This window comes from Poecile atricapillus, chromosome 11 (genome assembly GCF_030490865.1).
Source record: "Poecile atricapillus isolate bPoeAtr1 chromosome 11, bPoeAtr1.hap1, whole genome shotgun sequence".
Lineage (NCBI taxonomy): Eukaryota > Metazoa > Chordata > Aves > Passeriformes > Paridae > Poecile > Poecile atricapillus.
In genome coordinates this window covers 6540065-6778064 of record NC_081259.1, presented here as the reverse complement: position 1 = coordinate 6778064, position 238000 = coordinate 6540065, and the positions used below count along the sequence as shown (strand labels likewise).

Genomic DNA, 238000 nt, shown 5'->3' with positions numbered 1-238000 from the left:
TCAGACACCGAGCTGTGTTAGGGGCTGACAGGAACTCTGTGCCATCAGCCAGCACATGCAGCCCCCAGACTCCCATTATTCTCATCACAGGGCTGAAGAGTCAGAGAGAACAGCTGGGACACTTCCCCATCTTGTACAAGGATTAAAAGCCCTGTAGGGCCAGGGGGGAGAAAAACCCAAGGACTATCACATGGACATCTGTCCTTCAGTAAAATGCCAATCTTGTAAGTGGAGGAAAATAGAGTCCAGTGGGTTCAAACAGGAATGGAACTGATAAAGGCAATGCAAACATTTGATTACAGGTTGAGGTTAGGGCTCCTCATTCAGCCTTGGTGCAAAAAAAGTCATCAGCAAAAATACCAAAGGTGTGGGAATAAATCAGGCAGAAAACTCAGACTTAAAATCAAATTTATTTAGAGGAAGAATGACTTTACAAGAGGTTGATACTGATAACTAAAAAGGAAGATAAATAAAAGCTTGTTACAAAACCTAATGGTTTCTGGCAAGTTACAGAAAAACTGAAGAATTTTACAGTCAATAACCTGCTCACTTTTTACATAATTACAAATTAACATACAGCAATTAGGTTTTACCCTCTTCTTTAAAAATCTTTTTTTCCCAACTTTTTTTCTTTATGGGTTCAACATGAAAATGCAAAGCTTTTTTTTTTCCTTTTTTTTTTTTTTAATAAGAAACAAACCAAAAGCAGAGGTATATCAGGTTATTATAATACACCTCAATGTTCTGAGAATTACTCAAGTGCATTCCATATTAGTACAAAATAAACACCAGGCTAAACTTTAACCATAGGCGAACTAAACCGGACATAGATTTTTATTTCATTTTTTTTTTGAGTCGGTGTTTAATATTGATAAAGAAAATAGTAAGATTACCTTAGAGCATGGAAAGGATGGATACCTACAGACAGCTTAAATACATACAAAGCTCGTAGCTGTATGCAAAGCAGTGAATGTTATCCTGTTCCCCCCTCCCCCCAAGCAATGGAAGCTGAATTATACTTGTGCAAAGCATCAGTGTCAGTGAAATGCATGTGGAAGGAAAGGGCACAGAGCCCTGGAAATGCAGGTGTGAAGGGAGCTGGTGTTACACTTCTCATGTCTGAAGAGCACAAGGTATAGGAGATTTGGCCAGTTCAGTTCGCCTATATTTAAAAATTAGCTTTATCACCAATGAAGAATGGTGGATTGCTGCCTCTTCTGAGAAATGAAGCAAGAGTTATGAGCAGCAGGGGAGGTTTTTTATTTAAAAGAGTGCCCTAAATCATGGTAAGTTCCCAAACCTGGCCAGCAGGCAAAATAATTTCCAGAGTTCTGGTTAACAAGGAATGTTTTGTGGGATTTTAGTAGATACTCTCCTGTGTCCCCTGCCCAGTCCTCCCTTGTTCCATGCCAAAGATATCCTAGACAGCTTCCTTGGGATTTGGCACCTGAAGAACCTCTTCTGACTAGGTGGCACATGGAAGGACTGGAACTGGGTGTTACAGCAACAGCTGTGAGATATCCTAGGGACTCGAGGAAGGTGCAGTGGTGATCAGACTCTGGATGCAAATCCACACAAGCTGATGGCATTACTGTGCTGCCAACACACCTCCAGCAGGAAGAGTCCACCCTCAGTGGGGATGACAGCTCCTGTCCCAGGGAGGGCACCTGGAGATGTCCCAGTGGCCTGGCAGTAAATACCTTGGTGCATGGAAAGGGCCTGATTTATTTGGATGCATCCCCTCACATCTCCTTCACTCTGAGTTTCTCCAGGGAAAAGGAGATGGAGGGAAAACCACAGGCAGGGCTGCTTCCCTAGCTGCTGTGAGGAAGGTGATGGTGAAGCTGACATGGGCTCTCCTGGGGGATGTACCTGAGCCAACAGAAGCCAGTTCTCTTCTCCTGCCACTTAACCTATCTGCAGTGGGACTGTAGTCAGGTTTGCACCCACTTTGGTCTAAGAACAATACAAAAAGCTTGACCCTTCCTCCCCTCTCAGGGAAAAGCCAAACCAAACCAGGAGCACACCTACTTGAAGCTCTGATTTTGCTGGGAAGTGCAGGAAGCAATGGCAAAACTGATTGTCTCCAAATAACCATAATTAAAAGGGGCAAGACCAGTTCCATTTAAAGTGCTTTATGACACCAAACTGACATCAAGTTACATGTTGAGATGATCACTTAATTTAAAAGAATCTAACGCCAAGTCCACAAAACCCCATCGAGTCTCCCACCCTTTGCTACAGCTACTCTGCTGCTGGGTATTCTGACACCTCCAGCTAATACTGGCCACTTCTGTACTTGTCTGAGCCCACACTCTCACTTTCCCTGGACACTGAAATCCCTCCTGCTGGGCAGTGGCAAAGACCAGGCCAAGAAAATCAAATGTGATTTCTGCCCTCCATGAAGCACCAGCACAAACAGCTCTGAGAGTCCTCACAGGATTCTCTTCCCCAGCAACATGGGCTTCAAACAGATGTTTTTGAACCTGCTCTGAGTCCCAGGAGCCCAATGCAAACAGGCTGGTTTGGGTGCTCCAAATGGGATCAAGGGACTGGCTCTTGGAACTAGCAACAGGCTGGGCTGAAGAAATAACATGCTTTCAACAAGGATGGATGCCAGGCATGGAACTGGAGCAAATGCAATTTTAAGGCCAGGAAGAGGAAAGGCTTTGGTGCTGTCAAGCTGGGACCGTACTCTAGCAGACAACGCTAGACAAGCTTTAGAGATCAGAGCAGGAATCTGACTCTAGGAACCCATGCCAAGCCTTTCCAAAGAAAACCTGAGATGGGAAAAATAAAAGGCTAAAGAGATAAAAACAAGCCCTTACCTTCCTAAAGGTGAAAGAAGGAGGAAGCAGTGTGGGAGGAAAGGCTTCATTCCAAAAAAGTGAATCATACAGTAACAGACATCCTCCAGGGACAAATGTCTGTCCACCAGAATTTAAGACACAAACAGTTTTGATACACAGGATCTCTGGTCAGTGTATTTCTGACTCATACCTGTGGTTTCTGTCAAGAAACCACAGGGACCCTGGGAGATGACTTAGCCAACAGCATTTGCACTTCAGGCACTGAATGCTCTTTTTTATTTGCACAGGTCATGAGAGATGGTGAAGCCAGGCAGACTCAATCCTGCTGCCCTGGGTCACACATTTGCCTTTTGGTGCCCTTCTCAGAGCCAGGGGATGTTGCTATGGTGTGAATATAGCATGTGCTGGGACTGGGGAAAAGACAGTGGGATAAATTGAAAAGTTCATAGTGGCAAAGGCTGTTCCAGACTGAGGGGAGCTCAGATGTACCAGTGCCCTGATTCTGTTCACACAACAGTAAATGAGCCAAACACTGCTTTGGTTTCCAAAAATTTCAGCTTGGCACATTTGTGTTTGCAGATGCATAAACAGCAGGGCAGAAGTTACTTGCTGAAGTTGGTGGTTTTCTTATGACAAAGGTAACACCACACCACCAGCACATGCCTCCTTCAGCTCCCCTCGTGTCCAGGAGAGCAGCTGTACCCTCCATCACTGCTGGGCACTCCATGCTTTGCTTTCTCCTTTGCCTCCAAAAGGAATGAGAAAACCTAACCAAAATGTTTAAATAAGGACACTAATTTACAGGAGGAGCCTTGTCTGAAGTCACTGTGTCTTTTTCCAGACTTTTTTTGGCCTGAAGATGCTCTGCCTTGAAGAAAGCTCTCAGCTGAAATTGTGTGACTTAGGGCATGAAATGAGCTGCAAAGCAGCACTGCTCAACCCCATGGTTTGTAGGAAACAGGGAGATGAGAACATTTGGTTTACCAATCTTTTGGTAAGAAAACAAAACAAATAAACAAAAAAAATGAAGGGGGGAAGAGAAAAAAACCTCAAACTATTCCCCCAACAAAAGCAAAAGTAAAAAGAAATAAAAAAATAAAACTAAGTAAACATTTTTTAAAAAATTCTTTCAGATAAAATGAAAGATAAATATTTTTGCAAGCCCTGCTTGCAATTAAGAACAAGCACCAAATAATATTAAAAAGAAACCAAAAATAAATCTCAACCCTTTTTCCTTTCTTTTTTTTTTCTCTTTTTCTTCTGACTTTTAATAGTGTAGAGAGCTTCCAAAGCAAGCAGGGTTCCTGCACCAAGACAGCCCAGCCTAAGCATCCACCTCACCATCAATGCTGCTGATATTCATCAGCACTAACTCTGAAAACTGCTGTGTGTCACCAACTCATGACAGGCCTGAGAGCAAACTGAAATCAAACAATAGTACAAGAAGAGAAATTATTTGTTATTTCAAAGAAAAAAACTGGTAGGAAAGGAAATGCACCTGACAGCTTCAAACTCTCAAGCAAAACTTTGATCTATTTTGAAGTTGATAACCATTTACAAATCCACTCGGGTAATTCTCCTGACAGGGTTTGGAAGAAAGGTGATTTTTGAGAAAAGCCTCTCTTTGCAGTTCTCCTCCCCCAATGAACACATCCCTGTATTCCACAACTTTACAGACACCCCACAGCTGGCACAGCAAGAGCTGCCCTTGGACCTTCCTGTTCTGCACAGAGCCCATGGGGACACGCCACACTGAACTCCAGACCTGGCCCACAGCGGGTTTTTGTCCACCAGAACCTTCTTCTCCCCAGAAATGGTTCCTGAGTGCCCGGTATTGCACAGCCACAGGGACAGGAGCCATCTCCTCGGAGCCTGCCCCGCAATGTCTCACTGACCTGCTCGGACACTGCTGCTCTCACTCTGCCTCAGAAACGATCAGGGCAGGTGAGAAAATCCAGAGAAACAGAAGCCCAATGGGAGCACAAAAAGCAGGCTAAGAAAACTCAAAGAACATAACAAAGATCCCTAAAAGCAGATTTTTCAGCCACCCCCCCAGTCAGTCATTAGGCTTGTTATGTCAAATGGAGAGCTCTATTCCAGCAAAAACATAATCTTTACTTTGGGGATGGGAGGGAGTGAGCTGGAGCTCAAAGAGATTGTTTAAAAAAAGTGTTGATTACTGTTGTTTCCATTTGAACAGTTTGTTCTGGCTCCATGGGACTGCCTTACCAGCCTACCAAAATTCTCTTTTCGGTGCCATATTAAATATACCCAGTAATGTTCTGCTTGACTGTGGAAAAAGTTTGACGTTTGATTCCTCTGGCCCACAGAACTAGTTCAGATTTATTTTAAATTTTAATTTTTATCCTCTGAGTTGTTGCTTCTTAATGCTGTTACTGCTTCCTGGTGTAAGGTACCCTTCTGAAACCAAACAGCCCCTATCCCATGAGCACAGAAGGGGTGTGCAGGTCACTGTGTCACAGTCAGAGCAGTAAGGGCAAGATATTAAATATCTACACACTCCCAGAAAGTCCTCAGGTATCACCGATGCCCAGGGGTGGACCTCAGCTGTAGGGACTGTAAGCATATCCCAGTGGATACATAGATACATATATGTATATATACAGCGTATCAATATATGCCAGTGTGCACCATTTGTAGAGTCCTAATCTTTGCTAAATGCTTGGTTTTGGTTCTTTTCCCCAGAAAAGGGGAATTGGAAGGCACAGACCCCTTAAGGCTATGTTCTCTCATCCTTTAGCAGTAAGAAGAGACAGACAGCATTTATCCCAATCCATTTGACACCAGGTTTGCACAGGGAGAGGGTCCTGTGTGCTGTGCAGGCACAGCCTCTGCAGGGAGAATTCACCTAAAACCACAGGAGAGAGGCCCTTATCCACCACTTAGCAGACTTCAGAACATGTTTTATTTAAAACCTCCAGATGCTTGTCCAGAGCAGGCACCAGCCACGTGCTGTGTCACAGGCAGGGAGGTGTCCACGGTGCCAATGCCACGAGTGACCACTGGAACAGTCCATGCTCAGCAGAAGATCTCCTCACCCTCTGCAGGTGCTTCTGACGAGTGAGAATCTGTAGCACCAAAAAACATCATGTGGGAATCACTATGGGAACACAGGAACACAGCAGGCAGAGCGGGGCTCCGTGTGCACAGAAACCCCACTGTCTGCCAAATCCACTGGGCCCCTTAAAAGATGTTCAGTTCCCTGATGAGCTACCATGAAATTACATCTTGTATTGGGTGAGATTTCCTGTGCACAAGCTGGAAAACATCAGTGAGCTAGCATGAATGAAACCGGTCATCCGAGGGCATGTGATCAAATTTCATGTGGGTCAGAGGTTTGAGGTGCAGCTCTGAGTCCTAAGGGGATGCAAAACTACCAGACAAGAAAAACCCTGTATGTTTTTGTTTCAGATCAAGAGACAAAACAGACCAGCTTGAGGGGAAGGGAGAGGCCACCAGAAGGCTTGTGGGTATCACTTCCAAACTGTCACAGAGCTAAAGCAGACATCAATGCCTCAGGAGCTGCAACAGCAGCTCCTTCTGAAAGCACTGACACTGAAGCAGAACATTTTCCTCCTTGAAGCAGAGAATCCAGCCCATGGAGACTGCTCAGGATGGGATGGGAAGAAACAATGAGAAGAATGTGTGTCCCTCTGACAACCCTGAGGGCTGCAGAACAGGCAGAAAACCCCACGCAAGGTCACTTCAATCTGGGAAGTCCGCTCAGCACAGCTTCTTTTTCCCCATCCCTGTGTCACCATCCTCATTTAAAGCCAGATTTTGTGGCTTCCACAAGTTTGCTGCCTGAAGGAAAACAGCCATCTTACCAACCCTGAAAAAACACCTGTGAGCTCCCCTCACACTCACCAGACTGTTGGGAGCGATGTCCCCTGCTCTTTTTCTTCTTTTCCTTCTTCTCCTTTGGTTTGGCTAAACTGAAGAGGCGAGTAGGCATCTGGGTCTGTTCCTCAGCTGCCTTGTTAGTCTGGTTTGTTGTGCTAAGCAAATGGAAAGTGCTTTTCTCTTTGTGTGTCCTTGAAAGACTGTTCCTTTTGGGGGAGACAGACAGTTCTGCATCAAAGTGCCCTTGTTTAGGAAGGGAAGGGTTTTTCTGCATGGAGGATTCATCTATGCTGGACTGGGAGGAGACTCTTGCAAGTTTCTCATGTAGATTTGATACCTAGAAAGGAAAAGTGTTTCATGAAAGAGGCTAGCAGAGAACATGGATAGAAAAGGCACGTCCCAGACCACTCACAGAGGTTGTTCTTGTGAACATCCAGCCCCTTCACCTGGTAAAACGTAGTCCCCATCCAGGCAAAGTGAAGAGAGAAAAGCCCTCTCTGTTCAAGATGAAAAAACGAGGCACACAAAGAGTAACACTCCACTATCTTTTGCTCCTACATGTACTCTGCTATGTATCAACAAGCCAAGGGCAAATATTCTCTAAGATCTCAATAGCAAGACTCACCCTGCATCGTTTGCACACACAGATGGTGGCAGGAGGCCAAGGAGCAGCGTGCCTCTCTGAGAAGGGAACGCCAGCACATGGCACAGGAGCACCATGTGTCAAAGGAAGCCTTCCCAAGCAAAAGATGAAAGCAAAAGCAGTTTTTCTGATTTTTTTTTTTTCCTAACGGCTGTCTCAGGATGTAATTGAGCTTGCACATTCAAAGGGAAGATCAAAACAAGGCCCAACAAAGCTTGACTGAACACACTATTAATAGCTCTGCAATGTCAGTCAGATACCTGCCTTGAGAAGGTGCTTCCTTCTCCTAAATCTCTTAGGCCTTGCAGGCATTTTACCTCTCAGCCTCTCCCATGTCCCTTGTCTACAAGTGCATGGAGCTGGAACAGCTTCACTGGCTGCTTGGAAAACTTCTGGCTTGATCAGGAGCCAGGTGGGAGGGAGCAAGACCTCCTTTGGCGATTAGCTTTTCAGAGCTCACTGCTCAGCTCCACAATTAGGCCGTTCAGGCATCCAAAATCATTCCCATTATGCAATCCAACATTTATAACCTAACTCTGCTACAGCTCTAAGCAAATTAGTCAGAATTAGTGAGTTACAAACAAACAAATGATCAACAGGCTTAATGATTAAATTCAGTCCATGCTTTGCCAATGGTGCTTGCTCTCCTCAGACTGCTGCACAGTTATAAAGGAACAAACCACAGCTTGCTGAAAAATGCCCAAACCGGGATCTGTGTGTGGGTTTTTCTTTGTAGTTGTGAGCAGTCAGATACCAAAAGCCTCTTCCAGCAGAGCTGGGGACCTTTGCTCACTGAGCCACAATTGGACTGCAGGTGTTCATCTTTTCAGGACAGGGGCAATGCCATCTCTTTGCTGGATATTGAGAATGCTTTTGGAGATGGATGTGAGCATGTCAACAGCCTTGCCCTGCAGTTATCAGCCTCACAAGTGGTTTTTGTGACAGCTGGAGGCTGCAGGTTACCCACAACACTCAGGCTGTCCCCTCTGCCTGGCCACTCCCCAGAGCTCAGCCCTCAGGTAAAGGCCAACATCAGGCAGTGTCAACCCCTGGGACTGCCTGGGACATCTTCCCTGGGAGCCTGCCACCTCCTCTCTGCCATCCCCAACACACACACAGGGAAGGGGGCAGAGCTCAGGCTGCCCTGCACTGGCCAGGCACCCCCAAGACACCATGAAGCACCAATGGCAGTGCCTCAGCAGCTCCAGAGGTGCAAAAAGTGCAGCACTGTGCATCCTATGCAAGGGAAGAGCCAGTTTTAAATGCCAGTCCTCACATGTCTGGGGCTGGGCTGGCACCAGCTGTGTGCCCTCTGAGGGGCACGCAGTTCACCCAGGAGCTGGCTGGGAGCTCCCTGCAGGGATCAGCCTCCCTAGGAGCCTGGCTGCTGGCATCATTTACCTGGTTGTGGTCAGGCTCCTGCCGCATTTGAGCGAATCGCTCCACGTCCTGCTTCAGCTGCACCTTCTCCCTCTCCAGCTGCTTCTGTGCCATGCGGAGCCTCTCCAGGTCGAGCTGGTAGGCCGCCTTCTTCACCTGCAGCTCCTCCCGCTCCCGCTCCAGCTCCTGCCTCAGCCTCTGCACCTGCTCCTCGCGCTGGGCCAGCTCGGCCTCGTGCTCTGCCAGTTCCTTCTCCCGCACTTCCCACTCCTTCTCCCTCCTCTGCCTTTCCTCCTGGTGCTGTGTCTGCTGCTTCTTCAGGTTGGCAAACTCCTGGCGCTGCTTCTCCAGGCTGCGCTGCTTCTCCTGCTCTGCCAGCGAGGTGTGCCGGCATGAGCTTCGGCTGGGAGCCTTCTCGCTCCGAGACTGCTTCTGGCTCTCCACGTAGGTGTCCTGCTGCAGCACCACGCCCTGGGAGAGAGGAGGCAGAGATCACTGCAGCATCCTCTGTGGGGAAAGGTCCATCCCCGAAAATCTCGGAGTGCTGTACTGAACCCCTTCTTCTCCCGCCAAACTTGGAGCCCAGCACTGCTGCCTGGTTACCAGAGCATACCAGCAAAGCACCTCCCCCAGCAGCTTCCCAAGTTCAGGCCAGCACTGGTTCCCTCAGGCAGCAGCTCATTCCAGCCTGCGAGCTGGCCCTGGGGTGTCCAGCCATGCAGGGTTGTGACATGAGAAGGGGAGACAAGGGGCAAAGCACAACTGGCAGCCCAGGCAAGCAGTGTGTGGGAGCAGGATGAACAGCTAAGCCTACCTGCAAAGCACTGAGCAGCTTATGGAGGCTGGTAATGGTTTGGAGGACCTGCTGTGAGAAAACAGAAGTGTTGCTGTTAGATCTCACTGGGTGCTGTGGATAGCACCCTCTCTTGCTCTGTGTCCCACCAGTGGGTCTGACAAGCTGCACAGCCATCCCTCTGCACCCTGCTTTTCCTCACTCTTCCCTTGCAATGACTGCATCAATCCCCAGTACACCAATACATCCCTTGAATATCTCCCAGAAGCGCCTGGCGTCACCTTCCTCCCTTCCCTAGCTGTCATTGCAGCAGGGGAAGGAACATCTCCAGAGGCACCACCCAGCACAGAGCTTGTGGGAAGTCCTGGGTTGTCTCTGCTAACCATTTCCCACAGCATCAGCCTGCTCAAGAACAAGCTGAGTAACCGAGATGAAGCCTAGAAGTTCACTTAGAAATTTCAAGAAAAAAAATGCAAGGGGCGAAAGAAAAAAAGCAATCTTTAAATAGATGTGGACTATTTGTACCCTTCCCCCTCAGCTGACCCACACAAAACCCATTGCCACAAGGCAGAAAAGCTGCACTACAGCAGGCACACAAGTGCAGCAGGTGTGTTCTTGGAGGCTTTCTGAAAATACAGAAATCCAAACACCTCATGCATCAATACAGAGCAAGCTACTTTGGAGTGATGCCCTATCCCTAAATTTAGCCTAGCTAAAAATTTCTCTGAACCTCTCATATCCTACAATTAATTTCAAGAAGAAAAAAGAGCACTTCAGTACTTGCAGTAGTGGAGTGATAGCCAGTATTAAGAGAACTGCTTCTCATTTTGTCATTAATGCTAATTGGGAGTTATGAATGTGTATCAAAGGGAGAATAGAAATCTAATTGCCCCAATTCACTGCACCTGCAACATAAAATTAAACTCTCTCTGTCTGCAGATGCACAATAAATACAGCCCTGTGCATCCTGGTGGTAATTAACCCTTGCTGCTTATAATCAGCACATATCATCTTGCTGGCAAGCAGATGACAATCAGTGAATTCCCTGTCTAAACATCCAAGGTTAAACAAATAAATGACACAGTAGGTTCAACTTAATGTATTTAAAAGTCTAGATGTGTTTCAGCAAATTAAATGTGTTCTCTTCTACATTATCACCTATTGAGACAAATTCTCTAGCCACTTAAATGAAGGGAACAGCTGAGCAATGGAATCAATTCTTACCTCGTTATTCCTTTTCAGCATGAACATCAAATTAGCATTTCCACCCTATGACAAGATCACAAATTTAATATGAGGACAATGAAAAATCATAGCAAATGTCTTCTGAAGCTGAACTAATGACACATCCATTAAATACTCCCCTCCACCCTCCATTTTGGGAGAACTCATGCATGTTTTTAGGCCACTTAGAATCATATAGAACGAAATGTTAATTAGGTGTTATTTTGCAGTTATGTGATGGATTGATCCCCAGAAAGAAAAGGTTCAAGGTTGTAGCTGACCTTATAATCTCAGTAACAATGCAAAATTAAACACATGCTTTGGCTGACCTGCAGACAGATGGTAGCTAACCTGTGCCACCAAGGAGTATAACTGATTTGCAGTGGTTTTCAGGTCAATGGCTTTGGGTGCATATTTCATGTTTTATTTTATTTTTAACTCATTAGGATGTAGCTAATCGTCAAAAAATTTTCAGGCATTTTTCAAGGCTAGAGCTGTCACTCTTGGAATCTGAACCCAGTGGTGGCAGACACACAAACCAAGCTGTACCTTCTTTAAAATGCTGTCTGACTCTGTTCTCCGAAGGTCCTGAGCATCATCTCCTTCATCTTTCGCTCCACCTAAAGGAAGAAGCCAGCATTGACATTGGTTTCATTTTAAGGCAGAGATGAACTTGCTAAAGTCTGAGAAATTTAATACAGGAAACTCACATGTTTCACAAAAGAGGACACAGAGCTCTTGACATTTTAACTAAATGAATTTGAGCCCTAAATATACGGAACACGTCAGCACTACCAGAAAAAGTGGATGTGAATTTAGATTAGGGTTGACTTTGGTTTCAGAGAACGTGCTGATAAATTCAGCACACTGCTATTAACTGGTGCTCTGTCTAGCCCCTGCAGAATACTACTACCACAGAATACTTGCTGAGAAGACATGAGGCAGCATAAGAGCAGATGGAGGATGATAACAGAATCATATCAGGGTATATTATTGCAGGTATAGTTTCAATGCCTCTCTTGTGCAAGTTAATTTACATCTGGGTCAGATACTGCTGTGCAACACCCTGTGTAATTCTATGCTAACAATTTATCATTAACCTTAGCTATCAGATACCTGGATCTTCAAAGGGACACTGGCCTTCTCTTTCTAACTTCCCCCTGGACAGCTCATATCAGTGCTCCTGAACAGGACTCAGCTGACCTGTGGGGACAGGAGGGCTCTGACCCTCCCCTGTGCTGCCCTTTCTGCTCAAAAGGAGTCACACAGACCTTCCATCCCCTAGCTCCTGACAAAACTCTCGTACTCCCATTGCCAGCTGAGATGCAGCCCATAGGGAAAACCCACACCTGCAGTGGCAACCTTCCTTCTGCCACTCTTAAATAACTTTACATAAACCTGAATCTGCAGCTGTGTGAAGGACAACACACCTGGTGTAAAGGCCCTCTCCTCCCCCCACCCCTGAGACTGGCCCTGCTACGAGAGGCTGACCCTCAAGTCCTCCTAACAGACCTGCTCTCCTGCGCCACGTCCTGGGACCTTCCACCTCTCTGCAGGAGGAAACTCCTCCCTTCTGCTTTGCTGGAGGGGAGAATGAAGGGGAGTCATGTTATAAGCCTGGCCCGAGGTTTCACAGGTTGTGATCAGAAGAACTGCAGAGAATGCCAGGTTTCATACCTCCTGGGCAGAACAAACAGGCCCTACATTCTTTTCCCAAAATCTCCCAAGACCCTACAACTACTGAATTAGAATCAGAGAGTATTTCTACAGAAAACTTAGATCTGGGCAACAGCCTGAGGTTGTCCCATTCATCATTGCAACAGAGAGAGACACAACCCTCAACAAACCCCTCCAGTGTCAGTGTATTTGTCATCATGATGACGAGGGCTGTGGAGGGCTTTGCAGCTCTCCAGTAGAGCTGGGAAACCCTCCACATAGTTCTCATGTCTGACTGTCTGGAGCTAACACTGCTCCTTTAATGCAGGAGGTCAGACGAGGTCCAACGATCCCAGTGCTGAGACAGACACTAGCACAGCAAAACTGGTTGTATTGGGAGTGTGAGTGAGACCACAGAGAAAGGAATTTGAGGACAGGGAAGTTTCTGATGACTAGAGCAAAGAAAGAGGGCATTGGGAAGCAGCCAACTATGCAGCTGAAATAAGTAGTCACGCATTTCTTTGGGAGAGACTTAATTGGAGGAATAATACATGCAGATGTAGGTGGAACATAAATGCATAGAGAGCAGGGACAGGGGAGAAGGTGTTTGATTCAGCAATATCCACATCCATTTGTAAATGCAACAGCATCAAGCTCTTACTGGGAAGAAAGGTGAAGAACAAAGAACAGACCTGTAAATATTGCAATAACATGAAGAAACTAATTTATTGAGAAGCTAAATGCTTTCATGTGGCACGTAAGTAAAATAGCAAGTATTACTCAGAGAGAGCACAGAGAGGAGGGAACAGTTCAGATGTTTTAACTCTCACATAGCCACAGGTTCTCAGCTACCATCAACCCACCTGTACATAGGCTTTTTTACCTAATCTGTGATTTAATCTATCAACTATTGTTGGAGAGGAGCTGTGAAACCCAAACCACTAGCTGAAGTCCTTCTGAAGTAAGAGGATATGATGATGTATATTATTAACAAATTCTGATGTGCACACACAGAACTACTCACCCTTGGAGGCATTCATCTGGTGACTGTCAAATCCTCCAAAAGTTTCAGCCCTTCTAGGGAGTGAGATGGGGCCAACCCCTCCCTCCTGATCCATGGCAGTGCTGCTGACCTGCTGTCCAAGGGCAGTGCCCAGGCTCCTGTTCACCAGGTCTTGCAGTAATTCAACTGATAAAAAGCAGCAATGACTTTGTTAAAGCCCACCTCAGGTTTCTGAGCTATTTTCATCCCTGCCTGAGCTCAGATCAGAAATTGTTTGGTGTACAAAGAATCTAGGTTTCTGTGACAATCACATGAACAGTACACATTGCCCCTGCAAAAACTCACTCTGACCACTTACTCCAACTCTTGCAGCTCTGCACAAGCTTACACCTTCCTCTCTTCCCTCAGGCAACCTCTGACAACACCATTTAGTAATTTCAGCCTCTCCAAAGATCATACTGGAAAGTAACTGGAGTTTCCATCTCCCCTTGCCTTTGTCAACAACTGCTTGTCCCTTGCAGGCACCACAAGCTCCTGCTGGAACCCAAACCCCACCCTCATATCTTGCTGAGACTGAAGAACAGCAAAAGCCTGGATGGTCCAAATTTCTGCCAAGGATAAATCCCATGTTGCTCCTGACCCCAAAGCAGGTCCAATGCATGGTTTTCTTTGTGCTGACTTTCCTGCCCTCTTTCAACAACCCCAATATCTACTTCCTTTCCTGATCCTCATGACCTTCCCCTGAGACAACACCATGAGGCACAGTTTCTCCTTATCGTGTTATTCTGACAAAGACAAGACATCCCCTGCAAAACTGGTGCTTGAGAACTGATGCCTTCACTGAATGTAACCAACTGTAGTTGGTTGCTATAATTTACATGTCACATGACTGGCTCACCTTCATTTATTGCACTTTTCATGATTGCCTCTCCTTTTGGAGCCTCTTCTGTTCTGGATCTGAAGAGCAGCCTGGAGCTTGGCGTCTCCTCCTGCACAGAACTGTCTGCCATGTCCTGGAAGATCTTCGTCTTCTCCTCCAGCAAGAGCAGGATCTGTTTATCCTTCTGCTGAAGTTGTTCTGTGGGGGTCAACAGAAAACAGGGATGAAGACAGAAAAGAAAAGCTTTGACAAGGAAACCTGAGCGATTCCTGAGCTATTGGCCCCATCTAGTGGAGCATGACAATATCTGCTGGGTTTGGCAGCACGACAATGCCCTGGGCAATCTGGCACAGCAGGCTCAGAAAATAAATAATGCAAGGAAGGCGAGCTGCAAACCAGGACTGCAGTTATTCTGCTAGGTGCAGGGTTGAGAAAAGTCACAGTTCAAACACAAAACCCAACCCAAAAACTCCCGTACATTTTTCCACAATGGCTCCCCAGCTCTGTTCCAGGCAGATTTTACCTTTCAGTCCTCTCACTCTTGCATCAAACAATTTCTTTTCCAACTCAGACTCACACGGGACTCCTTCATCTTCATCTCTATCCCTGGACAGGAGACATGGCTCAATTACTACAGCAATACACCCAGTGCACCCCCTGCCTCACAAGAGCAGCTGCATGTCTTACATGGTGTGCACTGTGTCCTGAATGATCTGTATCCAGCCATTGCGCTCTTCTTTGGAGCTGGCATGGACTTCCACCATTTCGGGGTCCTTTCCACCCATGCTGATCAGGAACAAACCCTTCTCTTCATGAGCTACTTCTCGTACGATCAGCTTCTTCAGAGAGATCACTGTGGATTTCTGGTCCTTCAGATGGAAAGAAATGGATGAGGAGGGTGACCAGAGCTAGCTCCCAGATTTAAACTAGCATAGAAAAGGTCCCAATAAACCATAGTGCTACATCTCTCAGGTTTGTAAACGTTTTCTGAACATATTGGCTAATTAAAAAAAACAACATAATTTCAATGGGGTCAAACAAAAGGGATGGGTTTGCTTTCCTCTAACAGTTCTGTAGGAAAAGCAATTTTACCTCACTCCATTTCAAGAAAGAACTTACTTCAAATTAACTGTGGTTTTGTAAACTGTACCATATTTTGCTCTGATCTCATTTCCTGCTAACCACACTCCCCCTGTCATTAATATCACAGCTCCTTACACTTGGTGCAGCTTGCTAGCCTGCTCCACACACAGGATCTTCACCATCTCTCTCCAGGATAAAGTCTTATCTTCAAATCCCACAAAACCTCTGCTGTTCTCAGACACTCACAGATGACTCCTATGTGAGAACTCATGTGTGAGGTGATGTTCACCATGTGCTATGGTCTCTGTGTCATCAGCCTGCTGGGTTACAACGTCCCCAGGCTGCTGTGTCATCTGCACCCGAGGCAGCCCCTTTGTGCATTGTACCACGCGCTCCAACTGGGTTAATCCGCTTCACTAGCAGGACTTGTATGCAAATCAGCTTCCCCTGTGTAGGGCACTGAGCCCGTGCAGAGGGTTGGTGGAACTGGAATAACAAATTATCAGCTTTCAAAATGCTCAAAGAGTGGAAAGGTCACAAGGTTTAGCCAGTCGAGACCGTGCCTGGAAGGTACAGCCCAGCAGACTCCATTAGGCACCAGGTTTTTTTTAGGAGGTCAATGTGCCCAGCCCTTTTTGGGGGCCTGCCCTCAAACCTAATGTTTTTGCTCCTTCACATTACAAATATATTTCTCTGACATTTATTTTCATGTTGTTCAGTTGAATTTACTGCCCTGGCATTTCACCTCGCTGCCCCCCACAGCAGCTCACAATGTATTTGGACATTTCCTTCTGCTGAGGTTCATTTTTACAATGTTTGCATTATCCCCTCACCCCCTCCCAGCCCTGTCACTGCTCCAGTGTGCACAAACTGCAAAGCACAAGTGTTTCAAGTGACAGGCAGGTTTTCAAGGCCAATTATCAGCTGTGCCAAGGCGCTGCAGGAAGGGGAGGTGGGGCATGAGGACATGTTTTCCCATCAAAAAGAACGGAGGCTGCTCAGCAAACAAAAATGTTCCGAGCAAGAAAATTAAGTTGTTTAGCAGGCAATTATTGTCTTTGCTGCACAACACAACATCACGGGTCTCTCACATAGAAAAGTAAGAAGGAAAAAAGGTTGAAATCTTACCAGTGAGGCAAAGACATATTTCTGGTCCTTCTCCTGAAGGAACACGAGCATGTCAGAGAGGAGAACAGCCTGGACTTCTGCAAAAGAAGAAGCACAGCAGTGCAGTACAACCACACAATCCACCCTGGAACAGATTTCTTGTAATAACACCAGCACTGGGGAACAGCAGGGCTGGTTTTGCAAATGCTGGAAGCAGGATTAACCTCCCAGTTGGCAGGAGGAGCAAGGGCAGTTCCTGGAGATGCCAGATCAGGTTAGTTCTGAACCAGCTTTGCATTAAGCAGGACACATCAGCACCTGGGCATCCTGCAGGATTTGCTGTCACCCACTGGAGCAGGGGTGCTCCTCTCCAGCCACATGCTCCCTACCAGTTGAGACATGGGCATAACAGTGAAAGCCACAGACATTTATTCAATAGCTCTGTTTTCTCAAACAATCAATATTTCAGCCCTCAAGCAAAATATCTGCACAGGAAGTTTTGGTTTTTATGGTTCTCTTGATGAGTGGTTTGCAGGGTGTAAATTATCGTGCAATAACAACATTTGTCAGCTGCAGTTTCTTTCCCAGGAAATACTGACTTCAGGAGCCACCAGTAATTCTGCTCTCAGACAAACACAACTCTGAAGGGAGCCTGAGTGAGACACAGGACCTGGCTTTCTTTCACGGGAGAAGGAAACACAACCTCAAGCCAACAGAGGATTTTAAATCAGTCTTTTCCCAGAGTACACGTAGAGCCTTCCAAGTCTCCTAATAACATATCATAAAGTTGCACAGCAACTACCAAGTGTAATGCCCCACCCAGACCCCTCGGTACAAAGAGGTTTTGTGTAATGTACTTGGGAAATCTTGTGACAGAAAGGAAGCAAACCAAAAATTTAAATCATCCCATGGGTAAATCCTTCCAGTCTGTTTTGGGAAGACAGAATCCATTCCAGATAAAAGAACCACTAAACTTTAAGCAAAGCTGCAAAATGAAATCCAGGCTCTGGGAGGCTTTCAGAAGGTGGCATTTGACTGCCTTTTTCTCTGTTCCATGCACTTTGCAAGAGGGGAAGTGCTAAAACCCTTAAACAAAAGCTCTTCCTATAATTTTTGGTACCCCATGTCCAATACCACAAAATAACCTGAATATATGAATGATCTACTCTCTCCCTGGGTCTGCAGCCTGCCTGCAGGACCTACTTTCCCTGGGAGTTTGCAGTACGGACATGTTTGTGCATTTCTATGACTAAGAAATGCAAATGGAGATTGTGCTTATCACAATTTCACAACAGCAGCAGAACTTGCTTCATCCACCATCTAAAGGCAGTAGTAGTCTCGGGTGCCTAGAAATCATCTGTAAACTTCCTGCTTCCAAAACCTCAAAATAAATCATACCCTGCACAGAATTCCATGTTATCACCACCTCCCTGCACAGCAAGGCATCAGGCTCCCAGGCCCCATTCATACCCACAGACCATAATTTAATCAGCTAATGCTGCAGGGAGGAAGGGAAGCCCAGCCTTCCTGCCAAGCCTGAGGCACTGCTGCCATGGTCCCAGCTGAAAGATTCCTTAAGAGATTTAGTGTTTAATTCAGTGGAGAACTTCAGTGTATAGCACCTTAAAAAAGCTACTTCCACCTGATAACAAACAAAAAGCAACTCAAGAAAACACTGACCCAACAAGAAGCAGCTGCAGGGACACCAGAGTCTCTCCTGAACAGTTTGTGTCTACAGCTCAAGAGGTTCAAGAGCAACAAATGCCTGGGACATCTCCCTGGATCCCAGTGCAACTGGGATGATACTGCTGCAGACCTGCCACAGCCCTCAGAGGGAAGGAAAGGCCTGGGAAGTTGAGGCTGGGCTCCAGATTTAGCCAGCAGAACTCCTGGAACTGTGGCACAGGCATGGAGATCTCACTCCATGCTTTGGGCAACTGCAGCCCCCGTGGTGTCCTCCTGGTCCAGAGCATCCCAGAGCAACTCTGCTCCTTGGCTGACACACTGAGGTGTCACTGCCATCCCAGCCCTCAGCAGGCACACAGTCACCAGGAGGAAAAGCAGCTCCAGAACCCACACAAGAAACTGGAAATGCAATGGGGAGTGGGGGTACAATCTATCAAAGCAGAAGAATGAATCAAGGGTGGAGACACCAATCTGAGGACTAATCCTACACCCAGAGAAGATGAGCTGCATCCTTCCACAGCAGAAGACAGGACAGTCTTACCTTTTAACCGGCCAGCTGAGTTTTTTAGTGAAACAGGCCCATCTCGGATGAGTTTCCGATGCCTCAAGTCCTCTCTTGCAAACATCTGGCCACTCTTCATCCTCATGATGGACTTGCTGTCTGTCCGGTTGTAAATATCCCCGAGACGCATTTTCTTTTCATAATTGCTGACTTTGCTATTGACTGCAGCAATCACATCTTTAACGAGGTTTAATGACTGACTCAAATCTTCATGTTCCACTTCATTTTCTTTAAAAAAGAAACATCTCAATTTGAGTTTGTCTGTCTAACTTCCCAATTTTACTTCCTTCCTTCCTCTTCTCCCAAGTTCCCACATTATAGCTTTTTAATACTTATATATTTTTCCCCCTTAAAGAGAGTTTCACAAAACCTTTTACATATACATGGTTGAGGCTGGAGAATACTTTGCATATAAGACAGTAGAGATGAAATGAACAAATTAACTACTTATTTTAGCCAATACCAAAAAAAGGAAGCTGGGAGACTTTGGAGTCTAGGCATGTTGCTCCATAATTAGCTACAGCTAATTTAGACCTCTAGCAACTAAATCAAGGTCCCTAAACAACTAATCCTAATGGAAGTATGGAATTGAGTTATCTTGTTGCAGTGATGTGAGACAACAATGACTGGATTAGCTGGTAAGAAAATCTGCTTCAGCTGTAAAGGATCCAAACTTCACACTGGACAAACAAATACGTGCTGAGAATAGAGGAACTGGTCCCTACCTTTGGTGTACTGCAGTATCCTCTGCAAAAGGACCGGGTACTTTGTGATTCTCTGTGTTACCAACAAGATACATTCAGGAATCCCCAGACGCCTCACCAGGGAGCTGCTCATTTTCTTCTAAGGAACAAAGATTAAAAGTTCAGTTCTGCAGCAAAACACTCTGCCAGAGTGCAAAAGGTACACATTTTTTCCATCAGCTACATCAGTCCTGCCAGGTCCTACCTTGACAAATGCCTGAAAGCGCTTGTCCTTTGAGTAAAGATCTTTGAAGTAATTGACAGCCTCGTTGTGATGCCCGCAGAATTTGCCGTATGTTTTCTTCATTCGCTCAGCGTTCTCCCCAGAGAACTGCAAAGAATGGGACACACAGCTCCAACCTGCCCTGAACTCCTGGGGTGACATCCCAGCAGTGCCTGCCACACTCTCAGAAGAGCTTGATGAAATCAAATTAGTCCAAAGCATGCTCGACCATGCAAGCAGATCTCTAGAGAGTAAAGAGCCAATTTGGGGGCTTCACTGAGCTCACACCTACAGCAAAATTGCAACTTCACTCCCACAGCTTAAAAGCCAACCACAAAAAAAGTCAAGACAGACAAAAAGAAGACAGAAGCTGTGGAAAGTAAAAAAAGAAAAGTAAAATGACCCACCCTGAGTTAAACACCAGGTCAGTAATGCAGCCAATAAGTGCACTGGGCATATTTTGCTGTGAACTCCTGCCTACACTCCAGTCTGTGATCAAACTGGCTTGTGCTTGTCAGTGAACTCTTTTCTTTCCCACATAATGAACTAAATTAATTTTCAACAGCGGACCTTCCTTTGAAAGAGAAGAAGTGCTTGAAAAAGTAGAGGCAGAGATTTATGTGTGAAGACTAAAGGTGCCATCAGCTGTGCTTATCTGACAGGCACAAACAGGAGGGAAGGAAAAGCATCTGGCTTCCAGCTGCATTCTCAGAACTGCAAACATTTTCCAGCACTTACTTGATTCACTAGGATGTCACCTATCCTCCTGATAACAAAGTTCTTTTCACTTTTGTCTGCCAGTGACTCCTTTTTCCTTTCCAGAATCCTCTGGAAAAACTGACTGTGGATGTGCAGCAAGTTTTCCAGGCAGGGAAAGATCTTGTCCACAACTTGCTGATCGTACTGCAGTTCCTTTAACATGGCTGCACTGTACACATCGTTCATGATCTTCAGGGTGCGGACGTGGTGCATTTCCGTCTGCATTAGCTCTGGATAGGATGAGGACAAGAGTTCATTGGTTACAGCACAAGGAAAAGCTGCCATTAGAAAGCTTTTCCATAACTGGCATTCTCTAAGTGGCTTCAGAAAACTTCATGTCAGGAATTGTAACATCAGTCAGGAGTTTCATGTGTGAGAGAAATAGGGGGGAAGAGGTGTCCCACAACAGAGAGCTTTGGATGTTGCTGCTGGGGTCTCTACCTTCAGCCCTGGTATCTTCTCCTTCCTAACACCTCCCTTCTGCCATACAGGATGGCTCCTGAATCCCTCAGGAAGAGACTTCCTAGTTAGCTGCTTGTGCTGGAACACAGTTTCAAAGTCATAAGCAGACAAATAAGGAGAGGCAATTTCTGGGGTTTTTTGATGGCTTCTGAATATGTGAAATGCAGAAAGGCAGCTTTCACAGAATAAATTACATTTCTAGGAACTTCAAGACTGAGAGCTTGGCTTTTGAGGAAACCAAAGCAATGTTCCTATGCACAAGGCTAAAGCTTCCCAAACCCATGCATGTGAGTAGATCAAGGAGCTGTTTACAGTGAGTGAAAAGTGAAGGTGCAGATGTCTCACCGTAAATCACATCTTGCCGTTTGACAACATCTTTGTACTGCTGCTGCAGGAACTTGCTGTCCACTACTTGGCTCCAGGACTCTGCCTCCAGCTGCTTGGAATCTAATTCCAGGTCTCCCATGAGCTGTCCTTCATTCATGTCTGCACCTTCACAAAGCAATGTAAGTGCCATTAAGATGTGGGTAACTTGTTCCATTTGAGATTCCTGTCTAATTATTTAGGTTTAGGTTTTGTCAGTCACACCACAGACATCACACACATTCTCCTTTACTGACACAAATAATCACATACCACATAAAGACTAGTTATGAAAAACAATTGTAAAGGTTATTTCCTAGTTTCCCGTTCATCATTTTCACAGAGATCAAATTCTAGCTCAGATAATGTATTCTTAATCTGCCATGAAACGACATTGCAGTTAAATAAAAAAACACAACAGAAGAGGAAATATTTGTCCCTGAGCTAAATTCCAAGTAACTCAACTGCAACTGAAACCTTCTAAATGTTTTTCCATAATTCAATGAGCTAAAGAAATTACTATGTGGGGCTTTGATTTAGTTTATCATACTAATATTCTGAGATTAAAATAAATGCACTTTAATTGTCCATTATAAAAGAAGACAATTGCTGAAAATGGATTTTCTATTTCTGGGAAGAAGCACTGAGACCTTCCTTCTCCTATAAATGCCATGGAGATCTCTTACCTTCATCAACCAGTGACTCCATGGACTCATTAACCCGGCTGATTTTATGTAAAGAGTCTGTTGACTGCGACAGGAATTTCCAAGTGTGTATTAAGTTGTCATCGTTCCCAACTCTGCAGAAAAACAGAACACAGAATATTGTTTATGACAAAAACCCAGCCAAATGTACTTTGAGATAAGCAGAATAAATGCATTTTAAATATGAATTGAAAAACAAAGCCAGCACTGCACGATTACGTACAGAAATGTGCTTTTATGAGTTGTTTACTAACTACCCACTGGAGCTTGAGAAGCTGTAAGTGCTACAGTTGTGAGTGACGATGCTTTCCACAAAGAACCACTCCTGAGGTTTTATAGTTTGGATAACACCATTCCAGTCACGTCCCATCCTCACTGCCCTTGAAGCAAACAGTTTGAAAAAATACAACACCAAAGGCTATACAAGAGTCCTTATCACTAGCTCTGAGAAAGATCAGAAAATGGACTGAAATTAAATTCCCCATGAATAGCCAGGACATCCAAACTGCCCAGAATATGCCAGTCCCTGTGACTGCCACACATGTAAAACTGCTCAATATGCAAGTACAGTAGGAAACATAAAGTAAATTTTCTTCTGTGTTTTCTTGTAATGAATTATGCATAATACAACCTAAAACCAGGAAGACTGCAGTTCTGTGCCTTCACCCTCTTGTTATGGACACGAAAGTTAATCCTATACCTGAGCTGCAAATGTGTGCTTGCACAGTGTCTGGCCCAAGGCAAGGGAATTTCTTCCAAGGAGCCCAGAGTATCCCTGTGAAGTGGCCTTGAATCTACCAGGCCAACCCAGCTGAGCCTCTGAATTCCTGCCATGGCTAAACTCGCTCAGACAATCAGATTGTGCAGAAGACAACCAATGGTATCATACAGAACATGGCTATCTCTCTGCTTGTGATCCCTTTTGCCCCTTTAACACAAGTCACCGCACGTGAGCTTATTTTTAGTGAGATCTGGATTTCTTTACCTCAGCAGAGTCAGATAACGCACACACACAGAGCCAGGTGTGCAGGGAGGAAGCTTACCCTGCAATGTTCTGTATGGAGACACTTTTGGAGAGTGCAGTGGGCTGCTGTGATCTCCTGTTGTTGAAGGTGGAGGTGACGGTGCTTTCATCGGGAGCGAGGATGGCGGAGCGCGGGCGCTCCTTCGGCTGCGAGCCTGGAAGGGAAGGGTGGGAGAACAGTCAGCCCATGCAAACACCTTAACCACTCCTAACTGGCATGATGACAACTTAAAAGGATCCAGACCCTGAAATTCACTGCCTTTTATTTCTAGAATCATCCCCAGGGGATGTTAGGAGCAGCCTTAGGAAGGGAAGACCATCGATCCCTGTGCAGAACTCGCTGCACTATGCTTGAAATACCCAGGTGGGACCTGCAACTCCAGAAACACATGTGGGAAACTGAATTTAACTGTTTTGATAATTAGTCACATGTCACAATCCACCCTGCTGCCTTTTTATTTCCCTGGGTCCATAGTCACATAAATCTTGCTGTTTCTGGTCAAACTTTTTAAGATAGGTTTCTCTTATCAGTATGCACCACAGAGAGATGATAATCCTGATTTCATTATACCATCACATACCTTTAACTAATCTGGTCATATTAATTCCAGATTTTTTCTTCTTCAGATGCATTTCTGCTCTCTGGAGCAACACCTCTGAACTCCATGATAAATACCACAGTGATTACAACTATTATATAGTGTGGTTCCATAGAAGCTATCATTTATCTTATCAAAGCTTATCACTTAATCATATCAAATCATGGCCCTATAAAACCAATCTGGGCTATTTCACACCTGTTATTTATCCTTGGTCACACTGGGTCACTCTGCAGTTCAGTGTGTATCTCAGCAAAGTCAGGAACAGTATTCCTCCTACTCAAACTTTCTATTTTGCCTACATCAAAGCCCAAGACTAATTAAAACAAAAATAATTTTGTTTTGAATTCTCTCCACTTAATACTTATAGTTGGATTCTTTCCCATGTCAGACACCCATGGACTTCATCTTCCATTTTGTGGCCTTATCAGGTGTAGGCATTCAGCAAGCTACAACAGACAAGTGCTTTTTCTAAATCTGAGATGATTTTACTTTTCCTTAAAGCTACACAGACACTGCAGAAGGGGGTGAACTCTGTACAACTTCAGTACAACTTCTGAAATCTCAAATATTGCTTAGCATGCACAGAGGATGCTCTAATCCCTGCTTGGTTAAAAGCTTATTTTTCATAATATCAAGTATCAGTTGTCAGAACAGTTAAGAACAGCAGACACAGACCACTCCCAAAGCAGAGGGAAAGAAGTTGTCTTACTTTTGTTTCTCATGGTTACTGTGGGTAATGAAGAGGTATCATGTGCCTGCAGCATCCCTCTCTGTGGCTGAAAGAAAAATGAAATTAATTTTACTTTCTTCCTCCCTTCCCCCAGAAGGTTGTGCCATATAACTAAAACAAAAAAAGCTATTTTTTTCCTATAGCCTTTCAGTGTATGTGTATTTTAAAATATTTTTCATTTGCTCTGAATGGAATAGGCAAAATAACGGATGGAGAAATGTGCAGCAAATACGAAAATGTGAAAGTGATGACAATACTGAAGTGAACTGAAATCATAATTGCACAAACATTATTTAACTTTTAGAAGCAGGTTCCTTGCATTTGGGGTAAACACGAAATCTGTGTGTTGCTCATAAAAACAGTATATTTAACAGTTTTCATTATGTGAAAGCTTCAGCACTGGGGCTGAAGTTCTTTACAACAAACTGGAAACTTTGTGGCATGTGGTAGAAAGTGTGTTACATATATATGTGTTCAGTATAGTAGATGAAATATCTTACCTTCATTTTGACCTTTGCACAAGAAGCAAAATTCTCCTTACAGCCTTTGTGAACAATTGCATTACAGTCTGTCAAAAACAAAACAAACCAAAAACCAATGAATTAAGAAAACCCCACAGAAAACAGGTCAGTTTTTGCTGTTTGTCTTCTGAACCGTTAACTTAACCTGAGACTTAAATTCTAACTTTTAAGGCATCATTGTAGTTTACAGAAGTAGCTACAAATACTGAGAGAGAGGCTGGTTTCCAGGATAATTAGCCCTTTTTTTGTTAATAACATTTCCTCACAGAACTTAACAGGAAATTCTGTTTAAAATTCAATGTAAGGCTGAGTAGCCAGGAGTCTTAGACTAAAGAAAAAAAAAGGAAAAAAAAACCCCGATGGCATTATCCTTCTGAAAGTAAGATGGAGAGCAGAAGCAGGAGACAGAAACAGAAACCAATTGTAGGGCCAGTATTTCTCTGAAAAGACAGATACTGTTCTCACCAAGACAAGGACTATGAGATCTAGAAGACAGGAAGGGGATGGGGAAATTCTTTTACACAAACTCAGACATCATGGATAAGATCTACAGGGCCCAAGTGCTGCTGTGCTGCAGGGTTACCAGAAAAGGCAGCAGGAGCAGCATCTGCCAGGGACCATGCCCGTGAGCTTGGGACTTCCTGCTGGAAAGTGGACTCGAGTTCTGGTCCAAAAGCACCACATTGACCAAGGCAAAAACCAGCATGCTTTAACACCACCCCTTGCTGCATATATGCCTGAGCAAAAGTTGGGTGGTTTGGTTTTGGGTTTTTTTTTTAATACCCTGAGTCTGCCCATGATCTCTGCCAGCAGATTTCTGGGAATCAAAGATTTCAAAGGTTTTTAAAACTGCTGGGGTTTTTTCTTGGGGATTTTTCATATGTGTTGAGAATTGGATTTCAGATTTTAACTCTTGTGGCAGATAAAAGATCACAGCTCAAGATGAGTTTTAGAAACTTAGAGAAAAATATTTCTACTCATTCATGACAACACTAACACAGATAATGAACTGTATTTTACATGTATGTTACACTGTGTGAAGTTCTGAATTATTTCTTGAAGCAAAAGAAAGGAAAAAATTCTATGTCCAGAATGACAAAATATGCTCAGATTTCTGGAATCTCTAACATTTGGGACAACTCAGTAAAAGCCAGTAATTCTGATATTTTGGCAGAGATAAGGGTAAGGCCATAGGGTGCTGCTTTTCTGACAATGTCTCACAATTTCCTGTGCAAGAGAACACAGAACAAAGCAACCTGAAAACTCTTGCAAAAACCCACAAGCACTGTAAAGTTTTCAGACCAAACAAGGAAGAGGAACAGAACCTGCTCCTCTGGTGCGTGAACAGAGGCAATGAGACAATTCAGAACAATGAAATTCACACTCAAGCCTTGAAAGCCTGAAAACAGCTCTTTAGTGTGTGTCATTTGGCAAAAAAATTGGATTTTTTAATGCTAAAAAATCTAGTTGTACAGACTTTATTCCTCCAATTCAACTCTTCAGCAAGCAAGAAACTGCTCTAACTCCTCTGTGTCAGTAGTATTAGTAACTAAAACCCCCAAAACCTTATTTTCTGCATCAATGATCTTTAAAAAAGTAAAAAGAAAAAAAAAAAAGACAGAAAGCTACTAAAAATTAGGCTTTTTTTTCTTGCCTATTTATTTCAGAGCATGCTCAATCTTTCAGCTTTGAGTAGATGTTTCAGGAAGGTGGGGGGCATCACTGAAAAGCTGAGATGTTTATTTAAAATAACCAGTGCTTTAAAAGGCATTAAAAGTCACCCATAGGTGAGACAGAGCAGCAGTGGTAGCAGCAGCCTAGAACAGCACAGGAATATCAGAGCCTGTGCTGCTCCTCATCCATCATTTCCAAAGCAGCTGAGGTTGATTTTAAGATGCAGTGGGAGAAAGAAACACTTGATGATGTGAGCTCTCAACTTAGGCCTTCATCAAACATTTTTTTATGACATTCATTTTCTGGCCAATGCAGAAAACTTGCAACAATTTTCCATTGTACCTTGAAAACAAGGAAAGAGCATCTGTGCTAAAACATATGATATTGTTGGGTTATTTTAACTCATTAAAGATTATTTAAACTTATCTTTAATGAGTCTACAGAGCGTAAAACTGGGATATATTTCATTTTCTATGTGGCTTCAGAACCTGTTAAGAAAGTCAAGTGGGGAAAGTGAGAGGATGAATTTGAGAGTTTGTAATTGTTGATGTTTTACATTTCCCATCAGGCTGACACAGAGCATGTCTCAGACAAACAACTCTGCTAAAATCTCTTTCAGGAAACTCAGAAGTGCCATTTGGGGTTGAGCTGGCTGCTCCCTCCCCAGCTCACATCCACCAGCAGGAACGGAAGGCTCCAGCCTGGAACAATTCCCACAGTCACTTTGACTCATTTCTAGGCTAGTGGAGTAAAAAATTACTAATAGTGAGGAGAGGAAAGCCTTTTTTCACTGAGCTATAGTGGGAAATGAAGTTTTTTGTCTGCATATTCTATAGCTTTGGGCTGCTGCATGAACCAAGCAGCATTCTGGTCTCAACCACACAAACACCACTGACCTTATCGAGCTACAGGCATGAGAAACTGTCTCAGTTAAGACAGTTGTCTGTATTTTCAGTATTTCTCAGATAAAAAATGAGAACAAAATGCCCAATCTGTCATAAAGCCTCAGTGAGGTTCCCATCCTGCCTGTCCCATGCTGCACGTCCCTCACATGCACACAGGTAGTTGTCATTTGACCTGTGATGCAATTTCTTGTACAAAGGGAGCAGAGGGTCAGTATTTCCTTTTTGTACCATGTGGTTCCCACTGTGGGTTCACTGAAGCGGTATTTCAGAGAATTAAAGCAATATACCACAGACAGGTGGGGCTTTTTTCCCCCCATTGGAAGCAGAAGCCATGATCCAAGCCAGCTGTCCCTGTCCTTTGTCCATCCTATCAAAGCACCTCAGCTCCAAGCCACTACATGCAGCTGAAATAACCAAAGTTCTCCTGACTGGTAGAGCCCAACAAGAGCTAGAAAACCCCATGGCCTGCTGTGATAGCTGAGCTCAGGCTTAGGAAAGAGGTTTCAGGACACCTCCATGCAGCCACGACTCATTTCAGTCCAGTTTCCACAAGGCAACACACTGCTCCATGAATCACTTATCTCCCTAAGTCTCCCTCCCACCTTACATCCTCATGCAAAAGGAAAATAAAGTGTAAGATTTGCATTTTCCATGCCAGATTCAATGTAAAATAAAAGGAAGGGGGGGAACCCCCTGACTTACTTGCACAGTAGTACGAATCCTTATTGAAAGGCTTCATACAGTGGTAGCAGGTTGCTTGGGCTACAACGGAGGTTGCAGTGAAGAGATGTCCATTCAACAGCTTCTTATCTTTTTCCTTCTCCTTGGAATCTTTGTCCTTCTCTTTAGTCTTCTCTTTATCTTTCTCTTTTTCCTGCCGAGACAAAATGACCAAAAGCCTGTTCACTTGGCAGAGGTCTCTTCCCTAGTTACAGATTGCTCAGTGTTTGCCTTTGGCACGGTGAGGATATCGATCGAGGTGCTCCTGAACAATGGCCATGTGTCTGCACAGCTCTCCCTTAAAAAAGCCCCTGTGGAAGTGCATTTACATACTACTGACTCACATGGGTGTCTCACCACTGCAGAAGTCTGTTCTGAAGGCACCTATTTCCTTCTACCTTTGTTTTATACTTGCTTGGTTCAATGACTTTACCTCTTTTCTTTCTCTGGGCTCTCATCAGCCTCCTCAGCACTTTAAATAATTTGTGTTAAATACAAATACCACATGCAGTGTGTATCAGACTTTCAACACAGTTAATTTTTAAGGCAAAACCATAAGGCTCATGATTTTCAACTGCATTTCTGATGGAGAACACAAGCTTCTCCTAAATGCCTCTACAGCCTTACTGCCAAAATATTTCCACCTCTGTTTTCCTTCAAACTAGCAACTTTTTAAACAGTTACATGCAAGCCCAAGTAACTACGTGAAGCTTTTTGGCAAAATGGATCTTTTACAAACTCTCGACCTACACCACAGAGAGGCTGGGGAACAACAGCAACACCATAAAGACCCTCTCATCTTCCACAAGCCACAGCTCAACATCTGGGCTACTCAGCTTTGGAACGATGACATGCACAGACAGCTCCTCCAACTTTTAGCAGAGATTTTGCTTCTTTTCCGTCTCTACCTTCGACAGAAAATGCTAAATACTAAAAATTTAAAATATTTTCCCTCCAGCCTTTCATGGATTTGGAATTCTTCCAAACAATTTTTAAAGGAAACTCCACAGAAAAACTCTGAAAAACAACAACTCCTCATCCTTCCCTGTACCAACCTACAAAACATTTATGATACAAGTCAGCTGCAGGTCTGTACTTTTAACTGTTAACTCCTTAACTGTCTACTTTTAACTGTTGCTGCAGATTTCCTGGCATCTGAAAGAAAAGCTTAACCAGAAACTGGTAAAGGCTTCTGTCAGCTTATCTTTGCATTTTGTTATTTATATGCCACAAGCCCTTTGTCTAATACTGTCCCAGCCAGAGTATCAGGGAGCTGCAGAGCTGCCCATGTGAGTAACTGCCATGAAGTGGCTTAAAGAGGGATGGAGCTCTGCAGCCACTGCAGGGAAACTGCTGAGCCCTGGATGACACTCACATAATGAGTAACTCAGCCTAAGGACTCCTCTCCCAACACATCCCAGGCAAAATGCCAGTGCTGGAGTCTCTCCCTGCAAAGTGTCATAAACAGAAAGTCTATTTACTGGCCCCAAATGCTGTTTTGTTCTGCAAATAAGCAAAACTAGGAGTATTACCATATGGAATAATCCTGTCTGAAGCTGAAAACCTGCCAGAAAGAGTCTGCATCACATCTCATCTCTGCCTCCTCTGAGCCATCAGCTTGGCTCACACCACCCCACAGAAACCTCCACAGCCCCATTTTCCACCCGCTGACCTGCCCATCTTTAACCATATCCAGCCTGGCAGGATTCAGGAACTAAAACTCTGCAGTTTAGGCCTGGGTTGATGGTACCAAGTTGATGCCTGGAGTTTTGCTCTACTGCCAAGCCATGTGAAGCTCCAGGAGAAAAGATCACTCTAAGCTCAAGCCAAATCTTGTGACTCTCATGCTTAAAGGAAATTTCCCATCCTATACTTTAAATCTACCTGAAGTTCACTGCAAAACTCAGCAATTCTGAAATCTAATTTTAATTTCAATTAAAGCTGAAAGGCCCCAGGAAAAACAGGAAATCAGTGCACCACTTTTAAGGAGGAAACTGCAAACTCCACACAAGGGCTGCCAGCCGCTCCACTGAAGGACAAGGTCTTACAATGAGATTTTTTTCAGTTTTTTCTTTTTTCCTGTGGCAGTTACTGGAACTTTATTTAAAGAAGGACTGTAGAAACAAGACTATTTCTGTTTTGCTGGAGCTGCCAGTGAGATTTGAAGCCAGGCTTCGTGGCTGAACTGATGTGCCAGAAGCAGACACCACGACAGGTACCGCGGCAGCGCAGGCACGCTGCGGCAGCGCATCCCGCTCCCCAGGAACCACACAGCTCTTACCTCCCAGTGCTTAAGTCCCACCAGCTTCACTGTTATCTGAGGTACTTCTGAGAATCTATTCCATTTTATCGACATCCTTCCCCTGGGGCAGGAGAGCTGCTGGCCACCAGGAGCTGCTCCCCACTAGCCCATGGCGATGCTGAGGCTGCAGCAGGGCCGGGAGGGGAGGCACAGCTCGGAGGAGTTGAGCAAAACGGGGAGGGGCAGGACAATTTCTGACTTCCTTAAAGATGATTTTAGCTACTTTGCTATTGCTTTCATCTTGCCCTACCTTAGCTTCCAGTGCTAAAAAAAAAAAAATCAAACCTAAAAACCCAACCCATACAGGCAGAAAAGGATGTGATTAATATTCTACAAGTCACAAGTCAATATAAGACTATTTTAAAAAGGGGAGTAAATCAAACACTCTGTGATGTTTGGGGTGCAGAAAGGTGAATTTTAACATACCTCAGTGTTGCTATGCAGCACTTCACCAAACAAAGTGCTGCAGAAGTTGCCCAGACAGAGAGGTTTTGTGTGCTTGAGCTCTTCCTGCTCTGCAGGTCACATATATTCCCTGTCTCCTAATCCTTTCAACTTGCAACTCCTACCATATATCCAGAAATGCTGCTGCTGGCACATCACTACCTTACTACCATGCAAGGCAATGAAAAAGAGAAATTACTCATGATAATTTTTATAATTTCTCAGAAACTCTCAACCAAAATGAAAAAAAAAAAAAAAAAAAAAGAAAAAAGTTTTTTTTATGTTTAAGACTTTGCAAATGTGAATCAGAGCACTCTGCTAATAGCAAGAGATTCACTGATAATCCCAACACCAAGTGCATGCCAGGCAGGGGTAAATTCACACCAACAGTATCCCCTCCAGTTAATGCTTTAAACATCCTTTTATTTTCAATGCTTTTTTACATAACTCTTCACATTTCTGAAAGAGCTGTTGCTGTTAGTAGGCTCAGATGTGCTTTATTTTACTTTATTTCATCTGAAAAAACTGCATTTCTGAAGGTCTGGAGATGAGTAAAACCAAGCTGGAAAGACACTGCAGCCTCCCTCCCTCCTGACAGCCCAGAAACCAACTTCCTGTGTCAAACTTCCTCTTTCAAGGTTTGTTGTTTTGTTGGTTTTGCTTTTAACTCTTACAGGTTTTTCTTGTCTATAAGGCTTCTAAGAAATCAGTGTTCCAACGAATTTTTTGGTCAAATTATTTAAATGTACTGGTGGAGCCTTAAAAATGTATGTAATGCAAAGATTTCACCATGAGCAGACAAAAAATTGTAATTTGAATGATATTTTGGCTTTTTTTTGGTAAAAGTAAGAGAGTTGATATGAGCTGCAATTTTTGTAATGCTTGTTATGGTTGGGATTTTGGAGCAACTCTTTATCAACATTTTCAGACACAATCATGAAATTAGAGCTTCTGTCAGACATGTGAATCATGGTGAGATTCAAGCAAAAATATCCAACCAAGCCAAGAAAATCCCCAAACATTTATTAACCTTCAAGGGACAATCTAAAGCAACAACAGCCCATTTACGTGAAGTATTTAGCATTAATGTAATTATTTCTGTAATCAATACTGTTCCCAGGAAATTCAGCTGTGCTGAGCAAGGCTCAACTTTCAGCAAATTAAATTCCAGGGTTTCAAGGATGGAGAAAAGGGAAAAATATAAATATTTGCCTAATTATGCACTAAAAGTCACTGTCTGAGCAACTTCTGCAGCGCACAGGAACTTTGTGGCAACCATAAAAAAATAATGAAAAGACGATACAGCCTTTGGCAGCCAGTCCCTTCTTATGGATCCTGTCCTTGTTTTATTAAACACCTCTCAGGTTCTGTAAAAATAAGACTCATTAATCACTACAAAGCTCTAACTCATGCCAGGGCAGAATTTATTCTCTCTGGGGAAATGAGTGGAAACACAGAATTATGAAGGATGGAAGAGACCTTTAAGATCATCCAGTCCAACTGTCCACCCAGCACTGTCACTGTAACCCAAATTTCAGACCCAACACTTGGCATTAATGAGCCTCCTAGAGTTGTCCTTGGGCTCAGTTTTGGGGTGCTAAGGTTTCCCACATAGCCAGTTCCTGTCACCCCACACACACTCCTGCCCTTACTGAAAAAACAGAACAGGGAAGGAAGAAAGTACAAGAAAGTAAAGAAAGTCAGAAAAAGACTTAAGCACAGAACTCATCTCTGCTGCCTATGGGCATTCCACAAATCACAAGAAGCACTTACTTTGCTCTTCTTGCTGCTGGACATTTTATTCCTGAGGTAGCTGAAGGTGCGGCTGACTTTTGTTACACCTTTACCAGCGGGGACACTGCTGCTCTCTTCAGATATGCTAAAATAAAAAAAGAAGATAAAAGTTTCTTTTATTTTCTTTTTCTCCTTCCCAAAGCAACTGTTAAATGGATAGATTCTTTTTAAAGCACATATGCATTTATTACCCAATACAGTCTAGGTGCTTTATGGTGTTTGCATCATAAAGCAGAAAGAGGGAAAGTGAAGACAAAGAAGGAAAAGTGAAGACAATGCCAATCTACTAATTTTGAGATAAATTTCAAGGAATCCTCATATCTGTTTTGAAGCAGGCCATGCCACAGCACCCTCTGCTGCTCCCCTTGTCAAATAACCAGGAACCATTACTGCTGTGAAGAACCATTTCCTTCCAGAGAAAGGCATCTAATGAACTCTGAAAAGGCAGTGAATGTCTTTAACAGAAACCACACTGTCTGCAAAGTCTCCCCTGAGAAATGAGAATACCAATATTAAGTAATAAACCACAATGCTTATGTGTATTAATTAGGGAATTTTTAGGATCCCAGATAATTTTTGCCAGTCTTTACATGCACAAGGTTATAACTTCTTCAGCTATGGTAGAAGAGTAAGGAAACCAGTATTGCATTAAAGGACATAGTCTGTTAATATTAAATACAAGACAACTCAAAAGCAGAACAGAAATACAAATTAAACCAAGGAGGAGAAAACAGCAGTGAGCAAAGGTGAAGAGCCCCCCAGTCACAAAATGAAGCCAAAGCTGTCAGTGGCACAAAGACGAGACATCCAGTACCACAAACATCCTTCCTCCAGGGAAGCACTCTGAAAGCCACCAGGAAGATTATCTCCTCTGTGCAACTTGCAAGGATGAAAAGTAACACACAAAAACACAATTGTTTTGGCCTTTGTTATAGAGAGATAATTAGTCACAGGGAGAAAGCAGTACTTTTAGTGTAGAATATAGCTCAGGGTAAACTGACACCCTGCAATAATGCATAATCTGATGTTATTAGCAATGAATAAACAGAGCCTTGTTAAGAGATGAGACAAATGGACTTTCATATTCTGTGATCTAAAATATTCTTCAGCCTTTAGAGATACGGGACTGATTTTCACAATTTCCGATTTCAGCTGAAGTGCACTGGTGCCAGGAAGGCTTTTGGGTGTCTGAGGCAGAGCCCACTGCAGGAGTCCCCCAGGAGAGACAGGGTGTGCCCAGGATACTGTACCTCTGCACTGAGGAGCCCATGGAGCCGCCCAACGACTGCGCACCTGCAAAAGATGGGAGGGGAGGGGGGTGACAGGTTAGACTGCAACCTTAGCCCACTGATTTCAACAAACACAGTTTGCATGTTGGGATGGTTCAAGAGGAAAGGGAAATGTTTTCCAGAAGTGGGTGTTTAGAACAGATTTCACGTGCTCAGGAAAAAGCCTGTTCCCCATATCCTTAGCTGCTCTCAAATTAGATGCTGAGGTGAAAGCCTGTTTAGTATTTTTATCACTCTTCAGTTATTAAGTGAAGACCGTGCAACTGTTAAACTTGCTGAAAAATCAGGGTGTCTGAATAAGAACCGTCAATTCAATGACAAGAGGTATAAATGAGAATCATTCTGACACAATGCTTTAATTTATACTCCACTAGAAAGGATCTATTGTACAGCACATCCGGGTTTCATGTATAAAACTTTTCTCCTTGATAAAATTGTAGTTCATTTTCCCATCAAAATCCTGAGGCACTTCATAAAAAGTAAGGGAAACAAGGGAAGCCTTATTCTGTTTTCCACAAAACGTTACCAGCCTGGGGCTTCGTCATGAAACACCGCTTGAGGAAAGGCTGAATTTCAACACGAAGCTGAAGCCCTGCCAGTGGCACCAACTCTCTTTACACAAGAAACCTGCTTGCACAACGCATTTGGAGCAGATCTGGGAGCTGACACCATTTACCAGAACCATCAAAGAATGCTAAAAAATCAGGATGAAATGATCCAGGACAGAGGGCTCTCTCTGAAGTAACTGGGCTTGCCAGGACTCCAAAAAAACCTTCAGACAAGAGCTGTTTGCAGCCCTATCTGAAGTTCAAGAAGCAGCATAACTGTCACCTTACAAGGCTCCTGCATATATACTGCAAGAAAAACAGTATTTTGGCTCAAATTCTCCTAATGCTAAGGGTGAATGCAAAAGAGCTACTTGCCATTAGAGGCAAAGATGGCCCTTTATCCAAAAGCAGAAAGAGCATTAGGAAAAATGGTGCATACAACACTAGGCTTTAAATACAGATTTTCTAACCACTGATTCAAGTGCCAAAAGCGTCTGAGACAGAAATATCATTTCTTCATATTGAGAAACTAAAATACTGGCCTACCCTGTTACCTAAACCCTGCTTGGAGAGCTGTGTTAATATTTCCCTTGGAAAATCTTTCACCTCATTAATGATTTATCCCAAATACACCAAAGTTAGTAATACTGTAACATGCATGAAATGAAGCCTACTATTCAATTTCCAATACTGATATTATATTTTTATAATATAAAGCTACCTAAGTGCCTAATAGGATCACACAAATAATTTACAGACTCCCAAATCCACAGTTAAAGCTCCAGTAACTCTGGTTCCCATTTCAGTTCCTAGTTTGCTTTTAATCTGGGTTAGACCACCTTTGTCTTTCCTTTTTTTTAAAGAAGATTCATCAGTTTGACTGGATTTAAGTATTTCACAAACTTTTTTTTTTTTCTTTGCAGTTAACATGAGAAATGTGAACAAACACTGAACCAAGAATTTATGAATGTTTTTCACTACCTTGAGAAAATACACTGCATGAGAACTACAATTATGTATCTTTATTTTTTACTTCAATAGTTGTTTCACCTTAAAAATGGGGGATTCTTGGTGCTGGCAGGCAAAAGGGATCCAGTGAAGAATTAAGGTCTGTTTATGATTTAATATTTTAGATTATAATATAACATCACATGATCAACACTGCTGCAAGCTGTAAACCCCAGGAAGACAAGCACAGAAAAAGACACATCTTCTCACCTTCTGATTTGTTTATGAAGTAGAAGAGGGGAAGGAAAGCTTATTTTCATAACCTTTTTGTTCCCTGTCATGACCAGGAACAAAACTGAAATCTGACTTCAGAACCCAGAAAAAAATCAAGTTTTTGTTCCAAAAGCCATAACTGATATCTGTGTCAAATGAATCTGGGCTAGCAGCCAAAATTTACTGTATTTATCTGAACACCTTTTAAGTACCAGCCACAAAAATTAATTCATATGGTAGCTAGACTTAAAATAATTAGTCCAGATCCATTATGCAGAAAGCAGTGACTGGATTAGGATGTTGAAACCAGCTTGCAATGCCTTAATGCTGTCAGTAATTAAACTTCTGTGGGTCAAGAAATCCAAAGGATTCATAATAATTCTCCAGCCATCTGAAATCTATCTCTTAAATATACCACCAAACAAACTTCAACTAATTCTCCATTTTCTAAAAAAAAAGCAGACATGGAGAGGTTGAGGAAGGGCAACTGAAATGCATGTGCAATCTCAGTGTTCACACATCCATCCTCTTATGAGAAACGAACCCTAAAGATAATAATAATAAACAAACTGGTCTGGGATTGCTCCATGAAAAATGCCCATGGCCAAAGTAGTCTCAGAAAGAGCTGTGCCTAAATCAACCTTTATAAAGTCACCACAGTATCCTCAAACATGTAAAGAAAACAATATCATTGTTTGAGACAGTATCTGACATTATCTTAAATGATCATCGTTAACAGGAGCACCGTCAAGGGAAAGAACTGGCTACTATAAATATCATCTAAAATTGTCATACCCTAACATGAATACCAGGTGTTGGATGCTTAAAACAAAAAAACAAAAATAAGTAATAATAACAGTAAAATGACCCAAATCCTTAAAAGAACAAAACTCGCCAAACAAAACAAACAAACAAACAAATAAACTCTACCAGAAAGTTTACCTAAGGATATTTTTTACTGTGGGGCATCATATGAATGCACAGCTGTGTCTTTGCAGTTCACTTTGTGGGGACCATGAACGTCAGTTTTGTTAAAAGCAGAAGAAAAGGACAGAGCAATGAGGAAGGAATTTAAACATGGAGGTGGGTAACTACACACCTGGGCAAAGAACTTTCCTGAAGGAAGGGTCAAACCCACAGTGAAGACCAGGAATGGAAAGGAGAAGAATTTAGATGTGTACAATGTGGATGGTATGGAGATTGCTTTAAATTCAGGAAGCAACCAAAATCTATTGGACTGGAAAGCAATTTCCCCCTTCCCAGTAATGACACAAGGAATGTGTCTGGTTTATTTCAACAGTCTAATAAAACATGCTTAAGAAATAGAAAGCATTTTGAATAATCTTTGGTAAGCCTATTTAACAAAACAAGAGGAGTCTAGATTACTTTAATTCAATCTTCTGCCTTGGTTGGGCTTCTTTTAGCAATGGAGTTTGCAGGGAAAAAAAGAGCTGCCAGAGAACTCTCACCTGATTCCCACAGAACTATTTTGATAACAATATCAGGACCTAGATATGAACACCTTGAGGATTTAACGTCTTTGACTGGAATTTGTGCTTTTTGCTTAGTGGAGGAACTGTGAAGTTGCTGTGAAGATTTTCAGAATTTAATAATCAGGGCTTCTCTTCCACTGACCAATGCATTCACTGCCACCTATGGAGGGCAAGGAAGTACCTCTTCTGCTAACTCCATGCCCTGCAACAAGCTCAAGGCAAGTATTTTGGTTTTAGTAAAAAGGTAAAGACTATTTGGCTGCTCATAGTGCCAGGTGATGATATCTGATCATCTATCTGACCAGATAAGATGTGATGGTGCTGATGTAGAAGATTCTTTGGGTAATAATCCTCTTAATTCTGCCGGTAGTTAGTATTCAGAGAGGACTAAGATAATGCTATTGGACATCATGCAATGGAAAGGGTAGTTCAGTGTTTGCAAGGCGAAATTCCAGTGTCTGAAGCAGAAAACCAGAGTTCTCTGTGTTTCCACCCATTATGGCTGCAATGCATAGAAAATTATTACTTACTATCCAACTCCTCCTCCTCATCACTGGAAGAAGAGCCAATAGAAAAGAGAGTTTTAGACTTAGGAATGAGTGGAGAGATGCTGAAGGAGAAGGAGATTCGTCTCGATGGTCGAGTCCGGCCCTGGGCTGAGAAGTAGGTTAACAGCAGACATTAGAGCATGCTTGAAAATGCATTTAATAATAAAAAGGAGAGGAAAGCAGCCAAAGCAAACTAAAAGCAAAGCAAAGGAAATGTCTGCAAAGCAGCTGGCTCCAGAAAGGCACAAGAAAACGAACTGAGAATGTTTAAATTCCAGAGGGTGCAGGTTTCAGAGGGCCCAGGCCTCACTGCATGCACAGCTCGAGTGTCAAGTCTTTCACTATTTTTGCTGAATTTTTTTTATAGGACCTCTTAGTGAAGAACTATAGGCAGTTACCTTTCCAAACAGAATACCAACAACAAAATGGATCTCTGGACAAAGGGCATCAGCTTCACTGAAAGAATTCAAAGTAGAACAACTCAAGATATCTGTTTGAAGGTGCTTTCTGTAGTTAAATGATACAGCAAAGCTACCAAATATTAACAAAGATAATTAATCTTAAGTGTTGACTTTATCTACCTGGGGAGGGTTCTTGCTACTTCTATGTCTAAAAAAAAATGAACAATGTTGATAATGTTATGCCCTTCAAAATTTCCAGATTTAAAAAGCAGATATTTAAGCTTCCCTTCTCTTCTTCCAAAATAAAACAGAAAAAACCAAGCATATCTTCTGCCTTCTTCTAAAATTTAAGAGTCCTTGTTTTAAAGAAACTGCCTAAACATGAGAAGAGCTCCACTACACCCTCTTCTGCCCTTGCCTGGAAGATGCCTACCAAACATAGTGCCAAACTCAGCAATCAGTCTGTGACATCAAATATCCCATCCTTTATTTTCATGAGCAGCCCTTGCTCAGCAGCAGCTTTCCAACAATTCTTTGTGAGTACATGGTCTCTGAAAAGAGAATTAAGAGCCAGCTAGCCATTCTTCACTGAAATAGGATTCCCAAAGGCCCTAAACCAAACCTTCTCTTCACAACCATCTCTTCATAACCTTCTCTTCCCAAAGCTTCTCTTCCTACAAGCACAGGTGGAAACCTCTGAGCGGTGAGCTGATGGCTGGACACTCACTGCTCACATGGTACATCCCTGTGTCCTCAGGAAAGGTGACTGGGACAGGGCTGAGGAAACCCTGCCCCTGGAACAGGTCTGACCTAGGGGTCCTGCTTAAGCACCTACATTAAACATCTTCAGCACAGTATTCAGGTACTTTTAAGTCATTCCATGGATACATCACTTCACTCGCAGAACAGGGAAACAGGATAAAGACTTTATCAGTGTTAAACTTCCAAGAGAAAGACAAAGCAATTATTTCCCTATTTGAATGTCCTTTCAGCCACAAGCAATGAGGGTTTTTTGCATGGCTGGTATCATACATCAAAACTGAATTCAGAATATAAAAACACTGTCCCAAGAACAGCCAATGCTATGAAAGCAATGCAAAACAAACTCCCCTGAACACTTCCTCCAGCCATTAGTCATAAATGCCAATTGCCTACAGGCAATTTGACTAAAATGTGCAGAGTTTTCCAAGTAAGCAGAACAACCCTAGAGGGACCCACTGAAAAGCATTTAGACTGAAGAATTCTTAGGAAGACCCATGCATTAGTTTTGTTTAGACTGCCTTTCAAAGGAGTTGTTCCAGTGTTCCAGACCTGAAGAATACAATTAGGCAACATGACTGTTTCTTCTGTAGTCTACTGTCTATTTAGACTAAAAGTCAAGATGAACAATAATACTTTACTGTAAATTGAACCACCTTCGCCAACACAGTTCAACTTCCATTTCAGTGGTTTTATTTATAGCAATTCTTGGCTTTATAACAGTGCTCCACACTGGAAATTTGCTATTCCAAGGCTAAAAGCATTCTTCCGAGCACTCCAGCCAACAGCTCTTGTGACCTCCCTCTATAAAATGCTGAAGGATTAACATTGTGAATGGCCACAGAAGCTCTTGGAACATCTGACACATCAGATGGAGTGTGGGCTAGGAACTTGGTCTTGGAAATTGCTCCTCCTTCAGCACACATGACAATAAACAGTAAAAATAGAAGAAATTCCTCCATATGTTTATTAATCTGGATTTAGTTTTTAAAGTTCTTGAGCACAGCATGTTGCTTTCTTCCCATTCAAACACATTTGAAGGGATCACAGGGTCATTTTTTTTTTCAACACCTACCACAAAGTTATGAAAATGGAATAAAGAACATAATTTGTCCTGGAATTCACTTCCATGTAATTCTTGCGTAACTCCTAAATGTCCTGCTGGAAAAACATGAACATCAAACCCAGGTGACACAAGGGAGTTTATACACCAAGACCTCCTTGTAACAGGCACTAAACTGCTTCACATGTCCTGTGGCCACAATTCAAACAGCATTGCTCCTCTTTCAAAGGGGAAGAATTGACAAGAATAATAGAATGGTCTAGATTGGAAGGGACCTTAAAACTCATCCGGTTCCAGTCCCTCTGGCAGGGACACCTTCCACTAGGGCAGGTTACCCCAAGCCTCATCCATCCTGGCCTTGAACACTTCCAGGGATGGGGCAGCCACAAATTTTTCTGGGTGATTTACTGCATTTTATGTAGTCAGGAAGGTGTCAGGATTGGGAAAAAAGTCCAAGAGCTAAATTTTCAAAGTGATTATTCCTTCTGGATGCTCATATTAACCCCTCAAATCCTCTAATTTTCAAAAACCACCTTCCTATAAAAATTTGGCCCTTCTGAGATGTCACAAATTAATGATTGAGAAAATAAAGCTCTGAGGAATGTTAGTAATATTTACATTCAGTGTCCCAAATTCACAGACATCTGCCTCAAAGCAGAAAACTAACCCTGCTACTTTGTCCACAGCCTCTCTAGAGGCTACATCTTCTCTTTTCCTTCTTTCTCTAGGGACCAGGGTGGCCAGGCTGTCTCTAGAAGAAGATGGGATAATTAAGCCTCCATGGTATTTTCAATGCCAGGCCACAGGACTTTTTAACAGCCTTGGCCTTCCAGGGCCCCTCAGCCACCAATAGCTCATTTTTGGGGAGCCAGCCAAGTTTTTTGGTGTTTGGTCAGAGGCTGGGTGCAATGCCAAGAAATTGGTAGCTTCAGAAAACAACAGTGAAGACCTTCAGCCCAAGGAGAGAAGAGGCAGTGCCACTGCACAGGGCAGGGTCTGCTCTCTTCACAGGACAGAGCTGCCCCGTTCTGGTTACTGCTGCTGGGGGACACATCCCTTAGGCCTCGTTCTTATTCGTCATGGAATTATCATGGTGAAGAATTGAAGAGTTTAAAACCATCTCCTACAAAACACAATCCCTGTGAGCTTCCTCCAGCAAGCCTCCTCCATAAATGAAACACCTTCCTTAAAGCACCTTGTTGTGCTTTGCAAGGGGGAATCACATTAATAAAGAGGAAAGATCAGACACCATCACCAAGTGACAAGAGCTAAAATGTCAATAGGGTTTCTGGCTGGCAATTAATAAAATGAAAACGTGTAATACATCCTAAGCACATCCAGCTGCAGCCTTCTGAATGACTTTTTCAGCTGAAAGAATCAATTCAGCCAAGTTGCAAAATTAAGTGCTTGTTATCGCTTCAATTAAGCTAAACTGGAAAATTTTATAGAATCATCTTTTATTATTTTCTTCAGGAATGAGATTCAACAAATTACACCCAACTTTTCCTAAATATTTAACTCCAAATTAATAGCAACAAACTCCCCCAAGGAGATCAAGATATGGATTCTCAAGTTTCCACGTATCAGCTTTAAAAAAACCTAGATATAAGGAAGTAAGATCTCAAGTGGAATTTACCTGACATCAAAGGAAGAAACTCTGAAAGGATGCAAAATTAGATCTTTTTTTTTTTAGTTAACAAACTCAATAAATCACAGTTTTCATATCAGTAGTCTAATTTAGAAAGAAAAAAAGCAACCCACACAAAAGAAACCCAACAGAAAGAAAACAGGAGGGATACACTACGAAGAACAAAACTAAACTGAATGATTTCTGCCTTTCCACCCACAATTCCATGCAGCAGTGAAATATATATTACATATTCCTGTAATAAAGGAAGCATGAGCAGGCAGTAGCACATTTTGCCTTGGGTAGGTAGCAAGATATACTCAATTATACAGAGTGGGTAATGTAAAACTGGATTACTCACTGTCGAGCACTGGCTTGCTAATTGACATTAGAGACATGGATTTGGTCAGTGGAGATGAAACAGCAGAAGAACAGAAGTTAAATCCTTGTGGCTGTGATGTTTGATGCACCTGCAGAACAGAACAGAACCACACTGAGTATGTCAAGAATGACAGAACCATCCCAGCTTCAGATCCCAGTCCAGTGTTAATGTTTACTGCAGCTCTCACTTTGAAACAGTGAAACAGTGCACAGGTGAAATGCAACATTTTGTTTTGTCTTTTAAGTGTCAAGACAACTAATTATGCAACAGAGGGACTATATGTGCTTGATTTTCTTGCAAGACATTAAAAAACAGATATTGTTAAAACTCTCTGCCATGGAAATTGCTGTTGTGATTCCAGCTCCTCAGCAGAACTAGACTGTGGTTCAACTTGGTAAAAAAAAATCCTATGCTTACAAGTGTGTTCCCAAAAATTGCTATTGCTCTAAGCAAGAGAAGACACAAGAGTTGTGTTGCCACAAAAAACAAAGTAGAAAATTTAAAACAGTTGGAGATTCCTCCATGTTAAAGATGGAAGATTTTAATACTATGTATATGTACATATAAGGTGGAAGCCTTTGTCAGACTGTCACTTGGAAAAAGGCTTTCAAAATGTTGATGTAGCATTTCTCAGACATCCACCAGTAGTTGGGCAGCTTTACCTGGTGGTTGTAGTCTCTGATTTCTCCTTGCTCAAGCTCCTCAGTGAGCAGGACCAGGGACTGATTGCTGGCAAGTGGACTCCTCCTGAGGTCTTTGGAGCTCAGAGAAGAAGCCTCCAGGTTTGTAGAAGGCTTCTTGTTTTCACCAGAGTCTCCAGCAAGGCCTTCTAGGCTGTAACTAAAGGGAAAGCACAGAGGTCAGATGCTGCCAAACTCTTAGGGACCAGGATCTTTCAGCACAGAGCACCTGCAAACGTAAAACACACAGCAGGCACTGAAGTGTGCAGATAAAGGCAGGTGCTACTCCTCAGCATGTTCTTTTTTCTTCAGAGCAAACAGCAACATCTTTGTGCTTCTAATGAGACATAAAGATTTGTTCCTTGCTTGAACAACCATTGAAGCTCCTGGTCAATTGCCTTTCCTACTGTTTTTTTTACTCTTCTTGAGTGGTGCACATGAAAATCCAGAAACACCCCTTCTAAGGATTTTAGCATTTCTACATATTCTCTTTGCTAACTTTTCATTAGGCTGTCCCTTGGAATAAAGCCACCCAAATCAAACTACCTTGCATAGCATGATGCTGCTTGTCCTGGACCAATACCTCTCCCAGCAGCCACATCTGCTGCTGTAACACTCATCCCTGCAGCCACATCCTCTGAATCTATTTTAAAACTGCACAGTTTTGGCACTGATAATGTCATTTATTCTGCCAAAGCCGGTTTCTTTTTTACCCATGTTGTGGTTTTGTTTTTAAATTCAGTAAATGTTGTCTCCATCACCCAATCAATTTTATTTTATCATCTACTGAGGGAGCTAGGTCTTGCCCAGCAGGGCTGAGCAGTAACTCAAAGCTAAGTAAAATACTGAACTTTTGCTTGCAGATCTGTTAGAAATAAAACATTTGGCCAAACTCTGTAGAGACAGGTGCTGATAGACAAGTGACCTCCACAGAAGAACATTAATACACTCTCCTCTCACCTACACAAAACACACCCTCTCTCACACGGGACTATTTAATCTGATAAATGGTGCCCTAATATTCTGCTTCTGACCCTCCTGCTCCTTGTGCCCAACCATCAACAAACTTGCTGAAATGCCAGTGTGGGTTCACTGGGTGAAGCTTTACAGATTCCCCTGCCAGCACACAAGCACAGATCCATGGCTAATCTTTGATTTGATACTCACTAAGTCCCAGCCCTACCCTGGATTTATATCCCAACCGAGGCTAATCATGACATCTCAGTGGTGAACAAGCTGACATGCAAACACAGGAAAAAGAAAACATACTGCAGGCTGTACAGATGATTTAAACAACTACAGGAGCCTTAAATTCAGGTAGACTTGCATAGCAGGGATTAATGTTCTGCAGTCCCTTAGAAGCATTAAAAGGCTCATAAATATGCACCCTGAAAGCAAAAACTAAATAAACTATGAATAAGAAGATTTAGTAGATTTAAAAACCCCTTTTTTCATGGTAATTAATGAGAAAAAAAAAGACTGGTTGAAGCATTTATAATTTAATCTGCTTTAGGAAGACTGACTCATCAATGTGTATCAATAGCAGGCATTTAAAAGTTTATTCTAAAACACCTGTAGGTAGAAATCAGTCCCATTTCTACTGATTATTTAGGACAGAAAAATACCTTTTTTATGTTCCAAGGTGGCAACAATGATGCTACGCAGTAGAGAAAAAAAAAATAAAATAATGTATATGTGACAATACTAGTTAAAACCTGCAAATATTAGACCATAAAATAGTTATCAGTGATACTGGTCTCCAATTTGCTGATTGGCATATGTACACCACACACAATTAAACTGTACCAGGAAGAGCAAGTTTATTTCTCAATACAGGATAAGAGTTTTAATAGCTCTACCCATAACCAGCAAAAACTGCCAGAGAAAAGCTATAAAGCCATAAAATCTGGGGGATTGGCTTCAAAACAATATTGAGGAAAGATGTGACTTGCAACCATCAATCTCAGCACTGGGACTTTCTAAAGAAGAAGATGCAAACTTTAAGAGCCTGGGAAATTTTCATCTGTGTTGATCAGACTGTTTTTTTCAGAGAAGGTTTTACACGACTAGTCTCTCTGAAGAAAAGCCTAGGTTGTTCATTTTACAGAGAGCAAGTCCATGTGAACTTAAATCCTTTATGAGACTGATCTGGTACAAAGCAGTGCTGAATCATATTTAATCCTGGTTTGATTTTTCGGCTGTCACAATTATCATTCTGATCACTGCTGCGGAAAAAACCACGGCTTGGAGTCATCACGGAACAGAGCAGCTCAACCCAAGAGCGCAGCTTCCTTAATGCCAGAGGCCAGTGGAAAGCAGCCACCACCTCCACCTGCAGCCCAGCTCTGAGGATCCACTCCCAAGGGGAATTGCTGAAAAAGCAGACCAAGCAAACAAACACGTGCACGCTTCAGCCAGAGCAGCAGTGGAGGAGGCGATGCACGAGAAGCTGACGACAGGGTGTTTGCAGTGCTCCTGCACATCGATTCATACCATACCTTCTACAAGTAAAGTCAGGACCCATGGTAATGTACTGTACGCCTGAGGGACACCAGCTCAAACTAGGAACAGCAAAAGAGGCAAAGAAAGGAGAAGGGCGGTGATTATCGGGTTGTTGTGGAACGTGGGGAACGTTAAAAGACTCTCACTCTCACGTATCTTAAAAAAACAACAACAAACTCAGAAATAATGCAGTAGCACACGTCTGGTTGCACAAACACACCACAGTGCCCCAAATGCCTGAGGCTACCACTGAACAGGGGGCAGGACAGTCCATGCTTGCCCCAAACCAACCCCATCAGTGAGTATACAATGTACTGGAAAAAAATACTCCTTGTGGGGAGAGAGGTTTTTGGGAAAAACAAGGCTAAAACATACCAAAGCCAATTTGTAATTAAACACACACAGCCATTGTGTTAGTAATGATTAGTATTTTCCTGGTAACTCTCATCCTCAAATCAGAAAAAGAATCCCTTACAGATATTTCATAGTGTGAATCCCCTCCATAGAAATATTAATAACCTCAGGCTACACTTAGAAAAATAAGGAGAAAGACACATTCTTAAATGCTGCACAGCCAGTCAGTGAAAGAGGCTGGAAGAGAAAACAGGCTAATCTTACTATTAACTTGGGATTAAATCAAGAGTGCTTCTATCTAAAAGACCTTTCAGTTCCCATTCCCCAGAAGAGTCTCAAAGTTGCATCATGGAAGACATCAGAAATGCAAATACAGAATGCAAATATTTTGGTTGTTACTTTAGACTGCTTTTGTTATTTTTTCTCTGTTAGCTCGTGGCTCAATTGCAGGTTTTGCAGAAACAGAGAAATCCATCTTCTTGTCAGCTATGACATTTATATGATCCCTAAATCCTGGAAAAGCTGTTCAGGAAGCACCCATTGTCTGAAGGGAAATTTGCATAAGCACAGGTCTCAGGTCCTGGTCTGAGATCCATGCAAGGAGGGAACATGGTCAGAGCATGTGCTGCTCCGTGACAGGAGCCTATGAAAAGGGCAGAACAAATTTAACCCTTCCTGGACAAGGAACTTTGAGTGCCAGAAGCCTCTGAGGGCACAGACCAAGATTTAAACCCACTTAATGCATCATGTCATGACAAGTCCTCATATTGTTTCCACACACAGTGCAACACTGGAAATATTCTGTAAGGGTTTGACAATTGGAAACATTTTGGATGCTCAATGGTAAAGTTCAGATAACTGCTGCCTGTTTTATAAAGGATGCTAACTGGGTGAGGATACACCCAAAGCTTTGCACCCAAAAGCCCCCAGGTGTGTTTCACCAGTAGCTCACAGCACAGTACTGCAAACATTCTTCACGAACACATTCCTTCCCATAACATGCTAATACTTCCAAGTGCTTCATCATCCTCACCCAATTCAACCACAATGGCAGGTGTTTAAGTATTAGTGGGGGATGGTAGGGACTAAATACTTGTGTGAAATCATAGAGGAACCAAGGCCACAGGACTCCATCACACACAATCTGCACTCTCAGGCTTGGGTTCAGCCTCCCAGTGGGTCACTCAGATCTGCTCAGGGGCAGCTGAGAAAGCATCCCAAGGAAGGTGTCACACATGGCTCCCCAGGACATCTGCTTGTGGCCACAAGAGACTGGCAGACCCTTTGAGACAAGCTCGTGTCACCTTGCATTCCAAACTCACTCATTTTTGTGTGGTCCCTTTTTCGAAGGAAAGAAGATTCTCCTCATTAAAGAAACCATGTAACATTTACACTAGACTTTAAAAGATTCCTCTATTCCTGATCACTGCCATGTTATGGTGATGATCCCAAATGCTAAACTGCAGGGGAGGGAAATAGAAAAATAGAGGGAGGGAAGAAGAGGAGCCCTACATATGTAGGAGGAAGCCTGGAAGTGTTAAGATCTCAAAGGAAGAAGGAAGGGGATCTGTTGACAAAGGCTGTGGAAAGCACTCTTGCAGAATGTCAGTCCTGTGGGGGAGCCACCATAAAATCATAAAAAGATCAATTCAGAGCATGTAAAACTCCTTTACAGAGGACATCTTGGGGACGAGGATGAGCTTTTATCTACATCAGCCTTGTGGGAGAGCATAAACTGTTGGAATCAGTTTCAGGCTCCTGCTCCCCAAGTGGGGTTAGAGAGGATGATTCCAAAATGGTTTAGAGACCAGAAAAAGTGTGAAAATGTTTATGAAAGGATTATCACACATATCAGATCTGATCAGGTATTCCAGACACTTTCTTTATTCTACTTGCAAGCTCATTGTTTCAGGATATTTTGACTCCAAATACTAACACAGCTCCAACAGAGGAGCCTTAAGAGATCACTGATAAAAAGAAGTACATTTGCATGAGCTGAGAAGACAACCACTGGACTGCTTCCTGCACTGATGCAAATGAAGTGGCTTCTTAGAAGTAAAAAAAGCTTTTTCTTGTGTCTTTTTAAAACAATTCTTTTTTAAGAGTGCTCTTTTGAACTGTACAGCACTGCTAGGGTTCACTGATGCTGATGCACGGTGAGGCATGGTGATTTTTTTGGTCATAACATCATTCTTTTCACATGTGGGAATGTGGTAGTTTGTTTACACACACATCACCCCATCCATATTTCCAGTGAAGTGAAATCCCAAGTTAACCTGGCACAGGAGGGGAGGTAGCAGGCTATGGGAAGTGAGACAAGATTGAACCACTGAAGGGCAGAAGTTCAACCTCTCTTTTTTCTTTAGCCTAAAATGTCTAAGTGTGGACAGTCCACATCTGTTGTGTCAAAAACTAAGTATATATTTATATACAAATAACTAATGCAAAGGTTACATGAGTGGAACTGCACATCCGTGGGAAGGATGAGAAATTGAAAGTTTGTTATAGAGAGGAAAAACACATGGAAGTAAAGAGAAAAACACATTTTATTTTCTCTTTTTTAGGCAGATGGTTATAAAAACCATCACAAGAGCAAAATTGAAGACATTAAATTCAACCAGCTGCAGATCTTCAGAGTGTTCTCCAACTCTGAGATCGTGTCTGACCCATCCCCTCCCCTAGCTGCCCTTCCTGAAAGTCTTGCCAGGAGTCTCTGATGTGCTTTAAATCCAAATCACACACATGCTCCCAGGTAAACTGTTTTAACCAACTACAAATTTCACACATGGTGAAGGTCAACAAAATCATATCTGAGATTTCTTTTCCCTACTGACATAATGTTCTGGAGAAAACAGCTCAAGCATGTGCTCTGTGGGGCACAAACCCTGACCTGGGTCAGACTGGAGAGAGAAAGCAGCCAGGTGGGATGCACAGCTCTAATGCCAACACTTCCAGAGGTCCTACAGGTTTTCTAACATGAGAGGATGGAGTTAGTAGACATTCAAACACAAAACAGTTAGTCACATTAGTTGGCTTTGTACCTTCTCCTATGAATGGGAGGCTTCTTTATACCATCCCCCAGAATTCGCATTGAACTGAAAATGAATCATGGAGAATGGTCAGCAGCTTGAATGAAAAAAAAAATTAACAAATGGCAGCTAAAGGATTAATATCCCCAGCACACAGACAGAGGGAATGGACATACAGGGAAAACACAAAATGAAATATGAAGGGAAGCAATGAGTCTCTGTGTTTCTCCTCTCTTCTACAAATAAATCCGGTTTGGTTGGTTTTATTTTGTACAGAAAGAAGGCTGCACAGGTATTGACCATGATGCAACTTTGCTGCTGCCAAAGCCAGGTCAGTTTAAAGTTTAGATAAGGCCAAACTCTTTGACAGAAGCTGTTAGCAACAGTGATTAACACCAGCTCCAGTTTTGCAGTTCTTAATCCATCAGTGAAACATGAGGGTGTTTCTTTCCCCAGCCTGGATGTTTAACACACACTGCAGCATTGTTGAAAGACAGGCATTTCAAATCTGCTACGAATGTCAGGAATTAACTGAAGGATGAACATCCTTTTGTGCAGCCTTGCTGGTTTTCTTTGTATTTTAATAGCAAAATGTAGGCATGAGGACTATCTGTGAAGTGCATTTGAGGAAAGATGGGAAGTGAAGGGGATTGAGCATTTTTTCACATTTCATTTAAGATTATTATTTTTTCATCCTGATCTTTTCTGTGAACAAATTTTATACTCATCCCTCTAAGAAACAGGAAACACATAACGGTGGAAAAGATCAAATTTTACAAAAGGCTGATTTTTTTTTTTTTTTCCGTAGGCTTTTTGGATCCTGTATCAGCACCTTTATCTAAGCTTGACTTAGCTATCTTTGTCATCAAGGTTAGGACTATTTTTGGTGTGGATGAGGGCTGCAAGTGGTTGCTGGGGCAGGAAGCACCTCTCAGAGCCCAGCTGATGGTGCACTCTGTCACCCCATTCCTCTTCCTGGCTGCACAGCCCAGTTCTAATCCTTGGGCTGGTTTCGGTGGCAATTCAACTTTATTTAGTTATTTTTCTCCTCATTTAGTGAGCACAATCTGCTCACCTACAGAGCAGAGAAGTGCCAGAGGAGGGGAGGGAGCACAAAGGGTGGTGGGAGCAGCACAGATCCAGCCAGACAAACCTCAGCCAACCTTGTGCTCAGGGTTACTCCACTTGCAAGGTTTGCAAAAGTCAAGTTACAATAAGGACTTTTCCCCTTCAGCTGGAAAAGCATCTACTGCATGAGAAATAAGTGAATAAGCAAACACTCAGAATTTAACTGATTTGAGTGGAAGTCACTTGTTTGCACTTCCTCAGTATTTGTTGTTTCGCACTAAGCAACGAGTCTCAATAGCACAAGAGCCACATATGAAAAGAACAAAGAAAACAACAAAACGACACAGCAAATAATCCAAATTCCTTTCTAAAAGAAGCATAAAAACAAACATGAATTTAATCAGCACCACAGACCCACCCAGCTTTTCTTTTAATTCCCCGACATGACAGCTATCCTTATGTAGCTGCAGCTGTATGTGAGAACATATGAGAAGAATTACTGTTCCTTTAACTCAGATTTTCTTACATTTACAATGAACGTATTTTCCCATATCAGAAACAGCCTCCAAAGCGTGATGTAGGAGAATTTAACCCCATCTGTTCAGTGTTAGCAGTGATTGCCAGCTATGCAGTTTATTACCCTCAGAAATCCTTATGCATCAGGCCCTACACTCAGAAGTAAATCTCCCCAAATGAGTTTATGAGCTTATGGACTCATTCTGTCATCTGCAGGTATGCTGACTCTTTTGTCACTTTAAAAAAATTGATGGGCATTACTTGACTTATTTAAATATTACCTGGGGACCAGGAATGAAGCCCAAAAAAGATGACAGTGTTCAACAACAACAATAAAAATATTTCACTGTATGCTACTTAGAGGATCCCAAATGGTTTTCAAAATTGACTTTAAAACCTGAAGGGTCTCTGATATTCCTTTAGTGAAACCCTAATTTTGCTGCTGTGTGTAAAGGATGCAGACATTCCTGATGGGAGGCTGCTGCCCCTCCCTGGATTATCCAAAGGGGTCAGTAACCATTTTCAGGAACCCGCAGTGAGTGGCCAGTTTTAATTTAATGCAGTCCAGCCCCACGTGCAATGGCTCTGTTTCTGTCAACAGCAGAATGTTTGCCATGAGGACACAGCAGGCAGCCAGAGAGTGGCACTGCCCTGCACACCTGGGCCTGCAGCCTCTGTGAGCTGCAGGGAGGATGTGGCACCCTGACCCTGCTAAAGCAACTGGCAATTCCTGCTCTGGGAGCATTAAAGCACATTAAAAACACTGGCCAAAGCTCCACTGGGCTCAGAATACACAGGATTTGGCCTCAAGAATCTCACAGCCCAAATGCTGAACAGTGCAGGGCATGGCAGGGAACCTCACACCAATTACTACTTTTTGGCGTGTGTCTTCCTTTATTTCATCTTCTTCCCCACTGAAATGGGGGACTGAGCAACTTTTCTTCCCACAGTGACTTGGAAGCAGCATGGACACACACGGTTTGTATCCCTCTCCCCCTTGCACATTCTGAAAGAAGAGATGGGAAAACTTCCTTTTTGAATCTTCCTGACTAACACCAGGGACATCGGTGACGAATTAGGTGGAACTTACTGCCCATGAGAGACTGAGGTGGAACCAATTCCGTGAAACAGGGAGGACCCATCTCACCATTATGAAGAGTTTCCACAGAATTTTTTTAAACCCCAGTGCCTGTGTTATCTCTTAATACAATCAGAGCAATAATGGTCATGTTTATTCTGTGGTCAGTGAGATTTAACACTCCAATAATTCCTTTGTACAGAAAGGGGGCGTGACAGTTCTAATGGAAGACCTGTCCTGAGGTAATTCCATTTACTCTGGAAAGCTCAAGCATACTGTAGGTATTAAGTACTTTAATCCTGAAAGTTAATTTAAGAAAAACCAAACAAACATACATTAGGAGATTGTCTTAACCTCTTCAAATGAAAAAGAAATAATCAAAAGTGACATGCTCACTTCTGATAAACTCTTCAGTTTTATCATGCCAGGTTAAAAGCTCAGATAAATATGCATGAGTGGGTGCAGAGTAAATCAAAGCAGCTCCTCACTCACCTCCTCTGATTGATTTCTGCCTCGTTGGTGGCATTCTTCCCCGGCCCCCAGCTGTGCCGGCGGAAAGGAGACAGCGGCCGCATGGAGCTGCGCAGGACGGAGGAAGGCGCGGGCACATCCGTGATGCTGTCCAGCTCCTCTTCCTTCTCTCCTCCCTCTGAGGACACCATGTTGGTGCAGCTGCCATCCAGGCTGTGCCTGTCCTTGGGCTGGGCAAAGCTCCCCATGGGTGGGAAGGGAAGGGACGTGTCGCTGCCCAGGGATGAGTTCCTCTCCAGGGACATGGTGTCATCTGCAGAGGAGCTGGAGCTGGTGACATCACATGCAGACTGCTCCTCTTCAGGCTGCTGTGGGTAAGAAAAATTAAAAATAAATTAAAGTAGAATTATAGACTGGTTTGGGTCATAAGGGACCTCTAAAGATGAGCTAGTCCAACACCCTTGCCGTGGACAGCGATATTGTTCGCTATATCAGGTTGTTCAGAGACCCGTCCAGCCTGGCTCTGAACACTTCCAATGAACTGAATACACTTAATATTTTAAGCAAATGCAAATATTTTATATTCCACACGAGCTGAGAGATTTCTTAGTCGATGGCATAAGGCAAATTAACCATCATAGAACTGAGACTTTTTGCTCTGGTTTCAGAAGAGGTTGAAATGCTCTGCAGGGTGACCTTTTCCAACCCACAAGTCCCTGGCTGCCATTACCCAGGCTCCCAGCCCAGATCCTCTGCCTGCCTTCCTCTCCCCAATTCTATATTTCATCCTGCACAGCAAATTCTGTTCCTCTCACCATTTCTGGCTAAACCTGTTATCAATCAAGGTGCCATAAAACTGCCAAAGGTTTACTGAGAGAAAGTAATGGGGAAGGGGGTTATCACAGCTCCTGATGACAAACTCCAGCCTCTCCTGTGGGGCTGGGATGGCCTTGTAGAGCTCAAGGGCAATGCACTGTTCCACTGCATCATGCAACACAAAAGGGAGAATTACTCAGTAGCAGAAAACAGACAGAAAAAAATAAAAGCTTAATTCTTCATCCCCAACTACTTTCCATTAAACAGCAAGTTAATACCACGGTTTGCAGCATTTTTCAAATCCAACTGTCATCCAAAAATATTGTTCTACAGGATCAGCCACCCTGTATTAGAGCTTTTGAGTCATACTGTAATTTTTGGGTTTAATTTGCTCCAAAAGCAGTATGTAGAAGCCAAACTGGCTCTCTCTGGCCAAAGGCCATGTGCTGACCATACAGCCCCAGAAGAGCCCGTGCATATTCTGTGTTCCCTGTGGCCACCATAAAAAACACAAGCATCTCTCTGACATCACCTCCAGCCTGAAATGGTGTTTGCCCTGAGGGACTGACATGGGAAGTTTCAACTTATCCTCCTGCAGAGGCCTGTGCTGTATCATTTGAAAGAATCACAGGCAGAGTGTCAGGCCATGCACAAGAGAGCGTTCAGCAAAGCCCTGGTGGTTCAGTGTCCTCACACAGTGGGCTCAGGAGGCTGGGCAGGAGCTGAGTGCCCCAGGGGCTGCAGGCTGCCGGCAAGCACTTGGCAGAAGACAACTGGATACAAAATCCTGTTCTTGGAAGGGAAAGATGGGCATCAGACTCCATGGAGGGAAGGATGAGCAGGAGTGATGTTAAACAGCCCAGAGACTTTTGTTTTTCTGTGATTTATTTGAGGGGCACACACTATAAGCTATAAGCTTTTTATTTAACTGAACAAAAAGAAACTGAGATATGCAAAAAACCTTCTAATTGAATATTTCACTATTCAGAGAGAAGTCTTGTTTCAAGCTTAGCTATTTTTTATTCGTAGTTCAGTTTAATAGGTATACAATAACGTTCTGAGATGGTTTAACAAAATGCTGTCACACTGCTGCCCTTCTCACATCCATCACAGGGAAACAGAGGGAAAAAAAAAAAGACAGCATCCATAGCACAACACCAAAGTACAAGAACCTTTTAAACACAAAGCATAAAAAAATACACTTAAAATACATCCCTCCAAAAACATTCACTTTGTGTTATGTATGTCAAACATTAATAGAGGATTTCAGAAAGCTATGTTCTGAAAACTAGTAAGCTACTGGATTTGATACATTTGAATAGGAAGCTGAGGTTTAAAGAAAAAAGAACTGAAATGGAAGCCCTGTGAAGTTTTTGATGATGTTCAGCAGTATTCAAGATAATCTGATATTTGTGTGAGTCATGATGTGATCTTATTGAATTGCTTAAATACAGACAAATCAAGTAGTCATTATGTGGATAACACTCCTACAGTGGAGGAAAGAGTCTGCCACTTTTCCAAGACAGAAAAATACTGTCAGACATTAGATCAGACTGGATGGGGTTTTGGAGCAACCTGGTCTAGTGGAAGGTGTCCCTGCCCACGGCAGGGGGTTGGAACAAGGTGAGCTTTAAGCTCCCTTCCAACCCAAATCATTCTGGGATTGGGGCAGCAGAGCAGGGGAGGAGAGGACTGACTTCACCCCATCAGCTGTGTGAGATATGGGAGAGTTTGGAAACTTTCAATCCAGATGGAAATCCAGAAACAGAACATCAAATGAAATAGGGAGGAATTAGAGTAAAAGGAGGGATTTTTATTTCCCAGATGAGAATACTGCTGCAGTTTGAAATGCACAACAAAACCCACCTCCCTAACAAGGAAGATTTAGGGATTTTATCACAAAATGCAGTTCAAGGAGACATTTGAGAAAATCTGAAAAATACATTTGGTCCATTTTAACTTTTACCTTGAGCATTCCACTGACGACAGAGCACAATAAACAATTCCCTTGAACTTGTGGCCCATGCTTATTCTTCTAAAAATATTCTGCCATCATTTCAATGATTTTTTTTTTTTTGAAACAAAGGAAAACAGTTAATATGAAAGACTACTTTGTCTGAAAAATGCCAAGTGTGGCTGACACGTCTAAAACATCTATATTATAGTCACCACTGCAAAAAATCAGCTGTCTGGCCAGTAAATATGCATTGCTCTTTAATCCTATTTGAGGAAAAAAATACCATGTTTGAAGAAGAGAATGAGCTCTTTTCTTACAGGAAAAAGGAAATATTAAAGAAATACTAATTTTCTTCAAGTTAGGCTTGCTGGATTGCACCTCAGTGAATTCAGGGCATAACTGTGACCATAAACCTCGTGGCCAAAAAGAGCCTTTACAGATGTTTGCTAATAGACATTTTCTTTGCCCTCAGTATTTGCCAAGAAGCTTCTAAGAAAAAATAAGATAAGGTGCAAAAGTGAGTATTCTGAGAAAGAACACATGTAATTCTCCATGAATAGGGATAACAGAAATCACTGGGATGGTGGGGGTATAAGATATCTTCTTTAGCTAAATCCCTCCACTGTAGGAGGTCTTGATAAGGGGAATTTAAATGTTCTTTCAATCATTTCCATGATGACAACATGCAAAGTGCTGAGACAAACTTTCTCTGTCCCCTGACCTTCGAAGACATTAAAGGTGTTAGAGTATTTTAAAAAAGAAGATGAAAAAAATTAAGCCTTGGAATCTTGAAGTTTATTTGGAATACCATTCCACTAAAGGAGCAAACATCTTTAGTTGGCTTGATATACATAATCCAGCAGAGTAATTTTTTATTTGGATTTGCCTGTGGCTCCAGGTTCCTTAAAATTAACTTCAACAGTGGCCTTCTATTAATTATTTATCATAACTTTTATGATTTGGAGTGGAGGTGAAAGCCTTTTCCTGAAAATTTTTATTCCTTTGGGTTTGTTTTGTTTTTTTGCACAGCTGTTGTTTTTTTTTTTTTTTGTTTGCTTTTTTTTAAAGAGATACAAAAAAAAAAAGCAAAACATTTATGTATTTGTGTCTTTTCTTTAAACAAACCAAAACAAAGTTAGAAATTAAACAATGTTCAAGACTGAGTTGCAATCCCTTCCTTTGGCGATGATCTGTGGGTTCCTGACTCCCTTCAGCTGAATCATTTCCCAAGAGGCACATTAAAAAGCTTCCCAGTAACGCTGGACTTCGGTGGCCGGTTAAAAGTTAAGATGAGCAAAGCATGTGGGCTCCACCCCAGGATGTTGCCAGATGATTGTGAGAAATGACCTTATGCAGCATTAATCATTCAAGAAGGAGGATGCTGCAAAGCCTGCACAGATGACTGTCTGGGACAGAGAGGGAAAAGCAGGATGACGAGGACATGGGAATGAATGCTGATGCAAAAAAAAATTAAATGTTTTGCTGAAGTCATAGACTTGGAAACAACTTCTGCATCTCATTGACAGCCTGTAAAGTCTGAAAAAACGGGCAGGTTTTAGTGCTAAAGCTCCCTGAACCCAAGAGCTCATGTTCCACAGTTCAGCACATGTCCTTCAGAGAAAGAAATGAAACAAGCACAGGAGAAGGGAAGGAGATGGGAGAGGAGCACACAGCAAACACCAGGGACAGGGTGAGGCACCTGCAGATCCTGTGACTTCACAGACCCAAATTCCTCATGGTCCTGGGACAGAACCACCAGAGCTTTCAAACTGTGAATTTCAAGTGATGGCTGAGGAAGCAGCACAAAGACCCTGGACAAACAGCAACTTGCTATTCCTACATTTATTTTAATGCATTAAGCAGTTAGCATAGAAGTAGTTATTTCTACAATAAAAAACCCAAAAACAACTCTAGTAGACAAAAGTTCAACTCTTTCTCCACAGAAAGGGGAAACAAGAACAAAACTGGCAATAACAATAATCACCATGACACTGAAAGGTTTGAGATCCTCTTTTTGTTCATAAACATATTCTGTCTCTTCCCAATTTGATACAGAAGCTGTACTATTTCATAGGTTTATAAATTATCAACTACAGCCAAGACAAGCTTCTTACAATATTTTCTGGAAAAAAGATTACAGCCGCCACTTATTTTGGTGGTCATTAAAAATATCTATAATTTGCATTTCTACCACCTGGAGTCAGTACTGTAAAACCAAATAGATTTAATTAAGGAAAAAGCCCACAACACTAAATTAGTTTTTCTGATCTGTTAGAAATAACTTTAACTGCAGAAAAAATACTCAGATAAATCCTGAGAAAGAAGACAAGGAATCAAGCTGGTCAGGAAAACAAACGCAAAGCAACTGAAGTTGAGATTAGCTTTGAATAACTTCCTAAACTCAACTCAGGAACCTTTTGAAGCCATTTGAAGACAAAGTCTGCAACCCACTGCATAATGAGAACAATGCAAAGGCTGATAAATTAAGAAATTCCCTTTCAACAAAGAAAAAAAAATCCTGCCTCTGCCCACTCTCCACTGGCAACTGAAGCTCTGCTTTCCCCACCACCTCCTCCCTTCACTATGGCATCCCTGCTGCACTGCTCTACCTATCCTGGTTACATTTTAATCTTTCTTTCTGGTATTTGGAGAAGGAAACTTTCCACATAAGAAAGGGGAAAAGCTAAAATTCTGTAGAATATAAAATTTGCTGTGTTCCCACTGCACTCTTCTCCCACACTTTCCCATACAAGCATTACATCAGGCTCAAATGGCAGCTGGCTGTCGCAATCCCTGTCACTCTACACAAGGGAACTGAAGACAGCTCTGCCAAACAGCCTTGTACTCTGACAATCCAGGGTCCCAGATCCTTTTGACACTAGGATGGGAAAGGGTGAGGCTGGTGAGCTCTGTGCCCTACCACATGCATTAAGGATGACTTTACTGTTCATTTATAGCACATGAGATCACTTAGCCTGGGCTGTGGTGTTTCCCATCCTGCTGGAAAATATTCACCACCATCTGATTTGACTTCAGCAAACGGAATTCTCTTCAATTCAATACATTTCTCAGAAAGCCAGTGTGAAAGCTACTCTGAGAGTTAAGTTTTTCAGAGTAGGAGCTGTGCCTGCTCAAACCTATGAGCTGCAGCTGAACTAAGGACTGGGGTTTTCATGGAGACCACAGTGATGGCTGCTCTAAAGAAGGGTCACATCCCTTTTGATTCTACATCACTATATTCTTTCTGGGTGCTCTTTCATCATCTGCTTATGCCAAGAATACAAATTACAAGCAAGATGACTCTTTAAGAGCAAAAACCTGATGACCCCCTGAATAAATTCAGGCTGCTTTGACGTAGATGCAAAAGACTGATGCCAAAGGAAGGCATCCTCTGCTCAGGAGGCCAGCTCTGTCTCTCACGTCTCTCCCACTCCTCAGCAGCACAAAGTGTACAGGGATGACTAACGTTAGCAATGACTTCTGTTGTTGATTTTAAGCAAACTTAAAAACACTTTCATTCTACTTGCACGCAAACAGGCATTAGAGGTATGTCACCTAGGCAACAAAACTATTCCCTGGAATTGGCCTGAAGTATTTAGAATGAGTGTTTCCTTCCTATGACACTGCATTTACAGAAAAACACTGGTTCCTCTGAGAATTACAGCACATAAATCCAAAGGTGTCAGAAGAGAGGTCACAGTTTGCTGGAGAAAAGCTCTTTGTTACATGAGTTAAAGATGGATTTCATATCGTCTGTGCAATCCCTAATGACCTTGCAAGAAAATCCACCTTTTCAACTGTTCCTCTGGTGCCTGATTTACTTTTGGAAAGACAAAATTACTTCCATTTTTTTAACCATTGGGGGCTGCACAGCTTTTGGAATTCTGCTGCAAGTAAATACATCCCTCATGTTGCTGCACCCGAGGAGGAGACCGGATCCTTCCCATCTATTTGGTTCCAGGATAATCACTTCCAGGTTTCCAGCTCACCAGTGAAACCAAGATGATCTGTGTGTGCTGTATGGGTTTATCAGAGGCTTTTTTAACCATATCCCAACCAGGCTTTCTTACCTTCCCAAAGACAAGGTCTTCCATCCCATCACCAGGCATGGGGAAGAGGTCAGACTCACTCCCAGACTCTCTTTTAAGACCACCCTGTGACGAGGCACAGACGCTGCTCAGCCCATCCTCCAAGAAGTTCTCACATTCTGCAGGAGCAAAGCACAAAAAGTCACAACTTGAGGCTTTCTGCAGCATCCACACATCAGACCCGCATTCTCTCAGTGAATTCTGGGATTTAAATCATATAGCTTTTATTTATAAAGCTTTATAAATTTGTTCACGTCCCAAAACTGCCTGTGAATTCTCAAATGATTTATTCCAGAGTTTAAAACTCCTTTTGAAGTGCATCACTGAAGTACATGGTGTATAGTGAAATTCTCCATGAAACAGCTGTAAACACTTGTAGCTTGAGTTGCTGATAAATATACTACATATGAGGTAACCCATACAGTGCATAATGGGATGTTTCCTATTGACTGCAACAACTGCAAAATTAGATTCATATTCAATAAATATAAAAATGTAACTCGTCAATATTTGCTTTCTTTCTCAAAGAATCAATTCCCTCTAAATGCCAAGGTGCTTTTAGTGCACATTTGGACAACTATTTAATTTCTTCTTCTACACTCCTTACTGAAAAAGCACTACTGTGAATTCCATGACAAGCTTTACTTCTTCAAGACTCAAAAAAATTAAATGATTTTATTAAAAACTCTCGGCTTTCATAACTCCTTACATTGAAATATAACCATGTTGCATCTGTTTGTTTTCTCAAATGCTTCCAGCTGTTTGCACTGGGTTAATCAGGAGTACAGAACTAGACTGCAGCCCCTCTTTCCAAAACCTCTAACAGATAAGTTTTTGTCTAAGAAACGCCTGTATATATTTTATTTGTTCATCCTGCAGGCCAAAGTATTAATGACAATTTTGGCAAAAATTGAACATTCATATTTCCCAGCTCAAAATATTTTCTAATTATTAGCTTGTTTGGTTTTGTTTGGTTTTTTTTTAAAGAAAGGTGCTATTTTGCATCTCCTCTAACTAAACAGATCCAAAATGTGCTCAGCTGTCTGGAGAAGAACCAGGGCAATAAAACATTAGTTCACTCTTAAATTATACCTCACTAACTCCATCCTTGGTGAATTCAAACTTAAACATCAGAGGAAGGACAACAGGTTTGAGTAGCTTAAGGTCACCTCTTCACCTTCCCCATCCTTAATCTGTGCCTGACAGCAGCTATAGAACACCCCAGCCACATCCCAACTGATGGGAGAGACTCCACTTCTGGAGAAAACAGCATTACACTGATAGTGGTGGGGCTGTCCCCACTCAGGGCAGGGGGAGTTGAAGCCAGTCAGAAACCCCATTACCCCACAGAGGAATTTCCACACTGTAGAGAATTGGAAAAGCACTTATTGGATGCTGCAGCTGCTCCTGCTCCCCTTTCAGTAAACCTGGAAAATCTGAACTGCTTTTCCATCACCGAGGGGGAGAAGGGAGGGGAGAGAAGAAGGGGGGGAATGAAGGGAAAGAAGAGACGGAGCGGCTGTGAGGACGCGGGCCAGGGGCTGTTCATCCAGCTGGCAGCCAGCACAGCATGTCCACAGCCCAGACTGAAAAACAAAGGGGTTCCAGCCACGTTCCACTGGAAAATCAGTGGGGACAGCTCAAATGTGCTGAGGGATGGATATCTCACCCTGAGGCATTGAAGTCTCCTCTGCAGGAGCCTCCCAGGGGCAGAGGAGATGAAGCAGAGGGGAAGGATGAGGAGCAGGGTGATGGGGACCCCTCCACACACCTCAGCTCATTTGTGCTGAGAAACTCATTCCCAAGCCTTCTCTTCCCTACATTCTCCTTCATTTTCGGTTGGAGGTGTGCATATTTTCTCCATTTTCTCCCTCCCCTTTTCTCAGTTTGCTGGGCTTGTTTTGAACTGCACAGACGCCGCACAAAGCCAGGCTCTGTGTCTCACACCCCTGGCAACACTTCTGTGCATGATATAAAGGCAAAAAAATACAGAGAAAAAAGCCCTAGGAAGAACATTTCCAAGCAATCTCGTCTGTACATTTTCCAAACTCTTGTGTCCTCCAAGCCAGGGCTGAGCCCTTCAATTCTATATTGATAACTACATATCTGCTACACTCCTCTGCACACCTAATTTCAAAAGCATAGACAGAAAATGAGATGCTCCAATTTCTGGAACTGCCTTCTAAGATCTGAGGTCTCTGCCCTTCAGCAGACAAAAAAGGCCTAATTCCTTATCAAGTACTGTATTTTTAAGTTAGCCACATTGACAGCTTGTGGTTTTATTGCTGTTAAGTGTTGCCAGATTTTTCTTGCCCTCTCTACAGTGCCCAGCACCACAGAGCAGCAGGAGGATGCCTGTGCAGTAACAATATTATTTCTAGAAAGGCCAGAACCTGCATAACCTGAGATCCTTCTGCTGCTTCAGTCCATCTGGAGAGCACATTTACTTAAAAATCTATCTCTTCATGCTTTTGTTACAGACATGTATTACTGTAATTATTAATATAAATCTGTATATACAGCTACCTAATTACATAATTAATATTATATTTCTATAGTGTAGTATTGCATTAGATAATTAATAGGTGTGCAACTGATAGTGATACGTAGGAATATGTGATTATATATTTGGAAGTCAAATGAGTCCATGTTCTTTTGCAGACAAATGGTCTGCAGTAACTATTGCCTGAAGCATAAAAACACTGCACCAAGAGGCAAAGGATTCATAGATACAATTAGTAAAGAAGAGATATGGCAATACCACAGGTTCTCCTGTAAAAAAAACCTCTTGAAACAGCTATTGCTGTTAATAACTCTTCTAAAAAGGGCAGTATTTTTGTTTGCTTGTTCATTTGTTTTTAATAAAAAAGCAATTATTTAACTTTGATGTGAGCTAGAACTTCTATTTAGGATAAACCCCTCACTAACCCCACACTATCTCTTCGTAGCCTACAGTCTAAAAGGCTGAGTTTAAATTTTGCATTGACACTCAGCCATTTTCTTTCAAGTCTCTCAGATAAACTGAAGGAGATTTGGGTGAGACCACTGCTCATAAGGACAGCAGGACAAGAAGCCTCCTCTCCATGAGCAGCTGAAGCGAAGTCCCTATTCAGGGCCCTGATAAATTACTCTTTTTGTTTCAAACATGCATAATCCAGTGAAAGAAAATGCTTTTTTTCTTATCTTGGACACCAACCCTTCTTTGAAGCTTGCCCAGACTAGATTTTCTGTCCCAGTGGAAGAGCCAGAAAGCACCAGCCAGCACGCAGGGCTGGGATGGGAGCTTGGCACAGCCGGTGGGCAGGGTGTGGGAACGATGGCTCTGAACAGCCTTCCAGCTTCCTGAGCCTGGAATCATGGCAACTTTCAGAGGGAGAGGAAAAAAGTAAAAATCTCAAGCCACGGAGTTGGGACTAAATACGGATTTAGGAGTTCAAATTTCTGGCTTTTTTTCTTTTACTGTATTATCCTTCTAGCTAGAAACCATGTCTGTGTGACCCCCACAACATCTTTCAAGTTAATTTAGAAAAAAAAAAAAAAAAAAAAAAAAAAAGGAGGAAAAATCCAAATACTGAAGCACTTGAAATGCAGAGTTACTTGAGACGGTGACACACCACACAGCTCCCTGCTAGTCAAGTGCCGCAGCCATGTGCTAACAATGACTCACAGCACAGTCATTACACAGTTTCTTTAATTTATGTGTTTTCCCCATCCGGGACAGGATGTCAAAAACAGGGAGAAAAGGAGGGATAGGAGGAGGGCTGCTGGTGTGGAGCTGTGCTCAGCACACGACTCACCTGGAGACTCCCGAGTCCGCTTGCGCTCCAGCAGGGAGGGGTCGGGACATGGCTCCAGCGGACACCAGCTCTCGCGGTTTATCTGGAAAACACATCACAGCACATCAGAGAAAGGCCATTCTCACCAGCACCTTTGTTAGTCTCCTCTCCAATATCCCTCTGCATCAACCAGAAGATACAGAGTTATGGCTTAATTTTTCCCAATAATAAAAATGTCAAAAGCAACATACGATTTTTTTAAAATTTTTTTTGCATCACTAAACAAACCTTTAGAATATGCCAAAACCCTTTATTTCTCCATGGAAAGTTTGATTTGAAGGTGGCTCCTGCTCAAGGAAGGAGTTCAGAGGGAGGATGAGTCAGTGTTTAAGCTACTAGTAGAGGACTGGATAACCTTGGCTTCAAGTCCCACCTCCACCTGTAGAGGGACTACAAAAGAAAATACTCTTCTGCTTTATGCCTCAGTTCACTACCTACAGAATAGAAATTCCTTACCACCCATATTGCTGTACAGATAATTAGCTCAGAGATATCAAAGTGCTCTAGTGATGTGGAATCGAGGGCTTGGGAGGTGCCCAGGTGATGGTGAGAAGCAGAAGCACTTTGGGCTTGCATTAACTGCACTGATGATGATAGAAACACCCTTTTTAACACTAAGACACATCACATGGTTTATTTCAATATCAGCCCTTATCACCTCACCCCGTCCTTCACCCTTTCCATGACTCCCAGTCTTTCAGCAAGGATAACTGATGTGTTCTCGGCCTCCTCCTCCCTCTGCCTGTGCTTTCATCTTCCTCACTCGGGTTGTGCTGTCCAGCATTTTGACTCAAGTCTGCTGGACTATCCACAACCATTGGCTCATCCAACATTCACTTCCATCACTTTTGTCTGCAGCTGGCAGACTCTGGAAGCCCCTTTACTCACTCTGCCATTTCTTTGAGCCAAATGTCTTTACCTACTGTCAAATGCATGCAAATCTCAATTGTCCCACAGCACAAAACCCAGAAGTTATTTCCCCTCCTGACCTGCCCCAACACAGAGGATCTCACATGTTAAGTTGTAGCTAAAAGAAAGCTACTGAAATGGATGACTTAGCCTGATTTTATATGTCAATTATTTCTCCTACCCTCTCTCTGGCTTTCCTTTTATCTCCTGAAATAATTTCCTTTACTCCCTTTCAAATATCAAATTTTTACTATTTACTTTTTGCCTCTGACCTTGTTCAAATCTCCCCCACGATCCCACTCTAGTTTTGCAGTCTCTTGCTGTATTCCCATCCCCTCAACGTTCTCCTTTCTCCTGTGTTATGAAACACACTGGTTTTGCCTCCTTGTTATTTATTTTTTAAGTAAATGAAAACCAAGCCTCTCCTACCCTTGACCTGATGTGCCGCTTTGACTAATGACCCACGTCCTTGTTTCCTCTGTCACTGAGATCATGGAATGTGTTACAGCAGCCCTTGGCTGGCTCCTCCTCGCCCTGGCTGCGTCCTCGTCACCCGAGGGGCTGCTGCCAGCACCTCCGCTCACCTCCCGCTCCCCACACCACACAGGCAACCCCACACTCCCCCAGACCTGGCAGCTACTCGCTACAGCACATTTTTCTTCCTCAGGTTTTGTTCTCCATACTTGTGCGATGACAAAACGGGGTCGGGAGGGCCTTTGACGGGTCAGCCAGACCCTGCCTGCTGCGCCAAGTTAGGCTCAGTTATCATCTGAGAGGGCCTAATCCAACCTGCCCTTAAAATCCTCCAGTGGAGAGCATGCCATGACCTTCCCCAGTCAGCAGCTCCTGCTGACAGAGAGAGGGAATGAACAGAGAAGTTCTGAGAGGGGAAAAATGAGCAGGAGTCTCCTCAAAGTGAAGATGATGTTGAGCTCTACCAGAGTCAGGTCTCGGGGTGACCTCAGAGCACGTCCCATCTGGATGTCCCTCCCACCTCCATGGAATTTTGCAGGCTATTTTTCTTAGGGATGGTGTACACTTCGTAGCACTTACTGCTGTATACAGATACCCACCCAAGACCCCAGCACACCCCTTCATGTACACACATCTAAGATCCCAGTGTTCCCTGCACATCTCTGCTCCACACACACCTGTATATCCATTTGCTCCCTTTTACATACAATACATCTATATTAAATGAGAGGCAGTCTTCAGGCTGAGAAAAGATTTGTAAGCAGAACTTCAAAACATTATTTTTTTTTGCTTTCCAAAGTGACATAAAGATGTTGCATTTTAACTGTTGCATGGACAGCGGGTCATGTTCTGATTCTTTCAACAGAAGACACTCCCTGTTCTCAGCAAGGCTGTGTGGTATCTAACCTCAGCATCTGAATTTGACCACAGGATTTTTTCTTATTTTAGTCTTAAAAGAGCTACAAAGTCAATAAATACCACTTTATGACTGTAAAGTCAATAAACATCATGCTATTATTCTTTTCTCTCCAGACAAAGCAAAATAAATTGGCACCATACTTTTCTATATCTTATTAAAGGCAAATCTAGAGGTTGGGGCTGAACACACATAGAAGGACAAATGCAAATGTGCTCAAGTCCACACAAATGAAGGAATGACCCATTTCAGATACAAAATCAAATTCTGTCTCCTTCTGACTGACTTACACTTCCACCTTCCTCCTCAAGAAGAGTCTGACCCTTCTTAATTTTAAACAAATCACCATCAAATTCAAAGGAACTACTCCTGATTTATAATGATATCCACTACTGGAAAGCAATAATTAAATATCCCATGCAATAATTAGCAGTAAGAAAGCAAAATAGGAAGAGGTTCAAGCTGTCTGTTGAGTAAGCCATATTAGGCTGAATTAACATTATATATTTTCCTTTAATAGAACCAATTGAGTCATTCACTGAAAATGCATTATAGACATTGGCATTTTTTCAAAAAAGATTTGAGCATTTTTCCCATTTCCCAGCCAGCTCTCTCCTCAGCCCCGTGGCTTTGCCAAGTATTGAAAATGTCTGCTTTTCTCTATTAAAAAAAGTAATGAGAGAATAACACTGAGGTTTAAGGTGCTGCTTCAGATATACTTGATTATGTACAAAATAAAACATCAGAAACTAAATATTTATCTCAGTAGCCCCAATTCAGGAAAAATAATAATCACCATCAAAACAAAAACAAAGGAAACCACTACTATATACAAGTATTCCCTAGGCTAAAGCGAACCCAGACAGGCTTTGAGGGAGGTTTACTGCGTGCTCGCAGGGAACTGGGTGGTCCATAGATACTCAAAACACAAACCCCACTATCCACAGCCCAACACTGACTACTGGGATCCCTCCTCAACACCTGAATTCTGCTTGTGTTTACTCAGGACTAGTGACTACAGGTACAGACAGTAAGAGCTGGAGAGGAAATTGTCTTTATAAAAGCACCTGAACATCAGGAGCTGGGGAATGCACCAGTATGGAGAAATTTGAAAGGAGGCTGTCTTGGGATTTTGCAGACACGTGTGCATTGCATGTGAGAAAATTCCTCCCTTTTCCCCCCAGTTTCTTGTTTTGCTGAGAGAAGCCCAAAAACAGGACCACAGGCTGGTGGCCACAGAAGATGATAAAAGCCCCACAGTTTCTTGCTTGCCCACACTGATTATAGCTCATTGATTCCAGGCATCCCAAGTCTTTGCGGCAGGAGCAGAGCAGGCAGTGCTGTTCCAATGGCAGAGGGAATATGAAACAGCCTCTGGGAACAGAGTTTCAATGCATAGCTTTTGAAGAAATGCCAGGAGAGAACCAGCTATTTTTCCATACAGAAGCCTCAATGTGTTTATCTGCAGGCTCAGACACAGAATGAATCATGGACGCACATCCCCAGGCACCAAAGACGGGATCCTGCAGGATTTTCTGTTTGCCTGTGAAACACCAGCAGGCAAAATGTTCAAAGAGACCTTTAGGACCAGCTGGAGCTGCGAGCAGCAGATGGTTCCAGTGCTCTTTCTGGGCACACACAAGTATTTCCTGACTCTCAGGGACATCTTCCTACAGACTCTGAACTTGAAACTTGATGTGACTTTATGCATAAGAAAAGGACTGCGCTGGACAGCTGTGAGACACCCTGGGCTGAGGTGTCTTCTGTCCTGCAGGAACAGTGAATGACCCCAGACTCCAGTCCCAGGCTCTTCCTTCCTCTCCACTTGTCCTGGACAAGGAATTATCTAATCCACTCCAGTGTGGTGGAATAGATAATGGATCTAATAAAACCAGGTGGATCCATAAAACCAGAATCGGGACCTCCTCCTCAAGGACACTCCAACAATATCTAGGGCAGAGCCGTGTGCTGGAGGCTCCCTAGGATTGGGGACCAGGGACTACCTGGCTCCTGGGTACCTCTCCTACATTTCCAGCATGGAAAAATCCTTTTTCTCTCCCTCTGGTTTTATTTTAACTCTTCTTGCCTTCCATTTCACAATAAAGAGAACACACTGACCTTTCAGGAAATCTTTTGCTATTGCAAAAGTTTGCACTTGTCAGCCTCACTGGTCATGATATAAATCAACATCTCCAGAGCACAAGGAACCAGATGACTTTAACTTTCATTTCCTAGCAGATCCCTAGAGATTCATCTTTCCTCCATATTATTTTAACTTTGTCTTAAATGTGCAAGTTTCCATTTTTCTCCTTTTATTTTCCCCAGCTTCCAGACTATGATCGACCTTGCAGCAAAAACCAGATACTACTGCACATAGGAAAATATTTAGGAGAGTAACTGTAGCTTGCTTAGTGTATCATTAAGTACTTGTGCACCACACTGAGTAATATCCATTTTAAATATCCAGTGTAGAATAAAAGTGGTAGAAAAAAGCAATACACTAAATTCAATTATAATTAATTTCTTTCATAAGCAGAAACGGTACAATGACTTTTTTTAAAGTTCTATGCATATTGTAATTATTTTCTAGGAATTTCCTGTTCCTGAAAATTTCCTATAGGATTAAAGAAATTTGTACACATACTCAATGTTTATTCTGACCAACTTTTAACTTCACAATTCCATTTACAGTGAAATTATCCAGTTGCCTGCAATTCCTGCACTAGAAACTAAAGCAACAGTTGATTTACCCCCTTCACAAAAACCACCTTTCAAGATCCTCTGAAACAGTTTGAAAAGGAGCATGAAGGATGGGGCATCTGGGGAAGGAATTTCCACTGTTTTCCTTCAACATCTGTTGCTGCAGAAAGACTCCATACACACAAAATTCACATCAAGAGCAACAATCACTGCTTTGGCAATCATCTTGCCAGACAGTATTAAGAGCAGACATATCAATTTGCTTGCAAACTCCACATTTATTTTTAATTTAAATTATTTTGGTAATCTCCCTGTGTAGTTTCTTAGCTTTGGGGGAGGATATTAACAGGTGGATGCAGAACACAACGACATTCTCAAAAATATGCCAAAAAGGACAACACTTGCATTTCTGCAATGATTTCTATGGAGATTTTTCTTCTAGCACTGTGAGTATGCTACACTGAGGCTTTTACCTTTACAGAGCTTGTGACATCGTATCAGGACATTTTTTCAAAGAGGTCCAAACTGACCTCTCTCATAGCAACAAGCCAGAAGTGTTATAGAAAACTGTATGAAAGGATTTTTGCCAAAAAAGCTCTTACAAGCACAGGACATATTACATGACTGAATAAATTAGCTCTTTATGGTGCAAGAGCAACACTAAGTTCCTAGAGTGCATTTATCCCCCAGCAATGTCTCAGCTGGGAAAAGGAACCTGTGCCCCAAGTACGTTTTCCAGCCTGTGGCACTGGGATGTCTTCCACCAGCAAAACTAGAAGCAAACAGACTTTAATAAGGCTTTAAAAGTAACAGCACTGGCTTTGCAAAAAAAAAAATCTCTTAACTAACATGGGAGAAAAATTCTCACAAACATGTATGTGCCTAACGTGAAAACACAATAATTCCATTTAAGTTGCCCTCCCAGTTCTAACTCTACATGAGACACAAACAGAAAAACTTAAAAACTCTCCGTACTATTCTAAAGACAATTCTCTCATTCTGTCCTTCAATGACCAGAACAGCATGGACAGATGTTGGATTAAAGCTCAGTCATTTTAGGCCCACAAAGTTTGATGAATACCACATATCCATCACCTGGGGACATCCTTCATCCAGAACAGCTCCAAAGAAGGAATGGACTTGCTTATGTGTCAATAAAGAAGAGAAACTTCAACATAAAATGTAAGGAAGCCTAGTTTCAGTTAATTTGGGGACTTCTGCACATAGTACTTAGGATACTATAAATGGCACTTTGCCTTGGGTAGGCAGGGATCATTCCAGAAGATCTTCCTTGGTGCTGGAGTAAAGCTACCAGAGCAGCCAGGAAGCAGAACAACTAATTAATAGTGCTCTCCTTTTAATTTCAAAATACTTTCACTAATTATTAATGCTATTTTTAATTTCATGAATAATCTTCTGATCTTCAGCTGGGAGCTGAAGGGGATCAGTTCACGTGAAAAGCAGAAAAATCAAACCTCATTGCCCCAGCTGTGAAAAAACTTATTCCTGATGCCTACCCTTAACAGCTTCAGCATTCACACACAGAGATGAAATGCAGATATAGGCAAAAACTCTTAGAAAGCATTCCCAGCTGTGATTACTCAGTCTCCCATTCCCAAAGCAAGCCCAGTTCTCACTTTGTAACTCTGCAAAGCACCGCCTGTTGGTCCCCACTTGAATGCCTGTCTGACTTCACATGTATCTGCAAGGTGCCAGCCAGTGTGGGTCTCCTATCCTGTCCCTAGATAGTTTTATTTGTGGTAGCAGGCACAACATAAAAATGAGACAAGGTTGCCAAGGCACACATGGGCACACTGAGACTTCCCATTTTGGGCTTGCAATAACATAGCACAGACTGCTTTACCCTGCACGTAGCTGCTCAGAGCTCAGCAAAATGTTCAGACAAGCAGACATCCCACACACCCCACAACTCTTCCCTCATCTGCTACAATGCAAACCCAGCAGGAGCAATGACAGCAAATTTTTATGCCATTTCTGCATCATCCAGTCTTCACTAAGTTCACTAAGTTCAGGATCCAAGTTCATCAAGTCTGCGCTGCTGCAGCAGCCAGTAAAGGACACAGAATCATGGAATCATAGAATGGTTTGGGTTGGAAGGCACCTTGAAGACAATCTAAATCAAACACCTTTCCCATTGACAGGCACAACTTCCCTGGTTGCTCAAATCACCATCCAACCTGGTCTTGGACCCCTCCAGGGATGGGGCATCCCACAGCTTCTCTGGACAAGCTGTGCCAGGGCCTCATGTCTCTCACAGTAAGGAATTTCTTCCTAGGATGAAGTCCTACCTCCAACAGGGACTGGGACACTGCTGGCAACCTGCTGCCTCTTGCTTTTTCACATGTGGAGAGGAGGAAGAAACTACACTAAAGCCAAAAGTAATTGTGTGCATCAATCCTCAAAATTGCTGAGGTTCATTTTTTTTCCTAACTTCTCAAGCCACTGTTTCAGGCTCAATCTAAACATGGAAAATTTGAGCCTCAAGACAGTGGTGTTTCAGACCACACGTGCACTGCAAAATAATGGGTAGGAACCAAAAATTCTTTTGCGACTGTATTTAAGAATGGATGCAATCAACGCAAATATAATCTCATCTATAAACATTAAGTACGCAAAATGGCATAAGATCTTCTTTCTTCACCACTTGTTCCCATTGTCCTTTTTCAGCAGCTGATTTTCTTTCCTATGTCACGACTGAGTCACCATCCCTGGAGGTATTTAAAAGATGCACAAATGTGGCACTGAGGGACATGGTTTAGAGATGGATTTGACAATGCTGGGTTAATGGCTGGCCTCAATGGTCTTAAGGGTCCTTTAAACCTAAACAACTCTATGGTTACTGACTTGCCTATCTTAAAATAAAGCAAAGAACATATTAATCTACTACTCAAGAAATGACAGCTTGTCTGAGTGAACCTGCAGCCAAACTGAAAACTATTTGGTGCTTTTGCAGGTATCTTGTTAAAATTTTATCAGCTCAAGGGTTCCTGATGGATCCGATTTGGGTTTGCTTTTGTCTAAAGACATGTACTTGCTTTTCAATATCCAAGAAACCCTGTCCTCTTAACTCCCCAAAATAAAATGGGCTAGATAAGGTACAGTTTTATTTCAGTATTTTAATGAAAACCAAACCCAACAGAAACCCCACCCCCAGCTCCCTCATTAAGGGCCTGATCCAACTCCCATTAACGTCAAGAGATGATCTGCCACTGACGCACTCAAGCGCTGGCTTGGATCCCTAGATCATCAAAATTTAATTTCATCTACCAGTTATGTTATAGAAACCAGAAAAAACATGAGGGATGACTGAAAATCGAGCTAGAGTTGATTGTAGCTGTAGCTATCAGCAGCACCCTCCTATTTTAAACATCTGCAGGCTGTACAGCCCATGTTGGGAGCAGCAATGCGTGCACACATGCACACATATATGGACACTGAGTCATTTGCAGGAACAGACAGTATAACCCACAGCTCTGAAACTCAATTAGGAAAATACCAGTTGGAACTAACAAGAGCCACATTTTGTTATAAAATCTAAGCTTTGCTGAACAAAAACTAATGTAAGGAACTGGTGACATCAGAAATATTGAAGTTGGATAATTTTAGTGAATTTTATTTCAACCCACGCATTCAGATGCTCTTCATAAAGAAAAAGACTGTGCTTTTTATTGGCAATTAAGATTGTCAGAGGTACCAGGTCTCCTCCCAAGAATTATTAAGCAGTCCTTTCACAGAAGTAGTGTGTGCACAATACAACAACATTTTTAATGACTCATACTGTGTCTATAGATTGAATACCCTGGGATTCAATCCCATGCATCACTAACATCAGAGTTCTAAAATACTCCAAAAAATTGAACTGGTAGAGAAAACAACTTACAGCTATCTGTGCCACCAAAAACCAATGGGTACATTGAATTAAAGGAAAACACTTCCACTCACAACAAAGCAAGTTAACAAGAGCTAGGTCTATTTTACTGCAGATAAAGTAGAACAAGAATAAATTGAAAATAAATTTGTTATATATTCTTGTCCAGACTTGGAAACAAGAGCATGAACCAAAAAATCATAAAAAAGGAATCATGACTCTACATATATGATCATGTAGAATCACACTGCTTCAGCTAAGAAGAGAAAATAGAAAAAGGGAGAGGGAAAGGAAATGCTCTTCCAGCAGTTAAGATCTCTGAATTGGGCTGTGTTTTGCAGTCCCTCTGGCTTCTCTCCTATTTCCATCCACTCTGCCAGGAAACTGCTGAAGCTCTACAAAGCTGTTACAGAGACAGGACATTCCCAGACTGCCATTGTGCCATTTGGTGGAGCACTTGCTAATTTTAGATTAGAGAGGAACACACTGGGACAATTAGCCAAGAGCCACTCCTGATTCTTGCTCCAACCCATCCTCAGACAAAATCACACCCAAACAACAAGACTGACAGTAACCCTTCTAACACAAATGAAAAACAGAGGCAAAGGAGGATCCACCATGCCTCTTTTTGGCAGAACGCATCTTTTGGGGAACATGAGCCTTTCAACCTCAAAAGCAAGCACTGGAAATGGAAACCCTTTTCCCCTCACACAAAAAACCCACCTGGGATTTCAAACCAGGGACTGTTCAAGGGCAGAGGGCAGGGAAGAAGGCCAAGGAGCTCTCCCGAAGAGCGCATGCCATAAGAGATGAACTAGTTGCAGAGATAATAATATTTGACATGATATGGTTTGATAACACTCAATCTCATCTCCATGCTGAAGGGCAAGAGCTCTTCCACCTGTCCCTCCCCTCTGCAACATCCCGAGGGACACAAGTACAGCAAGGAACAGACTGATCCCCTGGAGATATGGAAAGGAACCCATAAATAAATATATACAAACATCATACCTTTAACAACACAACATCTACAGTCCTGTCCACCTTGGAAATGTCGCACAGGCTGTATCGCCTCTTGTGGCGCTCGTACATTTTGTCCAAAGAGCCGGGAGCAGAGGAGCAGAGCCCACCATGAACCCTGGGCTGAGCACGGCCCCAGACCTCTCACATCTGTGCTCAGAGGAGTCCCCGTGGCTCAGCACACCAGCCTGCCCGAGCTTCTGAACAGGAAAACGAAAATCCCAGCGCTGCGCCTGGCTGATAAAAGTCTTCTCGGAGCAGATTTGCTTATACAGGCAATGCAGGAACTTATAGCAAACAAAAGATATTTGAAGACAGCTTTATACATATAGGATTATTTTTTTTTGTGAGTGCTAAGAATGGTATCAGCTTTCCTGTTACAGCAATAATAATAATAAAAAAAAAATGTTTTCCAGACAACTTTGATATCCAAAAAGCAACAGAATGAAAATCCTGCCTGAAAAGAGAACAAAAGCCAGATGTGTGCAGCAGGAATACTGACGCTCCAAGTGGAAAGGCAGAAGGTAGGCTCAGCCACGACGGGTCTAATTCAGGAAAAAAATAAAAAACAACAAAAAAAACCAATCTCCGTATCCAGTGCAAATACTGTCACCAAAGTGTTTTGTTTTTCACGCCCTCATGCACTGAAAGAAGCAACAACAAAAAAGTACTTTCCTCCTTCCGAATCAGCTCACTGTTCACCGGGCAAGACGGCTTGGGTTTGCGTTAAGTTTAAATTTCTAATGACAGCACTGGGGAAAAGGAAAGAAAATAATGAAAAAAAGCCACTCCCCTCCTGATTTGGGCTGAGACGTCACTGCTTGCCTTTTTAGTCCTGCACCAGTGTTCTCCCAGCTTTCAAATTTACTTTGCAGTTGTGGGAGCATGATTCAGAGAGAGGAAAAAAAAAAAAAAAAGAGGAGGGAGCGGGGGAAGAAAAAGCAGCAGCTTTACTTTGCCAGCCTCTTCCACCTCTGGCTGCAGGCACTTGGTGTGTTTGCTCGGTCCAAAACAAGACTGAGAGCAAAGGGACGTGTTTTTCAAGAGGTAAAAAGACTCTTCCTACTCCCCCAGGCCAGGTGAATGAAAGACAGTTTCGAGGTTAATGCTCTCCTAAACCAGGAATGGAAACTTATGATTTAATCAACGCACATGGAAAAAAAAAAAAAAAAAAAAGGAAATCAGCCATTTACTTTTTTCTTGGTTTGTTTGCAACACAAAGATCTCAGCAACCGGTTGTCCAGAAAATACAATCTTCCCTCTTCTCTTCTGGCCTGAAAGGCAGAGCTTTTTTTCTTGGGGACAAAAAAAAAAAAAACCAACCCTAAAGTTTTTTGTCTTTCTAATGCCGGGGCCAGTGCAAGTCTCTCTGCTCTCAATAGCTCATTCACATCAGCTGGGCCCTGCATGCTCACTGCCACATGGTTTCCTGTTTTCAAACTGCCCCCTTGCAGCCCCCTCCGCTTTCCACCCCACCCTGACCTCTCCAGGGATGAAATTTTTCCATACTTCCCTGGCTTTAGACATTCTCTCATTCACCGATTCAAAAGGGAATGGGGGCGACTCAAAATGAAAGGAAAAAAAAAAAAAGAGAAGGAAAGGGGAAGCAGAGTTTTCGGAGTCTGAGAGTTTGTAGTGACCAGAACTTGCTTCTTTGCTAGATGGAAAAGGTGAGAATACAGCAATTTTTAATCCCAAGCTGTAAAGCAGAAAATGCAGAACATATCAACCCGAGGTTTAATTGCCAATTTCCAACAGCCACCCTCGGCAGTGCTGGGAGAACTGGCCCACCTCCTGCTGCTGGGATTTGCTCCACTCCTGGAGCTTAGTTAGGGGGCTGTAGGTATTTTCATCCAGTCCTGTAGGGTGGTCCCGGTTCCCTGGTTGTATAAGGAGATTTGTAGCCACCAGCTCAAACTCTGGCAAAGGTGACTCAAACCCTGCAGCCTACTGGAACGGATAAAACACAAGTTCTTGGCATTTGAATGTAAGATGAGTCTTCCAGAGGAGATCGAAACACATCTGCTGCAAGCAAGCACTCCAGCTTCTCTCCTCCCAGTGCTACCCAGTCTTCTGAGTGCCCGAACACACTGCACCACAGCCTGCCTGTGAGTAACACAGGAACTGATTCCCCTCCGTGCCTGCTCAGTAAAACACCAAAACCCAGGAGTTTACAGAACCAGCACATACTGTGAGCTCCTGGATGTGACACCCCCATCTGTACAGTCAGACTACACAGAAGCACAGCTACCCCACAGATTTAGCAGCCTCAGTAACCAAGTGAAGGGCAGCTTTTCCTGACACTTGATGACACAGTGGGCAGCCCTGACACAAAGCTCAGCCTGGGGCCTCGTACCCGAGCGTATCCTCAGGCTCTGGAGCAGGCTGGGACTTGCAGCAGATGAGCTGCTCCCAGTGGGGGACACAGGTACACTCTTACCTAGTCAGTGCCAGAGCCTCCCCACACTTCCCTTTTATTTGCTCCAGTGTCTCCCTCAGATCCCAAACCTTCATCTCCAGCACACCACCAGCTGAACTGAGGAGGATTCCTCTCGTGAGGCTGTCTTACAGCTACAATCCCTGGCTCAAGGTCTCAGCCAATGACTCTGCTCTGCCCAACAACCAGCAGAGCTTCTGCTTTCAGTATTAGGACACACACAATGTGGTCGTACTTTGGGGACTTTCTGGAGCCACCAGTTTTCTCCACAAGTAATGAGTCCCAGCAGTCATGTGCCCATCGAGATGAGGAATCAGAAATGGCTATGACAGCATTCCAAACTTCAAACACTACCATAAAAGGCAGGGATTTCCTCAAATCTGAATTTACAAGACAGGAACCCATAAACAAAGTATGTGAATTTAGTTCAGGTGTAGGAATTTGCAACAGTCAGTATCTTAATGATGCTCTAATGTTTCATTATGGAGCACCTTTTTTTTTAAACTGATATAGCAGACAGATTTGTTTTCAAATCAATTTGATTACAGCTGCTGGTATACCCAGCCAAGATTTATCCTAACAACAACTGAACAGCTCTGCTCAGACACTCCATTTAAAGCGCTTCACCTCTGATCCACAGAGTTCCCCTGGCAACCAGAAAGAGATGTCCAGCTGCAGAGCTCAAGGAATGCCCACCATGCAGAGGAGGTGAGCATCACTAACTGTGACACTGCATCTTCCACAGAGATGCAAGATGGGTCCAACTTGTAGCTGCATCAACACCCACTCTTTTGTGGCTCACATCACGTCACCCTTCTTGCAGGTAAGGGAAATGAAAAACATCTCCAGTCAAAGCAGAAGGGAGACAGAAGGGAAATGTGCAGCTTTCACAGCGGGAGGCCAATTTTCCTGAGCTATGCACAAGATCCTTGGGATGGCCAAAAGCCACAAGCAACCCAGTGTGGGCTTTCATGGGGCATCAGGGAACAGAAAGATCATGTGGAAGGTGCAGACAGGTGGAGAGAAGCAGCCAGGGAAGCCACCAGACCCATGCCAGGCTGGGTGACTCTGGGCACAGGATGGGTCCCAGGACTTGGTGGATATCCCAGCACTTGGTGCATGTCCTGTGAATAAAGATGATGACCTGCCTTCCTCTTTAATTATATGTCTAGATCTAGTAAAGGTTGTCAGCTGATCTCCTCGACTCCCCTATACCTTCAGCCACACAGCGAAAGAATCAACACACACCAAGAAAAAATAACCCCTTCTCTCCCTTCTCTTTTTCTTTTTTAATTTAAGATGCTAAATCCCTAATTTGTTCTAAGAGTTTTTTCTGTTGTTATGTTCCTGACTCACAGCAAAGATCAGGGGGGTCAGGGACAACTACAGATACCCAAAGTGCATCTCCATTTCCAGACTTTACTGCTGGGGGTGGGGGGAAACATAATATAAACAAATAGAAGATAATGTGCCAGACACACTCTCCCATGGGAGACCATCACTCTCTTCCCACATTAGGTGGGGCTTTTGCTGCATTGTTTCAGGCTAGAAATCTTGCCTTGCACACAGCCTGCCATCCACACAGCACTGTTGGGCAGGCACAGAACACGACTCAGCCCGGACGGAGCAGAACAAAAGCTTCCAGACTCTTTTGTCCAGCTATTTAAGGCAGTCCTTGAATGCCATACAAGTGTTTAGACAGCCTATAACATTTATGCTCTGAAACACAATGAAACAGACAATCAGAAAATAAAGATTAAATTTAAAAAAAAACTACTCTAACAAGTAAGTAATTCTCTTTTTTTGGGGGCGAGTTGCTCAAAATGGAGAGGAGATGCAAGCAGAAGCCCCGGCCACCGGCTGCTGATGCGACAGTTCTGGGCTCCTTATTGAAAACATCTGGAAGCTCTGAGCTGCTTTGTGCAGACAGGAGTTTGAAACTATCCAATCATTTCATATCCAAACCCAAGTCCAGCGCTGCAGATTTCAAGGGAAGGAAAAGAGGGGGAAGAAAAAAAAACCGCACTTGATCACACCATATGATCTGTAACTCATCCAGATAAAACTCCTCCTCCTCCTCCACCCGCTAACAGACCTCTTAATGACAAGGAAATCATGGTTATCCTGAAACAGACTGGACTATTGTTATCTGTTTCAAATTACTTTTGCCATGTCGTTATGAAACACTGCAATGATGCAATCTGCAGAAATACTCAGGCGTATTAACTTCTTTAACCGCGACTCTGATAGGAACTCATGGAGCAGCAGATGAAAGGAAAAAATCTCCCTGTTTTAAGCAAGGCAAAACCCACTTTTGGGCACTAAACCGAGGTGATAATAAATTCATCAGACAGTGAGAGAGAAGAATTACAATTTCAACTGCTCTTTTCTTAAAAGAAAGCAGATTTCTGGGAAGGCTTTTTAAAATTTTACATTTCTGGCACTTACATGGATAGACAAAACAAATCGCTTTTTTCCTAAAACTAAATAAGGCAAAGGGAATCTGCACTCTAATGCTGCAAAGCCTGCAAGAGGAGCATGTCCAATCTGGAAAGGAGAGCACGTCCATCGTGTCTGCTGGGAGGGAGGTCAGTGCCCATGTGAGACCAGACAGACATGGACACTCAAATGTGGATTTTGAAGAAGACCAGGCTGCTGTTGACCACAGCAAGCACTCACACCACAGACCTTGGTCAAGAGCCCTGGATTTTTCCAGGCATTTCCCATGTTTGCAGGAGCACTGCAACACTGAAGAGTTTTGTGGCTGACCCAGTCCCACTGTGCCCGTCTGACTCCATCCTTGTGTGGTGGTGGCACTTCAGTCCAGAGCTGATCCCTCTGGCCATGGCATGACCCCACCAGTGTCCACCAAGCTATGAGTGGCTCCAAAAATCTGGCTGTGATTTTGAATTCTCCTACGAGGTAGGGCACAGAAAGAAAAGGAGTCACAGAAAGGGACATGGACAGTCCCCCATGACCAGACATCACAGGAATCTGATCTGTGGCAAATCCATGCTACTCTAAGGGGGATGGTCAGTGATGCAGCAACAAACCTCCACAGTCCTGGTCCTAAAACACCTCCATATTCATCAGTTTGATTAAATCCTCGGGGTAAATCATCCACAGTACCAACACAAGTTTTACTCTCCAGCCTGGGACCCTCCCAAAACCTCCCTATTTAAATCATATATTCACACCAAGGTCTGGAGAGAGGCATTTCCTCACAGAGCAACGCTTTGGGACAACATGACTGAGCTGAATTTACCATCAAACAATCCACTGTCCAACTGCAGCCTGTGTTTCAGCTCAAAGACAGAAGCATCTGACAAACAGCTAAAGAGCCATGAGGGAACGAGGAGGGCTTGGAAAACTGTCAGACACATGGATACATGGAGCATGTGTTTGGAGAAAATACAGAAACACCTTGAGAGACCTTCAGCCACTTCCTGACCTTCCCTTTTTCTAACATTTCTCAGAGACTCAGTGTACATTTTTCAGGAATTTCTATTGTCCAAATAACCTTCAGAAAAATGCCTAAGCTTTGGTCAGCCATGGAGCATGCCTGAACATCCTTCCAGAGGAAGTCAACTGCCCATCTTACTGCTCCCAAATGGCTACAGGAGAAACACAACCCACACAAGAGATTAGCAACCCCTCAGCTGACTCTACATCGCTTTGCAAGTTCTGCTTCTTCCTTTACCAAAAATAACCGCAGTTGGGATGTCTAGCTGGCTGAAGTGCTGTGGGATCTTGGACCAGGCCACAGATATTTATTTAGCCTGTTATGGGATTTAAGAGAAATACTTCTGCTGTCAAGCACTGGACATTTTGCTTTGCTCTGTGTATTTCAACATCCTGAAAACAGGGAAGGGAAAACATGAGTGGATAAAGCAGGAATAGTCCCAGAAGAGGCTGTCAAGGAGCACCTGAGCTCTGAACTGCAGCAACAAATCAGCTGCACATCCCCTGTGTCCTCCTGTCAGCTGCTCCTGTGCTCAGGCACTTCCCACCAGGGCACGGCTTCTGATGACTTACAGATTGGGTCAAACACCAAAAACATTGGGCCTTCTGTAAAGAATAACACAATTTGCAGCCAAAACAAGTGGATGGAAGATAATGCTCTAATTTCACAGCTGGCACAGCCCAGCCTGGAGCTGCTGCTGAAGAAATGATGCTCAATTCTCTGATCTCATCCAATACTAAAGTTGGTCACAATAGATTTGTTTATGTTTTCCTTTATGGTTTTCAGTTGCTGGTAATAAACATGTAAATTGTACACGCACACAATGAGTGATAATCTTTGCTAATTACTGTGATTCTCCTAGAAAGGAAGGATTACAATTTTGGGGATCTGGAAGGATAATGACATAAATGAAAGTATTTAAAATAGCAAATTGCATTTACAGGAGTTTTCAAACCACTGTCAATATTATACAAGTCATTTAAAATTGGTTTGCACAGACCATCTCTCAAATACCTGAAGGCCTGCTCAAGCCAAATCAAGCAATGTCTAATAATTTGTTCTACAGAGGAATTAAGGAAGAGATCATTGCATTTGTCTCAAATGTAAGAAATGGGGGATGTTTCATTATCTATAAAGCTCAAAAATTCAAAAATCAAAGGAGTTTTTCATTTTTATAGAATCCGTAATAAAAAAACATATTCTGACATGATTGGGATAGATATAGGATATAAGAAAGTATTGATTAACACAACTAAAAACATATGTTCTGTACTCCCATAACAACACATTCTAGAAAGACTAACTCTCTATAGTCCAAGATATGAGGTTAAAAATTAGTTTGAGATTTTGTGCAGGAAAACAAGGCACCTCACATTTTCAGAGTGCAGGAAACATCCCTGTGCTCTGAAATGACCCCCACTGCTGTGGGCGGGACACAGGAGCAGGCAGACATCGCCTGAGCTACTCCAGGATGCCTCAGCATAACATGAGATCAGTGCCATGAAACATCTGGTGGATGGTTCTATCTGATGAATTATGTCTTTAGCTAAAAACAGAGACAGGGTAGCAGATTATGTAGATGAATTGGCGGATAAAGCCCAACAAAAATGACGTATGGCATGAGTGAGTGAAATTAATGGACAATATAAAAATGACACATCTTGAACCGAGGAAATTATTCAACTTTTACCATTCTTTCATGCCTACAGTTTAAGGCACTGTAATCTAACTGAAAAACAGAGACGGGTCATTCAAATGAATAAATCATGCCAGAAAATGATTCAGCTTCCCTACTTTTTTTTTTTTCTTCTTTTTCTTTTTAACTGAAGTCCCTAGGACTCAGCCCTTAGGAAGCCCACACAACCCAGTGTATTGTCCTGACCAGGCACTCTGTTAAAAGGGAAAAGGTTATCTTTTCTTTCATCTTGTAATTGAAAATCTGGGAGGGGAAGTGTTGGCAAAGCAGAGCACTGTACAAAGACACCCATCATATTCCCAGGTCAGCTTTTTGCTTGGCTGTTAATGAAGGCAGTGGATTGAGGACACTGTGGCATTTGTTTAGCCCTTCCAATATTTCTGTTTGTTTTGTGGGAATGAGGATCTCAGCCCCCACGGGTAACTGAGATGCTCTGAGTGCAGCCCAGCCCCTCTCCCAGCAATAACAGACCCTCCTCCTACCTACCCCCACATCCAACCAATATTTTTGTGCCCTCTCTCCATGCATTAGGAAACCTGAAATGAAATCCAACGCAAACTCTGAGAGGAGGCATTTGGAATCCAGCTCCCGCCTGGGAGGTCTGCTTTAGGACCACATGAGTATTCCTTTGCTCACTGTTTTATCCGTTTCCCTGGTAGTCCTCTGTAAAGAATATTAAACAAACATGTCTTTACAGCTCAAGAGCCCAGGAGAGAATGTTGACCCTGTGGAAAAAACCCTGGTTTTATCCACTTTTACACCACTTTCATCCCTCTGGACTAAAGATGTATATACAAGGGTAAAGATTCATTGGGTCCACAAAGCCATCATGATGGACTACTACATCAATCCATACTGAGGACGTTCTCCCCTGTAGCCTGATTTTAGAAAGTATTTTTAAAGGAATTTCAGGGCATAAAATAGGTATATTTACAGCCAGGTATGTGGAAGCATCACTAATTGTGAGGAATTTTCTCAACAGTTGATGCTGCTCCAGAAAAAAAAGAATAACATACTTATTCTAAGGTTATAAACATATCCTACACCTCCACCAGCTTTTCAAAGATCCCTCTACAGTAACATTTGTTGTTGCAAGGTTAAATCCTAACCGGAATAATGGGTCCCAAGCCCTGTTCCTATGCCTCTCCACTCAGTTAAAGCTAGGGAATGTCCCTGGCAAACATGGGGAATGTCAAGCCAATACAGGTGCTTTAAGAAATTTTCAGTTGCTGAGTTTTTGTGCTTCCCCTCTCTCATTCCCCACCTGCCAGAGATGCTGCGTTTCCATACATTTAATAGCTTTTTTCAGTAGATAAATACATTTAAGAAAATGGATGATGATAAATGGTACCAAAAGTGTCAAAAAACAGCATTTATAATATCCTGCAATTTCCCTGAGTTATCCTGCTGACTTGGACTGTTCCAGGAGCTGCAAATTGCTGTGCTGCAGATAAGGAAAATGAAGCATCTGAGATTTCTCACCAGTGACTACAAGGAAAGGGTTGGTTTTGTTTTCTTAGGAAGAAAGAGGAAAATATTCTGAAGCTTTCTCTTCAGGCTAAAATCCAAAACATTTACAAGACTCAGGAGCACAAAAGCTTGCAGATAACCAGCAGAACTAATGCCAGTTCCATCAAAGCAAACCAGTAACAGCAACTGGGAGGAATGCAGATTATGCAGCATCTGTTTCTATAGAAAACAAAATCTGTTACACAACAGTTAAATAATTTAACTACTGCAAGTTATTATTCCTCAGCTAGTCTTTTTTTGGCTATCATATAGCACTAGTCTCTTCTGTTTCTGAAGTTTGCCTTTCAGACAAAAAAAAAAGGCAACTTCAAAACATGCAAAAATTAATGAAACCCATATGTGGGATACTGTCATTATTCCATGTTTATAAGAGGATCAGGTTTTGTTAAATGGGCTTATTTAATGCAGATGCATAAGCAAAAATATCCAGCAAAAGTTCTGAAAGCTATTGAAAGCAAAATATTTTCACAATTTAAACTAAAGCCACTATATATTTTGGTGCAACTTTGTTTATGGCTTCTCTGACAGCTTATAACTTGTCCTAACCAGAGAAACATCTCCTAGATAAGATTTTACCTTTTTGACTCTTTTCACCCTCATACTGCATTTAAGCTGGGCCAACATAAAAATCTATGGCTTATGGAAACATCTGTTGATACAGACACACAATTTTGACAATTTTTGACTTAACAACAGCTGTTGTTATTTCATGCTCTTTTTTGGCTAGACCAGTTGGTAAGACTGGAAGAAAATTGAAGCTGGGCTCCTTTCCTGACTTTGGTCTCCCTTTAGCAGCTGCAGTGAGTACCTTGCTGAACGTCCCCCAAGTCTGGTCTTGCCCACCAGACTCAGACAAGAAATAAAGGAAACACATCTCACCTAAACACTGGCTTAAAATACCCCCTGCTCTTGCTGCTTTCTGCCCGTACAAGGGACTAAAACACCCTCCACTGCCCATCTTCCTGGCTCCCACTGGCACTTCCAACAGCAATCCACAAGAAACCCCAGGTTTGTCTTGCCTCCCCTCCTGCTATTTCTTTCCCAGGATCCAGACATCTGCCAACATCCTCCATAAAAGATAACACACAATATGTTTAAAGAGCCAACCTGCCAAAAGGTATTTGGTGCTTCAGACAGTGCTACTTCCCAGACAGAGAACACGCACTGCTCACAGGAAGGCTTGCATAAAAACAGAATGTCCTTTTCTTGCGAATCTAATGATTGCCTAACAAAAAACCCCCAACAAATTCAACCAAAATATCCTATTTTCAACATTTAATTCAGCTGCTAGTTGAAACAAGATGTTTCTATCTAAATTCTGTTTTCTTGAAAGAGAAGAAAACAGCTTACAAAGCTTTTAAAGAGCTCCAGTCTTTTTCAGTGTACATTCAAACTGTCAAGAGCCAAAGAAAGCCAATACCCCACTCACAGATTTTTTCTTTCCCCTTGCTCTTTCTAACAGAGAGGACTTGTTTAATCTTACCTTCAAACTTCTTATTTCCCTGCCATGCACTCCTAGAGTCTCTGTTGGTTGTGCCAATGCTTGCCCAAACGGACAGCTATAAAAAAACAGTTTAAACAGAAACTACTTATCTAGAGGAGGGAGAGCCCCAGGTTCACATGCAGAGGAGATATTTCAGCATTAAAGAATTCTCGGAGCTACTCCAAGACACAAATTTTTGTTGTCTGCTGCACTGTAAGGATTTTAAGCCCAGAAAGAAGCTATTTATTTAGTCTATATACATAGATTTATAAGAAAGGCAGAGGATCCATCTAAAGTCTTCTGGGTGCTTTTTGCATTGTTTATACCATATGAAGTAAACTCAGCTTCCTCAAAGACAGAAAAGAAGAAATAAACAAAGCTTGACAAGAAAAATCAAACACTGTCCCCCGAATGTACAGCTATGAACTAAAAAAGCTTTTTGAGATGCCTCTCAGTGTCTCCTCAAAACACATTAAAACAGAGAATTTGCAAAATGATCTAAAACCCATTTCTGCCCACGCTGCAGGGAGGAGTTTCTCTCACCCCTTCCCCTTTTAAGACCCCAGTTTTTACAGTCATGGCTCTCTTTGGTTATCCACAGGTAGGAATATTTGGATAACCTTCATTCTCTTTTAAAAGGCTCAAAAAGCCTTTGACACCTCTTGACACAAATTTGACACATTTAGACACAATCTAAAACATTACTGCTCTGCTTTAATCCTGCAGTGCAGGCACTTGAAGCTAAAACTTAGCTGCCTTCTCCTGAGCAAGAGGTCAGTAAGCATTTCCTCACCTTGTTATGGCCAGTGAGTTAAAAAAAGAAATAATAGTGGAACAAAATACCAAGGAATCCTTCTTTAATCTCAGTAGATTTTAACAGCCCATCCCTCTCCATGCTTTTGGTAGGAATCAGTACAGTCATTTGGAAAGGCAGAAGAGATTTCACACTCCTAGACACAAGATCTCAGATTGAAACGAACGTTTCAGAGAACTGCACCTCCAGCCTCTGAAAATGTGTATTTTGGAAATATTCCTCCCAACCACTTTCAGCCATTTAATATGTCCAGCTGTGTTAAGAAACCAAGCAAAAGTTCAGTGTCAAGTAATTCAGGATTATGATCTTTTTTTGATTTATGGAGGTAAGCATAGTCTCAGACACAAGAAAAACAAGTCACCTGATGCTAAGCAGACTCAGTACCAGGGCTCAGACTAATGAGCGAGCAAGGGCGAGGATTCACACTCCTGCCTCTTATCTCAGCAGCTGGAAGGACACCACATGAGGAGGGAGAGCACAGCCAGAGAGAGGCAGAGCCAGCCCCAGGGTACCTGCAAACACAGTATTGGTGTTCCACTGGGGAAGATGGAAATGCTCCAGGAGAGGGAGGCACGTGGTATTGGATAAAGATGCAGGGAAGAATATGCCCCCAAATAATTAAGTGCAAAAATAAGGAGAAACTACTATTAAGTACCTGCAATGGTATCAGGGTAAAGTCTTTATGGAGAAGTAATATCTAACCAGGCTGAGGAAACCTTAAGCCTCCCATCAGGCCTTCTGCAGGTCTGAAAGGAGAGCAGCATAACTCAGGTTAAACACAGAACAGCAACAATTCCTCTGTTTCAAACTACACAAACAGAAGAGAAAGCAAACAAGGTAATCTAAAAATACTTGCTCTATTTTTTGGATTAGTCTCCTGGGCGCAGCTATTAACTTCATTTTCACTGAGTACATCACTGGCACTAAGATGATAAACACAGCAAGTGAGAAGGGAGGGAGCAGTTAGGTTCACTGCTGCTCAAGAGAAAATCAGAAAGTTTGCAACATCAAGTACATGCTTATTTAGGCATAAATTTAATGTATATGTGAAGCAGAAAGAGAAGTGGAAGGAGAAGAACTTCATTAGTTGCAAGAGACCAAGTACAAAATAAAGCCTAGTTTAGAATTGCCCCCATCTGCTAATTCCTATACAGCTGATGAAGTATATTTTATTAAACTATTGCAAAACATTTTATGTTCTTGTTACGGCCTCCTTGCTGGGGTTATTCCAAAGCAGAAGTCCAAAACACAGATCACAGCAGTAAAAAACCAAAGTGGCCATGGAAAGGAGGCACAGCAGCACTGAGAAGAAACTCTTATCCTTTGTGTCTACCTGTTCTGGGGTCCCAATAAAAAAAGTCACTCTTGTCCATGCTTTGTATATGTCATTTGGAGACATCACCTCTTCTTTAGCATAATTCATGAATAAAGTCTTCTACCAAAATTCAGAAGTTTCTTTTCCTTGAAAGTTTCAATTAATTTGGTACTGTGACAGCAAGGACAGCTATGACTGCCCACAGCCAAACACAACACCAAGGCACTCCTCTGGCCCTGGGGATTTTAATTCTGACCTGCAGCTACCCCAGCTCAGCCAAACCCACTCCCTTCCAAACTTTTATTTTAGATATCACGTTTGGATACCAAATCACACAATCCTTCTGTGTAGACTACGATATTTGAATCATCCACTGCAAGATTAACCATCTATTCTTGTTTCACAGTCCCAAGCCTGAAGACCTCCTCACCACCACCAGTCCATCCTGTACAACTGCAACGAGGTCCCTGCCAAGGCAGAAAGCCATCAGTCTGCTCAGTGCAAGGATGCTGCATGAAGAGGCAAACATTCAGTTATCACCCAGGCTTTTATCTCATCTGATGTTTTAACAGCAGTTTGAGGCCAGAAACATTCTGCAGCTGAGTCACCCTGGGCCACACCAGGATGTGTATGTAACGCCAAGCAGAAACAGACACTGAGCACAAACAGCTGAGATGCTGGAGGAAAATAAACAGGTTTCCACCTTTGCATGAAAAATATAATAAGGGAAAGCAAACAACCTAAAATAGGTGGGAAAAGGCTGAGAACAATAACAAAAAGGGAAATCTGTGAAAGGACCATGAGGTGACATGCATTTTGATTCCATGTTTCCATGGAAAAGTTTAACAGTTCTTCCTATCTACTTACTCCCATCATTCTTTTCATCTTCTGCTGTCAGAAATGCTATGCCTGGATATTGCTAGAGCCTGCTTCATCAGTGGCCAAGAGCTCCTGTTCATTTATCATGTCTGTCCCATGGCTACTCACAAAAACCCAGAACAAATATGTGGGAATATAATTAAAAATCTATTTCTTGTATTTATAAGGTTTTCCTCTAAGGTGGTGTAACTTCCAATGAACTGCAAAAAACGTAATCTACAGAAAAGTATAACCAGTGGCCTGTCTACACTGCAAGGGACCAACTCTGCCTTCCAAGACATCAGAATGGAACTAGATAAGTTCCTTCAGAAGGATAAAAACCCAGTGATCTGATACACCAAAGTATCCCCTTGTCATAATAATGCAGCCTCCATCAAAAGTCCACATTTGGTCTCCCATGTTATCATTTTAGTTTTCTCTATATTTAGACCAGGAATTCAGTGTGCAGTAACCATGTCTACTGTACAACAGTTACACCACAAAACTTTTAAGATATTTCAAACACAAATAAAAGAACCCATAGGATAAAGGAGATTGGACCATTCAAAAACAGCTTCCATAAGGTACAGTATTCAATGCCAGCATTCCTTTGCTAGATTAACAGTCTTATACATCCATTATTTTATGGAAAGTATGGATACATACTTTCATGACTACATAAAAAATGAACGTATCAAACCACTGGAAGAGAACTCTAAACCCAGGATTTTCTATTATTAAAATCTGCTAGATCTGTATTTTATAAACTTGTAAAATAACAGAGTCCTGATCCTTAAAAGGGTCTCTGAAAGCTACTTTAATACACTGATGTAAAATAATTTATGAGTGAACCCCTTTGTCTGAAGCAAGCCCTAAGTGAGCATTGCAGAAGAACTGTAAACAGTTGTCTTCAATCTAAACCATCTCAAAACTAGAGCAAGAATATACACACAACTCTGCCTTTGAGCCAACAGCATCTGCAGATGAAAGTGCAGGTAGATCTTGATGCTTTTAGCAATGAGTGTGAAAAAACAGAGGGATAAACTTTGCTGTGACTGGGAGGATGACAGAGCCAGATGTTTTGTTAGAGAAAATGAGGAAATGATGAGTATCAGGCAGCAATCTTTGCTTCTAAAGAGCAGTGGCTGAAGGGGAGGAGAATTAACTCACCATCTCCAGAGGTCAGCAGGGGCTGGCACAAGCCCTGTGGCCACGGTGGGGGTGGTGCAGGCGCCTTCATCTGCCCCGAGCCAGACCTGGGAGCAGCATCCCTGCTCTGAGCCAGGGATTTGGCTCCGTGTCCACGTTCCTGCCTCACCCCTTAACATCCATGAATCCTGTGACTGAGCTTGGAAACTACTGTCTTGAGCTGGGGATTATCAGCCTTCTGGATAAAAAGGCAACGGAAATGCAGCACCCGGAGAAATTCAGTGCAGGACAAAAAAACCCTGCCACAATAGTTGTATAAATGCCTTCAAGGCATGAGTAATGGTAAAGGCCAAACAAGAACCCCAGCCTGGTTTGAATTTCTTTTTCTTTTCCTTCCCCCAGCTTTTATTCTCGCTCCCTGCAGCTTGTGTGGCGATGCCCAGAGCAGGCGGCGAAAGCTGGGGTGATGTGTCCTCCACAGCAATGAATTCACTCAGGGCTGGCCAGCTGACACAATTTCCTCACAGAGCTCAAAGCCTCTGCTCTGAGCATCCGGGGCAGACACAGGATGCTGGTGGGTGTGAGAAAGGGCCTGGCAGATGACTAGCCCAAAGCTTTGACCCGCTGGGTAAGTGTGTGTCAGCCTCCAGCATTAATGCCAGGCTTAGGGCTGGCTCCCTTTTGGCTCAGTTTTTCCATGTTTACTGTAGTTACAGGACAACATTTACAAAGAGAGGGTTACACAAGTGATTTTAAAGAGGCAGGGTGAGAACACAGCCTATTGTTAAGGCTGTGCTTTCCACCACCAGACCTAGCTCTGATTTGTTTCCAACACTTCAGCCACTTGCTCTGAAACTGTCCAAGCTGTTCAGGAAATTCCCGTGTTGTTCTGCAGGTCCTTTGGAAAAAAGGGATTTGCAACCCCCCTCCTGTAGTATGTACATGTGCACATCCATGCAGACGGAGAAAATAAACTTCAGTGCACACAGACAATCTGAATTTTGTCAGGTCCTCAGGGTGAGCAGTTTGTTAAAATAGCTAATTCCTAAGAAAATAAATTGGAGCCTGGAAAACTGTACCAGCCTCTTGTCTTGGGTCACCAGCAAGGTCCAGTAGTTTGGAACCATGGAGCACCACTTGATCTGACAACAACTGCACCAGACTCTGCTCCTCAACACCAGCCACAGGAGGTGGGTGACACTCTACACCTCGGCCAGAATTTTATCTGTTTATCTGATGACTCCAAGAGAAATATGAGAGATTACAGCTGGGGGGAAGGAAAAACCTCTGCATTCTTTACACCTATTGTCCATCCCAGCACTCATCTCAGTATCATGTGGGTCTCTACTCCCTCCCATAAGCTCTTTTCCATCCCATTCAGTCCATCCTCTTCTTCCCACCTTCATCTCCTGCAGTCCTGCTGTCCCAATCCACTTCCTTTGCTCCCAGCCAGACTCTGGCCAAGCAGCTCCTTGCTCTTCTCCCTGTTCAGCAAAGCACACACCTGGGGACCTACAAACCAAAGCCAATGGGCAACAACAGACCTGAGGCTCTGTCCTGACAGCATCACCTCTTATCTGTAACAACTCCCAGGGAAGGAGGTTTCCTGGCCTCCCTAGGTGGTCTTGCAACAGTTTTATGATGGTAACAGGATGTTTTCACAACATCCAGCCTAAATCATCCTGGCAGATTAACAAATCAGTAAATTAAACTGCCATGGAAATCTGGGACTTTAATAACCACTATTAGATGTTGGCAGACTGCTGGATTGCACAATGGTTTTCTTTTTGCTGCACCAAATAAATGCAGTTCTTTCAATCTCTTCTCACGTTTCTTAATCTCTTCTCATTGTTTCCTTCTGGACACTTTCCAATCTCCCTGCATCTTCCTCTGAGCAGAGCACCCCAAACTGGATTTGATGGCACTGATGATGGCTTCACAGTGCCACACATGAGTAAGTCACCTCCTGCACCTTACAGAGAACACTCCTTCAAATATAACTCAAAGCATGATTTGTCTCTCTTGCAATAGCTCTTGCTGTTGATTCATTTGTAATCCACTAAAAATCCTCAGTCTTATTTTAGTCTATCCCTCTCCAGCTCAAACCTGACTTGGTAAAAGTCCATTTTGCTTTCTCCTTTGCAAATGCAGTACTCACTCTCTGTTCTTCTCTCTTATCTGGATGTGCTCTCCAATTTCTTAAGGTTTTACTCTGAACCTTAACCCTGTTCTCTCAAGTGCCTACAATCCCTCCCGACCTGTCATCATCTGAGTGTTATAAAATACCTCCATCTTCCAAATTGTGACTGAAAATATTTCGAGTTTCCCCCCAGAAAGTGACCTTGATGATATAGCAGTTGCATTTTCATCCCTCCACTGATCCAAGCAGTGCAGTAGCAAAGAGTTTCCTAAGCTCCATTCTCTGCAACTTCTGAAAACACAGATATTAATTAAATTCTGATTCCTCTGGTAAAGGCAGGATGCATTCAAATCAATAGGAACTAATACAATTAATGAATGCAAGGGGAAGGCTATTCCCCAGTGAACTCTGTTCATGAGGTCAGTCAGCTACAATTTCTCAGTCACAGGCTCAGACAACCAAAGCTGCTGGATGAACCCAGCAGCACAACCTTATCCATCCTGCCACGTGAAGACAAAGATTCAGCAAATCACAGCCAGTTTCTGGGATGAACACAAGAGAAGCATATCAGGATACAGTTAATTTTAAACTGCTGCTTTACTTTGATATTACAGCATGCAGAAGCCAAACAAAGTTTCTCATTAGAGTTAAAAATTATTCCATTTTAAAAACACCAAAGTATCATTTTAATAGATCACATCAAGTGATTGTCCCAGCTCTACCCAAGATTCCTGAACTAAGCAGGAAAGTAAGTACCAGAAGAGTCTTTGTCAGGATAAGTACCCACTGCCCACCATGCAGGGAGCCTGGGAAGTTCTGGTTACTTTTATATCTGAACAGGTACAACCTCTGAGAAAAAATTCTGGAAATTTAAGAAACAGATCATTTAAAAACTCAGTTTATTTGGAAAAAAACGTTTTTCCACTATTTCTCTTCAGTGCTTATAACCCCACAGACCAATATATTTTAGCAGCAGCACTTCCCTGACATACACAAAAGTCTTCTGAAATGACTACAGGAGAAAGTGTGAGATCCCACATATGTAACAATGGCATTACAGATCCAGCTAATCCTAAAAATTCTTCACAATTTTTCATTCTTTAGAACCCAGCTTAGAAGAAAGAGTTTTCCTCCTCCTGTCTCCAGACTACTCAAGCTACTGTCCTTCAGCCTGACTGAACTCTACAATAAATTGCACTTTTTAAATTCCAAGACTGTTTTTTTTAGTAACTTGTGCTCATGAAAAGAAGTGCACAAATTTCTCACACATAAAATGGGAGCTAACAATAATTCCCAAGATCCAAAACTGCCAACAGCACCAGTGAGGCTGCAAAATACCTACAGCTCCTGACCAGGGGCAAGCAACAACACTTCTATTTGCAGCAAGTTAAGAAAACCACCTTCACTAACCACAAAATGGCTCTGCAATGAGAAGCCAAGAGCACCTGAAAGACTCCTGGCTACAAAAAGAGGCAGCACTAAATAAAGCAGAGTCAGGACGTGGCAGGAGAGGCACAAAGCACGATGGCTTTCACCAGCCTGCTCTGTCCCAGCCCACATGTGTGAATTAAGCTCTATTTATAAGCCTTCTACTCCTTCATGGGTTTTTTGTGTTGTTTTTTTTTTTTTTAAATGACCTTAATATAGTGCAGTTGTTATTTTGTTTCTGTTGAACGTAGCAACAGGAAACCCTGTCAGTCCTGCAGCAAAGTTTCCATTCCCCTGGCACTCCCATGCCTGACTTGGAAAAGCCAGATTTCTGAAGAGGTGTTTGACAGGGTGGAAGGGAGAGGAAGAAGAGAAGAAAGCACACACCAAAACCCAAAATGCCTGTAAAACATGCAAAATGGAAGCCAAATTAATTTTTTTTTCTCTTGTCTATTGTTTGAAAGTAAAAGGCTAATTTGTCCTAATTTGCATTTTCTAAAGATTTCTTACTTCACTACCAGATTTCAAAGTATTGGTCAGGAAAACTATCTTTAATAAAGGGTTGGTTAAAAAAAAAAAAAAAATCAGTAGCATCTTTACACTCACACATTCCAGTAATGAAAGACTTCCATATCAGACAGCACAAATCTTAGCTTGGAAAGTTATTTTCTCTAGTCCCTGGCTAACTCACCAAGCAAACAGCTACAGAAATTAAGCCTTAACTTGTTAAAAACATAATAAACCTGATTTTATTACAAGCTTTGGCAAGACTGTTCTGCTGCTCAAAGAGCTTTACTGCATGATGAGCAAAGATCACTGGAGCTCCACCCTGCAGTGTAAACTCATCCCCACAGTATTTTCTCTTTTAACAGCTTCATAATGGTAGGGAAGACACAAACACAGCTGCTCAAAGGAAACGTGCTCCAACACAAGGCTGCCATCAATTTACCATTTACAAAACACGTTTTCAGGAACATGAAACCACACATAAAATACAGGAGCAAATACAAATCCAGCTAGGAAAGGTAAAACCAAAAAAAACACAGGTACTGACAAAGCAGAATTAGTACTTTACTTTAAATGAAAATTATGTTCATGCAAAGCTAAATATTAACTTTTTTTTTTTTTAATCACAGACAGTCCTTAAATATGTCGAAGCATAAGTAATAGAATACAATACCAATGGATTCCTGATTCATGGCATGATCTTTTTATATTGTTTCAGTGACATGAGGAATATGGACTTTCCCCCACATTTGATCCCTATATGTCCTCCCATTGTTCATTTTTCTTCCAGCTAAGGCACAAACACCCCCAGCCCATGATGTCTTTAGACCTCAGAGTCTGTGCACACACCAACATAAACCACAGACCTTCTGCCAAAATCTCCCTGGAAACACAGAGCACGAGAAGAGCTGCACAGACCCTCCAGGACCACCCTGGCAGCAGCAGTGCTGGGACCTTGAAGGTGCTGCTGGCTCCCACACAGCATCACCAACCTCAAGTGCATTCCAGGACACAGCTTCTGTCACATCCTACACAAATCTTGGTACAACCTTGCCCCGTGAGGAACCTCTTGGCTCAATCTGTCCCCGGCTGAGAAAACATAAATGTGCCCTACCCCAGCAGTTGAAAATGCAAGGGTTAAAAAAGCCCAGGCTATTTTTAAAAGGCTAAAGCAACATCACTGGATATCGCTCAGCTTTGCAGAGGCTACAGAAAGGAAACCAGCTGGTCACAGCAGCAGTGGAGTTTCTTTATAAAGCACAGCAAAGGACAAGGTGACAACACCTGCACTCACCACTTCCTCCGTGCCGTCCTTCTGAAAATCCACCTCGTCCTCACTTTTCATCTCCAACCTCCCTGTGCAAACAAAAGGTCCACAAAGGTAATTTAAAAACAAACTTCTTTCAGTCCTACTGATATTTTTTTGTTTACTCAAACCAGTCCCACTCTCCACAAAAAAAGAAAAGAAAACCCAACCCCCAAGGCCCTTCAACAAGTCCATTTGAATCCCTTCAAGTCCATTTGATTTCCAAATTCTGGTTTTATTGCTGACTTCACTGCTTCCTTGCTATTAATTTTAACAACTATCCTATCTGGAACTGAAGGAAACTATGAAACAGCAGCAAGCATGGGGTTAAACTCCTGACAACCTGTAGGTGAGGCCAAGCACATCTGCAGGTATTTGTCCATGTATTTTCTTGGCTCCCATTCATCTCATAAAGAACCAAACTTTTTGCTATTTTCCTCCTTCCCATAACCCAAAGATAACACAAGAAGCCAGCCCTGTCCGCCCTCAATAGGTATTTTAAGCATTGCAAAGAAAAAAAAAAACCAAAACAAACCCAAAAAACCCAAACAAACAAAAAACCAAACCAAACCAAAGAAATAAAATCACAAGCTGCAAAAATTCAACCCACCTGCACTGCCTTAGGGATGAGAGAATTACCCCCCCAGACTAGGAAATCAAAACCTTTGCTGCTAGATTTTACAAAGTCCCAGCTAGCTTTCCCCTTCTCCACACCCCTGTGATGGTGTCACCGCCACAGTTGTACAAATTTCATGTCCCAGCTGCTTCCTCTGCCCAGCCAAGTTTTCATTAGTCACCATTCCCCAGGGCTTCCCCCTGCTTACCTTTTTCTGGCATGAAGTCAACATCATCATTCTCCTTCAACCCTAAGCTAAGGACTCTCATGACACACAGGACACTTCTGGGGGAGTGATTTGACCAAAGCCACCCAGATAGAGAATGGCTGTGTCAAGGCTAAAGCCCCCTCTAATCCCACTCCCACTCTCATTTTTTCTAAGAACATACTCTGGATGGATGACAATGCCCTCTTAAGGGTGACAAATGCTTGCAGTGGGTTTACCCATACAGGGATTTAGCAAGAGGAGCCTCCCATCTCCATGGGGAAATTGTCCTAACCATTGTCACTAATGGTTTTCTACTGTCTTTAATGTCTACCCTTGTTTTTTGGGACCATCTGGTTTTGCAATGATTTTGCCTCAACTGCATGAATTTGTGGGCAGACTCAAAAATCAAAGGTAATGCTACAAATTTCTGTGAGTTCCATCTGCTGGGAGATCTGCTCAGGGTCATGGCAATGCCAACACGGTTGAGATCCTGATCCAAAGACAGAACGCTCAAGTAAGAAATATTTGGTGCACTGAGGATGGGAGAAGCAAGCTCACCCTGCTGGTGAAGAAATGGAGGATGAAGACATTTTGCCCTCAGGATGAAATTAACGACAATTTTTTCACTCGGTCACTTCTTTCTAAATTTCTATTAAGAAATATCCCAAAGGAAAAGTACTACAAAGCTATCACTGAGGTCTCTGGGTACAGAGCTCCTTACTGCACATGTGGCACTGTTTGTGACATTTTTTACCTGCTCATCCTGCCCCTCTAACAGGGGAAGGAAATTGCACCAAGAGCTTTTCCATAGGGAAAATGCCGCTGGTAAGAATGAGGTGAAGACTCATAGGGTGATATTCTTCTGTCAAGGAATATTTTCTCGAAATGCTGAGATCTACAGGAGCAATATTTACAGTATTTGTTATTTAAGATGGCAGACCCAACCATAAAATCTAACCTTGCTTGGTTTGGTTTCTGCCAAGAAACTGCAACTAGTCTGAGGTGTTTTGTCAGCACAAACCTGTGGCATCTCTTCTGTTCTCTTCTCACCCAGCCTGGCTACTGTGGTATGATTTCATAACCTAACTCCTTTCTTTTTTAATGAGTATCATCTACCTGCCTGACCTGCAGATAATGTGCTTGTGGAACCCATTACTCAGCTCTAATGCAGCTCTGAGTCTAAAGCAAACCGTAGGAGGAGATGCCTCAGGAAAGCAGGATCTGCCTTCAGGGTTGTGACCAGTCACTAGATGCCTGTCTGGATAAGGAAATTAGCCTTTTGAAGTCCTTGTTTTGGGGGTAGGAGGACTCTAAGCAGAGGCAATGAGATGAACAGGTGTATATCTGGGAGCAGCTCCACAATATAAATAAAAAAATTAGAGACCTCAACGATCTGGAGTAATAGCAACAGCAATTATCAGCTGATTACATCGCTGATAAATTACCATGACAATAAATCCCTCTGACTACACGAATTTCTGAGAAATGGCCTTGTGACCGACACTTCCTTTGGGAAGGTTTTATTGTATTCCACCAAAAGACGTGATTCATTCTGAGAAATGACAAGTCCAGCACGGACACAAAATTCTCTGTACAAACGCAGACTTCAGAGAAAACTCCCCAGAACTTGCACAGCAGAGAAAAATTGAAGGCTGCCACTGAACTCATACAAAAAATGTGCTACCCAAGGCTAGACACCAACATGAAAAATGTACACAGCAATAATTATAAACAACAAATCAGTTCTGTTGAATTACTGCCATATCGGAGTTCTAGATGGTGCTCTATAGGAGATCAGTTTCAGACATATTCCAAACACTGAGCTTGGATTCACAGCAGTCACTTGCTTTTGCATAAAACCAATTTTTTATTTGGGCTTCCCTAACATTTTGATTCAAAATAATCCTAAAGTACTTCAAGAGAAAATACTGCAATTAAAATTTTATTTCAATTATTCAATTATTTCTCATTGCACATAAACAATTTCTGCTTAAGGACAGGTCAGACCATTTTATTCCGAGACCTTTCAGCCCTAAATCCTTATGTATTTTAAATCAGTAACAGGATCACCTCCTTTTTTTCTCTCCTTTCCATGTTCTACTACAGAATGATGACTTAACATTACTTTCCTACTTTAGCTACTATCTTATTGGACTGTCTGGTCCCTTTTCCTTTTCAAACCTCACCTAGACAACATCATGGCTCTGAGAATCCAACCAGAGGTCTTTACCTCCAGAGGTCTTTACAAAGCATTGACTTACAGCCACTCCCATCTATTGAACTGTCAAAGCAACACAGCATTAAAACAGGCTCCTTCTGAAAACAGCTTTCTAATCCACCTTTAGATCTTTCTACTGATTTACCAGTCATCTCTTGACTCATGTTTACTGGTTATCTCTTGACATACAAACATCCTAAAAATCCTGAACTCAACAAAAATGGATTTGCTGGACTCTCCACTCACACCCCTGTCCCCCCTCCAAGCCTTTCTCCTGCCCTCAATTATTCTGCTGTCACATATCAGAAGAAACTCTCCACCATCACCCCACGCTGCACTTAGACTGTAGAAACAGCTCTCAGCATTAGAGCAGTGAAACAGCTTTATAACTTTATAACTTCATGATTTATATCATGGCAGATTTTCTTTTAATCGTTTAAATGCTTTGTTTGTTTGTTTGTTCAGTGCTGGGAAAGCAAGAAGCATTGTATCATTTTCTCATAGCAAAGAAAATATGGCAACTGAAAAAGTTCAGCTGCTTCCATTTAACAGCTGCCTGAACAGGTGGGATACACAGATCAGATTAGCTCCATGCTTCAGTACAAAATTCACCTACTGTTAAATCCCAGGCTGGAGCAACAAACCCATTTCTTTTTCATTCAATGTACCCCTTTATCTCCCTTCCTGGAGTTACCTGGTGATGTTTTCCATTAGCTGCTGCTGCATGGACCTGAGGCTTCTATGCTGTCCCCAAAGTCCCACCGCTCTCCCCCATCACCACTCATCCATGGGGAACAGCAGTCCCATTTCCCAGCCCACAGGAGCCAGTAAAACTCATCATCCGAGTTCCAGCACTGCTGAAATGCACTGGCAAACACCACCGCCTGCTCTGCCCGACAAAAAAAGCTCTGAAGCTCGGAAAAGGCAGTGGGGGTAGGGTTCACTGGCTCTTTTAAATGACCTAATGCTGCCAATTAGGAAGCTTTGGGCAGTTCAGAGGGACACTGACAGCTGGCTCAAGTTGACAAGCGAAGAAAATCAGGAAGGCCTTGTACCCGCTGGCTCCACATTAGCAAAAATAAAGGGGAAAAGAGAAGAAGTAGCACCAAGGAAATGAACCCTCATGCCCATATGAAAGCTTGTAACTTTAAGATAAAGTAATCCAAATAGCTCCCTCCCATTCACTTCCTCTCCAGCGAGGATTTACTTGCTAGAAATTCTTCTGTAGGAATTCATAGGAGATGATGTTCTGCTCTTACCTCCAATGCCAGACAAGCAACATGTATTTGAATTGGAAATTTTTATATGTAACTACAAATTCTTTGCTTCTCAGAAGAAAAACCTCAAACACTTCCTCTCCAACACATGCCTTCAGCTCTTACTTCCTTTCCTTTGCCGATGACGTGACAGAGACACGCCTACAAAGAAAAAGCTAAAAAGTAGGAAACCAATTGATTTTTCCTACCTGTAAGAGGCTCAGCTCCTTGCACTGCCAGGCTGACATTCTTTTTCTTTGCTGAGGAACTTAAATCCATTTGTCCATTAAGGCTGGTTCCAGCATCCACTGCAGTCTGGGGCTCAAGCCCCACTTTTTCTGTGGCGGGTACTTCATGGGAACAAGGTGTCTCTGCTGCAAAAACCACCGCATCAAAACTTGTTACCATTTTAGGAACTTTATCCGGAGAAGAGGCATCATTAGCCGATACCAAACTCTTCACTCCCACATTTTCCAGTGACTCAACAGCCTGTAAGCGGCAGGAACATGGTGAGAAGGGCACTGCAGGTACAGCTCGGCTTTGCTTTCCATCGGGCTCAGGCAAGCCCTCCCCCTGAGCCACTGTCAGGGCAGGAGCAGTGTCACTGTCACCAGCTGGACAGACGGTGTCGGTGCTGGAGTCACTGTCACACGTGGGCTCCTCTGCGATGGGCTGCAGCGCTGCCCGGGGCAGCAGCTCCGTGTCCTCCTGCTCCTCTGGATACGCTGCAACAGGGGCTATTGGCACCGGCCTTGGCCCCTCCTGATCCTCACAGCCATCGCTCGGGGCTCCCTCCTCTGAGACATCCTTTAATTTGGGGGTGCTGCTGTTGGGGGAGATTTGTTGTAGGGTTTGAGTGGGGTCTTGCTCTTGGTTCAGCCCAGCATTCGGACAAGGGTCACTTTCCGCACCCAGTGACTCATCTGCTGATGCAGGTCCATGCATGGTGCCCTCTGCTGCAACTGCTGCTCCAGCCCTGCAATCCTCTTTGGGTTGGTCTGTCGCTTTCAGCCCAGCATCCACATTGCTGCTGCCCACCACAGGCCCCGCCAGACTGCAGGCAGAGGGGTTCACAACAGCAGCGAGAAGTTTCTCCGACAAAACCTGCTCAATGCCATTCAAATGAGCCTCCTGCTCAGGCTCAGTTTTGCTTCCTTCAGCTTTCTGCGAGTGGCTCTGCTCCGGGGAGCCCTCGTCCCCGACATGGTCCCCAGGCCAGGTGGCAGCTACTCCACCATGCTCCCCACCGTGCTGCCAGGAGAGCTCTGCTGAGCCTGCCCTCGCTGCCACCGCTTCCTGGTTTTGTTTAGATTCCTCATTATGAGTTGCAGAGGGTGTGCCTATTAAATCATCCTCGGCACAGTCTGCGCCCTTGGCACATGGAGCTGATCCAGGGTCATTACCTTGCAGAGCTGCCTCCTGCCCAGGAGGTGCCACTGCAGCATCTCCCTCCTGACTCACAGCCAGCCCCTCTCCCCTGGGTAGGAGAGAGGGCAATTCCACCTTGCTGCTCCTCCCCTCCTGCTCTGAAGCACTTTCTGCTTTCTCAGCTCCAGCCTGGGCAGGCTCTTTCTCCAGCAGGGCTGTGCTCACATCCTCTGGAGGGAGCGATGCAGGCTCACGTTCCTCACGTTCGCTCTGCTGAGCAGTGTCTGGTTTGAAGCTGTTGCCCATTTCACCTTTAACACCAGCTTGAGCAGCAGAAGGGTCACGGGCAGCAACTTCCTGACCACCGCCTGCAGAATTTTTGCTTCCTCCCTCTCTGCAGCTGCTGGTATCAGTTCCTGCTGGCTCCTTTTCACTGCTCTCCATGGCTTCAGCCCCATGGTCAGAGATCTCACCACTCTCCTGGCAACGTGCAGGTCCTGCACCACTTTCATTAGATCCACCGACATCTCTGTTTTCAGGTTCAGCGTCAGGGCCATCAGTTTCCACATTGCCTTCCAGTGAGGGCAAGCTGGATTTTCCATCTGTGCAGCCTGCTCCCACCTGCCCTTCTTGCTCCCCACTCTCGCTGCTGCCATGGACTTCCAAACCAGGAGCAGGTTTTGATGCACATGCAGGAACCTTCACCCCATTCACTGCAGGCAATGCTTCCCCAGTGCTGGCAGTGACCTCCTGCCTCGCTGTGACACTGGCATCAGCCTGGCTTTCCATGAAGTCCCCGTTTACCTGAGCAGTGCACGAGTCCACATCAGTCTCTTTGTTACTGCCAGTCTTGCAAAGGTCAGCAGGGACACCGACAATGTCACCATGTGCATCTGCACCGTCACAGGCCGGTACCACTCCCACATCTGCATCCTCCCCATCCGAACACCCAGTGCCATTGAAACCACCGAGTAAGGGCTGAGCAGTGCTGGATGACTCTTCCTTAGCTGGGTATTTCTCTGCCAGGTTTGCAGTCCTTTCACCAGGCTCTGCCATCCCATCCTCTGCCCGCCGCTGGCCCTTAGCCTTCTCAGGAGCCCCAGCACAGTTCCTGCATTCAGTCTGGCCCATGGCCACATCCAGGCCCCCCAAGGAAGCTGGGGCTTCACCTGCAGCTGCAGCCACAGCAGCGGCACTGTCAGCAGATTCCTCAGCACTCTGCACTTCCTGATGGGCACTGCCTGTCCTGCCCACGCCAGCCTGATCCAGAACAACTCCAGCCGATGTCATCCCAGCTTCTTCATTTGTATTTCCAGAGGATGGAAGATTTACAGCACCATTTAGACTTGCACACAGGCTCACAGTGCAGTCCTCATCTGATATAGTCCCAGAGCCCTCTGCAGATCTTAGCCCCGCCTCTCCTTCCTTTTTACACAACATCACTGTGGTTTTACTTTCACAGAAGCTCACTGGACAGTTTGCATCCTCCAGGCTAACCATGTCTTTTGGTGCATCATTAAAAGCTCCCAGACTGTTGCTGTTGCAGTTCTCCTCCTGCTGGGTTTGGTTTGAGAGCTGCCCAATGTCCAGGTGAACCAAATCAGGTGGATTTTCCTGCCTTTCTTCTCTTGCCATTTCTTCTAGGCTCTGGAAAGTAGTGGTCAGGTAACCGTTTGGTTCTGCTCCTTTAGCACAGCTGTCTCCAGAATCTCCCAGTACAGGCTCTGTCTGCTGCCTTAAACTCTGTAACAAGACACAAAAGAAAAAAAAAAACAAAAACCAAAACCAATTTATTCTGTCATGCAGTCGCTCAAAACCTTTATCTACCTAATCCTATTCCACATGAATCCAATTCCTGGTGTCATCCAGGAAAGGGCAACAAATGTAGTGTAGTGGGTATTTTACATGCTGGTTTTATTAGGAGGAGGTAATATTGAAACTATTAGAATGAGAGAAACATTGGTTGAAAAGAGCATCTAAAGGTCATCTAGTCCAACCACCTGCCTGAAACTGGCTTACTGCCACTGCAGCATCAGGTCAGCCATGACTTTATCTTGCCAAACTTCCAACTTAGTATCCACAACCTCTCTGGGCAATCTGTTCCCATGCCACACCAGCCTCCCATGAAGAATTTTCCCTAAAGCCAGCCTGAACACCCCAAAGGTGAAATTTGTCCCTCTTCCCCCCTGCTACACCATCTGCCACCGCTGAAAAGAACTGTATTCTTGGTAATTGCCCTTTGAGAAGCTCTAGTCTCAGTTCTTTAGTGCATGTAAATTCAAGACCTGTAAAAAGCAGAATTCCGTTTACCAAATAAAGCAAATATATACCAGCCTAGTCCCAAAGGACTTCAAGCAAATGCGCCTTAGGAGCACCTTCAGATCCCTACCCAGCACTCCCCAGGTCCTGCCAGCATTCCTCAATTTTCTTTCTATGGATGGAAATGTTACATCAGACATGGGCATTGGGCTGGCAATGTCCAAACACACCAACTGTCTCCTGCTCCCAGGACTGAACTAATAATCTAATCTATTCCTGAGAACTGCAGGCATAATTAAATATCTGAAATTTATTTCCTAATTGGAAATAAAAATTTCAAAATGATGACATATTATTAAAATTAATACATGCATTATCATGGAACAGTAGAATCATAATCAATTCCTCTCTAATCTACATTTTCCTTCCAGAGCACCTGCTTTGTCAATCTTTTATAGTTTCATACAATCAAACCTTTATTTAAAAAGAACTGTCTGTTTCAGTATTTCCTTTCATATTCTCTTTTCTGTAGAAGAGAACATATCAATGCTGACATCTTAGAAATAGTGGCTTATTAAATTACTGAGCAACCCCGGTTCCTCTATGTACACCCAACAGAGCTCTCACAGGTTTGCTTGGGGTTTTGCACCACAAGCTTTCCAAGGCCACACTAGTTTCTCACTAAGTACCTGAGACTCTCCTAATGAACTGTGTAAAATCTGAGCTTTTATTTCATTTATTTGTAAAGGATTTAAACAAATACATGCATACTAGAAGTCTAACTTGAACAGTTCCCTGCAAATTTTGTTTAAGTTTTTAGTTCTCAGAGAAATAGAACTTCACATCAAAACTGTCAACCACCCCGGTAACTGAAGCAGCCACTATGTTAATTGATGCATCAAGGGGAACTTCTGGGTACTGCATATACCAATAGTGGCTAAAATCATCCCTGCTACCTTGAGGATATTGCATTTACTTGCCTTTCCACACTCTGAGGTTTGCAAACATTGAGGAGTGCCACAGACTCACTGAGTCACAAACCATTAAATGTATTTCTGGTGTTTGCCACCAATCATCTGCTATTCAAAACAGCCCTGCTGCCCAGCTCCCATATATGCTGTCAGCTATGGCTCCCTTGGAGGCATCCCAGGACAGGTCAGCACTGGAGGCAGCAGTGTGGCATCTCCATCCCTTGAGGAGCCCAGGGATGGGACACAGGGCTCTGTGTGCAGTGGTACCCACAGGCTGCAGGTATTCTTTGCAAGGGCAGTGTGCCAGGCCCTTGGTGGCTGTAACCCCACAGCAGAGCATGGAGACTGTGCTCCTGGATCCTAGCCAGGATGGACAGACAGACAACAGTGACACTTGCTTGGGAACAAACAGGGTTTTCAAAAGGAAGGGCCACAGCAGCCCCAGCATCCTCACGGTGAAGTCACTCTGCTGATAGCCGGAAAAATACAGCCATCACCAAAGGAAGCCAACAGGCACTCAACTGACCCAAAATAAACCTAAATGAAATAATTACAGGGCTGCTTTCCAAATTCAAATCAGATTAGATCTGAAGTAAAACAGGGGTGGAAAGTAAAGTCTATTTCTGATTTCACTGTCAGGCAAAATGTTCCCAATCTGGTATTTGCATGAGCAAACAAGCAGTGAGCTGGATATGCTTGCCATGATTTAGGGTATTTTGATGGAAAGGGGAAGAGATTTCACAGTTAGCCTGGATTTGCCACCACTTCCTGTTGAGATTGGCAGTAATCACCATCTCAGATACTCAGAGAAGGTGGAAAATGGCTCAGCATGGCCCATTCCTCTGCTCATCCCCCCAGCCCACTGGCCATACACAACAGCTCTCCCCTCCCTTAGTTAAAGCAACACAAATATCCTGTTATTTAGATCCTGCACCTCTGCAACCCCGGATATGTGATCTGATGAAGGAACACCCGCAAGTGACACCAACTGTGACAGACATGTGGGTGTTTCTGAAAAATGGCAAAGTGTTCTGATGTTTTACCTTCCCAACTGAGACCCTGGGGCATCAATTTGAAAGCAGCAGGAGAAAGCCCTTCCAAAGCCCTACAGCTCCTGTGGACCAAGCACCACAGAGTTTGAGAGGAGCAGTGAAGGGACCATTATGGACACAAACCTTGTGGCCAAGGCAGGCTTGTCTTCTGAGTCCTACATTGAATTGCTACTGAAACAGACATATTTTCCATCACCCATCCCAGAAATGTTCCTCTCAGTCTCCTCTCTGACTCTGAACTTTCCATTTCAACAGAGATGTCCCCACTGTGCTCATAACCCACACCCCCAGCCTCACTCCAGAGCCTGCCTTAAGCTGCCCAGTGTCTGCCAGACAGGCAGAGGGTCAGCATGTCTCCAGGGAGGTGTTCCTGCCCATCCAGGTGGGTCCAAAACTAACAGAGCACACAGGAGCTGGGAGCAGAGAGAAGCAAAACAGAGCTGGTGTTTGCACAGCTCTGAGCCTGCTTCTCTCCTGAATGAGAACATTTGCTGCCTAATACAGCTTAATCAGATCTCCCCATGCCCAGTAATAAAAAGCAAATGGACAGGTGTCCACCTGGATGATTGATAATGAATCCAGAGAAAACGCCTAGGGAAACGTGCCCTGAAGGATGCTGACATGTGAGAGTCCTCCCCAGGTGCCAGGCTGCAACCAGCCAGTCCTGCTTCTCTTCCATCCCCCCAGCCTTTTGCTCACCTGGTGCTGGTGGCTCTGCATGTGCATCTGGAGGTGCTGAATGTCCCTCTCCCAGCTGGCTGCTGTCCCCTCCCTGGCCTCAGCCGTCAGCAGGTACACGTCGAGCCCACGGTGGTGCTTCACGCTGTAGTCCCCCGAGTGCACCGTGTGTGACAGGGTGCTCCACGAGTCCGGCTCCCTGGCTCCCTCCCTGGAAAACAAGGCTGGGTTAGTGGGCAGGCGAGGAGGGATCCTGCATGGCAGGACACGCACGCACCGGCTCCAGGGCCAGACAGACACACACACACACACACACTCCTCAGTCCTGAAAATAATGTGATTTAGCGGTAATGCCAGCCACAAGATTTATTTCACAAGGTCCCTCTCAGGTAGAGATCAGTGGTTTTACCCCAGACTATGACAGACTAGCAGCTAAGGGCACGACAACTGTGTTTTAAATCAAATTTATCACAGGTGAAGATCACCAAAGCAGCTGTCACAGAACAGCAGACACCTAAGGCAGAACAGCAAAGGGTAAGTTGCAAGGAATGAAAACTATCATGGTACAAGTTCTACACCAAAGCCAGCACACTGCTCACAAACACCCAACAGCCATCAAATTGCAGTATTTTTTTCACTCCTGAAATGAACTGAGCTTGTTCTGTGAAACTTCCTCTGTGCAAGATGTTCTCCGTGTTGTGAGACAGCTGTTTTTCTGCAGCACTATCATGGGCTTTCTTTTTACCAATCCAGAGGAAAGAAAGGAAAAAAGATGCTGTAGATTAAAATGAAAAATAACTTAGTAGGTAAATGTAGTTAATGTGAACTTTTATTCAGTCCTCTCTTTTTGAACATCAAACCCTGATTTTGTACCACTCAAAGCAGTAATGTCTCAGGTCTCACCAAGCTGCACAGCAGTTACACTGGCCCATTGAGGTGGTGAGCAAACACTGAGGTGTTCACCAACTTCAGGTTCACAGATTTCATTTTGAATCAGAACTGATTCAGGAAACCCAAAATTTGTTTTGATCATTCCAGACAGAGCAGCTTGTGCACCACCCCACCAAGCCCTGTGTCCCCCAGGAGAGACACAGAGCCAAACCCCAGGAATGTTACATGAACAGGGGATGATGTTGACCTGCTCAGGAGTGCAAGAAAAGAGAATTTCCCTGTCTTCCTTCTACCAGGGATGCACCTGCTGACACCCAGCCCCACCTATGAGCTGGGGTGGGCATTGGACTAGATGACCTTTAAAGGTCCCTTCCAAACCAAATTACCCCGTGATTCTATGATGTCCCCTCCCTGTTGCAGAGACTAACCATTTTCAGATCTCCCTTTGCTGCCCAGCTACAAATTTCCTTGGAAGGGGAAGAGCTGTGATTGTTTTTAAACAATTAGGAATTCAAGAAGGTACATAAACACAAGCGCATGCCATCAACCAGGTAAAACTACACATAGCTTTCAGAATCTTTGCTGAGAGGTCCTGCTTTAAAATTCTCAAACCTTTCTTACGGGCAAGGGCCCCCAGGAAGCCACAGGGCTATCTCTCTGGGAAGCCAAGCAATCTAGAAAGCAAAGTCATACCGAGCAAACACCATGATCAGCAACAGGAATGGGCAGAGCAGGCTGGGGAAACAGTCAAATGGTTCATCAGAGGCAGAGAAACCTGTGCAAGCAATGGTGGTGGCAATGGCTGTCCCTGCTCTGCCCCAGCACACCCACCCACCCCCTCCTGTGACTCATTCTGGGATAAATCTGCAAGGAAATTCACACAAAGCAATACTATGGCTTCCACCATTCACCACCACTTATCTCAGTCATGACTTGACTTCAGCAGAATTACACTTGATTTAAGCAGAATCAATATTTCCACAGAGAAACAGAAGGACGCATCCAGTTTCTGCTGGTGATTGGTATAAATCCACAGAGGCACTGAAGTCAACGGAGCCATTACAAGTAACTAAAGAAATGACCTTCCTTTATCAAGGAAACACAGACATTTCTGTCTGGAGTGTTTTTCTCTTCAGCTGTCATGTATGAGAAACCACTGTACTCGGGGCCACTCTCAGAGTACAACGAGGCAGTGAGCACAAAGCCCACAGCCACCCACTCATGGGGACAACAGCAGCGGATTAAAGAACTGCGCGCGATGAATCTGCTCCACTTTCTCATCAGCTTCAAGGACCCTCACAGGCATCTCCAAGCCAGCACCCACAAAGCTGCCTGCATTACTTGTTGAGGCTCAAAGGGCCCTCAGCAACTTCAAAAGGATCAATCTGGAGCAAGATGACAGGCAGAGTCCCCTGCGACACCGTGAGTGTGTCCACCCCTCCAGCAATCCGCAACCTTCACACGGCCCAGATGGATCAAACAGTCAATTTTGCTTACAAAGAGAGCAGTTTCTTTTCTTATTCAAGATGCCAATCTGTGTTAGACTTTATGAAAAGCTTTAAACTTTTTGTGAAAGCAAGAAGTTTCTCACATTCAGCCAAGTACAAACTCCAAGCTCTCATTTTTAGTAGCAGTCACCTTCTTTACACAAAATCAAGCAGTAAGATAGCGAATGGTTCAATCTATTGCCTCCTTCAAACTATCCCTTTCATACTCTGCTCCATCCCAGCACTAATGGTCTGAAGCAGAGAGGACAAATGAGGATTCATAAGCATTAACTCATTTTCCCACTGTTCCTGTTGTTCAGGCAATCACTTGCAAGGCCATTTGAGAAGACACTCCTGCTCATTTGCCCTCATACACTGAGCTTCACTGTTCATGCCTTTCCTGCATGTCTCACTGCAGGTCCTGGGTTTTACTGAGAGATGATAAAAACACACTTTCTTCCAGGAAAAAAGCTTTGCTGTTACTCATTTTGTGCTTCCTGGCTGTGAAAGATGCTTATTTTGTCCAGACTTGGAATTTCTGGAGTGGTTGTATAGGAGTGCATATCCAAGCTGCTCTACAAGAAGATAAAAACAGATATGCAAATACTTACTGGAGATTTATTAGCAAAAATATGTATACAAACTCTAGCCTTAAAGAAGTTTGAAAATCTGCTTTTGTTCAGCATAAAAATCCAGTTTGCTGCACTCTGCCAGAAACAACGGAAATCTGTCTTCTTATGAGATTTAACCATCCTGGGTCAAATCTTTCTCATCTTCCCTTTTCAACAGTTTCCCATCAAAATACATAACAGATACCAGTGAACTGAACATTTTGTAAGAAACATTTCTGAGCTCAACTTTCACAGGAGAAAGTATCTTGGTTAAAAAAGCAAGGCCTGCCTAAGAAAGCTGGTAGTGTTCACTGGCTCTACCCCACCTCTGCACAAGCATGCTATTGCCCACTGAAAAAGCCTGTAAGAAGTCCTCCAGCTCTGGTCAGTCTTCTGTCCCATAAAGGTAAACCCAGAAGGGAAATTTTTGGTTGAAATTAAGAACAGACTTACCAGCCCACCCTTAATCTGCAGAGAAGTGGTTTAAAGAAGGATGACAACTTCAAACAGAGAGAAAGAAAAAATACTTCAAAATACTCTCAAGCCATGTTCTGCTCCATCTGGGAACTGAATAGATTGCTGAAACTACAGGATCACCTCCTGCCCAGCTGGCATGCAAGAGAAGATTATAAGATCATAGAATCACAGAATGGTTTGGGTTGGAGAGACCTTAAAGATCATCCAGTTCCAACAGGGATAGGGACCCTGTCCGCTAGACCAGGTTACTCCAAGCCCCATCCAAGCTGGGATGGGACAGCAAGTAGAAAGTGGTTTTTATTTAAACCTCCCAGCACTGCCCAAGTAGACTGGACCCTTTTCAAGGCAGAGCTACACTGTACTCGTGTGCTGAATCTCTCCTTATCTGGAAGGGGAGAAGAGAGTGAGTGGCGGAAAAAGGAAAGCCCACACCACACGGCTCCTGGCTTCCGGCAGATATGGGCGAGAGATTTTTAAGAGGGAAGATAAGAGAGAAAAGGAGAACAAAAAAAAACCCCAAAAAACAACAAACCACCACCTGATCAAAAGCTCTGCTTGCCCTCAAAAGCTGCAAAAACTGCTCAGTAACAAGGGACTGAAATTCAAGGTGCTGACGCTTGCAGCAGGCGTGTTCTCCAGTACCAAGAGACAAGGTTTGAGCTGGAGGGGAGAGGAGGAGGAGGGAGGAAGAGATCAGAAGATGAATGAAAAAGCCTCAGTGAGTTAAGCAAACTTTCATGTTAGACAGATTTATCCCACACTTTCACAAAGGGGTGAGGAAGGCAGTGTGGGAACTCAAGGTGTTATTTCCTGGGGATATCCCCTCCAGACTTCTGAGCTGAAACAAAACAAGCTCAGTAGCACTGCCAGCTCTTAGGATCTTACTGCAAGCCTGACAACAGCTGTAGGTTTATTCTGAAAGCACCAGCCCCTAGATCCACATGGCAAAGAAAAAAACAAAAAAAAAGGAAAAATCAATTAAAAAAAATAAATTAAACAAAGCCCCTCCCATTATGGCTGCATGAAAAGCTAGGAAAAGGCCAGAATTTAGATGCTCTTATCTGTAAGGTAAATAGAAACATAACTAAATTGAATTCTAATCTTACATTCTTTTTATTACTATTATTATGGTATCACAGTGAAAATACCAGATCAGACAGAGTGTGATCTGGGATAAGCAAGGAATGGTGCCTACAGGGATAGGATTGGTGGTGATTGTGCAACATGGTCACAGCACAGGCAATTTAAATCAAGCCAACAATCCCTCCTGGGAAAACCCAGCACCCACACTCAATGCAGTCACCAGCATTTAAATCAATCTTAGAAATCTGACCAAACACAACTTCAATGTTATTTTCAGAAGTGTTGGGGTAATGGAGGCTTTGCATCTGTATTATCAACCTTGCACCCACAATCTTCAGTGATATACAGAACACTAATGCACACAAACACTTTCTTGCTCTTCCTCATTTTTATAACCATCCATATGCATTGTATATGAGAACCAGAAAACACATGCAACCAGCATGTGCTAGAATGGGTTAAAATAAATCAAGTGTTTTCAAATTTGAAAGAGATTTAATAAACATAGAATTCGCACTTCAGGTGTTTCCAAGTGTTCCAAATGTCCCAGGAAGGTAGAAAAAAAAGTATGTTTCTCATATAAGAAAAAACTACATACTGCTCACTAATTTGAATAGTTTTGATGTTGAAAGAAAGAGTTAAAAGTTCATCTGATGTAGAAATAATGACTAAACCCTTACAGTGCCTCGCACAAACATGAACTGCAGTTGTGGATTCTGACACCAAACTGAATTCAGGATTGCATAACCTTCACTTCAGTATCAAATTAAATACTTAATAACTGGATTCAAAATATGTAATGCTAACTTCTCACTGATTAACACACTATACAGCAGCAAGTCAGAGAGAAAAACTGGCTTGGTTCTTCAATAGTTGTTTGCAGATGCACGTATGCTGAGGGAGCATGTCCAGTATTTCCAAATACAACGGGTCTGTATTTCTAAACCCAAGCATTTCTTAGGCCCCAATGTTAATTATCCATTAAATATATATATATATATATAAAAATACAGCTACAAACTCTTATCAACTACATTTGGCAAAAAGTACAATCTGCATTCCATAAGAGTAACTGTTATTAAACGCATTTTCCATTTGTTTTATTTTCAGAGCATTATGTATCAAGAAGGATGTGGATATCTGCTCAGGATGTGGAGCTGTAGGTCCAACCTAGAACCCAATGTCCACCTGGAGACTCGTCAGTAAACAAGCGGAATTTAAGGTGAATCTATGAAATGCACTCAAGAGTGCAAACAGATTCCATTTGTTTCATTTTAAATTAAAAAAGCACCATCATGGAGAATACCTCAGCAAGCAGTGTTTACAGCTAAAAACAGGATCTCAGATCAGGACAAGTGATAATGAAAGAAGAGCTGTCCCTGCAGAACATCTCCACACGCTGCAAGCGAGTGTGATCACTGGCTCTGCAACACAACCCCGAGAAGCAGCCGTGCCTTTGGCTGCCTCTGACACAGCAATTTACAGAGACCTCTTCTACAGTCATCTGTTCAAACTCTATCCCCTACCATGAATGTCACTGCTTGGAGCAAATCTGCTCCAGAGACTAAATATGAGCATCCTAATTGGGTATCCAGCTAGCCCATGCCTGAGGCCAAAAACCCAGCAGTTCTGGGAAACCACTTATCTGCATTTTCTAAATTTATCCTGAAACAGAGCTGGTCTCTCATAATCACTTACCAACCACACAAGGCTGTCCAGCACTTATGGCTCCTATAATTTTTGGGAACACTTCCAGATCAGGATTGCTGGGAAAGAAAAATAATTTCTTCTTGTATCTTACCAAATATTCTCAAATCTCTTCTAAATCTCTTCTTTCTCATCCTCACAGGTCTGTTTCCATGATCTCCCAGGACAATTTCCCAGTGGGAATACAGAAATATTAAAAAGCTGTTTCTATCACATGGACTAAGCCTTCTCTCTCCTCTGTATTCAGAGGTGGTTACATACAAAACAAAGGAAAGGAGGGAGCCAAAGAATGAAAAGTTTTCATAGGGATGTGGAGACACACAAGGAAGTCAGTAAAAGCTGGAGCATGATGTGGGGTGAGTAGGTGGAAAACAGGAACACAAACTCTTCCTGCTCCATCACGTTTACACCTGGTTGCCAGTGGAGCAGTGGAGTTTCTGTGCCAGAAGATACCCACAGCACCTCAGCATCTTTCTGATCATGATGTCAAAGCTATTAAATTATGATGTTTCAGTTGAAAAACCCTACAGCCACAAAACTAGACCCTGTAGACCACTGGCCCTCACACACTGCTCCAGACATATCACTGTCTGTATCTAAACAGCATCTCCTTAACAAGCACAGGGCTCTCTGAGTCCTCTTTCAGTGCCCTTCTAACATTTCTGAATCCCTCTTAACACATTAATCTTGTGCCATCACTTGTAGATACAAAGTCAACTGTTCTCCTGCCACACCACAGCAAGCCATACCTCAAATCCAGCTCCCCAAATAGCAATCAAACGGATTTGTTGCTTGGTTTGGAGTGGAAGAACAGATGGAGAAACATCAGTACTAATTCAATAAACCTTACAGTCTGATTCTCGTAGCCAGAAATAAAATGTATGTATATCATGTGACTGATTTTGAGATCATGCTTAAAAACTCTGCTGAACATAAACTGGGTATTTTTGAAATGAAGCATTTGCTTAAAGGGCCTGCTAAATTGGGGTGCAAAAAAAAAGAAAAAAGAAAAAAGAAAAAAAAAGGGCGTACAAGGCAAATCCTCTTGCAGCTCTGGCTCAGAAAAGCAGAAAAGTGTATTTAGCTATAAAAGTAAAGTCACTGAAAAAGCATCCTTATTTGAGAGGCACCACAGAGATTACAGCCCAGACTTCACCAATTACTTATGTAAAATCAGAACAATAGCAAGTGATAATCATGGATTGAAAAACATTCACAAAACCCTTCTGCTACCAGTGAGTTATTCCTTATGTGTGTTAATTAAGTAATTTTAAATTTGGAAATACAGACTTGTACTGATTTACAGTTTCACAGACTGAGCCTCCTGATTGTTACCAGGAAATCTGAAGGGAAGAGCAATCCCAGATGTGCAAAAACACTTCAGAGCAAAAAGCAGAGAAACCAGCAAAAGTAAAGAAAGTTTACAGTAAAAGACTCAGAGACTGTTGCAACTCTTTGCAGGGATTAGAAAAGTGCAATTTAAATTTTTTTTGAAATGGGCTTTATTTTTCTCTTGCTTCCCTTTTTCAGAGGACATAAATCACTCTCATCTGTGAAGGAACTACAAGTGTTTGGCCTTGCTGGGGAAAGAAATGTTACTAAACAGAAATAAAATCAGCAACCAGATCAGTATTTGTATGTTTTACAAAGCAGCACTTCCAACCTCTCTGCAATCCCGCATGCTCCCAGTGTCTTGAAGCCATTTTCCCCACTGCAGCAAGAGCCCTGCAGAACATGGAGCTGCCAGGGGATTGTGTTACTGCCCTGAGTGCACTGGGAAACAGCAGCTCCTGCACTCTGCAGCTGTCCAGCTCCTCCCAGAGCTCCAGCAGCCTGTTCAACAACTGTGCTGCCCCTCCAGAGCCAGCACCCTGCAGTCAGCATCACCCCGCTCCAACAACGGGGAGAAACAGGCTCCAACCACAGACCCTTCACTCTGGAAACAGCTGAAACTCAAAGAAGGCTTTGCAAACTGCACCATTTCCAAAGTTATCTTTACCTAAAAAACTTTATATATTTTTTTCCCCTATAAAACTACTGCCTTTCTGCACTATCCTATTCCGTCTGCCCTGCAGGACACTCTTCACTGCACAGTTTTCATCCTGGAAATAAAACAAGTCCCCTCAGGAATGATACACAACTGATGAATGTTTATTGATGATGAATATTTATTTGCTTAGATGAATATTTATTAATGTATGCTGCTGTTGACTCTCAATCCCATGTGCACGGGCTCTGTGACAGCTCCTTGCTCAGGTCTCAGAAGAACCAGCCCATGCACCTTTCTTGTCCGAGGATGAAAAGCCAGTGCACACCCCAGAACAGAATACTTCCAGGGATGGAAAACTTACATAGGAAGCATCTTTTATTTTTCCTACATGAAGTACTGCAAAAGCTGAGAAGGGAAAGTTCATCAGATAAACAGAAATTCAAAATGTCACCAGTGAAATTAGGTTTTGAGAAAAATATTTACACTGCAGTTGAATCAAGCTACTTTGCAGACAAACCAAGGCAAAACTACAACAATGGAGAAGGTTTTGTGTCTGCTCTTTAATAATTGTATCCTAATTATGGCAAAATTTCACCCCTTCCCAATGCTGGCTGGGAGAATCATTGTAAAATGCATGGTCCTGCAAATTAGCAAGCAAGGGAACAATAAATTTCCCCCAAGGATAATGCATCACAAAACACACTGCATTCATTTATTTGGCATAGTGCAGTTTAATTACTTGTAAAAATAATGACTCCTTTGTAGGGGCCCTCACCAACATGCGTTGCTGCTCTGTGTTTTGCTGAGTGGGACGAGCTGTGTGCCAAATTTGTGTGCATGGATTATACAGCATGAGCATAGCAGAGTGCAGAAAGGAGGTTGTACAGTGTCCTTTGTGTTTTGATATAAATGACACTCGCTCTCTTCACAAAATTTTCTGTGTTTTGAAGCTCAGTATTTCTCCTCCCAACAGGGATTTTCAAGTCTCAATCCCATCTTAATGCAGAAAATGCTCAGCATAATAAAAAAAAATCACTGCTGGGGAATCAGTATGTGCCCATTTTGTCACCATCACCCTCTTGTGGGGAAGGGCTGTGGCCATCCCCATGTCACTGCTCCAGTCAATTCCAATGCTCCACCACCATTCCACCCACTGAGAAAGGGAACCAGGATTTCCAGCACTCATGGATTTCTGTTTGCAGGGCTTCACAGGAATAGAAGAGTTTTCAGTCATGTGGCATGGCTGTCAGATGTTTATACATTTTATTTCCACCCAGCAGTCCAAGAGGAAAACAAATCACAACCAACAGTTTAAGGATATACCGAGAAGAACAGGAATTGGGACCTTGATGGTAACATTTCTGCAGTTGCTTGTGTCTTATTTTCAAAGACAAACTGCAAAGGTCAGCAGAGAAATGCCATGGATTGGGCCAGCAGCATTCCTTAAAGCCAATGGCACAGGAATCCCAATTCCTCTTTTCATTCCACTAAGTGAGAACTGCCATTCCAAAACTGAAGCCAGTTGTGAAATATTTCACCAAATACATTAATAGCTGTTGTAATAGTTTTGTTTACTTCCCATTTTTATTTAAATTACCAGCTCTACTCGCATTTGGGTTGCTGTATTTTCTGTGAGCTTTATAATCAAGTTTTGGCCAGCTTAAGCTTCCTGACAGTATGTAAAACCTGTTAATGTGGTTAGTCTCACCTTGGAGAACCTTGCTGCAGTTACAGGATGAATTTGCACATCCCATTTTTACAATATAGGCTGTGAGATAGTTGAGTTTTCACTGTTGACCTTGATGAAGAAAAATATAACACTGTTATCCTCTCTGTATTAATGCCAGCAAGGGTGGAGGAGAAGGTATTTGTGTATAGGTCCCATCCCACCCTGCACCTTCTCCTTCACTCACTTTCCATGTAGCTGCCTGAATTTAAGAATAAAACTTAAATGCAATCACTCCAGCAATACAGATCATATTTTTTGCTCCCTCAACACTGCATCCAACAACTACAGAAAGCAGAATAATTTACAGCTCGTAACAGGGAATGTTGCATGATAACATGGACAACACAGCAGACTCCTAAACACGACATTGGGTCACTCACCATAAACCCCAAGCATACGAGAAGATATTCAGAAACACAATTCAGAAACACAAAGTTTATAACAAAGCTTAAGAGAAGCAGGCATCAGAAAAACACACATGGAGACTAAATCTTTTCTCCTATACAAACATCCCCCTGAAGATTATTTTAAGTTCTTTGTCTTTATTAGCCTCAGCTATTAAAGCTGGATCTCCAAACATTTGATGCTAAAAACCAACTTGCCATCTTCCAAAGAATTCCTTGTAAAGCAGTGCAATAAATGCTCATGCACATGACCTGGCTGTTTCTCAAGACCATTTACAAGAGACCTGTTTCTGTTAAATATTGTTCTCCTTTAAATATTTGAATTAATTCTTATCTTATTTTTTTTAACCTACTCTTTACAAGATGCTGCCTTATTTCAGTATAATGATCACTATTTCATTTAACTAAAAAACTTCCTCTAAAAAGTAAGAACACAACAGTGCACCACCACGACAATGCCTGTTAGCTCCCCTCTTTTGGGCAGTTGTGCTTGCTTGAAGAAAAGCTTTTTCATTTGTCTGCATAAGATTTGTCTTAATTAGTCAATATTACAGTGACTCACTTTGGACTTCACAAGACAGCTGGAAGCAGAATACTGAGCAACAAGAAAACCCCCGCAAAAATATTACTGCATTTCTCCATAACCCTTAGGACTGCCCCCATTGCCACTAGCAAGAATAGTAAAAGCAAAATTATACCAAGATTGCCTTTAAGGATGGAGCATAGCACTCAGACACCATTGAGTGATAATGTACAGCAAAGCCAAGCATGGTAGAGAATGGAAAACCAGCAGAGGAACCACCAAATCATCCTTACTCTGTCAGAAGTTGGTGCAGCTTCTGGTAGCCCCTCTCCAAGGCCAAGCTCACAGGCGTTGCCCCTTCGTTGTTGTGGATGCTGAGAGCTCCTCTTCCCCCCGGCTGCTGGAGCAGAAACCACGTCAACCGCAGCAGACCCAGCCTCACCGCAAAATGCATCAGTGTCTCCCGAGGGATGTTCTCTGGGAAGGGAGAAAAACAAAGAAATGGGAATCTGTAGGCTTGTGGGTTAGGGGAATGTTATACCCCACATCCCCACCACACAGCGGCTGGCAGGGAGCTGACAGCCCAAAGGAACCTGCAGCACCTGCAAAAACAGCCTGCTTGCCAATATCCAGGAGACACCAGTCTGAAAGTGAGGGACGTGCTTCGGTGGGACTGGAAGTGCTCAGGACCTCTCATGCTGAGACTGACCACAGCAGTCAATGTGAAAACCCCACCATTTCCTGAACAGCCACAGCCACCAGCAAGCCACAGCACACCCAAACAGAAGTGTGGTCAGGTGGGTTTTCCTGGATGTCCAAACCTCCTCCTTACAAAACCAGGACCAGGTTTTAGGGAGAGACGAATTTTATCTAATGGGATGCTGATTTACCCCAAGGCATGAAGAAGAAAAAAAAAAAACAAAAAACATTTGATGCACATATTAAAAGCAGCTATAAAAGAGAACTGTTTAAGAACTCATACAGAAAAAAACAAACAAACAAACAAAAGCTAAACGAAAAAACATAACCCCAAAGGTTTTCTTTCCTGGTTTGATTATGCCTCAGACCAGCTTTTCTCAGCTTAATACAGTAGCTCTGTCATTCTGAGAAGCAGCATTTATAAGCCACCAATCTCCATTGCTGCTTTTTGTATTTAATAACCATGACCTTCTAATTTGGTAAAAGTCACTCCGGAGCCTGAGCTTTCATCTCAGAAAAATATCCCCCTACTCCAAAAGCTGCAGCCCTAGAATGATGCTCTAAAAAGCTTTAACCAGAAATGAGCTCCAGATGCACTGCTGAAATCCAGCATTTGCAGATCAAAGCTTGTTATTTCTGTATGAAAGGCAAAAGTATTTGGGTTAAAAAAACTGCAAGAAATAAAAATTTGTTCTTTTAATTAACAAAGGATTTCAGTATTGACTGACAGCAACAACAAAAACGCACCAACTGGGTCTCAGAAAGCCGTGCCAGTGAGCACACTTGGTACAAACCCTTTAGTATCACAGAAATGATTTATTGGGTTATTAATTTGGGTGGCAGCCAAACCTATACAACAGGTTTTAAAATGCATGCACATAATGGCTTTAGGATTTAATTTTTTTCTTTAAGAAGTATGCCCCAAGAGAAATCACTTCTTCAAAGTGCTGCTGTTTTTCTTGCTTATTTACTTACTTTTGGGACATCATTAAGACCTTCGGTGAAAAACAAAACAAAGCAAAACCGGGCAGCTCTCCCCTGCCTCACACACAATTTTTCACAACTTTTTGGATCAAATTCTGAAGAACTAATCTGTATGCAAGAACCAAAGGCTTTCTGGCACCATTTCTCTTCTGAATGACTCCAAATTAGGTCTCTGGGCTACAAACCAAGTCTTCCCCCAATCTCCTCTTGATTACCGTAAAGCAAAACCAAGCTGCCCTGAATACACGAGAGTGTCTGAATGGAGGTTCCAGCTGATCAGAGAAAAGGGAATGGCTGAGCTCTCCCAGAGACAAATTCTCAGCCTTTGGTTAAGTAATGAGAAGGATTTGGATATTAAATGTTATAGAGGATAATGATTTAGAAATAGCACAACATGGAGGTTAATCAATGGTTGCAGCCCTGGATTTAAAGGAAAAAGAAATATAACACAGCATAGAGACAGACACAACTGATGAGACTGCAAAATGTGGATACAGCTAGGACTTTTCCAGAGTAAAAGCAAATGCCCAATGTTTTACTTAGTATCTTACTCAAAGAACTCGTATATGCACAAAGCTCCCACACTACCTGTACACTGACTGGCAGAGCCAAAATAATGAACGTGGTGCAATTATTCCTACAGAGACGCAGGAGGCACAAAAGCACTTCTGTTAAACAACTGCCATCTAAATAAAGAATGTGTTCCACTGGGCTGGCCACATTCTGTTCTTGCATGGGATCTCCTGTTATGGGTGCTTTGCTGAAAGGGAAAATCATCTTCCTAACTAGAATGGACAGTCTTGCCCCAGAGCTGAGCAGTGTAGACCTGCAAAGCATAAGCACAGATCCCTGGACCGAAATGCTTCCTCCTCCTGCAGCTGAGAGCATTACCAATAGGGAGAGGCATCTTCTGCTCACCAGCTCATGGTTCACCACTAAACACACACTACCAACTGCAAGTTCTGCAAGATGCAGGCAGATATTCCTCTTGTCCCTGAGCCAAATGGGTGCTTCTCTCCGTCTTGTATGTCCAAAGATGAAATGGCCCCTCCCAGCTGTCACAATGCCTCCTCAGTTGTCCCAATCTGCTGATATGACTGCACCTTCCTTCTGAGAACATCTTTCCTGTTCTATTGAAACAATCTTCTTTATCATGGAATCAGTGGACAGGGTAGCTCCAGAGTTTGGATGGAGGTGTCTGCAAATGCAACTGAAGTGAATGTGGCCTGCCCTGATGCCTTTGGGCAGTGACAGTGTGCACACAGGATCTGTACACGAGGAGGTGGCGTGCTGCCACAGAGCATATTAAACACACAGGCTCACCATCCACTTTTGGAAGGCTCTGCCTGACACAGAACCTGGCATGAGGCCACCCTAACAGATGGGCACAGATGATGGCAGCAAAGAGACAAAGTACTGTACATCCAACAACTGCAGGGGCCCCAGGCAATGGCTTTGGAAGGTTCTGGAGTGTGCAAAACTTGCATGGTGACAGTTACAGAGGCATGTGCCATCTGTGGGCTGGATTAACTACTAATACATAATGAAAACACATCTGTTGGTGTGTGGTGGTGCTCAAAACTAGACAAGAGCTGGTCTGCATCACGTATGGATGTTTTTCTGGATGGAGAGGGGAGGAAGACAGACAGATCCCTTCGGACTTCCTACCTTTGAAGGGATGAAGTTTGTCATACAAAATGTTGGAAATCCAGTCAATGATTTTATGATCTTGTCATGCTGCAAAATGTCCCACACATGGAAGAATATCAAAAGCTTTAATATGCAAAAGCCAGAGGTCCTTCTCCTACCACATACCAAGCAAGAGCTCGTCTTAAAATGGCTGACATCTGAATGTCAACAAGAAGCTTCTGGTAACTAGGAAATTGTGGAAATACAAGATACACGATACTGAAAAGGCCAAGATTGTTTTGTTTCTTCCTCGTTTCCTAGTAATAGGCAAGAGTTGAAACATATGATTATTGCCCCATAATGGCAGGGTACTCTAGTCCAGCTGGCAAAACACAAGACTTTGGATATATTATTTTTCTGTAATTTTTTTCTGCTGTGATACACGAACAGACAGTTTATCTGCGCAACTGAGGAATAAATTTCCATAGAAGACTGTCATATGTACTTTGCTAATAGTAAAGGATTAAGGTTTAAGGTGCTATTAGCACAAAACAAGTAAGCATTGAAGGAAAAAAACCCCAAACTTTGGGTATGACACGCCCAAGAACACTAAGTGAAAACTTTTATTTTAAACCTGACTAAATACAAAGAAATAAAAAAAACACACTACTGTTCCTTTTTAAAAATAACTTTCCAGATAGAGTAACCTACACCTAATGCTCAGTTTATCCTCCATGCCCTGAGACATCTCATGAGCCAACCATGGAATGGGGTAGCATTCCTTCATCTTCCTGTGCTCATGGACCTTTACCTGGTTCTCACCCAAACTAATGCACACTCAGCAATTTGGAAATCTACCATCACATCTGGTCTCAAAATCTTGCTTTCTGCTGGAAATCTTCTCACTGCTCATATCAATCCTTCGAGAAACAAGGGTAAAAAAACCCAGAACCAAGCTGCCACCTCACACTGAGGTCCTGAGGAAGGCTCCAGCAGACAACTGCACTGCAGAAAGGTCAAGGCAAAGTTGTTGTGTTTGGAGTTATGAGCTCAGTTAATAAAAAGATGTGTGGATAATTCCTTTCTTAATCTGATAAACAAGAAATTTTTCAAAGCACACCAAAAGATCCCCATGTCCCCATTCCCACTAATATCAAAGGGAAAAGGAGCATTCTCATGCCAACAATTTCTCGGCCACAGACTAAATGGTACATCTCAGTCTAGAGCAGCCCATTTCTGATGCTGTCTGAACAAGAACTGCTTTCTGCTTCCCATTTTCCACTGCAGAGGGCACTAAATATAGGTATGGAAAAGACTTTTTACATCTTATCAAGGACTGCTGCTGAACAGAGCACTTTGTGCTGTTGGCACTGAACAGATCATGGTGATTTATGCCATACCGTCCTTTATCAGAGAGCACAGAAGCTGAGCAGCAGACTGGAAAGGATATGAAACCCAACCAAAAGAACACCTGTAACTATTACACTGAAAGGGTTCCAAGAGAAACCATAACAAGAGTGCAGCAGATGAACAGATTAAAGCTCCCTGCCTTAAATACATCATCGGTACCATAACTTTAGCATCCTCCCATGGGAAAAAAGACTAGGTACTAATGACCAAATTCTGAAAGTTTTTTAAAGTTTTTTTAGGATTTTTTGCTTAAAATAAGGTGGTTTTTTTGGTGAGTTTCTCTCCAAACATTCTCCCTTCGTGGAAAAAAAAAACCCAAACTAATTCATGATCTCTATTCCCAGTGATATTCATGTTGTTCTCTACATTGAAATCCTACTGGTTTTGTACATGAAACTATTAAACCCATAATCCTAATACATTCAGACTACTTCAAACCAGGGCAGAGAATTTCCCTCTATACCCACCCCCCCATCTGGAGAGGTCATGGAGTTCAATTTCCCAAACAGTACTTATGGAAGGATGTTTATCCTGGAGCATTTCTGGGAAGCTGTACATATTCAACACATCAGCAACTGCAATCAGTTAAGTGCTCCATCTAATCTGATGGTCTCCTGGTTATCTATTTGAAAACCTGGCTCACTATCTCACAGAAGCCCTTACACTCCCCAGGGAATTGCTCCATATCATGGTAATCACAGCAACCCTCTGCCAACATTAACCAGCTCCTGAAGCACCACCTCACAAAGCTCACACAACTAAAAATCAGCCATAGCTCTGGGTTTCACCACTCACTTTTAAATAGGCAAAATGGAAAGACTGTTTCCTCAAAGGTTTCATCAGAATATTACTTCCAAGTTATTTTGAAAGCGATCTGTTTACTAGTGATACAATTAAGCTCTCTAAGCTTTTCATACCTGAGCTTCAGATCCACCCTAATTTTTTTCACCCCTCTTCAACATAAACAAGCCATAATCATTACTCATACCTCAAAATACTCAGTTGTGGTTTTCTAGTTAGCTTATTTTCTCTTCAGTAATTTAAAATAGAACATCATAGTCCTGTATTTACATTGCATACATCCTCAGGACACATATTACATTTTGTTTTCTAGACATAAAGTGTAACAATCTGTTCCATTTAGATAGCTGCCTTTAAATGCCACTGAGAACAGTAAATAGCCCCACTTTTGACAGCAGTAACAACTACGTTCTTTAGAAAGTTACAGTGCAGTTGTAATTATTAAGACAGAAATGATTATACGGCACCTGAAAGAAATGCTGTGTTTGGAATACCACAGTAACAAGACCAATCCTTAATTATGGATATTCTGAAACTGTGGATTCCACTGGAGTTCATACAGATAGACAGATAACTAAGAGCATGGCCCAGGAATTGCTTGCTGAGGAGGGACAGCGTATGCCTGGTGAAGGGCACAGCTGTGTCTCAGGGACCGTGCTCTTCCCCAGCCACACACTGTCCTGAGCTCTCTTCTGCCTCCCAGTTCATGCCTAGCTTGAGTATGGTTGAGTCTCAAATGGCTGAGTACCCTCTGCCTGTCCCAGCAGGAGAAGGGAGCCCGAGGACCCCTGATGTCAGCTGTTCCCATGGCCAGTTCTGCGGCTGTGTCTGTTTAGTGACACAGCACATGAGTTCAACAGCCTCAGGAGACTCAGGTGGGTGAAGCTTTCAGCAGCTCCTCTGCCCTGTGGGGTGACAGCAAGTGAACTCCCTGCCCTCTGCTCGAAGCCAGGGCTGGGTGCAGGCAAAAGCAAGGAGAAGCCTCCACACAAAACCACCCCCTCCTCAAAATTCAGCCTGGAGCTGTGCTCAGTGGTAGATCTTGTACCCAGCTTCTGTCAGCAGAAAGCCATCACTTCCTAACTTTTGCAAAAGTTAGGCTCCTACTCCAGGCCTTTGTAAAATTGACCTTTAAACATGTTTGACAACAGCATTCTCCTCTGAGCAGCAGTTCCCCATCAGGCTGTGGCATTCCAGGAGCTGGCGGAGGCTCCCAGCTCGCTCCTGCCTTCAGAGGTTTTGCTGAACAGCAGCGTTTTGTTTCCAGCCCACAAGAGCCCATAGAGACGTGCCAGCTCAGAGGCAACACTAAACATCTTTCAAGAAGGGATCTGACATTTTCTTTTGTTCTCATTTCTATAGTATTTTCTCCTTCGAGAAGGTTATTTGAAGTTATCTGGTGCTGACATTTAGGGAAATGTGAAGCATGAATTGCAATAGCTGTTCTTAGGTAGTGAAGCAGTGCAGGACAGGGTGTCCCACTGCAGGCATTGGCCAGCATGTGCCTAATTGTTCAAATGTTCCTACAGTGCAATTCCTGCAGTGCTTTTCTCTCTCCCACACACAAATTAACACACAAGCACCAGTATAAGGGTGCTACATGTTAGTACAGAGGTTTTTCTAATCTAGCGTTCCATCATAAACCAGGGACATCTCTTCCATCCCACTCTAGCAAAACAGAGTTTTGTGACCAAAAGGATGCTTCTGCATGCAAATCCTTCCTGCCACAAACACAAAAATTCCCCTAAACTCCCTATGTGTAAATATCTCACTGCAGAAAAACTACCAGATAACTCTGGAACATATTTTATATCACTAATATTCTTCAATTAAATTTGCATTTAGTGACATTATACTTATTCACTTCTATCTACACACACTTCACCACAAGATGCCAAAACACTCAAGAGTTACAGAATTTGGCACTACAGAGCTTTCTCTTCTCACTGTGGATGCAAGTCCATTAACATACAGAGCCCTGCATAACCACAACTTCCTGGCACACAAGCACATGCTGAGGAAACCAACGTAAATCTTATGGCCTGATTTCCCTAAGTGCTGATTTTCCAAAGAATAATCAAAGTCAAAAAGAGAAACCAGATCTCAGACTTCCTGCAATATCAGCAACAATTCAGAGTTTCAAAGTCTTTGTTAAGATCACTGTGATCATATTTGTATCACTTAAACCAGAAATGTCTGCATTATCACAACACTTTTCAAATGCAGAAAGAAACATCAGTGACTTCCACACAGAGGAAAAGAATACCAAGTGTTTATCTCTAGTGTTTATCTCCTTGTAAACATATGACAGCTGCTGAATTCCTATCAAGGAGCCATTAAATATGATCAAATATTTTAATGTCTGCTAACATGGGAATTGTCTCCTTGTATTGAGCATTACAAAAGCAGACAGCAAGCTGGATAAAAATAAAGCAGGAAAATCTCCTTTGGAAAACCCTATTGCAGTGACCAGAACTGAGCCTGCTGCACCCAGCCCTATTCAAGTGTTTGTGCCATTGCATCTTATAGAAGATAACAGATGCCTCACGGTCACATTCCTGAAGTGAAACTGTTTGCTGAAATACCCTGAAAATTTACAGCAAGGATTTGAACATACTGGAATTAGTCTCCTGGTCCCACATGTCTTTCCTTTTACCCCCTTGTGACAAAAGAAGCAGAACTCCAAGGATACAGACACACCACAGCACCCTGAACATCTCAGCACTTCTGCTTCAGCAGCCACAAGAGACTTAGGGCCAGCCTTGGGGTTTATTTATAAGCTTTCAGTAGCCCTCACTGCTGTGGTTAAGGGTTAAGTTTTCCCATCCTTCCCTTCTTCTAATCGCAAAATTGTCCAGGCTTATTTTGGGAAACTGCAGTGTTAACCCATGCTGTGTGCAACCAGGGATGCGACATAAACCCTCAGGGCCAGAGCCCTGAGTTCTCCAAGAACAATCACATGTATTTTTCATGTTACAGTCATTTTGCACCTGTGCTACAAAACCAATATTTACTACAAGCGCCAAATTTCTGGCACAAGGATATTTCCAGGAGCATCAGATATTCTACACAGAGGCTTCTTTCAGAATAAAGCACTATACTGAATGATTTTCATCATTCAGTGCCATTGATGCCATTGTTACACACACAAAAAAACCCTGTCAGGCTATATGTGAAAACACTGACTGTCAGCTCATGCTGTTTCATATGAGAAGACCCAGAGAAGTCATGACTTATGATTATATATTTTATACCTTATATATTTTAAGGAGGCTGAAGGGCAAGATATGGGGTGTGGATGGACATCACATCCCATCTCTGAGCACAGAGGCCACCACACCCTTTGGAAGGTACATGGCAGGTTCCCAAGGCAGGGAACCCTTTCTCCCAGGCTTTTTAGCTCTCCCCCAAGCCGCAAATCTCACTGTGCCCCAGAAGTCCTCACCGCTCAGGGACTGGTCTGCTCCCAGCACGTTCCATTCTGCCGGCAGCTTCAGGTGTCGAAATGCCAAGGCCACCTTCTCATCCAAGAAATCCACGTCTGCAGCAGGTGGCCGTGACCGGTCCAAGAACCGTGTGAAATTCAGCGCCTGCTGGTTGCCAGCACAGGTGGCCAGAAACTGGGCGGCATCGTAGGCTTCGTCCTGGACAAACTGGAAACTCTCTTCTGCCACAACCAGAATGGGGTGACCTTCTCTAGAGGCACAAAGTGCCACCTTCACTGTCTCACAGCAGTCATGGCCTGCAAAACAAAATTCAGACAAATGGTAAAAAAAAAAAAAAAAAAGAAAAATTGCATGGGCTGAGGAAACACAACTGAGCAATTCCTTTGACATACACACACACTCTTTGCATTAAATCAAATAAGACCAAGTTATTGAGGGTCACAACTCTAAAATAATGCTGTCTTCGGAATTTATACGTATCATAAGAGATAAGTATTTGTTATAGATTTTAAAAGGAAAATATGTGTTACTCTTCTCTGTCCCAGTATAAGCCAAGAACTATAAGCCACCCAGGCAATTTATATTCAGCAACAAGCACTCTCTAGAGTTTTAAGTAATTTAAGTAAAAGATTTTGCTAACGTACCAAAAGCCAGGTTCTACGGACAAACTTTTCTTTTGCAGCTCTGCAGGACTCCAGTAACTCATCAGAAACTGGAATCTGAGTGTTGCAAAGCTACATACTCCAAATGCTGTCACAACACTTGGCTTGCACTGAAAACATTGAAATTCCACCTAAAACAAAGATCTAATGGCTACGAGAGCACGACCTGCCTGGGCATGCCCTGTGTGCTCACTGCTGCACCTGCCCCTTGCATTTGGGTTCACATGACAAAACTAAAAACTAAGCTGCTTCTGCTAAATAAAAACATGGAAATGGCCACTTTCCATATTTACAAAACAGGAGGGTTGGAAGTTTGGTAATTTCATTATTTATTTAGGGGAGGGGAAACAGGACAAAGGAGGCCCTGGCATGGCAGCAATTTCATTGACTCAGAAACTTGAGGGGAAAAAAAAAACCAAACACAGAACCAAACCAAACACCTTTTTGGAATTTTAAAAGGAAAAATATACTATGTGTCCAACACAACCAGAACTTGCAGTTGTCAGACATGCCCCTTCAATAATAAGGTTTGTGTTTCAAGTTCACTGTGTAGCACAGTTTCTTGTTCCAGCCTCAGACTGACGTCATGGCTGTTTTTGCCAGAACAGCGTGGACCCTGCACTAATTACTGGAAAAGCTTCTTTTTTGCCCATGACTTCAGCATACTACCACATTCATGAAACCCTGCTTAATTAAATACAAAATGACGATTTATTTTTAAAGGCTTGAAAATTCAATTTAAGCCCCCATTTGCGGTCAGTGGGAAAGTTTCCTTCTTCTGTTGGGGCCTTTTGCTGTTGATTTGCCTGACAAAAGGGAAAATATGTCCCTAATCTTCATGGTCTTTCAGCCAACCTCACAAATCTGTTCTGAGGCTTTTGGCATCTGTACAGATTTTGTCTGCTGAAAGAGGCAATCCTGAAGTTAATTGAAAGGTCAAAACTGCTATTAGGACACTGCGGGTAACACCAAAATTGTCAGAGATGAGGCTGTGGCTTCCTAAGGAGAGCAAATACAGCTGGAAAGGTATCAAAGGCAAGTGGAGAAGGGGAGGAAAACACACATGGATGTTGCTGCAACTGCTCCATACAACCAGGATGTTCTGGAGCAAAAAGGTAAGAAAACTTCTTTCCTTCCAGCACCAGATGGCAATTAGCAAGAGGATGATGTGAAAGCTGAAGGAACAAATTTAACTAATTTTGTTGTTTTGAACAGAGGTAGGAAGAACTTCTTCTACTGCTCTTGAAAATAGTGAATGAAAATGTGCATTCTAATAATTACTGTATTAGTACTCAGCTGCTCATATGAAATTCACAGATTCCACTCATCCTGACAGCAAAAGCCCCCAATGTTCAAGGGAGAAGTGGGGGAGGATTATACAACTTTGGAGGGATTTGCCTTTAAGGCCATTTAGAACTGTGCATGCCTCCCCCTACACCTTCTTGCTTTGCTGATCTTCCTAAGGACATCAAACACAGAGCAGGGAAGACAGACATAATTTTGTTTCCAGTCTCCAGGAAAGCAGTGATCTCTGTGCCACTGTGAGAGGACTGTGCCAGCCTACAGGAGCCGACTCAAATCCTGCGAGCTGGACTCTCCCTGACGCAGAGCAGTGGAAGGTTGCTAGAATGCAGAGTTTAAGAAAAACAAACACAATAAAAGCTTCCTTAATAGCATGAGGACAGCTAAACCTTTGATCCAATTTTTTAAAAATATTTTCTGCCTATTCCCATAAGAATCCCATCTGCAGAATAACCTAGAATACAACTACTCTGCCAGCAGACTTTCAGGATTGAAGCAGCAGGCAAAAATGGCCCATGAGCAGCTACAGAGAAACTATTTGGGATAGTCACTTCCTCGTCACAATGCCAAACAACTCTGCTGTGGGACAGCAAAGGCTCCTCCATCGAGACAACAACTGCAGAAACCTCTGTCAAGACGTGTGGTCTCCTTAAAGCAGCACATCATGGATGAACACAAAGTTCCCTTGGATGGAGCGTGTGTTAACACCAGCTGCAAAATGCAACACAAGGGAAGGTGATAAAAAGACCATGTCCTGACCTGTGGCCAACAAAGATTCTACTGAAACTTCCCCAAATAATGAATGCAGCCTAGAAGAGAAAGTGACAGACCTGGCAACCCATTTTTATCTAACAGGGTCAAACAAGCATCAAGCATCGTGCTAAATCCTAGAGAATGTTCTTCAGAAGGGCAACTGCTTTCAGTGCTTTTATGTTCTACTTATTCACATTTGAGAAGATGTCAGACATGGGGCTAAGAACGTGGGACAGGTTCTGACTTCTGGCAAGCAGTTCAAATGAAAGGGGAGCCAGTATGTAACAAGAGCAGCCAATACCAGAAGGATTGCTCAAAGAGGTCTCTGCCCCCCTGCTTTGAAATGACTACAGGAACAATGTGAGCAAACATGTCCCCAGTACAGGAACTTTCTGAAGGAACCATCAGTGGGGGCAAGACTTCTCACCACATCAAAGATCCAATGGCCTGGACTAATATCTGTATTTACAGCCCTTGTCCCAGAGCATTACCAGAAGGGAGCTGAGCTCTCTGGCACTCTCGGGAGGCGTTATCACTGCCAAACCAAATCTGTTTTCACGAGGTTAAGTAACTCATCCACAATCAGACAGAGCTCCAGGCAGTGCCAGAACAGCCAGTATTGCTCCTGTGCATCACCCTTCTGCTCTCTCTGGCAGACAGCAGGGCTTTCTTCTAACATGGATTAAGCACCAAGTTATGCACCTATCAAGCATCAGGGTGGTTCCATCATCTGTGTCCATCCACTATGAACTGCTGTAACCTCCTCGTACACCTGCCTAGATGTGGAACACAAAAATGTGTGACACTGAAAAGGGAAAAAGAAAAAGCACTGGGTGTGTCAGTGGGTTGGTTTTGATGTTCTGGTGGAACAGAGTTAATTTTCTTTGCAGTAGCTAGTGTGGGGCTGCTTTGGATTTGTGCTGGAAACAGTTTTGACAATCCAGGCATATTTTACTTCTTGCTGAGCATTGCTTATGCAGACCCAAGGCCTCTTCTTCTTCTCACCCACCCCACCAGTGATCAGGACCAGGGCACAAGAAGTTAGGAGGGGACACAATAAGGACAGCTGACCCCAAGTGACCTGATGGATATCCCATATGGAGTCATGGTCAGTGTATAGAGCTGAGGAAAGGAGGAAATCTCCATTATATGTGATGGAGCCCCGAGGATGGCTGAACACCTGCATGCCCATGGAAAGTAGTGATCTAATCCCTTGTTTTGCTTTGTTTGCATGTGGCTTTTGCTTTATCTATTAACCTGGCTTTATCTCAACTCACATTTTCTCACTTTTGCTCTTCCAATTCTCTTCCCCATAGCACAAGAGGCAGCTGTGTGGGACTTAGTTGCTCACTGGGGTTAAACCACAATAGTCAGGAAGAGGAATGAGCCTATTTGCAAAGGTTTGCATTTCCATAGGCTGAAAACACAGGTAACTGAATAAATCACACAGATGAGAGCACCTCAGAGAAGGGATGAGAAATCTCCATGCTTTACAACACCATTTCAGACTGCATGGCTGCACTTCCCTTCTTCATCCATTTTTTTTTTGCCACAGATATCAAATGTTGTCATTTGTGTGCTGCCTCGACTGTGATAAAAATCAAACAATACATCCCTTAATTCCAGCAACACTGCATTTTATCCCATTTCTCCTTTTGCTCCTCAGTTACTTTAAATCTAGCTTGGAAACAACTCTTGACTTGGAGCTGTTTTGAGAAATACCAACAGATTGCAGGAAAATACAGAAATTGAAAAACTATTTCAGTCTATGCAGGGATGGGTACAGCGACTAATTCTGCTGCTATAAAGCAAATTCCTCATCTACACATCAAACCACGCTTTAAAAATTATTTTAAATGAGACAACAGCTCTTGAACTGAAGAATTCTTTACTGGGAATGAACAGGGACACTTAATGAAGCTTGTTCTGGGGAAAATACAAGAATGAAAAATGAAGACATGGTGCTCTGGTCTGTCTGTTCTTATCCCTGAAGAGATGAGATGTATCAGCATGACAGAAGTGCTTCCTCTAAGTGGTACCGCTGCAGATCAGCGAGCATGAGAATGGGGAGATTTCTCAGCTGCCAGTCATTAGCAGGTAAGTTAATGTACAGCTTAGAGCTGTCCATCAATTGCTACCTGTGCCTGTGATCTGGGGTGCAGTTAAAAGGGCATCAGCTGAACTCCTCAGACTTTTTCTTGTTTAACAAGGCCTACATGGAGACAAAACACCCCTAAATAGAGCTTTATAAAAGATGATTTCATTTCCTACTCCTCCAAAAGTGGAAATCCTGTCCAAACCTCCTATTTTCAGAATTCACATTGGAGCTATCAAACAATGGGCCCCCAGCCTGGGCAGCTATTTAAAGCCCTGCTGGAAGCACATGTTTGGGTTTGCTTGGTAGGTGATTAAAGACTAATTGCATCCTCCAAGTTACCATGGTGGAGCTGGGTTGAAAGAGGTCTCACAGAGAGATTTAAGGACAGGAAAACCAGACAACAAATGCTGTGAACCTCATGAAGGATCTCAGATTTGCATCCAAGAGATGTTGAGATGTGGTGGTTTGTGTAAAAGGAAGCCAAGGGATCTCCTGTGACCATCCAAAAAGTGCTTCTTTTCTGCTTCAGAAATACTGAATTCTGGTTCTGAAAATCAGAGCCCATCTTTGAAGCGCATTTGTGAAATGTACACAGTTACTGTATTCACTCTTGCAACACAGGAAGCCTTATGAAATGCACAGGCACTGCACCAGCAATGGGCAGGAGCCTCTGCTTTTCCTTCCAAACCTTTCACTGGAAAGGTAAAAGAGAGACTGAAGAGTGGGTGAAGATGTTTTTTAAAGGTCTTTACACACTGCAGATGCCCTAAAAACCTAGAGAAGTGTAAGACCCCACACATTACATCTTAAATAAGTTCAACACAGATTCAATCACTTTTTCCTGTGACTGATGTCATCTAGTATGGGCATAACTTCCTTTTAATTACACTGCCTCAAGCAATTAAATACACCGAAGAGGATGAATTACAAAAAGTCTTCTTGGCTGTGCTGTTTTAGTCTATTTTAAGGGGGTTTTTGTTTCACAATTAAGAGTATTTTCAAATCTATGACTGGTATTGCCAAGTGGCCATTTGTTATGCAACTTGTTTACCCTTCTGGTTTACCAGTACAAAGATTGTAATTCATGAAATACAGCTTTTTCTATGAAGAGTTGTTTCTTAGGGGAAAACACAGTCTGTGGTAGAAGTGAATAAAGCATGACCATATGTAAAGGATTTCACAGTAAAAGAAAAGTTGGAAATGAAGATATTTCCAAGCTAACTGAAATTATTTTTTTTTATTCTTTTAACTAGCAGAAAGAAAGGAGAAAAACCCAAAAAACAAGAACTCTGAGAGCTATGGAATTAAGAACAAGTTAAAGACCGAAACTTCTCTGCCTTAGCTTAAGGATGGAGAGAAGGCTCAGAGTGAGTCAATGGGAATGTGTCAGCCCTGTGGAAACTGTTGGCAGGCAGCTACCAGCAGACAGACAGTCTCTCAGACCCTTTTTCTACTTCCAGTTTTGAGTCTCCTCCCCTTTGATACCCACACAAGAATCCTGCACCTTTTGAGTTCAACAAACATGAGACAAGTGATTTTGGTATTATAGAGCTCAGAGTGATACAACACATTGCAACAGTACTCACCAAGGCAATTACATCTCACAAAATTTACTGCTTGTTTTGGTGACCTGGCTCACAGACAAGGTGTTCCTTACCCTTTACTTATTTGATCAGGAGCTGCTGCAGCTCTGGATTTCTGGATTGTCTCTCCCTGTTTGAAATTTCATTTCAAATTTCCCCCATGTCTCCCACACTTTCCAGACCACCAGTCATCAAATGCAAAGAAAAATACAGCTGCTATGGTGATGGCATGCAAACTTTTGCAATAAATGCATCACACAAACACTGGAGCTCCCAGCACATCAGCTCCTGCTAGAAAATTTCCCCAGATCTCCCCAGGAGCTTCCTGATACTCAGAGGCCTCCACTGGCCACGGCAAGCTGTGGTTGGGACTTTTGACTTGTGTGGACAGTGATGAGGTCATTCCTTCTTCTGCTGGTTTGTTTGCCAGATCATGATTTGAGAATTTTTGTTATTGGGTTGGGTTTTTCCCCACTGGGAAAAAAGGTGCTCTAGCAGAGAGGCAGGAGATAAGGCTGCTGTCTTGCAATGAATGTTTCACTTCCCTGCTTTACAAAGATTTCCTTCACTACCACATGCAATCTGCTTGGCCTCAGTTACCCTCCCTACTTTGCAGAGATGGTGGGAAGAGAAAAATGCATTAAGATTACAGCAGTCTCAGCTGCTGTAGGAATAAGGACTTGCTGAAAAGCTCAGTTAATGACCAACATCAGTAGGACCAGCATCTGCGACCTACGAGGACACATCCATCCCCAACAGTACAAATTCAGCAAACAACAGTTTAACCACAGCAGAGATGGTATCATTTCTCTGCTTCCTTCCCTGCTCAGACTTTTGATGCTTTCTGAACACCCAAACTCCAGTGGGCAAGCTTTTGCACAGAGATCCCCACTGGAGCACTGCCAGTGTCATTACACCTCCACCTGTCACCTTAACACTGTGTCTGATAAAACAGTGCTTGAAACTGTGCTCAAGAGCTACACAATGCCTCTGATATTGCTTCCATTAGGGAGAATTTCTACCAGATTAATTAGAAATAGAAGAACTGCAACCATGACAGTAAAGCCAACAGTTAAGTAAGATTTTGTTAGCTTTTCACTGAGACAAACAAAAGCTTTGATGATGTATGATGTAACCTGGTGTGTCCTTAAGCTGGCAGAAGAGCTACTGAAAGCACACAAAACATCATTCCCTGGCTAATTCTTGAATCTCAGCAGCTAATTTTGACACTTCCAGTTATGACTGATTAACTCAGATGAGAATCTCTTTCTTACAAAGGGAAATTAACACAGCCAACAGCAGGGCAGGCTAAATAATCCATCCCATTCTTCAGAGCTAGTGCATAAATACAAGTATTCTGTAGTTCAAAGAAGTGATGAATCTGTTTTTATCCACATTTTCAGGTAAAATAAAGCTGCTCCCATAAATTTACAATCAGAAGTCCTTTCTTTTGTTATGTAGAGAAATAAAAGCTCACATTTGAACAATAGGATGGACTATATATATTCAGTGTTTAAGGCTGATGATTAAAAAAGCATAGGAAAGAGGCACATTGCTCTAGAAATTCCGTAAGATTCAGCAGTCATTTAAATCTGCAGCAATAAGCTTTTATTTAGATAAAGTCTTTCAGGATACAGAGAATTTTCACATACAATGAGAATTTATGACGTATTTTGACAGCTTGTATTTCCATTTTCTCTAATATTTCACCTAAACAATTTTATGTTGTTAAGATTTCTTTTTAAATATGATTTTCTTTGAAGGCTTTGCTAAAACATTCTGATTAATTTTGGCAGCAAATGTAGTGAAATAATTTGTCTTTTACACCTCCATACATCAAAAAACCTACTGAAAAAGTCAAGAAACATAAATTACAAATCTAGGCTTGCTTTTACTTCAACTTTAATAGAATTACAGTCACCCCTGTCATCCCAGTGGCTAGTGGACTTCATCAGAAGTCTCCTGGGGACCACATGAAATTTTGAGGACTTGGGGCAAGAATGAGGGGAGAGCCTTTGAGTCCAGAAGGGATGCAGAGGAGGATCAAGGAAGGCAGAGTCTCCTGAGGGAATCAGCCCTTCTGTAATCCCCTTGGGCTGCCCCTGAGGAGCTGCTGTGCTGGCAGGGATGTGCAACAGTCCTTGCATCACAGGAACAAATAAAAGATGCTGGGAGCTGGAAGTAAAGGGTGAGATTTTGGCTAAAAGCTGTTTGCAGGAGTTTTCTTGCAGAGCACTTGCTAAGTGCCCGGGGCTGGGTGTTTAAACAAGGGCTGGTCTCTCACACACTGCCTGTTGTTCATGGTTAATCCCTTCGAGGTCAAATAACACTCTGAGTAACCACAGCCATCACCAAGGCAACTGTGGAATATACAGAGTAAACACATGATTACAGATTCACTGTGTGTCCAGGAAGGAGGAGGAGGAGGAGGAAGAAGAGCTGCACTAAGTCACACTTCCACTGAAATCAGTGTAGTCAGTGCTGAAACAACACTGGACAAATGCAAGGGTGTCAGCAGAGGGTATGAAAAAAATTAGGCTTTTCCTATTTCTTGCTTTGCCTTTACCAAACAACCTCTTCACCACTGAAGTATTCTTTTCTTAGGTAGTCTCACCAAAATGTGGTATCAGCACAGATAAGGGTGTTATCCACATGGCTACTTTACATCTGAGATGTCACCTCTTCCTTACAGCCCTGGATAGTGCAGGAATGATACTACCTTTCTGAAAGGTCCCTTAAAACTCCATCTGAAACAAGCTGTATTCTGGGACAGCACCCATCCCAGTCTAGCTTCTAGAAGTCCCATCTTCACATGCCACAAGATCATGGTAAAAAAAAAAAAAAAAAATCCATTATTGCTTAAGGAACAATTGAGAGAAATTCCCTCTTTTCCTTTTGAATCATGAACGGTGTCAGATTTCCCACTAACAGTAAAAAAACGAGCTACAGGGAGCCCTCCCCAGTGACTCAGTTCTACCTGGGGCTGGCAGGACAGGCAGTGCCCAGAGCATCCCTCTGGTACCACCTGGCAGCAGCGGTGCTGCAAGGACAGCAGTGATGGGAAAGCATCGCTCCCAGTGCCCGGAAATCCCATCCAGCACGCTGCTTCCCACATGGGCTGAAGGGAACACTGAAGCTTTTCAGTTCCTTTCTTGGCGCAGCAGCCACGGCCTCGAGGGAGAGGTGAAGTCATTTCGAGCAGGGCTGGCAGAGCCCCACGCCCACCACACAAAAGCAGGGAAGGAGTCACCCCCTCTTGCTCTTCTGGGAGAAAATAAGCATTAATCTAATTGATTGCACGGGGCTCCAGTCATCAGTAGACATAAAAAGACTTCTCTTCCCAAGCCAACTGAGCAACATGAACAGCACAAAAAGAGGAGGAAATGAAAAAAACTGAGTGGCCAACTTTTAGCCACTCATTCCCAAGAGAAAAAGCTCCAAATTTTACTCCATGTGCATCTCTCACACAACAATACTTAGGAGGTAGGCAAAAAGACAAACCCAAGAAAAGCACTTGATGGCCTGTGTTACACTGTGTGTAGCGAAAATGTCAGGCGTTTTTCTCACACTGGTAGCAATGTGCTGCATAGCAACAAGTCAGAATGAAAGGTTAATGGTGAGGACTGCAGCCTGGAACACGCTCATTCCCACGGCCCTGAAGTCACCAAAGGGAAATGCCGCTTCGTTTTGTTTTGTTGGTGGCACAAAGGATAAAAACAGTGGTGGGATTTCATGTGGAAACCCACCTCATCCGAACCAGCCACAGAGAGATGGCACCAAGCAGCACATCACCTGTACTGCAGGAGCTCCAGAAATTCTGTGTGGGCTCTGAGCTGAACAGGATTTAGGAGAAAGGGCTGCATTTCACCAGGAAGACACAATGAACCTCACCCAGTCAAGCAGATGGTAAGCGTAGCTAAGACTTAGTGGGCTGTCCATCATTTGGGCAATAGCATCTGTAACCTTACAAATGTATCTTCCACCATCTTTCCTGCATTTAAAAGCTTTTTACTATGTGTATGTGTGACTGTGAGTTTTCTACAACAGCATCTCATAGCTGCATATTAAATAACTGTAATCTCAAAAAAAAAAATCGAGAAAGAGGTCTTTAAAAGGCAAAAGCAGTCATCCAAACCACATGTTCCACTCCTTGTGAGCGTGTAAATGAGGAAAAAGACAACAAAGAAAACAGCATTACATTCCAGTCCACTTGTAGTAACCAAACTTCACAGACCGATACACTGATATGCAAAGAAAGGCAATTGTTTACCAGGAGAAATTGTCTCCAGACTCCCAGGATTAATCTTTCTCGTGCTTGTGCAGTGTTGGACAGTTGATCCAGTGAAGACCAAGTAAAAAACTACATCATCTTCAACTTTATCTTCCTCAGTCAGCTGCACTGTAATAACAGAGTCACCCTAGGGAAAAAAACAAGAAACAAGGTTACATTTACATGACCAAGAACTGCATCATCTAAAATAAAACTACTCTTCCTACAAGATTCACACTCTACATTCATTCACTCCTTTCAAAGGATTCAGATATGCAAGTCAACCGTAGTAACAAAGCCAGCCAACATTTAGGAAATATGCTGAACATTTCTCTAGGAAGAGACATGTGGAAATCTCCAGAGTATATTCAAAATAACAGTATAGTGAAATCACACCAAATCTGACAAAGACTTGTACATCCCACACAAAGGTTTTTGTACTCACACACACACAGATATATATATATACAGATAGAGATAGAGAGAGAGAGAGAGAGAGGGAGAGAGACATATCCCATCATATACAGATAGGTAAAACTCCAGAAATGAGATAGTGGCCTAACATTCTACATTCAGAAATTTGAAAAAAAACCCTAATTCTTGCTTGAATGCTCACAATTTCCCTGTCCAAGCTAGCACTGCAACCATAGATCCAACTTGATCACTGAACACACCTCTCATCCACAATGCATAAATGCACAAAGATACCTAAGTTTCATATCCACTGAGATTTTTTTTCCACTTCCCTTACAAAGAAACAGTAACTGTGGTGGTACAGATAGCTCTTCTCTCTCATCCATAAGCTCATGCCTTGGTGAAAAGCTCTGTGTGTTAGCAAATACTGCAGTTCTTCAAGCCTCGAGGGGAAAAAAACCTCTCATGATGTTGGTTAAACTCTCCTGCTTAGTATTATGGAGGGTTTACTTCAGCTCCTCAGCATATTTTATCATTTAGCTCATCTTTGCTCTCAGGAAAAATTATATTAAAAAAAGGTGCACACAGTTACCACAGTTAACCCAGCAAAGGGTACAGTAAATACACCTGAAATTCCCACATCTGCACAGGAGAGAATGGGGGCAATATGAACCAATTTCAGTACCCCATGGGGAAGGGAAAGCAGGGAAAGAGGATGGCTTATAGTTACTGCAGAACTAAATGACCCATTTTCATCTGAAAAAATCCTAAAGATTCATTTAGGCAGGAAAAGACCTCCAAGACCATCAGGTCCATCCGTTACCCCAGCACTGTCAAGCCATCACTAAACCATGTCCCCAAGTGCCACATCTACACAGCTTTTAAATGCCTCTGGGGTCTCCCCATACTTCGTTTATTAGCCTGAAAAATTTATATAAACTACAAGACACAGAGAACAACAGTCTGTGATGTGACCTCCTGTCCCTTTTCTATCAAGATCAGAACCAGGTGGATGCCCCAGTTTTACACAGCAGCTGTGGCTGCCAGCTCTCTGCCACCACCCCACCGAGCATATGCTTACAGCTGCAAATCTGGAAAACATATTTTTATTATTATTGTTATTGCAGATTATGTAATTCTGATTTGCATATTCAAGAGAATACACATGTCATTTCCTTTAAAACCTCCCCCTGAAGATCACTGAGTTCATCCCTTCTCTTTGTCAAGTACAAGTATTGTAGAAAATTCCCAGACTTCCAGGCCCTCCCGTACATCCGTCCCGTGTTAGCATCGCTTCCCACGCTCTGCCTCCTCACGTCTCCCTCTTCTCCTTTTACGTTTCCTCCTCCAAGTTTATGTCCAGTTCTCCCCTGATCCAGCCCATCTGGCACCTCTTGCCAGGGGCAGGACTGCACCTTGTTTTATACAAACAAGATTTTGCAGGGCAAGTACATGGCCAGCCATTGGTCTTGAAGTCAAATATGTGGGTCAGTGCTGTAACACAGGAAAGAAAACCATAAATTCAAAAAAAACCACACAACCTAATGGAGCAGTGAGTGTATTTTGCATTTTCAGAGAATGCAGAGTTACAAATGTAAATTTTACGAAGGTCTCACGCAATAGTATCAGAGCAGACTTCCAGCTGGGGAGGAAGGAACCATGTAGCAAAAGTCTATCTTGTATAGAGTCAGTGTTTAAATAAAAACAGGTGCAAAAAGAAATAAATCAAGCTTTAAATTCAAGCATGACCAGTTCACATGCTGAGTTGAAAACTAAATATTCCATTTCAAGCAAATGGATCCAGATTTGAGCTGATGTTCAAAAATAACAAAAGCTTGAGTTTTAACCTACAAACCCTTTGTGCTTTGTTTTTTATATCTGTCTTTGTTCAAACCGTTTCTCCCTTAAGGCATGAACATACAAAGTACTTAAACAGATTTAAAATGCAGGTGACACTTCAGAACACTCACCAACAACACTGAGTGTTTCATCTGTTAAGAGATTTTTCTTTTATTTAACTCCAAAATCAAGTACAGCAAGTCTAATTTTTGTGAAATCAAAGCAAATTGACATAGAGTTTTTGTGAGAAGACACCTGTCCTTCCATTCAACTATTCACAATTCTGGGAAAAGCAATTTAATTTGCATCAATATTGCAAATGACAATTTGTGTATTTAGTTATTTACAGAAAAAATAGTAAATACATGTAAGAAACCTCAACACCAGAGGTTCCTCCTAACCTGAAATCTAAGCTGGAATTTAAACATATAGCTGAACTTATTTAGATACCTGACCTAATTTTGAAGGTATAAGGTGGTCAGACCAGCAACCTCGAGCACATCTTTCCAACCAACTTGTTCTTTAGATTTTCATTCAGTTCATTTATTGTTTAAGTCATGGGAGAGTACACATTATCATCAACTGGTATCAAGAACCATTTATTTAAAAGGTTCTTCAGCTGTGTCTAAGCAGCACTTCATGGTGGGAGGGTCTCCACCACCCTCCTCCCATCTCTTCTGGAGGATCCTTCAGCAAACACTGTGGAACACTGAGCATCTTATTTATTGGATCTTTTATTTTAATTTTAAAATTATCTCCAAATATCTTTGCTAAGACTGGTAATGTGCCCTTTAATTGCTGTGCATTTCAGTTTACTTACAGGTGTCACCTGAGCTAACTCAGTCACTGTGCCTGGTACAGGTCACTGTGCTGATGTGATCTCAGAAGCAAAACACCTTCCCTTCTTCAACACACCTCCCAGTTACTGACAATTTCATTGTTCACTGCCAATTTTAATTTGATTTTTAAGTTATTCAAACAATGTATTTATTTGGAAAGGAAATAACGCACAGAACAAACCCTCTCTTTCCAAGATTTTTGGAGCTAAAGAAAATCAGTTACAAATGCAGCTAAATTCCTGCAACCCACATAGAAGACTTTCCAACAGCCCTATTGCATTCAGCCTCCAAAAACATTTTAATTGAAGTATGTTTACCTTTATTCACTTAATATTGTCCAAAAAATGTCATCTGTTCAGTATCACTGCCACACAAGGTGGTTATTATAACCCTTCTTTCATCCCAAATGGCTAGAAATGGGAGGCCAGCCTGCCAATATCCCTTTGGTGAAAGTACAGACAGATCAAAGCCATTCTCTGGAATGCTCCAACAAATAAGAATAATTTAATTTCAAAACTAGTTTGGATCGACTAATATTTACTTGGCTTAAAGCCCATTGGAAATGAAAACATTCCATCTTGGTCCATTCATGGAAGAGGCCACCCCGTCCCTTGTTTGGATCTGAAAAATCCCTGGTCTCAGATGTAACAGGATGTAAAGAAGGTGCATGGGGCTCTTTCCTCTACACATATTCCCTTTCCCAAACCAAAGGGAGAATGCTGCTCTGTCTCACCACGGGACAGGTACGCTGCAAAAGCCAAGCCTCACCTTGAGCTTCAAACTGGAGAACACAGAAAGGGATTTAAGAGTGGCCCCTCTCTGAAGTTATGGCTTAGTTAAGGCAGCAGAAATACAATTATCTTTAAAAAGACCCAAATGCCATCATTAAAACTAAACCCCAAAACTATCTAGACAAGGCACCTGTTTGTCAGGACAATTTGCTGGCATAAGAACAACTCCACCTTTTTAGGCAGCAGTTTTTCCAGCACTGCAGTTAAATGTGTGTGGAATGTGTATAGGCAAGGCACAAACAATTCCAAGTAAGCCTGTTAAAATGGACTATTTACCATCAAAGGCTTTTTTGTTTTAATAGATGACCTTAGCAATATTTGGAAGTGGCAATAAAGTGAGCAAAATCTTTAAGCTTAAAAGAATTAGGATCACTTATCACCTCAAAAATACTAACCACCTTCCAAAAATAAATAATTGTTGTAAGCATATAAAGACATCTTTCTTTTTCACTTCAAGCTCTGGAAATCTGTCTGGTTTGGGGGAATTTGTCATCATTTGGGACCATGAAAACAGCCCTGGCAAATGCAAAATTCCAGGCTTCATGATGAAAACCATGAGTTTAGTTGGCAGTAGGGAAGATTCCCTGAGGGATATCAGCTCTACCAGAAACAGGTACTCTTGTCAACAAGGGACTGAAAAATGGAAAAAAAATATTCTTAACATGCTAGCTAACAAATTTTAACATCTCTAAAAATAAACAAGAGAAGGGGAAAAAAAAGACAAAAAAAAAAACCAAGCTGTATTTTTGTAGCTGAAGCATTTGATTTCTAAGCTGGTTTTTCCCCCCATGGTTCATACTGGGAATTTTAAAGAATGTTGCTTAAGCCACTAACCACCTACTCTGACCTCCACACACAGAATCTAAAAATACTTATGAAAATTAAGTGTGCATTAGACAGCAATACTGCAGCACTCAAGTGTTACTTAACATTCTGCTGTTAATGAGAAAACACCAACAACCAGTAATCATTAATTTGTTCTACACAGAAAAGCAAAATGCAAAAATTGCTGCTGGCCATTGACAGCAAACTGTGGCTGTTTCCTCATGCAGCAAAAACCTGCTGAATGACAAGTCCATGGGTTAAATGGGTTGGAGATTCACACAAAGGAAAGAAAGCTTTTCTCCCAAGGTGTTTCCTTCTAAGAGTTGTGGATTTTGGGGCTATGATGCTTTACTAAAGAGGCTGGATTAGATGAGTATCTGTACAACTGCCATTGGAACAAGTTTTGTTTTGTTTCCGCTACTCATAAGATGAATCAGGCCCTTGTTGAGTCACCGCTTTATTGCATTTTTGCTTCTTCCCCTCTGGGAAGCCCTAAACAGCTCCCAGGAGAGCTTCACTGTACCCAGCACAGCACCAAGTCACAGCTGTGGTTTCGTCCTCCTCCTCTTTCACTTCAGGCTCCTTGGTACCTTTATTTATTAATTTTTAGATGGAGTTGGACTTGCTCTTACCCCTGCTAGTGCTTGACACAGAGTACGCAGGCTCGGGCTGTAATTCCAGCACGAGGCAAGTCCTTTCACATCCCTGTGCTTTGAATTTCCCCATCAATGAAATGGGAATCGTGGTCTAAACACACTGAGTACTTTTCATCCAAATGGCTTTTAAAGGAACAGCTGGCTTTTCAATCACATGACGTTTTCTTTGGAAAGGGCGCAGCACTGACAATAATTAAGCTAGACAAAATCAAAGGGAAAGTTGAGACAACTCCACCTCAAACTGAGAACTGCAGAGGAGTCTGAAAGCAGCTGGAGCACGGAAAAGGCAATTGCAAGGCACTTTTATAAAATGTAACAGAAATCATCAAATAAGAAAAAAGTACAATATAACTGCTCAGATGCTCGATGATCCATTATCATCTACCTCTGTCAGTACACAACAAGATCAGCAGCTAAACTTTTGCTCCCAGACAGTTCCCACATCTCAGCTGAGTACTCTGGAAGATCCCTCCCATCTAAGGTTACTTGGGTTGGTGCAAACTTGTGCTTAAACCCCTGGAGAATGACATCTGGAAAGGACACATGGACATCTCTATACAGAACAAAACCATGCACAGCCACACAGGTTCCTGAAAAAGGAAATCGGGGTTTGGGCAACAATTTTTATAGCAAACATGACAGTGCTCTCATCTCCTGGAATAACCCTTTTGATTGAGAAAGGCTTAGATCCCAGTTTTTCCAGGTCTGAGTAAGTGTTCCAGCCAGTCAGCTGTGACACAGCACTATTACTGCTGGCTCCAAAAACCACAGGATGCTCTTCTTCCATGGCAAGAAAATAACCTACATCCAGCATACTCTTCCAGGCTGCTATTCCCAGGTTAACAGATGAACAGCTCACATTGGAGGGGCAGAATCTGGGGATGGGTCCTACCCCTAAAACTCCAGCTGAGACCCCTTCCCCTCTGTCCTGGCATGGGGCAATTTGGCAGTGGATCTCAATGCCTCAGCCTGGAACATCCATCCCCTTTTCCAGATGTGGCCATTTATCCTGCAAGCTCCCAGCACATGGATAGAAAATGAAGGGACCACGGGAGGAGGTCAGAGGTATCTGTTACAGTGAGATAACAGCAATCATTACAGACATCCTCAATTTCACCACGATGGATTGACTCAGAGGAGCACTTAGTGGAGAAAAAAAAAGCAACCAAAAAAACCCCAAAAAGTCACATCAAACACAGCTCATTCTGCAGAACTCCAGGCCCCAGGAACAAAGGTAGGGCTGTGAAATCTGTCTGAACATGAGCAGCTCTAGAAATCCCTCCTCGCCTGGAGATATCCCCCATGATAAAGGCAGTGACCTGGGTCAGGAACGAGGAGAAAGATGGATGTCGTTGGGGTGGAGTGTTGCAACCTCCTGCAGATAAAACCTTCAGGGAAAGACTCCAGAAATAAATAGAATGGCAATCTGCCAAGTTTTGGGGCAGATTGTGTCCTTTTTCCTAGTCAATGACTTCAAACTCCTTGATCTTAATGCATGAAGCAATTTTCCTAATATAAAAAAAAAACCAAAACACCCACACAAAAGAAGACAACAAGAATGACTCCTGTGGTTTAAATAAAATAAATAAATTTTAAAAATAAAAATCGATCTCCAGACCTAACACCTTCTTTCCTTTTAAAATTAACAGCAGTGCTATTATTTCTACCAGAGAAAGGTTTCAGGTTAACAGCACAGATACTGAGCACCTCTGTGATGAGAAAGCCAGATTTGGCAAAGCACCATCTCTTTCTTTGGAAAATACCATCACAGACCATTCTGTCCTGCCCGCAAGCCACCAAAAGAGCAGAATGATGGGACACATTTTTCTGCCAGCCCACAGAGCAAATCAAGGTGATACCTTCCATATTTCATTAGCACTGCACTCAGCCAAGTGATCTCCTCTTCCAATAATACCCGCAAAGCCATGACTTCAAACACTGACATACAGACAAAATAACTTTCTACCCTCCATCACTTTCTTACCTCAAAAGTGAAAGAGAATTTGGTCCAAAAATAAGATTAGCTTAGCACATTGATGGATAAAATGTTGACACAAGTGTAGAGTAAAAAGACCATTTATTCAAGACTCTTCGGGTAAAAAAGAATTTGTGGGAAAACAAGGATATTTACGATAAACAGCCCTGAGCTGTTACCTCCAGGTCCAAGCTGGCTCTCATGGACCCATCCTGAGTGCAACCTGTGCTAAAAAATATGCCATGGATGCTCTCAACTTGCCTGTCTGCAGAGCCAACACTGTTAGGGATGATTTATTAACACCTTCTCACAGCCACAACCACAGCCCAAGCCAGTCCAGGTGTTTAATCCTGCAGCAGGATTTGTTTTCAAAGAGATAAAAGGTTTGAGGAGTGCAAGGGGTGGATCTCCTATTCTGAACCAGTGCAAGCAGCACAACCTCCTGTGCAAAGGGGTATGCTTCAAGAAATCCATTATTAGTGGCCCACATCCTTTGACAGAGCATGTCTCTGTCAGCCTCCAAATCAATCACCTCCAAGATGAGTCTTTATTGAGTGTCAAGATGCTGTTATAACTATTACACACATATTAATCCATGCAGCTCAAAGGAGATCTCTAAAGCCAGCAGAAATCCATCAAAGTAGCAGGACCTTGTTAAGTGCTGAAAGAGACACATGATTTATCTTCATGCAGAGATCTTCCTGACATGGCACTCTGCTGCCCAGAGCCAGGCAGGCTATTAGCTTGGGCTGTTAATAGCTAATTTAGCTGTACCAGTGCCTTAGCACGGGGCTCCACGTGCTCTGCAGCACTCACTCAGAGCATTCATGGTGCATCAGCTCGGTGCCAGCCTGTGCTGTACACAGACAGCCCTTGCAAAACCAAACAGCCAAGGTCATTTCTAAACATCTTTAGCATACACAAAAAACATGGTAAAATTAACAGAAAAATTAGCAACAAAATCAAACTTAAGGAGAAAAACAGAAAGGATAAAAAGAGTGCCATTCACCCTTTTGTACTAAATGTAAACACCCAGGGAAAAACAGTGATGGGAACTTTATTATTTATTATTATTTATTATTTAGGTGAATTTGGCAGTAAACAGAATAACAGTTTAATTTTCCTTTATTCAGGCAGTTCAGTGTTAGCCAGGCTATCCACTTAAAGAATTGTGCAGTTTCTGGCCTGAATAAGCAAGTAGTGACAGTAACCCCAAGCTCCTTCCACCACAAGTCCTGTACAGCTCTGGTACAGAGGAGGAGGAGGTGTGGAGGTACACAAAAGCAGTAACACATTGGGGTTAACATTTAAATTATCCAAGTCTCCATGTAACGTCACAGTGAACATGAAGACAAGACAAAAGAAAGGGGGAATTTTCTTTTTTTGCAGAATGTCCCCTCCAGTAACACTCAGTTTCTACAACAAGCATTGGTCTTACTTTTAGGCTTTTTTTTCTGAAATTCTGGAAACTACTTCAGTCAGTTCCTAGAAAAACACACCCAAATTGATGTGAATGTCTTGCTCTGGCCTCATCCTAAAGCCTCTTCTGGTCTTCATTACACTTACGAGAACCAAACCAGGTAATTTTATAACCAGCTGCTTGAGTGATTGATAGTATTTCCTACTAATTGCCCATCTAGCAATAACAACAAAATTGCAGTGCTTAGAAGCAATAGCAGGCAGTCTGAATGTGTGCAGTGACTAAGAGAAATCCAGCTACTCTCCTGGCACCAGAGATGGAGAGAGTCACAATTCCTGGAAGATAAAGTACATATGATGACATATTATTAGAAGCAATCTCCTACCACTGGAGTATTTTCACAAATAGCCTTGAGGTGTCTTAAAGAAACAAAACAAAAAAAAATCAGGTTTGAACACCAATACCCAAAAGCAGAAGAGAGCTGAAGGATGGCTTTTTCCTTGTACTTCAGCCTCCTCTACAGTACAGCAAAACCTTCAGAGAGACACAGCTCAGTGTGTTCCAGAGCACTCATTTTCCTGCCAGCTGCAAAATATCCTTGCCAGTCTTTAAATTTTTCACAGCTACAGTACTTGGAGCTACTGCAATGACTGAGGCACTTTTTGTAGTGACATTTTTGCCATTAGAGAACAGAAACCATTGCAATCATTACTTTACTGATGAAGTAAGCCGCACAACCACAACAGCAGACAGATGAAACTTTTGTAATGTTTAAAAGAAACACTTTGAAACATCAATACAAACACGGGCAGCCTTGAAAATGTGTCCTGCGACAGAACTGCCACTTGATGGCACTGCACAGCATCGAGCTGCAGTGTTCACAATTCTTTTATTTTCCACTTGAGCACAATATGGAATTACTTTATTGAGCCAGGTGGAGGAGGAGCACTTGCAGGGAGACCACATCCAACACAGCCTTTGGAAGCAATGGGAAGTACTGCAGGCAGAGTGCAGGGCGTTTGGGAGGCTGTGTGAAATATTTTGGTTTCATGAAATCAACATCTTCATGAGCACTGCTCTGACATCAGCTTTGCTCTCAGAACTGCCTCTAGCTGAACAAAATGACTGTCAGCATTTTGTTACAGGAAATACAGCAGGGACACGTATCCTGAGGAATGACATGGGAAATGTGTTTCTTCAGTCTAAAGGTAACATGAGAATACATCCCACAGTGGAAGAGTAGGTGAAGACAATTTTTGTTCTCTTAAACTCAAATGCAGATTTCCATTGTTTATTCCTTGTGAGAGGAGAGGAGGCAACACTGTCAGTGTTGCTGGGGATGTGACATCATCTCTTGTGTCTGTCCAGGTACTCCCAGCTCATCAGCTACCACAAGAAATAATGAATCCCAAACACAGAGCCCAAGAAGACATGCACATTATTTCACCCAATTCTAATATAACTCTGTGTGATAATATAAGGATTCCTTCTGCAGTTTCAGAAAACAGGAGGAAGCAATCTAACAGCTCCCCAAAAGCAGATCACTGTCTCTGCTTTCCCACCCTTACCAGCTGTACCAGCTCTGGCATCTTCTGCAAGTCATATTAAAGTTCACACGTAATGCTGCAAAGTAGTGGTGAGTTAAGGGCAGAATTTCAGAGAAGTGCTCCAGACTCCAAGCCAGACTGATTGTTTACCAGCACTTTCACACCCACAAAACAGGATCACAGAAGAAAAGTTCAAATAGATAATGAGAGGAGGAGGGCTTTGAACCCATATCCAGCACTTTGAGTATCAGACAATATGGAAGAAGGGTTGAGAAAAGGCTTCTGAGCTGCAATTTAAGCAACAGCTTCTCCTGGAGGAAGATGCTACTGATGGTCTGACAGCCTCACCTGACATCTCCAGGCAAAGCTGCTTTCAGCCAATGCACAAAAGTGACCATTTCACCAACAGCCGTATGCAAACATCACACAGATCTCATGAGCTACAGAATACCTCTCTTAAGAGGAGCAAGACAAGAAATCAGCCTCAGAATAATCAGACTGAGCAAAAGTCTGCACTGAGGTATGACAGAAGCCAGAAGCAGCAGGGAGCCTGCCAGGGGATGGTGCTGAGCTCAGCTGGCAGCTGCCAGACACCCATTTCCACAGAGGGGATGGCTTCTTGCATGATGCAGACCAGAGTTTGGGAAGTGGAGGATGAAAAGAGCCTAAATCAAAGATCTGAGTGACAAAAAACTTAAAAGATGAGGTCAAGCACAGTTTAGTGAGGAAAGTATTTTGCCTGGAGAATTAAAGCAGAGCCAGACAAGCTGCAATATACTCCACTCTAAAAAAAATCAGTTTGTTCAGGCGCCCCAGCTGACTTTCTTAAAACCAACCAAGCAGCAGGTTCTTCCACAAGCAATGCAAGCAAATATTTTATTTGTAAAAGGTGCTCAGAGGCCTCCACTCATTCATTACTCAAAGACATTTTGAAGGTGGGGCAGAAAACTAGTTTGTCATTAAGAAAAAAATCAAGTACCCAACAAATAAAAGACAAGAGGTTTATCAGATCCTCTCACCACAGAGGTGAACTAAACATCAAGGCTGGCTGTCCTCTCGCCTTAGGACCTTGAGAGAAACAAAGACAGGGTTTCTATATAGTGACTTTCATGAGAAATTCCCACATCAAAAGTATGTGTGGTATGTTCTACTTTTTCTGCTGGACTGACCTCAGATATTCAGTCATCTCAGTGGCCTTTGGCACCATAGATGCCACTAAGCAAACAAATTCTGCTTTAGTAGAAAAGTAACTTAACCACAGCTGCCAACCTCATGACAGCATCTCACTGTAGAACTATAAAGGTATTTCATTTTGTCCTTTTGTCCCCTTGGTAGAGATTTCTGAAGATCATTAATCGGAGAGAGTTCTGAAGAACATCAATCATATAGAACACAACAGAGCCCAAGTGACACCTGAGATGGTTTCAGCCATCCCAAGCCAGATGTGAGGCACACACAGGTACAACACCTCACTGCACTCAGGGACACGGGGAGCCACAGCACTTGGGACAGACACTGCTGCCACAAGCCTCAAAACTCTGCATGGTGAACTTTTTTCTTCAATTCTTTAATATTAATTCAGAAGGGGAGGGGTTTAAAACATGAACATCAGAGGGTATTAAAATTATTTTTCTCAGGAATACACAGAGCACTTCAGTAGGGCATCATTCTATATGAACATGTAAGTGGGGTGGGAGGGGGAATATTACAAGCATTATCCCTTTCTTCAATTTTAGATTAAAGCAGGACGAACTGGGAAATTTTCAGGAGTAGTTCATTCATTAACAAAGGAGGACCCACTGTACCCAAACCCCAGGTTATATTAAGAGAGGGTCAATGCATTCTTTCTGAGGCTTTTGAAGTTCATAATTCATTAAGCTGCATGACATTTTGCCTTGGGAGTGGGAGCTCTCATCTCTATCAAAAAGTCTCCTTGAGAAACTCTGCAGGTTACACAGCTCCTAAGTGGCAGTTTAGACAAGAGACTCCATCCACAGACCTGATTAAAGACCAAAGTCAATGGCAGCATTTTTATCAATTAAGTGTTTGCCCTCTCATGCAATCACCAGTTATGACACATTTGGGTTTGTCACTCCAAATAACGTGGGCACACCTTAGACAAACCATGCAGAGGAGGAGTGCTGTGATTTAAAACAAGTTTGTTCCTTTTAATCTAAAAAGAAAAAGGAAAAAAAGTTTGCAGCAATACATCATGCTTCTCCAGCTGCTAATCTTTTCCATTTCACACCCACTGATCATTATCACCATGAAAAAACATTCCCGTCTTAAAGGCAGATCTAAGGTTGTAACCTTGGCTGCAATCAAGAGTAGATGAGCTTAATGTTTCCCAATGCATTCCCTGCATGTCACCCCAGTGCTTTTCCAAAACATCCATACCCAAACACTGCTCTCAGGTCACTTTTCTAAAATCAAAGCCCCAAACCAACATTGATTTCAGAGATGTAGGAGATAGGACTGAGTTACAAAAATGATCAATAATTCTATAGAGACCCCACAGCCAGCAGAGGCTGAAATGAGAAGCCACACACATCACTTGAAGGGAGATTTTCAGGACATCATGCAGCTGAAGACATGACCTTGATTATTCCTTCGTGTGTACTCCATATTTATTAAAGTTTGGGTAGAAATAAGGACATGGCTTGTGAGCCTTGATCTTTTTGTAATTAAATCTCCTGCTGAATAATCTGCTGGACTCCCAATCAAAGATAGTGTTTCCAAAAAGATCAACACTTCACATTTGCAAAGCACTCTGCCATGGATGCTAGCAACAGTGGAGTTTAAGTGACTAATGCAAACAATTTCATCTATAAACAGAATTAATGAATCACAACAATAAAAAGGTCACCTAATAATAAACTTCCATTGTTTAGAGCATTGTTAATTCTTTTTTTTCATACTCCTAGATGATCTGGATATTCCAGTACAACAGTGACAAGAGCCAGGAAGTACCTTACAATGCTGAAGCTGAAATTTTGACTTTTGGTGGTACGGAGATACAACTTTTATAAAAAGATGACAATCACTGAGGTCACTGCAAGCACTTAAAAAAAACCAAACAAAACTGAAGTTCATGACTTCTCACCTCCCATCCTCCTGTTCCACCCCAGCCCTGCCAGCAAACAGAACAGCTTGGTCCTTCAGCTTTGAGAGCCTGGGCTCCCTGAGCACCAAGTCCCAGGCAGACCACAAATAAGGTCTGAAACATTGTCCTTCATCCACTACACTGTGCCCGATAAGAATTCCCATATCAACAGGACGGCACCGAAATACAAGAGGGATGTGAGTAAAGTTAGTTTTGGATTTAATCCAGTGTCTGTGCATCAATAAAGATGTTCCCAACTGCAGTCTGAGGCAGATAACCAAAGCACTGCCTGGCCACGTGCACTTTTTTTTGCAGCTGAAGAAATCAATGCATCTTAAAGAAGAGGGTTTAAACATTTTTATTTCAAATTCACCCCACAATATTCAGCCACAGGCTCTTCTAAATCGCACTGTCCTTTCTAAACACGATTCCGTGCTGGCAGTGGTAGGGCTGAGGGATCTGCCTGCCCTCCAGCCCACACGAGCACCGGCACGGCGCTATCGCACCCGAGCTAAACTGGGGAACACTTCCCTGCCCTATCTCTCCTGGCACTGCTTCTCAGCCCCATGACTGCGCTGCTGGGAGCAGCTCCCAGCTGCAGGGCCAGGGAGCTCCTTAAACAGCTCGTTAGAGGAGGTACCAGCAGCTCTGGGTCACACATCCAATGCTCCTGGGGGACAGGAGCCAGCTCTTTGCAGAGCATAGGCTGAGCAGCTGTCCCAGTCCAAACCTGCAGCAAGGCTCGGCTCCAGTTCCTGGCAACCTCATCAACAAGGAAACAATCAGGCAAGGCTTAAATGAGACACTGAATCACAAAACCACGACACTCATTATTACAGGATGTGTTTTCCACCTTATTTCTTAATCTTCACACTTACAGGGGCCAGTAATCTCATTATAGGCTGTGACCTCTCAGTGGTCCCAAGCTCTTCAGAGGCAAGACAGATGATTTTTACAGAAGAGGTAAATAGAAGTTCAAGCAGCCAAAATAAAGTAGCAAGAAGGATACAACAGGTGGTCTTCCTTCCTTTTATGCACACTGATTTGAGTAATACAAGAATCTCTATCCCGCTATTGGTGTGTATGTGGAAATACCATTTTTTCCATCAACCAGAAAACTTTGGCCCCAAGTACACTGGACATCTCAGCTTCTCAAACCCCTCTTTTTAATTATGAAGTATTAATCTGGTAATTATCAGATAGGATAAAATAAGCTCTAGCTCACTAACTAGCTTCCAGAAACTGGAGACATAATTTTTTACTTTTTCCTCCTAAAAGGAGCTCAGTAATGCTGCTGATGAAAACGGCAAGATGATCTAAAGGATTTTTCAGGATGAAACTCATGGCAGATTTAGTAAAATGATACACAAAATTGCATAATCCTTAATCTAAGATATTAGCTTAAAAGAGAAAAGAATGTAAAATATGCAAAGGTGTCAAAAACAAAACGGTCAAGTGTGGGAGAAGCATGTTCTCCTGAAAGTAGACAAAGATAGGGAAATCCTCTGACATGTCAGTATTGCCTGTTATTTCCAGTCATTTACAGAGATGAAATTCCTTATGTAGGAATTAACAGGATACTGTTCTCAGTAATTTGAAAACAAGATCTAGGAGCCTATATCTGAAAAATGGAGTTGCCATCACTCTGAAGAGAGAATGTGGTGAGGTTTTTTTATTTACCTCCCAGCAGCCAGGCCACAAGACTGCTATGTCTGTCTTTAGAAAAGCAGAAATACCAGGAAAATACCCATTTTTTGTGTTCTGCTGGCACCTAACAACTCTCAGATGAGCTGTCAATTAGCAATACATGGAAAACAAAACTGATCTTAAAATGTACAAAGCATTTATACTGAGAGCAAACAGAAAGACTAAATCTTGATCTTTCAAATTTCCTTAAGCTACCAACAAATTTGTTTGTTTTGAAAGGGAGCTGATTTGTGTATACACCTGGCCAGGGGAGGAGAAGAGAAAAGGAAGTCATTGATGTATTAATAATGTAATTTATTTGCTCTGCAAAGAAATTCTATACCAAGTGCCATATAATCATTATTTTACACCAGGCTACATTTGACCTCAGCCCAGTTCTCTATCACGTGGGGATGAGGACTTCTAAGTGTACCACTTCAGTATTACATATTCAATAAAACCCCATACAAAACAGTGGGAAAATAAACTAATTCAGTAGATAAGCCTGAGAAAACAAAGCCTCCAGATTAGCAAAGTCATACACTGTTCAAATGACATGAGAATAATTTTGTTCTGCAGTACAGCATTCATGTGATTCTACTGCAGCAATTTCATCATATATTTGCACATTAGTTCCATTCTCTCTTAATGTGTCCTAAGTTTAAATGAAGTTTCTTCAAAGTCAAGGTATATTCAGTAGACCTGAGATTTAACAAAATTCAGGCAACATTTAGTTTCAAAATTCAGGATGTGGTGTACTCCTGGAAAGCCACTCTCACAAAATCAGGTCACACTATGTAGTATTTTAAGATTGCTTCAAGCACAGACTTTGGACAGTGGGTAGAGAATAAATTCCAATGCAAACTTCTAGCTGGTAATTAAAGGCAGGCAAAATTGAAAGCCTCCATGGCATTAATGGTCAATACGATCCATTACTCACAACATTCAACACCCTCCAAGATCCAGGCCTATCACCAGTCCTGATTGTCTCTCCTTCCTTCCCCTTAAAAGCCGTATTCGCAAGCAATATTCCCTTCAAATTTTCCATCCTCCCATCCAGCTCTGCCCTGGCTGGCGAGGTGTGTGGGCAGGACCACGAGCTCCAGCAGCTCAGCCTGCTCCCAGCACAGCAAGGCAATGCAGAAAGCAAACAGTTACAGACCTGGCTGGCAGCTTTGGCACAGATTTACCACACGCTCACACACCCCCACACATCCAGGTCTAATTTGACAGTGCCCATGTTCTCCAACAAAGCTGCTATTCAAGAGCCAGGGGAAGCTTGTTCCTTATTAATGGAGCCATGGAGGTTACGAGCTCCGAGAGGCTGACGTAAGCCATACCCTGCTGCAGCCCAGCCCTTCGCTGCCTCCAGCTCCCTGCCACGTTTTAAACTCCAAACAGAAAAATATTATCACAGTGAGCAAGCCCTGCACACTGGGATGCCCCATTTTCCACACAAGCAATTTCTTCTCACCACATCCAGTCACACGAGCACAGCCATGCACCCCAGCACACTTTGGGGAGGAAAAACAGAAGTGGGGGATACCTGCACAGAGACAGCATTACGTGCCTCAAAACCTATTTAAAACAGTGCTGGAAACCACAGGAGCTCTGTGACTTACCTGAGAGCGTTACCACTGAGCACTTGCAACTGAATTAATACAAATAAACTCCTTAGGGACCAAAGAGAAAAGAAGCAGCATCTCCAAAAAGCTGATGGGAAGTGTTTTTTGTGAATAGTAGGAGAAGAAAAGAAGAGTTTTAATTGGTACTCACATACAATGGAGCTTGCTGTGGATTAAGTTTCATGACCTCAGAACACTGAAACAAAAAAGAAAAAGCAAGTTTAAGCTATTTTTCATAAAATTGTAGGTACTTCTAAACCAGTTGCTTTAGCACTCACGCATTCCTTTTTCCAATAAGCACTTTTTCTCTTCCCCTTCATGTCCATCTCCGTTCATCTTTCCTCCTAGCAATCCTCCCTTCATATCTGCCTTTTATGACAATTATCATTCCTAAATTGAAATCCTTCCACCAATTCCCTTGTTCCCCCATGAAAAATAATTTATAAGTATTTGTAGTTCTCTCTGCTGCTCAAGAAATCCAACTACTACCTTGTCCAAGGTAATCTGGTGTAATTTTTTACACCTTTCATTGGATTATTTGTTAAAAAAAACATTTCAAAACTACATAGAAAACAAACTATCAAAAATGCTCTGAAGGAAAAACTTACAGAATATATGATGCTCATGGTTCTGCCTTAGCATTCTTCATAATCAAAATCTACCATTACCCATTCTGCAAAAGCTATTTTAGTCAAGAATCTTTCCTCTTCCCAGTTTGTCCCTGGAATTTCTCTATAACCTGGTGAAAGTTTCTTATATTTTGAGCTTTAAATCAGCTGAACCAGAATTTCTCTTGCATTAGATCCTCCACTCCAGCAGAAAATATTCACTCTAAACAAAAGCTCTAAGTTTTCATTTAATGTGTGTATTAAGAGATCCAGGATCCTAAGATGAAGGAATGCAAAACAATTAAAAATGGAATTTCTGCTGTTACTCATGTCTGCAGAACTGGTAATGCTCTGAAATACTTCAAGCCCTTTTTAAAATAGATGAAATACCACTCTGCTTTTCACACAAAAAATGTGGGATCTTGTTCATACTTTGCTCCTTTCCAAATCCCACAGTTTGCCTTTAGTGAGACAGAAATTAAACCACAGCCTAAATTCTCTTAGCTGATTCCAGCTAGCCTTGCTCCCTCACATGCTCTTTTTATTTTACATGTTTTTGTGCCAGTTGCTTTAAAATACCAGAGCAACCTGCCAAGCTTGTGCATCAAAACAGCCCCTCTGCAAAAGGTCCTCTGAGCCAGCCAGTAGATGGACAAGTATTCTGCCAAAGTTTTAAATCCAGTCCAATTCATACCTATTTTCAACCTTGAGATTCCCTTTCACACAGGAAGAACACCCCAAAATGTTTATGCCTGATAGTTTTCACTGTATTTTCAGCTCTTACAAAAACTTACTGAGGAAAAGAAGGGATTAGTAGCATTAGCTGCCATTTGGGCAGGTGAGCTCCAACAACAGCTCTGCAAACAATCTTCACTTGTGCCCTATACCATGCCCCTGGCAGTTCCAGTCCTCCTGAGGGCTCAAAATGAAAAAAAGACACAAAACCAAAAAATGCACAAACCCTGCTGATCTACCTCATGACCCACCTGAGCCTTTCTCTCCTGTTCTGCACCTGGGTGTCCTAAACAGGAGCATAAAAGCATGACCTAGGCATGAGCACTTATTGTATCTTATAGAAATCAAACCATGCTCAGAAAAAAACCCCAAGCCTTCAAGCTTACCTCACATATGGATTTTTGGAATTTCTCATTGCTATAGACTAATTCCTAGTGAATTCAAATTCATGACAGTTTTTGCTGGGTTCTTTTTTGGCAAGAGAAGAGCACAGTAGCAGCAGTGAAATAAGGTGACACTGCTGAACACTGGGTCTTGTCAAAAAATTGTGGGAATACTTCCTGCAGGAAGATTTTCCCCCCTGTTATCTTACTAGCTGGCCCTTACATCAGTCACTTAAAGCGACTCCTTGGTTCATAATGCACATGTCATTCCAATTTTTCTAAGGATGCAAACTTAATTTGCAAGGAGCCAGGCAGGTTTGGAAGATATTTTATCTTGTTAGGAAGTTCTTTGGCAAAAACACAGGAGAAAAACTGAGTGACAGATAAGCCTGAATGACTACTCTGCATCAACAAGGGACTAAATTTAGGTTTGTAGACAAGTGAATTTCTCCAACCAAAGGAAAGGCAGGGAGCAGCCTCTGAAAAACTTTAAAGACCTTTAATCCAGTAAGAGGAGAAAAAACAAAAGGCAGATCATACTGGCCATAACCAAGCCAAGATACATAGGGATCCTAATACAATCAACAAGTTGGACTACTTCAAGCATAAAAATGAGGAGGGAAAACAAAAAAACAAACAAGAAGCTAAACCTTGTTTTCTCCTGTTATTTAGAGGAGCACATCCTTCAAGCCAGTGCCTGCTCGGAGCCTCAGAAAGCCATTTCTATCTTTTTGGGCAAGAAGAACTTGCTGTACCAGATACAGAAGAATGCAGTGAGAATAACTGGCCCTACTGTGAGATCAGGATCTGGACTGCACATGAACTGCCTTGGAAGCCAAACTAACAAGAACAGGTAAATATAAATCCCACCTCCCTTGCCCAGCTCCCACCCAGCACCCTCATGGCAGCCCACAGATTCTGTACCAGTGGCAGCTGCCTGGACTTAAAACATTTATGGTATTTCTCACAAATATCTAAATCTTTTCAATTTCAGTGGCTGGTAGGTTTATCACAAGCTCCATATACATCCAGACAATTACACTGCAAGGTTTCTAGAATTATATTAGGTTTTCTACCTCAGGATAACACACTGAAATCCCTTGCATTTGCAAATTGGAAAGTAGGACATCAAATGAAAATCCAGGTTCAAGCTCTTCAAGGCAATAGTAGTTTTAGACATTATAATGATCTGCAGATGCCAGTAAAATAAAAAGCTAATGGAGCCTCCTCAAAATGGGACAGATACCTTTCTGCTCTGTTAGGCACTGAAGAATTAATACAGTGAGTTTTATTAATGTCTCTTCTAGAGAACTTCTGTGTTATTTCACACAAAATTTCATGGATGAGGATAAATAACTGCTCTTCATTTCTCTGGCTATGGTAACATATGTCAGGGAAAGAAAGGAAAAACAATCATTTATTTGCTTTACTGTGGTTCCAAACCTCATCCAGAATTAGGGCCCCACTGGTTAGATGCTGTAAAAATGTCAGTGCAAACGAAGTTTCTGCCCTGAAGAGTTTACAAACAAGCACAGGCAGCAGGAAGGGATACAAACCCCATGTGCCAAAGCAATAAACCCTCTTCATCCACCACTCCCAGCTACCACTTAATTTGGCCACAATTAGGTGGTTTATTCTTCTAGGCATCATAGGCAAAGTGTGTATCGTGAGGACAAACCTGACAGGAAGGTCAACGTTCCTCCAGGCCAACCCATCCCACACACAATCTGTCAGGCTGAAGAACTTTGAATACCATGTAGACAGGAATGCCAAAATGCCTTTTCCATTTTCCCATCATACCCCCTTCAGGATTGCTCTTTTTGGCAATGGGCTTACATCAAATGCAGGTTTCACTGCCCAGCTTCTGTGAGCTCCCCAGCATCCACTCCTGGCTGCCTGGCTCCATATGAAGTAAGAAAGAAAACACAGTGACACTCTCAAGAGATGCCCATTAATTAATTGATATTGATTTTTATTTTTTTTTATCAGAAAGAAGATCTACAGAATGGGCAGAAACAAAAATAATCACTCTTGCCTCCAACAACTGCAACAACCAGGAGGTTGAGAGGTATTTAATCCATGTGGCACAGCTGGGAAGGCCTACCTACCCCTTTCCCTCTCCATGCACTAAATAAATTTCAATTGTAAATTCTTGAGTTTTTTCAAGCTTTTCAACTTCAGTTTTTAGGTATTTTAAGTAAACTTCAGTTAGGCATATACTTCAAGTTTAAGCTTTGCTGAAATTTATCTGAATCTCAGCACCTGACCTTTTCATTTATCATTTTAACATTTGATTTTTAGAAACATTGATCCTTATTTGCAAAGCTTTACCCATGCACTCTCAGCTGTACCAAAGAGAAAAAACCAAACCCCAAAGAAAACCTAACCCAATCTTAGCCATAAAGAGCTTGTGGTTGCAAGCAAGAAAGAACAGCCAAAAAACACATGAAGAATCTGCTGGTTACAGATGGCATGGAAAGCATTCTAGTAGATAAACAGAAATGCAGAGAAAGCAGGATGGCTTTCCAGCTGTAAGTGTCACAGCATCGCTGGGATCAAAGCCAAAGGAGGATTTACTTTTTTTTTTTTTTAATGCAACAAAATTTACTTTTTACAGAGTTGACATTCCATAACATTGGTTTGAAGAGACTAAACTTTGATTTCAAGGCTCTGGAGCAACACTTCATCAGGTAGCCAAACTACATATAGTCTATAGAATTTAGGAAACACTGTTGATGCTGGTTATCTCTAAGAGAGCAAGAGAAACAGAATTTCTTTTATATATTTTTTTTAACAGGGGCACCAAAAACCCACACTGGGGCAACCTGCCTTATAGGCAAGCCCAACCCTTTCGGCAAATAGCCCAGAAGTTGTAAAAGAGTTTAAAGAAATCCCAGGATTTCCTGGGAGCACACATTCACCTCCCTTGCTGAGCTGCATCACTTCCTTCTATACGGCTACACTACAAAAAATAAAACCAAGATTCCAAAACCACATCACTTCTCATTCAACAAAGTACAGTGTCCTCAAGGGCACTCCTCCACACTCTGGTTGTACAAAATGTTAATTTATGAAGTACTTGGAAATATCAAGAGGATTGGGTTTCAGGCCCTACAGAGCTGCTGCTCTAAACTACACAAGATAAATAAAGATGGGGAAGTGGTAAGGGGAGCAGAGAGGAGACAACTGCCCATATACAGAGGAATTCCTGCTGGAGCCATGATTTCATGCAAGGAGAACTAAAATAGCAATGTCTTTCACAAGTTTATTGTTCTCCCCTAGTGTCAGGGGAATTGCTAAACTGGAATATTCCCCTTTTCTTCTGAATGGTATATGACCTTTATTGTGTTGTATTACCCATCATCAGTCTCCTCATTTTTTTGTTATAACACAATTATTTGAAAAATGGCTCTTCTTGGTTTAGTTTTGGGGTTTTGGTTGTTTTTTTTTTCTTTTTCACCTGTGGCAAAAACTCTGAAAATGGAAAGACACTATGACTTGATATTGGTTTTATTACTTATATTTTCTTATGTGGTCTTTTTCCTGGGTATATTCCAGCAAAGCTGAGACCTGCAGTAAGTTACTCTCACCTTGTGGTATCAGGCAAGACATGGGTTTGTTCACACACTCTGTTCCACAAGTTTCATTCAACACTGAATGAACACCAGAACTCACCATTCATAAAATGAATGGGCTTTCTAATCAGTGTACTACTGCCCTGTCCTTAGAACCCATGTGAAAGAAGACTGAAAAAAACCAGGACAAAACCTACAAACAGCTTTGACAGGAAAAATAAACCCACAGCTCAGCTCTTCAAGAATGTGCATGGAGAAATTTGTATAGAGTAGCTGCAACTGCAGTGACTAAAATAAACCCTAAGACGAGCACCATAATACCAAATGCAGAACAACTTTCTCCGTAGCTCTAATAATGCATGATTTTGTATATCTGGTCAGAGATGGGAGGCTGAAGGCATTAGGAGAAGTAACCCATCCCAAATTTATTTAGCAGACACTCAGGGAAGTGATACCACCAGCAAAAGTCACTGACCCTGGAAAGGAGAGGAGGTGAGGAAACAAGAAACCACATCTCAAACACACAGCAGCAAACAAGTTACCAGCATATTGCAGCATTGTGTTTAGTATCACAGCTGAGCCTAGAACTACAAAATTTCCAAATACTTGTGTACAATCATCTGAATTTATGTAACTCACTGAACATGTTTTCTCACTAAATGAATTGCTTAGGAATAAAAATACATCCTTCATACAGCATTTCCACAGGTGATGCTGCTTCCTAGCTGTGTCCTGTCTGCAAACAAAAATATATGCTGCCATTCAACTACAGATGAAACAGGAGTTTCTTTTGGGTACAAGGGATGAGAAGGAGGTTTAAAAGATGTTTTGTGTTGGTCTGGCTCTACCATCACTCTCCTCCAAAAGCACAGAGCAAGCCACCCCCAGGAAAACCAGACAGACAGACATTCTGTTACAGAAAGAGAAGAAACTTCACAGAAGTTTAGAAAAAAGGAATTTAAAGAATATATAGATATATATATAATTGCAAAATCTGCCTAAAATCTGTCAGATTTCTTCTTTACAGAGTTGGGAACCACAGTCCTGTGGCCTGTATACACAAGAGCCCACCAAGCAGCAGTGGGGGAGTTGTAGAGCTGAGCTATTGCAGAGGGGCTGGAGCCTCACTGCAACACAAGCTAACAGAGCGTCACTGATTTAATTGACTGATGATTTAATAAAATGCCCTGGATATAGATTAACTCGCTTTGCTTAATGTAGCTCAGCTTCCTGGCAGCAGGAACTGGCACTGCACTGTTCCTGGGCTGGGAGCTGGACTGCCCAGGGGCACCCACCCCCTGCTCACACCACTTGCTTCACCCAAACCTTTCCCATTACCCTTCCCAAAATAAAGAAGTGTAACACAAAGCTAAGATACAGGCAAGCAGATACACACACACATAAAAAAATAAGCTTAAGCCTTATCCATACTGTAGTAAGTCCCTAACTCAGCTTTGCCAGCCCTGTCTTACTCCAGAGACTAATACCTAGCCAAACACCCTTAGTCTCAACATTATGTTTCTTCTTTTGGACCATTTAAATCTTGTAATTGTCAAAAAAATCATTACCTGGATTACTTAATTCCTGCCCAAATCTTGGGAAGATATGAAGCAGTGGAGGGTTAACAAAAGCAGCACTTTCCCCATAAAGGGGAAGGCAGAGATCCCTCTCAAGTGTTTCCCTGCTCCATCCCTTCACCTATTAGTAGGTACAAAAAACAAACCTACAAAACTCAAACCACAGCAGCTATCTCTTTACAGTTCATATGCCCAATTTCAAATTAAGAAAGATACTATAAAAGTTGGAAAAACAGAGAGTAAAAAAGGATTATTAGCCAGCTCTAATTATACAAACTGATCTCATCTTCTTGTCATAAGCCTCTTTCCTGTTTCCGGAATCTATTTGTGCTACAGAAAGACCAGCCTTTTGTAAATGTCCATGGGTCATCAACACAGGGTGATTAATTTCCCATTTTACAGTACACACATACTGTCAAGCAATTCACTTGTAATCCGATATAACCCTGCCCTCACTTGTAAATTTTTTCCTCTAACATATTACAAAAGGCAAACAGTACTTAAGATACCGATTTGTAAAATCCAAACATTTCAAAAGGAGGCATCATGCTTCTATAATAAAATAAAAATCACAGACCACATCTTCAGTTCAAGTAGCTACATCCTAATAAAGTTAGGACCTAACAGTCGACTTGAATTAAAGAGCAGCATGTACGCAAAAGCACACATATGTTTATACTCAAATTAAGTCCTCCAACAGGTTCTGGAGCAGCTGTTTCACGTATGCATGAGACTTTTATCTCAGGCTCAAAATTTAACTTCCAGAAATCCTTAGCAGACATTCTAGCTGTCTCCTCTAGTGAGCAAAATCCAGTTTATACCTTCCTACACACTTTGTTGTTTCAATACACGTTTTGGCAGTAAACTGTGGGGAAGCTCTCAGTGACAACCAGTTCATGTTTGTACGGATGATTCTTGACTTTGGGGGTTTAACCAGGACCTTCATGGAAATCCTTAGGTACCAAACTGAAGCATCATGCAAGCTACTGGGTATCTCTGAAAACAGAGATGCATTATATATGGGACAAGGTGCAGAATGGAAGGAGGCAAGAACAGGCTTTGGGGAGCGTTTCACCCCAGTGCATAAAAGGGTAAACACAGTGGAGAGCTGTCAACAGAAAGGAGATACCTACAGCCTTACACATGCAGTGGGAGAGAGCAAAGCCTGTAACTATTGATTCCTACACTTCTTGACTACCTCCTAAAACCTTCTCCACTTCACTATTCTCCGACTCTCAAGGCTGTGCTGTTTTAGGAACTATGCTGAGCAATGATGGTTTCAGGAATATAAACAACATCCCCAAGCCCTAGAGCTGAGCAGTAAGGCCCTGCTTCTCACTGTGCTTCCCAAACCACAGCATTGTACTGCATTCCCAAAAACACAGGCTTGCAGCAGAAAACAATCCATGATGCCCAAAACACCACACACATTTTAATGATGACAAATATGAAATATTTCCTAGTATTTCCAAACCAGGTGGTTACAAAATGAGTATTTTAATAAAGGCATGCACCAACCTTAACTCTCCACAGCAGAGACTTCTAGCCACAGGTCGAGTTGGAAAAAAATAGCATCAAGACCAAGATGCAAGACATGTTTCCACTTGCATTTTGGTCTAAGAAGCTTCAGTGCCCAACATTTTAATGTGCTTTTCTTCTCTGAAGAATACATCAGACTCATTTTTCCCTTTAGGTTCCATTTTGCAAATGCTGCCATTGTGGCCCCAGGCACCACAGACTTACTCAGGAAAAGGCTGGCTGACACTTTACTTCAGAAGAGGAAAATTTCATCAGAAACTTCAGGTTTCCTACAGGAGTACCTGTGCTAACCTCACTCCCTGTGGCACAGCATGACCACATCTGACACTGCAGAATTACAAATTGTTTCTTCATAATTGCTCTTCTCCTTTCAACTCACACAACTATGGGAAAATGTTCTACTCTAAACATATACTTTAGGCAGTGAGAGAACATACTCATTTTGCTGAAACATCCTTTCTGAGGCACAACAGGCCCAAAAAATGCACATCGTTCACTCAGCAACTGCAAGGATGGAGTCACTTGGTGTGGCATTCCCTGCAAGGAAAATGAGAGCTCTGTTCCCAGGACACTTTATTGCACTGGGAATGTCCCACGGGAAGTAAAACCCCAAGCAACAGAAAATATTACATCCCTAGCCCAGAAAAGAGAGAACACTCACTCAAGCCCCCTTTTTAAATAAATTAAAGCATCAAATAATGAAAATCCAAGTAAGCACAGTTTGTATCCAGTTCCACTAACCAACCTTCTGCACCTGAGCCTTTCTGCAGCACATTTATATGCAAAACCCCACATTTTGCAGACACCTAAAACTGTTTCTTTCCACTGCCTTTACAAAGTGACCTTTCAGGCTGGTCTCTGAGGAAATGAAGGGGTTAAGTGCCCAAAGGTCCCAGCCTCCCCAGTAAATCATTTATTACTCCAGCTTGGGGACAAGGAGCTCTGCAGAAGCGAGAGCCCACGCTGTGCAGCTGTTCCCAGCCAGGCAACTCTCCACAATTATGTTATAACACAGGATTAAGCTCAGGGAGTGGAAATCCGTCCCTTCATTGCTGAAGGCTTTTTTCTTTTTTTCAAGTTATGCAGCTATTTTAAATGTTACAGAGCTCATTAACATGAAGTTCATTAAGCAGTAACCACTTTATGAATGAAATGAAAGGATTGTCATTATAAGCACAATTATGGAAATACTAGACCAGCAGGTAGAAAAAGGAAAGGGTATGAGAATGCTGCTCCTGAACTCCAAATTAGCCTTTCTCTTTTTCCCAGATCCTTCAGAGGAGGCACACCCAGAAATCAGACATGAGGCACAGGCTGGTTCCCAGGCAGGACTTCAGGTGAGCAACTTGCTGCCTGTGCTGGGCCTCCCCAGAGATTTCGCTGCTGCGGCTGAGTACAAAAAGTCATCCCCCTTGGTCATGCCCAGAAAGGGTCTGGAATCTTCCTCAGCAGTGAGCACTGCTTGCTGCAACTCACCACACTCCCCAAATTAGCAGAAAGCTAAGAAATACTATGACAAATCAAGCCACAAATTGCTTCTCTGCAGCTGGTGTAGTGCATTCCTCCTTTAAACATGATGAACTCGGATGACAGCTCTCAGCAAGCCTCTTATTCATTCCTGATAAAGCAGGTTCCATTCATAATCATGCCAAGGACTTCATTTCTTTCTCAAGGTCTGAAAATAGGTATAATTCCACTGCTCAACCCCACCAAAAAAAGGAAAACCCAAAGAATTACAATACATACTTGTCTCTCTACAAGTAACAACAGTTTATGATTAATCCACCCAGCTGTTGCCACAGCTCAGTAACACCAAACGATTTGGACTCAGTCTCGTTGAAGTGCTGGTCTTGTAGGCAAGACCATAGAAAATATGAGGCACTGCAAAAGGTAAACAGGTTAGGGACAGCAGGAGGAGAAAAGAGGCAGCTTGCCGAGGTTTTCCTCCCTCCCTCTCTCCCTTGACAGAGCTCACACATGGCAAGCGCCCATTTCCAGGCAAGACTCCGGCAGTTTCTTTGCTTCAAGCTAACAGTTTTTACGCATTCAAGTCTTTTTGGAGAGAAAGGGTGTAACTCCATGAGTCAAAACAGCTCCTGTCAGTATTGCAATAACCATATACTCGCTTTTTGGTCAGATCCATCCTGTGATCTGGTTCACCACACCAAGAAGCTGGTGTTAGCTGAACAACAAACCCAGAAGGCTCAAGAACATGACTGCTCGGGGGCAGACAGACTGACAGCCGCTGTGCCGACCAGGAGGCACCTCAGCTCTGATCCCGGCCGGCTCCCGTGGAAATCCTGGGGCTGTAACCATATGCCTGCCCCAGGGACATGAAAGCTGTATCTTAAATTATTAGGGGAAAACAGCTGATGTTTTAAGTGTTAAGTGCTATTTTATGCCACTTTGTCTGCTTGATACAGGAGGTAACACCACATATCCCTTTCCTACTTCCACGACAAAGAGATTGTATTTTATGGCAAAATAACATGTTGAATTTGTTTATATCATTTTAACTGCTTTGATATCAGCATCCCCTCCTCCTGTCAAGGCTAAGTTTGACAAAAGGCTTGACAATGGGCAAACTCCTCCCAAACCCCTCATCTCAATCCTGGAGTATACCTGAAAGAGCTGCCAAAACATTTAACCTTACTTTAACTGCATGAAGCAGTACAGGTGGCTCCAAGACGTTCTTCAGGTCGTTCCCACACCAAGTAGGGAGAAGTAGGGCAGGTCACAACACTCAGCTCCTGGAAAGGGGAAGAAGAAGAAGAAGGAGTCAACAGGTGCAAGGGCCAGCATGGCTGAGAGCAGTCCCAACACCCAAACTGGCACTGCAACACCTCCACCAAGGGGGAAACCATCCTCTCCCTTGCTAGCCATGTGGGAGGCATGTGTTGCTTCCTGCAGCAGTCCCATGTGGTTCCATGAACACACACAGGACAATGGTCACATTATGGATAGGGCCATTTATAGACACATGTGGGCATCTGCCACCACCTAAGAATAACTTCACTGCTGTGTTGTATTTGCTGCTGTCCTGCTATTTGGTTTATCCCCAAAGCTGCTGATCTGCTGTCCATCACTGTATCCCAAACAACTAAGCTGGCCTTAAGTACTTTGCATCCATCAACACAGCCTCTCTCAGACAGACTTCATCAAACTCTTTATGGACTCCTTTATACCAAGGTGTTTTAACAAGAACAAAGGTAGATGATGGCACATGGTGACCAGCAGATGAAGCCCAAATCTACCAAGACGTCTCTGCCAAACCCTTCTGGGTTGCCTGCACTTTTCCACAGGTTGCTTTCCTGCTCTGGGGAAAAATCTACTCAGTAGATTCATCCACAGAGATTGTCTCCAAAGCATACCTAGAAGGAGCAGTTAAAGGGAATCAAATGTCAAAAGGTGAAAAAGCCAAGATTGGGCTATAGTTTATTAAATGCTGTGTGGGAGATTTTATTAACTAAACTACAGTTATCAGGGTATCTCAGACCATCATTTGGTTACCACACCTCGAAAGGTTGTGGCTACACACACACACCACTGAACACAAGCACAAGACACCAACTGCCTCCTCCTGTTCTGTCAGAGACAGACTCTGCCCCTGCACTCTCCCTGTTGGGAAAACATCCATAATCTGGGAATCTCACAGCCTGAGCCAACCTGCCAACCTCAAAGTGCAATTGCAAGCACAGAAGTAACAATGGCAAAACTAGTTCCCAGCTGGGAAATCAATTGTACTGTGTGAATTAACTGGGTACAGGACTGGAAGGTGAGGCACCGCACAACACATCTCAGTCCTTCATCTACACAAGAACTGCATCACCTGAATACCTCAGTGCTGGTTTTACACAATGTTTTTTCTTAAGAGTAACAGCTGAAAGTCTATTTTATCCATTCTGCTGAGAAAGGAGAGAGTATTTTGCAAAGCACTAGAGGATACTGTGTTTTACTACAAATACATTTATTTTGATATAGACCAAAAAGGAAAAACAGGGAGAAAGTCATCCTTTTAAAGTATGAGGATTGTTCATTAATTCCTTCATTGCCATGTCACACACTTCTGAATTACAGTCTAATGCCAAACTACTGGAGCTGAAAGTGAAATTACCTGAACTCTTAAATGCCAGTTAAGAGCAAACAAACACTCTTTGGATTCATTAATCAGTAAAAACCACCCTCACAGTCACAAACAAGCAGACTGGAACTTTCCTCTGGCATTTTTGTAGTGTTGTTTTCTGGACCTCAGTTTCAAAGACAGTTTGATAAAGCAATGATTAACTATTTGCCATCCTGTGTTGATCTCCAAGGAACAGCTCTTTCCAAGGCAGACAGAACAACAATACACTGGTTTCACTCGTTTATGAGACACTGATTACTTGGCTTTCATTACTCTATTTATGTATTTTGGCAGAGAAAGCAAGGTTTGCTGCTATCCCTTTGAACCAACGAGGACTGTGGGTATGGTTAACATTGCCAGGGTAGATAGTGAGCATGCTGTGAATCACTGCAAGTTTTTCCTCATCTCCACTAAAGAATGAGGGTGTGGAAAGCTCACTTGGATGCTCAGAACCTGGAAAGTATTAGCAACTGGAGAAAATAAACTGGCCTAGCAATGAAAAATTAACATAGATCATAGAATTCTTCCTCAGTTTTTTGTCTGGTTTTATTCTGTGGGAGATGGGAATTTTTAGATTGCTACAAGAAGAAGCAAACAACATTAAAAAGTCTTATATATATTTAGTTCTGTAAGTAAAGAGCCTCCAGAATCAGTAAGATTGTCCACATTAAAGTATCAATTCCCCAAATAACTGATTTCTGTTTCCCATGAAATCATTATGGGACAACTCCTGCATGCCTAAGCATACCCACTTTAGAAGGATTTCCCCATGGGGATTTCTTCTCTTCCTCCTCCTTTACTGGGAAATCATTACCAAGTGTTGATGAACACTGATATAGCTCCCGTTTTCTGAATCTTAAAAAGATGGGTTTAAAAATTATGTTCCAGGGGTGAGCTCATACTGCTTTACAAATGAAGCACAGTATTATCACAAGAAAATGATGACATACAGTAGCTTTATAAAAAGCAATTTGGTTTCTACACAGCTCTGCCAATATTCCAAACAACATGTAACTCCGGATAATTTCTGCCTAAAAGGCCATACTGTCATGATATCCCACAGTGCTCACTAAAGTAAATGTGAATGTAAAGGAGAGTCCTTTTGACACCTGCCTTTAAACAACCTATTTTGCTTGAGTTTAATAAAAATAGAGGGGAAACCCCATCTCTTTTGTTAGGACACTATTTGATAGCAGACTGTTTATGGTCTTGCTCCTTCCATAGTGAGACAACTAAAGCAGAAATTACCCAGGCCACTGATGAATGTCTCTCTCTTTATGAAGAGAGAAGAAAAGAAAATTTAAGGACAGTGTAACAGGTATTTACAATTTTAAGAAGACTTTAAGTGGCGCTGTGGATTATATATGCAATTGCTGTAAGAGAGGAGTCATTTTAGCAAAAAAAACCAATAGCTTAGAGGTGACGCGCATCTGATACATCCTTAAGAGGCAGAGGAGTAAAGCAACAAAAGATGCTCTTGTTACATTTCTAAATTAACTGAAAGGCAGTGAACACAGACAGAAAAGAAATTCTGCTTTGATAATCTGTTTGAGAGGAATCAGTTGGGAGTCTTAAATATGCCTGATAGAGTCACAACACATGGACCACAGGGTTTCCAGTTACTTTGCTGATTCTTCTCCAACAAACTCCCACCCATCCCAAACACTCCCCCAGGGCCCTGCACCGAGGAAACCACTCCTCAAGTTTGCTCTTTTTTCCCTGAACCCAAACCTATTTTATTTTTCTGAGAAGTGTTCCATGTTTTGTTGCTCTGCCATCTGAGCATTTTGACATGTCAAATGAGTTCTCACCATCTGGTTGTAATTGCCATTGCAAAGCTTTCAACAAATTCAAAAAGCAGCACCAAGATGAGGGCACTAATGGTCTAGGGGATGGACGGCTGATTATTTGGGATTGTTTGATACAGCTGAAACCTTTTCATATACAAGACACCCAGGCAAAATCAGTCCTCAGCACCCAAACAAACCTCTGGGGCTTTTCTGAGTTTTGGTTGTTGTCAGCTATAAAACCTCCTCACAATTTTATATCAAATGCTGTCAAGGAAAACATTGCTTCTCCTCCTTATCTCCCAAAATGCTGGGTGTACAACTGCTGCTGTGATCTCCTGCTCTCAATACACAGCCTATAGCTGCATATCATGATATTCTTGTTACAGGACATCCTTTTCCTGCTTCTGCTGCATCTCCCAGGAGAGACAGGCTCACAAGACCTTTCCAGAAGTTTGGCTGATGGTCAGAACTGTATTTCCTAATTCCTTAGGGAAGGGAATCTGGACACACTCCTTGGACAACCAGAGGATCACACCCAGCCAGCATGGGTTTAGGAAAGGCAGGTCCTGCTTGACTAACCTGATCTCCTCCTATGACAAGGTGACCCGTTTAGTAGATGAAGGAAAGGGTGCAGATGTTGTCCGCCTAGACTTTAGGAAAGCCTTTGACATCTTGTTTCACAAGCCCTCAGACACTTCTAAAACCATATTTTAAAAAAAATTCTTTTAATTCTCCAATAGGTTCTTCTCCCTCCTCTCTCCTCTACCATGATATTCAGGTGACAGTCTCAATGAGTTGTGCCTCTTGCCAGAACGGGGCAAAGCCCAAAACAAACCCCCTTCATAAGACCAGGAAACAGAAGAAGCATGAATAGTGAAGGCAAGAACTACTTCAGCATGGCCATCATCAACAGCTACCAACACAATATGCCTCAAAGGCATAGGAAAATGCCACTTGACCACAGTTCCCTACGTAACAAAATGGGCCTATTTTCTTTGAAGTACTGGGTGCAGGTTGTGACAGGACATGCCAGACATTTCCTGGGAAGATGACATGTCACTCCTAGAGTAGGATATGGACCCTGAGAGAAGGCAGGGTTGTTGGAAACAACATTCATGTGAAAATTTCTTTTGGAAGGCTTGTCTGGTTCATCGCCCTGCTCAAAGCAAGGCCATGACATCAAGTTTATGAAATTATCCCCATGCTTTCATTGTTCTAAATTGTCCCAGTCAATGTGGCCTGTTTTTCAGTTCCTGTATATAAAATGGAGCTAAATAAGGTAACTGAGCTTCCTCACCACAGAAGGAAATCAGACTTACCATCAGTGCAAGGCATTCCTGCTCCAGCTGTGAAGCCTACACAATTCACTTGTTTAATATGAGTTTCCTCATGTACAAAACTGATTTTCTTCTTCATTTCCACACAGCTTACAAAAATACTCAATAAAATAAAGAAATTAATCTTTACTTGATTTGTGACCAGGAAGGGAAGATGTACATGCTGAAACATGTACATCAGCATATACCATGCACTGACACATCAATACAAGGCTTTCTCCTACACGTTAAGGAGGTATCTTGGTATAAAATACAAAGAACAAATCTATATTCTTTTCTCCCACTGCAGCTCCTGCCAAGCCCAAGGTCCCACTGTGATGAGCCCAACGGATGTAGCAAGAATCCCTCTGCCATGATGTTACACAGAGAAATGCTGAGAAGGGACACAAAGGGACAGAAAACGACACAACTTGCCCAAGGCTTTAGAGATGGCTGCCAGCACAGTTTGTAATCTGGATGGTATCACCTCTCCACCCTCGCAGCAGTGATGGTTCTCTCTTTCTTCAAAAGCCGTCTCCATCCCCGCCCGCTGCTGCCCGGCTCTGCCAAGCATCCACCACGCAACCGTGACATTAAGTCACTTCAGTGCTCGAATCAACATGTCACTGGAGCTGCCCAGCACTTAATTATATGAATTAGGAGATCTGTATAATGGTGCTAAACCAGTAATGAAAGAGAAGGTTTAATGATGCAACAAAAACCTGCAACGCAGCACTCAGATTACGGGTGGGTTACACAACAGCTCAAACAATTCAGCGTTTAGGCTGCAGACTTGCACAGTGCACATCACATTTTCCCAGAGCCACCATCTGACTCCAAGCATGTGAGATCCACTCAAACACACCCTTCATGCCCGCCTTGCACCAGAAGCTCAAGGATGAAGGTGAGGCTCAGTTTTTGAGCAGCAGTCATCCACATCCAGGAGAAGAGATGCCCAAAGCAAAGTCAGCTCTTTTCCCAAACTCACACTCAAACTCAAAAAGATTTATCTGAAGCCTGTCCTAGCAACCACTTCTATCTCACAAGTAGTGCCTGCTCCTCCCAGCATTAACACTCTATTGCACAGAGATGACATAACTCCAGTGAAACCTGTTCAGTTGACAGCTGGAGTGACTTGCATTGTGCCATGTGAGTTAACTCCCAGCTGCAGCCTCGTTTAAGAAAGAATTATGAGCACAGCTTAAAAAGAGACATCACCCATGAACTGACAGCAAATAAGGTAATTTAGGTATTTGATGAGCACTCAGCATGAACTGTTCATATGGAAGAGAATGCTCCTACCCCAAGATTTCTGAATGGATTTGATTACTAAATAAGCTTAAATACTTCCAGATAGTATTGATTTCTATTCATAGTACTTATATAGCTTAAGGGAGAAATCATTTGGTTTGAAATATTCTTTTAGAATCTATTGACCTTTCATGTCAGTAAACACAATACCAAATTGCAGCTCAGCAGGCTTATTTCACCTTTTTTCTTTTGTAAAGTGCTCAGATGAAAAGCACTATACCAGCACCAGGGTTGAGAAGTATTATTTAGATTTCAAAAGCAGTTAAGTGCCATGGCAAATCCATATGTTCAATATTAAAGGGCTCATAAGAAAATTGACAGGACCAAAACTGCAATGGGGAAGGAAGAGTGATAGCATCAGCTGGGAAACTGCTTACAATATTTGCACATGCTTTTTCAAACAAAAACCTCAAGTAGAGATGCTGTGCCTTATCTAGAAACCCTTTAAAATGCTGCTAGTATCTCACTGTTCTTAATAGAAAAATGTCATACTCGTATTCCTCTGTCACCTGTAAAATACACTATTAATTCTATTAAAATCCACAACGGTAACTGCTTATCTCCATGTGCTACCATTCTTGCTCACTTTTGCCAAGGTGGAAGGCAGCACAGGGCTGCTGCTACAAGCCATTTGCAGCTGCAACAGATCTGCATTTTCTACATTGAGGCAGATGGCTGGAAACAACCAGCATGCAACCACAGAGCATCTTTTACCCTGCAAACCCTTCAGCAGGTTTCCAGATTTGCTTTCATATAGCTCAACTTCTCTTTCCCCTCCCTCTAAACAAAAAGACTGTTTTCATTTAGCTGCTGTTTTTTTCCTCCTTTACAAATGCAGACACCTGCAACAAATTCCTCTTTAGAGAGGCAGATCATAGCAAGGCAGTGTATTATGAGTAGAAAAGCAAGGGACATTATCAAACAGCATCAGCACACGGCACAGATTTTTCCCAGCGCCCAAAGAGTCCTGAGCGTGCAACTCCAAGTGTATGCCAGGGGAGGAAGCAAGCTTTTGTCACTAGAAAAAAGATTCCTGAAGCAACTCAGCAAATGCTCATATAACCTCTGTCTCAAAGTCTGACATCAAATACAACTTGAGATTAACTGAGCCTGCTACTGGCTCTGCATTCATACAGCAAAGTAAAATCCTGGAGGTGCCACATCCTCACATGTGTTTCACACATGGGCTGCAGGTGGCCACAGTAAGACCTGCTCATTATTTTCTCTACAAAGCACACTCCTCCCCGTTAATCAGGAGTTACAACCAGTCATCCAACTAGCACTGTGATGACTTCACTGCCAGCTGCTAGGCACCCTCAGAAAAACAAAAACAAATTACATGAGGGCTACAGTCACTTACCAAATCCTACTACAGGTACACCAGGCTATTGGGCAACTTCGCTGACGTACCTGCCAGGACATCAAGGACTTATTCCACAACCATCCCCTGAAGCAAAGGATCTTTAGTTACAGCAGTGACAACAGTTTTCACCCAACAGAACACCCTCCCCCTCCTCACCTACCCCAGGAAGGTACAGCTTTTTGCTCAGTGAGGGAAAAATAAGAAGTTAAAGCCAACTGATTGTTGGGACACACCCTTCTCCCAGTGCACCTGCAAATGACCACTTGTGCAACAGCACCTGAGTGTCAACAGGACTGTGGGCACTACCCAGGCACGCACACAGCAATCAAGCAAAGGCACTAGCCGCATTTCCACGTGCACACAGGGTTTTCAAGTGCCTATCTACCTACCTACACCTATGCAAGTGGTGATTCACCTCTTGCAAACCCAGCCTCAAACTGCTGCTATCTCCTCTTTCCCGTATTCCTGCAATTGTGGCTAATCTTCCAGTCGGACATTGCCCGCCTTCTTCAGGACTTGCCATTCAGCAGAGCACTAAACAGAGTTAGCTGGTAACAAAACCAAAATAAAAACTCAATGAAAAGTAATTAAAACCCCCTGAAAGGTTTCTCTGAGGTGGGAGGGTGTCTTCAATTGCACTTACAGTTTTTTTGATACAGCATGCACAGCCTCATCAACTTTCTTTCAGCATCAGAAAAGTTTTTGCTCCCTGCTTTGACTGAGCTGATCACAGCCGGCTTGTGGTAACACATTTTGGTTGCCATCTGACCCAGAAAAGAATCTCAGAAAGTATCACCTCTGTGCACAAAGTGCATCTTGCAGAGGGCACCAGAGGAGTTTTTCCAGCCATGCAGAGATGCTCACTAGTTTACCCCTACACAAAAGCTTTAACACCACAGATTTAATAACCTACCTGCTAGTCCAAGAATACAAATAAATCCCCTACTTGAAAACAGAGAGGAATAACCCTAAAAGTAAAAGCAGTGCTCTGTAAACTATCATTTCATGAAACAGATACCTGTTCCTACCTGTGCCCAGACTGACTGGCCCTCGGTCAGTGTCTAAACCACAGATCCATTTGTCTGGTCTTGAGGCACAAGTTTGCTCAACACTTCTGTTACTGTCTTCTGAAGAAGAACATTTTAAGACAGGGATCATACCACAGAATTTAATACTATTCTTACCTTGGGTCAAATGCTTTTATTCTCTGTACTTTTCATTTGCTGATTCTTGAGCTATCTTTTTCAAGATAATAACTTCACTTCTGGGGTTTTTTCCCCTTCAAGGTGCTCTGCCCTTAACAACAGCAGACTTAAGTTTACACATTATTCCAAACATGACACCTGTTCTAAACAATGTTTTTCTATCTATATTTACAAAATGCTCCAACATACACTTCATTAATGGCAACAGAGGGCACATGCACTTTTTCCACAGCATTTTTAGGATTAGAAAGAGTTAAGCCATGGGAAGTAGTGACACACTGATGCCAATTTAACTTTTGTGTGTTCTATGCACAAATAATAAGAAATTATATGCTTTAGATAACAGAAAAAGTTCTGGCATTTCCACAAACAGAAAATAAAGACAGCAGAATTTAATGTCCACTCAGAAATCTAAACAAAGAAGGGGTTTAGATGAAGAAAAGTATTCTGAAAAATTCACCACACATTCCCTGATCCATTCAATTTTCTTCCTAGCAGTTTCAAATAATCATTCTTACCCCCACCAAAACAAAAATGCAAGGGGTGCAAGCCTACAGCACAGGCATTTAGCACTAGAGGTTGCTAGAGATCACAGACAACTCATGACATCCCAAGAAGTGATCGGTGAAAAAAACAGGTGAAAAAAAATGCTCCTTCACTGAGAGTCCCAGTCTAAAAGAGAATCTCAAACAGCCTTCTGAAAAGGGAACAGATCTCACAGCTCTTGGATCATCCAGGGAAATCTGACACTGACCAGTGCTGGGAAGACACAGCTCAACTTTCGAAGTGCTCTTCTACAGATCGCTACCAAGCCTTCCCCAGCAAGGGATTTCATCTCTAGTAAGGTTTCAATAACTGCTTTATGCCTGCCCCAAGCAGTTGCCACCAAGAGGTTTTGTTCACTCCTGAGCTGCCACCAGCCACACATCTGCTGCTTGCTGGACCAAGGCTCAGGCAGGTTGACACCCATGTTCCTTCTGACACATCAGTTTCCTGCTGGAGCAGGTTTCCCCATGTGGGAGAAGGGGCCTGAGCGCTGGGACATCCCAAGGAAAGCCCCGTGCCTGCCTTCCTCAGGCATCCCTGTGTGCCTGGAGGGGAGCCAGCTCAGAAACCTGGGGTTTCCCCAGGCAAGAGCTCTGAGTTCTAAATTCCTCAGGGTGAGGCTCTTTCTGACATCTAAATTCTTTGGGGTGACGCAAAAGGAAGAGATCACCTGAGCACTTCAGGTGGAGGAAGGATAGCCAGCAGAAGCCGATTAATTCCTAAGCAACAGAGATCTCCCCATGCAAACCTCCAGAAAGGCTAGGGGGTATGCATGTGATTAAGGAGGGATGGCAAAGGTGGGGTCAGTCACAGTAACAGAGAAAAACGAAGTTTTTCAAGTGTTTCCAGAGGAGATAAACATCTACCTACTGAATTTTATTTATTTGAGGGTGAGAGGTTGTTCTTTTCCTTTTCTGAGATGGCATTATGGTCAAAGGCAAGCATTAGGATCGTTCAAGTCCTATTGCTTCTGTTAAAGGCTGAAGAATTTCACCTTCACATTCCTCTCAAGCCCGTGACTTCAGGATTAGGCTCATTTCTAAACACTTACAGGAGAAATTCAAAGTTGGAAACCAAGCCAAATAACCCCAAGGGATTTGCCTTCAGTAGCTTTTCCACAGCTTTAACTACAGCTGTTTTCCTTTACAAATTCCATCTCTCAACTGCCAGAGCACCAGGAGAGGAAAACAGTGAAGTGCTATGGTTGGAAACAAAAGCTCAACATGGAGATGCAGCAAAAGCTCAAATCCAGTTCTGCTGCAAGCAAGACTCTGACCACTAACACACTGATTTAGTTCCTGCTGTGCAAGAACACTTGAGGTTGGACTTTCTTTTTTCATCCTCAAGGGTACAGAATGAAATTATGAGCCAACCAGGACTAAAAGGTTTCTCTGCACCACTGGAACAAGCAAATAATTTCTCTGACCTATTTTAAAATAAAACATGAATCTCCACTGGAAGTAAAAACCAAATTCTTTATTCAAATCTTGCATACCCCACCTGAGCATGGTTTTGAAGCATCTCTGCCAGCCTCAACCATTCCTTAAGCAACTGAGGAAATGAAATACAAAACATTAAACAATGTGGAGGGTCAGATTTAAACCAACAAAGACAAGGAAATTGCAAGTTAAGCTTCTTGCTCTGCCCTTGATTCACCTTGTTTTGTTCAGCTACTGCTCTTTTCCCAGACCCTTCCTCCCTCACAATGCCAAGAGCAACAGGACACAGAAAACAGCGTGGTCTAAACATAGGTGGCATTCCCTCCTATCCGTGTCTTGTTTATCACCCAATATCCCATACAAGCACATCTGGTTTCTCACTTCAGGAGCCCTGCTGGAAATAACTGCTGCAGCACTGCTTGGCTGCAGGTCCAGATGTGCCCCTTCCTTGTCGTGGTGGAGACATTCCCTGGCCAACATCTCCAACACAAGGGGTTGCAGCAGCAGGACAAACCTCATATTCCACTATCATGCAGAAAAAACAATAAAATGTGAATGATATTTATATTCCCAAGAAGAAAGATCACAAGCTGCAGAGGAGAAAAGAAGCAATGCTGAAACTCTGGCAAACCAATGTCCTCCTAAAGTAGGACAAAATACAATCTTTAAAATAAAGGCCTCCAAAATGACCATTTTTCTTCACTACGAGCACATACAGTTTACAGTCATAGTCGTGTCTGCAGAACTTCAGTAATGGATTAAAGAAGTTTCATAAACTTGTAGAGAAAAGTACTTCAAAATTTGTGCATTAAGAAACCATGTATGTTACATAAAAGGCAAAACATGGGCTAAATATCAAGTGCTGTTATAAATTTGGGAAAGACTACAAGCATCTTTTCCATACTTTATGGGAAGGATCCAACATGGGACACAACTGCTTCATTGGGAAAAAATGCTCATGGCTCAAAGCCTACACACTGTCTTCTGATCAGATGCAAATGATGAGTAGCTACAGAGGGCTTTAAAGAAGGGCCACACTACCAAGCCACCACTGTATTTTAAAGGGATTCACGATATTACTCCATTTCTTCTTTACCTTGTCCTTTCAACAGGACAAATCTTTCTCATGGCATAGTGTGAAACTAAACCTTTAGATGAAAGACAAGAGCACCAATTTGGGGACTGAAGATGTGCAAAATAAGGTGGTGACCTCCTTGGGAAGCATAACACAGGGAATAAAGTCCACTTCACGGATCCATCAGGTCTCTGTTTGGCTTTTCTCAGTTTAATACATTTGCCAAAAGGATTTCTCAACACTTTCCAGCTGTAATTCCAACCCTCTCCCCTACTACTGGGTCTTATTCTTCCAGGAATATCTCACAGTTCAGTCACAGGTCTTCCATCACAAACCATGGAGATGTCCTTTATTAGCAGTGCTATTTCCACAAGCATCCAGGGTGTTAACAAGCACCATATGCATAGGGATGAGGAGATGGAGGAAGTTCATAAAAAGGTTTTCCCACCATGAAAATCATCTTCAACTTCCCATGAGTATGGTTCCACAAACACTTGCAGTAAGGCAGGTTGTATTATTCTGTTCTCTCTTGCCCAATAGTTGCTATTACTGGATCTGGCAGGGCACCATGTGACAGAAAAATGCAGCTGCATTTTTGGCTCAGAAGCCTCTACAAGAGCCTGTGAGTCATGAACTAAAAGGCCCACAAAAAAGCAAAAGAGAGGAATGCAGATTCAGTTTTCCTTTTATTGCAAGCATGTGTCTCTACTGCATAGTACTGATGTACGTAAATTACAAAAACAAATAATTCTGAAATTCCTTTAGTCAGGTAAGTTGGGTTCCCACTGCTCGAGGCCACTTGACATAGAAACAGAATGGAAAGATTGCCACTGACCACAGAGTGTCTGAGGCACACAGCACAGCACATGTCCAGATGTGCCTCTGAGCTACGCTTTTCTACAAGTCTAGAGTAATAGAGTGGGTTTTGGTGGTCTTGGTTCTTTTTGTAGAATTTCTCCCAAGAAGTTCAGCCTCATTCCTAACACATAAGGCTGAGCTCTTCCACACTAAAAAATCCCTCATCTGCCTGTTGCACTGTAAATTAAGTTTGGAATGCAACAGTTTGTCTAAAATGTGTCAAATTGCTCTGATTACCAATATGATACTCTACCATGTTCATTACTGGCACCTCTCATGACTGATCAAATGTTTCAACCTTTTTTTCCTTTTTTCAAATGAAAGCAATCCAAAAGCACCCCCTTTCCCAGACTGCTTGGAGTGGGTATCATAAACACAAGGCAGAAGGGAGCGTGAGAGCAATCTGGACTGTGGACTGCAGAAGAATGTCTCAGGACTCCTCTTTATCACCAGCTCATGGACTCTGTCAGCAAGAAGCTGTTCCCACACTACTTCATGTCTTCTGCCTGCAAACAGCAGCCCAGCTCTGAGCCAGCTCAACAAAAGCAAGCTGGAGAAAAGCAATGGAAGGGGAAAACAAGGCACGAAGAATAACCCTTTAGTTGGGATAAACAGTACAAGTCCACTGAAGTTTGCATCCTCTGGAGAGTTTTTGTACTGGGTGGATGGAACATGACAGGAATGAACACTAAAGGTGAACAGAGGCAAAATTGAACAGTGCTTCCCATGCACCTACCAAAAATGCTGGTTCTCCTCTGTCCAGATGCTGCATTAATATATAACCACCTTAGAAAAATGATCCTTTATGTCTTATACTCCTCCAAACCTCCAAAAAAGGTTGATAAGCCATCAGCTTGTGTTTCTTCCCATTTAAACTGGGTCCCATCAGCACCATAGCTCTCACACCCAGCATCACTCCTGTTAAAAAACAGCTTTCATCATTGCTGTTGGCCTCACAAACTTACTACACATCAGCACCCACAATGATTAACCAGCAAAAGAAGCTCTTGTCTTGCCTCTTAGGTACACTGTGCTCCTAGGGAAACGTTGTTGTTACAAGATAATGCAAGGCAGAGGCGAGGACTGGAAGGGAAGTTTCCTATGGCAGACAAAAAATCCTTAAGTGATTTTTACAGAGAATTTTCCAGCCATTTCTGAACTGGAGTGACAGGAGGAAAAAAACACTAAGAATCATCCTGCACCTTCAGAGGACAAGGAGTGGAACATGAGTAGCAAGAGGAAAAGTGTCTCTAACAAAGGTCACCAAACGCATCACAGCTAAAATGGAAATGATGAGCATCCAGGTTGCTGGTGTTCAGTCATGTGCTGTAGGATTGAGCAAGGTGTTCAACTCACGCAAAGAATTCAAAGAGTTTGCTCAAACACAGCAAAGGTATAACTCAACACAGACACAAACACAAGAGTTTAAGGAATGTACCTCAAAAAGGCACAGGTGTCATTAAGTTTGTTTTGTAACTTTTGCTCAGCTGAGGACCCAACTCTGTCTGGTCTCCAGTAAGGGCCACTCACTTTGGCTTTACATGAAGAGATTCCCCTCTCCAACTCATCACTCTCCTGAAAGTACTGCTAGAGAAAGGCATGAAGGCTGATGTTGCATCTTTGGGTCTGATAGGTCCAATATGAGGTCTCTTTTGGGAGCAGAAACTCCCCATTCCCCCATGGAAAAGCAACTCCCAGAAAATTAATTCCTACTCTACCACCCTCCTGTACTGCATTACAGAGCTTTGCTACTCCTGTGCATTCCAGGTCATGGACAAAGTCAGGAACTCCACCAATGTTCAACCAGCTGTGCTTAGGTTGGTTAGATATTATAACACCACAGTACCTGACACTGCCCTCTCAGGCAGTCTGTGCCAGGCAGCCTACAAACACCACTCAAAAACACTGCTGTGTCTTGAAAGACATTATAATCTTTGCCAATGCTCTCTACTACTCCTCAGGAAATGACAGGCTCATTTTTCAGAGTAGTAAATTCCAATAAATTCTTCCTAAACTGGATGGAAATCTGAAAGTTTAACAGACCTAATAAATTGTCTATTATCTGTATTGCCAAGCCAGCCTTACACAAACAAATACATCTAAATTAGACTTCAATCTGCAAATCTTCCTCCATGTGAATAGGAGCTCTGACTTTAGTGGGGCTACTCCCATCAAGGAAAGAGGGGTCTTCTCTTTTTACACTATGTAAACCATGGGAAGTAAATTCCTCCCACACAAAGCTCTCACATAATCCCTGCTGCATCTTGCTCCTGGCTCATAGGTTGAATATTCATCTCCACACAGCTTCAAAAGATACACTCTTCAGCATCTGTCAGGCACTTTTTTCTTCTGTAAAATGAGGAATGTACTGTGAATTGAAAGAAGTTTGGGTAGGTTTTTTGCATTCCCTTGTAACAACAAGATTTATGTCCCCTGCAATTAAAAAAATTATAGTCCAAAAGCATTGCTAAAACCTTTAAAGGACTATATTTAGAGACCGACCTGGAAGATGACTCCTTACCATGATCTCCAACAGTAATAATTCCTTCCAGCCTAGGGCTGTAGGTAATCATTGTGTATCAAGGTCATATTCTTGCCTGGACAAGTTTATTTGCTGTATGTTTTTAGACCACACATCTTAGAAAGTCACAGCAGCATAGAACCATAAAGGCTGACAGCAGTCAGGAAAGGACACCAACTTTTCCAGTATTACCCATAAAAACTGTAAACATCATCCTGCATCACTATTAGTACCTAAAAAACCTACATCTATATAGGATGTAGACCTATAGAGGACTTCTCATGTGGCATCACTGTCACACAAAAAAAGGGACAATTGCACACAAAGGTCACATTTGCACACATCTTCCTTATCTACTCTATAGGACCTGATCTTGCAAGTTGCTCAAATGGCTCCAACCCTGTACATTAAAAAACAGAAACGTCACCAAATGACACCAGAGACCTCCCAACACACTCTCCAGCCTTGAGATGACAAACATCTTGTTCATCTCTTTTGCCAGGGCTTGGGAAGAAGATGGGAGAGACAGCAAGCAGCAGCAAATGCAGAGCCCACACCCTTGTGATTTCACTGGAGAGGGGACAGGTTACATCATAAATCAATTTTGTCTTAGGAGGCCACATTGATAAATGTCACTCCAGAGCCTCCATGTGAGTGACACTTCAACTATTCCATGGTGCAATCTGAACATAATGTTTGAAAAACTACAGATGCAATCAATTCACAGGAACACCAATAAGTGAGCTCTATGGTTCTTATATTCATCCCTTTCACCTTTATACATTTAATTTAAAATATTAATCTACACACAACCTTTGCAACCTGTGCAGTATAGAGACCAATGGTCAGGCTTCCTAGATGCTTTGATTAATTGCCAGTCACTTATGCTTCCAAGTATCTGATGTTTAATTAAAAAACAAGGATTAAGCCAAATTAGTTTGTTAGCCAGCCCAAGGTCAGCTGATGTAAAGGGACTACAATCTTAACAGATTTTCCTTATTGCATTGCAAGGCTTGAGTACTTAGTTTCATTATGCAAATGTGCAGCGGTCTCACAGAGCCAGCACTCAAATAAAAATTGTTCCAAGTCACTAAATGTATCCCGTGTATCTTGTAATTCCTCACGCAAATAAAGAGCAGCAAATGTTTATCCCTCTGTTTTCCCCAGCATTACTGGTTTACGTTCCTGTAGCTGAGGCAACCACACTACGCCAAGCAGCTTTCAGCCTTTCAGAAAGATTAACTTCTTAAACAGGCACAACAGCCAAGCTCAGCTGCAGCCAGCCAAGGTGAATGGCAGACACACAGCTCACGGAGCAGAGCACAGCACAGGACACTGTGTGATGACCTCCTCCTTGAGATCATCCCCCCATCTAAAACTACACTCATGGCAGGCTCAGCTCTCAAGTTTTTAGATTACCCCAGGTTTGATTTGTTTGCAGAATGTCATTCCTTGCTAAACAAAATTCTGGAAAAAATGAAGTAAGAAAGAAAGAGAGAAGGTGGTAATGACTGCCTCGAAAGAAGACAGAAAGAAGCACAGCAACAAGTGCAAAAGCATGGAGATTTTTTTTGCTGACAACGTTCATGACACCTCACAGCAATGCCAGGTCCGAGGAATACTTCAAATTTTCAAAAAATACCAACTTTCCAGGTCCTGCTGCACAGCGAACACCACAAAGACGACAGCAATTCAAGTCCAGATCTTTCAATAGACTGCAACTCCAGAACCCTCAGGAATGTTGGGCACAACTGAGCATAAATAAAAGCAATTCTTAGCTTTGTAACACATACATCAGTTGAACACGTGCTAACCAAGTCTAACTAAAACTGTACAACCAACTTCCTCATTCCCTTTCTTCCTCTCCTATCCCTGGGAAAAGATGTGAAATACAAGTTATTGCTGCAGTAGGCAAACATTAATAGTGACTGAAACCACTTAACCATCTATTCTTCCTTCCCTTCCCCTGATTTTTATTTTAAGAAAACCCAGAGAAGCCCCTACCTCCCCTAAGAAGGGTTTCAGCATAACCAAATTTTTCATCCTTGGCTAGATTGAGTAAAAACCCAATTTAGGATTAAGTGCAACTCAATACACACTTTATTTCAAGCCATAAATATCCAAGATTAAGAGATGGCTGACAGGACAAGACAAAAAGAAAAACTAAATTCTTCCATACCATCCATGCCACAAGATCATTGCACAGAGGTAATGGCAAGGAGCTGAACCTGAGTACATGGCAATCGATGGGGACTACTCAGGGATCCGCCAAACACTTCAGATCTCACAAGAAAAACCCTGTGTCCCACAGCTCAGCTCTACTCCTTTTCACTTAGCTCGAAGTGTGACCGGCGGTAGGAGCCTGATCAAATTCCTTGCTTTATCCACGCTTGAACTGAAGCCTTGGCTCAGCAGACTAAGTTACATGAGCTTTCCCTTTTTCAGAGGATGCCGGCCATTAGTGCTGGTGCCAGCACTGCAGGTAACACCAGCAAGTCCCAGGGAGCTTTGGTTTGGTTACAAAGAGATTTCATCTCTTGGTGAAGCAGCTGGTATTTCTGCATCTCCTGCTAGACACTCCAGTGCTCTGTTTTCATCAGCCGATAACATACTAAGCCTGTTGAAAAATCCAGCCTACTCCGATCTGAGAAGTGGGAGTTTCTTCAAATAATTAATCAAATCATGCTTACATGGGTGAGTTTCAGCTCTAGTACTGGTGAATATCAAAGAAAAGCTTCAAAATGCTTATGGGTCAGATAGAGGCAATGCAAGTGCCTCACAAAGACAGGAGCTGCCATTACAGCACAATTCTGCAGAAGGAGCACTGCCTCTGGCCACAGCAGCTCCAAATGAACCTTCCCCCAGCTCTCCTGGAAAAGCACCTTCTCACTGTGCAAGCCCAGTCCAAGTCCAGCTGCTACCCTTGAACTCTTCTTCAGCTCCAGGGATCCCCAGGACCACTGCGGGGAGAACAGCAGCTAAGGCTCACCCAAGCAAATTGAAGTCCAGGTGGTTTCCCTAAAGAGCACCTGCCAGACCTCTGTGTAGGGCCTGGGAGAGAGACAAGGAAGGAAACAGAGGAAGATTTTGTTTGCAGCGAGGAACCAGAGTCCTGCCTCATGGGTGTGGGGAAGAGCATTCCTGGAACAGGCCATGGGGTGATACTAACCTTCAGAGGGGCTTCTATGGAAGAGATCATAGAATGGTTTGGGTTGGAAGGGACCTTTAAAGACCACCTAGTTCAATTTCCCAGCCATGGGCAGGAACATCTGTCACTAGATCTGGTTGCCCCAAGCCCCCTCCACCCTGACTTTGAACACATGCAGAGCAGAACTGCTTGCTTCTCAGGGGACAGACTCACAAATCTGTGACAGGAAGGTGGACAAGTAAAAGGCTTGGGTCAAATGGGAGGAGTGAGCAAACAAGGAGAGAACTGGGTCAGGAAGAGCCTGTGCGACTCGGCCAAGCGCTCGCGCAGCAGGAGTGTGGAAACGTGGAAAATCTCCACGTTTAAGAGCGTGCACACGCAAATGCAATATTTTACAATCCTACAGCGCTTTTAAAGTGCTCCAAGTGCTTCATAATTGTTAATTAAGCAACAGTACTCACAAATTAGAAGCATAAGACTGAGATATAGCTATGTCAATTTTTAACAGTATGATAGCTATCATGGTTTAACCCCAGGCAGCAACTCAGACCCACACAGCCACTCACTTACCCTGCACCAATGAGAAGGGGGAGAATTAGAAGGGTAAAAGTGAGACAACTCATGCACTGAATTTAAGAACAGGTTCACAGGTAATGCACAAGCTGCACACAAGCAAAACAATACAAGGAATTCATTCCCCAGTTCCCAAGGGCAGGCAGGTGTTCAGTCACCTCCAGGTAAGCAAGGCTCCATCACATGATGATGATGATGTGGGAAGACAAACACCATCTCTCTGAACATCTCCCTCCTGCTCTACACACTGCCCATGCCTCCGTATGGTCTGGAATGTCCCTTGGACCATCTAAGGTCAGTTGTCCTGGCTGGGTCCCCTCCCAACTCCTTGTGCCCCAGTCCTGCTCACAGGTGGGATGGGTGAGAAGCAGAAAAGGCCTTGGCTGTGTGTAAACTCTGCTCAGCAGTACCCAAAACATCCCTGACTTATCAACAGTTTCCAGAGCAAATCAAAAACACAGCCCCATATTAGCTACTATACAAAAAACTAACTCTACTCCAGCCAAAACCCGCGCAGTAACTTAGGGAATAAAAGCTACTTTTAAGCAGTCACATACCCCAACTCCTCCTGCCTCGCAGAGCCCGGGCTGTGTCCCACAGCCAGGCAGCGCAGCGCTCTCTGAAAGAGGCTGGTGTTGAGGATTTGAATCCAGACTCCTGTTTCAGGAGGATTTGAAGCCAGACTCTTGTTTCAGAGCGTGCCCCGATGCCTCGCACACTGCCAGCGATCCAATCCCACTCCAGCCGGCTCCCTAAGCCATTCCTTGATCGCCAGCCAAGCCCCACGCAGAGGTAATCTTACCAAAGTAACACCGGTATGTGGCTGTAAATTGTGATTTTGTGCTTGACTTGTGTTATCTACCTCCTCTTGCACTTTGGCTGCACAAATTATCTTCAGCAATTTCATCTTAAAGCTCATGTTTTACAGTACTGATTTCCCTTAAAAGTATATTTTTTTTTTAAATTTGCTTTTATTAGTTCAACCACATTTGCCAAGTTTCAACAGACGACTTCTTTCTCAGCTGCCTAATTTCAAATTCACCTTTACACACAGCTTAAAAGGGGGCAAAAAGTCATCACAAGTAAGTGGGATGTGATGCTTAACATCAAGGTTTATGCAAATACACTTTCACAGTATCAGCTGAGGGTCAAGAATCATGAATTTACTCTACAACACGGGAGAATTAAGAAAGAAAAAGCATGAAACCGAGCCAAAACTTGGAAATAGGTACACTCCTGATTAATACAAGGCTACTATGAAAAAGCAGATGTGAAGTCACACCTTGTTTTATTCAGGGGAAAAGCCAAAGTGTACAAGAGCCAAAAAGAACTTATTCTGTGCAGTGGCAGACTCTGAAATACAGCAAATATTACTCCTTCAACATTAATAAAACATGTTGTATACAGAGCTTTTTTCTCTTCAGTCCTTGAAATCCTGCCAAGTCATAAGGTTTTTATGGGAACATTGAAATGAATGTTGATCAGAGCCATACCCATAAGAGTTTTAAATTTTACCACCACTTAGAGGCAAGGGCTTCCCCCCAGTCCCTCATGCATCTGCAAATCTGGACATTTTTAAAAAGCCTGATGAACTAAAAAAGCTCATACACCCTCCATATATGAAGATACTGAATTCCCTCTTGGATTACCAGCTGAACTCAGGCCTTGAAAGGATTGTGAACTCCTCCACCCTCTAAAATGAAGTTCTTCAAAGGCAAAATTTTACATTCTATATACAAAAAATAATAGCTACTTGGTAAATGAAATTAGAGCACTAGAGGTCACCTCATTACCAATATATTCTTTTCCCCATTCCTTCCCATATTCATCAGCATCTGTTTTTTCCAAGGCCTAAGCTTTATTTTTCAAAAAGTTAACACTGGCTCATAAAAACACAATTAATTTGGAAGTACAAGGCTCCTGGCATCCAGACAAGTAGTTGATCATTTAGTTGTCACATCTAATGTGATAGAGCTTCAACCGAGTTGGAAAACTTGGAAAAATAAGGGGCTTCTTCCTATCTAATTAACACAGCAATGAAATTTAACAGCCTGGCACGGAAATTTCTTTCCAGCATTATGTTTTTGAAATAACTTGTCTACTCCCACAGTCTACAAGACCTTTTACAACACATTAAACAGTAATTTACCCTTTCCAGCTTAAAGGCTTCAATTTGGAGTCCTCTGTATCAAACCAATCAGGGTGGCAAAGATGCTGCACCAAAAGACTGCACAGACATCTTCTCACCCTGCATGCTTTTATATCTATTCTGTAATTGTAGCACTAAAATCTGTGTCTATTGCAATAGTTATCCATTTTATCACTGATATAAGTTTAAAAATTAATTAGGTGCATAATGCTTTAAATTTAATAGAGAAATGGATAAAAATTACACAGGCTATATCCAAGTTGGTCTGTCTTTCAGGTCCCTGGTCTGGGAACTTGTGTTGTTTGTATACTATCTTGATTTATGTTTATTTAAATAATGCCAAATATTAGTTTTAAATTTACAGTGATTGTTTTATAAGATATCTCCAATCCTATCAGGATGAAGAGCTTACGCTAAACAAAACAGTTTGTTTATACTAGTAATACATCTCATAGGAAATACTTAGAATCCCACATGTTCAAAGCAGGACTTTCTTTCTTAGGAAAGCCTATTTTTCCACAGAGGGTTGCTATCTCCTGCTACCAAGAGGCCAGAGTTCCAATCAGGAGAAGCTGGTCTGCAGAGCCTCACTAAACCTGAAAGTGAGTTTTAATGCTACCTTAAAATAACCATTCACACATGCAAACCAATTAGTGGTGCAGGTACTTAAGTGTGAAAGCAAAGGCAGAGCAACACCTTGTCCTTCTCTGAAGTACAATAAATATTTACATGTTCCTATAAAGATGCCCCTGCATATCCAAGTCCTGTATTTTGTACTCTGGAACTGTGCTTGTACAACAATGAGCACAGCAAAGCCCTCCTCTACAGCTGATGCTCTTCTGTGCTTGGATCACAAATTGAAAGTGGATGGGACAAATACTTAAAATCACAGACCCTTAGTAAAATCTCCCCAGCACACTTTACAACCTCTCATGTACAGTGACTGCACAAATTTTCTCCTCTGTCTGTAGACTGAAAAAAATATTCCTCCAGTTTGTACACAAACAACAGCAAGTCCATTTTGAAGGGGAAAGAAGGAAAAAGGCAGCACTCAATACTTTAAGGATTATTTACGAACAAGCTGAAGCCCTATAAACTTGGCTACTGAAGAAAGACAGTCCTCTCTAGCTTATGCCAAGTGGGTCAGACAGAGGAAGAACCTCAGCAGTCTTCAAAGTCAAAGCAGATGGGGAAGTGAGTAAGAGCCCATGTGAGCAAAAAGGAAACAAGATTCTCCTCATTTTAGCTTGTTTCAGAGTTTCAGTTTTCTAGATGCCATTGACTGACACAAGCAGAGGAGCTCACTTCTGTAACAAGTATTAGAACTGCACAGTAATTACTTAAGACTGCTACAGATGCAAAAAAATCAAGTCCCAGTGTGTGCAGATTGAGGATGTTGCTTAGCTCAGTAGGAGAGAAGCAGGTGAAGTGTAAGAAAGGTGCTAAGAGAATAGGAGAAATGTTCCTTGCTTTGTAGCTATGAAAAAACCTATTGGGATTCTTTATCATTAGTGCTTCAGTATCAGAGATATAAATATTTATGTAGCTGTAAAGTAGGTTCTACTTTAGAGCTAATTGTAGCTCAAATTAGATTGTTAAAAAAAAGAACGCATAAGCTTGCAATAATGTTTTTATCCTTTTTTAAATAAAAAGCAGCAGTGCACACATGCCATAGAATGACCATACATCACATTCCTTAAAAAGCTGAAGCTGACCTCTTGGTCCTTTCTCAGGCTTTACATCTCCAGACAAGATCTGGGCCAAGACCATTTCCATACCCAGGGATGCATCTCTGTCTCAGGGTAACCTCATCATCCAAGTGGTGAAACCTAAAACCAGCTAATCTCCCCCAGGGTCATGCTTGTGGAGCTGGGAATCCCTCCATCTGCCTCAGCAATATAAAAACATCGCTGGCTGCAAAATAAACAGCACATGAACCACAGAACAATTGCCCCTCCAGCCAATGCTGCTCATGCCACCCACTACGGGCTAGTAATTTTTTAAGAGCTCCCTCACCCTAAAATAAACTTCATTCTTTGAAGAAAGACCTTATGCAAGTTGACAACACAACTTCTTTTCAATTCATCCAAAGAGAGGATTCCCCCTCCAAATTCCTGGGAGTTTTGCAATCTGACAGAGCAGACCTTGAAGGACCACAGAAATACTTTTGATCAAGAACTTTTAAACTGAGCTGGGAACAGTGGAAGTGCAGTGCTACAGCTTCCTAGGGAGACACAGAAAGCCAAGGACATGCTGAGGAGATGCTCATCTTCCAAAGAAAATACTGCTAAGACAAGCAGGCATCCTTCCACCACTTATATTTAGCATCAGCTATTCCACTGGTGTTTCCATGAGTGTTTTTTGCCCAAGATTTCTGCTGGAAGAGCCAGACCTGCAAAACTTGTAAGAAAACTCATCAGGAAGAGGCAAGGAGGGGTTGAACAACACCAACCCACTTTGGATACATGCATCCTCACTTACGTGAACTCAAGTGATCTGATATCCAGGGTGGGTTGTGTGGAGAAAAGTCAAGATAGAAATACATATATATTAAGTTTTTGCTTGTCTTTCTGTGTAACTATATACATCAAGAAATTTGCTAAAGTGAGAGGTACAAAGGAGAGGAGAGAGGCTGTGCTATGAGCAACAGCAAGGGAAAGGAACTTCAAACTACAGTCCCTTTAGCTTTTCTTGTTATTATTATTTATCATATATGCTGTAAATTAACTACCTTGCTTTAGGTAACTTTTTACCATGACAACTATTCCTTTTATCATCATTTTCACATCAACTTTAGATGCTCTAAGATGCAAAGTGAAGCCTCCCCCAAATCTCTCTCCTAACTAAAAAAGACCCAAATGTGTTAACCTTGAAGGACCACATAAAGTTGCATTTACCAAAGTCAAACCTTCTCTCTGCACGCTGGTGGAGTTGGAAGAGAAAAAAAAATTAAAAAAAAAATCTATATACAAGGTGAGATCATGCTGGCTTCTTAACGGCATCTGCACAAAAAGGATTCTTTTTTATGTGACATGTACAGTTGACCTGGGTTAACACTGCAGTGTGGGGAGTTGAAAAGGCATCACCTGATGAAACAGAAATACCTCCCTCCAAACTATATTGCAGGAATTCCAGCCAAGCACCCCAACCGCAGCAAACACTAAGTGCCTTCTGGAACAGCACATGTTCTGTGTCAGCAAAGCAGCATTAATACAAAACTCAATTCAAATAAAGGAGCACTGACCCTTTAGAAAGGGAAGGGCTTCATCAGGCTCCTACCACACCAAACAAAGACCACTGAAGATACTCCAACCACTGAAAAAAATTATTATATCAAAAGGAGGAAAACAATGTCAGCCTTGTACATGTTTTGTTAGTGAATAATGACAGTGTTTACCTTCCCAGCCTAATATATTACTGCTCTGGACTCAACTTTAAAACAGAGTACATGACAGAATTAATTATGTCCTTTCCTCTTAACTACCATTCCCTGGTAATTTATTAGCTTGGTCTACATATATTCATAGATGTGTCTAATATACAAAGTTAAAAGGACTTAGAACTGATGCCTAAATACTCCCCTCATTTGCAGAGTCCTTTCCATCCTCTGGACAGGCAGTGGCATCAATAAATAGAGCCTCAGGCTGCACATTAGTCACTGCTTAAGCAGTAGAGGGAGATATGGGGAACCACAAGCACACTGCAATGGCGTGTCTCAGGAGCAATGCAGTGCTCTCAGAGGGTTCTGCTAAGGACTTTTCCACTTTTGTTGGCTCACCCCCAGTTTGGAGTCCATGAGCCAGTTCCTGTGTGTTTTCAGGAAAAGACAAATGCCATGCCACACAAACCCTGAGTTCAGCACCCTGGCAAAGGAATGACACATAGATAAACTCTGATAGGCTCCCTAAAAGGGAACTCAAAACCTCTCTGCAGTCTGTCTTCACTCCCCTAAAGTCCTCTCTAAAGAGGGACAAATACCAGGGGAAAAGCAGATTGGAGAAGACTTCTGGTTTAAGACAATATTATTTCACCAAGGTCTCTCATCTCAAGGAGAGAAGCTGCTATGCTGACCTTTCACTGGAAGGAGATCGAAAGGAAGAGAGGGTGGGTACTGCAGAAAGCAGAGACAGGACAAAAAAGAAAAGCCTTTCACAGATGCCTCTCAAGGAGTAGCAGCACTTTTGTCAGGGTAGCTGTTAGGATATTATATTCCCACGTGAACACTGCAGTTGCTTTTGGCCTCATCCAGATCAACAAGCAACCCCAACTAACACATCAAATTAGCTGTATACGTAGGGATTAACTTCTTGTCTTGCATCAGAGGTCAGTCAAGTCTTTTCTCCACCACAAAGGAAAACACAGTACATTTTGGTACAGCAGCACATTTAGCTCTTCCAACCATCATCCATGGCACCACAGCATTGGATTTGTGCTCAGAATGTCACTAAGATATTCAGAAATTGACAAGACCAGGTGCTTTCAATCAACACCCAGAAATCCCGTCAATCATCAATTATGTGGAATCTGCATTTTAGAGGTATAGATGGGGTTCAGAAGATCAAAGAGGGGGTGTTAAATATGCTCACGTTATCTCATGTTTTGGGCTAAAAAAATATAAAATTCTCAAGCTTTTTATGATTTCTCCACATCAGAAGCTCCTGCCTGAGGGAAAGAGGGAAGATAAAGGGATGGAGGAAAAGCAACTCTATCTAAAAACCTGGAAGCATGAAGGTTTCATTTCATAATAAAATGACATTAAGTGATAACAAGTTTACTTTCCAGTGGGGAAAAAAAAATGCAGACCATCTCTTGAAAAAAAATTGATAAATTGATGAGATTATACAGTAAAATGCAGATATAACCTGCATCTCATTATTCTGCACCACGTCCACTTCATTTGATTATATGAATAAATGAGGTCCTTATGTCATACTAGAGGCATTACCCCTACTTTTGTTTACAACATCTTTCTAGCCTTTAACCACAGCACAGGCAGCACAGCTGGCTGGCAGCTCCACATTACAACCCAACATGCAAAAGAAGTTAAGATAGGGGAAGTGATTCTAAAAAAATCCACAGGAAAAAATCTTGCTTCACTTACCTAAGCAAAGTTGTCATTAGAGAGTTTTCCAGTAATAAAATCCAAGAGAAAAAGCCTGAAAAAAACATAGAACAAGGCAAAGTTTCAGTACATAGGATATTACTCATATTTTTTCCTTGGTAATTGGAAAAGTCAGTGATTTAAAGAAAAAGTAAATTCACTCCATTAGTTGCCTTTCTGATAGTTACTTGTAACAAAAGGGTCCTCCTCAGACAGGGAATGTATCAGAAACAATAGGGCAGATTTTTCGATGCTGCTGCCAGCATTATACCAGTGCAATTCCCCAAATGTCAATCACGTTGGGCTGCAATAAAACTGGTGTTATCCAGCAGACGAGTCAGGCCTAAGGCAATTAGCTAAACTGCCCCATTTAGATTTTCAGTCATCTGTCCCTCCCACTGAGCTGGATTATCGAAAACTTTGGACCAAGTTGTGGGGTGAAAATCAAGGAGTCACGCATGTTCACACACAGAGTAAAGCTGAAGGCAGCCTGAAACAAAAATGCTGCTTTTAAAAAAATACCCAAACCACCCCAAAGCTAACCACAAAAGACTGAGGCATAACAATACACACCAATATTAAGAAAGATGGGAAATACAAGACTTCATTATAGGCATAAAAATCCAAAGCGAAGTACAAGTTACTGGCAAAGATGGCATGATGGGTTTCACCAAAATCACTGCTACCAAAAAACCAAAAAGCTTGTTGAGACTCATGAATGCAGACTGAAAAAAAAAAAAAAATAAATAAAAAGAAACCACACACCCAAACTAACTGAATATGGATGACTGCAAGCCTCCAAATCAAAGAGGGAGTTGACCACTGTTCAGGAGGAAGAAATCACTGCTTGTTCCAAGATTAAAAACTTTTAATTCTGGCCCCAGCTGAAGCACTATCATTCACTAATCTGCTGCAATTTAGTCGGGCTGATCCCCTGCTCAGACAGACGGGGCATTATCAAAAGTTCCTCCATTCATTTCGCTTCCTGTTAGCCAGTGAAAGCCCCTTTTATACCCTCCTCCAGAGGCTGCTAAAGCCAGGGAAGACTTTTCCGATAGAGAAGATAAGGTAGTTGGATTTATTCATGAGAGGAAGAAGGGAAGTTGTAGAGGCTGATTACAGCTGCTCCAAAGCTGAAAACTAGATTGGAAAAGGGAGGTAGAAGATGATGGATTTCTTATTAAATAAGCATACCATTACTGTTAGAAGTAGCATTAACTCCCCTGATACTCAACTACAGAATTGAGATTTTACTCTGAACTTGGCATCATCAAATATGCACATGTGGTTAAATAATTCAAAAATACACAAACCAGTCAGAATGTGGTACTTTTGAGGAGATCGAGTAAATAATTTTGTAAAAAAGAGAATATCTAAGACTGAAGGATAAACTAGCCAGAGTCAGAGAGAGCACTAGAAATGGTCTCCAGATTGAGACTGTTCACATATCATTTTTAGGGTCAGATCTTGTTCTTATTGTCGACATGAACACTCTCAGACTTCAATGGGGTAGGATGGTGATTTCCACATTACTTAACATGTGTCAGCAATTTCGAACAATCGCTTTGCAGATTCTTAGAGCAAACCAAGCAAAACCTCACCAGTGAGAGCCCAGTACAGTACTTGGCGGATGAAAAGCTGCCTGGAAACTCTATTGAGTCCCTGAAAAACATTCCCCCATTAATGTTCAAACAATCTGGTATAGTTAGAATAGTTTTTAAATGCAACAAGATGGAAATGCAAACAAAAACACATTTCTCAGGTTTAAAGAGGTCAAGCCAAAGCAGCAAAGCTCTACCAGAAGTTAGGGCTAACAATGATGGTTACAGGGCCTGCCTCTTCCTTCCCCTCTTCCAGACTATTCTTCTCCAAACGAAGGAGCAAAATAAACAAGAATCAAAATATCCACAGCAGAAAATCACAAGCAGCTTTAAAAAAAAGAAAATAACTCATCTGTACCTCATAATTATTCCATCCAGTCCAAACACACATCCAGCCTTTAACTGCTTTCCCCTCTGACAACACTAATGAGATAAATACAAGCAAAAATTATATATATATATATATATTTAATACACTATTATGTGAGTGGGAAAACTTAAAGGCAACAGTTTGAATTAGACAAGGATTGAGTGTAAATCTCTGTTGGGCAGTAAGAGGGAAAAACCAAATCTAGAACAGCATGACCCAAAAAGATGGTTCACAGGTCACCACAGGGAGGGTGAACTACCAATGGTACTTATATAAATGGAGAAAAGGCTGACAAATTAACTCTTGCCTTGCAGAATACTCTTATGCAATCAAAAAGCATCCAGCTACAACAAAATCCAGGACTTATTTTGGTTCATCTCCTCCTTCAGGTTATTTTAGACATCCTAGACACAACTTAAGCATGAACTGTACAGATCAGTTTGCTCAGCGGTCACATAATTTCTTCTCAGTGATCAAAGCATCAGGGAAAGAGGAGACAACAGCCTCTATCAATTCTCACCCCAGCCTGCATCTCTTCAGACACATCACTTCAGACAAAGCTCAGTTGGCACCCCTCTCCCTGCTTTTTGCTGCAGTGGGATCTTGCCTGATGTAATCACCAACTTCAATCATAAGCTACAGCAAACTCTGCAAATGCTCACATTTAATGGGTACCTGAGAAAAAGCTGCCAAGTCTCAGATTCCCCCCATAATAAATAAGGTAATACTGGTCCCTTATCTTCACAGACACTTTGCAACACAAATCTGAAGGGACCATGAACTGTTAAAAATCTCCAATGCACAAAAGCAATTTTACATGTTAATTTACAGTTTCACACTATGAATAAGGACAAATTTATCAAAGCACAAAGGGTGTTTCCTACAGTGGGAATGTCGTAATGGGATGACAAGACACAGCCTGCTTGTTCTGCATGTTTGGTAAGATTGTTGGGTCTTTCGTGTCACAATACAACTCTTGTTACACCAATATTTAATTAAAAACAAGCAAAAGTCCACCCAAAATTTGCCACTTGTTTTCAGGTCCAAGGAACTCACAGTGGCAAGTTAGAGCCGATACTGCAGCACAAGGAATGGAAGAGGCATGAAGGAGATTTTCCTTCGTCTCTTCTTTAATAAAGACCCAACTGCAGCAATGTTGCAGCCCATGCAAGGGAGTCAGACCAAGTCTGAACACTTCCCACTCAAGCTGACAGGCTACAAGAATACCACAGCCAGAGGCCCAGGTCCAGTGGTAGTGTTGGATACAACTCATTTTGTTCAGTGAAAATATGACTCTACACATACGACAATTTCAGGAAAGCCAAAAAAAGAACAGGTTTACTTGGGCTTTACATTTCACTGCCCTCCCTCTGCAAAGTCAAAGGTGGCTCTTGTGATGATGCCAGGGTTTGGAGGTCAGTTTGCGTTTTTTCTATAATCCCAAAACCTACACGTTCCTACTTCTAAAGACCTCCCTATGTTTCTCTTAGGCCTGGGAATGGATATACAGACATCCAGTTTCTAGCATCTGTACTGGCAATAGTTACACTTGGAATAGCTGTGACTGAAGGCAATGGAAGATCTCAATAGTAGTCTCATTGTCACACAAGGCTGCAATTCCAGATTTCTGCACACATTGCAAGGGGCATGTGGCACTACCGCTGGCTGGAGCTCAGCACGTTCCCGGGCAGCTCTGCGGTAACAACATTTATGCTGTTAAAGCTGGCTGCAGCAGAGTTCAGAGAGGAAAATCAGCAAAGAAATCCAACATTCAGAGAGCAAACCCTGCACATGCAAATCAGGCTTTGCAAATTCATGACGCACTGAAAGAGGAAGGATTTTCCATCTCATCTCCAAGCACAGGCTTAGCGGTGCCAGAAAGGTTAGAGGACTGCCAGAGCATGCACAGGAGAAGGCTTGTCTGCAAACAGAATAAACAGTCTTGACTAAATTCTTGTAACCAATTAAGCAACAATTCTCAACTGAGAAAACAGCATCTCCCAGCTCCCTGCCTAATCCCCAACTCCTGCTTCTTGAGCTGGCTTTAGATTTTTAAGTCTTCCATTTTTCTGGAGAAGCAGAAGACAAATGGATGCCAGTTCTGCAGACTGCAGAAGCCTTCTGCAAGGCTTTAATTTGCCTTTTAAAGACCATCAGTACTCAGAAATGACTTAACACTAATGAGCTTTCACCAGCAAGTCTGCAAACATTAGTACATGTGAGTAGGCACGCTAAATCCACTCAAATTACCTATCTGCAAGGCTCTGCTCCAGCCTGGACTGGACTTCAAGCCAAGGAATGATGAAACCTGGAAGGTAACTATGAATTTTCTCTCATCTGCATCCCTTTGTTAAGCTACTCAGTGATGTTAAGCAGATGAATTTTGAATGTGCTGGTTCATCTCATGTAAAGGGCGGAGAAAAGGAAGAAGAGTCAAAGTAGTACTTATCTGGAAAAAAGCAAGTATTTTAAACTAAGTACTGCTACTGTATGTAGAATGTAAGAGAGAGATAGCTGAAATTCCTTTAAATACATGTGTGCAGTTTTTAAACTGCAAACAAGCCAGTCTGACAAACCAGCTCAGTCAGGATTGCTCCAATAAAGCTGAGGGTCTCACCCCCAACCCTTTTCCTAAGTGAGCCAGCACAAGTTTCTGGCATAGGAACTGGTGTGTGAGATTTTAACATTCCCCTTTCCATAAACAGTCATACATCAAGCTCTAAAAATTTGCTTCACAGAAACATTTGCACTAGTAAAACTCAATTATTCTAATATTTGTATGACACATGCAGGAGGCCTACATAAAAAGGTTATGGTGAGCTCATTTAAGAATTTAAACAAGAACTTGATAAAAAGGTTTTGAATTATTCACTCAGCTCCACTATTAAATCAGGCTTCCAAAGGAGTCTTTAAACAACAGCCCAGAAGACGCTGTATTTATAACAAAAAGGCAGCACTGAAGTCATCACACTGTCTCACAGCACAAACCATTCATAATTAGCACACAGGCACGATATCATGCCTTGGTCACAATCCTGACAGATTAACTGGACACTTTAAACATTTATACAAATATTCCTGTCTGGAGAGGCAGCACCACTTCTGTCTAAATAACTTAAATGCTGCCTTTTAGGTAAGAAAGAACAATTTCTTCAAGAACAGCCAAAGCTGAAACACTCAGGAACAGTAGTAAGCGAAACAGAGACAATCTTTTACAAGTATTTATTTACTTTTATACCAGTCCATTTGGCCCAGCAACAAGTATTTAGCTATGCCCCCCAAAGCTTCACAGCCAAACTCAAGTGAAGATATCACCACACATCTCAGTTACAAACTTCCACGCTAAGTTCACATGCAACATAGCAATTTTCTCAATACTTGCTGTTAACACACACACCAAACCTCTTTCCCAAACCTCAGGGCCCACCTGAAGTAATGGCCATCTCTAGAGGGAGGAAAAACAGAGGCTTGGAAGAGATAACATGAGTGCTGCTTCACTTCTCTCTGGTACACACACCCTCTCACCACCTGCTTCCTTTCTCCCCATCCCTTTTTTCTTCCACCTCGCAGGCTGCTCTTGGTAGCTCAGCTCAATGAACATGAGCCAAGATTTCCTCTCAAAATAACTACTCCAAGACCATTTCAGCTATGAGCATCACCCACAGAAACATTCCCATTTGCATATCATCTCCTCTCCTTCATCAGTCTGCTCCCAAATTAACTCATGGGGTGGTGATACAAGGTCATGAAGTTGTGGAAAAAAAATCAGGATACCCTCCTACTGCATCCAGCCATGCTCCCAGAGCAGGGGCAGGATGAGTCAGTCTCCCAATATAGTTGGTTTCAGGCATTTCTGGCAGCATTATTTTAATGACAGTATTTCATTTCCTTCAGCCATCTCATTGAGACAGCTCAAGTATTAATGAAGTGCTTGAACACTCACTGTCTGGAGGAGACATGGGGTGTCACCTATCCAGCTGCTCAAGATTCACACTTAGCTGCTCTGGTCACCAACACAAGCAAGAAAAGGATTTTTGCATCACATGAGCCAAGGAAAGATTTGGGTTATCAGAAGCATGAGCCAAAACTACCACAGTAACAAATACCACTGAGCCCTGAGCAGAACCAGCACATCAATCTACGACAACCTTAATCCATTAAAAACAAATACAAATCTAAGAGTATCTTGCCATTTCTGAAGAAATCGGGGTTTGTATGGTTTTGTTTTGCTGCCAAGCCATTGTACAACCCCTGAAACTTTTTTATGTTTTTCAAACCTTTAAACTCAAACCTGCTGATGTACTTTCCTTCAAACCTACATCCCATCTCCTCACCCACATGTTCTTACAAATCTATCTATTTGAAGCACTGGTTTTCCTGGCTAGGGTAAGGCTCAACACCTGCACCACTGCAAATGCAATTATGGCAAAATACCATGGCTATTTGTAGACTTCCTGTTCATCAAATAATATTAATATAATTTTGCCTTGAGCAATTATTTACAGAGCTGGAAATCCTGAAGCAACACTGGAGACCAGAGAAGCATTCTGTTGTCCATCCCTCCATTATGCAATGATGCTTTGTGTTAGGTTTTGGAACTAGTCAGAGGGGAAAACAAAATCATCAGAATAATTCCTTATAAACATGTCCAGTGAAAAGGAGAGGGAAAAAATGTAATTCAGTTCAAAGCCTGCATTAGCTTACTCCAGTTGAGACTGGGAGGCATTTTACACTTCAGCTGAATTGGCAGCTCAAATTCAACTTCAGGCCCCAACGCAAGCTTTAAGTCAAATTCCTCAGCAAAGTAAAACCCTTATTAGCCTGTCTTCACTGTAATTTTAATCTTACTTAATTCTGAGTATGTAATTTATGTTAAGAATAACCCACTTTTTTTCAGAACGGGATATACTGCATGCAGAATTAGTCCCTGCCTAGCACAGTTAAGGTTTCTCTTAAAGAAACAATTTTTTACACATTGACAGCAAAAGAAAAAACCACTGAAAAAGTAAGTCTTCATAAATGCATCACAGATGGCTATATAATTCACCTAATACATCCCTAAGTCATCAAAACCCAGCCATGCAGCCTCACTTCAAACCAATGTTGTGTGCTAGAAAGATGTTTGATCTATTTAAAAACTGACACTTCTTTTTCACCACTCACACAAGGGGTGAAAGAGTTGAGAAAAATAGTTTGTGTTCCTACATTTAAAAAGGAACAAGAGCATCTCTTTTCTTCTCCCATCCATTTTTCCTAATTTGTGATTAAAAAAATCAATTACATAATACATTAAAAAAAAACCACCATGAAAACACCTTGTAAAGACAGCATCTCAATTTCAAGTTCCACTAACAGTACAAAACTAATAACAATTTCTCTAGCTGAAATGAAAACAACTTCAAAGCACTGTCTGAAGTTTACAAAGTAAGTTTTAGAGTCCCAACTGTCAATGAACCTGGTACACAACACCCACCCATACCAACACAAGCAGTATTTACATCCTGTAGCCAACCTAAAGCTCTGAAGCCCCAGTTACTATCTCTCCCAATCACAAAACATTCACTACCTATTTCCTGAATTATCTGCATGGTTATTTAGGTTTTGGGGTCTTGTTTGCATTTTTTTTATGCTCACGAAGTAAAAACCTACTAAGACCTCCCACCCAAGCTCAGAGGAAACTCCGAGTGAATTACCAGGGTGCTTTCCCACCCTCCTTCCGCACTTGCTGCTGCAGTTCTGTGTTGTCTCCTTGCCTCCCACTCCTCTTTAAGAGGTAAAAAAATAGTTCAACCCCTATCACCCATCCCCATGCCTGCAAACCAACACATCCTTCCTAGTGAAGCTTACACCCTGCCACAGCCTATCTGTACAATCTGAATGGCAGACAGGGAACATTTGCCAAGTGAGTGATTTGAGAGTGAAATGCAAGAGATGCACACACCAGAGGAGCTGGACTGTGCCAAGAGCATGAGCTCGGGTCTGCCCCATGTCCCAGGCTGGCATCAGGACACCAGAAATCTGAGTGACTTGTGTTAAAATACCCACTACGAGAAAGAAATTCCCCGCTCCCTTTACCCTCTAGACTTTCCTCCATTTTGTGTGGTGCAGACATGGAAAAGTTGAGGAGAGGGTTTGCAGGACTTTGCAGCACGTTGGGCCCCGCACTGTGCTGGAAGCAGGAGCTGTGTGAGGAAAGGCAACCAGAGAGGCCCTGGACAGATGTTTCCATTCACCAACGCTGCCAAGGAGCAGGGAATGCCGAGTTCACTACCTTGGCGTTATTTACATTTCACAACATCCAGCAATAACCACGCCACAAGCAGTTTAGGAGAGGAAAATACCACGCGGCCAAGGAGCGTTTTATCATTGTCTTCATTAAAAGTGCGAAAATTAAGCTTTTTTTATTCCAATTCTGAAACTGTACCTGGTTTGATTTTGCCAATAAAACAGGACACAAGTATCCCAAGCCTCATCCACTTTGAGATAATTACCAGCCCTTTTGCACATGATTGCTTCTGGGGTATCAGAGACGGTTAACTGTGCCACCCCTGAACCACCCGGACATTTTCTTTCCATTTTCCAAAATAAACTGATTTTTGATCTAGCAGAGAGGACAGTTTCTCTTTCAGTAACTATGCCACAAACCAAATGCTCCAAAGACCAAACCTGAAAATATCCTTGGTGGAAGTGTGCATTTCAGAGGCATTCATCCAAACCTCAATCCTGAGACCCAACAAGTTTGATAATGAGCTTCCAGATCCAGTTTGGCAACCAGAACAGCTACTCCAAGGGCTGTCCCATCCACCCAAACACACTGGAACGTTAGGCATGGAGAACATGCAACAATGTGTTCTGCACATCCCAAGATGCTCCCTGCAGCAATTGATGGGAAGGGTGATGCAGAAAACAGTTTTCAAACCATGTTATGATCCTCCAAGTCCTCTCTGAGCCAACAGCAGAGGGATAGAGAAAATAAAAAGACCAGTATTACCCATTTCTATAAATGTCAGTACTTTCTGGAGCTTTCAAAGGGGTTGTGTATCTCAGCAGAGGCACTGTATCATGTTTCTCCAGGTTTTGCACTGGTGAACACTGCCCAGACAGGGCAACTTTACTGGGAGTGAGTGCAAGGCTCCCTACCTGCCACTGCCACAACAGGACACCTTCCTTCCCAAAGTAAACCAGACACTAATGCTATTTATAGATCCTGCTGCAGAACCAGACAGGCCTCCCAGCCACAATTCAGCAACGTGCAAATAGGTTTTATTTCATGGCAGGCAGAAGAGATTTGAAAGAAAAAGTCTTTAAGTTCTGTCTTATTTTTTGAAAGAAATAAAGATTTGAAGATTAGTTGGAAAATCAACACAGAACAGTAATACCTGCTAATAAAGGCTAATCACAAATTCTATGGAGAACACTTCACTTTTAAAAAAATTGGCAATTTCAAATTTCTTCCTAAAGGATTACTAAAGGAAAGCAAACATCCATGGAAAAGGCAGGCAGCTGATATACCAAGGGCAGGCCTCCTGAAGAACATCAGCTCTATCAGTCCTATCAGTTATATTCCTTGTATATAACTGTGAAATATAACTGTGACTGTAACTGAAATCTTCCTTACTTTGCAGGAAAAAGAAGGACTACAGTTTGCAGAGATACGTAGATGAACAACACTCACCAGCACTACTGAACACTAACACAGCAGACTCCACCGACTCGTATTTCCCATGTCTTTGGGGTTTCAGTGGGAACTACAGCTTTGTTCTTACAAGCATTTTTCATGGAAGCATCTTTGCATCTAAAATGTTAACTGCAAAAGCATCTGCTATTCAGATAAAGCACCCATAAGCACTTAATTTCATATGCAATAAGTTTTACAAAGCTTTCAAAAGAGCCCAAGGATATTTGGAAGGATAGATGCAAGTTAGGAATGAGTCTTAGCATATCATCAACCAAAAAAAAAATCTATTCTTAGATACCTCCCTTTGGTGATTCCTATAATCTTCCTTTTTTTTCCCCCCTCCTACTCCTTTGAGAAAGTAAGTTGTTTGGTTATTCAAAAAAAAATTAAAAAAAATGGAAGAACCTGTTTTGCAAGGCATACAAACAAAGCAGTATCTTCCAAAAAAAGAAAAGCTCATTCAAAAGTATGTAAATATTAGAGCTGGTAACACAAACAATAAAACCACAGGAAACACAAGAAATTAAGAATAGATCAGGACTCTTTCAATTTCCTGGCTGCTAGATATACAAGAACTTTTCTGGGTTGCATCTATGAGAAAAGATTTCTTTTCTGAATAACAGACATCAGACAGTTAACACAGATAATTTAAAGGGGCAAAGAGAAATGACTGTTTTGATCATGCCTTTATTCCTTGGCAGGACAAGGACACTGACCAAGGCAGCTACACCCAGAATCTGGCACCTCAAGTACCAGAGGTTCAGCATCCTGCACTAAGCAGTGAATTCAAGTTTTAAGCCACAAAGAAGGCAAAAAGCAGGATTACTCCTATCTCATCACAGGATGCTGCTGAATGCCCAGTGCACACCCAAAAGGCTGCTCTCCAACAAGGGACAGCTCGAAGCTGAGCATGAAGCAGAGGTGACAATTAGTTCCCAAAGTGCAGGGTGGTCCCTGCCATCTGCAACTCTCCCTGGCTGGAAGGCACACTCCCAGTGCTTGACACTGCATTCCCCAGCTCAGGCACACTCCCAAATTCCTCACTGCTCCTAGGCTTTCATCTAGAAGCATCCCAACAGTTTTCTCTCCTCTCCAACATGGGCTTTCCTTTTTTTCCCCAACCAGCCAGAAGCAAGAAGGTCTCAAGTAGACAGAGGGGTACATCTCTTGTGTGGGAATTTAAAAGGCTGCTCTTCCAAGCATCACAGTCACATTAACACAACCACACTGCAACAGCTCCTGCTCCTCAGTCAACTTCCATTAAATGTTAGTCTCCATCCCCAAGGTATCCAGTGGCTCAGACTCAGACTTATCTAAGAATCAAAAAAAAACTCTGCGAAGAAAACAATTTATTTCTTTCACTGCAAACACCCAAGTGATGTATTTATCCAAAGTAAAGCTTCAACAAAACTTAGAGCACATTTCCTCCAAAATGGCCTAGGTTTCTCTTGGCACTGAGCTATCACAAGCCCAAGGCATAAATACACATAGGCATATATGCAAACACTATTATTCTTTCTTAATTAATATCAGTAGCACTGATCAGACTAGATTTTTAGTAAAAATCGGCAAAGATTTTACAAATTAGTTCTGAGGGGAGAGAGAGGTGGGAAAATTAGAGTCCTCTAAGCAAAATATTAAAAATCTTGGTAAGTTTATACTCACTTGATACATTTTACCATAATGTTTAATCTCTTTATATAATGCAATTGTATAGTAACTGTTTGCCTGCCATTTATCTGCCATCTCATAGTACTAACTGCTATCACAGAGGGAATGTGTCCTGCAAATAATCCAGGAAAGAAAGGGTAAAAAGGACACTCATGTTTTGTAGCTTCAGGAAGAGGTATACATCTTCAAGCACTTTCCTTGCCTCAGGTCCTCCATCTTCCCCAAGTAGTTTGGAATTCTGATTTCAAAACTTGCTCTCCACATACTCAAGTGTTTTCTCCACCTGCCATAAGCTGTTGCTGGGATAGGATCTCTTATTAGTCTCAAAGAACCCGATGACTTCTGAACCTTGAGATTATAAAGCAAGAAAGTTACTGAACACTCACATGCAAGTCGATTGGCTAAGAAAAAGTAGCACAAAGTCCTGCCAAAAATCCTAGCTAATCTGATAAAGGAAAAACCAGGGAGGTCTAAGCACTAAAAGCTGCAGTTTAAGTAGAGCCAATTCCAGCTGCAGAAGGAAGCACATCACATTCAGCAGAGCACCTCCTCTTCTGAAATGCCATCTGAAAAGACACGTTTTACCACCTTACTGCCCAAAGAACACAGAAAAATGTGTGGGACTGACAGGTAAATTTCAGACCAGTACCAAACACAACTTGAAACTGACCAGAAGGAGGGAGAAATAAATTTACAAGATCTACAACAGGAAGCCAGCTAGCACTTAAGCACTTCTTTAACTCTCCCCCTTTCAATGCACTTCACAAACAATTAATCCTCTTAACGTCCATGCAAACATATTTATTATCCACAGTTTTAACTTGTAAGCTCTTCAAGAAATGGTCTAGTTCTTTTTCTAGCTTAATACACTGCTCATGAAAACAGGGACCAAAGCCCTGTTTTAACTGTGGGACAGCTCTCAAGAAACTTGCTCCCATCATCTCACTCCCATCAGCATGTTACAGAGGGACAAGAAAGGCATTTAATCAAGAAAACACTTTTATAAACTAGTCAAAAGTATTTTATGCTAGTTAAGTGCTCAAATCTCAGCCTCCATGCTCCACTCTTCTTCAGGCTACATAACCAAAAGACTCTTCCAAAATTCATTAGTAGCTCTGGCCAGGCTGGAAAAGCAGCTCCAAATTTTGGAGACTCCCAAGCCCCCACCACACAAATGGATTCACACTCCTGTGCCCAAGTCAGCAGGAGCCACCAGCACTCAGATTGCAGCCACACAGTGGGCATGAAAAAAACCCCCAGCATCCTCCCACAATGGGTCTGAGGACAAACGTGTATATATTTTCCTGTTGGCATCTGCACTACAATAGAGAAAAACCTGCTGTTAACAAACACGTGCAGCAATATTTTGCCCTGAATCACACAAAAGTGTATAGAGACACCTGGACCTTGTGAAATGAAGTTTATTACACAAGGCCTTCTTTTATGGCAGTATATATAAAAAGGGTTTAGTCTTTATTTCTCTACCCAGCTGAGACAACCTACTTTCTCTGCAGCTGCTAGGAGAAGAGAAACTATAAACATTTACATTTAATGCAACAAAAGGTTTGCTCACCACCTCTTGTGTTCCACTGTGCTCTTAGACGATGATCACTCATCATAAAAATGGGTGGAGCGCCTGCAAAACACTCAGTGATGGAAAAACTGACTCCCATGCTCAGGAGAGGTTCCTGCACAGGCTGAAAAACTTCACTGAAATGGAGTGTTGTCATTACTCCCAGGATGGGAAATCTTTGGACTGTGGATGCAAACACATCTGCTACACAGTACATGAAGCAGTCTGTTTTAATTTATCTCAGAATCACCCTCTGCACCAACTCAAAGACCTTCAGATCACACTACAGAAACTGTTTTAATCTAGGCCACACGTAAACTCAATCAGCTCCAGTTTGGTCTTAAACAATTAAAAACCAGCACTCCCAAGTACAAAGTGCAGACCTGAAGATGTCCAGTGCCATCAGCACTGCAGCCTTGCTGCTGCAGTGAAAGATTTATGGTAACAGGGAACAAAACAACAGAATTCATCACGTAACACCAGAGGTACATCACGTAAACCTCACTCCTTGGCTGACTCACTAAGCGATATTAACTCAAAATAAAAGCAAGTCCAGTTTTGCTACCATCTTACTTGTGGGTTCAGCAATTAGGAAGTGTGCTGTGCACAACCTCATGAGCCAAAAGAAATTAGTCTGTATAAGAGTCAAATATGGTCATCCTGTCCTCCCCTTCCCCCCAAAATAAATCACTTCCCCCCCTTCCTTTAACACCTGCTTCCTCCATCCAAGCATTCATTGTCCCACTGCTATTATGGGACCAAAGGCTTCAGCATCCCAGAGGAAACTCAGGAGGGAAAACAGTGTGTGTAAAGTGATCAAGACTCATTCCCTTCAGCAATCTCATCCCCCCAATCCCTTTTTTTCCCTCTTTTCCTATTGACAGCAAATTTCAAGATTTGGCAGGCTGTTGATAGCCATTCATGCTGGGAAGCCCAATGTGCCACACACACATCCTGGTATTGAACCCCACTGTGCCCAGTGTGGACTTTCCTTGCCCTCACACCTCCCCAAGAGCCCACAGCCAACACCATGGGGCAAGAAACAAGGCCAGATAACCCATGGCCTGACCCAGAACAGCCTTTTGTACTGTTACCCTGAAGGGAGAGACTTCACACAAGCAGCCAGTCTGCATCCCTAAAAAGTGGCAGAAGCAGAGCAACCTCAGGAACACGGCAAAAGGAGCCTCTGGGCAAAACCATCCTCAGCATCAACTTCCACCAGGAGGTTTTTAACTACAGGAGGTCACTGTGCACACTCACACTCCCACTTTGGTCTTCCCTACACTGGAAACAGAGATACCTGCAGGAACACGATGGGGCAGCCAGCATCCATGTGTGACACATGCCAGGTGTGTTAATCCAGGGAAAAGAATGGCTGAGTCAGTAGTTTGAGTCTGAAGACAGTCTGGTTAAGAACAACTGCTCCATGCCAGAATCTTTGTTTGTAATGGTTTTACTAAATGCAGCACTCAGACTTACAGAACAGTTACACCACTGAGGGCAGAGACACACTGGGAAAAAGATTTACTTTCCCAAATAACTTTGCCAGAAACCTCAGATACAGTTTAGATGAAGATACAAATATGTCACAGATTTTAACATAACTGGCTGCTCCAGTTTGCATTAGTCATGGGTGATAAAAAGCACAGAGGACTCAAATATGACACATCGGGCACTTTCTCTGGTCACAAAATTTTGATCATCATCCAATGACCTTTAAGATGACCACTTTAAATCATGCTCACAGAGAAAAGTCTCACAAAATTCAGCCTCATTTTTCCCTTGATATCAGAAATAAAACCTGAAGGAGCTGCTACAGAAGAAAATCCTTAAATGCTTCCTTTTACAGTGGATCAGGCTAATCTCAGCAGCGCTGCCACACTGTAAATAATATCACACATTAAAAAACAATTTGGGGAGACCTCTCACCGTGTATTTTGCAAATGTAACATTAGGGTAAAAACAGTTCAGCAACAAGATGAACAGGAAAATTAGATCAGCCACCTGAAAGTAGTCAAAAAAATACAAAAAGAGACTAGAAGCAGTCAGAGGATGCTGTGGCAAATTTTGCATAGTCTATTAGAAAATTGCACAAGTGCTTGAAACAAGGACACAACAGATCCGTTGCAACTACCTGTGCTCATACATTTTAAATATTATCTCAGAAGAGCAGGTCTACAGGATCCAGTGAGCAATCAGTCTCCACCCCATGATTTTCAAGGAAATCAAAATGTGACTGCATGAAAGGATCAAGCCTACAAGAAAACTGTGACAATTCAGTTGCCACACTGACTGAACAAAAAACTATGACCAGTTTTGGAAGGACAAGAGCAGCCAAACAGGAAAATTATTTATTATGAACAACTCATGGAATCACAAAAATAAATAAAAAATAAAAATTTGACTATAGAGATTGGATCATTTTGAATATAAAAATGAATTCATAGTCTTTACAAGGGGCAAGAGATTAAAGAAAAATCCAAGTAGTCCAAGAGAATTACTCATGAGAACCTGAGCTACAGAATTATGAGTTGACTGGTGAAGAAGCACCAACCATTCTGGATTCTGCAGCCAAGGCCACAATCAAGGTCCTGTACCAACCATGGAAGCCGCTAAGGCCCACACCAGCAGCAGACCTTGCCCAGAGGTACCAAACCCAACCTCACACCCAAAACATGGTGGAATACAGTGGAATACACTGTATTTCAAGCCCTCAACACAAGTGCTGTAGAAGGTACTGACAGTAGTTTCAGAGGTAATTTTTCCTTATGTTTTCTCCAATCCTAGATTAAATATTTAAGCATTTGGACTGTGAGAACTTCATTGCTATGCCAACAAATTAACCTTTTTCTCACCCATATTACAAACCACACAATAAACTCTTTAGCATCAGATTCTTAGTTTTGTTTTCAGTATATATAAAATAATCTTGTTAGAATGCCTGACCATGTCACAACATGTGATACATTACAGCTGCAACAGAACTAAATCTTACTTTTTGCAAGGTATCACACTTCATACTTTTTAAGGAATGTTGACTACTTAAAAATATTTATGATTGTACTTTTTCTCCTGTTCCTCAACAACCTAGTGGCCTACTTAAAATGGTTATAAAGAAAATCTTAAAAAACATTATTAAAATGGCAGAACTTACTTTAAAGAGAAGATTTCTCTTCACTCTCGACAGAAATAACTGCTGTCTTACAGAACTTAAAAACTGAACTTTGACTTTTAACTCACTGACTTATCTCAGAAACATCTATCTCCCATGTCATCTTCTCATGCTATAAAACAGGGATGGGCACCACAGTCAAATGCCTTCTTTGCAACTGGAAAAGCACTTCTAAGAGTTTAGGTTTCTCCTGGTGGAAGCATTCAATCCTCTGCCACAGCAGCTGTTGGTGATAACACAAGGGAACATGAGTCAGGTAACTGATGCAGGTACAGAATGAACTTTTTTTTTCTTAATTGATACAAGTTATGAACTGCATACATGAGAAACAATAATGTATTCTTAACTGGAATCCATTTCCCAGTCTGGTTTGGTTCCATACCAAAACCCTGGTATGACCCAACTCGGGAACTGAAAGAGGCTGCTTATGCTACACCAACACACAAAAGAGATGAGATGACAAAACTGCAGTTCAAGTTTAGGATGATACTGAAACTTTTACCTACTGCTTGTCTCCACCAGCTCTTTGGAGAAGGACAATAAACTCTTTACAGGATTTGTGGCGTCGCAGCTTATTTGTCATGCAGACATTACGAGAGGAGTCACCCTGTTGCCCTGACAAAGCACCATAAATATAAAGAGGTGTATCCTTCTGAAAAAGATCTGTATAGCTTCACTGCAGCAACAAGTTCCCTGCATAGCTGCTTTTCCTGGAGCACTGCCATCATATTTTCTTATCAGTAACTGAAGTAACTAACCAGCTAACTCCCAGTGATGGGCTTTGCCTTCTAGATCTGCATAAAGGTCATTTGCAAAGGGAAAAGGCAGGCTTGATAAATAAATAAATAAAAAAGAAGCCATTATGCCACTTTTTTATCCATGGCTTTGTTTCCAAAAGCCACTGAGAAGTGCAATGCCAGACTGAAGTGTCTGACTATTCAGTAAGTACAAGGAGTGGCCGATTCCCTCCCCATAGTGAGATTGTTGACAGCTGTTTTAGAAGAGAGGAAAAAAAAGCGAAGCATGACTAAGCTATTCATAAAAATCCCATTATATCCAACACCCTAAAAACAAGTTTTGTTTTAGAAAAGGTGCAGAGCTTCCTGGACGTGACTGACCAGGTGGTACATGCCAGCCCTAAACCAGGCTCCCAGCTGGATTATATCCCCTGTGGCAAACCCCAGGGCAGCAAAGAAGGGACTCTATTTACACCAGAACTATCAGCTGCTTCTGAACGTCACTCATTACCTTTATCTGTCCTACAGGTGATCAATGCAAGCAAGCACATGAGCACTTGGCACCGAACAGCACCCAGTAAGCACAAGGTGCAGGCTGCAAGGTGTTTTCCTCCCCAGCTTTCCACATCCAGCCTCTCATGTGACTGCAAATAGGAGTTATCCTCCAGCTGGAAACCACGCCAACTGCCAACTCCCTATCCAGGAGACTGGTAAAACATGGGGCCACAATCACTCAGGGAGGCCATATCATGCCTTTATGGCCTCCCGGACTACCCAGCCTTTTGCTGGAGTTTTTAACCTCTTAGCAGTGCCTTCAACCAGCAGAGCAAAGCCAAAACCAAATAGTTCCTCCATACAAATCAGCTGTGTGGTTTAGCTGACTTCAGGCTATTTATTGCCTGTGTGGGGAACCCCTGTAGAAATAGCATCTAATAGCACTCAAGTAGATTGCAGAGATAACCAGCTACAGTAATAAGCAGAAAAGCTTCCAAGCTGCTTCAAGGTCGGTTTTATTGGCGAGTGGATCGCCACCAAAGAGCAGGCAGAGAAAACTGATACGTTGGTGTCCTGGAAACAGTGGAAAAGAAATAGGTACAGCAGGCACTGCAGCTTCTACTAACGATTTTTTTGTTAAGTAGCTATTTAATAAAACTTATTATTCCAGCAGAAACTTATATGAAAGAACCCCACTGCTTTTGCAACACAGGAGCATGTGAACACTAACAATAAACCTACCAGTGTTTTTTTCCTCTAGGATAATTTATTGACTGCTGTTCTTAATTCATGCTTTGGACAGAATAACCAGATTCCTTTAACAGTACTTAATCCTCCTCTTAGCACAGGAGTGTACCCTAGACCAGAACACGGCTTACTCACAAGTATATCCTGCTGAGAGATTAGTGAGTTCTGCATATGCCTGAGTCTCAAAGCTGCGCTACGCAGACTGTGTTTAAAAACATCCATCATCAGATAGTACCTGGCAGAGCTCTGTTCCTACGAGAAGCTTTGAGCTCTTCAATGTGTTTCCCTCCTTTGATGCAGCGAAGCTGTAAATCAGGAACACCGAGCTCCTGCCTTTCTCTCTGGCTGCAGTCCCTGGCTGGACTCTCTTACTTCGAACACATCGTGTCCTCACCTCTCGGGCTATGCCGGCCATCCGTGGCCGCCAGAGCCGGGCAGGAAATCCAGGCTGGAACGCCGTCACACAGCACAGCTCATCCACACTACCTGCGGGGGACTCGTCATTCAGGCTACCAACAAAACCTGTCTGCCTGGCAGAACTCAACATCCGTGCCCTTCCAGCAACAGCCCCAGGCTAGCCCGTCTGCCCAGCACTGGGCAGTGCTGTGAGGACAGACGGGCGATGGAGAGGCTCAACCCATGAACGTGGACAACAGGTACACACTTGACCTCATGCCAAGGGAAAACACGTGCCCAGCTTGCCTTGTGCACCCTGACCCTGTTATCAGGCTTGTAAGAAACCAACCAAAACAAAAAAACCCAAACAAACCCAATTTCAAGTGTGCAAATGGGACATTGTCACCATGTCCCAAAGCACAGCAAATGTCCCTCTAGTACAGACAGCACTTTCTATCCACAGGCAGGGATGTTATGAGGTTAACATCTACTCCCACTTCTAAGGTATCTATGTATAAAAATATACCTCTAACACCACAATAAATGAATCATTAGTATCGGACCTTCAGGAACCCACATGGAACTTGGTTCACCTTACAATTCCAAAACAGGTCAGCAAGGGCGTGCAAAGTACGAGAAAGACACCAAACAAGGGACTCAGAGAGTCACCACAAACAGAATTAATGTAGCTTGGCCCTTTAAAACCGATTAGATTACATTAGCCAAAACTCCCAGCACACAAGACATCCATAGATCTCAGACCAACTGTCTAAACTCAGCTCTGAAGCTACATGCTTTACATATTTCTACTGCATCACATATCTCCATGAGTACCTAAAGTTTTACGGCTGACGGAGATTACAGAGAGCCACAGCGACCAACTGTCCTACAGCAGTGCAGGATTTCTAATCCTTTTATCAATTCCCTATCTGGTCATCCACAGCAGTATTGATACAGCACACTCTTAAAAAAGAAAAAAGAACTTTTTATAAATCACTTTTTTCCCACTTCCAATCTCCAGCTAATATGGGGTAAGGACACTGGAGCAGAACCAGTTCCAGAGGTCAGCAAAATCAGATTCTGCAAACCCCCACTCCTCTATATGACTTGCAGGGACAACACAGTCACAGAAGGTGGATTAACAAACCCCAACAGTTTACAGGTTCAGAAAAACTACTGTTTCGCAATCCCCATCCAGAAACTCCTACATTTGCTTCAGAAAAAGGGTCTGCACTCGAGAAAGGAGCAAAAATAAATATATTCTCAAGCAACAAAGTGAACGCGTGAAATAGACCCCACGGCAATGACCCTCTGAATGACACCAAAGGCCACTGAGACCCAAAGGTGACACACACCAACACCAGCGTGTTGCGGGGGGCTCTTGATACCAACCCGCGGTGACTTTCCGTGCAATAAACTGAGACACAAAGTTGTGTCCGCGAGCCTGGAGAGGGGTTCCCACCGGGATATCAGCAATTCCAGTGCGGAGGGAGGCTGGGGGCCAGGCGGGAGCGTGTCCCCGGCACACCCCCGGGCACAGCGGGGCTCGTCCCCGCGCGTCCCCCCGGCAGCGGCGCCGCCACCCCCGCCCGGCTGCGGGGGGACCGCGCCCGGCCCCGGCCCGCAGACAATAGCGGCGGGGAGCAGCGGCGCGAGAAAACACTCCAAATAAATGAAAAACTACCAAGAGCCGTACAATGAAAAGGGATAAAGCCACGCGGAGGAGAGGGGCCGCCCGGAGCGGCTCCACGCGAAGTTGCGCGGAGAAAAACCCCCCGAGGACGAGGAGGAGGAGGAAGGGCGGGGGAAGCGTGCGAGGGCCGGGAAGGGGAGGGGGGCTCCCGTACACCCCCGTCCCCGGGGAGCGCCCACCCCTCCGCCCCCGCCGGCAGCCTCCCCAAACTTTCCCCCACCCCTTCGCCCAACTCCGGCGGGGTAAACTCACCGCGGGGCCCGGCGGGCGGCTTCGCCCCTGGCAGCGGGGCCGGGAGGGAAGGGAGAGGGACGGGGACGGGGAGGGGGCGGAGGAGGCGGCCGGGCCGGTGCTCTCCGCCCGGGGAGGCGGGCAGGAAGCAGGGGAGGCGGGCCGGGGGCTGCCGCCTCGCAACCTGAGCCGCCGCGCCCGCCCGCCCGGCACGGCACGGCCAGCCCGCATGCGCCGCCCCGGCGGGGCCGCCCCGGGCCGGGCCGTGTGGGGCCGGGCACGGCGGGACCGGGTGGGCACTCGCTGGGGCCGAGGTCCGGCCGTGCCTGCCCTGCGCCGTGAGCAGCGCTGGGGAAAGCCCCGCTCCCTGCCCCGGGGGCTTCTCCCTCGCCTGTGCCCCTTCCCGGTTGCTCGGCTGCCGGGGACAGGCGGCGGCGTGTGTAACATGGTGGTGCGGGTGGGAAAGCGCCCAGGCGGCTGCTTAGACTGCGGGTTTGTTTTTATCGAAGGGGGATCTGGGGATTGCTTCATGCCTGGAGGAGTTCGAGGCCAGGCTGGATGGGGCTTTGAACAACCTGTGCTAGTGGGAAGTGTCCTTACCCATGGTGGGGAGGTTGGAATTGGATGGCGCTGAAGGTCCCTTCCAACCCAAACCATTCTGGGATTTTAGGATCCTGCCTTCCCACATGTTGAGCGCTGGCTGTAGGGCCTGTTCTGGTGGGTGCTGAAGTTCTTTAACTTCCAGCAAATAAGGCCTCTCCCAGTCCCCAGAGCAGAAGCTGTCCAGTGCAGAAGAAGTTCAGTGTGAACTGAATCTGCACACATCTGTACCCATCACAAGCCCAGCAGCTCCATTTGAGTCCCACCAGCCCAGCCCATGGCCTCATCCTGCTTCTCACCCTCTTCCGCAGTTCTCCTATGGCTGTGTGAGGTGTGTTGGTTCCATGGAGGAACATCTCCCATACCATTCCCACGCCTTGCCCCGGAAAAGCAGTGGAAACGGCAACCCACCATTAGCAAATGAGCTCATGTGGTCTGTGGTCCGTGTGGCTGTGCTGGAGCCGGCCCGGCAGAATGAAGATGCTTGATCTCTTGTGGTGGTGACTTGCCTTCAGTTAGCGTTTTTGTTGGAAGCTCTTTGGAAATGTGTACATGTGGTGGCCCAACATTTCCACTTGGCTTTTTCTACTGCACACGTGCACATCCCTCTAATCCTGGCAGTGGCTGGATGATCATGTCCACAAAGGCAGTATCAGTGCTAAGCTTAACATACGTCACTTCATGGGAACCACCCCAAAAATACTCAACAATACTTTCCAGAGACCTTGCTGCTGATCAGAGCACTGGGTGAAGGCCGCAGGTAATTCCCATACATCATGTTCTCTGTAAGTAGGACAGAAAAGCCAGCATTGCGTACAGTGAAGATTATCTGCTGAAAACCCTGCATGTGAACTTGGCATTGGCTGCCAAAATATGCCCTGTTGATTCAGTTTAAAGCAACTGAAACAGTAAAAATGTTTTCAATGCTTAGCCATTTTGGTCATTTTGAAAGCTGGAATGTACCAGCGTTGTATGCCCTTTACAGTCAAACAAAAAGCAGTAGTTTTCTCTTACATGGGTCCAATAAAATAAGGCACATGAGAGCAGGGACTCTGGAAAAATATTTTCCTTTGCTTTACTGCCATCTGTATAAGAAGGGCTTATGAGGCAGATCACTTTGAAGTCCCCAGATCCAAGAAGAGGGGTCAGACACGGCGATGGCTCAGCAAAGAGCACCATCTAGTGAAATGCCACGTCCTGACGAAACTGTCCCTACAAGGTGCCAACCAAGCCATGACTGACATAGCCCAGCCCAGCCCAACCTGCCTCGTCACATCTGAAGCAATCCTGAGCGAGGCAGCATGGTAACAGATAACGCCTGCCTAAAATTTTCCATAACGACAACACTGAGATCTTTAGCTCTACCCTCTTGGTTTTCCATCAATGGAATTTTCTTTGCTTGTCAGCTCCCTCCTGGCAAACCAATCTCTGTCTTCTGCTGCCTCCCCTAGGGCTTGCTGTAGGTGCCCCCTGTCACATAGTGGGGGTCAGAGGTCCCAAAGTGGGGGCTCTCTGAGCCTGTACCAGCTGTGTACATGCCCATGCCATGTGGGCTCATATATGCTGCTCTTGCAAAGAGTTTGGAAATGGTTTTGGAGTGTCTTTTCAGCACAAGAGCATGAAGATCATCTGTCATCAGGGCTGCCCAGGAGCATTTAGCATAGTCATAATATTCCAGACTGGGTGGCAAGGAAATTAGCATGGATAATACTGAGGAAAGACGGTGCTTAGCGCCAAATCAGGAAGATCAGCTGGTAGTGCTCTGGGATGGGCAGGCAGCTCCTCAGACTGCCAAGGGATTGGACAAGGTCTCGGTTTAGATTTGAGCCCAGGTCCCCCTGGCCTATGGGTGGGCTCCTGATGCCCCAGGACTAGAGACCATGGAGCATGTGCCACAAAAAGCCTGTATTGGCCACTTCAGATGCCCAGCTCCTGCTCTCAGCAGCACTTAACACATCTTTTTACCTTGCATATCCCCAAGATTAGTCTGCACTCCACTTTAGTCTTCAAATTATCCACCCCCAAATTCTTTATATCAAAATATCCTGTCTGCACCCACATATCACCACAAACCAAAACAGGGAGGCAGTAGATTAAGGGAAATTTGTGCAGTACTCTGTGGATGCCAACCTCCTGACAAATCCTTTGCCTTCAAATCATCTCTGACACTAGTTCCCCATGGTTCCATCCTCTGCTATATGTCCAGGTCTGCTTTTCATACTTTATTAAAAAAAAATAATTATTTATTTTATTAAATAAATATCAGATGTTCTTTCACTTCCGCTTTCAGGTTTTAATTTGTTACAAGCTTTGCTGCAGAACTGGATTGAAGTGCGAGTTGCACTCATGAATGAGACTGGAATTTGGTTCTGCACAACATAATCTGAACATTTGTGTGTAGTGGCATGAATTAGCAATATGAGCCCATTGTTCCCGTTTGCTGGAAATGAGCTGTCCTTGCAACTGAATAGAAAACAGTGTGCAGAGCAATGATGGAAGCAGCAGCTATTAAAGATTTGTTTTCATCATATTCAAGCAGCTACAAAACTGAGATACTGAGCATTAGTGTGGGTGACAACAGTGTGTGGTGTTTTCTTTGTGTCCCTGCTTGTTTGAAGCGGGTGCCTGGTAGCTGAGAATAACAGCAGCTACACCTGAAGAGATTTTAATATAATTTTCCTTCTTCAAACTCTACCACTGTCACCTCTAAAGTCCTGTAAGAGGTACAATCCTTGCTGCAAAATAATGGACTGTGGCTGAAAGCAGCCTTCGGGAGAAATTAACCCATTCCTGTGTACTGGATATATCTCAGTTAAAATGTAAAAATTTTTAGTGTCACAATCTTCAGACATTGGAGTTCGCCTTTGGCACAGGAGGTGCTGTGAAATGGGTGAACTGCAGTAAAACACATCCAAAACACAAACACTTAATGACCTGAAAAATTAATTTAATTAATTAAAATCAAGTTCCCTGGGTTCTTCTGCCCCTGTGTGGAAAGTCTGTGGGGCTCTGGTGAGAGAAAAAGCGGTGCAGGCTTGAAGGCAGGTGTCACCCACCATGTACCCCAGCTGCTCATCACGGCTCTTTGTGATGATTTCTCAGTTCTGGGAGACAGTGCTTATCAGTTGCTCATGCAGATATCATTTTAGTTGCTCAATTTGTGGGGCACATCTAGCAGGTCCACCTCTGCAGCTCATAGGGCCCCTCCATGTGCTGATAAGCTGTGCTAACACCAAGCTCTCAAAACTCCCCTTTACATATATCACTGGAAGCCCTGATATAAATACTGTTTTTTCTCCTGGTCAAAACTTTCCAGTTACTATTGTTTAAAGGACATGCAAACAGGTCAGGGAACATCTCTGCTGACAGCCCCAGCAGAACCACACCCACATGAATTTATGACAGGTAAAAATCATCTTATTTCATATCTTCCAGACCAAAGAAATCTTCCAGTGAAGTCCATGTGGTATCTGCATCTGCTGCCTTGCTACATCTGTATCTGTAACTTCACTGAATCATAGAACATTTTGAGTTGGAATGGACCTATCAGAATCATTGAGTCCAATTCCTGGCCCTGACCCCAATTCCTGCAGGACACCCCAAGAATCCCTGAAGGAGCATGAGAATGTTGTCCAAACACTCCTTGAACTCTGGCAGGGTTGGAACTGTAACACAGAAACAAGAACTAAAAGCAAGCAAAGAACGGGAAGACCTCCACAATCACTTTTGCCATCCTGCAGGGATAAGGTCTGTGCAAGTGTGTTTCAAAAAAGGTGACATTTCATCCCCTCCTGCCTGGTCTAACAAATTTTATCCAAATTGGTTTGGGCCTTTGAGCAACTGGTCTAGTGGAACATGTCCCTGCCCGTGGCAGGGGGGTTGGAGCTATATGATCTTTAAGGTCCCTTCCAACCTAAACTATTCTGTGATTCTATGCTAATAGCAACTACAGAAGTAACTCACACAGCCTCCTACTGCCTGTGCCAGACCTTTGAAGATCAGACAGTGTTTCCTTGTCCCAGAAAAGGCTCAAGATATAACTGCAGGCTTGCCCTCCATTCAGCCCTGTGGGATAGATGGTAGATAGAGCAGAAGGAGGGATGAAAGGGGACTTGCAGGCTGCAAAAACTGTCTTTAATCTTCCTGGGACAGTTTTCTCTTTCACTTGGGCTTTATACTTCATGCTTTGTCAAAGCACACTGTTTACAACCATCTGCTCTGGCCATCTTGTTCTTTTCAATACACCTTTTAATGTAATACAATTCTATTTCTGTCTTCAGCAAGCGTTGTCCAGGTACGTGCAGAGCAAGGGATAGGCAAATCTGTGCCAAAAGGTTTTATTGAAGTATCAAAAAACATCCACCAAATCAGTTTATGAAACTGAATTACACGGGACCCCAGGAGTAAAAAATGACAAACACAGAGAGTTATGTTGATAGCAGACTAGGATAAAAGCTTTTATCAACACAGGTTATAAAATTAATCAAATGCAGTATACTCCTGAAAAATTAGTTTCCTCATCCACTGCACTCTACTCAATTTCAGATCTAAATAGCATACAAAGTAGATTAAAATTAATCAATACAGCAGGTCCCACAGTAAAGCAATTAATCAAGAAAGTAACACGTGCATTTGCAACCAATTATTTATTGCCATCTTCACATGTGGCCAGGATGTGAACACATATGGCACCCCTGGCTTCTCTTGAATCCATGCCAGAGCTGATGGGTGTATTTGCTTTTTGTGTGAGGCAGTAAGAGGAATTGTCAACATCTAGTTCACTTGACAATATTCTCTTGAGTCTTGCAAATATTATGAAGGATGAAACAGGCTGAAATTGAGTGTACAGTGTGGATGTGCAACAGTACCTTTTTCTCAGTCTAGCACATGAGTGTCCATCCTTGACCTGTACTATTCAGATTTTCTCTGCAGGTGTATATGGACTGAGTGATACCTTCCAGAATGTGAGAGAGGAGAGTCCATGGGTAATTAGAAATATTTCCAGCATATCCAAACATATAAGCACTTTCTTCCATTCATATCCTTGCATGAAATATCTGCCCAAAGTTTTCCTATTGATCTTCACAGACCTGCCAAATGAAAAATAAGGACCGAGAGTTTGCCTTCCTCAGGAAGGCAAAGAGGGATTGTGTGTGTTTCACAGAGATCCAGGTGAGGGTGAAAACTCCCATCATGGACCATCCACTTCAGGCACAAGAACAAAACCTATGGGTTGTACTTGAATTGCTTTAAAAACTGCTCTGAATTTCCATCATCAACCGCCCACCAATTGTTTTGCCAACACTGGTGTGTTACAACATGTACCTGTAGCAGACTGTTGTGGTTGGCTTCATATCTTGAGAACAAAATAGACTCCTTTTATAGAGATTTCCAGTGCTAGAAAGCCAGAAAGTTCCTCAGCTTGTCTCATGAAGCCTCATTTTCTCACACACAAGTTCTGTACCCATTGCCAGTCAGCCCAGCTCTGTGAGCTGACATGCACCCACCAGATGGTCCCCGTACTTCTGCACCAGAACTGCTGATGTGCACCAGGGTCAGCAAAAATGCTCCGTGGTTTTCCTCAGCTTAACAGCTTAACACACTTCCAAGTCACAGAAAAGCACAAAAGGCCACTGAGCATCTCTGTTCAGCAGCACGAGCAGTTGGCCTGTTAACAAGTGCAGATCTCTGTAGCAGTAGGTTGAAATAACCTCAGTTTTCAAGAGGGGAAAAGGAAGCTGCTTTATCATTTGCTGTAAACAAATGCTGTGTGGGTCCTAAGAAATCAAAGGTATGCTGACACAAATCTTAATGCCAGGAAGGACAACGGAGATTTGGACATTCACTGGAGGCTGTGCATGCGTGCAGTGATGGAACATGGTTCATCATGGCAAGCTCTGAAGAGTTGATTCTGAATATGCACATGGCTTTGGTAGGGTGGTTGTCCACAGTGCCAAAGGAAGTTCTCAAGGAGAAAGCAGGCTCATAGATGCTCATCTCTCCACATTTCCCAGACCAGGAGAGCCACCATAAAAACATCATTTCTCCATTCCCCTCTCTGCCTCCAGTTGCAATGGCCCTGGCTGCTGAGACAGCATGGGTTTGGCTGGCTATTTGCAGCAGCAAGCCTGTGGGACATGCTGTGAGATGGACACTCTGCAGGGTTGGCATTCTGGCCTGTCAGGATCTCCCCTCGCTCTGTAATGCTAGACTGCCTCTCAGTTATTTCTTAGGAGCTTGGGCTAAGAAGCCCATGTCAAGAATGGGGTACGGCATCTCTGGCATCCCAGGCTGAGCAAGTTGTGTTTTGCAACACTGACACGCTTTTGTGTGGAAGGGATCTCTTTCACACTAAGCAGCCGTCATACGGTATTTTTGATCACCACCTGTAAGCAAATCCAAGCAAAGCTCATTCCAAGGTCAGCTGGGTATTTCTGCAGACTTAACTCCAGCCTTGCAGGCTGCAGAACAGGCCACTGCACTGGTCATTTAAACCTCTGATAGATCAAACAGAGACAGAAGTGATCCAGATTGGCAAGAAAGAGATTAGGATCAAACAGCCTCCTCTGTCCCTGCAGCTCTTCATTGACAGGTGTCCAGGATGTCATTACAGTCAGCAGACAGCTTCAGCTAATGAGGTCTTTGTCTTCACAACTATTTTATAGTTTTTTTGTCAACACAGAGCAGTTAACCCGTCCTCAGACATATCTGAGTTTGTTCTTAGTGAAGTTGATGCAGTGTACTATGGCATACCCGCCCTGGGTAGCAAGGTGGGCAGGGGCTGTGGCTCTGGCTGTCTTGAGAAACCTGCCAGCCCAGAGAATTCATTTGTGACTGGTTAAATGGCTGTGACATCTGAGAACTTCAGCAAAAGCTGTGTTTCCCTTTTTATTAACTTCTCCCTCCTCACACTGCCTGCCTGGGTTAGCAGAAAGTCACTTGTGTGCTTACAGTAACAGATCAGAAAGTTGAGAGGCACCTCATCAAGCAAGATCACTTAGCAAAACAGGAGATTAAATGCCTCACATAATTAAGGTCTCAAATATATTAAAAAAAACCCTTTGATGCTACACACATAGACATGAGATTTGGTTCTCGTCCATAACTATGTCCTTCAAAATCCTTTGCTTTGATTTTGACTCTCTCTTTTGCACTAAGTTTTCAAATGTTGGCATCCATTCTCTCATGTTTGTCACAAGCCAAAGCACTGGTGCATGTATATATTCAACTCCAAACTGCATTTGAGGGATTAGTGTTACATGGGCAGAGAATCAAGTTATTCATCCCTGAAAATAGCCCCTATTTATTGCACCAAGTTGGGAATAAAGGTGCCCATAGCAAACTTTGTCCTGCAAAGCATTAATTGTCTTGGAATTATGTTAACATGACTTTTTCATTGAAGATAGTGAAACTGCACTTTTTAAAAATTTGGAACAGTTTATTTGATTGGCTCATGAAGAATTGTTGAAAGCCTATATGACCATAGACAAACAGATCTCTCCCTCTGTCATTAATCTGATTTACCCACTAATCCAAATATCAAGAAGACTATTTGCAATTCCTTTACAACTGTGTAATTACTAAAACCACAGACACTCCTGCCACACAAAGTGTCTCATTCTGAAAATGAAACAGGAGGCTCATCCCTCTGTGCCAATGTAAGGCCCCATCAGGTTACTCCTGTAATCACATTCGGTTCCTTTTTTGTGATCATCTCTAAAATAAAAAAAAAGGGAACTGACTTACTCTTTCAGCTGTTGTAGTGGGCAGAAGAATAAAGCAAATATTGCAGATTATGCTGAAATCACTGTGTGAAGAAAATAGCCTGGGGTCAGAAGTTTACAGCTGTGTATGAAGACATCTTGCTGTGCATATATGAGGCTATTTGGAAAAAATCTGTGGTTTTAAAACAATTTTAAAGCTAAGAATTCATGGGCAGAATTTGCCTGCTCATTAATTGTGACTGTATATGCCATCTGATAACTACTTCTGCAAATGTTTGTTTAAATATGTTTATTCTCACACACAATTTAATTGTGCAAGATGTGACAGCCAATGATGGAAAAGCAATTGCTTCAAAATATCAGGGCCTTTGCTGATATCTACATCTTTGCAGGATGCCAATTTTTACCATCCCCCCCTTGCTTTCAGATGAATTGAGGTGATCCCCTCTTCTCATCTATAGCCATTGCATCCTCTCAGCTACTGACAGCAGTCAGTGCCAGTCTGGAGAATAACCTGTGGTGTTCCCTGCTCCTCAGACCTGAGCATGCTGCTTTCAACACCCATCTCTTCTAGCACTGGCAGCAAGAACCTGGAAACTCAATGCCCTGCAGGCCCCTGAGGGGCTTTCCTACCATCAAACATCCAACTACTGTATCAGGATACAATTTATTGCAAGTCTAAAAGACAGAATGAGAGGCAGAAGCCTAATGGACTATGGAGAGGGGTTTTTTTTGGGAATAACTCTTTGCTGTGCATTGGAACAGAGCACTGGGATGGTTATTATAAAAGTGAAAATGAAGCTGTAGACAGTCACCTTCCTTTATCTATAAAGGGTGTTGGCTGTTTTCAGTGGTTTATTGTATGTATGGTTTGTGCAATATGGCAGATGGAGAGTGTGCTGAAAGGCTGAGTGAGAAAAGGAGCTGGTTGTGTTTGACAGGGAGAGGCACACGATGTGTCTCATTACTATGGCTTTGTAGGATCACAGAAGTTGACATCCATTAGATCACATATCAAGATTCCCCACACCCTCACACTACTTCTGCTACTTCAGTTAGTTCCCTAGCATCTATTTTTATTGTTTTATCAGTTGAACTTGAACTATCTCAAGCAACGAAGATTCCATCCTCTTTTCCCCTTGGAGATTTCTGCCATCTAACACCTTGCAGAGCTGTGCCTGACTCTCCTGCCTGAAACCCTTTTCTTTGACAGCCATCTGTGTGTGACCCACACTCACTAGATGGAGAGTAGCACTTTATTTCCTTTGTAGCCATTACTGGGCTCTTGTTTGGCTCTCAGCCCCCCGGGGCCAGTCATGATAAAACCATTACCTCCAAACACGTGCACACCACATGCCTTCCCTGGGCAATTTCTACTCTAACTCAGCATCAGCTGCTTAACTCAATGGTTGAAACAAGTACAAGGAATTAAAAAAATAGGATATCATGATGTGCTATTATTCCCCAGGGGGTTTGCTGCCTCCTGAAGCACTAATTCCTAAAGCTTTTAGAGCAGATCTTCCTGCTGTTGCTTTTAGCTCCTCTTGCTGTCATAAAGATCCCAGTATCTTCTGCACTTGTCCCATCAATTGCTTCTTGACTCTGGCTCTCCTGTCCAACCAGCCATTATCTTTCCTTGACACTTGCTCTAGAAGATCCTCTAAACCAAGATTACACCCCACATTTGTGCCATGCTTTTAGCAGTGCAGGTCAGAAGTGTCCTCACAATAAATGGTTGGGCCTACTCTGGTTGGGTGTGCAGAGGCAGAAGGATTATCACCTCTGGTGCTTTGATGCAACAGAAGCAACAGCCAGACCCAGTTCAGTTTTATGGGTTAGAAGTAGCATTTTAAAATTGTCTGAGAGATTCAGGCCCAGCACTGATGGTGTAGCATCAGTGAGTAACATTAATTCTTCACCCAATACACCCACACTGCTCTTTGATTCAAACTAGAAAAGCAGTGACTGCAAATATACAAAAATTCACAAGGAGAGAAGTGTTGATAGCTCTCTCTGGACCTAATTTCCTGTGGCAGGGGACTGAAAGTTTGGACTTAGCTGCAACACAGCATTCTGGGGATAAGTGACCTAGAGATCTCTTCCAGAAATGAGCTGCTTACATGAAATAATTGAGCAGATAATGCTTGTGCTGCCACACATGTCCTTTCTATTTAGGGATGGAAGGGAAAGTGATAATTGAGGATGGCTAGCTTCTGTGCCTGGCAGCACCTTGGCAGCAGGTTGTGAAGTCACACTTCCAGTTGTCAAACTGGGAACGAGACTATGCAGAGTCATAGATGAGAAATGAACAGTGACCCATCTATATTAAAGGTACTTAATTAATACTTGCATTCAGAAATGTTGGAATGTCTAGTCAAAGAGGTCAGAATTACTGAACAGATTGGTAAACTGACAGAAAGTCCTAAACCTTATCCTCATTTAGGTTGTGGCTCTACGTGTCCCAGTTTGGTTGCAAAACTGAGAGTAGTCCAGGCTGGGCTGAACGTACATGCACATCTAACAGCTCCTTGATTAGGAAACACTGCTAATTGCGTGTCTGGATCCCAAAGGGCCCGTTGGGAAGGCATCTCCCCCACACATACACACCCTGTGATGACTACATTTCCACTTGGAGAGCAAAAAGAGGTGTAACATCAGCTGGAACAAGCTGAATGTGCTCAGCCACATTTCATTATGACCAAGACAGTCTGGGGCACAACATTTCCACCCAAGTACACTATGAGAGAGCACACTGTTCCCCCTGCTACTAGGAGTAACAAGATGATAAAACACAGGCACAAGGAGCAGATTTGTCTTCATAACTCTGAAAGGCACACATTGAAAAAATGCCAGATTTCTGAAAAATTAACACCCTCTTTCATCCTCTAATGAAAAAGACCCTCTGTCTCATAAAAAAACCCCAACTTTTTAAACTATTCTAAAATTTATTGAAAGCTATTTAAAGAAATTAAGCTATTTTAGAAAGAACTGTTGACTTTGGTGCCCTACTTATTTTTCCACATTGCTGCCTTTTTTAAGAGTAGTTACTGGCATTTATATTCGCCTCTCTGTTCATTTCACTAAAGTAAAGGCATGGCTCAGCTTTCTTTTCACACATCCAAGCCATTTCAAGTATCAAAGGCACCTCACATATTGCTCCATCATCGCTGGGTACATACAAACAGACCTGAGCTGTGGAACTGCAGAAAGGCAGCAATACTTTTATGGATTTCATTGTTCATCCTAATTTGAATCATTTTTATATCACCTTAGTAAACACACAGAAGGTTAAAAGCTTTGACAAGGATCAGCCCAAAGCAATGTCATCCCAGCTAGAAGGGCAGGTGCCAGGAACTGCTGTGGGCACTCAGACAGGAGAGCAGACCATGTCCTGGTGGAAGGTGGCCGTGTTTTTGAGGTTGCCATATCTGAGAGGCTCCAGATTTCATTTTTCTTTCTTTCTCATAAAAAAAATAAATAGTTTTTATATCACAGTGCCTTAAAGATATCTTGTTTGGAGTGCAGTAGCTCCTTGGGGACCTGCATTTCCTAGCAGTGGTTTCTGACAGTCCGTCTGGTGACGATGGTGAGTTTGGGGGCGAGGAAGGGAGAGATGCAGACACTGACATCACCCCTTTGCAGAGAGCAGAAAGTGTGGCTCTGACCCAGAGCTTTGCAACATGCCTGGGGATCCTGGAGCCAAGACATGACACCACAGAGAAGAGAGAAAAACACACTCTGGAGTGAGGAGCATGCCTGGGAGTGAAGCCCACATCAGAGACCTCAGCCTGCAGTTATTTTTAAGCATACAGCAGTGGCCTCTGCCGGCTCCAGTCAGGACATCAGGACATTCCTATTCCTGCTTCTCTCCCCACTCTAATAGGGATGCCTCAGCAGTGACCAGGCCTTGCAGGGCACAGATCCCCATTTCCCAAGGGAAAAGCAAGACCCTGAGAAGAGTAAGTTTGCAGGATGCTCAGTAGCACTCATTGGGATCCCAAAATTGGACTAAGAAGGGGTTTTGCGAAGCTTGGTGAAAGTTCCTGAGCAGAACCTGTGATGTGCTGCCTTTTGGGGCTGCACACCAGTACTGTGGCTGTACAGTTTTCCTGTGTCTGAGCCCAGCCTGAGCTCCCCTCTGAGCCTCACCAGTCAGGCCAGGATCAGCACTGTGCCTCAAGGCAGGATTAGGGTGCCAGCCCTGCTTCTTCCTAAATGTTCCCCAGCCCTTTGTTAGTAGGAGCCAGGCTCAAGTGGAGTGGAGTACAAGGGCTGTCCTTCCACCACTGCTGGATGGGGCTTTCAGGAGCTGCCTTCCCCACGGACCTGGCTGCTCACACCATGTCTCTGCTGGAGCTGCCTGTGGGCAGAGTGACAGGCCTGCCTGCTTTCACAGGGCAATGGGACATGCAGGCAGGTGCTTTCACACACACACATCTTCAGTTTCAAGATCCATTTGTACTCAGAATTATAACTGATTCACAGGTCCTTTGACTACTGAATTTCAGATGGCTTTAAAAGCTGCAATCACTGACATTCCTGGCCTCTTTCTGTGGTCCTCACAGGGAGCACCCCACACTGTGCTGTGTTTTGAGGAGAGGCACAGGCAGGCAAATGCCATCTGCATCACCCAGGTTGGGTGGAAACAGCACCCAGAGCTCCCAGATCCCCTTTAGTGACTTGGCTGCTCCTCCCACCATCCACTGTCAGTGCTGTCACCCTCTCAGAAGCACAGACCAGCAACTACTCTTTTAAGACCAGGTTTCTCTTGCATTTATGTATTTATGATCAACAGCCCAGAGGTGCTGATAAACCCCAAATGCAAGGGCTGTGGCAGACAGGCCATCACGTGTGGAAGGCTGCCTGCATCTGCTCCCCAGCTGCTGGCTCCTGCAGGCCAGCCAGGAGGATATTGGGTAACGTGGCTAAAGGCTTGTGGGAGAGCTGCAGCAAAGCTTCCCCCTGTATTAAGCAGCCTTTAATTTGGCCCTGGCTGGGAGGAAGTGACAAGGACAATGCAGAGATCAGACACTCGAAATTTTTGCGCTCAGTGTGAATATTTTACATGCTTGTCAAGCTGTGCAGTAAATGATGAAGGGCTGTAGCCAGCTGTAATTTAACACAGTGGGATCAATCCAATATGAAGAGCAACAGGCTGTATCTTTCCTCCATATGGACATCTAAACAAACGTTTTATTGATTTAAACATCTCTCATCATTTATGGGAACAATTTTCACCATGGTCTATTAAAGCATCCCATTTTGTACCTTAAAGATATAGATGTGGTCAAGGATCATGCAAGCTTTTTCAACTAAAATTATTGAAAATTGCAGCAAAACGGTGGATGGCCCCATTCTGAGGGCATCTGCATAATTATTGCTCTTAATTACTTGCTTTGCACTGAGGTTGCTTTTGGCATTTGGTAGGACAAAAAATTGAAGCAGCTCCAGATCCAAATAAGTTGCAATAGAAGCAGAAGATCCAGAGCAGCTCACCCATGAGGGTCTGGGGGCTGCAAGCACTGAGGACATCTGTCCATCCCTCTGACAGTTTTGTAGGACTCCAACACATGGAGCAAGTGCTGCAAAATGGAAGATGCTGATCCCTCTCCTCCTTCTTCTGGAGCACTGATAAATCAATACCATCCACCAGTCTCGCCTTGGGACAAAAACAGGCTTATCTACTGAGCTTAATTCCCTTTCTAGGGAGTCTCAGCCTTTACATTTTGAAATTCAATGCTGGCTTCTTTACACAAAATGTGCTTTGCCTTAGCTAGTGAACCCGCATGTTCTTCCTTTGCTGATCTTTCTGACAGGACAAAGAAATGAAACCCAAGTCTACTTTCCCCCTGCAGCATCTTCTCAGCTGAGACAATTTTTTTTTTAGCTCTTTTAGGGACTTCTTTAGCTGTTGACAAGTTCTGCTCTCCAAAATGTTCAAAAGTCTTTCTCCAAATAAAATTCACTTTAAAAATACCAGATTTTAAGCAAATACTCTTATTTATTGTCTCTGTAGGTTTGAACCTGTCCCACTCAAAAGCTTTTCTTCTTAACAGTGAGGGATAAAAGCTGCTATTAAAATCAAAAGCTGAGTTGCCCGCTTAATCCCATGACTCCAGGAGTTGGGGCTTTAAGAAAGGAAAGCAAATGCTGTGGTGCTTGTGATAAGATTGCAGGAGTTGGCAACAGCACTGGTGCTTAACTGTGGGTGTTGCTGGGAGTACTGGCTGCCATTCGGCTTTGTGTCTCAGCAGGGGATGGAAAATCCAGCAAAGCTTCTTTTTAAAAAAAAAAAAAAATATGCCTCTGTCTGTTGTTCCAGAAACAAAAGCATAAATCACAAGTCCTTGGCACCAAGTGGGATTTTGTGCTGCACTGGGTCTTGGTGCTAAGTTACATTCCCTCAGATCATTTGGTCCCTTGTTCATCAGCCAGCAAGAAACATGAGGCTGTGAAGGGTGCCTACACTAGGAGTGTGTGTCTGTGCGTGACTGTGTTTGTCTTTGGTCCCACACCCAACACCATCAGGTCCAAAACATGTCAGAGGAGTGTTTAAAAATGCTATTGTAGTTTAGATCACTATTTAAAGGAGATGTTCATTTCAGGACATTTCCTCCTAAAATTGTCTCACACCAAGACACCTTTATAATAACACCAGTGGGAGGGATTGACAAACTGCTGGTCTAACCAGGAGTTAAAACATGATGCTGTGTTGTGTTGAAAATTGGAGATAGGCAGGTGTGACCAGAGCTGGGACCCTTGGTGCTTTGTAGCTGTGCTGAACTACATCCAGACTCAGCACAGATCCCAGAATGATAGAATGGCTTGGGTTGGAAGAGACCCCTGAGATTGTCTTATTCCAGCCCCCCACCATGGGCAGGGACATCTTTCACTAGACCAGCTTGATCAAAGCTCCATCCAACCTGGCCTTGGACACTCAGGCATGTCCAAAGGGCGTCTCTGCCAATCTTAAAAAATTACATGATCTTCAAAAATTACACTTGATATTTCTCCTACTATTGCCTGCTTCACCCAGGCAGGTTGAGGCCCCCTTGCCCAGCCCTGGCAGTTTCCATGTGACATTTCTGTTGCCACAGGCAGGCAGCCCCACACCTGCAGCTCAGCCCTGTCTGGGTGGTGACCAAGCTACAGCTCTCACCCAGCCCCACTTTAACCCTGTTATTAACTGTGCCCTTTTTGCCACTACTGTGTTTGAGCTGTGCTTTGGTGCCTTTAAACATCTGACCAGCAGCCAGAGAAGCTGAAATCGAAAATGGCTCTGCAAGAACCAACCCCAAACTGAAAGTTGTGGGGGTGCCTGTGCTTGAACCAGCTCTGTGCAAAGTTTTGAAGTATCCACATTTCTCAGTCAAATGCCACTGAAGACCTGAAAGCTGAGGAAGAAGCTGAGGCAGGATGAGCTGTCAGCAGCAGCTGTGGCCTGGAGAGAGCACCCCAAATATCAGTGCTGGCTGGGGTAAACCAGATAATGCTCATCTGCTGCCTTTGGTTGTCATTTGGCTGTTCCTTCAGCTCACAGCCCAGCAGTGCCAGGCGTGTGCCATGGAGAGAAGATGCATTGCTGGTCCAGAGCCACACCCAGCCACAGCAGGGAGCAGAACAGGAGCTTTCCCATGGGCAGGAGAAGGGCAGGATCAGGAATGTCTGGGTCAGCAGAGAGCAGACCCCTGCACCTGCATTCCTACTCCCTCCTACAGGAGGAGGCTTTTTTAAACAAGAAAGGCTTGTCTGGTGCCATTAGAGCAAAGTGAGGGATGAATCCCATGTGTTTGACATCTCTGCCTGTCCCTGTAGCCTTTGGACACCAGCAGTAGCAAGTTTCAGGGGTTTTGGAGTTTAGGTAGCACAGCTAGTTGGGAACTCAGTCCAAAGTGACATCATTTAGCAACAATTCATAAGAAATAGGTCCCAACTAGCAGAGAGAAGTTGTGCCTGCAGGCAAACAGATGCTGGTTCAAGACTGTTATCACGTGTAATGAGTGGGTGAAAAACCTTCTCTGAAGCTTGTCTGTTGCCATGAGAAGAAGCAAACAAAGCAGGGACAAGACTGGACTCCAGACAAATGAGGCTGCTAACTGGCTGGCACCTCATTCCTGATGGAGATGAGGATGAGATGCTTCCTCCTGGTGAGGGCTGGGGCTGTGTAGCATTGAAAAGTCTCAGCTCTCAGCTGGCAACAGCTCCAGCAAGAGGAGCAGATCCAAGGACCCAGCAGTCCCAGGAAGTTAACTGGTGCATAGATGCTTACAGAGGGAGAGAAAAGTGAAAAGAAGTTAAGTTTACATTTGCTTCATGTCTGTTTTCTCTCACACTGCAGACATGGAGCAGTAACAGGAATGCTGGGCACTGCCCGTGGTGGACAGTGTCAGCCATCTCTTCTGTGCCCCTGTTCTGATCTGCAGCACCATTGCCACCTCTCCAAGCATTCATGCACTGAACTGCTTGAAGATCAAAAGAAGGCCAGAAATTGAATCTGCAGTGCCCTGGCAATCCCACCACACTCAGGTGAGATACTCAGGTGAGATTTCTGCATGTTGCTCTGTGTTTTCCACCGGACACAGATACTTGGTTGTTGTTCTACAGAGGTGCTGCACAGCTGTGTTTAGAGAAGCCATCCATGCAGGCTTGGGCCAGGAACAGTGAGCCACTGGATGCCCCAGAAGCTCAGAGCAGGACTGGGCCCTGTCTCTAATTTCAGGTTGTGGGATATGAAAAACACAATCTGGAAATCACATGAGAGCCAGTTTTCTCATGGGGCATCCAGTCACTCCTGCTTCCAGCTGTTCAAGACAAAAGCATCTTTATTAGCATCAAGCAAGCCTGTGTGCCCATCCCTACTGAGAATATCGAATCCTGTGTGTCTTGCCAGTGGTGTTTGTGGTCACATGCTGACCTGTCACACAGCCTGATGAGACCCTCTGACACTGTGGTTTTACATGTAGCTGCAGAGGACATAAACACACATCATGCAACCCCCAAGCTGTGTTACGAACTCAAATAAAGAGCCATCACACACTTTGCAAAGAGAGAAGCTTAAGGGTTTCCCTGTCATCTTACCCTGGGGGCTGTATGAAAGGGGTATCTATCTAATCTTTTCTAGGGAAATTTCTGTTAGGAGGCACACATGCATCTGCAACTGGCATTCAGCTGGATCCTGAGGAGAGGGAAAACGTGAACTGGGAAAGGTGAGTAAATCGTGGGGCTTTGGAGATCAGCAAATGCAGAGCTGCATCTGTGACTTCCCAAAGGACCTGCAGGTGACAGGAATGCAGACATGAATACAGATATATCACCATTATGTTTGTTTGTATGTAACATTGATATTATAGAGCATGGATAATATACCAAACTCAGGCTGAAAGTAGGAAAGAAAATCTCCATTTTCTTCTTCAAAGCAGTTCATCTGCTGGCCCACACTTGCAGATGATCCCTAGGCAGCTTTGTGAAGGCAAACAGCTCCTCAGGGGTGAGCCCAGGAGACTGTGACACCTGGTTGCTAGGACAGAACTACCGAAATAACTACAGAATAAAAAAGAACCACTTGAGCCTATCTGCTGCCTCAATGGTGTGATGCTTCCAGCACATCAGCCAGCTGTGGTCGCATCTCTTTGCACCGAGTGCTCCGTAGATTTTGTGATTTTATTTACTCTTTGCATTCTTTTTAACTTTCTGCTGGTAGACAGGAGTTATTAGGAGGCTGACCAATTTCCCGAGGCCAGTGTGGAGTTCTGGCTGTCCTGGCCATGGCAGGGGGCCGGCCGTCTGTCCGTCTGTCCGTCTGTCCGTCGGTCCGTCGGTCCGTCCGTCTGTCCGTCTGTCGGTCGGTCCGTCTGTCCGTCGGTCCGTCTGTCCGTCGGTCGGTCCGTCTGTCCGTCGGTCCGTCTGTCCGTCTGTCGGTCCGTCCGTCTGTCCGTCTGTCGGTCGGTCCGTCTGTCCGTCTGTCCGTCTGTCGGTCGGTCCGTCTGTCCGTCTGTCGGTCGGTCCGTCTGTCCGTCGGTCTGTCCGTCGGTCGGTCCGTCTGTCCGTCGGTCCGTCCGTCTGTCCGTCTGTCCGTCGGTCCGTCCGTCTGTCCGTCTGTCCGTCTGTCCGTCTGTCCGTCGGTCCGTCCGTCTGTCCGTCTGTCGGTCTGTCCGTCGGTCGGTCCAGCTCGCTGCTGCCGCCTGCTGTAGGCGGCTCCGCACTGCAGCGCGGTTCGCAGCGCTGGCTCCTCGCTCTCTCTCCCCCTGTGCTTTCAGAGCGATGCTTCTCTCTGCTCTCCCCCGCCTCCTCTTCACTTCTGCTGAAGGAAATGTTCCCCTTTCTCCCCGTTTTTACACCTATTTTCCGCCCAATGACCAGTTCACATCGAGCCTCAGTGGTGGTCGATGGTACCACAAAGTTACAACCCAGTGGTGCAAACACCCGAGAGGTTTCTAGGGATCACCAGCAATTCTTTCTTTTCCCACACGATTTCCAGTTGCATTCTATGAACCCGTCTGCCCATCCTTTTCCCCTCCAGATGCATTGCTGGAAAGCAGCCTGGCTGTGGTGCCTTCTGTCCTGTGCACATTAAACTCTGAAGTCCCTTCTGATCCAGCTTCGAGCAGCCTTGTGCATAGGATGAGAAGCAAAGACATGATGAACAGCTAAGGTGACTTTGAAAATACGAAAGCTTCTTTTATTCTCTGTCTTTTATTGAAGCAGGGAGAGGCCCCTCTGCTCCCTCAAGGAAATTCCCCAGGAAGCACAGCTTCAAGGATAAAGGCTCTTCCAGACGAATGAGAAAAAAGCTGAAACCTGAGCCTTTGCATCTGAAATTACAGCTTTGTATTTAATTTCTCTGTAATGCAATATAGCACATTTGCTTATCCCTTCGATGCCCACATCTATCAGAGTGTTCCTAAAAATCACTCAGATGAAATGAGTACTGTACACCAGGCTTAGACCATTTGCTATAGTTACAGAGTAATCATGGAAATATGGAAAGGTTTTGCTAGTGGAGCATTTATGGGCAATTTAAATTGAAAAACTCTGATATCTAGAAAAACACTGCTGGTATCTGTTCTGTGCAGGGGAGCAGGATGGAACCATCTGTAACTGGCGGTTTTATCACAGTGGGTACAGAGGAAGAACAGATTTAAGATTAATATTTGTTTAATATTATATATAGACTTAATATATTTGTCTGTGTGTATAAAAGAGAAGAAATGCTAATGATGTAGGATTGACATCCTTATTTTACTTAGTTGTCTAACTTGTAGGAAATCTAGATAAAGGATGGAAGATAGACTGTGCTATGGATGTGCAAGGTTAATAAACCTAACAATTGACACCTAGACATTAAAGAAATCAGGTAATGCAAAAAGCCATGGAGTTCCATTGCAGTGGTTCCTTGCATGTATCATACACTATCCAGAAATGCAGTTTCTTGACAATTGGGCTGCCACACATAAAAACAACATCTTTTATACTTTCCATTTTCTACTCAGAGAAATCCCACAAATAATGCTTATTCAATTCCCAGAAGCTTCTGCTCTCCTGACTCAGCCCTCTGAATAACAGCCAGGCGTGTACATAACAAAGGACATTAAATATTAATGCTGAGGGGTTTGCTGCTGATTGTGCTATTAACATGTAGGGAACCATTCATCCTTTCCACATAAATAAACTCTGACTAAGTCATTAGAGCTCTGTAAAGTCAGAGTTAACCTGACAATATATTCCTTCATTTCAAAATATGAAAATGGGGAAGAAAAGAGATGCGTGAGCTGCTCTTTAATGTTTCACTGTGCTTGTACTTGGGATTTTCAACCTAGAACAGAACAATTAGAGAAAGAGGGGGGAAATGTGGGACAAAAAATAAAAGTAGTGTGTAAGGTGAACCTGGAGGGTATGGCTCTCAGGTAATATATTTAGTGTAGTGCTGTCAGCACAGGTCCTGCTGTGCTCATTAACTTGGCCCTCACACCAGGACCTGCCAAAGTCCCCATGTTTTTTCACTCAGGGCTGTCTTACAGAATGGTTTCTGCTGGATTAGACACATTGAAGCATCCTCATCTCTACGTTGAACCACTTCCAGGCCATGCTGCTGCTGGTGGATGGCAGCTGACACAACATCCCCTGGCCTGGCACAGCACGTGCCAACGGCACCTTTTAAGAGCAGCAGCTCTTTGGAAAACTGAAGTTCTTACACCACAAATAGTTTTCAGAGAAGTGTTTACCATGCTGTCAAATTCCTATTTTTCTAGTGTGGCACAGCCTCTCCAGCTCAGCTTTCCAGCTCAGGTAAGTTGGTATTGCCACGGTGACTGCACTTTTGCCCTGAAATCTCAGCATCAGTGGTGTCATGTGGGTTTTAGATAGTTCAGGAACCTCTTTGGCTTGGAGGGCATGAATGCAGATCGTGTTTTGCAGCCTGCACACTCATGAATCACCTCTCTGAGAAGGCAATGGGGCCAGTGTTCAGAAGCACAGCTGGTGCTGGAATTTCCTGGTCTTCCAGGAACTGTGCAGCCTTTTGGGTTGCCATGATAATCAGGAGCTCCTATCAAGCAGAAAGTAACAGGCTAATTTAAGGAAAAAAAGTATTATTATGCTTTGTGGAAACAGAGCCTTAATCAGAAAAGCTCAGAATTTTGGAGGAAAATACGAAATGCATTGAGGTGTTTTCCCCCATTTCTCCCACGTTCAGTAATTCATCTCTCCCTTTATGCAGCACATTGGTAATGTGGGTGGCAAGGCTGGTGCTGCAGGAGTTACAGCACCCAGCAAGGGGCTGCTGCTCCTGAGCAGCACTGAGCAGCGGGGCCCCTGCAGTGGGTGTCTGGTGTGTATCCACACACCCCACCTGCAGTGTGGGCATGGAAACCTTTCACAGACCTAAGCCCTGACTTCTGCAGGATTTCACATTGCAGTTTATTCAATGTAAAACCCTTTTTTCCCCACTTCAGGCTGGCCTTTTCCCCAGACCAGGCAGCAGCCACGTCTCTTTCTGGCTGGAGGCAATGTGGCATGGTGTGACCCTGGCCCTTTGTCATGTGCTCTCTCTTCCTAATTTGTTTTTGGGCCCCTTCACAGCAAACCCACAGCACAGAGGACAGACAGTTATTTTATTGATATCCAGATTGATTCCTTATGCATTTTATCTATATCTGCCAGCAATCAGGCAGCAATACCAATAATTAGACTTAATGCCCGTATAGCTCTTTACATTGCATTTGTTATCTGCATTACTAATCCTGCTTATCAGGTGCAATTGAAGGTGCAATCAAATCTTGCCTGAGACTTTCCCTTCTCTTAAGGCCAGATTCTGGCTTTAAAGCAAATTTCATTAGCAGAAGTGGCAGAGGGAGGGGGAGCTAAGGGCTGTTTCAGGCTGGACAGCTGTCACCAGTGGGGAGCAGCAGCCACCAGCCTGCTGTCACTGTACACCTTGGAGAGGTGGCAACGCCCAGCTCCTGCTGCCACCGCCCTGCAGCCCCCAGCCCCGAATCCTGACCCCTCAGGCTTGTTGGACCCCTGGCAGATGTTGGAGCTGGTTTCTCCTGGTTCCTGTTAGGACATGGACACGACCGAGGACGGGCTGTGCAGGCTGTGCGGGAGGGCTCGGGGCAGGAGAGAGGGACCCTGGAGTGAGTGTGTGAGCTGTGTGTGTGCACCCCACACGGGTGTGAGTGTCTGTGTGTGCAGACAGCCCTGAAAAACACCCTAAAAGCTCTGAGCTGCCCTCCCCTGCTCACACAGCACCCCGTGCCACTGAGTGCCTCTCACAGCAAGTGCCTGGGCATGAAAGCCACAGCTCTGGCTGAGCCGTGAAAAATGCATTGTTTGTGTATTTTTAGAGTCCTGCTTTCCCTCTAAATACCTTCCTTTCACTCCAAAGCCTGTGAATCATCCCAGAGGCTACTCCTTCACCACTTGGCTTCTTGTTTTGCTTCGTACACCTTCCCTGCAGCATCTGAGTGCTGCTGAAGGAGGGTACCCTGCTTTGCCCAGCTCTGCACCTCAGTGCAAGGGTTCCTGGTGTCTGGTTCATGCAAGGAGGCAAAAGAGAAAGCGCTGAGGTGGAATAAAAGAGGAAAATGGCTTGATTTTGACTGTGGGTCTCTGCTCCATTCACATGGATGGGCCAGATCTCCTATCCCAACCTGCTTCACAGTAGATCTGTGAGCTTTCCACTGTGCTCAGTGAGTTGATGGGGTTAGATCAAGCACTCTTTGCCTGTGTAGTTGTGTTGGTAAGTACACTTGCAGGATCAGCCTTTACACAGTCTCCCATTTCCTTGGGATGTAAGAGCTTATATAATTTTATCCATCTCCATGCCAGGTACTTATTCATTGTAGCTCCGCTTTGTTTTCCTTTTTCTCCTCGCAGCCCTGAGACAGTCGGTTTGCTGCAGGTTTAATTAATGTGCTCTTTTGAACAGAAAGATGTTAGGCCTCCCTGTACTGCTGCCTTGGATGTCAGGCAGCCCGTGAGGTTCCCCACTGGCACCATATGGCACCACAGAAAATGGCTCTGTCTGGCTGAGGTACCTGGATATGGGCAGCAGTGATTAACAGAGAGAGCACAGGAGGGTGCAGAGGTAATTAGAAACTCTGATAATCACAATGCTTTGGCAAAGAACACCTCCCAGATTCATTGCCTCCCTCTCTGTTCATTCTGCAGTGAGGTTTAATACAAGTTTATTATGGGAAACAGTAAGAATATGCAGGGACTTTTCTGGGAACGGAGACAAGCCCAGCAGGGACACTGGGGTGCTCATTTGGCCAGCCTGCCAGGGCTATCCTCTCTTCCAATCCCTCCTGCAAGTGGAAGGTGACATGAGGCAGAGCAGCCTCCTTCCAACAGCCGTGGGGATGGAGCTGGGACTGCCCCAAGTCCTTTCCAGGAGAACACAACATGAAGAAGGGTGCTGTGCTTCCTGAGCGTGACCCATGGACCTGACACCTGCAATTGAGATGCTGCGATTAGAGGAACTTGAACTACTAATGAGCTGGAGGACTGAGAGAAGCAGTGACAGGCAAACAAGCAGTGCTCAGTGGCATGGTGATAGACTGGCTCTTTTTAGCTTTGCCAAGGCCTTGATACTTGGCCTGTAATGGGCAGGAGTTCTGGTAATAATTTGACTTCTGAAGTGCTCTCACATCAAAGTGATCGGTGCACTGTACCAAACACAAAATGCAATTAAGCTAATGTACTGTGCAAGGGAGAATAAAGCTGAACCTCAGATTTGAGTTCAAATTTTTATGAGTGGGTGTAAAAAAAAAAAAAAAAAGATCTGAATTAATCACCTACTGCGTTTTCCGTATGGCAGTGATGCCACCAGTGCAGGCACAGGAACTGTATCAGCAAGCCATTGGACAAGCAGAGAATTTACAGGCCCAATTTGGAATGCTGTCAATTAGTACAAGCACACCTAAGCTGGAGATTCAGATCAGGCGAGCTGAGGAGTTGCAGTAACATGCAGGCCAGAGAAGAAAGGTGGATTATGTGTCTGGAGGAACCCTGTGAACAGCCACAAGAGTGACAGTCTCTAGAGTTTACACAGCCTGGAGGGACTGGTAGTGTCAGTGCTGGCTTACAGGTGGGGAAACTGAGGCACAGAGTGGGGAAAGTGGCTTTCCAGATGTCACCCTGCTGACAGAGGCAGGGTGGGTGACTGGGGTTTCACTTCCACTTCTTTCCTTCACTTCCTCTTCTATTTCCTCATGTACAAGGAATTCATGCTGCCCTGCAAATCTGCCAGTTTCATTTCTGAAAAGCCTGTGGGTCCACGCTGCTCTTTAGTTTTCGTTTAGCAGAAGCAGCAATGAAAATCTGTGAGTGAAAATATTGTTCTCATTATGTGGACTAATTTGGGCACCTCTGCATGGGGAGATGTTGCCGGCTGTGGACATGCCCCCCATGTGCACTGGGAAGGTTTTCTTAGGAGCTGCATGCTTTGTTCCTCAGTAAGACAGCTCCTCATGTTACTGTTTCTCTCTTTTAATAACACAGAATGGTGGGGATGGATTTCCAGGGCAGACTGTGTTCCATGCTGCTGTGTCCACATGCTCTCTCTCCAGCACCAAATTGCATGGACAGTAGGATATTTCCTGCTACTCTTCTGGCAATGAACTCGCAAATTACAAACACAAAGGAATTTTAAACAGAACCGGCTTTTCCCAGGATTTTGTCTGGAACATGCCCCTTCCCTAGCCATCCCAGGGAGGGGGGTCTCAAATGTAGCAGTGGTCTAATATATGGAGAGATGAAGGATGTCCAGTCATGCTGGGATTCCCCTCTGCTTCCAGCTAGAAACATTCCTGTATGTCAGCAATTGCAGGGAAAAAAATGAAAAAACAACAAAAAACCAAAACCCACTAACCAACCAACCAAAAAAAAAAAAAAAAAAATATCCCTCGTGTAATGAAGAATTCTGCTAGAGAGCTGCAACACTTAGACTCTGGGTCGGATTTTATTACCGTGATGAAATTGCACAAGCATTGCCTCTCTCCCTGCCTGCTGTGCAGCTTCTCGCTCTCTCCGCCGCTCCTCGGCTGCCTCCGCACTCTCCCTCCCCGCTCGCTGGCAGCCGGGCTGGGGCCGGCAGGGGAGCAGTGGGACGCGCTGGGCTCCCTCCCAGAGCTGGTTTTCCTGCGCTGGGATCCCCGGGGCCGCAGCATTGGCATGCGGCTCCTGGCAGGACTGCATCAGTGCTAGAGGAGATGCGAGCGCAGAGCCGCGCTGCGCCGCTCCGCCCCGGCCGCCGCGCCCCCGCACCTCGCCGGGAGCGCTCAAGGTAAGAGCCGGGAGCTCCCTCTGCCCCACGGAACACGGGGGGCAGCCGGCAGCCCGGGGGGACTCGGTGCCGGGGAGGGAAAAGAAACTGGAACAAAAGATGCCGCTGAAAAGGAGATGCGCAAGGGCGCAGAGTCGGTGGCTGAGTTGGGATGGGTCGGTGGGAGCTGTCGGGGCTGGGTCGGTGTAATGAGATTGAAGGGGTCGCGGCAATTGTGAGCAATTTAAACCAGTCCCGTTATGCTGCCTTCGATCTCTGCTGGCAGCCCAGGAGCTGCTGCGCTGTAGAGTTTTAACTTGGGCTGGAGCAGTTTGGGCCAGAGCGCTGCTGGTGCGTGTCCCGTGTCCGTGTTCTGTGTTCCGTGTCTGTGTTCCGTGTTCCGTGTCTGTGTTCTGTGTTCCGTGTCTGTGTTCCGTGTTCTGTGTCCCGTGTCCGTGTTCCGTGTTCCGTGTCTGTGTTCTGTGTTCCGTGTTCTGTGCCCGTGTTCCGTGCGGGGCAGGCTGGCAGGGAGAAGGAGAAGGAGAAGGAGAAGGAGAAGGAGAAGGAGAAGGAGAAGGAGAAGGAGAAGGAGAAGGAGAAGGAGGAGAAGGAGGAGAAGGAGAAGGAGAAGGAGAAGGAGAAGGAGAAGGAGAAGGAGAAGGAGAAGGAGAAGGAGAAGGAGAAGGAGAAGGAGAAGGAGAAGGAGAAGGAGGAGAAGGAGGAGGAGGAGGAGAAGGAGAAGGAGAAGGAGAAGGAGAAGGAGAAGGAGGAGAAGGAGGAGAAGGAGGAGAAGGAGAAGGAGAAGAAGGGCTCGCTTGGGGCTGTGGTGTCCGCACGGAGCAGGGCGGGCCGGTGGCAGTGCTGGCACCCCAGGGCTCTGTGTGTGTGTGTGTGTGTGTGTGTGTGCCGCTGCCTGTGCTGTCCTGCACCCACTGTCACTGTCCTCCCTTCAGCACCCGCTCCACGAGGGCTCAGCTGCAGCTAAAGAGAAAACTGCAGTTCGTCTCCCCTCTTAGGAAGGGTTAAATGAAGCCACAGAGAGAAAGCAGTGATCTGGGAGCTGGCAGGGTGGCTGTGGAGGGATGCAGGTGCTGTGCTGACAAGTTCCCGTGCATGTCCCCAGCACATCCTGTAACACATCCAGGCACACATCTCTGCAGGGATTATTTTTCTTTTGGAGGACAAGTGTTGTTCAAGGGAAAATTTTATTATGTGTGTCAAACTGCAGCAATATGATCCATGACACCAAGATCCCATTAAAAATAATGGGTAAAAAGTGGCCTTGCAAGGATATTACTTGTCAGGGATGACCTCATCTCTAGAAAAAAGGGAAAAGAGTAACAGCCTGATGGTGATAATGTACAGGGGAGGAGCATGCAGTGCTCCAATGGTGCTGAGGGGGATCCCTGACTGTGTTTAGGTCGGACACTTGTAAGCAACCCCTAGAGCTTACGGGGGACTCCTGCCATGAAGAGGCAGAAGCTTCTGGTAGGCTGAGAGAAAGCCATGTTTCTGACATGGCATGAAAATTGCTGTTTCATATCTCCTCTGTGTCCCTGGTGTTATCACCTGGGGGAAGGGAGAGGGAAAGGGTTAATTCTCTGGTTTACTTAGCCAGATCCTGAACATACAACAGCAGTGCACTGATCATCCTGGGCACTGAGCCCAGGGTCTGCTGCTCCTTTGGGAATACACCTTAGTGCCTCTGCCCTAAATGACACGGGGCACTAACACTTTGTGCAGTGGGATGTCTATGGTCAGACTCCTACAGAACAACCTGGAGGAAGGAGTGGGGGCAGAGGCAGCATCCATGGCTTCTTCTGATTTTTTGTCATAATAGAAAAGCCCTCTTCCATCAGAAAGAGGAGAGGAACACCGCCCTTCACTGCAAAAGAGCTACCACAGGTAGCAGCACTTACACCCAGGCCCCGGATCTCAAGAGTTCCAAGAGGTCCTAATTAATTCCTGTTCCTTCTCCTCCTCATGGCCCTGCTGTGAAAAGCATGTCCACCACTGTTAGATGAACTCAGCTGGAGATCAGATCTGCAAGGACACCTTAGGTTTTCCTAACACAACTTTGCAGTTGTGTAATGTGGGTTCTGGGGAACCCTTTGGGAACATCAAAGCCAGAACCAGAAAGCAGCTGACAGGAGACAGCCTTCCACTTCAGCTTGCCAGATTCTGAGAGGTCTATCCCATGAAGCAGCTTTTTGCACCTATTTATGTTCTGGAATATCTTTAAGTGAAAGTCTCTGGCACCTGACAACTTCTGATTGAAGGAGCTGAGCTGGAGGTGGAAGCCCACTCAGGTTCTGAGGCAGTCCCCAACCTGCAATCACAGAGCTGGATGCTTCCCTAAAGTCAGCCTTGCACCTGTAGATGACTTCTGCCAATCTGTGTGCCTACAGGCAGGGTGTGGTCCCCAGCTTCTGACAAGCACAGTCAAAGTGTGAAAAATTCCATGAGGAGAGGAAGAGCACATGGGGTGGTACTTGGTACAGGAGGTGCAAGAGTTTAGTTTAGCCTGTAACTAGCAGGAAAAAGGCAGGATTCTTAAGAGGAGTCCCTTTCATGCTCTGAGCTGGGAGCACTGCTTTGGTGAAATGAAGTATGAGAAATTAAAAAGGCAGGAAAATTCCCCATGACCCATGGTGATGCTGTCCCACCTGTACAGAACACTGTTGGGCAAAACCTGGTGAGACAGGTCTGGTTTTGAGGCTCATCCTGCAACTTCCGCAGCTCCCCTCCTTGCCTGAGCCAAATGACAGCCCCTGGGTCCTGCCACCTCCCCTCAGAGTTGCTGTGTGTGGCCTCTTCCTGGCCACCAAGTCCCAGGGTTGATAACAGTCTTGCTGGGGAAGCCAAAGCCAGCCTTGAAAATCCTCTTCCTGCATCGTCAAGCTGGCAAATTGATTTTCCAGATCATGAGCTGAACCTCTGAAATTGTTCTCTTCTGAAGAGATTATGGAATTACTCCTGTGCTAATGAATGCTTTAATGTTATGGTGAGTAAAGTCCCATAAGGACTTTAACTGCCAAAAAAAAAAAAAAAGAAAAGGCATTGTAGGAAAGGGGAGCCTGTGGTGCCTGTGTCAGACCTCATTTCACCATCTGGGGAACAGGAAAGGAGGAAAACAAGAGGTGGGTGAGGAGACACGCTCAGGAAAATAAGGAGAGAGAAAATGGGGAGAGGTGAGGCTTGCTGTTGTCTCCCAGGAAGCTGCTGAACCCATCAGGAATCCCTCCTGCAGCTCCCCAGTTTATCTCTGAATCCAAGCAGGAAAGGTAAGATGTTAACTATTCCCTTCTCACCATCTCTCTGGCTGTACCCTCCGGCAGCAGGAATAACCCAGCTCCTGGTGACCCAGGGCCCAGGGTGGGCAGCAGAGCCTGGGTCCTGGGGCAGGCTGCTGTAACTCCCATGGCATTATCCAAGTTTAGCACTTCCCTCTGCCCTCCTGATGCATTGCTGTCAGGCTCTGATGGCACCATGACACTGGTTTCCAAACATACAGTAAGAAAGTGTATTTGCTGACACCCCCCACAAAGGAGTTTGCCATTTATTAGGGAGAGAATGTGCTTCTGGGGATGAGCCTGCATTGATCCTGCTGGTGCTCACAGAACAGTCTCACCTCTGCTTTACAAACCCCGGCTTTATTGTGCTGTAGCTCCATGGGTTAGAACCAGGTTGTCCCAGATTTGAGCAAGAGCAGAGTTAACCCCTAAGATGGGACGGGGAAGCAGTGCAGGGAAAACGCCTCCGTGCCACAGGAGCTGCAATGCAAGGGGAAGGCTGGTTTATATTTAGGTTAAGGGCTCTGCACAGAATGGGTAATCCTCTTTTCATGAATTATCCAGGGGATTAGACAGCTTTAAACTCCCCCAGGCCTCCCTGGCTGCAGCCAGGCTCGGTGAGAGCCAGGGGGGCAATGGCTGGAGGGAGGGAGGGAGATGCCAGCAGGTTGCTGATGACTCATTTGGCTGCTGCCAGCCTTGCCAAGCACTCCAAGAGGTCACCAGGGGCCCAGACGCAGAGTGACACAGGAGTGACGTGCAAGGCGAAAGGGAACATCCCAATTAGGAAAGAACATGGAGCTTTATAAATAATTGCAGAGACGAGGAGCATGGCAGCAGGTAGGAGGAGGGACAAGAGACCCGAGGCAGCAGTTTTACAAAGTGTAATATCCTCGCTAGACTTTTCCAAGCTGTTTCTCTAACCAGAAAAAGGGATGCTTTTGGAACTGCAGCTGATCCATCTGAGCAGAGGCTCCAAGCCCACCTGCTTGGGCTGGTTCTGCAAATGCGAGTCTGGGGATGCAAGTCAGGTTAATCTGTTTGGAGTGCGAATGGATCAGTGTCAATACTCCATTAAAATGTTGAAGGGAGGCCAACAGCACAGCTCAGGGACAGTGAGGGGGTGGGGAAGAATTGGATGCAAGCAGGGAGGCAGGCTAGATTGCACCAAAACCTGAATATTTCACTCCATTATGGAGTAAGTGCCCATAGCAGATTTCTGTTCTTTGCCTAATTAATAGCTGCTAGAAAAAAAGGAGTCCTTTCACTAATCTCACCCCGAGGACCCATTCATGCCACGTGCCTCTACATGTGGGTCTTGGGACAAAGCTTTGGTGGGGACATGAATGAGAAAGGCTCAACTGTGCACGCTGGGCTGTGGCTGACACCCAGCTCTGCAAGGATGACGAGAGGGCTCTTCCTCCTTGTGCCAAAGGCAGCGGAAAAAGCCAGCAGGGAGGACCAGTTCATGAAACAGGAACACAGTCCTTGTGTCCTAGTTGATTTTCTGTCCATGGGTTTGTGGTGGGCCCACTCTCTCCCTCCCCTAATCTCTAGAAGCTGGGGTCTAGCTCTAAGCCAGTATGGTTTGCCTTCCTTCACTCGGTTTTCCAGGCTGTAACTAAGAAATCAGTGCAGGGCTTTGATATCCCCAATTCACACTTTACTGCTGCCTAGACATGTATCCACCTTGCCCTGGACACAGTACAGCTCTTATCCCCCAGACCCAGGCTGGCCACCCTTATCTGGACCGTGGAAAAATAAGGTTTATTCATGAGGAAGTTGAGTGCACCAAGACACTATTTCTCCTGCATTTAAATCAGTTCTACTCTCTGCTGCTTATCCTACCTAAGCTAAATCAGGATTTTGACCCTGTGTTTTCCCCTGCCCAGAACTGGGACAAATTGAAAGCCTTGTTTTGCTATTCACCATTCCCTCTTTTACTCCTATCATCTAGAGGATGCTGTTTAAATAATGTCAGGGGAGTCTGAGCTGTAGAAGGAATAAAAGAACAGT

The 238000-nt window shown here is 43.3% G+C and overlaps 1 protein-coding gene across 15 annotated transcripts; it reads right to left on the bottom strand.

Annotated features, from left to right (window-relative positions):
• Nucleotides 1-391: 391 nt before the first annotated feature.
• On the bottom strand, nt 392-207719 carry AKAP13 (A-kinase anchoring protein 13). 15 transcript variants are annotated; one of them, XM_058846593.1, is made up of 43 exons: nt 207627-207719; nt 203289-203529; nt 187242-187296; nt 161377-161473; nt 150458-150502; nt 133587-133734; nt 122918-123214; nt 114243-114426; nt 103069-103258; nt 96929-99830; nt 92410-92471; nt 62349-62430; nt 58534-58670; nt 51712-52058; nt 48570-48623; nt 45171-45233; nt 42655-42832; nt 41972-42080; nt 37743-37868; nt 33912-33954; nt 32641-32746; nt 28104-28275; nt 24802-24869; nt 24281-24347; nt 22989-23124; nt 21928-22040; nt 21224-21370; nt 20396-20646; nt 19640-19765; nt 19417-19534; nt 18671-18919; nt 16465-16541; nt 14941-15122; nt 14777-14859; nt 14272-14451; nt 13395-13559; nt 12227-12295; nt 11264-11334; nt 10715-10759; nt 9512-9562; nt 8719-9168; nt 6699-7011; nt 392-5899 (listed from the first exon to the last, which is right to left on the bottom strand). In XM_058846593.1, the coding sequence occupies exons 5-43, from the start codon at nt 150488-150490 to the stop codon at nt 5850-5852; spliced, it is 8244 nt and encodes a 2747-aa protein (XP_058702576.1). In that variant the 5' UTR covers nt 150491-150502; nt 161377-161473; nt 187242-187296; nt 203289-203529; nt 207627-207719; the 3' UTR covers nt 392-5849. The 15 variants fall into 15 exon arrangements, with proteins under 15 accessions (XP_058702576.1, XP_058702575.1, XP_058702579.1 ...); XM_058846592.1 differs by lacking the exon at nt 203289-203529 and having other exon boundaries at nt 207627-207707; XM_058846596.1 differs by lacking the exon at nt 203289-203529 and having other exon boundaries at nt 9512-9559; nt 207627-207707.
• Nucleotides 207720-238000: the final 30281 nt, after the last annotated feature.

Coding starts and splice junctions, on each gene's coding strand:
- AKAP13 (XM_058846593.1), bottom strand. CDS start 150,490: ATGAAACTTAATCCACAGCAAGCTCCATTGTAT. Junction 92,472..96,928: donor AGGAGCTGAGCCTCTTACAG/GTAGGAAAAATC, acceptor TTGTTTGCACAG/GGAGGTTGGAGATGAAAAGT. Junction 13,560..14,271: donor GAAAAGTGCAATAAATGAAG/GTGAGCCAGTCA, acceptor GCTTTTTATCAG/TTGAATTACTGCAAGACCTG.